Raw genomic sequence first — 284832 nt, 5'->3', positions numbered from 1 at the left:
TATCTGCTGTCTGTGCAGTGCCCTGGGGATAGCATTCTGCCAAGAACTTTCTCTCCAATTGTTTCAGACCTGTATGACCCAGAAACACAGTCCCCAGCCACTGGAGCTGGGTGCTCGGGCATCCCCTGTGGAGGCTACATACATAGGCCAGCTTTGGCAGGGCTGCAGTCAGGCAGCAGGTGGGGGCAGGGCTTTTGTCCTACTGGCTTAGGCGGGGTTTTGGGAAGCAGCACAAGGGCTGTCCGCGGGTGCTAGCAGGGTAGAGGGAAAGTGACAAAATGGCATCCACCAATACTGGCTCTTACAGGGCAGAAGGAGAACACCGAAAATGGCACCTGCCAGCATCTCCTTCCCTGGAGAGAGTCCCAACAGGCTCTCGGCCTTCTGGCAGGCACTAAAGTGCTATTCTTAAAAGAATAGCAAATGAGTCTCTTTCACTTATGGTCTAGGCGCTTTCCAAATTGCTGCTTCTGCACTATCCCAGGACGACTGCATCTGCACACAAGCCCTTTAAGAGTGGAGTCTACGTTCCCTACAGCCCGATGGTATCTCAGACCTATGCCCTGTTGGTTTTCAAAACCAGATACTTTGGGGGCTCGTCTCTCTGGTGTAGGTCCCAAGGCTGGGGTATCTGAGCAGGGCACAAACTCTTCTCTATACAGTGACGAGTTCCAAATTTCTGAGATCCCTCCAGAATGTGGGTCATCATGCGAGGGGTGGAGTTTTTGGCAAGACTGTGTCTCTACCTAACTTAGGCATCTCAATGTGGTCTGTTTATCCATTGCGAAGTAGTTTTTTTTTTTTTAAGATTTTATTTGTTTATTAGAGAGAGAGCAAGTATGAGAGACAGAGAACAAGCAAGGGGGAGGGGTAGAGGGAGAAGCAGACTCCCCATTGAGCAGAGAGCCCAATGTGGAGCTCAATCCCAGGACCCTGAGATCATGACCTAAGCATAAGGCAGATGCTTAACCGACTGATCCACCCAGGCACCCTACTATTCCAGTAGTTTTTAGGTCTTTTTCAGGGGAAATTTTTCCCTAAGTAGCTGTAGGTCTGTGTTTATGGGAGAAGGTGAGTTCAGGATCTTCCCACACTGCCATCTTGAATGGAAGCTCCTTTATCACACAGAGCACTTAGATCAAAGGATGTCTCAGACCTTTAAAGAATCAAAGGTCTCAGGGGCACCTGAGTGGCTCAGTCAGTTAAGCACTGGACTTTTGATCTCTGCTCAGATCTGACCTTGGGGTCATGAGTTGAAGCCCCACATTAGGTTCCACTAATTAAGTAATTTTTTTTTTTAATTTTCTAAAAATTAGGTGCCAAGGTGGTTCAGTCAGTTGAGCATCTGCCTTTGGCTCAGGTCATGATCCCAGAGTCCTGGGATCAAGTCCTGCATCAGGCTCCCTGCTCAGTGGGGAGCCTGCTTCTCCCTCTCCCTCTGCCCACCACTTGTGCTCTCTACCTCAAATAAATAATATCTTCTTGGTAAATTTTTTTAAATTAAGAAAAAGAATCAAAGTGCTCCAAACACCTGGGTGGCTCAGTGGTTGAGTATCTGCCTTTGGCTCAGGTCATGATCCCAGGGTCCGGCTTCCCACAGAGAGCCTGCTTCTCCCTCTGCCTCTCTCTCTATGTCTCTCATGAATAAACAAATAAGATTCTTTTAAAAAAATAAAAACACTCAGTAATTGCTTGTTGATGAATTAATAGAATGACTCTTGAGCATGCTGAAGTATGAATCCACTCTCATATCTATAGAGAACCAGAAATGGGAGTAGAGGCATGGACAGAGAAGTTAGGAAATCAGAGAAAAGCCTCTTGGATCTCTGCTTGGGGAATGTATCCACTATATGCCTCAAAGTAGCAAACTCTCAGCTGAAGCAGGCTGAGGTCCTCCATCCAATTTTTCCAATTCATTGGCCAGAAGGAGTTGCTGAGGTTGCTCGTCTTGCTGTGATGCCAGATTTCTCAAGGTTTGCAAACTCAGCTTTGCACGTTTTCCTCAACCCTAAACACTGGTGCACAGTCTTCTCCATGAGCTGGTCAGATATCATTAACCCCGCAACAGTAGCACAATGCTGTCACCCTAGGTCACCCAGAAGCATCAAGGGTGGCTCCCAGCGTGGTGCCAGCTGCTTGCCCTTCCCCATAATCCTCAGCAAATCCTCCGGCTGAGCTGGGTCAGTGTCCCCACAGCACGGTCAAGCAGGAAGAGGGAGAAAGACCAGGAGGCTGAGCTGTGCAGAGGACCGCACTTTCACAGAGAACCTTTGGGCCACAAAACATTTCTTTTCCAAGAGATGCTGAGAGGGAGCAGGGAGACAATAAAACACCGAGGGGCTTTCAAATGTGAAACCCCACTCAGCCTTTGTTTTCATTTGATGAATGCACAAACCACGAAGCAGATGACAGACCAAAGAACGTTGTTGTGCTAAGAAACTATATTTCATCAAGTCTAGCCTAAGATCTCCAGGGAGAGGTAAGTTTGATGAATGATCAGCGCCGACGAGGACTTCACCAGCAGCCCCAGTGCAGCATCCCCTAAACTAGCACTGGGGATTCATTAATGAACCGGGGCTGCCTCTTCCCCAGTTTCCTGCCTCCCTGCCACTTGTGACATTTCACAGGAGAGAAGAGCCACAGAGGAGAAGAGCTACTGAGGTAGGTAATAAGAACACTTTAAAAACAAATACATTGTAGGAAGTCAAAATGTCAAGTTCATTGTGCTGCCTGAAGGCCTGGGAATGATACAGGCCCACATCTTCTTACCTTCACTGCTGCAGTTATAAGATGAGAGGGAGAAAGTCTAGGGCAGGGTAGGTACAGTATTTGCTGGGTAAATGAATATATGAATTCCCAACAGAGGCTTGGATCTGGGGTGGCCAGCTGGCTTTCTTAAAGACTTGTCACTCAGGGACTCACATTCTTCAGAGATGCCATGAAAATTAGCAAGGGGGTACTAAGCAGCCAAGCTCTCGGCAGCTTCCAGGGCTTCCGGCCCTGCTTCTGCAGCTCCGGTAGCCCTAGCAAAAGCTGTCTGCTCCAAAGGCCAAATTCCAGATTACCCTCAAAGCCCAGCCAGCACAAGCGCCAGACACATGCAAACACACGGAAGCCACCTCAAACAACAGCTCTCGCCCAACAGGAAGATTAAGCGCCCTGTCCTTGCCAGTTCCCCAGGTTGACCCATATGGTAGGGAGAGGGCTGGGAAGAGAGGGGACCGATGCCATCGTCCAAAGATCAGTGGGGTCCATTCCTAAATATTCTAGTTCTCCTCCTCCTGGCCACATAAAGGAACTGCACATCCATGTCCTCCCACCTCTGAGCACACATGCCTTCACGAAGTGGAGTCTTTCCCCCAGCCCTGGAGTTCCCACCGGCCCTATGACTCGCTTCAACCAAGCAGCTGATGGATGTGACACTGTGAGACGCCAGAGCATAGATCCCAAGAGGTCCTGGTGATCCCATTTTCACTGTAGAGGCCAGCTTCCTTGAGAAGGAGAAATCACGTGGGGAAAGAGAGACCCAGGTGAGAGGCAGCGCCAATCTGCAGACAGGTGGGAGAGGCTCTCAGCCAGTCCAGGCCCTGCAGAGCCACCAGGTGGCCGCTGCTTCCGCATGAATAAACTCAGGTAATGGGACCAGCTGAGCCTGGCCTGAATGGCCCACAGAATCGTGAGCAAACAAAATGCCTTTTGTGTTCATCTACTACATTTTGGGGTGGTTTGTTATGCAGCGATAAACAATCGATATGACACTCATCCAGCAAGTCTGTGCAGCTATTCCCAAGAATGAGGTCATTCTCTATGCACTGGTGTGGAAACATGGCGAACGAAGTTGCCAGTCAGTATAATACAATTCTATTTATGGAAAATGTTAAGTTAATAGGTGGACAGCTGGATGCCAATCTCTCATAAAATACCTGGAAAGAATAAAAACCGAAGTATTAACAGTGACCATCTCTGAAGGGCAGGATTATAGGAGATTTTCCTTTTATACAATTAATGTCAAGTTCGAATACTATAATGAATTGGTGTTATTTTTGCAACAAAAGCAAAGAAAGGTACGTTTAAAAAAATAACTCACCCTGAATTCTGCTACAAGCTGATTTTTCCTAAAACATCCCTTTCAGCCTGTCATTCCCCTGCTCAGGGACAAACACTGCTCACACCCATCCCCTGCCCCACCAGGGCTCCTAGAATCTGACCCTCCTCTGGGTAGCATCCAAGATCCAAGGAAGCCCCAGTTCGAAGCCTCCCTCTCTAGCCAGTGAATGCTCCTCCCCCTTCCCTGTATCTCCAGGTCACACCCACCTTGCCCTGCCCCCCTCCCCACCTCCACCAGTGCAAACACACAAAGAACCCCTTCCTTTGACTCTCAAAACCCCACCTCTCCCTCCCCCTTCGCCAGGCCTATCTCTTCTGGGTTCCTCTACAGATCCTCAGAGAAAGTTCCTGCCAACTTTGCCCTGGATTGGATGGCTTACTATGTTATTCTCCCTGCACTCCAGGCACTGACAGTGCCTCAAGGGGAACTTCACAGACACCGGCGGGCTGCCTGGCCGCCACCATCTCCAGATTCTCCGACTAATAGCAAGACAGAAGAGGCCAGACAGGCAGTTCTAACCCACTTCCCTCTCTGTGCCCACAGCCTGGGTGGTGTGAGATGCCCCTGGACTACAGCTTCCTCCCCACGCACCCATCTCCAGCAGCAAGCAAGTGGGAGCCAATTTGCAATGGCTGTTAATTCAGAGTGACTCATGCCTTCAGGGCTGCTCTAGGGGCTCTCCCTCCCCACCCTCCAGGTCCCACAAGCTGCATTCAGATCCAAACTCTGACTTCAAACCTAATTGCCTTCCTGGGGGGCCCAACGGCACTTCCTCCCTCAGGGGTCTGCAATCTGCACGTCCAGTTTTTAAACAAAGCTGTTTAGAACCTCTCAGGATTAAGACAAGTGGAAAATTACAAGCCCAGACCTCTACCTCACTTTCTCTAAAACACAACATGCCATGCTACGTGTTCACACACCCCCATTCAAACCCAGTCAGTCACCCTGCCCCTCTGAGCCCTTCTAGAGGGCTTGGCCCAAGTGGGGGCTGGGGACTTGCTCAGGCAGAATCTGCTCCCTCTGTCCCTGGCACCTCCCCAACTCAGGGCTTGTGGGAGAGCAGCAGGCCCCTAAGCCTCAGTTTGCACACAGTGGCAGGTGGCCAGGTGACAGGGCTCAAGCAGGGCTCTCAGGTACGGTGTTCAAGTCTTATACTGCCCTCTAAGGAGGAGGCATTCACTTCCCAGGTATATAGTGACATACTGAAAGGGCTCAGGTGGGGCTCTCACCTCAACTCCAGAGCAACACAAGAGAACTTCTTTCCATACAAACCCATGCAGGCACAGCCAGCCACACACACTACAGCACACATATGCATACTAAACTTCCCACATACACACGTGCATGGCCACACCTTGTTCCAGCCTCGCTCTAAGTATCCCCCTGAGATCACTTCCTTCCCCTTCACCACTGTTCTCAGAGGCCTGTCCCCAACTGCAGCCCCTCTCCTGGGCTCAGAGCCTGACACACTATCCTCCCTGGGAGCAGAAGGAGCACAGTATGCATGTGCCACCAGCAACATGTTGCCCCCCGCCCCGGCCCCCGTGATGGTGGGAGGTTGTGGCCACAGGTATACATGCAGCCAGGGTGACTGCCCACCAGGGCTCCAAGAGACTTCCCAGGCAAAGCTAGACATTGTTCAGGTTGTACAATAATTCACTTGCTTTAATTTTTCCTTTTAACCTAAGAAAGGGCAGTTTTTCAAATTTGCACAATGGTGCTGTAAGGGTTGGCAGTGGCCTATGCTGCTAAGGCCAAAAGCCAAGAACTCATCAAGATCCTGTGCCAGGGTTGCAAGACCCTCAGCCTTCCTGCAGGGACAGCAGGCGTCCCCAATAAGCAGAGGGGCTCCAGGAGGTCTGCTGAGCTCTCTGACTCTTCAGACCCCCTAGACAGTTGTCCATCCATACCGTTTCCTATCCCCATCACAAAGTCAGATATTTGAGCAAACGCTGACCACTGAACATAAAAATGGTCACAAGGCTCTCAAGAAGTACATGAGTATTCACAGTACAATTAATCTCCAGCCACGTATAAGGAAGGAGTGGGAAGGGAGACAGAGGGGAGGAGGGATATGGTAAACTCAAAAGCACACAGTATTAAACAAGGTACAGTCAAAAAATAATCCACGTTTCACTCCTGAATATGAACTAAAGCACACATGCCGTGATATTCCAAACCAGTAGAGGTGTTCCTTCTGGTTCTGTCCTGTTCACAAGTGCCTCAACCCAGCTCAGGCTGAGTTTGTGGTTCAAGAGGAGGGAAAGGGTTTGGATGTTGGACTACACCTAGGGAGATATTCTCATTTCATTATGCTGTGGCTATACTTGAAAGTTGAAATTATTAACTCATCAGGCTAGAGCGCAGCAATGGAACTTTCTAGCTCCTAAATGCATCAGGCAGGGGCAGGAGGCAGTTAAAATGGAAGTGGCAGCAGAGCCCTCAGTACAGGATGGAAGTCAGGCAGCAAGACCCTGCCACCAACTGGACAGGTGACCATCTCTGTAAACAACCTCCGCCCTCCCTGCGACTTCCATCAGAAATCAGAGCCTCTGGTTTAATCATTAACTTCACTCTTTCCTCTTCCATTCACCTCTAGGCCAGAGACAGAGAGGGCACTTGTAAGAGGAGGAGATACTTGGGAAGCCCCAGGACTGGAAGCCAAAGCCTCCTCGTCCCACTCAGAAACCACTTTCATCAGAGCTAATGGCCATCTTGCAGGTGAGGAAACCAGCCTGAAGAAAGCAAGCCATTTGCAAAAGGTCACAAAGCCCATTAGAAGCAGAGGCAGGAGCCAGATGAGAGCCCCCCATCCCAGGGACTGGCCATCATTCCAGAGGCTCAACAGCATGACAAGAAATGGCAAAACCAAAGCCCTGTGAGGCCAAAACCACAGTAGAGGACAAGCTCCCTGTCCCAAGGGTCCCTCCCTCAGATCTCCCTCCCAGGTGTACAGAAGGACAACAGCCTTCTGGCCAGAAATGACTGGTGATGTCAGGGCCTGCCTGTCTCCCCAGGGCTGCACGGGCCTCCTGGGAAGCTCACTACCACATTTTGCCCTACAGGACCCACCAGGAGCAGGCCCCATAGAGTCTCCACAAGGCAGGCTATACTGGGTAGAGCCAGGAGGTGCTGAGCAGCACAGAATGACACTAGTCCTCAAGTCTATCCCTGCCTGCTGCCTGTTCTCCACCAGGCTGGTTTCCTTCAGCTCAGTCGGCTGCGCCTGGCTGCACTGCATCGTTCATCCACAGGCAGTGCTCCAAATCCCAGAGCGGTGACAATGAAAGCAGACACCCCACCCGGGCCCCAGGGAGGAGGGGGGAAAGACTTAAAATGGGAGCTCCCACATTCCTGCTGTAGCAGGCCAAAGGACAGACCTGGAGGCGATTCTCAGGAGCCGCAAGAAGGGGGTACGGATGGAATTTCTGCCCTACCTCTCACTAAAGATAGGGTCTCTGGCAAGTCTGACCTGCTCTCAGCCTCAGCTGCAGCCCCTGTAACAGGGGGGCACATGAGGGCTACCTCACAGGACTCTTGGGAAAATTCAATGAGATTTAAATTAAGATTTGATAGGACATCCATTAAACTGTTGTGGACAGAAAGAGTCTGAAACTGTGGGTCCTGGGAATGATGACAAATGTGAACACTGGCATCCTAAGTATGACATGCAAAGTATGGCAGGACAAGAAGAGGTCCATGGCCACTCCTGGGGCATCATATAATCTCTGCGGGAACCCAGGGAGAAAGGAATCTATGGCAAGGTAAGCCATCAGCCAGCACCATCTTCCAACCACCACTCCCCTCCTCCCCCCACACCGCTGAATTCTTGAAGGTGAGAGATTTACAAATCACCCCAGCAGAAGGAAGCCATAGGATAAAACACACATAAATTAAAACATAAAAAGGCCCAGGCCTGTAAGCAGCAAGCCCCAGGGAACCTGAATCCACACCATCCACAAGGGCTGCCTACCTACCTAAGTAGCTCCTGCCTAGCTCCAGCTCAGTGGGTGCCTTGATGCCCAAGTGCTGGGCACAGAAGAGGCTATCAGCAAGACTCCAGGAGCCTGCAGGAGCAGAGATTAAGATTCGGGTGGAGATACTGGCAGAGGGGGCCCACCCAGAGGGCCAGGGGCATTGCTGCAGCGGCAGCCAGCAGAGAGGAACAGAGACAGGTAGGATTGGCCAGATTCCCCCAGATTCTTTTCTGGCCAGCTAGTGGGAGGTCCTCCACTCTGGATCCCAAACCTGATGGGAGGAGACAGGAAGTAGGAAGTTACAGGCCTCTCCTGCTTCCCTAGGTCTCCTCCCTGCAATCAGGGAGGCCAAGGAAGAAATTGAGAGTACTACCCCAAGTGTCAGTCAGAAATAGCAGGGAGGAAATAGCTGTCTCCTTAACTCCTAAAGCCCAATTTAAGGAACTTATCAATTCAAAGTCAAGAGCTAACACAGAGAGACATCCAGAAAATACCAGCATCCCATTCTATCCTCCCTCCCTGATCCACAGTTAAAGGACAAGAGAGACTTTAAACAGTTTATAACACACACACTCTCAGAGCCCCCATGACATCATGGACCCAGACTGACCTATTTCCTTTAATTTTCTGCAAACACCTTGGCTGCTGACAGATAAGAGAAGATCCTAGGATATTCCTGCAGGAAAATAAAAAATTAAGTAATCACTCTGCTGGGAAGCCAGTCCAGGGTAAATTTTGTCCAGCAATGGCTACTCTTTGGGGAGGCAGCCTCCCATTAGAACCTATTCAATCAACAGAAGGAGAAGGCCAAAAATAGCAAATTGGTTTCAGCTGCTGTGACAATTCCACTTGGCTAATAGTGGGTACCTAAGCATCATAAGCAGAACTCAAGCCCTAGCTCAGTGGTTAAGAGAGCTGTGATTGATTAGTGATGTCTGTTATGGGGAGTTATAACAGTAACCTGTTAAATCAATTTGCCATCCTTGGGTAGACCCTTGGCATCAAGGATTTAACATCTGTAATTCTGACCACTGACAAGTGATCTGAAGTTTCAAGATCTGTAAAACTATATTACTTTACTGAGACCTGACTTTGACTCATATACTATAGGTGAGGGGCTTATGTAAAGGAACAGGCCACATTGTTCTTTCCACCTCTACCACATCCCAAGTTATCTTGTGGAGCAATAAAAACATGGCAGGAAATGACCATCAAGTGACAGAAAACTAGAGCAGAAGTTGGAAGGGTCACTCAGGCTATGAAGGTATATGCAGGAGACATTTGGCTATGGTAACATGACTCTGGAGAAAGCCAGGCCCAAGTGCAAATAAATGTTGCATGTGGATGCAAATCTAGCTTTGTAGAAGGTGCAAGATTCATTTCTTGAGGACGTCAGAGGTCCACACTGTGCCCACTCTGTGCCACTCAGCAGTGAATCCCGGGCCAGGAATAACACAGAGGGAGTTGGAATCCACATCCTGAAGGAGCTTCCATCTACTTGGAGAAAGCATGGTGAGCACTGGGAACAGTAAACAGCACTGCCTATTGACAGTCACCCAGCTCAGAAGTGGCTTCAATCCCTCTTCCTCCTTTCCTCACCACTCCCAACTGACCAATTCACAAAGGCCCTCAACTCTGCTTCCAAAATGTCCCTGGTTCAGGTCCTCCTCACCATTCCTCACAGCTGCCCAGTGCTCCCCCGACCATGATTTTCCCCCTTCCCAGACCCCACACTCGCCCCCCCTTAGCCCCAGCCCCACTTCTGCAGCCCCTATGCAAAACCCTGCAAAGTTCCCGGGCCTTCCCAATGTTGATTGCTGTCTCCCCAGCAGCAGCTCAGTGCCTGCACATGGTGGGCACTCAGCTTCTCATGGATGGATGGAAGGAAGGAATACATTCAATCCTTGGCTGCATATTTGTAGTGACCACAATAGGCCCACTGTCTACCTGTCCAACCTTTTCTTCCTCCGCTTCCCTTCACACAACCTACTCATCAGCCCACACTCTCAAGTGCCTCTCTGCAGGCTGATCCTTCCTCCCTTCTGCTGAACTGCAAGCCACTCTTCCAAGTTCACCTTGGTGCATGAGGTGCTTGTCCAGAATTGGGGTGATGAATCCCCCTGTATGAACCCACATAACACTGTAGGCCACTCACCTTATACCCTGAATTGCCACTTTTTGAACCCCTTTCTTAACCCTTTACTGCATTCTACACCCCATGAAGACAAGGACCTTTGTGCTTTTTATTTTTGCTTCATCAGAACTTAGCACAGACTCTTGTACTATAACACACGCTCCCAGTGTTTGTAGAATTCACTAAAGAATCACCCCAGGCAGTGTATAAAAGCCAGGAGAGATGAAGACAGAAAATGCCAGGGAAGTTCCAAGGGAAAAGAAGTGCTGTGCGGATGAGTGGCCAGAGAAGGCTCCAAGAAGGAACTCAAACATGAGTATAGTCTTGAAAGGGGGAGGAGGCGGGGGCGGGGAGCACTCCAGGAAAGTGGAACAGTGTGAACTCAGGGATGAAGAAGGATTAAGCAAAGCATGCTTAGATGAGTTTGGCTGGAACTGAGGGTCCCAGGCAGGGGCCGGGGAGTGGGGGAGACGGCCAGGAGATAAGGCTAGATAGGAAGGCTGGAGACAGATAGGAAGGATGCTGAGTGCCAGGCTAAGGTACCTGGATTTGATTCATCCACTCTTAGTGAGGATGACAATCATGCCAGGCCTGGGCTTTAATGATAGAAGAAAAGAAGTCTTGTCCTCTTTTGCTCTGAGCATATTAGTCTAGTCTCCTCAGCTAGGTTATAAATAACAACCACTATTTACTGCACACCTGCTGTGTGTGAGGCCCGAAGCTCCAAGCTTCACATACATTATGAGCTTCACATACATTATCTCATCACTCCTTCTAATAGCCCTGAGAGCTTGGTATTGTTATCTTCATTTTACAAGCAGGAAGCTAAAGCTACAAGAGGTGAAGGCACTTGCCCAAGGCCTCACCCACTCACTCAACAATGCAGCAGGGACTGGAGTTAGACACTCCAGGGATAAAGGCCAGCACTCTAGCCAGTTACCGCAGACCCAGAGACTTCCCATTTAAGCTGGGCTGCTTCTCCACAACCCTCCTTAGTAATTCATCAAGGCCAACATTTATTAAGCACACAGTAGGAGCATAATTAAGCACACTAAGGAGAATGGTGGTTTGGTGGGGGTAAGAAATGGAGCGTTAATTGTTTAATGGGTGTATGGTTTCAGTCTTGCAGGATGAAAAAGTTCTAAAGATCTGGTGCACAATAATGTGAGTATACTTAACACAACTGAACTCTGCATTTAAAAATGGCTAAGATGATAAAATCTGTGAGGTTTTATACCACAATTAAAAACATTTTTTAAATAGAACGCACTTATTACTTGACTAATGGTCTACCACCAGCATCTTCTATTGTTAATTATCTAATGCAGGAAGACACCCTAGAAACATTTTAATCCAGTAATTCTCCAAAACACAGAGCTGAAAAGGGGGGGTAACATGCCCAGGGCTGCAGGAACAGATGGCATTAGAGCTAAGATCAGAGCCCAGCTCTCCATAGACTCAATGGGGAAGAATGGCAGAGACAGCACAGCTTAATACAAAACACATGGCTGGGGCAGGGGTAGTGTCAGAAGCCTCAGGTTCAAGTTTTGCTTCTTCTACCTAATGAGTTCTGCAACCACAGAATAGTCATGGACTCTCTCTGAGCCTCATTTTCCCAGTCTATAAGAAGGCAATTAAAAAGAACTTGTATGTGGGCAGCCTTGGTGGCGCAGCGGTTTGGCGCCGCCTGCAGCCCAGGGCGTGGTCCTGGATACCTAGTCCCACGTTGGGCTCACCGGCATGGAGCCTGCTTTTCCCTATGCCTGTGTCTCTGCCCCCCCCCCCGTTGCTCATAAATAAATAAATAAATAAATAAATAAATAAATAAATAAATAAAATCTTAAAAAAAAAAAAAAGATAGCATCATTATTAAAAAAAAAGATGGGATCCCCGGGTGGCGCAGCGGTTTGGCGCCTGCCTTTGGCCCAGGGCACGATCCTGGAGACCCGGAATAGAGTCCCACGTCGGGCTCCCGGTGCATGGAGCCCACTTCTCCTCCCTCTGCCTGTGTCTCTGCCTCTCTCTCTCTCTGTGACTATCATAAATAAATAAAAATTTAAAAAAAAGAACGTATATGTTATGAGATTATGTGTGAATCAAATAAAATTACATACAGCCAATGTGCAGGGAAAGCACCTGGCCACCTGCAAATTACTTTATAAAACTGGTTATTGGGACGCCTGCTTGGCTCAGCAGTTGAGCATCTGCCTTGGGCAGAGGGTGTGATCCCGGGGTCCTGGGATGGAGTTCCCCAACCAGCTCCCCATAGGGAGCCTGCTTCTCCCTCTGCCTGTGTCTCTGCCTTTCTGTGTATCTCATGAATAAATAAAATCTTTTTTAAAACACTGGTTATTGTTATTAATACTAGATATTTGTTCATAGATTTAAAGATTTAAATCTGATTTAGTCAGGCCAAAATAAATAAATAAATAAATCCCATTCCATTCTGGTCCGCTCTCAGCTGTTCCAGGCCTTGCACACAGCAGGTCTTCAATGAGTGAGTGCAGAGCTGATTTACCCTTCAAGTTCCATCAACCCCAATCTTGTTTCCCCTCACCCCCAACCCACAGCCCAGCTGCATCAACCATGCTGGAACCAGGTGGAAGATAGGAAGCCCCTGTGAATGTCTGCCTCCCTGGCTGCATTCCTTAGCTAAATATAAATGATTCGTCCAGTCCGTTGTTTGAAATTATCCATAATACCTCGCCTTGCCTCCCCATTACTTACGATGACAAGCTGACTGCACATCTTTACAGCAGAACATACATACAAAACATTCTCTGTGGCTATTTTTAGTAGCGAAAGGGAAGCTGGCGGGTATACAGGGATCAGAGCATGAGTCCTCTGTTTTCTCCACTAGTCCAGGAAAGCTTCCTGGAGGAGGAAACCTCGAAGTCACCTAAAAGGGGACAGCTGCAGGTCAGAAGTCACCCTCACATAATGAGTTTGCTTCTCTGAACCAAAGGGAAGTGAGTTCCTGCCCTCTTACACACATTTTTGGGATGGGGAGGAAAGATCGACACATCCCAGGGGATCCCTTATCATTCCAGTGCTGCAGGTTGGGCCAGACAGTACAGGCATTTGGGGAGGAGTTAGGGAAGAGGTCAACATCCTTTTCAAAAAAAAAGAGGACATCAAAGACTCCAATTCCGAGATACATAAGTGCAAACTCTGCTCACATACCAAGCCAATTTCTTGTTTGGCCTTTTTTGTTTGTTTGTTTCCAACCACAAGAAAGTTTTTTAAAGTCCCAAACTTGGATGCACAGATGGACTACATCTTGGAGCTCGGGATGTGCCAAAGCCCTGTCACTGTGAACGCCGATCGGCCAGCGGCGGCCCAAGGCGCGGTCCGGGGTGTCTGGGGGCCGCAGGCAGTACCCCAGCCCTGCTCGAGTCCCCCCGCCGCCCCGGGGGCGCCCCACTGGGCCGCACGGGCAGGGAGCCTTGACAGCTCCGGCGCTCTCCCCTTCTGCTGCAACCTCAGCCCTGCCATCCCTTCACTTGGGGCTCCGCGGGCCGCCCTCCCGCAGCCCGGTTCCCAGGGGGTCTCCCTCGAGCCTCGCCCCTGCAGACCCCTCTCCGCTCCCTTACGCGGCCGCGCGCACACACACCCGCCCCGGCCGCCTCCCGCGCCGCCTGTCCTCACAGCGCGCCTCCCCATCCCTCCCGCAGCTCGCCCACCGCCGCCCTCCCGTCCCCCCTGCCCGGGGCGCCCCCAGCCCCTCCCCACGATGGGGGGACGCGAGCTGGCCCGGCCCGCCCACAGCCGGCGCGAGTCCCGCGGGGTCGCGGGCTCCCAGGGCCCCCGCCGCCCGCTCGCCCCGCGCCGCACTCACCGCGGTCGGGGAACGTGGGGTCCCGGCTCGCGCCCGCTCCCGCACCGCCGCCGCCGCCGCCAGCGGAAACGGGGGGCGGGGCCGGGGGCTCGCGGCGGGGGCCGGGGCCTGCCCGGGAGTGGCGAGGCCGCGGGGCGGGGCCGGCAGGGGGCGGGGCGGGGGCGGGGCCTCCGAGGGGCCGAGGGGCGGGGCCGGCAGGAGGAGGGGCGGGGCGGGGCCACCGAGGGGCCGAGGGGCGGGGCCGGGGCGTGCGGGGAAGGGGGGGAAGGGGGGTGGGTCCGCGCGCAGCGGGGAGTCCGAGCGGGCTCGCGTGGCCTGGGCTGCACCCAGCCAGGGCCGCTCGCCCTCAGCGTGCTGGGGAGGGAGCCGGCAGGGAGCGCACGGCCGCCCTGGGCACCGGCGTCCCGGGCCAGGCGTGGCCGCCCTCTGCGCTTCCTTCCGGGAGCCTTCCTCCCCTCCCGCCGCGGGGTCCCCGACCGCCCGCTGCCCCCGCGGGCCCGGGCCGCCGCCGCCGCCGCCGCCGCCGGCAGCAGTGGGGAGGCGCCGAGCGGCCTGGGTCGGTCGCCGCTGCCCCCCACCGCGGGCCGCCTCCCGCCCCCCCGCCGCGCCCCAGAAATCCGTCCCGGCTGTGCGGAGCGGACCGGTCGCGGTGTGACGCCGGGTGTGCCGGGATCTGCCCGCAGATACCCTGGAGGAGGAGCCGCTCTCCGTCTCCCCAGGAGCGTCGGCCTCCGAGTGCGGATGAAGGGCACGGTGGGGCGGAGGAGCTGGCCTGAAGCTGGAAAAACTCAAGTTAGGCACCTCCGGGCCCAGCGCTTCCCAGAGGCCTTCCCGGGCCTGATTCTGGAAGCTGGAGGGCCTCGACTCTCCCTGAGTTCCTGGAGTGAGGCTGGGCAGCCACCGGACCTCCTCAGCACATGTGTCCCCCAGCGGACTCCGAGCTCCCCACGTGCACGGGCGTGTGCATGGGTGTGTGCACAGTCGTGCGCTGCCTACTGATTTGGATCCGACTTTTAAAACCTGACCATGATCCCCGGGGTCTCCCTGGCCTCTCCCAATGAGACTGGTGGTTTCTGCTCATCACCGGGCCCCCTCCCCGCTGTACACTCACCGTCTTGCTTGTGTCCATCACTCAAGCAAATGATCCACCTCCTTCTGACTCCCCGTTTCCTTCCTCCAAAGCGCTGTTCGGCTCCCTCCTCCCCTAAAATCTTCCTCCACTAACCCCCACCCAATGTCCAGCCACGGTGACAGCCCTTCAGCACAACACTGCCAGCTCTGCCCAGCTTCCAGAAGAGGAAATTCAGACCCAGGGAGGGAAACGGACTCGCTGGCCATATCTGCCCCGGAGAGGTACATCCTACTGTCAAAACAGAGAGGCAGCCTGGTATGGAAGCCCCCAAAGGGCTCTGGACCTGGACAGACCTGGAATTGAATCCTGGCTCAGTCTCTCATGGGTTGTGATCTTTCTAGGCCTGTTTCCTGACCTGTGAAATGTGACTTAATATTAGTGATGCCACATGGGTTGAGGGGATAACTAAGATGATGGAGGTGGAAGCAGAATATCTGATGCATGCGGGGTGCCTAACAAAATTTAGTTTCCTGCTGCCCTTTAAAGGAAGAGAAACAAATAAGAAATAAGAGAATATAGAGCCTTAGGGATGGAGAAACCTTAGAGGTCCCTCAGCAATAACCGAGAAAGTGGTTCTTCACTCCCCATCAACACATCCAGAGGTGGGGGACTCTGCCCCCAGAGGGGTTTATGGCTGCAAGAAACCCATGTGGTCAAAAGCTATAGAGGCTATAGGATTATTCAACACAAAGGAGGCCAAAGTGACTTGCAGTCTGTGACGCTGATCGTGTCTGTTGAGGACAAAACTCAAATAATTGTCCTGACAAGGAGGCAAGACATGCTTAGGGCAGGAGCTCCCAGAAGCATGGGGCCACAGTTTGCCATAGATGACTTCTAAGGAACATCATTGAGTTTCTGTCCTGCAGATTCTGGAAATGCTAAGGAATAATTACCCTATTGATAGGGCGACTGTATCCCGGTTGTCAGCTCACAACCCATCTACTCTACTTGTCCTTGCATAGTTATTAATTGTCCTCCTGTCACTCTTGAAATAGCTTGGTTTGGACAAAAAAAAAAAAAAAAAAAATTATATGTCACTTTAAGAACAAAGGCAGTACTCCACAAAGCTCCTCCCAGCCCTGATTATCAGCAATTCCGCTGGGATTCCCAAAGCCCCAGAGACTTCCAAAGATTGTATGTCCATTCATCCCTCTTGAAATCTCCAAATCAAATCAAAAATGGTTAAGTACAAATTCCCCCCCAAGTCAAGCAAAGGGAGGGTGCCTGCTGAATGGTGACACCTAGTGGGGAGAGTTCATACTGCGGGAGGCTGAGTGTTACGGGTTTCTCCAAATCAGCTTGTGTAGCAGAGAACAAGCGAACATTTACCAAGCGCTTATGTGTCCGGCACAGTTCCAAGTACTTCACATGTTTCATTCATTTGATCCCCACAGCCACTCCATGAGATAGGTACTATCAGCATCTCTCCGTTTTACAGATGAGACAACTGCGGCTCAGAGGGCAGGTAACTTTCCCCAGGAAGACGGAGCCAGGATATAAGCCCCAGTTGCCTGGCTGCAGGGCCAAGGCACTGAACTGCTTCGCTGTCCAGCCTCCATAGGCTACAGGTGCCGGGTTACTGCAGAGGTGTGTCTTCCCTCCCAAGTGACTTTTCCCACCCCTCCTGGTGATGACATGAAGGGAGAGTAGGAGGCAGAGTGCGTGAGGAGGCCAACCTGCACATCTACCAATAAAGAGGGGAGTTTCCGCATCTCCTGGGGATGAAGATCAGGGCACTAAACCAGACTGAGAGAAGATTTATAACCATCAGCCAGATGCACTGTGAGCTGCTAGATGAAAGAAATACTTTCCAGCGTAAAGAATAAAACAGTCCCTCCCTTACTGGACTGCCTTCAACATTTACTCATGCAGTTTGAAGGGTGCTGATCACAGAAGCCTACCATCTGCACCCAGAGGACCAACTAGACCTCCACCCATTCCCACGATGAAGGAGGCAGAAGTGACCCGAAATGGTTCTCCTGCTTCCTTTCCACACTGCCTCCCCTAGAGAATGCAGATCATCCCTAGTGCCCCTCTTTCCTTCAACTTCTTTCTTGTCCAAAGCTCAATGAGATGGATGTAGCAGAACTGAGGGAATGGTAAGAGTCTTGCACAAGTCTTTGTTGTAGGGTTGCCATATCATATTTGGGACATACTTATTCTAAATTTACCTGGGTGTCCTGTATTTTTTAATTGCTACATCTGGCAACTCCACTTTGGTATCAGTTGTAGCTAAAATAGTTAGAAAACTGAACTAAATCAGAGTTCTGTAAACTTTTCCTGTAAAGGGCCAGATACTCAATATTTTAGACTTTGTAAGCTATATGGTCTCTGTCACTACTCAACCCTGCCACTGTAGCACCCATAAACAATTCATAAGTGAATATGCATGACTGTGTTCCAATAAAAATTTATTTATAGGGGCAGCTGGGTGACTCAGTCCATTAAGCATCTGACTCTTGGTTTCAGCACAGGTCATGATCTCAGGGTCCTGAGATCAAGCCCCGTGTTGGGCTCCGTGCTCAGCATACAGTCTGCTTGTCTCTCTCCCTCTGCTCCTCCCCTCATCTCAAATAAATAAAAAAAAAATCTTAAAAAAAAAAAAACAACCAAACCTGATTTATAAAAACAGGCATCAGGCCACAGTTTGCCTAGCCCTGGACCAAGTTAGGGCCTTTAGATTCCTGGCTACCTTCAGATGTATTGTGAGGGTGACAATGGCCTAGACCCAAGTTCTCAAGTGTGGAAAAGAGAGAGAGACCGATCAAAATCATTACATGTAATGAACACCAGTAATTCCCAGGAGGTGTACATGTGTGAGACCCAAGTGGATCAGTGCCTGCAGGAGGCATGCACTTCTAGAGTTGTCTGGAGACACTAAGGTTTTACAAAGTCTTAGTCAGACCCTGTCTGAAGAAGTACAGATTCTACGTCCAGAGTTCCTAGTGGTCGGCATGTACTCCGTAAAGACAAAAATGCATAGGCAACATTGTGAAATCAGACAGAAAGTACAGAGGCTGAGAAAAGCAAATTGCCCCTGCAGACAGCCTTAAGGTGAAGCTCAAGCTGTTGGTAATCATTCACCTGATGCAGAGTACTCAGAGACACATGGGAGGTATCTGTGTCTACACACACGCATATGCCACATGCACACCATCTACCTGAACACATGGGTAGCAACTGGGGAATTTGCATGGCAGATTGAAATCAATAAATGTAACAGTAATAGCAATATGAGTTATATTTATATCAACTTTCTTAATGGTCTTAGAATATTCCTCTACACTTATCAAAGGCAATTCCGTGGTTTAAAATCCCAACTCAAGTTCTGCCCTTCAAACCAAACCACATCTAAAAGAGCTGACCAATTAAAAACATTAAATCCAATCATCAATTTGCCACAGCACAGGAAATGTTAATGTGTCTGGAGCAAGGGAGTTGTGGGGGGCATGCTGCAACATATAGGCAGAGGATCACATGAGCAGTCTAATGGCCTGACCACCCTGAACGAGCTGGATCTCTTCTGATCTCAGAAGCAAAGCAGGGTCAGGCCTGGTTAGTACTTGGTTGGGAGATTCCCATGGGCACCAGACTATAGTGAACCATGTTAACGGTTTTGACATGCACATATGTCTTAATAGATACATAACAATAGAATCGGATTTGCATTTTGAGACTGTCACTCTGTAGTATAGAGAACAAATTAGAGGGTGGCAGGGGCCAAAGGGATACAGGAGGCTTTAGCAGTGGTCTAGACACAAGATGAAGTTAACTTGGTCTAGGTTGGTAGTAGTGATGAAGGAGGGATATGCATAGACTTGGGAGACACTTAGAAGGTGAAATATACCGCTTGGCGATGGAGATGGGGAATTAGATAGGGGAAGGTGTCAAAAACAACTTAGCTTTCTGAACAGCCTAAGATAGGTCAAGATAGGCAACAGGGAAAGAGGAGAAGATTTAAAGGAAAGATCATGAGTTCAAAGAAGATGAGGACTAATAAGTATCCATCAGATTCAGTGAGTTGAAGATCACCGAGGATCTTGGAAAGAGCCGTTTAATTGCAGTAATGACACAGAAGCTGTGCTGGAGAGAGTTGAGAAGGAAGTAGAAGGTGAGAAATGGGGCAAGACAATTATCTCAGAACAAGCTGAGAAGATACATAGGGCAGATGGCTGAAGGAAATTGTGCATCAAGGGAGGATTTGAGGAATTTAATTTTCATGGGAAACACAGAGAGAAAGGCAGACACATAGACAGAGGGAGAAGTAGGTTCCCTCGCATCCCTCACAGGGATCACTACCTGAGCCGAAGGCAGGCGCTCAATCACTGAGCCACCTAGGTACACCCCTACTTATTTACATATTTTATTTATTTATCCATGAGAAACACAAAGAGAGAGACAGAGACATAGGCAGAGGGAGAAAAAGGCTCCCTGCAGAGAGCCTGTGATTTGAGGAATTTAACAGGGAGAAATGAATTTTAGAAAGAGTCTTATTTCTGGTACAGAAGAATCAGCTTCTAACTGACCAACCCTCTCACAGATAATATCAATACACTCTGGACAACATTCAAAACAAAGAAACGCACAAGAGAAAACCAAACCAACCAACTAACTACCTGAAGACTCTGGAGAGTGAATCCATGTACATAGAGTTTGGAGGGGATTCAAAGTGTGGAAGAAGGGCAGCCCCTGTGGCGCAGTGGTTTAGTGCCACCTGCAGCCTGGGGTGTGATCCTGGAGGCCCGGGATCAAGTCCCACGTCGGGCTCCCTGCATGGAGCCTGCTTCTCCCTCTGCCTCTCTCTCTGTCTGTGTGTGTGTCTCTATGAATAAATAAATAAAAATCTTAAAAAAAAAAAGCGTGGAAGAACAACTGACATGAGATGAGTTCTTACTGTTCATGGATTTTCCCTGTGTTGGCCACAGCCACAGTGCAACAGAGGATGGCTATAATTCCAGTAGAAAACCTACTGTCTCTTGGGCAGAGGAACTAGAAGATAGAGCCCAGCAATCAAGGTTGCTGAAGAGTGAGAGGTGAATCCTAGAAAGAGGAAAGAGCCAGAGAAAAGGAACCCAAATTTCTCTGCAGAAACTCTGCCCAAGTCTTTGGCTCACACTCGGAGCACATATGAACAGGGAATTCCAGCTAAAGATGAAAGAACCAAACTGAGACTCAAGCAGTTGCCTACTGCAGGTAGGACAGAATCGGTAGCTTGCATATAATCAAGTTAATTGCCTGCTAAGAAAAGAATATCAATACTTTTCTGAGCAATGAAAATAGAATCCAAAGTCTCCTCATCACAACCTTCAAAATATTCAGGATAGGATCCAAAATTACTCAACATACAAAGAACCAGGAAAATGTGACCCATTCTCAAGGGATAAGCAGGCAACCCATGCCAACCCAAAATAACTCAGATGTTGAAATTATCAGACAAGAATTTTAAAACAGCGGGGCGCCTGGGTGGCTCAGTCGTTATGTATCTGCCTTGGGTTCAAGCCATGATCCCAGGGTCCTGGGATGGCGCATGGCATCAGGCTTCCTGCTCAGCGGGGAACCTGCTGCTTCTCCCTCTCCCTCTGCCACTCCACCACTGCTCATGCTTTCTCTCTTTGTCAAATGAATAAATAAAATCTTAAAAAAAAGAATCTTAAAACAGTTATTATAACTATGTTCCAAGATATAAAGAATACATTTATATAATAAATGAACAGATAGGATACCACAGCAGAAATATAAGAATATAAAAAAGAATCAAATGAAAATTTTATATTTAAAAAAAATTTTTTTAGAGAAAGAGTGCGAGTGGGGGAGGGGCAGCGGAGAGGGAGAGAGAATCTTAAGCAGGCTCCATGCCCGGCACAGAGCCCCATGCAGGAAGGCTCAATCTCATGACCCTGAGATCATGACCTGAGCCAAAATCAAGAGTCAGACGCTTAACCAACTGTGCTGCCAAGTGCCCCTCAAATGAGAATTTTAGAACTACATATCTAGAATTTTAAAAAAATTCACTGGATGGGCTTACTGGCCAAATAAAATCTCAGTGGAAGAAGATGAACTTGAAGATAAATCAATAGAAAGTAACTAATCTGAAAGTGAGAGAAATAATTAATAAATGGGTAATTGAAGTCCCAGAAGAAGAAGAAGAAATGGAGTGAAAATATATATATATATGTTTAAAAGCTTATGGGAAGGATCCAATCAAGAGAAAGAGGTTGAATATATGGGAAAGGTAAGAGATCACAAATAGTACAAGTTTTTATAGGATAAGAGAAGGGATGGAATCCAAAGTCTAAATGTCAAGATTTGGCTAAGGCAGAAAAGATGATAACACTTGCACTGCAACAAGAGGGAAAAGAGAGTAGAATGAGAGCAAACGTAAGTGGATTGTGTCCTAGATGGGGATTTTCATTTGATGAGTTCTGTTTTCCCTTTTAAAGAAAGAGGCTTAGGGGATCCCAGAGTGGCTCAGCGTATTTAGTGGCTGCCTTCAGTCCAGGGCATGATACTGGGATCCTGAGATCGAGTCCCACATCGGGCTCCCTGCATGGAGCCTTCTTCTCCCTCTGCCTGTGTCTCTGCCTCTCTCTCTGTGTGTGTCTCATGAATAAATACATAAAAATCTTTTAAAAAAATAAAGAAAGAGGCTTAGAGACAGAAGTTCATTTGCTGCTCAAGTGAAAATGTAAGGAAGGGCCAGAGGCTTGAAAGAATCACTGTGGGAGAGTGAGTCCATCATAGGCACTTAATAGTGTTCCCTAGGTGTACTAAGGGCTTGAACACAGTAAAGCTTGAATTTATGTAGGACCAATGCCTACATAAATGCCCTGTTGTGTGACTTTCCCAGAGGCTGCTTGAAAGGAAGCACGCTGATTTTGGATAGTTGGGTTCATCGCAGCTGGGATTTTGCCAGATGGGTGTGACTAGATGACGGAGGATTGAGGTTAGGTATAGACATTAACTCTAAGCTTGATAAGGAGAACAGAAAATAAGTAAGAGGGCTGATGTTGTGGGGATAATGAGAGAGATCAGTAGAACAGAGGAGCTGGTAAGAGGAAATGAGGGCAGTAGGAGTAGCCAGCCAGCTGACAGAAAAGGAGGTAGAAGTCAGAGAGGGGAAGCCTGACTTAATGATTTTGGAATGGAACAGTTCCCAGAGATGTCAAAGCCCCAGTCATGACAGTGGAGGTGGATGGCTCAGAAAGAAAAGAGTTGGCCTGCAGAGAGAAGGAAATCAAGAAACTGAGAGCCCAGGTGACCTGTTGAAAATTTCATGCCAACCTCTTAGCCACAGGAAACAGAGGGGAGGGGGATGGAGGTATGGGGTAACTGGGTGATGGGCATTAAGGAGGACACCTGATGTGATGAGCACTGGGTGTTATATGTACCTGATAAATCACTGAACTCTACTTCTGAAATTAATAATACACTATGTTAATTGAATTTATTTTTTTAATTTTTATTTATTTATGATAGTCACAGAGAGAGAGAGAGAGAGAGAGAGAGAGAGAGAGAGAGAGGCAGAGACATAGGCAGAGGGAGAAGCAGGCTCCATGCAGGGAGCCCAGCGTGGGATTCGATCCCGGGTCTCCAGGATCGCGCCCTGGGCCAAAGGCAGGTGCCAAACCGCTGCGCCACCCAAGGATCCCTGTTAATTGAATTTAAATAAAATAAAAATTTTTTAAACAGCCAAAAAATTTTTACCCGAAACAACATTGAGTTCACATAGGAGGAGAGAATATAAGACAGATGCTGAGAAAGTGGCAGTGGCTCTCAGAAGGGGAAGAAGGTGGCCTAGCCATACAGCTGAAACTCAGGAAAAAACAGTCTAAGAAAAGTGGGAAGTAAGAAAATGAAGCCCCCTGCCCCCAGCTTTAGTACTGTGGTGTGGAACAGCACAACCAGCGAGCATGTGGGAGGGCTACAAAAGAAGCAGTGTTTGTACGTGTATTACTTATCTATTACTGTACAACAGATTAGCATGGAGTCAGCAGCTCAAGACAACACCTGGTTATTACCTCATACTTTCTATGAGTCAGGCCCAGCACGGCTTAGCTGGGTCCTCTGCTCAGAATCTTAGAAGGCTGCAGTCAGGGTGTTGGCCAGATTGCCATCTGGAGGCTCAACTGGGAAAGAATCTGCATCCACACTCACTCAGGCTGCTGTCACAACTCACTTCCTTGTGGCTGTGTGGCTGAGGACACTGGCTTCTTGCTGGCTGTCTGCTGGAAACTGTCCTCAAAGCTTAGCCATGTGGGTTTTCTCCACATGGACACCAATTTCATCTAGCCAACAGAGGGTCATAGCAAGATGGAGTCTTGTAGAACATAACCTAATCACAGATATGACATCTCACCACCTTAGCCATACCGCATGCATCAGTAGCACAGGCGCACACGTTCTCAAGGGGAGGATACCACACAGATGCATGAACACCAGGAATCGTGGGGGCACCTTTGGGTCTGTCCTCCACAGTAGGAAAAGGGAGATGGGATGTGTGCCATTCACTATGGGGCAAAATGGTGGATGCAGGTGGGAGCTGGCTCAAGGCAAAGAACTGCTGAGCACTTGAGGATGAGGCTCTGGCAGAGGAGGGATAATGTGACAGGAAAAGGGGTTCAGATTTGAGTAAAGTTGATGGAAACTGGGTTCTCTGCCTTTCTCTATCATATGTACCATGGAAGACAAATCTGCTTACTTCCAAAATGATGTGTCAAATAGGTTAACTTTGCTAAATATATATTGATTCTATTTTCTCCAAAAAGTCTGGCCTCTTTAAAGAGCAGATGGTGGAGGCATATACAGAGACAGCCTGCGAAGAGTCTTAAAGATAACAGGGAGAAACAAAGTGACAACCCTATTTCCAGTATAAAAGGCAGAGGAGGGCCAGGAGGCAAAGATTGCTCTAGGAGACAGGAAGAGAGCTGAAGCTGACACTTTGAAATTGGAATCGAGCCTAGTGAATTCAATAGAGTTGGATGAAATAAAATTGTGTGACTGTTGATAAAATGACCAGAGGATGATGGTTGATAAGACACTCAAGGATCATGAAAGTGACAAGGAACACATTTGCAGCCCCACAGGGGCATCTGGGATCCAAGTCAGTACACATCTATTTACAACATGGAAAGGTTCATTCATATTATAATTAAAATATATATAGCATGACACATCAAGGTTGTTTTAAAGCAGCAGCAGCAGCTGGTACCTGAAAGCTGGTAGTTTAAAGGAGGGGTAATAAAATGAAAGCCTTTATAGAATATTTATCTCTAAAGGACTTAGTAGGGTTGGCGTTAAATTGGACAAATAAGTGTGAACTCATTTTCTGACCATCTCACTACAGGACTGGAGATGGAAACTCCTCATTACCTGCAGTTCTCATGTGGAGAATCTGATCTGCACCAAGAGTGCCCAGACATTGGTCCCTAATAACACTCACCACTTAAAGAAACCAGGGCTTCTTGGAAGGTAGTTCATAGCATACCTCTGCACAAGAAAAAAATCAAAGTTGGCTTAAATCCACTAGATGATGCCGGAAGTGTGTTAGTTTCCACAGATATTTAGGGAAAGGGACACAGCAGAGGAAGGAAGGAAGGAAGGAAGGAAGGAAGGAAGGAAGGAAGGAAGGAAGGAAGGAAGGAAGAAATCGAAAAATTTTGTATTGCTTTACAAAAAAATTCATGTGACAAAGTTAAGCATCCACCATTTCAACGTGTACAATTTTTATCTGCTTTTTAAGGTGTTGGAAAAGTATAAACGCTTGTGACATACTGGACTTGAGACACTGATTTAGTAATTTAGGTGGATTAAGTTTGATGATTAAATGCTTAAATATATCTGATTAGATCAACAAGTTATGACTTACTACGTTTCATGAATAGTGTTTAACTTCTTAGAATTAAATGCTTAGTGTCTAGGATTTTGTTAGATTCGGTAAGTCTGTTATGTAAGATTTTTGAAGTGCTTAATTATAGCTTAAACAGAGCTAATTTAATTGAGTTTCTAAGTGATACTAAATGTTTAGAGAATTCATAGGCTAACCGAACATTAATAAAAAAAAAAGTAAAAGACTAACATGGAAACACTAGCTTTATGAACAAAATAGCAAGATTTGTAAGTTGAACACAAGTTAATAAAAATTAGGCTTTAAATTTACAACTTTAATCAGTTGAAAAAACATGAAAATACACAAATAACTTTAAGTGTTCTTTCTGATGCATAAAATTTCCCCCTCGGACAATAAAAACTCAATTGATAGTGGCTTCACAGTTTACAAAGTATAGAATGGTATTTGTTTGTTGAAATGGTGACAGTTGCAAATATTACAAGTGTTACAAATCAAGTATTAAAAGGAAGCATCCTTTTTTGAATTTAGTTTTATTCTATTTTTCTTTTACTATTTTATTTATAGTAACTGACTTTTACAAGCAGTGGTGACTATGTTACTCAAATACATACCCCTCCCAGGGGAGGAAGCCCCCCCCCCCCCGCACCTACTCTACACTCCATCTTCTAGTCCATCTCCAAGAGGAATTATTACGGGTTGGTCACAGTCTGGGCATGGAGCTTTTCTCTGCTCCTGGTCTAAGTCCAGCCTGTTGCTTCTCAAACTTTAATGTGCATAGGAATCATCTGCAGACTTGGATTCTGAACAACTGGGGTGGGGTGAGAATCTGCATTTTTCCTGAGCTCCTGGTGATGCTCTGCCTCCAGGATCCACACTCTGAAGCCTGCGAAGGGCATGCTCTGCACACGTGAGCACGCCTGGATGTGGCTCTTTCCAATGGTCCCTGTTACCCAGGGCTCTCAGCTGGATGAGCACAGACACACACTCTCTCTCCTCCCCTCTCAGGTAAGGTGTTTCCTCTATGATGGAACAAAGTATTTTGCTTTCCTACAGGAGCAGGGCCCCGGGGTGGGGGGTGAAGGGGCGCATCTAAGGAGGCACTGAAACAACTGCCCTCCCTTGTTCCTGAGTCTGACACTGATCCTTCCATCACAGAGATCAGATCCAAGACTGGGGATGGCCAGTGGGGGCGGGAATGCTGGGGAGTACAGTACAGGAGGTCCCATGTTATTTTGATTTGTGTGATTCCCGCCCTCCACACACACACACACCCCGCTCCGCCCAGCATGTAAGCTCCTAGAGGTCTGGCACTTTGATTCTATTCACCGCTGTAACCCCAGGAGCTAGAACACTGCCAGACATATCCTAGGTGCTCGGTGTTTATGGGATGAATGAAGCCTGTTCTGGCTCTAGGTCATTCAAACTAACCCTTCTAGAATTTGACATTGGGGTCCAAGTCTTACCTGATAAAGAGAGTGGTGCCTTGTTTAGTCTTTTGGATAAACACCTCCCTCCAGGACCAGGAAGTGTGGCCACGGGCAGGACTGGAGTCTCCCTATACCCGGTCATAATGCCATCTCAATGCCACATCCATTCTGGCCCAGATGCGGCTCCCGCAGGGCCCAGGCCGGAGGGTGAGTGCTCCTCACCCAAGGCCAGGGAAGGACAGTGAATCAGAGGTAGACAGAGCAGAGGGCTAATGGAAAAACCCCTGAGGCCCAAAAAGCTGCAAGGAGAATGTGATGAGTTGCCAAACTCCAGACAGCAGAAGCAAATATCAAAGCCAGGGACTATAGCCAGGAATCCAAGGTCCAGCGAGATGAAGAGCAAGTGGGCCCCTTGGAACTGGGGAGGGGCTGGGACCTTTCCCTGGGGCGACATGTGAGGCTTGCTTTAATGTGCCTCCAGGAGCAGGGCTAGGATGGTTCAGTCAAGATTCAAAGGGGCCAGGGGTGAGATGGACAGAATGGTATTTCCCGCGGGCTCTCGGCTTCCTAGGGCTGGAGCTGGGGAGCAGCTTAGAAGTCACACGGCTGATTTCAAACCCTAGCTTCATAACCTCAAGCAAGTTCCTTAAAAGTAATCTCACCTTGCCATTAAGAAGATGCAAATCCCAGATCAGTTTAAAATCTGTGTATCCCCAGCAATCTCCAGATTGGTGGGGATTTAAAGAAAGAAATTGGAAAGAATTCAGCAACGTTGTTACTTTAGAGGAAAAGCAGAAGGAGAGATTCATGCCAAACTTCAGAAGCGCTCACCCCGGCCTCTGAGGAAGGGAGGCTGCAAAGAGCAGCAGATCCCTTTGATCCTGAGACACTTATATGGTCACAGAACACTCAGCAGACTTGGTCTGAACATCTGATTGCTACTTGATTACTTTCAAAATGGGATTGCTACCATGCCAGCTGGCAGACACACTTTCCCCGTGTTGATGTTTGTCTCATTCTTCCTTTCTTTGTTCTCCACCGTCTCCTGTACTCTCCCTATCAGCGCTCTAGAAATTCAAGCATCTTCCGGAAAAGGTGAGAAAGCTTTGATCGCTGCACCAAATAACACTTTTAGCTGGTCCCAGGCCTCACAGTCCCCTCACAGGGACCTCGTGGACCAGCTTCCAACAATCCCCACAGCATTTGGCAAACTCTGGAGCAGAACCTCCTGTACATCCATCACCTGCATCCGTGAGCCCCAGGTGAGAAGCCAGAAGATGCAGGCTAAAGTACAGGAACTGAAGTACAGGAGTTGCAACTCAGTAACCAGGGGACTTGAGTTCGTAGTTTCTCTGAGCCTCAGTTTCTTCATCTATAAAAAGAAGCCTACAGAATCACTATGGAAACACAATCATCGGGCAAGGCGGTATGTCTGAATGTGCTTTGTAAACTGAAAAAGTGCTATAGTTGAGGTGGTATTATTGTTGTAGTGGTGGTTGTTCTAGTTGTTCACACTTCAACCACTATGCCTCTATGTTGCCAAATCCAACGATATATCAAAGCTAAGTTTGGCCACTAGTTACAAAAACAAGCAAGCAAACACAAAGTAAAAGTGACTTAAAGAAGATAGTTTATTTCTCTCTCATCTGAAATCTGTCCATGGTTGTTATGGTACTCCGTGGTATCAAAGATCCAAGACCCTTTTATCTTGTTGCTTTACCATGGGTAACTCCATTCCTAAGGTCACCTCATGGCCCAAAATGGTTGTAGGAGATCCAGCCATTACATGACAATCCAGTCAACTGAAAAGAAGAGGTAAGGAGAGCATGCCTCCTCCATTTTTGGACATTTCTGGAAATTGTAGCTCTCCTTACCATTGGCCATGCTAGTCACAGCCACATTTAGCTGGGAGACTAGGATATAGGGTATTTATTCTGAGTGGCCTTATGCACAGCTAGGACTCAGGAAGAAGAGGAGCTAGGGAATCTCGACCACAAATGGTCATTCTTCCATCTTCTTTTTAATCTGCCAGTAGCAGTTCAGTTCTTTCCTTCACTACTGAGAAGAAAACCATGCCCTTCTGGTTTTCCTCCTCTTCTCTGCTACCCTTGAATGTTGGAATGACTCAGGCAGTCCTTCTTTCTTCGTTCATACTCTCCTCCTAGGTGATTTCATCTTGTCCCAAGGACCTAAATGCCAATCCAGCTCCCAGGAAATTGTAAATCCAGTCCTGGCCTCACTCCCTAATTCCAGAATCATACATGTAGCTGCTACTTGCCATCCCCACGTGGATGTCTAACGGGTGTCTCCGCCTCTACTCCTCTCCAAGTCTCTTCCATCACCCTAAATGGCACCCATGACTTCAGCCAGGAAATTTAGTGTTGATCTTAATTCCCCACTTTTCCCATACTCCGTATGCCCACACCATCAAGAAGTCTTAGTGACTCTCTTCAAAATACATCTCAAGGTCCACTTTTTTCACGTCCAAAGCACCATCATATCTCCTCTAGATCTCCACAGGAACCTCCTAACGAGCCCTCCCTGCTTCCCCACCTGCCTCCTAGTACCTATCCTCACATGACAGAGTGAGATTTTAAATAAGCAAATCAGGACAAAGTTGATGATTCAACACATGCATCTATTTTGTTCCCTCGGAGACTCTTCTAAGATGGCCATAAACGTATCTTATAAGGTGTATATCCTAAAGGACAAAGAGTACAGGGGAGGGGATGATAGTAAAAAAAATTTAGAAGCCAGAAAACAGAAGGGTTAGCACCAACTGACTTAGCAAACCTAAGGAAGCTGAATTCTAACCCAGACAAAGCCAGAAAGGAACATGATTTATACCACCCAATCCCCCAAAGTCAAGACTTGATGACACCAGGTAACAAGAGGACTCAAATTCAGTTCAAGAATAGATGAGCCCCCAAATTCTGTCCCTGACTCCATGCACCCATGGGACTGCCACTCCACACTCAGGCAGGAGCCAGGAGAGGGTGACAGGGGGCGGCTCTGGGCTGGGGCACCAGGTCCAAATCAGAAAACAGGGATTGATGGAAGTGTCCACAGCGAAAGCTAAAATGTCCCTGGCACTCTTTTCCCATTAGGTCCCCAGAATGCCAGGGGCTGGACAGTCCTCCCCAGTGAGAAACCAGAGGGACCCTTCCCACAGAATCTGAACAGATGAGAAACACCCTACGGAGCAATCCACTTCTGAACACGGGAGCTGCGGGAGGGCCAGAGCCCAGGCCTGCTTGGACACCCCCAGAGGCTCTCAGTGCCCCTCTGAAGACAATACAGACAGCCAAGGGTTGCTGGCTTTCAAGGGAAGACTCCACTGTGGCATCGAAGACCAGGAGGTCTCCGATGCCCACTGGCTCCGAAGAAGCCTCTTCTCCAGAGAAGCAAAGTTCTCCCGGAGAGGGCAAGATAGGGAGCCATAGATGGGGCCTGTGCCCCAGCCCTTGGCGCGGGGTGACGCCGGGAAGCCACTGTGCGCAGCCTGCAGCAGGGACCATGGCCACATTCCACCCACATTCAATTTAGACTCTGAAACTTGAATTGCAGATTTTTTTTCTGGTCCAGCATTAAAAATTGTAAAAGCCATTCTTAGTTTTTGAGCTACCCAAACACAGGTGGCAGGCCGGATACGGCCAAGCCCTGTTCTGATACATCATTCTGTTTTATTTTCATCAAAGCATGGACCACTTCCTGCTGTTGTTTACCTTTTCTCGTTGCTTATTTCTTACGGCCAAGATATAATGGCTTATTTCTTATGTACCCCCTGCTAGCATGGGGGTTCTCTGGGAGCAAAGCCCCTTGCCATCTCTCTGGTGGCCTCACGCCCTGGAATGGTGCTTGGCACACTGCATGTGCTCCGATGCATCTGCCGTGAGCCAGGACTGCTGAGCACACGGGGACCCCACGCCTCTATGCGCCTGAGAGGACCCTCCCTGGGGACATGCTGCTCCCAGCCCTGCACTTCCCTCTCCTTTCTCGTTTCACACTCCTGTTCCCCTTCCTTCCTTTCCTCAGTCCCAAGCTGTAAGCCTGCCTGAGGCCCCAGGCTACTACCCAAGGTCCTGAGAGCCAGGAAGCACTAACCCTAAGGCCGCCTGTCCCCTGTGCTGGCAGAGCCAAGGATGAGAGAGCTGTGGTGAGCCGCTGGACCCTGCCAGCAAGCCCAGGCCTCTGGGTTGTGGGGGGTGGAGCTTCGGGATTACCCCATCTGAGGACAGGCCAGCACAGGCGCTCTAACTTTTCAGTGTGATGTCACGGGGCTTGTGCAGACACAGAAGGAGCCATCTCTCACCGGGGTCCAGAGAAAAGGGTTCCTTGGGAGAAGTCTGGTCCTCAACGTGGAGACAGAACTACCAGACTCTGAACACTGGTGCCCACATTCCTTTAAGCTCGCCCAACTCCCTGCTTGAACACATGCACCAGCTACTGTACTCAGGTGACCCGGTTCCCTGGGGAGGAAAGAATGTGCCAACAAGCGGGCAAGTATTGCCACGCCCCGGGTGTGGTGCTGCTCCCTGTGAATTAATGAAGTGGCACTTGGCTTTATCCATCCCGCTGTTGTGATTTCGGTTAGCAAGCCAGTCCTGTGGGTCTGCCCACCCTTGGGGCAAGAGCTAGGATCACATTCCTAACATGCCGAGCTAGGAACCCAATCCCACCGGACCCCGCCTGAACCTCTCATTTTGACCACTCTTCAAATCCAGTGGACTTTGTATCCTCTTGTTTACTAAGCACCTGATGGTGTGCATCTACCATTGCAGTGCTCACAGAAGCGGCGCCAGGACATCCTCACTCAGGCGGTGGCAAGAACTTTATGTGACTCAGATGGCAGAAGCTTGAACTCTACCCCACGTATGTGGGTACCTCTGAGGGCTTTCTGTTTTCTCGGGAGGGACAGGGCCGGCCGAGGGCAGCTCACGTGGGATCTGCATCCCTGCTCCCACTGACATGCTTGGGTTCATGCTGCCTCTGGCTCTAATCTGCTGCTGCTGCTGCTGCTGTTTCCAAGCTCTATTCAGAGGAGACTCTCTCACTTTCATGAAAAGAAACCACTCGCACAAAGGGCTTTGTGTAGGTAGCAGACTTTACTGAAGATTTGAGGAGACAAAGGGGGGTTACATAGCAAAAATACAAAAAACTTAAAGTTGAATATTAGACATCCATGAGCTTAAAAATAAAAAGACCTTTAGCCATTTCCACCAATCGGGCTTCAGCCTTCTATAGAGGTTCTGGACCACCTCTCCCATCCTCTCTCAGGAAGTAAACAAATCCAATTCCCAGACAGCGTCTTATTCAGAGTGGCTTAGCCCACCAAGTCTGTTCTGTGCTCCCTTTCGAGACCCTTCCCTGGGGCCTCTCTCCCCTCGTAGGCCACAAAGCTATTTTCCTGGTTAAGAACACTTCCTTCCCCATTTCTGAAACCTGAGGATGAAGGTCTAAGCATTTGTCTTTGTGCAGACAGTTCCCACTAAACTAAGGCCTGAGGCTTCCTTGTGGGCTCTAGGAGGCATGAGCCTTTTTGGTTTTTTTTTTTTTTTTTCTATAAAAATACGTGTGTGTATGTGTGTGTGTGTCTTTCTGTCTTAGGGGTGGAAAGAACAGAGCGGGGGAGGTTCTAATACACCTAAGTTATTACCATTCACTGAGTGCTCACCGTGAGCTAGGTACACTTCTTCCAACAGCAACCTAAAGTCAAAGCCATTTTATTTCCATTTCCCAAGTAGGGTTATGAAGGTCTGGGAGAGTAAGCTATTTGCACAGGATCGCATAACTTAGCAGCAGCCAATTCGGCCCTAGGTCTGCCTGGCTCTAGGGCTTAAGTTCTCAAGAACAACTTATATATAGATTTAAGTCTTTGGGGGAAAGCTTCTGGTTTTCCTTTCTGGAGCTGATATAGCAGATAAGTAAGAAGGGGTCAGACACAGCAACCACTGGGTATAACTGCCCCTGAGCTAAAAAACCCATTGCGGCTCTCTCATCCCTGCTCTGTGCCAGTTCCACCCAGGTGAGCAGTACTGAACTGATACAGGCCTCACCAGGCCCAGCGCTGTGGGCCAGCAGGAGCTCCCTGTTGCCCCCACCCCTATTTCTATGAGCTGCTGGCCCTCCTACCTCCAGCCCCGTCACACCCTGCCCACAGTCCCCTGGAGCCTATGGCTAGGGAGAGGGAGCAGGTGATGGCCAAGGCACACAGTCTATGAGCGGCCTGAGCCATGGCCACCCCTTGATCCTCACTCCACTGGCTTCAGTCCTGAAAGGGCAGAGTTGGTACCTACACACACATGCACACACACACACACACACACACACACCCTCAAGTCCTGTGTGGGTTTTTCTCCTTAGAAAGATCATCCCACTCTATGGACGTTCACTGGGGGCCCCGGAGGCAGCCTGCTGTCACATCCCCATCTCAGCAACACCGCCCCCCCCCCCCCCCCCGCTCTAGATGGTCAGGAGGGCAAAGGGCTCCACCCAGGCGAGCTCAGGGCCCTTACCTCCCAGGCCTAGACGCCATGGATCACACTGCCTTGTACCCGTGCACTCCTTCAGCAAACGTTTACTAAGCACCTGCTATGTTCCAGATGTGCTTAGTTAACAGAAAGGAACAGACCAAGGAAGCTACAGTCTCCACCCACAGGCATTGAATCTAGGAGGACAGAGAGACTCAGGAGCAGACAACTGCACATACTTCTCTGTGGGACCCAGCAGCCCCAGTGCTGATTTCTAAAGAAAACCAAAGATTAAAGATCAAAAAGACCCTCAGTTCAAACACTTCCAGGACCTCCCTTCACATGGAGTAAAATCCAAAGTCCTTGCCAAGCAACGGGTGTTGGGCAGTGGAGGAAGCTGAGCTGTCCCCCACACCCCCAACCCCAGGTCTGGACAGCTGGCCTAGGCAGGATCTAGCCCCTGCTGCCCCCGTACCTCATGCAGCTCTCACTCTCTGCACTGGCCCTGCACCCATACCTCCCTGCCTCTTCTCGCAATGCCTTCCCCCACCTCCCCTGGGCCCCCAAGGCTTCCCCTGTGACTCTCAACTTGCGTACCCCTCTCTGCTCTGAAAGCACTTGTCACAGTCTGCATGTCCTGTTACTTGCTCACTTTGTTTTCTTCCTCAATGAAACGGAAGCTCCCCAAGGACCTTGTCTGTCTTGGTCAGAGACACATTCCCAGGGCCCACCCCACACAACGTGGAAGTTAAGGAAGCATCTGTCAGCTGGATGAATACACACATTAATACTCTAAGCAAGCCAGTTCACTCCTCTGTGCTCCACCTTCTGATCTTTCAAATGGGGATGGCACAGCACCCACTGGGTAAGGATCAGGAGAGGTGACAGAGGTACCTGTGTTCTGGGTCAGGGTGGCAGGCTCCTGCCACACAGGGCAGGTATGACTGACCCTTCCGCATGAGAGAGGGGACTCCACATTGGCCCTTAAAGAATGAGTAACAGTTCTCCAGTGAGAGACAAAGGAAGGGCATGACTGGCCAGGGGAACGTGCGGAGCCAAAGCTGAAAGGGAGGGATGGGCACCCGATCCAGAGGGCGTAGGGGAGTGCTGGACAAGCCTGTAAGACAGGTGGGGCACGTCAGGGCTCCCACTGGCCCCAGTGGCCCCATCTGCACTATGCCAGGGGCAGAGGCATCTCTTTTGGCAATCCCCATATCCCCATGGCTGACTGGTCTGGAACTTAGGACTAGAAGTACATGACTTTCCATGAGGCTACTGAGGTCAGTCTATAGAGAGAGGGGAAAACACACAGCAAAGAGTGGGTCCCCACACCTGCACTGACTCCTTCCCATCCATAATGCAAAAGATCATCTCCTTAACTCGTGCATTTGTGCCATGGTCAAGAGGCTGCTCACACATCCTTCTTGAGTATTTGCCTGAAGGTTCACAGTCAAGCTGGAAGGGGAGGCAGCATGAGGTCTCCTTATCCAAAAATCCCGAGGGGAGAGGGCAGGAGAGAGGGCAAGGGTTGTGACAGTGGCTGCCCGTGGACATGTGAGCACATGCAGTCTGCTCAGGGCCTCAGGGACCCCACGCCCCACCTCCACAGCACATCTTTTGATGAGAGCCGGGCCCCACATGTAGTGAAGTTATGCAACTTGCCACGAGGTCTAGCAGCAGTCCAGAGGCGTTTAGTTAAAGTTGCTTTTTGACGAGAAGAGGACACTGGATGCTGGCTTTTTTTCCCCATCTGGGATGCTGCCCAGCCTTTGTAAATACCCACCCTCTAAGGGGCAGCCCCTCTCAATCGCAACCTTTTCCCTGGATCCTCCATACCCTGCTCTCTCCTACCTCTGAACTCCAGTTTCTGTGGGGATCAACCAACTCCATTTAGGAACTATCCAATCTGACTTTTTAGACTGTAAGCTCCTATTAAAAATAATGTATATTTATCGAACATGTTTACGTGCTCAGCACTATTTGAGGCACTCTACATATACGAGGTAGGTACTCTTATTATACCCATTTTACAGATGGGGAAACTGAGGCATGGTGAAATTAAGTAACTTGCCCCAAGGCCACAGAGCTAGTCAGTGGCCAAGCGCCAGGATTTCAATCCTAGCTGTCTGACTCAAGCCCTTGATCCTAACCACCATTCCATAACACCTCCTAGATTCTGTCTTACTCACTTTTGTATTCCTGTATAATATCTCCCTGAGTGCTGCACACAAAGTAAACACCTGTAGGTTGAATCCTGGGTCCCTTCTGCTCCAGGTTTCCAGAATTATGGTTCCCATTACAGGGCGATACGAGAGGGCCACGAGATGCAGCAAAGAGCTAGACCCAGGCCTCCCTGATGAAGCGGAGGGTTAAACTAATTGTGATCACATTTATTCAGTGCATCTTGCACCAGGCACTTTACAGACATTAGCTCTCTTTCTCACTGAGGGCTTCTAAGGGAGGTGCTGTTGCCTTCCCCTTTACAGAGAGCAAAAGACACCAGGCCTCAGACTGGTGGAGAAATCTGCTGGAGGTCAGACAGCTAGGAATACCAGGCCTGAAGCCAGGACCACCAACACCCTAGCCCATACAGCTCTCCAAGGAGGTAAACCAGGGAGCCCTTCGCTGGTTCCTGTGAGGCTTGGGTGGGTTCCACAGCCCTCCTTCATCCACAGGGCACACAGAAACTACTATTGTCTGGGGAGGGAGTGGACAGCCTGGGCTAGCCCCGATGCAGTCACCACCCAGCAGGCACCCTGGCTGGGAGGCAGCCTGAGGAAGGACTCGCAGAACTTCAAAACTGTGTGGTCTTAGAGACCACTGGTCCACTGCAAACCTCTGACCCACTTTCTTGGCCTTCACTCCCCCTTCTCACAAAGGATGCTGTGTAACACCAGCCTCACCACCTAAACCTCCTCCCTGTCTCAGGCTCCTGTGATGTGGAACCAATCCTCCCCAGCAGTCAGTGTGGCTCCAGGATCCATTCCCACTGGGGATGGATGAAAACTATCCGGAGAGCTCTGGCCATGTCCTCTTTCAAACTTCCCAACAACTGTCACCTCCATACCTAAAACTCAACCCCTGAGCGCACTGAGCATCCCTGTCAGCTGTTCTGAGGCAGGGGCAACACAGGTGGCCAGGACACTGTGCACAAGTACCCGCAGGTACACACCTGGACACGCACAGAACAGAGAGCCCATAGGCCTATCCTGCAGCCTCCCAGCATGGCCAGCAGCACAGTTCAGGGCTCGAGTGGTGACAGAGGAACCATCCCATCTGAAGCTTCAGCATCTGGCACCATTCCTGGCTGAGTCCACTGGGGATCTCTGGGGCTGCTTCTGGCCTGCTTCCCAGTCTGCCCCCCTCCTTCTCCCAGTCCCTCCCGAGGCTCAGACAGCCAGATCAGGTCCTCTGAAAATACACACCATCTTGGGTTTATTTGGGGTTGGGCGCTGCAGGTTGTTGCTGGATAGGAAGAGTCATGACCTCCCAGCTCTCCTGGCATTTCAGAGGCTGCCCCTGCAGATTCCCTCCCCATGTCCCTGCACACATGACATCTCTTCCCCCCTCCCTGCTCCCTGAGTCTCTTATTCTTTCACCAGCCGGTAGATATGGTGCTGAGCCCCGTGCTCACTGGCTGACACCTCAAAGACATATGCAATGCACAGCAACGTCTCCTGCGTGTCTCTGTTGGTGACCACCTGCAGGTGAAGGAAAAGGCAAGAGTTAAAGCCCCAAACAAGGGCACGTCATTTGCTCGACCCATCGATCCCCTCTGGCCCCACAACTGCAAAGCCCCTGTCCCCACGACACACACACACACACCTGCAGGATGGTGAAGTTCTCCAGCACGCTGTTCATCATGTACTTCTCGGGCAGGTGCTTCAGCTTATGGATGAAATTGATCATGTACTCGCAGAGTGGGGACCGATGAATGCGGTATGAGTAGTGGCCATTCTCATAGCGGGCATACTCTGTCTGCAGGACCCAGGGGGCAGCGGGGGCTTAGAATCTCTTTTGACCACTTCCAGCCCAGGCCCAACTCTATGGGGAAGCTCCATGACTCACTCACTCTCAAGCAGGAAGAAAAGGCAGGAGGCCTAAGGCCCCTGAGAAAAGAGCCTCCCTTCTAGGTCAGTGACAGGCACACCAGGTAGAGGAGGAGGGAGCTTGAAGACATAGGCATAGTGGCACTAGGCAAGATGGCACAGAGCAGTGACTCAGACCTGGCTGCACACTCACATGTGCTAACATGCACGAGTACATGTAAGCAGGCAACATCTGAATCAGGCTGCTAGGCCACCTCAACGTCCATTTCCTGAATGCCGATATTATACTCTAGTTATACAAGAGGTTACAACTACACTGTGTGTGAAGCCCTAATTATCTCAAAATGAACATTTAATTGAAAATAACTGGAAAGGGGCACCTGGGTGGCTCAGCCGGTTAAGTATCTGCCTTTGGCTCAGATCCTGGGATTGAACCTCACACAGGGCTCCCTGCTCAGTGGGGAGCCTGCTTCTCCCTCTTCCATTGCCCCTCCCCCTCCATTTGTGCTGTTTCTCCCTCTCTCAAATAAATAAATAAAATCTAAAAAATAATGATAATAATAACCTGAAGAGTGTTTTACTATTGCTGCGGGAGCAGGTTTCAGACACCAATGTGATTCTAAAGTCGCCAGCAAGCTGCAGGTGCAGCCGGGGCTGGGAAGCCCTGGGATGAGCCCTGTTTCTTCCCTGGTACCTGCCCCACATCTAGTGGTGTTTGAGATGAGGTGGGTAACCAGTAATTGCCAGACTCGTGAGGGGACTCACTGACTCAGACAAATCTGGAGAAAGAGGTGGGGACAAGGATGAAGGCCAGTGAGAATCGACGGAGGGCCTGGTTGAACAAGCGCGCAGGGTGGGCTCCTACCTCCACCTTCTCTACCACCTGCTTGCCGAAAGAGCAGACCTTGGTGGAACAAGTGATTATCATGTTCTCCGGACTCTCGTACTGGCTGGACACCCCATAGAAGGAGCTGCCTTCATCCTCAATATTGGTGTTGAGGTCTGCCTGGAGGAAGACACGGGGAAGACAAACAGTGGACAGGTGAGTCAGCAGGAGCCACAGTCCAGGTTCTAGGCCCAGGAAGACATCATAAGGGCCTAAAAAGAACTTGGAGAGTAGGATCTTGGAAAGTGTCCTCCTTCCTCCACATCTAGGCCTGGCATGAAGTCAGGCTGTGTTGCCTCAATAATGTAAAAAGAGAACACTGGCATCTACATTAGTCTCAGGTCTCTGCTACCCGTTCAGGCACCAATATACCCAGCACGTGGGCCCCCAATGGGGGCCTTCTGGACTTCAAGTTTTAAGAGTCAAAGGCTTTGCTCTTGTCAAAGTACAAACATCAGAATCTATATCAGTCATTTCTATTTTAGTATGAAGTTGTTAGCTCCTTTCCAGAGTCAATTTTGATGGTGAAGTCAGTGTGGGAACAGAAAGCCAAATGGGAGACTGGCAGAGGGGTAGGAGGGGATGCTGGGACTCTGCTATGTCTCATCCTCCGGTTCAGCTGGTGACTGGACCCTGCTAATGCTCTTTTGGAAATGGCCCTGGGGGCTGGCCTCTCACCCATCTCACCCATCTCTAAGGCGGCTCAAGCCACCCTTGACCTTTTTACATGCCTGCCTCAGCCTCCAGACTCATCCCCCTTACCAAAGCCAGTCTTCTTCCCTTTGGTTCATTCTCTAACTTCTCGGAGTTCTCTTCACAAGACAAGTCTGACTGCATCATTCCATGGTTAAAACCCTCTCACCGAGCCCCTTGCCATGAGAGAACACGACTCTCACTCCCCAGCCTGACTAGTGAGCCCCTCGTCTTCTACATAAGCTTTTTGCTATTCCCCAACACACATCTCTTTTTTTTTAAATTTTTATTTATTTATTTATGGTAGGCACACAGTGAGAGAGAGAGGCAGAGACATAGGCAGAGGGTGAAACAGGCTCCATGCACCGGGAGCCCGACGTGGGATTCGATCCCGGGTCCCCAGGATCGCGCCCTGGGCCAAAGGCAGGCGCCAAACCGCTGCGCCACCCAGGGATCCCCCCAACACACATCTCTTCATCCTCTGCTGAAAGCAGAGCCTAAAGTGCCTCCCACTGGACGCTGGGTTGATTTGAAATTTTCCTCTTAGAAAACATGGAGTAAGAGTCCCAATTTCACACACATCCCCTGCAAGAGGCAAACAGCAGGATCTTGGCCTCAGTTTGATCAGTGAGGCTCCCTGACCACAGGCCCAGCCCAATGCCACACAGTTGACAAGTGACAGGCCCCAAGTCTTCAGGCTCCCACTCCAGCGCTTAATTGAATCTGGCAGAGTTACAGGAGAGGGAGGTAGATGCCGAATGAGACAACTCAGTGCCTTGGCAGCTCCAAGGCAGATACTGCATTTCTGAAGACCTAAGCCACTTACAGGTCCCCATCCCCAGAACCTTAGGGCCCACACTGAGTCATCCCATCTGAGCCAGGGGTGCTAACAGAGCAACTTAGAACTCGGAGCAAACACACCGATTTAAAAAGGCTGAGTCTGAGGGTGCAGCCTCTCCTCCCACCAACAGAACTAGCCTGAAATCACTGCCAAACTGGCCCCAGAGTGCAGCCCTACCGATGCAGCAGAAGCTCTAGATGCTGTTCAAATGAGGGTCTCCCCAGAGCCCTGGGAAGGTTCTGGCACCATTCAGAGCCAGGCACCAGGCAGTTCTGTTACTGGCCATTAGGGGATGCTCAGTCATCAGGTTTCTCTCCTTTACAGAAAAAGGTTTTCCAAGAGCAAGAACATTCTCTAGACTGGAGGGGGGTGGTAAATGTCTTACAGCACAATAAAAATATTATGTAGCCACAAAAAAAGCTGAGAAGGACCTATATTTATTATTATGAATGGACTACAATTGTTGAGTGGGGAAAAAAAAGGCAGGTTATGGAACAGAATGAGGATGTGTTAATTTTATGAGAAAAAGAAAATGGGCTGCTTTCATGTCGCAGAGAATGACATACATTTAGCATACCCTGTGATGGTTTTAATGAGGCCTCTAGGAAGACAGGAGAACAAGCAATTACAGCTATGTTCACATCAAGGTTCAGCCTCTGGAATAAACAGCAGTGCTGTACACACCCCGCATCCCACCCCAGGGCTGGCTCAGTCCTCAGGTGGACTGGGAATTAAGGGCAGTTGGGACTTACACAATTATGTATAAGGCGAACTGGGACCAAAATCCAGCTCTCCGTCTCCTATTTTCCCTGCTAAGTCACATGCTCCTCCTAAGGAGAACAAGTTTGCCAAACTTCTTTAAAAAGGAGTTCACTCCAAGTATGCAGCTAGAAGCATGGGGCAGAAGCGTGAGAAAGAGCTGGCATGGTGCCGGGGCGCCTGGGAAGGGCAGGCATCTGAACGCAGGAGGGCGGGTACTGACCAGGCAGCAAGGCCAGAACATAGAATGATGCCTCTTGGACTTCAGCTACTGGTGGGCCCTCTTGATTCTGGTGTACTTGTGCACCACCCACCACAGGCCCTATGCTGCCCCTCCTGGTTTCTCCGAAATCCGCTCAGTCCTTAACTCCATGCTCAGCAATGTTACCTGTGAAGTCAGTCAGGGATTCTACCTTTTTATGATTTACGTGATAATAACTGCATAACTATTACAGAAGTCTGTATTCATATGTCACCTAAAAGAACGCTGTGCACCAGCATTGGCCCAGTCCCTCCCAGGTTCTTCCCAGCACACAAAGGTCACAGCTGCTCGCACCCCCGCAGTGCCCTGGACATGCCAGGATCGGTTCCGGGTGGCCTCGGCCCCTCCCAGATGGTAAACACCCTGCCAGGAAGGACTAAGCTGCCCCAGGGCCTGGGCCACTCCTGGGGAGAGGTGGGCCTGTAATGAAAGCTGTGCGTGGCCTCGGTGGCACAGAGTGAGGAGAGAGGTGAGCCCCACATCACCCCTCCACCCACCCCACCAACCTGTCAGCACCCCCCCCACAGCCTCCCCCTACCCCCACAGGCCCTGGTTATAGCTCTCACTCACCTGGCCCTTCCATCCTGCAGTCACCCACTTACCCTGCCCCAGCCCAGCACGGCCAAGGGGAGTAGAGCCCAAAGAGGCTGAGACATTGTCTCTGCTATTAAGGAACTCAGAACTTGTGCGACAGCAAGTAGGGTAAATGTGATGGTGTTTGAGTGGCACAGAGAGATAGAGACAAAAGAGATAAGGAGGTAGTGGGAGAGAGATAAACATCCCGCAAATGGCCATCTGACATCTGCCCAGGGACCTGCCCTGTGGTTACGCTGCACAGAGCTGGGAGACACAGCCAGTGACACGGACAAGCAATGGCCAGTACTTCATCTTGTCCTCTGTGCTCCGTCTTCCTGACTACCCTGCCAGTCCTCTCCTGCAGCCACACTTCAGATACTTCCTGGGCACCCCCGCAGCCCCCTCACTAATAGGCTTGGCTTCTCTTTCTCAACCTCAGAGGAAGACTGCACCTCCCTGCTCACCCTCCTGCCCTCTGAATGCCCCCACACTCCCCTCCCTCCACCCTATTCATAGCCGTGGTGCGGGTGGGCAGCCCAGGCAGGGCCTAGGACAGGTGTAGGGGATTGGGTGACAGACAGATGAGCCGAGACAGACAGCCGCAGCCCAGGAGCGGGGGCTGGAGGGGCTCAGATCCATTGTCATGTGCTGGTATGTGCCTGGGAGAAATGTCAGGGCCTGAAGGGAGCAGCAGGCTGGGATGGGGGCCTGTCTGGGGCACTCTCCTCCCTCCGAGGCCTCAGCTCACCCTCTGCCCAGAACTTTCAGTTTGCAGACTGGTGTTAACAGCCCTCAGTGATCCAAGAGCTCCCTCTCCCCTGTCCCACAGACAGAGATGGCCCCGGCTGGTCCCACATGTTGTGGAGAAGGAAGGAGCAACTTCAGCTCCTCAGTCCCTTCCCCAGACCCTGCATGTCACATGCAACAGAGCACGGCCTCACAACTCGACCCCTCCTGCACCCTGAGGCCAATTCCTGCTGGAAATGATCTGTCCTGGCAGCCATGAGCCTAGGAACCACAACAGCCATCCCAAAGAAAGAACAGTAACTTTTGGGGCGGGGGGGGGGCGGGTAGGGGGGAGGCAGCTAAGAGGACAAAGTCCTCCTCCCACTCTAAGAGGGCCCTGGTCAACTCCCTAGCATGCACAACCTGGGCTGGGCTGAGAATACTGCCAGCTGGAAAAGAAAGGAAGGCAGGCTTCAGGGGAGGTGGCTCTGTTTCCTTGCCTGCACAGCTCTCCTTTCTAATTGTGTGTGGCCCACCTCACAGGAGTTGTTGGCAGGAGAGGGAGTGGCCACACCAGGGTGCAGGAGAAAGGGGTTCCAGATGGCAGGAACACCAGAGCTGGGTATGAGGACCCCATGGCTGACCAAAACTCTCATGCTTAGCAAACAGGAGCATTTATTTTCCCCCCATCACAGATTTGTACTTCCCTGGTGCCTTAACCCTCCCCACACAGGAGGGACCAGATGACTGCCAAGGAGCCCTGGCCACTGACATGCCCCCATCTCTGATTTCACCCATCCTTGCCCTGACCAAGTGTCTGGTCTTCAGAGATGACCTGGCTCTAGGGGCTCAAGCAAGGGGCAGGGGCACATGACAGTCCTCAGAGACACAGTCCCCTGCAGGCCGTCAAGAACAAAACCGCAGATTGTTCAGACAGAGACAAGGGCCTAGAGAAGCTGAGCTTTGCTCAGGTCACAGGTCTCGAGCGGCAGAGCTGAGATGAGAGCTTCTCCACCCCAGCTGGAGCCCATTGCTGCCCTCCTGGCCTCCCCTGACACACCAGGAGGGTGCCCCTTGCAGTCCACCACACTTCCCTGTATCTGTATACTGGTTGCTGCCCCAGGACCCTGAGACCTGCTCCAGATTCTCTCACAAGGAATGTGAGTTCCTAGAAGACAAGGGCCAGCTGGGTCCACACAGGAGGGCCATGTGCATGGCCCATGAGCAAACGTAGAGGCCACATGGGGAACCCACCTGGTCAAGTTCCCCAGCACCAACTGTCCCCTCCCTTCCCTTCTGCCATCAATCCTTACTTCCAACCTCCCCGAAAACATCAAGAGGAAGGAGGGGATGTGGACCACAAGCAAAATTGGAGAGGAACATTCTAATTACATTTCCCTACCTGGGCACTCTCACTCCTCACTTTCTGGAAGGGAACTCTGGATTCTAGAAAACCCAAGAAGCCCAACTGCCCGACTCTACATTGGATGCACAGTTGAGTCTGCAATCCCCACATTGCCACCACCTGCTATTCCTCAGGGTCTTCTGGGTCCTTTCTTAGGCGACCCAGAGCCTTCTCCAACAGGAGCAGGGGGAGCACGGGACCCTGCATGAAGGGTACCCCTGGCACTCTGTAAGGTCAGCCAGTTCAGTGTCACAGTTCCAAGTGCACACCCTAGAGACACACTGAGTGTAAATCCTTGTGTTGCCACTAGGAACTGGGTGACCCTCAAGTCATTTCACTCTGTGTTCAGTTTCCCCTCTACTGAACGAGGCTGTCCACAGAAACTGCCTTTAGGGTTGTAGCAAGCATGAAACGTGCTGATACATGCAGCGATGAACAGTGCCTGGCGTAACCTTCCACCAACTACCCTGACCTAGGTCACAACACTTATATCACAAGGACAACCAAAGGAAAAAGAGGTGCATCCTGGCTGGGGTGTCTCAAAGCCAGGCCCACACTACCTCCATGCCTCAGTTCCCCCACTTTGTGAAATAGTAGGCCTAGGATGGTCCTCATCTGGAGGGTGACTAGAACACAGAATATTATTAGAAACTAAAAGAAGCCAAGAGCTGGTGAAAAAGGCCCCAGATTTGCCATCTCCCCCCACCGGCCAGAGATGCTGTTTCCACAAATGCTTCCAGCCAACCAGGCCTTCCTTCTGACCCAAAATTACAATCCAGGGTACCTGAGCCAGAGCTGAGAAAGAGTCATCATCTCCCAAAGCTCCTTCTTCCAAGTCAAGGCTAAGCCTGGACTGGCTTGGGGGTCTAAAGGAAGGAGTACTCAAGAGCGGATGCAGGCTTCCCCCAAGAGAGGCAGGAGCCTCCCTGGATGCACAGCGGGAAAGAGCACAGCTGGACGGGCAGGAGTGGTGCTGACAGCCACCCAAGGTAAAGCCTCTTAGTTCCTGTTCCCAGGTCCAGGGCTGACAGGGAGAGTATAGAGAAAAGAGGGGAAGTGAAGGGGGTTACACCCCTCCTAAAGAAAGGGAGAAAGATGTCCTGCCACACATCACCCCCTACAGCCGGCCTCTCTGGCTTAGGTCCTGAAGAGACCTGACCTATACTAGTACAGCCTGCTCCTCACCTCCAGGCTGGGCAGTTGATTTATCCAACCCAGGACAACCCTGGCCACATCTTGCCCTATTCAAAAACCTTCAGTGAGGGACACCTGGGTGGCTCAGTGTTTGAGCGTCTGCCTTTGGCTCAGGGTGTGGTCCTGGAGTCCCAGGATCGAGTCCCACATCAGGCACCCCACAGGGAGCCTGCTTCTCCCTCTACCTGTGTCTCTGCCTCTCTGTGTCTTTCATGAATAAATCAATTAAAAAAAAAACCTATCTCTCTCTGTGTCTGTTATGAATAAATAAAATCTTAAAAAAAAAAAAAAAACAACTCCAGAAGCCTCCATGACCTTGAGGACAGAAGCCCTGCACTGTGTATAGAGACAGCTGGAGAGGAGACAGATCTCCAGTGATTTTAAGAAGCTGCTGGACCAGCCCTGGATAGTCTACCTCCAGACTTACTTTACATGAAAGAAAAATAAACTAATTATTTATGCCACTGTTGTACCAGGTTTTACATAATATGTACTCAGATACACTCAATCAACTCAGAAGAATTAAAAGATAAAGTTAAGGAAATCTCCAAGAAAATGAGGTGGAAAATCAAGAAACTGTAAAAATCATAGAGGGTAAATCCAGGATATGGTTTCTTGGATAAGAACACAGAGTCAGGGGTACCGGGGTGGCTCAGCAGTTAAATAAACATCTACCTTTGGTTCAGGTTATGATCCTGGGGTCCAAGACTGAGTCCCACATCGGGCTCCCCACAGGGAGCCTGCTTCTCCCTCTGCCTATGTCTTTGCCTCTCTCTCTGTCTCTCTTGAATAAATAAAATCTTAAAAAAAAAAAAAACAGAGCGAACAGAGAGAAAGAAATAATATAAGTAAATTTTCCCCAAGTTGAGAAACACTAATTTCACAATTCAAAGTGCCTGGCTTAAAAAAATCAGAAAGTAAAAACACACATATCCCAAAGCTCCTCTATCTGAAACTTAACATAAGAGATAGAAAGGAAATGCAAATTTTTCAGAGATAAAAAACAAAATCTAGGGACACTTGGGTGGCTCAGCAATTGAGCATCTGCCTTCGGCTCAGGGTGTGATCCTGGGGTCTGGGATCAAGTCCCATGTCAGGCTTCCCTCAGGGAGCCTGCTTCTCCCTCTGCCTATGTCTCTGTCTCTATCTCTTTCTCTCTGTGTGGGTCTCTCATGAATAAATAAATGAATCTTAAAAAAAAAAAACAACAACAACAACCAAACAAAGAAAACCCCAAGTGATATAACAAAGGATAGAGAATTAAAATGTAATCAGACTACTCGTGTTTGAAGACAATGGAGCAACGCACTGAAGAATGATTCTTGAAAATCATCTCTGGGAAAATATTTGTGACCTAGATTCTATACCCAGTCTAACTATCAACCAAGCACAAAACAATAGGCATTCAACCAGGCAAAGACTTGAACATTTATCACACATTTTTCCTTAGGGAGGTACTAGAGAATGTTTTCCTGCAAGATAAGCAGGGACACCAGAGAGAAGTAGACATCTAGAAAACCATAGATTCCATACAGGAGGAAGAGTAAATGCAGTGTCCAGGTGACATCCACACAGCAGGTCGAGAACAACCAGTTCAGACTGAAGCAGCACAGAGGCACCTGGGAGAAGAATCTCCAGGAGAGAGGGGGACCTGATGAATGATTTGCCTCTTAGTATTAATTCATTATATAACTATTAATATTCATTTATTTAAAATAAGATAAAGTAAAAGAAAATATTACCTATTTTTCATCCTGGGTTGGATAAAACCCAGACTCTATATGACGAGGAGTCCCTTCAGGATCGGAGTCCCATTACCAGTTTTTTTTTTTAATATTTTATTTATTTATTCATGAGAGACACAGAGAGAGAGAGGCAGAGACACAGGCAGAGGGAGAAGCAGGCTCCATGCAGCGAGTCCATGGGACTTGATCCCGGGTCTCCAGGATCACGACCTGGGCCAAAGGCGGCGCTATACCGCTGGGCCACTGGGGCTGCCCCAGTTTTACTTTCACACACCTGTGCCCATGCCTTTCCCCTCCGGAGCCCATGGTCCTTACACTTGTGCCAGGCTGTAGAGCCTTTCCCAGGCTCTGCTGGATGGATCTTGCCCATCCCTATAGGTCGAGTCCAATCCCATTCTGCTCCCGCAACAAGCCTGCAGCACCTTAAAGCTCAGGAACTCCAAGTCGCAGTCCCAGCACTGCCTCTTCTAGATACAGCCTGGCCCAAAGGTTTGATGTGGGCAGCCAGGATGGAGGGTCCCAGCCAGGGGCCTGAAAGCCACCTGGAATTACATGTAATGTGCCCACTGCTGGTTCAGTGTGTACTTGTCTGCCTCCCCACCCTGCACCCCTTTTGTGTGTACTGGGCCCCTGGAAGGTAAGCTCCCAGAGCATGTACCTGCTCATCTTAGAGGCGGTTTGCAAAAGCAGGGAGCTCTCCTCACACAGCACCTGTCCCAGGGTGAGGCAGGGAAGGCAGCAGAGGCTCAGGCTATAGGCTAAGCTGGGTGAGATGGGTAGGTGTTCTCTCTTGGGGTGAGTTATCCTAATCCTCCAGCCCACTTCTCCAAGCCCTGCCTAACCCAACAGCTGCCCTGCTCCACCCCTGAAATGAATTCGGGACTTGGAATTCAGAGAGTTCATGTTGGCTCTTCACCTACCCCTCCCTCAGAGTCCCCTGAGGTCTCTTCCCAGTACAACAGCCCCCTTTGTGGCTGCACTTTTTGCCTGGACTCGGCTGCCATCACAACCTCTCAGAAAAGTACCTGATTCTGCACGCTCAGTCCTCCAGCACCACTGCCTCCTCCTGTATCAGCCTCCTACCACCGAGTGGCCAGTTTGCATTTGCGCTGCCCTTTGCAGTAGCCCCACCTTCCCAGGTTTCCACTCATGAAAAGGCTCCTGGTGCCCACTCTTCCTCCTTTCTCCTCATTATCATCAATGTCCTAGAGATTGGAAGGAAGGGTTTATCAAAGGGCTTACCCAGAATTTCACCAGAAAAAAGGCATTAGAAGGTCCCCGTTCAAAGAGTTCCTTGAGTCCTCCCTTCTTCTCTGGGAATTTGTCATAGATCTGGCGGATGTCCACAGCTTCGAGGTAGGGGTCACTGTAGCTTGGGCTGGACTGGCCAATGTGCACGAACAGGTGCTTGTTGTACTGTGGAGAGAAGAGCTGGATTGAGGGACAGGTGCAAGGGAACAGGGCAGATGGAGAAGACCAGAGCTCAGATCACAGCCATACGACCTGGAGCAAGGAATGACTTCACCTCTCCAGGCCTGTTTTCCCAACTGGAATAATGGAGACAGTAAAAGGACCCAATGTCAAGCAAAGTTAATAGGTATGGAACATCCAGGGTGGTGTGTGCACCTAATAGATACTCATTAAATGGTAGGTATTGGGGTCACTCTTAGTCCTGGCTGGGTCAGTGAATATCCGTAGGCAAGTCATTTTCTACCTTTGGGCCTCTCTTATCTCATCTGGGATGTCAGACCATTGACCTAGATAAGGTGTTTTCAAACTATGCTCCACCCCGCAGATGGGGGCTGGGCTACCTCTGGCTACAACCAAAGTAAATCTACTTCTTTTGTTGTACGCACCAGGCTTCTGAGTAAGAGTCTGATTAATGGTTCCTCAGCTGAAAAAACAAGTTTGAAAACAGCAAAGTGAAATGGCCTATGAAGTCCCCCGGGCCCAGACTCCTCTAGCATCTCCTCCTCTGAACTTTGCAGGTGACACTGGTCAATCAGGACATGGGACACTGAAGGGGACAGGGTGGGGCGGGGCCCCGCTCTCAGCTGGCATCACAAGGATGTGGGTCAGACCCAGGAGGCTCCTCAGAGCCACAGGGGAAAGGATGGATCAGTGAGGGGGTGGTGGGCACTGGGTGGGAAGAATTCAGGTCAGGGAGGGAGCAGCAGAGGGAGAGGCCAAGAGAACTGGGATGGACAAAGAAACCTGGGGAGGGCTTTAGGGTGGAAGCATCACTGTGCCAGGGGAGGAAGGGAGGAGGAGAGGCTGCATGAGGAAAGAAGAGGGAGGGGTTGAAGAAGAAAAGGAAAGGGGAGGGAGGGCCAGAGGAAGGGAAGACTGGGAAGAGCAAGAGATCTAGGTGAAACCCAAAAGTGGAGGGGGGCAGAAGGCCAGGGCAGGAAGCCAGAAGCAGGTGGGAGAAGAGTTGGAGAAGACACAGGAGCAGGAGCCTCCAGAAACAGGAACAGGTAAGAGACCTGGCCAGACCCAGGCCAGGACCTACCGTATCAGGGTCCTGCTGCTGCTCCAGGAAGGCAGAGAACTCCAACATCCAGAGCTTGGAGCTGGCCACACTGCGGCCCTGCCACGGGGGTGCTGGGGGCGCTGAGGGCGACGGGGTGGGTCCTGCAGGAGACTCAAACCCTGCATACAGCAGGAGAGGCACATGGGGAGCGGTCCACATATGGCCTCCCTGCCAACAGCCTCTGCAAGGATCCCAGGCCCAGCAGTGAGACCCCGAGCTGGCGAGGGCATCTCCTGCCTCCCATAAATAGGCCTCCCAGCAGGGGCGGTGGAAGGGAGCGCTTGGCCTAGTACAAGCCAGTCCCCTCGGGCCCCTGGAAATAACTGCACTCAAGGGAAATGAACACCGGGTGGGGGGGCCAGGATGCCTGCTGGACTGAGGGCTTCCTGAGCAGCACTGCTAGGTTCTTGTCGAGGAGCTTGGAGTCCAGTCAGAGACAACCAGACACAGAGACTGCTACAGTGATATAAGCCCTGTGAGCACAGGAAGTCTCCTGATCTGTTTGCTGTCCCTCCAGCCCCCAGAACAGTGCCTGGCTCAGAATGGACCCCACACACAGGCTCGCCAGGAAAGGAAGTAGTGACCATGGTAAGAATGGACTCGGGGTGGTCAGGGAAGGCTTCCCCCAGGAAGGCGATGCTTGAAGGAAGTAGCAAGTACAAGCAGGAGGCAAGGGGAGAAGACAAGAAAAGGGTGCTAGAAGCAGAGGACAAGGCAGAGGCAAAGGTAGGGGGGCAGTGAGAAGCTCGGCCATCTAGAAGCTAGGTGTTCAGGGGAGCTGCCGAGCAGGTGGGTCTGCAGCCGTGGCAGGAAACAAAGTGAAAGAGATGGGCCTGGAGCGGGCTGGGCTAAGCAGCATGAATTTGAGCCTGGGTGTTTGGGAATGACAGAGGACTGCTGGCAGAGCAGTGAAATGTTCAGACCTGCATTTCTGGAAGGTCCTACCCAATGTGAAGGAAGGAGCAAGCAGGGGAGAGGCTGTCAGAAGCACAGTCCTGGGGATGTCTTCCCAGAGGAAATATGAAGAAGGTGTGAATGAAAGCAGTGTCATGGAAGGAAGAGTAAGGGACAGAGGAGGCACATGAAGGGAGCCAAACCCCAGGCCCTGGTGCCTGACGGGATGACAGCGGTGAGGCACAAGGCCAGAGCCTGCAGGCCAGGAGAGGGAGGCTGGGGAACTCAGGAGCGTGATAGGAAGGAGACGGAGAAGAAACAGGGGGGCAGAGGACCATGCTGGACCTAATAGCCTGTGTTGAACACACCCGCTGAATGACTCACTCACTGTCTAAGCACCGCTCACCCAGGAAGTGCCATGTGCCAGATACAACAGGACACATGGAAGACACTGACCAACCAGTCACAGACACTGCCCCCTCAAGCCCAGCCCCTAGCAATGAAGAGTGTCAAGTGCTAGGTGGGGGTGCAGACTGCTCAGGGCACCTGAACTGGGCAGGTGGAGATGCAGGGAAGCTTGCAGGAGAGGAAGCCCAAGCCATAGCCCTAAGGCCGGGCAGGGTGTGGCAGGGCGGGGTGGTGAGGCAGGGCGGGAGCAGGGAGAGGAAAGAAGCTGAGTGACCAAGGAGGGCCATGCAAGTCCTATGACAGAGTTTAGATCATACCCAGAGGGCACCAGGGAGCCAGGAAAAGATTTTAAGCCCAGGAACCACAGGGTGCAACTGCTGCTTTATAAAGGTCACTGGGATGAGCCACAGGGTAGAGGGGAGGCAAGATAAAACAAGGAGGGGGCAGGTTAGGAGGCTGCTGCAATAATCCAGGCCTGAACAAGATGGAGGCCTGTGAGAGGCGGCCACAGACAGGAGGGTGGATTCCTGGGGACTGGGAGAAAGCAGCAACCAAGGCCTCAGGCAGGGGGGTGTGCTGCTCTGGGAAAAGGACAAGCCAGGCCAGTCAGCAGAGGCAGAGTCAGAAAAGTTAAGGTTAAGGGTGGTTAAGGGTGGTTAAGGGTGAAGACCCTGCAGAGAGGAAGGAGATGGGAGACCCTCATGAGAAAGACGCAAGGACAGGGCAGGTCACTGTGGGCCAGGACGGACACCTGTGCTTGCCATGTGGGCCCACCCACACTCCAGGCCTCTGCCAGGAGTGCTCCCTCTGCTCACAAGCAGCTCAATGCTAGAAAACCACGGTCTTCTTGGACCTCCTGTTTTGAAGGAGAGGATTATAGTGTCACCAAGAGGGAGGCCATCTCAGGAGTGGCACACGAGGGGCGCCAGGTGGAACAGCCGCCCTGGGGCATAAGCCCCACCCTGTGAACCCCTGAAAGCCCTGAGCCCAGACTGGGGAGCATGTCAGGCAACGAGGGGCTCGGTGTTCGGCAGAGGTGTGCATGATAGGGGCAAGCAATGGGGTGGAGCCAGGAGCCTGGGACATACGGTCTGAGCACATGCCAGGGCAACACCTAAGCGGTTCATAAGATGTCCAGCTGTCAGGGGGCCTGGGACCTGGGGGGGCAAGAGCTGCAGGCATGCGAGGTACAAAAGAGCCATGCACTTCTGACCCACCTGGCAGAGGCAGTGAAGGCTGGACAGTGTAGGTTTGTTGAGAGAAAGGTTTCACACTGTAGGAGACAGGAGACAGGAAGTGTAAGCCTTACAGCAGGTGGTAGCCCAGGAGCCTCCAGCAATGTGCAACGCTCCTGTGTGGCTGGGGGTCTGGCCATCAGTGGCCTTGGTGGGCTCTGACCACCTGCTCCTTCCCCTGCCAAGTCCATCAGGTTTCATGGATTACCCACAAAAGCAGTGTGCCTATTGGAAAAATCCACCCCTCCTTCTTTTCCTTCCCTTCCCAGCCAACCAGAGCGGCCAGCCAGAGGCCGGCTTCCTAGCTTCCCTCCCTTTGGGTCTCAAACTCTGGCCCCGCTCTACCCCAGACAGACTAGAGTTTTGGCAGATACCAAACTCCCACGGTATCCACATTGCCGACTGAGTTGTTGCCTGCAAGTAGGAGAGCCAAATCCCAAAGCTCTAGCCCCTCCTGGAAGGCTGACTGAACATTGCAGCCCTGTCCCAGACTGGGAGCCAGGCTCCACAGCCCAAGTTTATGTTCCAGCTCAGTTCCGAGAGCAACGGGTAGCAGGCCATACTCACTCATGGGATGTTCCGGCTTGGCCCGGCAAAGCTCCTTGCCAAAACTGAGGAGGCAAAAAGCACAGAGTCAGCAGAGCCCCATGCACATGGGCAATTGTGTGGGGAGGCCAGGCAGGAGCCTCAGCTGGAAGGCAGGGCTAGGGGGCTGGACCGGTGGGAGTAAGGAGACAGTAGCGCTTCTATCCAGGACTATCCAGGCTTGAGTGGTGTCCCAAAATGTGTCACCAGGAGCTCTAGTCTCTGGACATGCTCTGCTGAAAAGGTGCTCCTCAGGAGAAACCCCAGGTTTGGAATCCTGGCAGCTATATTCCTCCCTTGGAAGCCCACAACACACAGCAGCCTCAACAGTCCCAGAGTCGAGAAAACTATTTAGCTCTAGGTGTCCCAAGCTCCCTTGCAAACAGCATCACTCTGTGTCCTGTGTAATATTCTGATGGGCTAGCAATCTCTGAATCACACTGCCCATCACTGCCCTCTCCCCGCACACCTAGGGCAGTGCTACAGGTGCATTATGAAGATCCATTTAGTCCCTACGACCAAGAGAAGCCTGTGAGGATACAGCCCTGGAAAGGAAGAGCCTCTCTAGACCATTCTGAAAGTGTGAGCTAGCTGGCCAGGGGTAAGAAATGTACAACACGAACAAGAGTCTGAACACGGACTGTCTGAGGCAACAGAGAACGGCGCTGAGTGCGTGAGGGTTGCGGGGGCAGGACCGAGATGGCGGCTGCTCCAGGGCACAAGGCAGCTGCACCTCAGCCCTTCATCTGTCAATCAGGCCAACTCTGGAGGGCTACTCGGTTGGTCTATTCCTGGGGGAAGTTCTGCCCCTTGTGGAAGGTCTGTTGTGTCACAGACAAGGCCCCCGAGAAGCCAGTGCCAAAGCCAGCAGAGCCATGCCCTGGCATGGCCCCTCGGTCCTTGGTCCCTCCTTCCCCCGCCCCGCTCTCCAGGACTGGCCAGTGCCTCTGGCTCCTAGAGAGGCGGAAGAGTGGCAAAGGAGGGGCTGGCATGGCCTCTGGCTCCAGGCAGCCCCACTTACCCCTGAGACTGCTGGGTGGCCTGGGCCCCGGGCGAGGGCCATTTTACTGTGGAAGGCTGTGGCGGAGATGGCCTGGGCGGGTGACATGGGCGCCATGCTCTGCAGGGCCTTGTCCTTAGCTGCCTGGTCCTGGGGAGACATTGGAAGGGAGGGCCTCAGTGGTGGTCCCCATAAGAGGTGTGGGTGAGGCGGGGTCCAGGCTGGTGCTCGCGGAAGCTGTCCCACCACCAGTGGCCAGAGCCCTGGACAAGGCCCTGAGGGACCAGGCTCAGGCCCCTGCAGTGCTATGAACTTGATTAGTGACTGAACACACGTCACTTAGTTCCTCTGATCAGTTTCCTCATCTGTCAAAGGACAAAATACTTGTTCCATCTATTTTAGTAGAGCTTAAAGGGCTCGGGAAACCATCTGCCAAACTATCTCAAGGGGGCTACTTTGAGAAGGCCTTTTAGTCCTTGTTCGCCTCTACGACACTGGCAGATGGGGGAGAACCTGACCCAGGGTGATGATACACCAACTTGCCAGAGCCTTCCTCAAATGGACAGGAGGGGTCACCCTCAGTCACATGGACTGTGTGGAGGCATGGGATGGTCTCCTGGGGGTCCCACCTATCTCGGTCTCATCCCAGGAGTCTTCTCTTGCACTGGGCACCCCCTGCCTTTTACACATCAGGATTCAATACAAGCTATTCACCCTCCGTGGGAGAAAAGCACATGTAAGCACTCACAACACTGGCAAAAACAGTAACCATAATAATAATCTTTATATGTGTGGAAGCCAGTGGTTCCCATCCTGAGTGCCCCAATCCCACGGGTCTTTAAAATGAGGAGACATAATTCAGTATTTCTGTATTCAGATTTCTGTATTTTCAAAAAGCCTAACAGAAACTATGTTGTTGTCCAAAATAAGACCACATTTATAGACTGGAATATTAAGTATTATTCAGTGTGTGTGACTTAACTGAGGCCAAAAGACTGGATATGTCAACTCTGGAGCTCAGATTAGAAATTCTCTTTCTTACAGATGCAATGAAACGCCAGGACACCTGCACCCCGATGTTTAGCCAAACTGTGGAAGGAGCCTCGGTGTCCATCGAAAGATGAATGGATAAAGAAGATGTGGTCTATGTATACAATGGAATATTACTCAGCCATTAGAAACGACAAATACCCACCATTTGCTTCAACGTGGATGGAACTGGAGAGTATTATGCTGAGTGAAGTAAGTCAATCGGAGAAGAACAAACATTATATGGTCTCATTCATTTGAGGAATATAAAAATAGTGAAAGGGAATAGAGGGGAAAGGAGAAAAAATGAGTGGGAAATATCAGAAAGGGAGACAGAACATGAGAGACTCCTAACTCTGAGAAACGAACTAGGGGTGGTGGAAGGGGAGGTGGGCGGGGGGTGGGGATGACTGGGTGACAGGCACTGAGGGGGGCACTTGACGGGATGAGCACTAGGTGATATCCTATATGTTGGCAAATTGAACACCAATAAAAAAAAAATTCTCTTTCTGATGAGTAGTTTTAAATGGGAAAAATAAATTAGCCGATCTGTGGGACTTAAGTTGGTAGACCAGATCTGTCCTGAGTCACAGATAGTTAGAACTGATGGAGGCCCATGCAGCAGACAGGTGCTTCTCCAGGACAGTTTTCCTCGGCCCCCACCATAGCCCTATGAGGGGAACACCACTGTGCAGGCATTAGGCTCTGAAAGGTCCAGGTGGTCACTCAGCATCCCTGTATCTCATGACTATGGAACCAGAACCCCAGAGGCCCTTCCATGTGCAGTCACATGGCACAAGATGGCCCACAGAAGGTCAACAACACAACCTCACTTTGATTCTGAACATCACAGCACTCCTGTGAGGCTGGCAAGACAAGTAGCATCCCCATTTTCAGCTGAAGAAACAGCAGCTCAGAGAATTTATGTGGCGCCCTCAGAGAATTTAGGGTGCTGACAGTGGTGATGGCTGGCCTAAAAGCTTGGTCTAAGTTTGCATATCAACTCAGCTCTGGTCTCTGCAGTCCTGGGCCAGGGACAGGGGGAGAGAAGGATGTACAGTGAATTCTGACAGCACCCAGCACACACCGTGGAAGGCAGAGGAGATCATCCTGAGAGGAGTCATCCTCAAACCACTGTCCTTTTGGGGTCAACCTTACTCTCAGAGGCTCTTTGATAACCAAAAAAGAGGTTATTAGCATAAGGTGGCCTCCTCTGGAGGACACACACTGCTCAGGAGGGAAAAACCCAACATGCCAGCCGGCCCGGGGCTCTCCTTCCAGGAGGACATGTATGTGCAGGAGGCCGTACCCTGAGAAAGCCTGTGGACCTCTGTGGTTAACAACTGCATTATGGGGCCAGAGAGCTCCATCTACTCAATGTCAGCAACTTACGTCCCTTCCCGGATAGCTGATCTAAACAAATGACCGGGGCTCAGGAAACCACGTCCTCACCGGGGTGGAACAGGAATCAGGGGGAAGTGGGAAGGACATCATAGGGAATGACATCAGTTACCATGTAACAAGACCAGGGAGTCACCGAATTTGGGGGCTGAAGAAGACCTCAGATACCACCTTGCCTGTCATTTCATATTTTAAAATGAATAAAGCTTGGGCAGGGCCAGTGACTCATCCATGCTCCCACAGCACAAGGGCAGACCCAGACAGACCAAATCCCAAGTACTGGAGGATTTCTACCTAACAGAAGTCCATCCATCAGGGAGACGAATTATGTTGGATCCCAGACCCCTCTGAGAACATGACAAAATCCTTAGACCACTCCCCCCAGGAAAATGAATGCATCTTATTTCAGGAGCTCATGGCTCCCCTTGCAGTCTGCACAGTGGTCTCTGAAAGCTCTCCCCAACCTCTAAGTTAGAGCCTATAGACAAACGTAGCGATTCCTTGAAGCAAATGTGGGCCGTACAGATGGTCCCCAAGGGAATTAAAAGTTTCCCTCGACAGCTGTAAACAGACCACTGGAAAGTCTTTTCTCCATTCTGGCCCATTCTGGCCCCCTGCCAGGGTCCCAATGAGTCAGAGGCAGACCAGAGAGGAGAAGTGGGGATCATGCTGGACTCCAGGGCCAGAGGGTCTGCAGGAGTACATGTGCCTGGCCTCAGAGGAAGAGAGCAACAGCTGAGGCCCGGCCAGCTGTCCGGGGGACAAAGGAGTGAGGTGCTAGGCTGCAGCTGCAGGGGTGGGGGACAGCTGGGTTGAGTGGGCAGTGGGGTGCAGCTTCCTGGGAGTTCCCACCACTTATTTGGATCCTCTGCGTCAGGATCAGGGACAACTGGAGCCACATGGGACCTTCAAGCTCATCTAGTGCCAAGGTTTTTAACTGGGTTCTGAGCTACTTTGGGGTTTAAGAGCCACAGAGCACGAGAGGTGACTAGGAACAGGGGGTCTCTGGCCTATTATTATTCCTCATCGACCTAGCTGTGACTAGAATAGCTCCTCTGGTAACATACTGGTGCAATATTTTGTTGGGGGAAAAAAGAAAAGAGGCCTCTACTCCTACTTTAAAAAAGTGTGTTAACTGCTGGTCTCATCTGAGACCCCCAAATGTCAGCTCTTCTTGCCAAGCAGCTGGGAAAACTCTGCTATGAACACATCTATGACAGGGAGCTCATTCCCACCTGGTATTCATCTAGTGTCCAGGAAGCCTCAGTCCTGTGGGAAACAGACTGCCCTGAGAGGAGTCCTGACAGCAGCTGGCCCTCCACAGAACAGTCCCTGTCAGAAGATGGCCCTGTAAAGTGGGGCCGATCTGGGACGGGGAGAGAGCTGCCCATCTCAGAGAGCAGAGTGTAGGAAGGAATCCCACCAGCTTCCGCAATAATATTCATCCTACCCCCGGGGTAGTGCCGCCCAAGCCTGACCACCCTGCAAGCACAGGGGACAGTACTAAGGGCCAAGGCCTCGAGGAGGTTGTCAAGGAATGGGGTGTGGAGGTCCTGCTGGGATCTGCGAGTGAGCTGCGGGGGTGGGGGGAGGCACACACTGTACAGCCTGGTGGTCTCACACACACAGCTCTGAGGTCAACTGTCATATCCTGCACAGTCAAGCAGTTATAGGCTGAATCCCACTCTTTTCCACACCAAGAAGCATGCTGGCTCTGTGTACAAACAGCCAGTCCCTGAACCCAAGGGGAAGAATTTTCCTGCTAGAAAAAGAGCCCCACTTTCTAGGAAGCTGGCCTCACCTGTGGCCTAGGTCCCCCTCCCACTGCCGCTGGTTTGTCTTACCTTTAACTTGGCCTGGATCTCGCGGGCTTTTCGACGAGCCAGCACCTGGATGTGGCTGGAGACCTGCAGCAAGGAAGAGAAGGCTGCTGTCCCCACCTCCCAGAAGGCCTGTGCTCCCCTTTTTGGCTCCCTGACCCTCCCCCACTCCAGCACCTTCAGCCCACATCTGTGGACTGAGTGAATGAAAGGCCCAGTCCATGATGGGTCCTCAGTCCTGCCACATCCAGCTAATCCAGAGTCTGGCAATAAAACAAAGTATAGTGCTGCCACTCCACTCTCTGTTCTGGTGTCCTGGAGAGGGGCGGGGAGGGGGCTGCCGACTCCCCTGGAAGGTGCGGGATCTCCTCCCAGTTGACAGCAGCAGGGACAATGAACTGTCCATGATATACCAGAAAGAGCTAACCCCTCTAAACCAGCCCCACTGAGAACCCACCCTTGGTCCTGCAGAGGGCCTGGCCCACCATGGGAGCAGGCTAGGAGCAGGGTACCTGCCCCCGGGATCCACTCTCATCTCCCAGGGCCCACCTGCTTCCTGGTGCGGGTCTTCCCTGTCCGGAGCTTGATGTAGCGGGCAATCAGCTCATTCCGACCTACAAAGACACCAACAGCCTCTCAGCAGGAGGAGGACAAAAGGCAGGTGCAGGGGAGGATCTGAGGGATCCTTTCCCTCATCTTCTGCTCACCTTGAGTGGGGACTTGGGGTGAGGATTCTGCAGGTTCCCACCCCCCTCCTTGGATCCCAGGGATCTCCCAGCAGCAAGAGGCAACTAAGCCCTTGCTGGGGGACTGGTAACCTGAGAGCAAGAAGATGACAGGGCTGTGAGCCCCATACAAACCTGAGGCACCCTCTCAGAGGCTCCCTCTTCCCATGCTGGCCATCTCCTCCCCGCACTCTATAGCAGCCTGACAGCTGCCAATCTGTCCTGCCTCCCCAGGGCCTCCCTCCTGCACACTCAGGAGGCTACAGGAAGTGCTGGGCCTTGACACTCCCCCATGCAGCCTCCAAGGCTTCCAGCACCTCCACAAATGAGCAGGACCTTATGAGATGTCTTGTGTTGTCTGTGAGCAGCAGGGGGTGTGGGAGACATTAGTTCTGAGACCCTGAGCATCCCCAGGGAGGAGGCCTGAGGCCCTGAACTCAGATCAAGAGAACCGGGCAGAACACAACTCCAGCTCCATGGCTCTGATTAGATCAGTCAACGGGTAATATCGAGTGTGTGCCAAGGGCCCAGCCTCTGAGAGGCTGAGGCTATGTCTGAAGGACCCTGGAAACCTGTAAGGAGCTGCCCATGTCCTCTAGTGTAAATGGAATTATGAAAAGAGGTTCTGTTTTCACAGAAACCACCGCCTAGCTGAGGAGAGACATGTGCCCAAGCTGCAACCCTACTGCGGGCCACGGACAGGGAACACACAGTGCCCTCAGAGCACAGGGGTCAGCTCGGGCTGGGTGGTCAGGTGAGCCTTCTGCTGGGCCCTGATGACTAGGAGGATTAGACCATAAAGAAGGGCATTGGGCTGGGGACAGGAAGGGCAAGGGGGTTGGAGAGGGAGCTGTCACCTCCCTGGCCCAGCCCCGGGGCCGGCGGGCACAGCCACCAGTCTGCCATCCTGCCGGCCCTTGCTGAGCCTAGGGGGCTGTGGCCACAAGTCAGGAGGCTGCTGTGCAGGGGGCAGGGTTGAGACAAGTGGGCTGTCCGCCACCTCGCTGTAACCAGAGAGCATGGCTGAGCCAAGCTGGCCCCCCAGGTGACCTTTCCACACTGCCAAGGCTGAATTAAGAGGCCACCCTCGGGAGGGCTCCTCTGCCAGAAAGACGAGCCGGCCAAGGAGCACTGGACCGTCTGTGTCAGGGGAAAGAGGTGGGACAGGGATCAGACCCTGACAATATCACCTGCAGGTTGGTCTGCACCTAAACACAGATCCAGCAGCACGTCTCCTCTCCTCTCCAGGGAGATGTACTCCAGGGCAAGGTACTCCACTTTAAACGAACGTCCAAAAACAGCTCAACAGTCCTGTGCCACATCTAACTAGAAACACTCATGCTGTAGCTAGAAACGCTGTTTTCACTGGCCAGAGAGTCCAAGTGGCCACCAGTAGGGGGACCACAGGCGGGTCACAGAACTGGGAGCTGGGGAACCAGGAGCTAGCCCAGAAGCTCCATAAACGAGCTATGGGACCTCGGCCAGTCTCACACCTCTGTGGACCTTCACCCAGACTTCTCTTCTTAAACCAGGCCTTGTTAAGCTTCTTCCTCCAGATTACACTAACCAAATGTTCCACAGACTTAGGAAACAGACCATAGCCTGGGTTCAGTGAGAGTGCTCTGTGGCTCAGTTTCCTTTCCTGCAAAAGGAAGAGGCCTGTGTGAGTAGTCTAGCTCAGGGCCCAGCCTGGGAGTGAGGGGAAGACAGAGGGCTCCTGAGAGCCAGGAGGTTGATGACAGCACCAGAGGGCACACTTTTGAGGGAGGCTGCTGCTGGGAAGGGCAGGGGACAGGCGTCTGAGTGGCCTCAGAGGCCACCCGTGCCTGGTGCTCTCTAGCCCACATCTGTGTGCAGTTCCATCTTGTGTGTTAGATTCTCCACACCTCAGAGCAAGGGGTCACATCACCATTCAGGCCTGCATCTCTAAAATCCACCCTATCTGTTGAATGAATGAATGAGTGAGCCTGTCAGCCAATCTTGACAGCAGACCCTTGAGGAACATGGGTTTGAACTGTGTGGGTCCACTTACAACACAGATCATTTTCAATAAATACAGTACAGTACCAGACACATATTTTCCCTTCCTTATGATTTTCTTAGTAACATTCTCCTTCCTCTAGCTCGCTTTATTGTAAACATACAGGACACAATACATAGGACATACAAAACATGTTAATGGACAGTTGATATTATCGTAAGGCTCTCGTCAGCAGCAGGCTATTTGTAGTTAAGTTTTGGGGGAGTCAAGTTATATGTGGATTGTCACTGTGTCTGGGGGGTGGGGTGGAGGTTGGTACCTCTAATGCCCATGTTGTTCAAAGGTCAAATGTATCTCCAGAATCTAGCCACCTCTCACCACCTCACCCTCCATGGTCCAAGCTCCTGTCTTGTCTGGCCTCAGCTTTGACAATAACCTTCTACCTGGATCCCCTGCTCTCAGCCTATTCTTAACATGGCAGCCAAACACCTTTTAGTGGCTTCCCATCTCACTCAGACTGCTGGCGTCCAAGTCCCTACAACAGCCTGGAAGCCCACAGGTCCTACTGACTCCATCCCCAGCCTGGCCCGTCTGACTTTTCATCACCTCACACTGGGTCTCCTGAGACATGCCTGGCCCACTCCCACCCAGGGGCCCTTGCGTGCCGTGTTCTCAGCCCACACATGGCCCACCGCTCTCTTACCTTCCTGCTCCAACACCTCTTTTGCTCAGGTGGCACCATGTTAGAGACAGCTTCCTGAATACTCCGCTGAAAGCTGAGGTCAGCCTCCACCCACCCAGCATCTCTACTGCTCTCCCGAGCACCTTCTCACACACCTGGGATCTGCTTACTCACTCAGAGCACTGCCTCCCCCACCCCCATTCCCAGCAGCAGGAAAGCTCCTGAGAACAGGGATTTTTGTCTGTTTATTCACTTGTTCATGCCCAACACCTAGAATGCTGCCTGCAGTTTTCTGTAGTAGGCTCCTAATATGTATCTGTTAGATGCATGAAAAGGGAACAGTGATAAGATGCTGGCCAGACATCCCATGAGGCATTTTAGCCTACTACACATTAAGGTACACATTAAGTAAAAAAAAAAATAACCTTTTATTTCTGATTAGTCTAACATAATTGTTAAAGTGCTTTCTTATCCTGGTTTCATTTGACCCTCCCTACTCAGGAGTTTATCCAGATTTTTGTGTGGCCTAAAGCACCTAAAACTTGGAAGGCTCTCTTTGAGAAAAATAATTTAAAATATAAATAGGTAAGGCCATTTTAGGTTAAGATAGATATGTTCACTGTCTTGACAGAGAAACTGGCTTCACAGGTGTTTACATCTGTCAAAACTTAACCAAATGGTCCACTTCAAATATGTATAGTTCACTGTATGGCAACTATACTCCAATAAAACTAATTGACAAATTTTAAATTACAAATAAAAAGATGAGGGACTTAGAAGGGGGACGTGCAAGTGATGGTCCCCAAGCATTAGCCTCATTAACCTCACAGCACACCACCCTCCTGCCTGTACAGATGTGGGCAATCACACCTATTACCAGAAAGTCTCCCCCAGCGCATTCACCAGCCCATCTAACACTAACTGCGTGGGTCTCAGTACTGGCTCAGCCACCACTGGTGGCACAGCGGGTGCCCAGCAACAAGAAGATGCTCAGTTAACAGAACTGCCCTCCAACACGGGGTAGGCCTCCTGGCCTCTGTACGCAGTGGGCCTTCCTTAACAGCGAGCAGCAGCGAGGGAGGCCCGTGCCCACCAGTGGCTGAGACCTTTACTCCACACATCGGAGATGACTCGTCTCTCCTGTGCAAGGAGCCCCAGGTCATGAAGCAGAGCCCCTCCTGGTCCCACAATGACGTCTGCCCTCTGCTGCAGGGTTCAGGAGCTCTGCTACTACAGAGGCCATGTTGGCGTGGGCAAGAGGCCAGCAGTGGAGGCCACAGGAGCCAGATCCAAGGGGGCTCAGCTGTCTGTATTCTTCTATCATCTTCTCCCTTACTGGCTCATCTCAGACATTATTCCACCCAGCCTCGTTCTGCGTATCAGAGGTGATGCTGGGAGTTGAGAACTCCCCTGGGTAGGAGCGAAGTGCTGGGTTTCTGTGGGTGTGCTGAGCCACAAGGGGCCGACCAGCTTCCTTCCTGCCACCAGGGTGCTTCAGAGGTCACCCTGGCCATTCTGCTGCCTCCGGGCCAGCTGGCGTCTAATCCAGGCTTCACACTTATATGGGGAGCTGCTACAGCTTCCCTCTTGTAACAGGAGTTACAGTTGTGAGCATTTACTGAGCACGTCCGTGCACTGGTACCTGTACAAATACAGACTGTGCACTGGGATAGTTGTGTCTGTGTGCTCCTTTTCAGTGCTCACAGGGGCTCTAATAGCTGCTACTACCACCTTCTACACACAGGGAAATCTAGGTACACAGAGGCTCAGAGAGCTGTTCAGGGTCACAGGCCAAGTGTGTCGGTTGAGACGACACCCATCTCATCTGGTTCCAGAGCCTGTTTCTTCAGGATCACACGATATGACTTCTATTTAATGTGGGAGTGAGGGCCATCTCTCCCAGAAGCCAGGGCCAGACCTGCTGACCCCAGAGGTCTTATGCAGCCTAATGAAGAAGTAAACAGTGGCCCAGAGAGGGGAATGATTTATTCAAAGTCACACAGTTTGTTATTGTCCCAGGTGCTATGAGAACACACCGTTCTATGGCTTCACGACTATGATACAATGGCTGTCCTCCCTTGGCTGGGCTGGGAGCTGCCTCTGTAAGACACTACCAGGCTCCTCCCTCTGGATCAATCCCCCGATTCCCTGGGTCTTGGCATGAAGTAAGCCCTCAGCTAGGGATCCCTGGGTGGCGCAGCGGTTTAGCACCTGCCTTTGGCCCAGGGCGCGATCCTGGAGACCCAGGATCGAATCCCACGTCAGGCTCCCGGTACATGGAGCCTGCTTCTCCCTCTGCCTGTGTCTCTGCCTCTCTCTCTCTGTGTGACTATCATAAATAAAAAAAATAATAATAAAAAAAATTAAAAAAAAAAAAAAAGCCCTCAGCTATGTCCAACTGCCCCTCGCCCTGACCCAGCTCCTGGAGGAAGAGCTGACTATTTGGACCTAAGAGCCTGCCCACCTATTTTCACTCGCTCATGACCAGTGATACCCACAGCTGATAGAAGCCAACAATGTCATGGACGATGTGGATATCAGGAAGCCACAAAGTTGAAGGAAGACGTGGAAAGAAGTAGAGAGCATGTGCTCAGAAGCAGAGCCCTGAAACTGCAGAAGACCAGCAAAGAGCAAGGGCGGTAAGAAACTAGTAGAAACTCCAGATCAGTTTAGTGGGAAGGGAAGAGATCTATACCCTTGCCCCAGCTCTGCCACTTGCTGCTCCAAACCAGGCCTTTCCTCTCCCCTCCAGTGCAGAGACTGCATGCTGGGGCAGCGGGAGGCCAGCCTGGACTTCGGCGGGGCCAGGAGGGCAGCTGGGCATTACAGTGTGGCAGGTGGCCTTGGCCAACCCCAGGAGTGGGCTTGGGTGGGGCTGGAAAGGACGCCCCCCGCCAGACTGTGGCCCATCTGTTAGAGGATATGTGTCCAACAGCCCCAGCTGACATCCACGGCTCCACCCCAACCCCACCATGGGCAAGGGCAGCCAATGGACAAAGGGGAGCCTTGGCCTAAGCACAGGCTGAGGGCGGGGGCCTTCCCAATACAGGGTCTACACGGTCTCTACCACCTCCTCCTAATCCCACACGTGGCGTCACACGTACCCACCAGCCACCCCAGGCTTCTCATTGGCCACAGGCTACCACATGTTATCCCATCTGCACAACCCCGTCCGGGACAGATCATTTCTGCACCTCACTCTCCCTGCATAGCCTCCCCACTCTGCACCAGCCTTCCCTCCAAGCTGTAAATATACTAAACAGTGTAAAGGAAGTAAAGCACCTACCACCTAGCAGAAGGTCAGCGAAGTCAGCTGCTACTGTTACATTGTTAACAAGGCCTTATAATGAATGCTATTAGTTTTCAGAAGTGGAAACAGCTGAGAACCTGAAGGCAGAGCCCCGCTCCACACGAGAGGAGACAGACCTACAGAAATGTGTGGGGTTTGAGCTCATCAGAAGCCTCTCATGGGAGCAAGCCGGGAGCGAGCCCTTCTAACGAGCTCTCCACTTCACCCCGGCAGGTTGAGACCCAGGGGAGGAGGCCAGGCACCCTCCACGACCAGCCCTAACCCCAGTGGCCTGGGAGCCTCTCTGTCCAGGGATCAGCTGAAGCTATAAACACCTGCAGCTGGAGGGGGAGTCTATTTCTGGACAAGAAACTTCTGCCTGCAGCCTGTGAAGGCAGTGAGTAGGCCTGACATCTGAGCTAGTACCACCATTTGTCCCTCAGGGGCTCTGAGGCTTCCAGTGAAATCTGACTCCATCTTCGAGGCCACCGCCCCAAGAAGCAGGCCCTGGTACCCAAGTGCGTGTGCCCACTCCCGCCTGCAATTCCCCATGCACAGGGGTCTGTGCCTTTCTATAAGTCTTTGGCTAACATCACTGGAGCTCCAGTCTTCCTCCCTCACTAAAATTTGAGCTCCTGGAGGGCAGAGGACATGTCCCATTCAGTTCTACATCCCACTGCTGCTCACTGGGCACTTCCATTTTCTCTCATCCCTGCGGTCACACTAAAAGGTAATGTCTTCTTCCAATGAGCAAATGAAAAGGGGCTCAACATCACTAATCATTAGGGAAATGCAAATCAGAACCAAGATAACCACTCCACACCACAAGGATGACCATTAAAAAAAAAAAAAACTCACGGAAAATGTTGGCAAACATGTGAAGACATCAGAATCCTTGTGCATTACTGGTAGAACACGAAAGGGGGCAGCCACTGGAAGACAGTTTGGCGCTTCCTCAAAAAGCACAGTTACCATATGATCCAGTAATTTCATCTCTAGGTATGTACCCAAAAGAATCGAAAGTAGGGACTCAGATACCCATACATGCACGCTCATAGCAGCACCATTCACAACAGCTGAGAGGTGGACTCTCCATCAGTAGGTAAATGGAGACATAAAATGTGGTACATGCATGCAAAGGAGTATCGTTCAGCTATAAAAAATGGAGTTCTGACACAGGTCACTACGTGTGTGAACCTTGGGGACACTGTTGCTAAGTGAAATAAGCCAGTGACAAAAGGACACATATTGTATGACTGACTCTACTTCCATGAGGTACCAAGAACAGGAAAATTGTACATACAGAAACAGAACAGAATTTACTGGGGCTGGTGGACAGGCGAGTAGACAAAGAGTCAGTGTTTAATGGCTGCAGAGTTTCAGTTTGGGAGGATGAGAATGTTCTGGAGATGGATGGTAGTGATGGCACTGTCACAAAATGAAATGAATTTAATCCTGCCGAACTGTAACTTAAAATGCTTACAGTGGGAGATCCCAGGTGGCTCAGTGGTTTGGTGCCTGCCTTTGGCTCAGGGCATGATCCTGGAGTCCCAAGATCAAGTCCCATATCGGGCTTCCTGGATAGAGCCTGCTTCTCCTCTGTCTGTGTCTCTGCCTCTGTGTGTGTGTGTGTGTGTCTCATGAATAAGTAAATAAAATCTTAAAAAAAAAATGCTTACAGTGGTAAATTTTATGTGATGTATATCTTCCCACAACAACAAATAAATGAATGTAACCAAAACCAAACAAAAAGGTGGCATTATTATCACTGCTCCCCAGTTTTATAAATGAGGAGCAGAAGCTGAGAAGGGTGAGGCCACTAGCCCAAGGCCATACCAGCTGCTGATACAGACCAAGTCTGAACTGAGGGTCATATCATCAGACCTCTAGAAGCGTGAAGTCAGTGTTATAGGCCAGAGAAGGGAAGTGGAAGGATCCAGAAACCGCAGGACGACAGAGCAAAGGATAGTGGAGGATCCAAGAAACACGGCAGAGGCAGGGGGCAGAAGCTCAGATGACACTGCTGACTGCTGTCCCATAATCTCAGTGACCTGGGCCTAGTCCCTGCTCTGCCTCTCCTTAGCTGTGTGACTCATCCAAAATAGGGTCCCTTAAACTCCTGGACAGTCATCACAGCACCTGCCCAGATGGCCCACCAAAACTACCACACAGAGTCCCACCTCTGGGTCAGTGCTCACTCTTTCCCCCTTCCCGGAGCATAACCCTTCCTCTACCCTGCTCATGCTCTTCTTTCTTCCAGAAAACTTCCAAGATAACCTAGCACTCTGGGTGACACTACATACAACATAAGGGCCATGAGTTTGCTTTCCGCATTTCTCCTGCCCCTCTGCTGCCCCAGGAAGTCGTGGAGAACAGAGGCCACAGCCCTAGGCCCCAGCCCGGCTCAGGCAGTGGGATCCTGCTGCACACGAGCTGCCTGGCTGCTAATGGGAATGAGAAGCTGCGGCACAGGCACCCAGCAAGACAACAGAGAAGGTGAGGAGAGGAGAGGCAGAGAGAGGGAAGAGAGACCACGAGAGCTGGGAGAGTCCAGAGCGCGGTGGGCAGGAAGGAATGGATGCGAGGGGAACACAGAGCCAGGCAGCGCTCTTGCAGGAAGTGGGAACAGAGAAGGCAAGCCAGAGCTGGGAGGGGAGGGAGAGAGGGAGTGTGCGGGCAGCTGGGGGTGAGAAGTCGCTCCACCCTCACCTCTCCCCACCACCTGCCCACGGGGCCAGAGGCCAGGCCGGCCAAAGGAGGTCAGAGTTACCAGCACGGCAGTGCCAGGGCCAGGGCCACACAGTGACACGGCAAAAATGAGGGCAGCTGCGGCTAGCAGCCCTGGCCCCGGAGCCTGTCCACAGTGTGGGAGGCTCGGCTCAGAAGTAACAGGCGCTAATCTGTCCTGCAGCTCAGCATGTTATCTGCATGTCTGCCTGGCCTTCCTGAGTGTCCCACTCAGGCTGTAAGGGGGCCAGAGCCGGGAACAGGGCTAATCCCCATCCTTGGAGTCTCCAGGTCTGGATTTGTCCTCTAGACACCCTGGAACCAGTCTGCTCTTCTGCCTGCCAGAGGCCTCCCCATGCCTGCTTATTCCCACAGGGCTGGCCCACCTGGAAAACAAACCCACAGACTCTGACCGCAGGAAGCGGGATGCGTACAGGCCAGGGCTCTCAGGGTCCAAGACGGGGCCAGGGCCCTGGAGGATGGCAAGAGTGGGTCCCCCGAGGGAAGATGAGAAGACAGACGGGAGCAGCCAAAGTGAGATGAGTCTGAGTCAGTTTGGCAGCTTGTCCCTGTTCCTCCACCTCCCAGGGTCCCATCCCACACATGGGGCTGAGCTCAGAGCTATATATACCTCCCAGCTGGACGGAAGCCTCTGCTCAGGGCCCCTTCACCAGCTCCCTGCACGGTCCTGCCCTGGCTCAGCCCCCACGCCTGGTAAGAAGAGATGGGGACCAGCCAGTGTCTGGACCCCAGCAGGATCTGTACTTGGGAGGACAGGTGCCATGGGGGTGGTGAGTCACCAGACACTGAGGAGCAGCCTCCAGTGCCCCTGCCCTGAGCCTGACCCACCTGGAGCCTGGGCCAAGCAGAAGGCGGGTACAGGGAGGAGAGGGGCAGATGGGCAGCTGGCTTCACAAAGTGCACAAAGGCCACCCAGGGTGATGGGGGAGCACTGTGCTGGGGGTGGGGTAACTGGTTCTGACTACCCGACAGACTCTGGGAGAAACTCTTGGCTTCTCTGAGCTTCTATCCCTGCATCTGCAACCAGATGTTACAATTCCTCCTTCCTCTCCCTTAAAAAGACTGAGGAGATAAAGGATGTCAGAGACCACTGCCAGCTCTTGTCTTCCTGGGCAGAATTCAGAGGCTCCTGGCCCCTGCCCCTCCCCTCCGTTCCTCCCTGTGTGACCCCACCCCTCCTTGTCTGCCACAGGAGAAGAGCCACAAACAATATGGGCCAAACACCGTTTCCATCCTCCTTCCCTGCCACCCAAGGGCTCCCTTTGGCCAAACAGAATTCCAATCCAAGGCCTGCCAGAGGGCTGCAGGCATGCATTTCCCCAACTGGGTCAGTCACAATGATCTGCTGACTAACAAGGAAGTCTCTTAACCCAGGTCCTCTATAGGTGAAGCGGGGAGAGAAATTATCTACCCATAACAACTGAATAAAACTAACTAAGCACCCCCCAAATGTCTATCGCAGGTGAACAGATAAACAAAAGGTGGGCTATCCATACAGTGAAATGTTATTTAGTCGGAGAAAGGAAGTTCTGCTATAGGCTAAAACACGAAAGAACCTTGGGGATGTGATGCCAAGTGAACTAACCCACTTCTGTGGGGTACCTAGAGCAGTCACATCCACGAGACAGAAGGGGAGGGGGTGTCAGGGGCTGGGAGGAGGAGGGAATGAGAGTTAGTGTTTAGTGGGTATGGAGCCTCAGAGAAGGATGGTGCTGGTAGCTGCACAATGTGAATGTACCTTATGCCACCAAACTATACACTTAAAAATTGTTAAGAGAATAAATTTTAGGACGCCTGGGTGGCTCAGCAGTTGAGCATCTGCCTTCAGCCCAGGGCGTGATCCTGGAGTCCCGGGATCGAGTCCTACATCAGGCTCCCTGCATGGAGCCTGCCTCTCCCTCTGCCTATGTCTCTGCCTCTCTCAGTCTCTCATAAATATATAAAATCTTTAAAAAAAAAAAAAGAAAAAGAGAATAAATATTACATACTATATATTATACCACACACACACACACACACACACACAAAGCCATCTCAGCATTCAAAGTCTGGTCTACCATGGCACTCCAATAAATGTCTGCTCATTCTGCCAAATTGTCATCTCCACCCCCCAACCCCGGTACCCGCAGCACCCTCAGCTTTCTCCTTCTGCTGAACACCTCTTGGCCACCTGTGTTTGCCAGAAAACTTGTTCCTTAAAGCGCAAAGATGTATCTTGCAAAGTGTCATGGCTTCCCACTGAGAGACCTGGACAGCCCTCCCCACTCCCTCACACCTTCATACCTCAGCTTTGCATCAATACCCATCCCGCTCTCCACCAAAGTAGCAGAGAGAGCCCAGGATACCAGTTCTCCATTCCTCTCCAGCTCCACGGGAATAACCTAATAAAGCATTTGATCACGCACCTGGCACCCCAACCAGGAGCTCCACACACTTCAGCTGTCTTCGCCATGAAGCTTCCATAGGGTCCAAAAGTAAGAAACAACCACTAAAGCAGGATGTGGTTAGAGTAGGGGTGGCCTAGGGTGGCCAAAAGAGGGCACAGATGCCACAGAAATAAGAAAGACTCTGTGGGGACCTAGCAAAGCCACAGCAGTGGGGCTGGTGAGGAGAGATGCACACTTACAACTAGTACCTGAGAAAGAGACCCAGGGTTCAGCTAGCATGGACCTTGCTTACCCCACAAGAAAAAGAAAGATTTACTGTGGCTTTGTAGGGAAGGCAACAGGTAAAGGACGAGTGCTAGGAGCTGTGAGGGCCCTGTGGTGCCCCAAAGTGGTACCAAAGTGGACATGGGTTCGATCTACCTGAACTGTCTGGAACAGTGTCCTTTTTGTTTTATTTATTTATTTTTTTTTTAATTTTTATTTATTTATGATAGTCACAGAGAGAGAGAGAGAGGTAGAGACACAGGCAGAGGGAGAAGCAGGCTCCATGCACCGGGAGCCCGATGTGGGATTCGATCCCGGGTCTCCAGGATCGCGCCTGGGCCAAAGGCAGGCGCCAAACCGCTGCGCCACCCAGGGATCCCTTATAGCAGCCCCTGGAGACGAATATGGCCAGCCCTCACGAGCCTCTCACACAGCTGACAAAGTCTCAGTCTTGGGGGCTGGGGCAGACCCACGCTGGATAGGAGACAGAACTTGAATGGAAACCCTAGGGGTGGGCAGGCACCTGGCCTGGAGCCATCTTGCTAGGAGCCAGGGCAGTGCCCTCTGTTGTCAGGACTGCCCGTTACAGAAATCCTCCCAAGACCTGTGTTTTAAGCTGGGGGTTTATGGGGAATGGAAGCCTGACCTGGGCCTTCCAACAGCTATTCAGTTTTTGGTGTTGTTCTACTTTCCCATCCAAAGGCACAACCCCAGGCAGACTGCTTGGTCCCTTCCACATGACTCCTGGCCACAAAGTATGTCTTTATGTTCCGTATCCTCAGCCACTCCCAAAGATCAAGCCTTTCCAGATCACTCAGCGCTGGACGGGACCTTTCCTGAGTGAAAGGTCTACAGCACTCTGCTTGACCGTCTCCTGGGACACTCCGCATCTGCCTTGCAGCACTCTTACACATGTGCTCACCTCCCCCTGCCCCTGCCTACTGTGAGCAGGGGCCAGATCTTCCCCAGCTAGGCCTGACCCACAGAAGGCTCATGACAGAGTGAGCACATGAATGAGGGAATGAATGAGTCCAGTAACCACCTTCCTAACCTCCCTTCACGGCCAAGGATGGGGAGCTGGAAGCTGACAAAGCATTTGCCTGGGGGCAGCTTATAGAATTTCCCCAGTCTGCTCCCCAGTCTGGGAGGAGTAGGAGTGTTCTCGCTCTTCCCAAGTCTCCTACTACCACAGCTTCTCACCCACTCCAAGGCTTCTCCTCACACACCCGCCACCCCTTGGGAACCCAGGACAGAAGGACAGCTTCCACTTGATAAATGCCCCAGAGGTCATTCCCCTCCACCATTACTTGGAGAACACCAAGACTGCTGTGCAGCCCACCCCTTGCCCAGGCCCAATTTCCAGAGTCGGACCATGAGGGCAGGACCCCACACCAACAGGCTCCTTACCGTACATCTTGCCCTCATCTGACAGGATGATCTTGCGCCGGCCACAAGGCGGGTAGATGGCCAGGGCCTCCTGGAAGCTCTGCTCGATGTCCGGGCTCCACACACCCTCTGCGTCATTGTCAATGGGCTTGTCCAACGCCTGGCTGCCCCCAGAGACGTTGCTCCCCTCAGGGGAGTTAGGAGGGCTCCACTCGTTGGAGGTAATGGTGCCGGCCTTGCCCTCCAAGGCTCCGCTTGGAGGAGCGCCCGTTGGACCTGTCTGGACAGAAACCACAGCACTGGAGGAAGGACTCTGTGGCCGTGGGACAGGACACCCCGAGGAGTGCCAAGCCCTAGAATCATTCGCTCTTCCTTGCTTGGCCATCCACAGCACAGGAACGTGGAGGGGAAGGCTAAAGATTGAAGTGAAAGGTCTAGGAGGATGGGGAGGCCTGGAATCTACAGCAGGCCATTTCCCCTCTGCAGATCCCAGCTTCACACCCTGTTGGATGAGCACAATGGCCCAGGCATTCTCTGAGCATAGCTCTAAGAACCCTAAGATAGGGCTGAGAAGTAGGAGACATGGACCAAGGACCAACAGACGTTCTGGCCTCAAGTCAACAAGGAGCCAAAAGGATGCAAACTATTGTGCACTATTGGTAGAAACATAAAATAGTAACCATTACAGAAAGGTATGGAGGTTCCTCAAGAGTTAAACAAAAAAACTACCATTCAATCCAGCAATTCCACTTCTGGATATAGATCCAAAAAAACTGAAAGCAGGGTCCTGAAGAGATATTTGTACACCATGTTCACAGCAGCTTTATTCACAATAACCAAGAGGTGGACGCAGACCGAATGTCTGTGGACAGATGAAGGGATAAACCAAATGTGCTATATACACAAATGGAATGTTATTCAGCCTTAAAAAGCAAGAACAGTCTGTCATATGCTACAGCATGGATGAACCTCATGGACATTATGCTGAGGGAAAAAAGCCAACCACAGGAAGACAAATGCTGTATGATTCCACTTATAAGAGGTATTAAAGTAGTCAAAATCATACACGGAGCATAGAATGCTGGTTCCCAGCAGCCGCGGGGAGGGGGAACTGAGGGGTTGTTGTTTAATGGGTACATAGTTTCACTTCTGCAAGATGAAGTTCTGGAAATCTGTTGCACAAAAACGTGAATATACTTTTAATACTACCAAACTAATATACTCAAAAATGGTTAGGATGATCAATCTTATGTGTTTTTTACTACAACCAAAATTGTATATTTAAAAATAAAAGGATGCAAAATAAAATGCAGGTCACCATTCTCCCATCCCCATCCTCAGCTTGGGCTCTTTTCAAAGGAAGATTTCAGCTGTGGCAGGTTCTCCCACATTGGGGCTATTGCGGGGTTGATTTGCTGGTGTCTCCAGAAGCTGACAATGCAACCCTGCCCTTTGCCACTAGCCCAAGCACAGGGCCGGGAGTGTTGTTAAGTGCCTGAGTTCCCCACCCCTACTTGTACCCAGGACCCTCTGAGATAAGACCTTCCCAGAGCATTCCTTATTGTCTTTTCCTGCCCTATACATGAAGCCCCACATACCCCACAGCTCTTCACAAAGTAGTGGGTATGAGGGTGAGTGTGGTCAATGTCCACAGTGAAGGAAAAGGAGTTGAGGATGGGGGTACAACCTCGGAGGGAGTAGAAGTTCCAAGGAACCTGGCCAAGCTGCTGGCGGACATGCAGTCTGAAGGAGGTGAGAAGTATTACAATTTAAAGCAGGAACCCCAGAGGCAATCCAACTGAAACCCCTAGGCTTGCTGAGGCCCAGAGAAGCCTAAGGACTGGCCCAAGGTCCTACAGTAAGTCAACAGTGCGGCTGGGTCTTCTTCTCTGCCCTTTCAGCATACCAAATGTTGGCTTCCTCTCTGTGGCTGTTAAAATAAGTTTTCCTTAAGGGGAACCTGAGTGGCTCAGTTGGTTAAGCATCTCCCTTTGGCTCAGGTCACGATCCCGGGGTCCTGGGATCAAACCCTGCATCAGGTTCCCTGCTCCACTTCTTCTCCCTCTGCCTGCTGTTTCCCCTGCTTGTACTCACTTGTACTCTGTCAAAAAAAAAAAAAAAAAAAACCTCTCTCATGAATAAATAAAATCTTTAAAAAATATATTTAATAGCCCTGGGAGGCAAGGGGGTAAGTTAATCTTAGTAATGAGGCCATTGGGTTTCAATGGCTACTCAGATGACAGCTTAGACCTGACCTGTACAGGGAGGTTGGAACTCGTACCTCAATCCTCCGAGAAAAGGCAGAATACTGACAAAATATGACAAGGAAGATCATCTGTTTTGGCCTAAGTCCTAGGTTAGGAAAAAAGAAGAAGAAGAAAAACTGTCTTTCCTAAATATTTGTAAGCAAAGGCCTGCCTTAACCTTAAGTGGATTTGAGATTTGAATTTTACATTATTCAGGAATTCCCAGCCAATTCATGACAATAAATAGTGGTTCGCGACTGAAAAATATCTGAAAAGACAGTCTTAACCCATTGCAGAGAAGTCCCAAAGATAAAGCCTTTCTAAAAAGGATCTCAAAATCCAAAGTTGCAAGTAATAAGAGGAAACAATCTACCATGATCAAGATCCAATAGGATTAGAGCCCCAAGAACTAGAGATAACTGAACTATCAGATAAAAACTATTATATGATGGTGTTTGAAATAATTATTGACTTAAACAAGGAATTGGTAACGTAAGAAAGAATTAGACACTATCAAAAAACACAAAGCAGACTGGAAAAAGAGCCAAACAGAACATTTAGAAAGAAACATTTTCATCACCAAAGTTAAAACTCAATGGTTTCACTGTGAGTAATAGCACATTAGACACAGCTAGAGAAAGAATTAACAACCTGGAGGATAGATCTGAAGATATTACTCAGAAATGTATTTTTTTTAAGTGATAAAGAGCAAGGAGAACAAAATAAGGCAGTTCAGAATACTTCTAATTAGCACTCCAGAAAGAATACAGAAAATGAAGTAGAACAACATTTGAAAGATAATGGCAAGAAAAATTTCCAGAAATAATCAAATACATGTATCTTCCAATTAAGGAACTATACTGAATCCTAATGAGGAAAAATTCAAATAAAATCAACCATACTGGAAGGACACTGCAGAATACCAAGAACAAAGAATAGATCTTAAAACATCCAGAGTGAAAAAAGGTAAATTACCTACAAAGGAAGGAATATGACATTAACTGTATATATGGATAGTGGACTTCTCAATAGTGGCACTAAAGGACCCAAGCAAATGTCTCCAAACTGTTGAGAAAAAAAATAACTGTTAACCTAAAATTAAAAACCCAACAACAACAACAAAAAAAAAACCCAACCAAAATATCATTCAAGAGTGAACATTAAATAGAGGCATTTTCAGACAAAGATGGAGAGAATTGGAGCGCCTGGTGGCTCAGTTGATTAAGCATCTGCCTTGGGCTCAGGTCATGATCCTGGGATCCTGGAATTGAACCCGTATTAGACTCCCTGCTCAGCAGGTCAGGGAGCTTGCTTCTCCCTTTCCCTCTGCCTATTTATGCTTTCTCTCTCTCAAATAGATTTTTTTTAATCTTAAAAAAAAAAAAAAAGATGGGAGAGAACTTACTATTAAACACTCTCACTAAAAAAGAAAAAAAAACAGGGAAGTACGTATGAAAAGACATTACATACATGGAAGAGAGGTGAACAAAGTGGTGGTAAAAGTAAAAGTGAATCTAAGCAGTATTTACTTTATGAAGACAATAACAACAATGATTATGACTAAATCTGGTCACATAATGCACACTCATGCACACCCAAGTGAAATCCATGTTTTTGACCCATAATTTCAGAAGGTACTTTGATAAAATTCAAGACCCAGCCACAATAAAAACCCTTAACAAACTCTAGAAACAAAGAAATGTCCTTAATGTGACAAATGGTATCTTCCCGAAACCCGCTGATATTGTGATTTATAATAAAAAATATGTATTTGGTCTTTGCCCTAGTTTCTAGCACAGAGCTGCTAAAGCCTTGGGATTTTCTAAGTGATGAGAGCGATAAAGGTATCTTATTATGTGAATGTGGTGACTTTTGGAATGCACCTAAGAATGAGGGCTGGTGGCCAGGAGAACCAACCATGTAATTAGAGGGCTGGAATCTTCAGTCCCATACCACCAGCTCCTCCCCCCAAAAAAGTCCAGGAGAGCGAGAGGGACTACATGTTAAAGTAATTGCCAATGGCCAGTGGTTTGATCAATTGTGCCTATGGAATGAAGCCTCCATAAAAACCCAAAAGGAGAGGATTCAGAGAGCTGCTGAGACAGTGAACACATGGAGATATGAGGAGAATGGTACATACTTAAAGAGGTCACGGAAGTTATATGCCCTTCCCCCAACCCTGCCCTAAGCATCTCTTCCATCTGGCTGTTCCTGAGATATTAACTTTCATAATTAATCAGTAATCTAGTATGTAAAGTATTTCTCTGAATTCTATAAGCCACTCTAGCACATCAATAGAACCTAAGGAGGGGTCATTGGAACCTCAAATCTTGCCACTGGTGTCTGGGGTCAGGGAGCTGTCTTGGGGGACTAAGCCCTTAACCTGTGGGATATGACTACCTCCAGGTAGACAGTGTCAGAATCGAACTGAATTGTAGGACACCCAGCTCATGCTGGAGACTTGGTTGGTGCGAGAATGTCTTCAGCCCCCACCCCAACTCCACTCTAACACATACACGCTGGGATTGGTGACCAGAACTTTTACATGCACAACACATACTGAATAAACACTAGAAGAATTACCTCTAAAGTCAGAAATAAGATAAAGAATGCTCACTTTCAACATTTATACTCACGCTGTAATAGAAGTCGTAGCCAACACAGTAGGATAGGAAAAGAGATGTGAAGATTAGAAGAAGTAAACTGTCATTGTAAGGAATTATGGTAGAAGACTGAATGAAAGGATTTGACAAATTACAATTACATTCTCACAGATCAGAAATAAGGTATTAGACAATATAATTTTTAAAAGCATTCCGTTAAAAAGAGTATTCCATTTAGAAACTGAAATCATAAAAAAAAAAAAGAAACTGAAATCATAATTCACTATTGATCAATCTAACAAGAGATGAGGCCTTTACAAAGAAAATTGTAACTGTTTTCAAAGACAGAGAATATTAAATAAATAGAGAGGAAACGGTGCTCATGGATGGGAAAATATCATAAAGATGTTGAATCTCTATTTGAAAAAATCATAAGTTCAATGAAATTATGATTAATAATCCCACAAGATCTTCCACAGAATTTAACAAGCTAAATCTCAGAACACAGGGAAAAACAAAGACCATTCTCAAGTTGCCTTAACTCATTCTCTTCACTCTTCTTTCTTCTCTTTGGCCCCCTATTTCACCAGACCCATTCCCTAAGTGTTTTCTTCAAGGCTCTGCCCCGACCTCTCCTTTTAAACACCCATTCCTAACCCCTGGGGGATCCCCACCCATGGCTTATACTCCCATTGTGTATTTTTGATTCGCAAATCTGTATGTCCTTCTTGAGTTTAGCTATATACGGCACTGCTTACCAGGCAGGCCCAATCAGACTTCTCCAAAACTCTTCAAATTCAACACCTCCAAAATCAAATTTTCAGCTTGCCATGGAGTCCTGCTCCTCCTCCCACCCCCCCTCAGGTCTCTCAGGAAATGACAGCACCATCTACCCAGAGGCCAGAAACCTAAGAGGTATTCTGACTTTTCCCTCTTATCTCCCATAAATAATTAACTGCATCCTATCTCCTCAAAGTCTTCCTGAAACCACTTCTCTATCTCAGAGCTCTCCCTAATCCAAGCTAATCTGCTAGTCCTCACCTGGGTGACTGTGCCAACCCCATGTAGACTACATGATCTTTCATGGCAGCCACAGTGTGTTTTATACAATACAAATGTGATTGTGTGATTCCTCTACTTAAAATCTTTCAATGACTTTTCCATGATCTTAGATAAAATGACACACACTACAATAGGACTTAATAAGGTCCTTTTTTTTAAGATTTTATTTATTTATTCATGAGAGACAGACAGAGAGAGAGAGAGAGAGAGAGAGAGAGAGGCAGAGACACAGGCAGAGGGAGAAGCAGGCTCCATGCAGGGAGCCCGACGCGGGACTTGATCCCGGGCCTCCAGGATCACACCCTGGGCTGAAGGCAGTGCTAAACCTGTGCCACCCGGGCTCTCCCTATAAGGCCCTTCATCAGCTGATTCCTGCTCTCTGGCCATGCCTTTCATGCATCTGCACTATCATCTATACTTTCTTCTTTGTACCCTCAGCCCCAACCCCCAAATGATACCCCCAACATGCCAAGCTCATTATCCACACCTAGAAGTGCTGCCTGCAGCCTTCCATCCCATCCCTCTTTCACCTAACTCATCTTTAAAGCCCAGCCAAAATGTCACTTCCTCTGGCAGGATGACCCAAACCTCAAGTCTGGACTAGGAACTCCCTTCTGTCCTCCAACAGATCCCCACACTATCTATATCTGACCCCCGAGGTCCCAGGAAGGACTGCCTCCTTCAAAGTACCTCAGACTCCATGAGGACAGGGATTGTTGTCTTTCTCTACTTAAGTCCTCAGCACACTGCACAATGAGGGGGAACAAAAGAATGAACAAAGGAGTGGATGGATATCTGCAAAGTGGCCTTTGTGAAATAATGAGTTCTCTGTGGGGAGAATGAACTGTGCTGTGTTTAGTGTCAGGAAATCAAAAAAGATATCAGTAAATGTCTGGACTTTGGCACACCAGAGGGAGAGCTGGAGTTGTATGTTAATCCCTTTGGGATTTATTTTGGAGGTTTGCAAAATGAAAGTGTAATGTCTGGGAGTCAAGAGACTGGCTCTGGTTCCAGTGTTACAAGCAACTGGGACCATGGTCAAATTCACCCATTTCTCAGACTGGGATCTAAAGTCCTTTACGTCCTACAGTGTCTGTGGCTCACACTCCCTACCCAGACCCTCTACTTCCTCTAGGAGCTTTCCTAAGTAGCCTTTAGATGAACCACCCAGACTTTCACCTGTAGCTTTGTTCAAAGAAGGAGAACTGATCTGTCATGGATAGATATCCCATATGCCAGTCAACAAGATCAGATGTTAACTAGTACAGGGCCTGACACAGAGTCAGTGCTCAGTAAGAGCTATATTAATTGTCACCATCATTATCTAAATTACAAATATTGCCTCATGTGGAAGGTCTAAAGTCCTAAGTGACCTAATAGACACATATACCTTAAGCCTTAATGCCTAACATTGATCAATGTTAACTAATTAATAATATTAAGGTTTTCCATGTCCTGGCTTTAGCCTAGATTCTCTTTTGAGACCCAGCACTAAACACAGATGAATACCCAAGAGAGGCAGAGGTGCTATGGAGGCCAGAAAGGAGTGAGGCCCAACTTCCCTGAGACTACACAAACCCTTCTGAGAACCAGAGTCCCTGGGCCCTTCCTTCATCGGAGCTGAACTAGACCAGCCAGTTGAAGCAAGCAGCTTCAGTCCCTATAGAAGTTGGGCCCAAGACAACCACCAAACACCAGACCCAGGGGGAAGCAGAGATTCATGTCAGACACTGCCTCATGAGTGAGGTCTCTGAGGACCTGTACTTCATGTTCCCAGGATTGGGTCTGACCCAGGAAAGGGAGGGCAGGGGGTCACCCAAGGCTCCAGGCCACAGGATTTGTTACTGAAATGGAGTTGCTCCTGGGCCTGTGTGGCCCTGCTGCCCCCAGGCCATAGCCCTCACTGGCTGGCCTCTCCCAGGCTCACCACCCATGGCCCCAGGCCTGGCAGCTGCCTCCCCTCACCTGGCAAACCTCCCACACAGCCTAGCCCTGCAGCTAGTAGAATGGAGGCTCAGCTAACACCAGCCCAGAGAAGGATCCCCACTCCTCCTCCTTCCCCTCAGCCTCCACACTGACCCCCATGGGCCTGCCAGGACGAGAGCGGGAGGTGAAGACAGATGGCAGAGTTACGCCTGGGCCATGTGCCATGAACAGAGGAATAAAAATAATCCTTGGCTGGGCTTCCAGAGCCTGGCTGGAAGGCTTCTGGTTCTGTCCCCAGCCCCACCCAAAAGCCCACCAGATGGCCCACCCAAGGCAAACTCCAGGCTCATACAACACTCAGCTCCACTCTCAGGTCCTCAGATGCCAGTTATTCAGGAATGTTCAGAAGAAGTAGAACTTCAATTAAGATCTTTATGATAAACTCCTCAAAAACACGTTCAGGACAGAAAGGGAATCATGATCCCCAGGTTATAAATGAATAAAAAACAAAGCTTGGGGAGGACAAATGACTTGCCCTGAGAAAGTGGCAGGACCAGATCTCATCCCCTCTAGTCCTGTCCCCTACCCAGTCCAGAGCTGTATCCTCAAGACTTCCACCTCTTGCTCCCAAAGCCCACCCCTCCTGGACCCTTCCACGGCCATCCGTGATCACGAGGCTCTACTCTTCTCCCTCTGGCTGGATTCCCAAGATACAACTCAACATAGGACAGTGCCCAGTCTCTGTTCACCTGCTTCCCCCACTGGACTGTGAGCTACCTGAGCACATGATTCTTTCTTATACATTAGCACCCTCCCCAAGTCTCCTGGCTCCATACGGGGAATCGGGGATAGATGTTATCCTACATTACGTAGCATCAGTGATCCCCCCATTCCCTTTCCTCAGGCGAGAACAAATCTCCCACTCATTTCCTGTTATCACATTACCTCTTAACTTGTTGAAGGTCAACTCATGTTATAGGTCACATTACCTCTTAACTTGTTAAAGGTCAACTATGCCCTGTGCTCCTGACCCCAAATCGGAAGGGATAGAGACTAAAGCTCAGAAAGTTTCCAAGATTCTCCTGGTGTCATCCAACATTAGGGAGAGACAATTCAGAGAGGGCCTGAGACACCTGCTTGGTTATGGGGTAGAAATGGTTCTCTCTGCCCACCCCTCCCGGATCAGATTCCAAGAGCTCTGGGATCCAGGCTAAAGGTTTCAACTCTATCAGGCTCCTCATGACCTGTGATGCCTCAGCACCTGATGCTTCTCCCCTGGGGCCCTTGGAAAGAACAACCACCTTCATCCCAATGACTCCTTACCTGAGAAGCTGGGAGGAAGGAGAAAAACGGGATTTCCTTCCTGGAGACCCATTCTAATCTTCCACCATGAGTCTCAGAGGTATAAAGACAGAGGAAGTAGGGAGAGTAACTAAAGTAATCCAGGGTGGGAACAGATCCCCTCCTGCTTCAGTCCTACACATGAGTCCTTATTCAGGCTGGTAAACTTATCTGGAAGTCTCGGTTACCAAGGTCAATGGGATTATGTCTCTGAACCAGGTGCTCTGCCCAATCCAAAACAGCTGTGGTTAGACACCCCCTCCGCTGGATGGAATATGGCTCTCCCATATCAATACACTTCACAGCAAAAACAAAAATGGCCCCTCCCACCATTACCTTGGCCATTGCCCCTGGACTAGACTCTGGAGCCTGGGCTCAACCATATAAGCACCAACAGGAACTGAACCACACTGAAACACAAGTATGAGATACAGACCTCTGGGCAAACTCCTGATCTGGGGGCTGGGGGTATGTATGTCTCTAAGCCTTCACTGCCCTGACCTCATTACTTAACAGGAATGGGAGGGGCAATCAGGACAGCAGACCCCAGACTCATTCCCACTCTTCCCTTCAGCCCCCTTGGTCTCCTCGGCAAGCCCCGGACCCAAGTTTACTGCTTAGGGTGGGCCTCTTCCCTGACACCAGTCCATTAACAAACATCTGCTGAGGGTGGGAGAAGTGGGGCGGGGGGAGAGGAGGGTGGTCATTCAACCAGGAGATGAAGAAGGCTGGGGACCTAACATACAACATGGTGACCATAGCGGGTAATACTGTTTTATTGTAGAATTGAAAGTTGCTGAGAGAACTTAAGTGTTCTCACCAAAAAGATGTGAGGCAACCGATGTGTTAGTTACCTAGATGGGGGGATCCTTTCACAACGGCATAGGTATATCAAATCATCACAATGCATACCTGAGCTTACAATTTTACTTTTAATTTCATTTAATTTATTTCAATAAAGCTGAAATTTAAAAAAAGAAGAAAAATACTTTTGAAAAACCGTCTGAGTACCTATTCTTGGGCCAAACACCAGAGAAGGGGATTTGGGCCCTCAGGAGGTTTGGCCTTTGGATGGGGGACGGGAGGCTAAGTGCTGCAGCGTGTGAGTGGCTTCGGTGAAATCAGGTACAAGGCACACAGCTCAAGGTCACAAGGCACACTACCTGGACCCCTCTGCTGACTGTTCCGTGGACCACAGGGCAGGGAAGTAGTCTGATGTTACAGCATGCGGTACTGAAGTTCAGTGTGAAGACCAGGAGGGAAAGAGAGCAGCCCTGGGAATGACCAGCAAAGGGGAGCTAGAGGCACAGAGACCCCACAGCCTCCAGTGAAGGTCCCAGCTGGGAAAGGTGGGCATGTCAAGGTATGTGCGAAAACCCCAGAGGGGAACGCTGCCCTCTACTCTACAGGTGAAGGGATGGAGGCCCTAAGAGGCCAGAGGACTTGCCAAAGGGCACCAAAGCTAGTTAAAACTGGGACCAAAACCAAGCCTCAACCCTGTGCTTTTTTGCTCCACAATAGCAACCACCATGGCCTTCATCGGGATGCCCCTCAAAGTGCAGGGAGAGTTATTTCCTAGGAAGGAGGGCAGCAGGTGACTCACATGTGCAAAGAAGCAGGTTCCCCGGCCAGAAAGATTCCTCCCTCCTATTTTCATGCCTGAAACTTCACCATTAGGGTTTTAGCCTTAATGAGTCTTCATTCATTCATTCATTCAAAAACTGCATATGGAGCACCTACTCCATGCCAGGCATTGGGCACAAGGTCACAAAATGACAGAGTCCCATCCTCATCATCCTTCAGCCTATGGGTTTGGAGGTGCAGAGTTCCCTGTGAAGAGGCAAGTACAAGTTGGTCCCTAGTATTCACAGAATACTCACAGATTCTGTATTTGCAAATTTGCCTACCCACTAAAATTTGGAAGCCCCAGATCAGTACTGGCAGGGCCTCTGTGGTTATCTGCAGACACGCACATGCTCTGCGCCACCAAAACTGTGAACTGCCATCACACGCACTCCCACCTGAGGCAGAAAGCTGCAGTCTGCCTTCTGGTTCCAGCTCTCACACTATAAACAAGTGTTCTTTTCATGGTCTAGTCAGTGTCATCTTTTTCACATTTTTGTGCTTTTTGTTTTTGTTTTTTAAGATTTTATTTATTTATTTCATGAGAGACACAGAAAGAGAGGCAGAGACACAGGAGGAGGGAGAAGCAGGCTCCCTGCAGGGAGCCTAATGCGGGACTTGATCCCAGGACTTTGGGATCACACCCTGAGCCAAAGGCAGAAGCTCAACCTCTGAGCCACCCAGGTGCCCCTGTACTTTTTGCTCTTGATTTTGCAATTGAAAATGGCTCCCAAGTACAGTGCTGCCTGGTGTTCCTAAGTGCAAGAAGGCTGCAGTGTGCCCTACAGAGAAGATACATGAGTGTGATAAGCTTCATTCAGGTGTGACCTACAATGCTGCTGGCTGTGAGTTCAATGGTAATAAATCAGTGACATATATTAAAGAAACAAAGGGGGATCCCTGGGTGGCGCAGCGGTTTGGCGCCTGCCTTTGGCCCAGGGCGCGATCCTGGAGACCCAGGATCGAATCCCACGTCGGGCTCCCGGTGCATGGAGCATGCTTCTCCCTCTGCCTGTGTCTCTGCGCCTCTCTCTCTCTCTGTGACTATCATAAATAAATAAAAAATTAAAAAATAAAATAAAAAAAAAAAAAAAAAAAAAAAAGAAACAAAGGGGTCTTTGAACAGAAACACATATAAAACAAAGGTTCTGAATTAATCAATTTAGAACATCACGCTAGATACTCTTAGGGACCTAATCCCAATCCCCTAGAAGCAGTGGTGCAGCATCTGTTAGTCCAGCGTGCTTGGTGACTTTACAGAACCTAACTACCACACATCCTAAGAATCAAGTGCACCCAGGGAGGGTAACACATTAAACAATTATAGATGAATATCCTGGGAAGAGGGGGCAGGATTTTAAAAGACCCTGAGCCCAACGCCCTGGGAATGCAACAGCTAACAGAGACAGAAATGTTAAAAGGTGGAAAGAGCTCAAATGTCCATCAACAAACAGGCACACAAAATGTGGCAAACCCACACAATGGAATATTACTCAGCCGAAAAAGGAATGACGTTCTGGCACATGCTGCACCGTGGATGAACTGGAAAAACATATTAAGTGAAATAAGCCAATCACAAAATGACAAATATTTTATTCATCCACTTACTTCACAAAATTTTTTAAGCGTACCAGGAGACAGAAGGGGAAAAGATGTGGTCAGAAATGGGGATTAGGAGACACTGGAAAGTGGCCTGTTTATAGCTGGAAATGAAAAAAGATAGCAGTGTTTGGGTCACAGGAGGCGAGTCCCTAGGGGTGAAAGGAAGGAGAGGAAGCGAAGGATGAGAAAACAAGTGGGTAGACAAATGGACCTCCATGCACTGAGCTGAGCCATGTCCTCAGCAAAACTGGCCCCAGCGTAAGTTTAGGAGGCTGGCCAGAGTTTGTGGGAGGCCTGAAGTAATACATATATATATAAAACAAATTATATTTTTATTATGCAAATAATAAAACCACGCAAAACCTAGGTATCCCAATGCCACCCCCAGAGCAGCCTCCCTAGCAGTGCCTTGTCCTCCATTAACACACACACACAAGGCTCTGGGGAAAGTATGGCACGAGCCCGATCCACTGAAGAAGCTTCAGTCACATGATCTGAAGGAAAATCCACCTCTTAACCAGCTATGAGGCCAATCAGGAACTTGTTCTATCAGGAACCCCCCAAAGCTTCTGTTTCCTGATCTCTCAAAAAGAGAGAAGAAGCCTGGCCTGACAGAGATGAAAGGCAGAGACAAAATAGGTAAAGAATCAGGAACACAGCACAGTAGGCCTGCACCCCCCCCCCCTCACCCATTCCCTCTGGGACACACTGGAGTGGAGAGGGGCAGGAGGAATGAGGGGCACAGGAGGTAAGGGCAGAGAGGGGGCAGCCGGTGGGACAAGCCTCAACAGGGAGGGGCAGTGGGTAACTCAGACATGAAGAGGGAGATAAGTGGATACAGCCTCCAGTCCTCCGCCCATTCCCCAGAACCCCCAACCCCAGGGGACAGCAGGAGCTGGACCTGGGACTCTGCCCCAGACACCCACATCCTTGGAAGGGGCCTGGCCCTCACACATCCAGGAAGTGGGTCACAGCAAATGGGTGGCCCTCGGCCTCCACTCCCTAGGGCTGGCCCCAGAGCCACTAAAGGGGCTGATGAAGTGGTGATAGGGCTTGAGGCCCGAGTACAAGACCTGCACAGAAGCCACTCCAAACAGGCCCTCAAAGGAAGGCAAACCTGGCTCTAGGCTCAGCCTCACCACAGATTCACTTCCCCTATCTGGACCTCAGTGTCCCCACTCACACAAAGAGAAGGTGGGGAGAGTAGAATATCATTCAGAGATAAGAAGAAATGAGCTACCAAGTCACTAAAAGGAATCCTAAGGGCATATATTGCTAAGTGCAAGTCAATCCAAAGCCAATCTGAGAAGGCTACACACACACTATATGATCACAATCACAGGACATTCTGGATAAGGATCAATGGGGGGGATGTGTGGAGCACAGGGCATCTTAGGGCAGTGAAACTATTCTGTATGATAGTGTAATAGTAGACATGACATTCGTATTTGTCAAAACCTACAGAATACATAACACAGAGTGAACCCCAAATGTAAACTATGGCCTTTAGTTAATAATCATGTATCAATATAGGCTCATCAATGTAAGAAATATGCCACACCAGTGCAGGATGTCAATAATGGGAGTAAGTGGGGAAAAGGGAAGAAACTCTGTTTTTTGTTCAACTTTTCTGTAAACCCCAACTGCTAAAAATAAATTAATAATAATAATAATAATAATAATAATAATAAAGGCATTTGGGGGTGGGAGGGTGAGACTATTAACTTTTTTTTTTAAGATGAGGCGAATAAGGCTTGCACGTTTTTCTCCTTGGGGCCTTCCTTCAGGATTCTAAAATAAAGCAAAGGTCACGAAAGTTCTAGAGAGGCAGAAATAATGAACCAAACTAGTTGACTTCACTTTAAGTGGGTCTGTCCTATGAAAATTCAGATCTCAAAGTAGATCCCAGAACTCGGGAGTCTTTGCCTAACAAGCCTCCTCCTGAATCCCATCAAATCGTGATTTTCCCTGGGCACTGACAGAACCAACTTCCTGACATGAGCCCATGAGCCTGATATGCTGCTCAACAGATGCTTGTTTTCCCCAGCCTGGGGTGGGTTTGCCCCAATCAGCTGCTTTACATGACCGTACCCTACCCTGCCAGGACCTGAGGCTATGACCACACTGGGCCCCAAGCAGCACCAGGCACCAGAGATGGGGGCTCGGGGTGCACACCCTGCCCAGGCAGGAGCTCTCAGAGCTGGGGAACAGCCCCTCAAGGGAGCTCTGGGGAGCCCACATAGTTCCTGAAGGCCTCTCTCCACCTGTAAACCCTCATCGTCCCTGGAAAAGGCCAGCCCCCAGAAAAGAATGAAGGGTCCAGCACCTGGACAGTGCCATGGTTGCCAGGACACAGAAGCAGGGGACAGGCTAGACTGGGTTTGGACAAGAGGCAGGAGGCAGTACCTATTCTAACCTTGGTTATCTTGCACAGACCTGTTCTTCTGCCTCAGATCCACCCTGCCTGGACAGGGACAGAGATGCAGACTGCACTGCTCTGGAGACTGTAATGACCCAAAGCCCTCAGACCCTAGGCTGAGGTCACCATCACAGAGGATCCACCCTGACCCAGAAATCTCACCACACCGATTCTCTATCTCACCAGGCACATACCTACCCAGTGGCTTACCCCTGCAGGCCCAATAATCACCCCACCTCCCATTCCAGAATGCATGGTCATTCACTTTGGAAACAAGGAAACATGTAATTGGTTGATAACCAGACTGGGCACAAGCATTTGTTGTTCTAGATAGGGCTGGCCCAGCCTGAACCAAGAGCCATGAGGAGTAGACCAGGTACCTAGCAAACCAAGAAGCCACCTGTGCCTATTTGGAAGCATACTCTATGGCAGGAGCTAAGCCAGGAAAAGAACTTCATAGAAGGTCCTCCTCTTTTCTTTTTCACAGGTCATTCTCTAGGTATTCCCCCCCCCTGCCTCACCTGGGACCCCAAAAAGAAAGGCCAAGGCTCAGGACATCCAATTCCTTCCTTGCTTTCAGAGTCCTGCACACCCACCATCTTCTGGAGATTTTCTCCTTAAGTGAATTTTCTCCAAAAATGTGTAAATCGCACATCTGACAGGGGACTTGTATCCAGATTAGAGAACTCTCAAAACATAACCATCAAAAGAGATAATAGGCCAAAGATTTGGGTAGACATTTCATCAAAAGAGTTGTATAAAAAAATGTTCAACATCACCAGCCATTAAGGAAATGCAAATTAAAACCATAATGAAAAAAAAAACATATTGAGATGCCACTACACAGCAATTAGAACGTCAAAGAAAAAAAAAGCCAACAGTACCAAGTTGCTGTTGAAGATATGGAGCAACAGAAGTCTCCTGCTTTGCTGGTAGAAATGCAAAGTGGTATATGTGGGCAAACAGCTTGGCAGTGCCTTCAACCACTGCACACATACTACTGTGTGAACCAATAATCCCACTCCTGGGTACTAACCCAAGAGAAATGAAAGCCTGTGTTCACATAGGAACCTGTACACAGATGTTGACAGCAGCTTTATTCAAAATCAACACAGGCTGGAAACAAGCTAAAGCCCTTCCACAAAAAAAGCCCTTCCACCAATGAATGGATAAGCACACTGCAGTATAGCCACATAATGGAACGCTACACAGCAATAAAAAGGAACGGGCTACTGATAAACACCACTGGATGAGTCAAGGCATCATGCTGAGTGAAAGCAGAAGACCCAAAAGCTACATACTGTACGAGTCCATCTGATATTCTTGAAAAGGCACAATGACAGGAGTGGACAGATCCATGTTCTCAGGGGATGGGCAGCAGGAGGGAGGGGGACAAACAACCAAGGGGCGGCAGCATGAGGGAATCTTTGAGGGAGATGGAGCTCTAGGGAATACCGAATGCTCTGCATTTGTCAAAACCCATATAACAGGGATCCCTGGGTGGCGCAGCGGTTTGGCGCCTGCCTTTGGCCCAGGGCGCGATCCTGGAGGCCCGGGATCGAATCCCACATCGGGCTTCTGGTGCATGGAGCCTGCTTCTCCCTCTGCCTGTGTCTCTGCCTCTCTCTCTCTCTCTGTGACTATCATAAATAAATAAAAATTAAAAAAAAAAACCCATATAACAGTATACCAGAGAGTAAATTTTGCCGTGTGTGAATTTAAAAATGAATTTTTTTAAAGTCCTCCTTTTCTGCCTAGAGGACCCGGTTCAAATCCACCTCACTCATAAAGCCCAGTTACCTCTCCTCCTCTAATTTCATGACCATGACTCTGAAATCACTTTTCCCATCTTCCCCCTGTATTTCTCCCTCCCTCCCTGTTTCTCCCCCCACCTCTTGCTCTGGCAAGAGCGCGTGCACACACACACAGCTACCCAAACCCTACCCACCCTTCAAAGCCAGCCCAAGTGCCTCCTCCACCGAGAAGCCTTCCCTGACCCCTCACAGCCCCATTAGAATGAATCCCTTTACAGGCACCCCTCAGCACTAGTTTGTGCTTCTAACCAGCCCTTCCTTCAATCTTGTGGGCTTTTAGCATTTGCTCCTCAGTCCTTGCTGGATTGCAAACTCCCTGAAGACAGGGACCAGGCCTTCCATTCCACATTCTGCCCACTGCTCCTGGCACAGTGCCAAGCACACAGTGGGTGCTCTGTGACCACTGTGGAGTGTGGCTGAGGGCAGGTGCAGGTGGAGGTGGAGGGGACTGATGCCAAGCGAGGCAAGCTGGCAGTGCTGGGGCTGGCAGAGTTCTCAGGAGGGTATCAGAAGCCATTAATACAGCTCTGCTTCCTCTCTTGCATAAGCAGCATGACTACTGCTTAAACCTCCAAGCGCTGGAGGTGACCTCACCCCCCATTCCAAAATGAGGTCATGCAATTTATGATGGAGCATTGTGGAGGATGCTTCTGCTTCTTCCACACCACCAAGCCCCAAGCAGGACAGATGCTCAGGACACACCTGTTAAAGGATCAGACCCTTTTTTTTATGATTTTTATTTATTTATTCATGAGAGACACACACACACAGAGAGGCAGAGACACAGGCAGAGGGAGAAGCAGGCTCCATGCAGGGAGCCCGACATGGGACTCGATCCCAGGTCTCCAGAATCACTCCCTGGGCTGAAGGCAGTGCTAAACTGCTGAGCCACCCTGAGCCACCCACCCGGGGGCTGCCCGGAACCTGTCTTATCATACAGGTGCTGACATTTCTTCCATTTCCAGAAGGCGGGCCTCCTTTTCAGCAAGGGTAGATTAGGTCCATCTGATCTGAAGGCAATTTCATAATGTAGAATTGTGAGGTACAGGCACAGCCTACACTTAGGGACACCCCAGGATTGGGTTCTTCCAAGCATATTTAGCCTCCTTCTTACAACTTAGCCTGTCCAGAGTTTAAGGATCATTCATGGGTCATTTATTTGATAAACACTCATATAGTGTTTAATATGTGCCAGGTAAGAAACTAAGCACATTGCAAATATTTACTAATTTAACCTTCACATCAAACATATGAAGTTGGTTCTATTATTTTCCTCAACTTGCAGAGGGGGCAAATAAGACACAGTGCAGGTAGATAACTTGCCCAAGGCCACAGAGCCTGATAAGTGGCAGAAAAGGGAATCAAACCTAGGCAGGCTAGCTATAAAGCTGTACCGTCCAAACTCTAGCCACCACCACCATGTGGCCATTGAGCACTTGAAGAACAGCTAGTACAAATCAAGATGTGCTGTTAACTGTAAAATGTACCCTGGATTCCCGATACTTTGTATGAAAAAAATATAAACTATCTCAGTATTTTTTTTACTACTGATGGCACATTTAAATGATAATATTTTAGACATCACTGTTCGATATATTATTAAAATTCACTTTACTAATTTGTTTTTTACTTTTTAAAAGTGGCTCCTAGAGAACTTAAAACTACCTATGCGACTTACATTATAGTTCTAGTAGGCAGTATGGCTCTGGAGTCTGTGCTTTGCAGCCACTGTCCCACGCGGCGCTCCTCTTCCCCTGCCCCAGCGTCAGGGTGCAGCCTTTGCCTCACACCTGCTCAAAGCCTGTACAAAGGTAATAGGGAGCCAGGCAATAATTCCTACAACTCCCCATTCTGTCTCCTTCAACTGCTCAGATGCTGCCTCTTCCCACCCCACATCTCTCCACCTTGCCCCCAGCTTTGGAGACAGCTTATCTTTACCTCCTCCCAGCAGGAATCTCAGAATTTCAAGGTGGGAAAAATCTCTCCCTCAACGCCTAGGGCAATCCCCACCTGCAGCACAGGCCCGGGGGCCACATGAAGGAGGTAGAAGCCCTATAGGTCATCTGGTGCAGTTTCCCACCCACTGCAGAAACCTCCTCCAAAGCCGCCCTAGCAAGCTCTACCTACATCATTCTACACCATGAAATTCCGTAGGTCTATGTGGTGCTACAGTGACTTCAGATCACATGGACCTGATCTGTACTCCTGCAAAGACAGCCTGCCTTCTGGCAGTGAGAAATGACAGCAGAGGATGGGACAGGTTCCGTCCGACCTCCCATCCTCCTTCTTCTGCTAAGACACTCATAACACGGAGCACTCACAATATCAGCATGCTCAGTACTTAACAGGCCAGGGTGTATCCACCCTTCAAAACTAGACACGGCTCCCAACATGGCCAGAGCACTGCAGAGCCTACTGGACTAAGGTCTTCCTTGATGCAGACCCCAACACATCACAGGCCTGCACAGGCTCAGGATTTAAAGGTGCAGTGGGAAGAGTCATGTGGACCTGGGTTCAAACTCCAACACTAGAATTCACCTCTGTGTGATCTTCCTCCTCTTCTGTAAAGGAGATTTTAAAAAACAAAACAGAATCAAACCAGCAAACCCTATCTCATAGGGCTGCCATGAAAATTAAACGAGGTGATGTAGGCAGAAATGTCTAGAATTGGCACCTGATAGACACTTAATAAATGCTCGTTTCCCTTCCTCTTCATCAACCAAAACCCCAAGTTTTTTTCCCCTAAGAATTGATAGGAAGTTCCTATTCTATACATACTTAAATGCAGGATTTTATAATTAAATCTATTCGAGTTCATTTGAAATTAAGTATATTTATTTACTTAACATTACTCAATGTCAGGTAATTTTTTAATGGCTAAAAATTGAATACAACCTTCAAAAGTGTTTAATAGTGTGCAGTTAAAGGAATTACGGTATATTCATATACGGTAATATTATCCAGATCCTTCTAATTATGGATTTAAATTATGTTTTATGATATGGAATATTACTTACTATATAGTATTCAGTAGGAAAAAAAAGGATAGAACATAATTGCAATTATGTTAAAATATATAAATTTGGGGCACTTGGGTGGCTCAGTGGTTGAGTGTTTGCCTTTGGCTGAGGATCCTGAGGTCCAGGAATCGAGTCCCACACTGGGCTCCCCGACAGGGAGCCTGCTTATCCCTCTGCCTATGTCTCTGCCTCTCTCTATGTGTCTTTCATGAATAAATAAAATCTTTTAAAAAATAAAATATATAAACTTATTTGCATGAACACAAATTTGGAGGGATATATACCAAAATATTAATTGTGTTCATCCCTGAGTTGTGGCATTATGTACCATTTTTTTTTCTTCTTTGATTTTGAATCCTGGTTCTGTCATCCAATATGCTTGTTATCCTAAACACCACAGAAGTGACAGAGGATGAAACCAAAATGAGAGCTCTGTGGCCCATCAGTAGAGACCTCCCACCCCCAATGGTGACATGAGCTGAGTATAAGCAGCCAGGGCAGCCTTTCAACCAGCTACAAATCTATCTTACTGCTGCAGCAGCTAGATCTTATTTATTTCTCTTGAACCCAAGAAAAATCATGAGACTCAAAGTCCTTACTAAACATTCTTCCACCTTGACTAGATGATGTTTCCAAGACCTGGCAGAGTGACTGTGTTGGCAAGTAACTCTCTCAATGCCATTCTGGAGTCCCCTCGTCAATAAGCAGCTTACCAGCCTGCCACTTCCAGGATCTTGTCACATTATGGAAAAATAAATCAGGACAGCAGTTATTATTTTGCCCACTCTCATTTGTCAGGACTCCTCCAAGAACCTAGAGTGATTCTGTACTCATTCCTGCAGCTGCTATCAGGACCCCAAAACCTGATGTGTAAGAACCTGGCCACCTGAATTTACAAAAGGCAACTCGGTGCAATGTCTCCCTTCTCCCAAAGCCCGCTCCTCTGCTCCTGAGCATTCTCCCCAAGTCCGTTCTCTCCTTACAGAGAGAAAGGTAAGATAAGTGTGCTCTGCCTCTAAGAACGTTCCACCACATGCTTCAAGCAGGAATCTCCCTCTGCCTGTTCTGGTTGTCTTCTGGCTCTGACTGTAGCTAAAAAAAATCCCTTTATGTTGTCCAGCTGACCCAGGCCTGTTGCCTCCCCACCCAGAGCTCTGCCTACTGAACAAATTGCCTCCCTCGTCAACTATTACTCAAGGCTCAAAGCCAAGATGGAGATCAGCCAGGAAGAAACAAAACTAGCCTTTTATCCCAGCCAGGACAATTCACGAAGACCTCTCAAGGGCTTGAAGGAAAGGGGAATTCATGGTTCTGGCAGGAGTGAGCTTGGCATATGCTGACGCTGGCAAACACCACAACACTTTTACTGGGAAGACACAAAGCAGACTGCTCTACCAAATAATGGGCTCTAAGCAGCTCAGGTTTCACTGTGAGTCAAGGGCCCCCTTGGAAGGACAGGCCCACCCTATGTGTCATCAGCCCTCCCCAGTGCCCTTTGCACTGCCCCCAACACCCTGCCTTTCCTTTTGGCCGGATATGCAATCTCATCCCACAGGAGGGTCACCCTGCCTTAGCACAGCTCCCATTTCCTGCCCATGGTGACTCCTCTGAAGTCTATTGTTCCTATGAAGTTTGGGTCAAAGGAAGCTGGGTCCCCACCCATAGGGGCCCGCCTACCCTCAGCACTGATGGAGCTGGCCCACACTACAGGGAGCTGGGCCCACCCTCCTGCCTTTCCAGGGGCCTGCTTGTATTAAAGGCAGGAGGCTGTGGGCTTCCATCTCAGGGACTGGAGCTCCAGTGGAAATGTTCCCAAGCAAAGATCCAATCGCTACCAGCTGAAGGCCGCAGGATCCTATCACCCAGGAGGTGATCAGAATCTCCCTAATATCTAAATGGAAAAACCAAAGCAAGGGAAGAACTGTTGTTTCAGAAGAGGTCAAGGCAAAGCTGGAATTAGAACACAGAGTTGGAGACCGCACTGCCCAGTGACAAAGCCCTGCCCCCACCTCCACCTGGGCCCCTGCACTGGTTAAAGCCCCAGAGGAAGGGGGGGGGGCATGGGAGAGCAGCTGTTCAGCTCCAATTTCAGAGCTTTAAAGGGAGCTGTCGTCCAAACCCCTGCCAACAAAGGGTCATGGGGGGCAAAGAAAGACAGGCAAGGTAAAGCCACCCTTGCAAGCCCTGAATTTCCCGCTCCCCTCAGACTGACCTCAACTATAGGAAAGGCCACGGAGCAAAGCTAGTGACCCATGTCCTCCACTTGCACCAAGGAGGAGGAGAGGAGCCACTGATGAGGCAACAAGTATTGCTCTAGGAGGGTCACCAGTGCAAGACTCCAGAGTAGAGAAGCCAAGGGATGTTGCGACATTTGCATCCCAAGAGATTGAGAAAGATAGGGAGACCCTTCTCCACCTGACTGAGTAATGTACAAACCGGTGAGGAAAAAGGAGGTGCATTTAAAGACCCCTTGAGGGCCCCCTCCAAAGTTGGCATTCTCTGACTACAGCTCTGAGCTCTCTGCTTGTACGGAAGGGAATATTACTACCTCCTATCCAAGACTCAAGATGGGAGATGTGACCAAGCCAGACTGTTCCAGCCTCCACACTTGTCCGATGAGGGTTGCTAGGGGGTCCAAGCATCGGGACCCACAGAGGAGGAGATAGAATGCGAAGTGAGAACGGAGTGGACTCAGTTCTGAGTCACTGCAATTATGCGATCTTAACGCAAGTTACTGTCTCACTAGGGGCTCAGTTTCCCCGTCTTTAAAATGAGGGCATTAGGGACGCCTGGGTGGCTCAGTGGTGAGCATCTGCCTTTGGCTCGGGGCATGATCCTGGGGTCGGGATCGAGTCCCATATCGGGCTCCTTCCTGGGAGCCTGCTTCTCCCTCTGCCTGGGTCTCTGCCTCTCTCTCTGTGCCCACCATGAATAAATAAATAAAATATTTAAAAATAAATAAAATTAGGGAGTTAGGGGTGCCTGGGTGGCTCAGTCTGTGAACTGTCTGCCTTTGGCTCAGGCTTAGGTCATGATCTTGGGGTCCTGGGATGGACCCCACATCGGGCTCCCTGCTCAGTGGGGAGTCTCCTTTTCTCTCTCCCTCTGTTCCTCCCCCTGCTCACGCTGTTTTTCAAATAAATAAATAAGATCTTGAATGAATGAATGAATGAATGAATGAACAAAATGAGTTAGATGCTAACATCAGTGTGTCCAATGACATTCAGCAGGTTCATCCTGGCATGACAAAACTGCTATCAGAGGAAAGGACTTGTGGACCCTGTGCTCCCCAGACAGAGCCTTGCTCCCACCTCCAAATGGGCCACTACCTATCGTGTGTCTAAGGATGAAGATCATACAGGTCTCGGCCTATGACAAATACTCATTTCATGTTTGTTAAGTAAACACAAATGACAAATGAACAGGGTTTGTCAAAGGATGTTCAGAGAAGTTCTTAGGAAAAAAGAAGCCCTTTCTGAAATAAACTGAGGAAACGCTGGCTGCTGAGTCTGGAATGGGCCATGCACTGTGCTAGGCACTTGGCAAACACTGAATTTTCACAACAAACATTCTGGATAGATATTAACTACCCCCTCCCATATTACTCATCAGGAAACTAAGCCTGAATGCCTGCCTTAACAGTCCTAAGTGACTGCAAGGATTTGTGAGGCGGTATGTCTGGCCCCAAATCTGCACTTGTCTATTCCATCAATGCTGCCTTTAGACCCAAAGCCCTCAAAGCCCCAGCCACACACCTGGTCCCAACAGGTGAGAAGGTGAGGTGGCTCCCACCAAAACATCTGCACCCTCAGGGTGCACAGAGGAGCAGTTCCCAGTCTGTATCCCTGTGGGTGTCTTTTTTTTTTCTTTTTTTATGATAGTCACAGAGAGAGAGAGAGAGAGGCAGAGACATAGGCAGAGGGAGAAGCAGGCTCCATGCACCGGGAGCCCAACGAGGGATAGATCCCAGGTCTCCAGGATCACACCCTGGGCTTCAAAGGCAGGTGCTAAACCGCTGCACCACCCGGGGATCCCTCCTGTGAGTGTCTTGTTCCTTTCTTCCAAGAAGTCCTCAACATTATGCTCCCATTAGCTTGTGCTTGTTGTGGGAATGAGGAAAGCAGTGCCAGCTGTGCCTGTGCCCCTTACCAACACCAGCACAGGCTGTCACTTCTGCCAACCTCCTGGACAGTCATGGCTCCCTCCTTACGCAGTTCCTGCCTCAAAAATATTTCATATGGTAAAACCCAAAAGAAAGAAAGAGAGAAATGGGGAAACTGAGACATGCAGGAGGGTCTTCCCACAGGTCAACTAGCAAATCAGAGGCAGCCCTGCTCCCCCAACCCCAGCTGGCACTAAAGCATGCACCCAGCTGCTCCTCCTCCTTCCCACAGCAAAGTGTAGAGTGATCTAGCAAATCGTAGAGAATTAGGAGTCTTCCATTTGATTGCTGGGTAGGTAGCGCCAAGGAAAGCTGGACCAGCAGAAGGTAGTCCAGGCTGGTATACATCCATTCTCTTTGTTCTTGGGGCCAACGAGAAAAGCACTGGTTACACACCTCTCAAGATTCAAAACTGCCTGGAAAACATCCCCAGTCCTCACTATCAACAACCCGTCCCACCACCGCGAGACAAAGATCTCCGCTTCCTTTGGCCCTTCTACCAGCGCGCTCTCTTAGAGCGTTTCAGGCGAGAACGGGACCCACTCTCCCTCAGAAAGAAAGACCGCTGCCTGGGAGGGGCAGGGGCGGACACCGGGGCCGCACACCCCAACAGCCACAGTCCAATTACTCCTGCACGCATCCAGCCAGGGACACGGTCCCTTGCCCACCGTCAGGCGGGGGGGGGGGGCGGTCATGCCCAGGACCTAGTACCTCACAGAGATGCACGCGCGGAGCCGCGGCATCGCACAAGAACTCAGAGACACTCAGACTTTCGGAGAGACTGTTCTCGACGGGAAGCGCACTCTCGCTCCACACAAACAGGCACGCCTCCTGGCAGCCACGGTGAGTCACAGTGAACCGACAGCATCCTCACCTACACCCGAAGCCAGGGAGACGGGACCGTCGGGCGGTCACAGGAACTCCGCAGCCCGCCACCGCGTGTGACCGAATCCCCTTAAGGCACCCGAGCAGGGAGCCTGTGTCCCTCGGAACCGTGCGCTGGGGTCCGGGAGCGCTCCCCCGGGGCCGGTCCCCGCCGCGCAGGGCGGCGGCTTCTCCAGCCCCGGGGAGCGCGGCCCCGGGCGGGGGGCTCCTGCGCTCGCGCGCAGCCCGGCGCGTTCCGCGGCCCGTCCACCAGCGCCACGGCCCGCGCTTCCAGGCCGGCAAGGGGCCCGGCAGAGAAAAGGCTGGTCTCCGGGACCCCGCTTCGCGCCCACCCGCCGCCCGGCGTCCGCGCCGCCTCCCGAGCCGGGGCCTCCGGGCGCCCCGTCCGCCGCCGGCCCCCGCAGGTGCCCCAGTCCCCGCGCCGCAGCCTTACCGGTCCCAGGGTGCGGGCGGGCGCGCTCTGCCGGCTCCAGGGGTCCGCTGGGCGCCCGGCGGGACCACGGGGGCCGCGCAGGGAGCAGGGCGGCGGCGGCCGGAGCCCACCCCGCGCCGACCCGCACCCGCCTCGCCGCCGCGGGGGCTGGCGCGCCGGGCAGAGCCGGGCAGGGCCGGGCAGGGCCGGGCAGGGCCGAGCGGAGCGGAGCGGAGCGGAGCCGAGCGGAGCCGAGCGGAGCGGAGCGCGCCGAGGGAGGAGTTTTCCCAGAATGGGACTGACGGGAAAGCACGGGAGCTCCCTATTCCTGGAGGAGTGAGTCAACGGGAGAGAGGAAGGGAGCTCGGGGCCGGCGGCGGAAGGGAGGCGGCGGGGGCGCGGGCCGGCCGGAGAAGTCCGCGGCGGGAAGGCCGAGCGGCGGCGCACGCGGGCGAGGAGCCGGCGGGACGCGTGCGGGGCGGGGGGCGCGCGGCGGGGCGGGGGCGGGGCGGGGCGCGGCGGGGCGGGCGCCACTTACTTGGGGGACGCAGCCGCGGGCGGCGGGAGCCGGGAGCCTGGATCCGGGAGCTCGGGCCCTGCCCGCCCCCTGGCCTGGAGTTTGCAAGGAGGAAGCCTGGAATGTGCGGAATGAGGACTGGTATGAGATGCGCGCAGCTGAGGGAGGGAGGGAGGGAGGGAGGGAGGGAGGGAGGGAGGGAGAGGGGCAGGGAGCGGCGGCCCTGCCCCTGGCCCCTCGGGGAGGAGACTGGGCGGAGGGGGGGAGGGGGCGGCCGGGCGGGGCGGGGCTCGCGGGGGGCGGGGGCGGGGCTCGCGGGGCGGACCCCCCCCCGCCCCCCCCCCCGGCTCCTCCGCGGCCTCCCCGCGCGCTCTCCCTGCGCTCTCGGGCCCGCGCTCTCTTCCTGCTCCCCGAGCCCTCCGCCCCCCGCTCCTGCCTCTCCCGCCTCTCGCGGCCGAGGCTCCGACTGTGTGCCCCAGGAGCCCAACGCCTCCCTCATGACCGGGGGTGGGGGTCCCTGGGGGCCCTGGCACCCTCGGCGTCTCCGCTGCCGGCCGGCGCCCCTCGCACGAGTCCCCGGGAGGCAGGGGAAGGGCGGGCGCCCGGCGCGCAGGAAGGGCTGCTCCCGCTCCCTACCCGCGGCTCCCACCGGGGACACCCGCTCGGGCAGCCAGGAAGCAGGAACCAGGTCCGCCGCCAGGGCCCCCACGCGTGCGCCCCCCCGGCCCTGGCTGCGCGTCGTGGTCGTCTGTCCTGAGATCTGTCCCTTCCAAGAATGTAAAGCACACGGGAGACTCGCCTCCATTGAAGTCCATGTGGCTCAGGGAGACACCTTGAGAGCTCAGGAACTCGAGGAGTATTTATCCCGGCCTGTGCCGTGTCCCCCAGATGCTGTGAAAACAAAAATGAAAATAAGATCCGGCACCTGCCCAGCTAAAGAGCTTCGCTTTAGCTGGCCAGACTCCGTTTGTAGAAGATCATCGACACGGGAGTGGGAGTCCGGGTTTGAGAGGAACATGAACCTGCGGGAGAGTTTAGCCTCTTGTTCCCGGGGCGAGCTGTGCTGGAAACGCTGGAAGTGTGGAGAGTACGTTGGCTTAAAGCAGCGTGTTACCACATACCCCTCTCACCTTGTCGGTAGGCTGAAACCAAAGGACTTTTGGCTTTTTCCAAAAATCAGATCCAACCTCCAGAAAGCGTTATCACTTCACCTTGTATTGCAGTGGTTGGCCACATCTTATCTCCTTTACCAAACAGAAACTCCTTTGAAGACAGAATAAACGTCTGATATATCTTATCTTTCACCCAGCACCAGCTTGGTGCCTGGGATGGATGAGCACATAATAAATATTGAATAAATGGAAACAAAAAAAGCTACCACAGAGATTGAAAGGAAAGTGCTACAAATGCCAAAGTTGTCTCCAAAAGAGGTGCTCAAAGGTGTTTTGAGCAACGACAGCATCACTGGACGAAGTATCCAGTCTCATAAGGTGAAGACCTTGAAGGAAGCAGCTCTTATTTGGTTACATAAATTCTGGTACGCTCATTAAATAATGAGTCACATCGGGGCTTGGTCACACCTCATATACATGAAAAGACTGCAAGACAGTACATAGGTACCAAAGGAAGTACAAACTGTAAACACTGGCTTATCTAATGCAAGAATTATTTGTTGAATGTCTGTTGACCTTGAGCACCATGGTAAGTACAGGGATAGGTACCATCAAGAAGTTCACAGTCTAGGTGGGAAGACACTTATACAGAGCTCAAAGGGAACCCAAGGGATGGAACAATGAATTCCAAATTACAGAGGCCACATTCGCTCCAGCTCCTGAAGGATAAATGACAACTTACCAACTTGGGTTGGAAGACCCACAAAGATACAGTAACATGTACACACAGGATGTTTAGGAAAAGTCTTGTAAACTGGCATGCTGGAAGAATAGATTACAATAAGTGGGTGCCAGGTTGTGAAGATCATTGTATCCCATGCTGAAGAGTTTGGGGCATCAGAAAGGCCATTTTGATGCAGGTGTGACATCAGTACCACTATTACAAAGACCTCTCTGGCAATAGGGTCAGGCTGGATTGGAGAGTCAGGGTGCCCTAAGCTCAGGCCATGCTCCTAAGCTTGGTGATGAGGGGAAGAGTCTCAGAAAAAGTCCACAGGCAAAATCAACAAGAATTGGTAACTAGGCTGGCTGTGAGGGTGAGAGAGGAAACAAAACTCACTAAGCTTGGACAGCTGAACAATTGGTGGTACCATTCACTGAGATAAGAATTCAAACACAAGGAGAAATAGGTTAGCTGGGAACTGAGTCCAGCCAAGGTTCAGAGGGTTTAGAGGAAGGCAGGACAGAATCCAGAGTGGAGAGGATAAAACAACCTTGGAGCACCACATCCAGCCCAGATGGCTGAGAGAGAATTCGGAGGTGAGGCTGGCCTCTTCCTTCCAAATCTTAACTATCCGAGACCCTAAATGATCCAGGTTGGAATAACGTGCCTTCGAGAGTTCAGCCTCCTGGTCTACACTCTTAACAGGCTTCTAGAAAGCTCTGGGTCTCCAGGAATATCACTTCCCATGCTGTCATGGCCCCTCTGGCTAAAGTTCTCAGACATGGAAATTCTGAAGGTTCAAGACTGACAGTGATTTTACACACATGCCCCACCCCATCAGGGGTAATACATTCCTTGCCCTCTTTCACTGACCCTGATGAAGCAAGTATTGCATCTGTCCTAATCAAACTAGAAGAGATGCATATGGCTCCCCACAAATGACACCACATAATTCACAGCTCACCTCAGTTCTTAGTGAACCAGACCACTCTACCTGGTTCTACAGCTGGATCTCACCCAGGCTTCATGTTGAGTGGTGCAGAAGGAGGAGAGCAGGGGTGTGGTCAGAGCCAGGTTTCATGTGGGGAAGGTGTTTGTGTTGTTCTATACTCCAAAATTATAGTAAAAAATTATATTAATTACTTTTATCACATGTGGCTTGGTATTATTTCCACTCCTTTGAAAAATTTTGTTTTTCCAACCCACATGGTCACTGTTAAGCAAATTATGTGTTAAACAAATACAACTACATCTATATGATGGAATTCTTTTCAGTGATTAATAACAAAATTTTCAAAAATAAACCAAACAAACATTGTCTGGCTTATTATGATATAATAAGTGGAAATACAGATTCCAAGAGCAGTATATGTGGGATGATCCTGTTTTTGAAAAATAAATTGAAAAGTATTTTAGAGTGACTATCTCTGACAAGTTGAAGATTTAAAATTTTAAAAATTTTTCTCATTTTCATTTTTTTAAAGGATCTTATTTATTTATGTATGAGAGAGAAAGAAAGCATGTGCAAGAAGGGGGAAGAGTAGAAGGGGAGGGAGAGGGAAAGAGAATCTCAAGCAGACTCCCCACTGAGCAAGGACCCAGACTCAGGGCTTGATCTCAGGACTCTGCGATAATGACCTGAGCCGGAAACCAAGAGTCAGATGCTCAACTAACTGAGCCATCCACCCAGGTCCCTTTTTGTTTTCATTCTTTTTTTTTTTTTTTTTGAAGTAGAGTTGACACACAATGTTACATTAGTTTCAGGTGTTATTCTTTATTTTCCTGCATTTTATTCTTCTTTCTGTATACAAAAGACTCATACTTTTATATTAGGGGAGAAAAGTGTGACTAGAGCTGTATATCTAACCCTTTCCTAATTTCTCCACATCTTTTTTTTTTTTTAAGAAGCCACCCACCAGTGGATTTAATGGCTTAATAAGAAGTTGACAAGGAGAAGATCCCTCCCTAGCTGCTAGGTAAAAGGCCTCTATACTGCTTTTCAGATATCTCCAAAGCATGCTGCCCTTCCACTATTACGTGGCTGACTCCTCCTGTGATTGTGATCCCCTGGGACCCAGGTTCCTTTCCTCTTTAACCTCTCCGTACTAGATTTCTATTTGCTTCCCCTTAAGAAGACTTCTCAGTATCAACTGAGCTGCATCTTGGCTTTGAAGAACAAAGCAGACCTTTATCAAAGGTGTTTGGAGTCCTTCTTTCTCTATAGAATAAAAGCAGCTTGTAATTTGTTAAGTATATTAGTGCTGTTGTCTCTCCATCAAAGAGAAATGTGAAAGAGAATGAATTCTCTGTCTGTCTAGGGAACAGTAGATGCTGTTCTGAAGATGCTGGACTGAAGTGTGTCTCCCCCAAATTCACATGTTGAAGTCCTAATCCCCAGTACCTCAGAGTGTGAGTAGATTTGGAGATAATGTCTTTAAAGATGTGATTAACTTAAAAAGAGGTCTTTAGGGTGGGCCCTAATCTCCAACTGGTGCCCGTATAGAGAGATGAGGAAGGACACAGACCCCACACAGAGGAGGATCACAGTGCAGACACAAGAAAGTAGCCATCTGCAAGCCATCTGAGGCCTCAGGAGAAACCAAACATGCCAACCCCTTGATCTTTGTCTTCCAACCCATAGAACCATGAGGAGTCAATTTCTGGTAAAGCCACGCAGCCTGTGGTATTTTGCTGTGGCAACCCTGGCAAACTCCTATGGCACATTTACAGACCCAAACACACTGTTGCTTTCCAGAGGCCAGAGGTTGGGGCCTTCCCCACCCAGTTCTCATGTGAGAGTTTCTCAGGTCCCCAGGGGATCTTTAGGATCAGATAGCCAAGACTTGCAGGAAAAAAACAAAAAAATCAAAAGGAAGGAAAAGCTTTCTCCAGCCTTATTCAGCTACAGTTTTCATTTATAATGGCTATCCATTCAATATTTTGAAAGTTAACGCAGGTCCTGCATTATGACCTTATCTAAATAACCCAGGTTCAAATAACAGATCAGGCACATGCTGGTTGTGACCTTGGGCACACTTAGGCCATGAGTCCGGTGTCCTCATCACTCAGTTTTCCACTCCACATTTATTGAACACAGATTATGTCCTTGGCACTGTGCTGGGAAAGCACCAAGGATAAACAGAAAGATCACCATCCCTGCCTCTCAAGCTACTAACAGTCTATCGAGGGAGCTAGAGCAATGCCCACATGAAGCGTCCTTCCTCTGCACCGTCCAGTGTGGCAGGCACGACTCACATGTGGTTCCTGAGAACTTGAAATGTAGTTAGTCTGACTAAAGAACGGAGTTCTATTTTGATTAATTTAAATGTAAAGAACTGCACACAACTAGTGGCCATGGCGTGGACAGCACAGCCATGGACCATCCTCAAGGAGATCTCCACAGGCAGTCAGAGAACCCTTGCAGAGCTAAGGGGAGGACTCAGGGCTGTGGGAGCATCATGTGTAAAAGTGTCACGGTGGTGGTAGTTACTGAGTATGAAGAGTGAAAAAGGAAAGGATTAAAATAGGTAACACGGGGCCCTGTAATACTGCATATATTCAAAACACGATAGGATTTCTTCCTCCCCACCCCCCACCCCCCCGCCCCCGCTCCTCCTCTGATAAAAATTTCTTAATGTGCCGATTGTCCATACATAGAGGATTATTTAAAAACACTGGTACCTCCCCCAGTGAAATACTGTGGAGCATACACAAGGATAAAAAAGGCCTGCATTTACTGACAGGGGATTATCTCCAGGGTACAATAAGTGAAAACAGCAAGCTATTGAGCTGACTATATAGTCTGCTATATGTATTTTCCGCACAGAGTTTGGGGAATTATAGATGCATTTCTTTCGGCAGAGTGAAGTACCAGAAAGATACACTAGAAACTAAAAAGAGTTTACTACAGGAGGAGGACAGGGCAAGGGAAAAAGAAGGGAACAGACATGGGAAGAGACTTTCACTATAGTTTTCAAGGTTGCTTTTAGACCATGTGAAATCATTATATTTAAAATTCGTATCTCAGGATGCCTGGGTGGCTCAGTGGTTGAGCATCTGCCTTTGGCTCAGGGCATGATCCTGGAGTCCCAGGATCGAGTCCCGCATTGGGCTCCCTGCATAGAGCCTGCTTCTTCCTCTGCCTGGGTCTCTGCCTCTCTCTCTCTCCCCCTGTGCTTCTCACAAATAAATAAATACATACATACATAAATACATAAATAAATAAATAAATCTTTAAAAATAAAATTCGTATCTCTATCTGATAGAGAACAGCATGAAATTGAAGACAAAACAAGGCAAACTTTCTTAAGGTCATATTTCTATCTCACATGGATGTAGTCTTTCCTGACGTGCATTTGTACCCTAAAAATTGCATACTCGCCCCATTTTTAAAACCTCAATCTAATTCCTAGCCCTCCTCTGCCTGCCACTCACCTCTCAGATCATTCTTCCTCCCTAGCCTTCCCACCCCCAGACTACAGAAAAGAACTACTGGATTACTCTTTGAATCTTTGAACATCATGATAAGGGAAAGAATCTGGGTAGATAGTAGTTAACTAGATGTTAAAACTCTTTGAGGCTTGAGAACTACTATATTAAACCAAAATGTGTAATAAAAGGTGGTAATAGATGGCAAACCCCCCACTCCCATCTTGGCCCCCGCCAGCTTTGCCCTTTCCGGGGCTTACTGTCTTTCTTTGCCCTCCAGTCTGTGGGGCCATAGCCCTAGTACCTCGGGAAAGGAGCCTGGGCCCCAACAGACCAGAAGACCAGATAGAGCCAGAAGAGATCATGGAGGCCCATTTCATCTTTGAAGTATTTCCAAAATTTTCACTAATATCAGGAGTTTTTTGTTTTTGTTTTTATTTTGTTCGCTTGTTGTTTTTCTGTTTTGTTTGCTTAGGCTGTTCCTTCACATAGAAAGAGATGGGTACAAAGAAAGGCACATGGGGTAGGGTCAGGGCTGACACTAGAACACTGAACTAAACTAGATGTTTAGTTTCTCAGGTAATGTTGCTGCTCTTCTTTCCTCTCATTAACAGCCGCTGGAAAACCATCTAGAATTTCATTATGAGTGCATATAAGACATTTTGTATAACTGTATGGCCAAAAAAGTCATCTGGAATGTGTTGCTCCATTTTAAAAGGGTGTTAATAAAGGTGATATTGATATTTGCTGTATCCTATACCGAATGTTTAGTGTGTGCCAGATTGCGGACATTTTACCTGAGATGCCTCTACTGGCTTTTAAACTCCAGAATATAACCGTTCTCAGACCGTCAGAAGAGTCATGCTGAAGCACAGGGGTGCGTTGTAAAATGTAATAACGTGTTGGAGTCACTGAGTCCTTGGTGACTTCCTCCACTGGATTACAGACTCTGTCCTGTTCATTTTAATACACTTGCAATGTGCATCCTTGGTCGGTAGGTGGTGCCAGGAACCCATCCATGGTTTCATCAAGCCACCTAAATTCTGAGCACCAATGGCAAATCATTTATTGCGGTGTCCCTGGCTTTTTTTGTGGAAAGGAGTGTGTGAAGACCTTTAAGGAATATAGATTGATTATGATAACTAGGCGATCAAAGCAGGGAGAGAAGACAAAACAATCCAATATGCAATTGGTCAAGAAATGTGTCTGAGAGGTGGGACAGGATCTGGCCAGTCCTTGGCAAGCCTCTAGGTGGGGTTCTCATGGGGAAGGAAGGGCTCTGGACTATAAGACATAGGGCATGAGTGCACCGGCAGGAGCCATTCCAGCTGGAGGGGGAGCTGGAGGCTGAGGAGAAGGGCAGCTAGCCACATCCCAGGGTTTTCTCAGTGGAGCAAGATGTCTCCAATGGTTGGGGAAAAGCAGCTCTGAGGTCCTGCACTTCCTCAGCACCAGATCCTATTTCTCCCACATCATGCACTCCTGCCATTCTAGAATCTCCCACCAAAGACATTCAGAATCTGCCCTCCCCAGTTCCTTAGCTTAAGCATCAATGGTCTTTTCTTGGGATCCCTGGCACTCCTCCCAGCAGTATCTTCAGCTATGAAAGGCATGAAGTTGTCCAGAAGGTAACCAGAGAGTTCAATTAAGTGCAAGTAGAGGGCGCCTGCGTGGCTCAGAGTTTGAGCCTCCGTCTTGGGCTCAGGTCACGATCCGGGGGTCCTGGAATCTAGTCCCACATCGGGCTCCCTGCAGAGAGGCTGTTTCTCCCTCTGCCTATGTCTCTCTCTCTTTCTGTCTCTCATGAATAAATAAAATCTTTAAAAGAAAATACAAATAGAGGAGCGCCTGGGTGGCTCAGTCGGTTATGCATCGGCCTTCAGCTCAGGAGATGATCCCAGGACCCTGCGGTCCTATGTCGGACTCCCTGCTCAGCGGGAAGACTGCTACTTCCTCTCCCTCTGTGTGCTCTCAACCTCTTTCTCTCCCTCTTTCTCAAAATCTTTCTTAAAAAAAAAAATGAAAAAACCCACAAAATGCAAGTAGAGGAATTCCACATTGTTGTCAGCACGAGTGGGGAAAACCATATGCAAGAATTGAAGATCATATAATTCAAGCCCTATCAATGTATAGAAGAGGAAAGAGGCACATGGCAAATCACTGGCAGAAAAGGGGTCAAAACCCTGGAATTTGGTCTCAGTAGAACTTCTAAAGGAAGGGAATTGATGCTGGTTGTGTGATCTACTAAACTTCTGATCAAAAAGAACCTTCTGTAGTCCTGTTTTAGATTTTTAAAAACCACTTGCCCATATCATTCATGTTGATGACCAGTGAAGCAATATTATCCTGGTCAGTGAAAAGTATGCAAAATGGTGTCATAAATAATCCATTCATCCAACCACATACCTTAGCCAAGAAGAACCGCATGAAGAAGAAAAACCAAGCCATAAGAATTAAACTCTGACTCTAGCTCTCATCCTGATTTTTAGGCTCTTCCTGCTTCCTTCCATGTGACTCATTTTCACTATAACACTGATAAGAGCAGGAAGGCCTAGTAAAGATTTGTGAACATGTAATTTTTTTCAACTTGTCTCTATAAGGTAGGTCTAAAATGTAAACCCTCAGAGGCAAGAGAGGGTCTATTTCAGTTTTAGATATTTAATTGGTTTTGCTGCCAAATCAGTAAGTGATATCAACAAAGAAGATCCAGGAGGCTGACTGGGGCAGATATCTAGAACAATATAAGCCCCACTCTTCTGTGGTCCCCTCTCTGCTCAGTTCTTAGCTCTGTCTTCTATCTAGAAAATTCTTGGTGTCATGAATATGAGGAGTCCAGAGTCTCCAGAAGACAGCCTTCTGAGTCTGCAGACTCCTGCCATCCTGGGATGAACTGATTCACGTGATGAAAAGTATTATTCCAGAACATGACTGCAGAACTCCGTAAGGGATGGGACTTCACAAAGACCAGTGACACTTACATTTTTATATAAATTATCTTTTATTTCTGTAGCATACAAAAGGTATAAATATGATTTATATAAAACCAATCACCTGTATACTCAAGCAGAGAGTACATGAAGCTGGGGTATAGGTGTCTCAGAGCCAGACAGAGCAGGAGGAAGCAGGATTAGATCCAGTCGCCCCATCAGGCTCCCTGTCCCCAGACACTGTCATCTACTGCAGCTGGAGAGCAGTGAACAGCTTTCTGTTTTCGACCAGGGCGGGTCACACAGTACATCAGGACGGTGGTGCCAGAGGTCTGAAGGGCTTTAGGGCACTTCTATGAATGAGGCACTTGATGGGAAGCATGCCTGAGATGGAAACCAATCATGTCAAAACAAAGCAGGTAGGACTTGCCAGCAGGGGATGAGCAGAGTCTTTTCATCTCCCACATCTCTTTCCTTCGCATGGCTATTTGATTTGGAGCAAGGACCAACAGGAAGCAGAGCCAAAAAGGAATTCTACAGGAGGGAAATATAATGGAACAAGCACCTCTGATTCCTTGCCCCATACTGACAAAGAGTTTGGTGCATACAGGCTTCGGAGGTGACCGATGCTGAATGCAGAACTCACAAAGTTCCTGGATTCTCAAGATTCAGAGGCATTCTGAGACTGCGGAACGGTAGCAAGCAGAGTCCTATGACTTGTTAGGAAGTGCTAATTATCTGAAAGACTTGGCAAAACTCTTGTGATCTGTGAGGAAAAGTGACAGGAGCATGATCTGTACCAATAAGCCAGGCTTTAGGGAGCTGATAATATTTATGTTAAGAAGAAAGGCCCAAAGCTCTGCCTAACAAGGTCTGTGGAGCTCAGTCAGCTAGTGGATCTTCACCAAAGCTTCCCTGCCGCCTCTCTGGATAATGACAATGACAAGTGTTGATACAGGATGTCCTCTTACCTCTCACATGGTCTACAGGGTATGTGTGTCCTTCTATGCTAATGGCTCCGTAGTAAGATGGCTGTAGGAGGCACTCCTGGATTGGAAATGAAGGCCACTGTCATATTACTCTCAGGCTTCATTAGACTAAGTCACCTCTAGAGTTTATGCTTTCAGCCTCAACTGAAATTAAGACAATACGGTTCTCACAGCACTGATCACAAATTTGGTCACAGCAGTTTTGACTGCGATTGCTACCAGCCAACCGGCTCCAAGGGAAGAGAGGGAAGAGGGGCACGCTGACATCCATGCCTTCAAGCCCCACAAGGAAAGCAAGATAGCTCTCACAAATGCCACATTCCCTTTGATCAGGACCAGACGATACTAGATTTGTTTCCAAGTGAGCATTAAATTCTTCTCGTAGGCTGGTGAAGTGGCTGACACTGTCTCCCCACCTTGGGTACTTCCAGCAGGACACAGAATTAGGCTACCTGTGTGGACTCAAAATGATCACTGAGTTGGGGTTTTTCCCAGTTCTGAAGGTAAATGATGCTCTAGAAGCCATCATCACCAAAACAAAGTAAACACAACGTTTACTTTTCAAAAAAAATAAAAATAAAAATAAAAAATTTAAAAAGCCACACATGGACATAAAACTTACTTGAAAAAGAGTAAAATAAAATTTAAATATTTTATTTTATTTTATTTTTTTAATTAAAAAAATTTAAGGGGTACCTGGCCAGCTTGGCCAGTAGAACACATGACTTTTGATCTCAGAGTCGTGAGTTTAAGTTCCATGTTGGATGTAAAGCATACTTTTTTTTTTAAGATTGATTGATTGATTGATTGATTGATTGATTTATGTGAGAGAGAGAGAGAGAGGCAGAGACACAGTCAGAGGGAGAAGCAGGCTCCATGCAGGGAGCCTGATGTGGGATTCGATCCCGGGACTCCAGGATCAGGCCCTGGGCCGAAGGCGGCGCTAAACCGCTGAGCCACCCGGGCTGCCCATAAAGCATACTTTAAAAAAAATAATAAAAATACATTTTAAAAAATAAGGTAAAAGCTATGTGGATGGAACTGAGTACCTTTTTGGATCCAGTCCGTGGGACTGTTGCTTCCTAGAGTTGTCCATTTCCCACTCATATGACATCATGACCACAGGCCCATTCTGGAAGATGCCGAGAGGCCCATAGCGTAAAGAAATATATCTGGAGCAGGGGCCAGCAACCCAGTCCCCAGGCCAAATCTGGCCTGCTGCCTGTTTTTTGTAAAGAACGTTTCAGTGGGACACAGCCACACTCACTGGTTTATGAACTGGCCATGGCTGTGCTTGTAATACAACAAAGCTTAGCAGCTGTGAAGGACTCTCTGGCCATTTATGGAAAAAATGTGCAGACCTGAAGACTAAAGGCAATTTAGGGAACTGTCCCACTCTGGAAAGGTCTTCAAAAAAAAAAAAAAAAAAAGACCCAAGTATTTAATCATTAGACCTGATTCTAGCTGCATGTCTCCAAGCATAGGAAGTCTGGCTCTCAAGGTCTGAATCTGTGGGGCAACAGCCTCAGGAGTTACCAATGTGCTCTGGACAAGAACCCCTGTGCTGTCTGCATCACTTGCCATCAGGGAAATACAAATCAAAACCACAATGAGATACCACCTCACACCAGTGAGAATGGGGAAAATTAACAAGGCAGGAAACAACAAATGTTGGAGAGGATGCGGAGAAAAGGGAACCCTCTTACACTGTTGGTGGGAATGTGAACTGGTGCAGCCACTCTGGAAAACTGTGTGGAGGTTCCTCAAAGAGTTAAAAATAGACCTGCCCTACGACCCAGCAATTGCACTGTTGGGGATTTACCCCAAAGATTCAGATGCAATGAAACACTGGGACACCTGCACCCCGATGTTTCTAGCAGCCATGTCCACAATAGCCAAACTGTGGAAGAAGCCTCAGTGTCCATCGAAAGATGAATGGATAAAGAAGATGTGGTTTATATATACAATGGAATATTACTCAGCCATTAGAAACGACAAATACCCACCATTTGCTTCAACGTGGATGGAACTGGAGGGTATTATGCTGAGTGAAGTAAGTCAATCGGAGAAAGACAAACAGTGTATGTTCTCATTCATTTGGGGAATATGAATAATAGTGAAAGGGAATATAAGGGAAGGGAGAAGAAATGTGTGGGAAATATCAGAAAGGGACACAGAACATAAAGACTCCTAACTCTGGGAAATGAACTAGGGGTGGTGGAAGGGGAGGAGGGCGGGGGGTGGGGGTGAATGGGTGACGGGCACTGAGGGGGACACTTGACAGGATGAGCACTGGGTGTTATTCTGTATGTTGGTAAATTGAACAATAAAAATTAATTTATTTAAAAAAAAAAAAAGAACCCCTGTGCTGTGAATAGCCTCTCACCCATGTTAAGCTGTGATCATTGTCTGGGTCTGTAAAACCCAGAGAAGTTGAGTGTGTGTGTACATATGTGTGTGTGTACACATAGGCATATGTGTAAACACGCACATGTGTATAGACACATATACATACATTCAGGGATGACTCCCAAAGGGGCAGCCTATCGCTCTTCATGTCCTGGGGCAAAAGCAAAGGAGGCAATTATTGGCTTCTGAAAGCTCTGAGTGAGAAAGTTCGGCGCCGCTGTTTCCCTCATTCACAGGCTAGCTTGCTGTCAAAGCTAGAAAGGCCAATGGCAAAGGCCTGAAGTGCACACAGCGGGTAGTTGTAGTCCAGGGTGAACACATCGTCTGCCACACGTCCAAACTGCATGACTATGTAGTCAGCTAGAAACAGAAAGAAATTAGGACATTAGAAGATAATGGAGCTGTTCTGGGAAAAAGCCTACTTAGGATACACAGAAGACTCCAAATACATCAGTCAACCACCAGTTTCTTTAAAATGGGAAACCTTGAGAAGGATGGAAAGAGACATTGACAAGACTGCTAACAGTGAGCCAAGTTTCTATTTCTCTTCCTCTCAGAAAGCAGGAGGCTACTCCTGACTAGCATGAAATGGTCAGAGGAGGGAGCAGCACAAGCTCCAAGGGCTAGACATGCCGAGGAACCTTTACTGAGTGAGGGCCATTGTGTCTGCTTGCCAAACAGACTTTAAACAGACTTAAACTTTAAAACTGCCACTTTGGGATCCCTGGGTGGCGCAGCGGTTTGGCGCTTGCCTTTGGCCCAGGGTGCGATCCTGGAGACCTGGGATCGAGTCCCACGTCAGGCTCCCTGCATGGAGCCTGCTCCTCCCTCTGCCTGTGTCTCTGCCTCTCTCTCTCTCTCTCTCTCTCTCTCTCTGTGACTCTCATGAATAAATAAATAAAATCTTTAAAAAAAATAAAAAATAAAACTGCCACTTTGGGCAGCCCTGGTGGCACAGCGGTTTGGCGCCGCCTACAGCCCAGGGCGTGATCCTGGAGACGCTGGATTGAGTCCCACGTCAGGCTCTCTGTATGATGCCTGCTTCTCCCTCTGCCTGTGTCTCTCCCTCTCTCTCTATCTCTCTGTGTCTCTCATGAATGAATAAATAAAATCATAAAAAAAATTTAAAAAATTAAAATAAAATAAAACTGCCACTTTAGGGATGCCTGGGTGGCTCAGTCAGTTGAGCGTCCAACTCTTGGTTTCAGCTTGGGGTCATAATCTCAGGGTCATGAGATCGAGCCATTTATCAGGCTCCACACCCAGCGTGGAGCCTGCTTAGGATTCTCTTCCTCCCTCTCTCTCTTCCCCTTTCTGCCCCAAATAGATAAATAAGGCTTTAAAAGTAAAATACATAAATAAAACTGCACTTTAGCCTTTCCAAAGAAATAATTTCTTTCTTAAATAATTCTGCCGTGAACAGAACTTCTGTCAATGATAGGAAATGCTTGTTTCCCCACCATGTAAGAACATCTTTCCTCCTATTCCCACCCAGCCCTTCCTGCAGGCTTACGGTCATTGTCATGGACTATCTGAAAGTTCTTCACAGATGCCTGAGTGACCCGGCCATGGAAGTTCAGGACATAGGACTGTGTGTCATCATTCCAGACCGGGGCCTTGTTGTGCAGTTCAATCAAGTTCTCCATGGTTTTGTTTTGCCATTTGGAAAGCAAGCTCTCGTGGTCCTGTTTGAAGGAAAAATCGTTGTACTGAGAACCAGAGGAAATCATTCATTCTCAGCATTGTGATGTAGAAGGTAGAGTTGGGGAGTATTGTCTCCATTTCAGAAAGGGTACAACAGAAACAAAGAATGCTAAAAGTTAAGGCAGATTTTAAATTTCTGATAGATTATCTAGCATTTCTCTTTGCAGATTAAGTGGTTTCATGTCAATTTAGCAATTACTGTGCAATTGCACTTATCCTGATGTTCTGGAGTGATCACTCTCCTAGAGAAGGGTATGAGCTATACTCCAATTTGAGGTTCTGCAAGAATCAATACTTTTTGGTATTGATCTTGTCTGTATTGTATTCTTGTCTTTCAGATGCCTTTGCTGATTAAATATTTCTGTACTTACATTTCGTGCCTGAAATGGGATCCGTTCGTGATTCATATTCATCCCTGGAATGATCACAGACATTTTCCTAGGACCTTTAAATCCAAGTACATTTGTTTCCTGGAAGATAGGACAATAAGGCAGGGACTTGGAAACAGAAAGGAAAAAGAAGCCCACATTCTTAACACAAGACTTCCTTGGGCATGCAAAATGTCCAGTGATGATGTCAAAAAGACCAGAAATTATTTTATTACTTTACTGTAGGTAAATGAAGAGAGAAAGAAAAGCAAAAAAAGAAAAGTAATAGGCTGCTTGTAGCGGGCGTGATGGCTTCAAGGTTACTTCGTGGAGTTGGAGCGCTGGCCGCGCAGGCCCTCAGGGCTCGTGGTCCCAATGGAGTTGCTGCGGTGCGCTCAATGGCATCTGGAGGTGGTGTTCCTACTGATGACAAGCAGGCGACAGGGCTGGAGAGGGAGGTCATGATGGCTGAAAGGAAGGGGCTGGACCCATACAATATTCTAGCCCCAAAGGCAGCTGCAGGCACCAAAGAAGACCCTAATTTAGTCCCATCTATCACCAACAAGCGAATAGTGGGCTGCATCTGTGAAGAGGACAATAGTACCGTCATCTGGTTTTGGCTGCACAAAGGCAAGGCCCAGCAATGCCCTAGCTGTGGAACCCATTACAAGCTGGTGCCCCACCAATTGGCCCACTGAGCCTTTGCACTAATTTACTCAAAATGTGCTGTGAAGTTTCTTCTTTCCAATAAAGACTAGCCATTGCATTGGCTCCTTCTCCCATAAAAAAAAAAAAAGAAAAAAGAAAAAGAAAAGTAATACTGTACCTCCTTTTAAACCTAACGTGAACACTTGAATTTAGAACAGATTCTATTCTAGGCTTGAAACTTTATTCTTATTCTTTAGCGTTAAGTGAAATTTGAGACAATTGTGAGCAAACTGGCCAATGCTGTCATCATCAATAAATATTTATTTCTCAATGAGGACATGGCACTATATGATATACAGTGAGAATTATAGCTCAAATTACATAGGGCTTATAGCAGGAGGCAAAAAATTCAAATGCCCGTGTCAGCATAAGAAATATAGTCACCAGTATTGGGACAGATGGTAGCTACACTTCTGGTGAACATAGCATAATGTATAAATCCCTAAGTAGTATACTTGAAACTATGTGTGTCAACTATACAAACAGGAAACAATAATATTGTAAATATTTGAAAGTTGCTAAGAGTAGATCATGGAAGTTCTCATCGCAAGAAAAAAATTATAACCATCTGTGGTGATGGATGTTAACTAGACTTACTGTGATGATCATCTTGCAATATATACATATATAAAATCATTACATTGGGGCACCTGGGTGGCTCAGTCGGTTAAGTGTCTAACTCTTGGTTTCGGCTCAGGTCACATCATGGGTCCTGAGATCCAGCCTCACATTGGGCTCTGCAGTAAGGGCAGAGTCTACTTGGGGAATTCTCTCCCTCTACTGCTCCCACCACTCACATGTGCACACGCACTCTCTCTCAAATAAATAAATAAATCTTGGGGTGCCTAGGTGGCTCAGTTGGTTAAGCATCTGCTTATGGCTCAGGTCATGGTCTCGAGATCCTGGGATTGAGTCCACATTGGGCTCCCTGCTCAGAGAAAGTCTGCCTCTCCCTCTGCCCCTCGTCCCCTCTCATGCTCGCTCGCTCTCACTCTCTCAAATAAATAAATAAGATCTTTAAAAATAAGTAAACAGTTTTTAAAAACTAAAAAAAAAGTCATTACATTATACATCTAAAACTAATATGTCAATTATACCTCAATTAAAAAGAAAAAAAAATAGGCAGCCCGGGTGGCCCAGTAGTTTAGCGCCACGTTCAGCCCAGGGCCTGATCCTGGAGACCTGGGATCAAGTCCCATGTCAGGCTCCCTGCACGGAGCCTGCTTCTCCTTCTGCCCGTGTCTCTGCCGCTCTCTCTCTCTCTCTCTCTCTGTGTCTCTCATTAATAAATAAAATCTTAGAAAAAAGAAACATGGGATGCCTGAGTGGCTCAGTACTTCAGTGTCTGCCTTTGGCTCTGCTTCTGTCTCTATCTCTCATGAATAAATAAAATCTGAAAAAAAAAAAAAAAAGGAAACAAACCTTAAAAAAAACCTTAAACACCTGTCAGGCCAGGAAGACTATATATGAATAAAATAACACAGCAAATAGGTAAGAATATACGTTTGTGTTTGTATACCTATACATACATAGACATACATATGTACATACATATGAAAGTTATACATAATTGAAATATTTAATGGATTCTGAAGGTGGGAGAAAAAAAATACACTATGTTACAAAATACTAAGTCAAATGCTTCTCAGTCACATAGATAAAACCTCATGGGAAATGATGAGATTAATTTTTTTTAGATTAATTCTAAATTAAGCAAAAGTTAAGACTTTGCAATCAAAGCAACAGCTGAGTCAGGTTATTTGATTCTTGCTTTCTTTTACTCAACGCTTTGAGTGCCTACCTGCACTGGTCCCTCTGCTAGTGAGGATGTAGCAAAGAATAAGAGTTTGCAAATTGGTAGAGAAGGTTCATGTTGAACAAGCAGTAATAAGTATAATGTGTTAGTTACAAGAAAAAGCACAGGGTGCCATGGGATGTGTACATAAGGTAGACTCTATCAATGGTCAGGAAAGACTTCTCCAATGGCATCAATTGATTAGATAAAGGACAAGGAAAGGGAAAGGAAGGCTCTTGGATGAAGAAAGATCACATGGTGCAGCAAAGGAATGACAGGGGGCTGTCATGGCTAGAACAGGGGAACAGGAGGGGGCCAGGACCACTAGAGGAGTCTGGGAGGAAAGGCTAACACATTAGGGCTTTATTCTGGATGCAATGGGTAGTCGTTAGAAGATTTGAAACAGGAAAACTACAGGATCTACTGAAGCTCTGTTTTAGGAAAACGAAAGAGCAGGTAAGACAAGAAATGCGGAATCAGAGAAGGAGACAAACCGTAAGAGACTCTGAACTCTAGGAAGTAAACTAAGGATTGCTGGAGGCGAAGGGGTTGGGGGATGGGGTAGCTGGGTGATGGGCATAAAGGAGGACGTGGTGGTGAAATGGGTGTTGTATGCAACTGATGAATAATAGAACTCTACCACTGAAACTAATGATACACTATATGTTAATTGAATTTGAATATAAGAAAAATTTTTAAAGAAAAAAATAAAAAATAACCAAACTTGGCAATTCATAAATAATTAAAACTTGAATATACAGAGAAAAATGCAACCAGCAACAGAAGAGGAGGATTATAGAAATAGAAACAAGCTTGGGAAGGAAGATCATGAGCTCAGTGTTGGGTAAGTTTCAAGTGTCAGCAGGACACCCAGGAGATTAGGGAAAAGACTCAGAAAAAGAGTGCTTTACGAGAATGGCACATACGTAACAGATGGCTGCCAACTCCTGCCGGACATAGGCCTTTTCTACCAGGCCTTGGGCCTTGGTTGGGCTGACACCATGGTCATAAACTGTAAACTTGGTCCCCATGAGGTTGGATCTAGAATCGAGAGGACAAAGTTGCCATTAATGATCTATATTTTTTCTCCTACACAAATATAAATCTAGGACAGGTATGGAACAGAATGGAAGCCCTTTTGCCATTTTCCAAATATTCATCACCACTGTTTCAAAGATCTCTCATTAACATAAGGAAGGGACTTAGATGCTCTGTGAACTTTTTTTTTTTTTAAGATTACAACATCATACATGCTCAGAGTAAAAAAAGATACAGATTGCTCTGAAACTACAGGAATAAAAGTATCAGAAAGAATAGGTCAGTGATACAAGGCTGCTCTCACCTGAGCTTGCCAATATAACTTTCCCCTTCACGAGATAAATCTGTTGGATCAGTGGAAATAAGGTAGTTAGATGTTTTGCTCTTTTTCCGCTTTCTACCTGCAAGAAGAAATATCTGGAAAAAAGAAAAAATGCCAGTCAAAAATGTCAAGAGAACCACCACAGTCTGTCCTATTTACTTGGCAAATGTTTAGCAAGTGCCTATCATGTACCAAGCAGTCAATCTTTTGGTCTTTTGTTTTTTAACAGGCTTAATTCACCTTAATTTTTCTTGTATAAAAACTTCATGATGGCAACAGCATCTGGTGTGGGTCATTACAAGATGGTCAGTGAATGCCTGATAGGGGGCCTTGGTGAAAAGAGTCTCTTCCCAGAGTTGAGATGAGACAGCTGTGGGTCTTGGAGATGGCATCAAAAGTGGCCTTGGCGAAGTTGCCCAGGGTGGCTCTGCAGCCCCTGGCCCACGTGTAGCAGCCCATATGATACCAGTGCCCCTGGGGATGGGGATGTGGTGCACCAGCACAGAGCTGCAGTGTCCAGTCACCTCACAAGTGATGGTGTGGAGCTTTCCAGTCTTGTTCTCCCAGAGACCTTGCTGCACTGGGACTAGAGATCTTGGCCAGAATGATGGTCTTACAGAAGTCAGTGGCTACCTCGTTGGAGCATTAACACCCAGACGCATGTGTCTGTTGTAATTCCCAATGGCAACAAATGCCTTGAACCCAATCTGCCTGCCAGCATGGGTCTGCTTTTGCACAGGTATGATCTTCAAAACCTCATCCTGGAAGAAAGATCCCAGGAATACCTCAAAGATCACAGATTCCCTGATGGGCAGACGGAAAAGATAGATCTCCTCTGGGGACCTGAACTTTATGTCCTTGACAAGACAACCCAAATTGGAGAGAGGCACCCACTCCTCCTGTCACACTTGTGTATCCTTCCCATACCCTACTGGACTTGGACAACAGGGAAGCAGGAGAATGGCAATAACTAAGAAAGGGACTGTGGAATCAAACAGATAGGGGTTTGACTCGGGCTCTGCCACTTAGCATGATTTGGGGCAGGTACGTCACTCCTCAAGCCCCAGCTACTCATCTCTAAAGCAGAGATAACAAATCCTATCTTACAAGGTTGTGATTAGGATTGTAGAAGATTATATAGACACAAAGCACTAAGCACATGCCCAGTGCATCATAAACACTTAATAAATTAGAGGTTATAATAACGATATCAATCATCATCTCATTTCTATGCTCTTAAAATCACCAGCTTAGACTTGGTAGCATAACAAAATACATTGTTCATTACCAAGTATTAAATTGCCTCAAATTTGGTTGAAAGTACATTAGAATTTCTAGAGTGAGAAATAAGACATTTAACTTGCATATCCTTCTATAATTCCAATTCCTTCTATTCCCTAAAACTTGCTCTTTCTTCCAGCGTCATGTTCTACCGTAATTAAAATAAAAACCAGAGAGCCCACAGTAACACCCTCCCTCCACCAAAAAATAGGATAGAGGTGCAAATGATTACATTAAAATATTATATTCCATTTTCTTATATTCTTTTTATTTGGAGTAGAGTAGATTTTACCTGAGACTATGAGCTCTTTGAAGATAGAACACAGGGATCCCTGGGTGGCGCAGCGGTTTGGCGCCTGCCTTTGGCCCAGGGCGCGATCCTGGAGACCCGGGATCGAATCCCACATCAGGCTCCCGGTGCATGGAGCCTGCTTCTCCCTCTGCCTGTGTCTCTGCCTCTCTCTCTCTCTCTGTGTGACTATCGTAAATAAATTGAAGATAGAACACAGCAACTGGGAATTAATGAATACAGTCTGCTTCCAGCCAACTTGTTCCGATGCCAGTGTATTCTCCTATCCTAAGACCTTTCAACAATCTATTCCCACAATATTCTTCCCCTCTATCTCAAGATCTGTCTCTTAAAAGAATCAATTCTCGGGACATCTGGGTGGCTCAGCAGTTGAGTGTCTGCTCAGGGTGTGATCCTGGAGTTCTGGGATCGAGTCCCACATCGGGCTCCTTGCATGGAGCCTGCTTCTCCCTCTGCCTGTGTGTGTCTCTGCCTCTCTCTCTGTGTCTCTCACGAGTAAATAAATAAAATCTCTAAAAAAAAAAGAACCAAAAAAAAAAAAAAAAAAGAACCAATTCTCATACCTTCCGATTTTCATCCTTTTCCAAGTGCATATAGTAAGTGGGGAAGAGACCCCTGTCCATTCCTTTTTTATCCCTGGTTATCCGACACTTTACTGTAATACCCCGAGGGGCAGGACTATATGCAAAGTCCTCTAAATTCTCCACTTCTCCCAGCTGGTTATCAGTTTGTTGGGATGCAGAACCAGAAGCTCCTGTATCCTGAAAGAACAGTCATACATGAGCAATAGGAGGTTGGATCAGAAAACGTACTCTCCTCAAGAAACAATTAATGGACAAAATAATTTAGTGATTTACTCCTAGTCTCTAGTCTCCTGACAAAACAAGGGGAAACTCTGAGAAGTTAAATAAGTATATGAATATTGGAAATAGTGAAGGAGCTAAGTACAAAAGTGGGATATAACTCCACTAATAGCTGGCTTGAGATGAAGGAAATTAGGGAGGTCATGAACCTCAAGACTAAATTTGACCTTAAATCTTTTGAAGGAACCTTCATTCAGTAATCATGTTTAAATACTAGACATACATTTGGGAAATAGTTAAATTAGTTCCAAAGGAAGAAGTTTCAGAACTACATACTGTGGTTGATTTCTGGCTAGAAGCAGAATTGGGTCTCTCTGCCACTGAATATGGTGAATGACATAATTTTTTTCCTTCTTCCTCCCCATCGGTCTCCTCTTCATCAAAGTTCAAACTACCTGAGATACCTGGCAGAAAGGAAGAACTGTCAAAAACTGCCAACATTGGTTTAAAAAATAAATCATCGATCCAAATATAATTTTAATTTTCTTGCTTAACACATTCCATCTATTCTGACTTAAAACATAGCTATAGCTACTTCATCCAAATTTTGACAATTCTTTCTTCATATTCTCACTCAGATCTATCCCTTGTTTTCCCTTTCCATAAAGAATTAATATCCAGAATAGAAAAAGCACTTCGGCAACACACATGCACCAACAACAAAACAAACAACCCAATTGAGAAGTGGGTAAAGGACATGAATAGACATTTCTTCAAAGAAGACATATAAATGGCCAATAAGCACACGAAAAGATGCTCAAAAGCACTCGTCATTAGGGAAATGCAAACGCAAATAAAAAATAGAAAATAAGTACTGGCAAAGATGCAGAGAAATTGGAACTCTTGTGCAATGTAAAATAGGGCAATCACTGTGGAAAACAGTATAGTGGTTCCCAAAATATTTAAAGATAGAATTACACATGTGGTAATTCTATTTCTGGGTATGTAACAAGAGAATTAAAAGCACAGACTCAAACAGATACTTATATACCAATGTTCACAGCAACATTATTCACAATATCCAAAAGGTGGAAACAACCCATGTATCTATCAACTGATGAACAGATAACACATGGTAGCCTGTGTCAGAATTCCATTCCTTTTTATTTCTTTTTCTTTTTTTTTTCCATTCCTTTTTAATATACAGTTCTGGAAATGGATCGTGGCAATAGTTGCATAACAATGTGAATGTACTTAATGTCACTGAACTGTACACTTAAAAAATAAGTTTTATGTTATGTATATTTTACCACAATTTTAAAAATTCAATGATCTATTGTTCTCTACATCAGTTACTTTTTTTTTTCCAGCATTTTGTTCATCTCTAGTCTAACTAATTAGAGTTGGGAATGTTTGAAATGCTATTACCTTGGATTTATGAAGTACTTTTTATAAAAAAAAATTAAAAACTATTTGATTGGGCACCTGGGTGGCTCAGTGCTTGAGCATCTGCCTTTGGCTCAGGTCATGATCCTGGCGGGATCAAGTCCCACATCAGGCTCCCCACGGGGGGAAAAACCCTATTTCATTAAAAAACTATTTTCTCATTTTATCCTCACATTTTTAAAAAAGATTTTATTTACTTATTCATGAGAGACACACAGAGAGAGGCAGAGACAAAGGCAGAGAGAGAAGCAGGCTCCATGCAGGGAGCCCGATGTGGGACTCAGGCTATCTTATTTATCCATTCATCAATCAATGGACACTTGAGCTGCTTCCATATCTTGGCTATCATAGATAATGCTGTTTTAAACATAGGGGTGCATGCATCCCTTTGAACTAGTATTTCTATATTCTTTGGGTAAATAGTAGTGTGATTGCTGTATCATAGGGTAGTTCTTGTTTTAACTTTTTGAGGAACCTCTACACTGTTTGCTCTTTCTTATTGATACGATGTATTATGTGGATTGATTTGCAAATATTGAACTGCCCTTGCAACCCACTTGAGTACGGTGAATTATTTTTTTAATGTATTGTTGGATGATTCAATTTGCAAGTATTTTGTTGGGGATCTTTGCATCTATGTTCATCATCAGAGATATTGGCCTAGAGAACCTATTGGTTCTCTTTTTTTGTGGTATCTTTATCTGGTTTTGGTATCAGGGTAATGCTGTCTCACAGAATGAAACTGGAAGTTTTCCTTCCTCTTCTATTTTTTGGGATAGTTTGAGAAAAATAGGTATTAATTCTTTAAATGTTTGGTAGAGGTCACCTGTGAAGCTATCTGGTCCTGGACTTTTGTTTGTTGGGAGTTTTTGATTACTGATTCTGATAACTGATTTTTGGGGTTATTTTCTGGTAATTGGTCTGCTCAAATTTTCTATTTCTTCCTGTTTCCATTTTAGTAGGTTATATTTCCTGGAAATTTATCCATTTCTTCCAGGTTGTCCAATTTGGTTGGCATATAATTTTTCATAATATCCTCTTACAACTGTATTTCTGTGCTGTTGGTTATTTCTCCTCTCTCATTTGTAATTTTATTTGAACCACTTTTCTTTTTTTCTTGATAAGTCTGGCTAAAGGTTTATCAACTTTACTGATTTTTTTCAAAGAATCAGCTCCTAGTTTCATAGATCTGTTCTACGTTTTTTTTTTTTCTCCTTTAATCTTTATTATTTCCTTCCTTCTGCTGGTTTTAGGGATTTTTGTTGTTGTTTTTCTAGCTCCTTTAGGTATAAGGTTAGGTAGCGTATTTGAGGTTTTTCTTGCTTCTTAAAGTAGGCCTGTATTGCCAGAAACTTCCCACTTAGATTTGTTTTTGCTGCATCCCAAAAGCTTTTGAACCACTGTGTTTTCATTTTCATTTGTTTCCATGTACTTTTTAATTTCTTCGTTCATTTCCTGGTTGACCCCTCCATTGTTTAGTACCATGTTATTTAACTTTCAGGTATTTGTGGTCTTTCCAGAGATTTTCTTTTTCTTGTAGTTGACTTGTAGTTTCATAGTGCTATAGTCAGAAAAGATGCATGGTAGGACTTTGATCCTTTTGAATTTGTTAAGGCTTGTTTTGTGGTGTAATATGTGATGTATTCTGGAAAATGTTCCATGTGCATTTGAAAAGAATGTGCATTCTGCTGTTTTAGGATGGGATGTTCTGAATATATCTGTGAAATCCATCTGGTCCACTTTGTCATTCAAAGCCACTTTCCTTCTTGATTTTGTGTTTGGATGATCTCTCCATTGATGTAAGGAGTGTTAAAGTCCCCTATTATTATTGTATTATTTTCAATTAGTTCTTTTATGTTTGTTATTAACTGGTTTTTTTTAAGATTTTATTTATTTATTCATGAGAGGCACAGAGAGAGAGGCAGAGACATAGGCAGAGGGAGAAGCAGACTCCCTGTGGGGAGCCTGATGTGGGACTTGATACCAGGACTCCAGATCACTACCTGAGTCCAAGGCAGACACTCAACCACTGAGCCACCCAGGTGCCCTTGTTTTAACTGTTTTGTGTATTTGGGTGCTAACATGTTGGGTGCATTAATATTTACAGTCATTATATCTTCTTGTTGGATTGTCTCCTTTACGATTATATAGTGTCCTTCTTTATCTCTTGTTACAGTCTTTGTTTTAAAGTCTAATTTGTCTGATATAAGTGTTGCTACTCTGGCTTTTTTTTGACATCCACTTGCATGATAAATTTTCTCCATTCCCTCACTTTCTTTTTTTTTTAATTTTTTTTTATTTATTTATGATAGGCACACAGTGAGAGAGAGAGAGGCAGAGACACAGGCAGAGGGAGAAACAGGCTCCATGCACCGGGAGCCCGATGTGGGACTCGATCCCGGGTCCCCAGGATCGCGCCCTGGGCCAAAGGCAGGCGCCAAACCGCTGCGCCACCCAGGGATCCCCATTCCCTCACTTTCAATCTGTAGGTGTCTTCTGGTCTAAAATGAGTCTGTTGTAAGCATATGGGTGGGTCTCATGTTGTTTCTTTATCCATTCCGTCACCCTAGGTCTTTGGTTTGGATTGTAAATTTTGTAAAATTGTAAATTTTGTCCATTTACATTCAGACTAATTATTGATAGATATGTATTTATGCTATTATATTACTTGTTTGGTGGTTGTTTCTGAAGATTTTTCTTTGATTCTTTCTTGTCTTTGTTTCATGGTTTGTTGGTTTTCTTTAGTGATATATTCGGATTTCTTTCTCTTTATTCTTTGCATATTTATTAGTCGTTTTTGACTTGTGGTTCCCATTAGGTTTGCATATAACATCTGCATATAGTGATCTGTATTAAGTTTATGGTCATTTAAGTTTGAAACCATTCTTTATTCCTCTCCTCCCTACATTTAGGTATATGGTATCATATTTTATATCCTTTTATTTTGTGAGTTCCTTGATTTATTTTTTACAGAAATATTCATTTTTACTGCTTTTGTGTTTCCTATCTTCACACTGTCATTTTTGGTCTTTCCTTTCTATTCAAGACCCTCCTTTAATGTTTCTTGCAAGTCTGGTTTAATGGTCACAACTCCTTTAGTTTTTGTTTGTCTGGAAACCCTTTATCTCTCCTTCTATTCTGAAAGACAGTCTTGCTAAACAGAGTATTCTTGGCTACAGGTTTTTCCCATTCAGCATTTTGAATATATCATGCCACTCCTTTCAGGCTTAGAAAGTTTCTGCTGAAAAATCTGCTAAACATTCTTATGGGGTTTCCTTTGTATTGTCTTCTTTTGACTTGCTGCTTTGTTTATTTATTTGTTTGTTTATTTATGTGAGTGTATAGGGGGAGGGGCAGAGGGAGAGAGAGTCTCAAGAGGACTCTCTGCACTGAGTGTAGAGCTTGACATGGGGCTTGATCTCATGACTCCAAGATCATGACCTGAGCCAAAATCAAGAGCTGGCCACTCAACTGACTGCACAGCCCAGGTGCCCCTGCCTTGCTGCTTTTAATATTTCTTCTTAACCACTATATTTTGACATTTTAATTACAATATGTCTCGGTGTGGATTTGTTCTGTGCCTCCTCAATACAGATATTTGTTTTTTTTTCTCAGATTTGTTTTTTTTCTCAATACAGATATTTGTTTTTTTTTTTTTCTCAGATTTGTTTTTTTCCTTAGGAACTTTTCAGCAATTATTTCCTCAAATAAATTCTCTTGCCCCTTTTCTCTCTCTCTTTTTGTGACTGCTATAATACAAATGTTATTGTGTTTGATGGAGTCACTGAGTTGCCAAAGTCTATTCTAGTGTTCCAAAATTCTTTTTCTCTCTTTTGTTCAGCTTGATTATTTTCCATTACTCTGTCTCTGAGGTCGTTAATTTGTTCCTCTGCTTCTTCTAGCCTGCTGTTCATTCCATCAAGCATATTTCTCATTTTGTCTATTGAGCCCTTTTTGTCTGCTGTTATTCCTTATCTCTGTATTAATGGTCTCACTGATGTCCTCCACTCTTTTCTCAACCCGTGAATATCCTCATGGTCATTGTTTTAAATCCTCCATCAGGCATGTTACTTATACCTGTTTCACTTAGATCTCTGGCTATGACCTTGTCCTATTCTTTCATTTGGGACAAATTCCTCTGTCTTCTCACTTTGTCTCTCAGTGCCTGTTTCTCTGTGTTAGAAAAGTCAGCTGTGTTTTCTGTTCTTGAAGGTAATGGCTTTATCAAGAAGATATGTTACAGTGCCCTGCAGTCCCGTTTCTCAAGGCCTGGTGCTTCCAGGAATGTGTGCTGCATGTGCTCTGCAGTTGTGTCCTGTCTGCTTTATCCTTCAGGATAGTCATCTGCAGAGGTTCTCTTTGCCTGTTATTGGCAGTGTTTAGTCCCTGGCCTGAATGTGGCATGTTTTAATTAGGTCTACTCTGGTCTGTTTGTGAAATGAGACCTGTTACCACTGCCAATGGAACTGGGGCCTCACACTTCCAGGTCAGGAGACAAAACGTGGGCAGGGGTTTGGCCTGGGGGAGGGATTTGGAGAGGGGACTACCCACTTCAGGGACTGAGGCATGCATAACTAGGAAGGGTGAGCAGATCCAAGGGTGGAGTGGGGCTTGGTGTAAGCAAATTAGGTAGTGAGTGTCAGTGTTGCACTGGTTCTCACAGGTGGCTATGTGCCTACGCTAAGGAGCAGGGGAGGGAAATGGCACCTGCCAGTTTCTTTGTTCCTGGAGGGGTGTCTCCATGAATGCTCTCTCTCTGGGAAATGCTCCAAGATGAGCAACTAACCTTCCCACTGTGTGCCCTGGGCACTCTTCAGATCATTGTTTCTACGCTGTATGTCCACAGGTCGTTTGCCTGCCTTTTCTCTAGGAACTGCGCGGCGCCCTCCAAGCTCTCCTTGAGCAAAGCCCACTGACCTTCAGAACACCAAGCTTTAAGCCCTGATGCTCGCAAGAACTCACGAAATTCAGCCCCTCTCACTTTCCAAGCCAATTGCTATAGGGGCTCTAGTACTATATGTGCACTCCCCTGTGTGAGTCTGTCTCTTGCCCTTCTCCACGACTCCACCTCCCTCCCTACCACAGCAGCTCTGATCCACTTTTCTCCCAAACCACGTCTCCATGCTTCCTGCCTTCTTCAATGCGGCCTCTTCTCTACCTTTAGTTGTGGAGTATGTTCTGCCAGTCTTCAGGTCAACAGGGTATTCAGGATGATTTGCTAGTTATGTAGTTGTACTTGTAGGGCGAGGTGAATCCAGGGTCCTCCTACTCTGTTGCCATCTTCCCCTCCTACACCCACTGTCCACTTTAAACTATAATAAAGCTATTATTAAAAAAATTCTTTGGTTTTTTTCTTTTGCTTTCTATGTTAACAGAAAAAAACGTTAACCTTCTGTGCTTTTGTAGCAAAAAGGCATAAAACTTCACAATCATGTGGATATTTTCACTTAGTACTGTTTGCAAATACCATTTTTATACAAAGAACTCAGCTTATGTGAATATATATCTTAAGATGGAAATCAAAGATTTCTCCCAAACTTGTAGAAAAAACAAATCGAAAAAAAAAAAATCGAAAAAAAAATTAAAAAAAAAAATCGGACCCACTTAAGGGACATAATCTACCAAACTGCTACATTGTAGATCTTAATCATAGGTTCCTGTTACTCTTTAAGTAAAGTCCAAATTTCCAGTATGGCCTATATTTGACTATATAATCAGAGCCTACTTATCCCTCCAGGCTCCCCTCTCTCTCTTTTTTTTTTTTTTATAAATTAATTTTTATTGGTGTTCAATTTACCAACATACAGAATAACACCCAGTGCTCATCCCGTCAAGTGTACCCCTCAGTGCCCGTCACCCATTCACCCCCACCCCCCACCCTCCTCCCCCTCCACCACCCCTAGTTCATTTCCCAGAGTTAGAAGTCTTTATGTTCTGTCTCCCTTTCTGATATTTCTCACACATTTCTTCTCCCTTCCCTTATATTCCCTTTCGCTATTATTCATATTCCCCAAATGAATGAGAACATACACTGTTTGTCCTTCTCCGGTTACTGTGGCCAAGTTCAAAAAGGGTGTTGCCTGAGTTCTTCTCTGGGATTTTGATGGAATCTTGTCTCACATTTAGATCTTTCATCTATTTTGAGTTTATCTTTGTGTATGGTGCAAGAGAGTGGTCCAGTTTCATTCTTCTGCATGTGGATGTCCAATTTTCCCAGCACCATTTATTGAAGAGACTGTCTTTCTTCTAGTGGATCGTCTTTCCTCCTTTATCGTATATTAGTTGAGCATAAAGTTCAGGGTCCACTTCTGGGTTCTCTGTTCTGTTCCATTGATCTATATGTCTGTTTTTGTGCCAGTACCACACTGTCTTGATGAACACAGCTTTGTAGTACAACCTGAAATCTGGCATTGTGATGCCCCCAGATATGGTTTTCTTTTTTTAAAATTCCCCTGGCTGTTTGGGGTCTTTTCTGATTCCACACAAATCTTAAAATAATTTGTTCTAAGTCTCTGAAGAAAGTCCATGGTATTTTGATAGGGATTGCATTATACGTGTAAATTGCCCTGGGTAACACTGACATTTTCACAATATTAATTCTGCCAATCCATGAGCATGGAATATTTTTCCATCTCTTTGTGTCTTCCTCAATTTCTTTCAGAAGTGTTCTGTAGCTTTTAGGGTATATTTTGAGAACCATTTGAATGGTAAATGGTTCTCCAACCTTTTATTTTCAGGTTGTAGGTGTCCTTCTGTCTAAAATGAGTCTCTTGGGGACAGCAAATAGATGGGTCCTGTTTTTTTATCCAGTCTGAAACTCTGCGCCTTTTGATGGGGTCATTAAGCCCATTCACGTTCAGAGTTACTTGAACTTCTTCTTAAAGGGGAGTTTTAAGAGTCCCCCTTAAAATTTCTTGCAGAGCTGGTTTGGAGGTCACATATTCTTTCAGTTCCTGCCTGTCTTGGAAGCTCTTTATCTCTCCTTCCATTTTGAATGAGAGCCTTGCTGGATAAAGTATTCTTGGTTGCATGTTCTTCTCATTTAGGACCCTGAATATATCCTGCCAGCCCTTTCTGGCCTGCCAGGTCTCTGTGGAGAGGTCTGCTGTTACCCTAATATTCCTCCCCATGAAAGTCAGGGACTTCTTGTCTCTTGCTGCTTTAAGGATCTTCTCTTTATCTTTGGAATTTGCAAGCTTCACTATTAAATGTCGAGGTGTTGAACGGTTTTTATTGATTTTAGGGGGGGATCTCTCTATTTCCTGGATCTGAATGCCTGTTTCCCTTCCCAGATTGGGAAAGTTTTCAGCTAGGATTTGTTCAAATACATATTCTGGCCCTCTGGCCCTTTCGGCGCCCTCGGGAACCCCAATTAAACGTAGGTTTTTCTTCCTTAGACTGTCATTTATTTGCCTTAATCTGTCTTCATGGTCCCTTAATTGATTGTCTCTTTTTTCCTCAGTTTCCCTCTTTGCCATTAACTTGTCTTCTATGTCACTCACTCGTTCTTCCACCTCGTTAACCCTCGTCGTTAGGACTTCTAGTTTGGATTGCATCTCATTCAATTGATTTTTAATTTCTGCCTGATTGGATCTAAATTCTGCAGTCATGAAGTCTCGTGAGGCCTTAATGCTTTTTTCTAGAGCCACCAGTAGCTGTATAATGGTGCTTCTGAATTGGCTTTCTGACATTGAAGTGTAATCCAGATTTTGTAACTCTGTGGGAAAGAGGGCTGTTTCTGATTCTTTCTTTTGAAGTGAGGTTTTCCTTCTAGTCATTTTGCTCAGTGCAGAGTGGCCAAAAACAAGTTGTATTGGAACACGGGGGAGTATCACTGGTCCCTCTAGCTGGTCTTCTGGGGGAGGGGCCTGCTGTGCTGATTTTCAGGTGTTAGCACTTGGGGGAGCTGCTCTGCCCCTGCCTGCTGCAGGGCTCAGCGGGGGTTGTTTACCCCCGTCAGGCCCCAGGAGGAACAGTCGCAGTTGCTATGGCAACTCTGGAAGCCTGGATTCAGCCTCCGCAGGAACTACGGGGCTCGGGGCTCTCGGTTCTCCGTCCGCAGGGCCTGGAGGCTCCGGGGCGGGGCCGCTGATCTGCTCAGCTCGGGGCAGGAGCGTCCTCGCTGTCTCGGGCCCTCCCGGCCTCTGCCTGTCCCGGGGGAGGCCGGATCCTGGGCTGTGTCCCGGCGCCCTGTGCTCCGGGGCCTGCGCTGGTGGATTCGGGCTCCCGCCCCGCAGCTCCCTCCCTGGAGCCGCCGCCCGAGCCCCTCCGAGCTGCTCTGGTCGGTCCCTCCGTCAGGCTCCCCTCTCTAATCCATCTTTGTACCTCATCCCCTCACACTGTGTGCTCCAGCCATTCTGAACTGGTGAGCTCCTCCTCCTGTATCAGGCTCTAGCTTGGATATTACTTTCTCTGGAAAGCTTTCCAAACCTTCAGCTCTAGGTTAGGTACCTCTCTTGACACTCTCGTCTATTTAAGTACGTGATTCTTCCATTAGAGTAAACACTTCAGGAGGGCTGGAACCCACTGTAGCCTTAGTGCCTATAACTAACTGCCCAATATATAGTACAGCCTCAGTACCTAGTGAATTTGTTTGAAAGTATATCTGTTCTGCATTCTGTGGTAGAATCTCCCAATTCACACATCCCAGGATCTACAATGCCGGCCTATTACAAAGCAGGCACCCAATAAATACTTATTCATGACTGGATTTCAGTCTTCTCATCTGAAAAGGGAACACTTAATTCCTTCCCACTATAAAATTATTTTTATTTTTAAAAAATATTTTATTTATTTATTCATGAGAGACACAGAGAGAGAGGCAGAGACATAGACAGAGGGAGAAGCAGGCTCCCTGCGGGAAGCCTGATGCGGGAATTGATCCCCACACCCAGGGATCACACCCTGAGCCAAAGGCAGACGCTCAACCACTGAGCCACCCAGGTGTCCCAAAATTATTTTTCTAAGAAGGAAAGAAAACTACAAGAGATCCCTAAAATACATAGGAATATCTGTGGAAATGATAACTCCAACTGGCAGAAAGTAAGCTCTAGTGAAAAAAGTATTAGCTTAAGTATATTTTGATCTAATATGTGTTTCTGTTCAGCCACTACTTATCTTTCCCCTTATCACTAGATCAATATAAACTGTGAAATGGAGGCCAAGTAGGGGTGTTGACTGGCAACTTTGTCAAAAGAAGGGAGTGGGAACTAAAAATGTCAAAAAGAAATAGCCACATATAGTAACTAATGTTGCTGATAATTTATATGTAATTATCTTATTTTTCTCAGGCAACAGAGTAAATACTACCATAGTTGACAATGGTCAATTCTCAGACGTCAAAGATGCCTAATACTGTCTCACCTCTGTAAAGCCATAAGCCACATTCCAAGCAATTTTGAATCATCTAGATTGTTAACTGACAATGAAAGAAAGGAAAAGAAAAGATTATACATGGCTACGATGATTAACTGCCTTACAATCATTACCAATCCTCACCATGTTTTTGGAGAATCTCCTGGAGATCTGGCTTGGACACAGTATCCAAAGCGCCTTCTCCATCAACACTTCCTTCGGTATCCTCTTCCACAGCAGAAGAGTCTACTGAGACAACATGAAGTTTGGTTTCCAAATCTTGAGCATCTGGCTTCAAGAAGGCAGCTGGACCATCAATGCCTAGGGTACAAAAGAAAGGAAAAAAGAGGAAAGTATTATCTGTTATTTGGCTGGGTGGTTCTGGTGTATATGATTAGAATTAAGAACCAAAAAGCATTTCACTTCTTCCTTAATATCCACATGGACATTTGTCAATAGAGGAACTCAGGACTGGTGTTCATTTTATTAACATGTTCTGACTGTTACCAAATAAAATGTACTTGATGTTATACTTTAGAAACCAAAGAATGAGATCATGAAAACAAAGCAGGCCCCTCAAAGTTCAGATCCTGTCCAAGTCAACAGCTCACCACTTCATGTGGTCCAATGAGTCCTATCTATTGGAAGAATGGGTGCTCTCAACTACTCTTGGCATCGTGGCTTATTCTGTCATGATGCAACAATCAAGACTGTATGTTCCTCAAATAGGCCCTTCTGGACTAATTCATTTGGCAGTGAAAACAACAGTTTTAGGATGGACACATACTGCAAGGTACCTTCCACTGATCAAACCATTGCTTTTATTTTAATTCAAAGACCCAGAAGATTTATGAAGGTACCTAGTAATGATGCTAATATTGTCCCTCTGGTCCATCTGAGAATCCTCCTGCCTTCTGCTAGGTTTTTGAAAACTGTACCCTAGGGGGAAGGAATGCTGCCTAAACACACACCATGTAGGATGACCTCATTCTGTGGGGTATGAGGTTCCACCAAAGGAGTTTGCTCCTCGCTACCTCTTGGCTTTGATCGACGTAGCCTGGCTTCTGGATTTGGTTGTACCATGAGCGGCTCAAGGCGCTTTTTTCTCTGCTTCTTCTCCAGCAGGGCTCTCTAGGGAAAAAAAATATGATGTTATAGCCAGGAGAGTTATGACAAGACCTAGCTGCTTCACACATTTACATTTTTTCACTAATCCTCACAAACCTCTTATAAACTAATTTATCATGCTTGAGACATGGAAAAATTGAGGCAAGAGAGGGACAAGGATTCACTCATTTTGTTTAATAAATATTTACCAAAAACCTTAAAAAATCTATTTAAAATGATACAAATGCATTTCTAGTCAAGCTGAGTCCATGATCCAAGTTATTTAAAATACTTACAGTATCATATTATTATTTGAGGATGGTCACAAGTTTATATAAAAACATATGCATAGGAGAAAAGATGAAGAAATACAGTAATGGTGATTACTTCGGGTGGTAGGATATGGATTTTTCCCCCTTTTTCTAGTTTTCTATATTTTTCCTAATTTTTTTACTTTTATAATGAATAGAAAAATAAAACTTATTATCCTCTAAACCTCAAATTATTTTCCATTTTAATCAGCTACAGAGTAGTAAGTTTTGCTTTCTTGCTCATTTTTTACAGAATGAGAAATCAAACAAATCTGGGCCAAGGATAAAAAGGGAAATAAATTACATTCCAAATAGAAGGCAATTACTCTGTGGCTAAAAGTGACACAGAGAATATGGTAACAAGGAAAGACAGGGAAAAAGCATGAGGACTATGAGAAAAAAGTCCAACAACATGAAAAGGAAAGTACTAGTATATATATTATTTTTAAGCTTTGGCAATTAAGAGCTTATAATACCTGGAAATTATTATGGATCTGGAATATTTCAGAATAGGAGAGTGCCAAGCCCCAACCTAAAAAATTAAGCCATGATTTTATTTATTTATTTTTAAATATTTCTTTTTTTTAAGATTTTATTTATTTATCCATGAGAGACACAGAGAGAGAGGCAGAGACACAGGCAGAGGAAGAAGCAGGCTCCATGCAGGGAGCCCAATGTGGGACTCAATCCCGGGTCTCCAGGATCACGCCCTGGGCCAAAGGCAGGCACCAAACCACTGAGCCACCCAGAGATCTCAAGTCATGATTTTAAAGCAAAGATATTATAACTTATTTTATTGTTTCTTAGGCAAAAATCTATTTGCTTTTTTTCATTCAACTGCTTTTAAAAAGTGCTACTAGAAAGAAGAGTTACTCAAGGGGTGAGACTATCCATAAGAAAGGAAGTATGATTTTTCCTCAACTGGGCTGATGAAAGCTTGTGAATAAATTCAGAGGACACAGAAGAAACAGAACTATTCTTTACCCAACCTTGTGAATAAGAAAAAAGACTAGGGAGATAAGGTAATGTGCCCAAATGGACTAACCTGTCAAGAAAGAATAAAGGTCAAAGGAAGCTAGGAAGAATAATTGACATTTCTGAGATTTTGAAACTCATGAATTAATATGAATAGACAGATCTTAATGTAATAGGAACACTAAATATGTAGCAGCCATAATGAACTTCTCCCTGCAGAACTTGCTGATATGGTTCTTCCAGCAACTGAGAAGTCTCACATAGGGGATATGCTGAAGAGATGGGAAATATGAAACATAGAGGCATAAGAAACTGCCAAATCTGCTCTATGTGGCCAGTTATCTAGCCTCATATAGTCTCATACCCAGCAATAACCAAGGAAGCACAACCACAGGCCATAGCTAATCCATTTTGTTAACATTTGTAAAGAAAAAATGTTCTATGGAAAGGGGACAACTGGGGTGCCAGGGTGACACAGTTGGTTAAGCACCCGATTCTTGATTTCAGCTTAAGTCATGAACTCAGAGTTGTGAGATGGAGCCCCATGTCAGGCTCCATGTGGAGCCAGCTTAAGATTCTCTCTCTCCCTCTCCCTCTGCCCTTCCCTCACTCACACTCTCTCCCCCCCCTTCCCTCTCTCTCTCTCTCTCAAAAAAAAAAAGGAAGGAAGGAAGGAAGGAAGGAAGGAAGGAAGGAAGGAAGGAAGGAAAAGAAAGAAAAGAAAAAAGAGAAAAGAAAAAAGAAAAAAGAAAAGAAAAAAGAAAAAAAAGAAAAGAAAAGAAAAGAAAAGAAAAGAAAAGAAAAGAAAAGAAAAGAAAAGAAAAGAAAGAAAAGAAAGAAAAGAGGTATTCTGTTTGTGGTCCAGAAAGGGGGAGCCAAAGAACAAGAATTTGGCAGAGTTTATCCAACCTGTCCAAAAACAGAGAAACACTAAATCTATTATCTATTTACTGGGAGAGCTTCCTTTCTTTGTGGACAAGAAACTATATAAGGCATCTTCATGGCCTTGATGAAATGGCCCTTGGGACTACTAATTTCATTTCCTCAGATTCCCTGCTTACCCATCAGCCTTCTAATAGTCAATTAACTTCTTAGATACCATATTCCTGGGAATAGGGAATCATGACCAACAGAGATGAATGTATACTGGAAAATACACTGTAAAGCTGGAGCTCTCGTTGTAAATTAATAATAAGTATACTGTAATTAATAAATTAATAAAAAATATATTTTTTAAATTAATAAAAAATATACTGTAAAGCTGGAGCTCTCACTGCAAATTAATAAATTGGTGTCCAGTTTTGTAACTGACTGTTGTCAATTTCACTAGTGTGGGTTTGTGCCACAAAGGACCTGGTTACAGGGCAAGCCCAGGTGGCTCAGTGGTTTAGCACTGCCTTCAGCCTGGGGCCTGATCCTGGAGACCCAGGATCGAGTCCCACGTCAGGCTCCCTGCATGGGGCCTGCTTCTCCCCCTGCCTGTGTCTGTGCCTCTCTCTCTGTGTGTGTGTGTGTGTGTGTGTGTGTGTGTCTCATGAATAAATAAAATATTCTTTAAAAAAAAGACCTGGTTACATTTAGGTTCACTGACAAAACCAGGTTTTTAGACCTATAAAGGGCAAACTAGATTCTCAGTCATAGTGATCCTATGAATGTATCTGGTGAAGCCTTTCTCTAGCAACTTCAACACAAGTCAAACTTATTTAGATCAACAACTTGAAGGAAAAAAAGAAACAAACAACTGGAGATTTGAACTGTGAACCCCAGGACTATTGGTACTACATTACAGCACTAAAATATCCCGCTCTTGTCCAAGTTTGTAAATAAGAAAAAAAATCATAAAATACCTACATGTGGGCAAATTGCCGTGTTGACAAAAAGTGTCACCTGATTTAGCATTCTAGTCCTCCTCACATGGTTTGGATGAGGCGTTAACTGAGCTTCAATGCAACAATGACAATTCATATTTATGTTTTACATTCCCTAAGAAGCAGTCGATGAGGCTTCATAAACCACATTTTTTAAAAAGATTTATTTATTCATGAGAGACACAGAGAGAGAGAAGCAGAGACACAGGCAGAGGGAGAAGCAGACTCCTTGCAGGGAGCCCAATGTGGGACTTAATCCTGGATTCTGAGATCACACCCTGAGCCAAAGGCAGACTCTTAACCACTGAGCCACCCGGGCATCCCCATAAACCACATTAAAGGACAGGCAGTCAGGAAGAGAGCCGCACGTGACTGTCTGATGCCCTCAATGCAATTAAAATATGTTGCTTTCAGGATGTTAAGAGTTGCATAGACCTTTAAATTTCCCAATTCCCTTGGAAATCAAACAATAACTCAAAGACTCCATTTTCTCCAGAATGTGGCGGTACATCCTATTATCAATCCCAGGGAGCAAAATACTGAATGGTAATTCCAAAATAAGTGAGGAAATAAAGGAGATTAGATGGCATTCCAACAAAGGGCTTCATTTTATAAAATAATAAAGGTCAGGAAAGCCCCAAATTAATGAGAGTCTGACATCACTGACAGCCAATTTTCCACAAAAACTCTGTAGAGCTGGTGGGCTAGTTATAGTCTGACACTCCTGGAATAGACTGGACAACCAGCAAGATCAGAATGGTTGCCTGCGTCTAACAGTGGCTAAAAATAACTAGTCTTCCTGGCACACAAAGTGAGATCATAAGAAGACAAGACTAAAATCTTTATTTTGTTTTCTTTTTTTTTTCCTTCAAGACTAAAACCTTTAAATCACACTTCTTAAAATATTAGTTCAGTACACCAATGACCACCTCTCTTAGAGGTACAAATAGATGGGCAACCTGACCCAAAAAGACCATTGCCCAGCAGGTGGCATAAATGTTCTCCATCTAATGTGCATCTGTGTCTAAGGAACATCACTGGATTTGTCTAGAAATCTTTACAATCTGGAGCCAGCTAAGATGTCCACATACCATGAAAAAATGAGTACCCTAGTGAAACTAGTAAAAATACAAGCAAAGTATACCCACCGAGAAAAAGTAGTTTTTCAATAAATGGTGCTGGGACAACTGGTTGTCCACATGCAAAAGAATGAAGTCGGAACCTCATCTCACAGCATATATAAAAATAACTCAAAACAGGGCAGCCCGGGTGGCTCAGCAGTTTAGTTAGTGCTGCCTTCAGCCCAGGGCCTGATCCTGGAGACCCAGGGTCGAGTCCCACTTTGGGCTTCCTGCATGGAGCCTGCTTCTCCCTCTGCCTGTGTCTCTGCCTCTCTCTGTGTCTCTATGAATAAATAAATAAAATCTTTTAAAAAAATAACTCAAAATAAATACATGAAGTATAAGACTCTTAGAAGAAAACACAGGAGCAAGTCTTTATAACCTTGGGTAGGCAATGGTTTCTTAGGTATGACACCAAAAATACAAGGGACAAAAGAAAAAATAAAACTATGCTGAAAATGATACCATCAAGAAAGTAAAAAGACAACCCACAGTACTGAAGAAAATATTCGCAAATAATATTTCTGATAAAGAACTTGGATCTACACAGAATAAAAACCTCTTACAATTTAACAACAAAAAGACCCAATTTAAAAATGAGTTTTCTCTATTTCTCCATGCCTCCAAGAGGACATCCAAAGAGCCACTTAGTACATTTTAATGCTCCACATCATTAGTCATTAGGGAAATGCAAATCAAGACTACAGGGAGATACCACTTCATACCCACTAAAATGTCTATAATCAAAGACAGACAATAATAAGTGTTGGCAAGGATGTAGAGAAATAAGGCCCCAGTTTATATGGCTAGTGGGTATATGTACAATGGTTTGATGGCATTGGAAAACAGTCTGGCAGCTCTCTAACATGTGAAACAGAGTTACCATATGACCCAGCACCAGCAACTCCATCCCTATTACCCAAGGTAGAGTAGGTATGCCTTGGAATACCTATATGGAGATATAACAGCCAAGAGCAATGAAAGCATGTCTGCATAGAAACTTACACACAAATGTTCAGAGCAGCATTACTGGTAATAGCCAAAGAGTGAAAACAACCCAAATGTCCATCAATTGATGAATGGATAACTAAACATGGTGTAGCCACAACTCAGAATGTTATTTAACAATAAAAAGCCCTGAAGCATTGACAGTGGTGACAGCATGTATGAACTTCTTCTTAAGTCAGAGAAGCCAGACACAAACCATCACATGTTATGATTCCATTCGATATGAGGTCTAAAAGCCATTTGTGCACTTTAACCTGGTGTACGTTTACAGTATTGTGAATTCGATCTCAATAAAGTTGTTCAAAAACCTGTACAGGACAAAAAATAGCCACGTGTAAGTAATCTGTAAATCTAGGATTTTTTTCCTTTTTTTAAAGGTTTTATTTATTTGAGAAAGAGAGAGAGAGAGAGAGAGAGAGAGAGAGAGGTGGAGACACAGGCAGAGGGAGAAGCAGGCTCCATGCAGGGAGCCCGATGTGGGACTGGATCCTGAGACTTCAGGATCACGCCCTGGGCTGAAGGCGGTGCTAAACTGCTGAGCCACCCAGGCTGCCCCTACCCAAGGATTTTTAAACATTAAATCCTAAGATTATACTGTCAGGGGAATAAAGACAATATGAAAGAAACTAACTTACTTAGTATTACAGAAACCTGGATGATAAAAGAGTAAGTTAAGAGAAGGGAAATGGTCTATGTGGAAATAAGGTAAGACAAAACTTGGAGCAGGAGTCACCTTGTGTGTCTAGTATCATCCAAGGCAGGGAGCAGCTTGGTCAGATACTCACCTAGCTCATTCCGTCCACAGGTGTATCCCTTTAGTAGAGGTGAATTAATTATACAATCACATAGTGATAGTTACCATAAATATCATTTTACAAACTCCACTTGCTCTGATTTCAAGCTCACCAGGCCACTTTTCTCATTGTAAACTTCCCACAGACTTATCTGATAGGATTGTCATGATCAGCTGATTCTGGTATATAGTTCATCAGAAATTAGCAAATTAATCCCCTGGTTTAGATTCCTCACTCAAGATACTGGTTAGTACAAACCAGTCCTCATGAAACTTAGGAATTTTGGCTGCTCTTAGCAAACTACTTCTCATCCTACAAAGTTCATGACCAATGACTCTCAACCACTGGGACATTCCCAAAATAGGACCCCTAAAAGATTAATCTACTGTACACTTGGGGCAGAGGTGGGCAGACTCAGGTTCCCTAGCCCTTCCCATTTCCCCTGACAATCACAGCCACTGTCATATCTGGGAGTGCACAGTCCTCCTCAGGTAGGTTGGTATACCCTGGACTAGGAGCCTTCCACTAAGATCCTACCAGTCTCTGAGGCCCAGATTGAGCCCCAACCCTAGACTTCTTCAGTGTACCCCCATCTCAACTCTAACTTCCATACTCTCAGATCCTCACATTCTATTATGTTATCCAGTCTGACCTCATGCACAGAGTTTAAGAATCTTACCTAAAATCACACAGGTAACTGGGGCACCTGAGTGGCCCAATGGTTGAGTGCTACCTTTGGCTCAGGTTGTGATCCTGGGATCCTGGGATCGAGTTCTTGCATCAGGCTCCCCACAGGGACCCTGCTTTTCCCTCTGCCTATGTCTCTGCCTCTCTGTCTCTCATGAATAAATAAATAAAATCTTTTAAAAAATCATACAGCTAAGTATTGGCAGAGTAAAAATCGGAACCAAAGTCTTTAGATTCTCAGCCCAATATGTTATTCATTCTGTTAGTGCTGCCTTTGTTACAGGTCATTTGAAAGCTCAGCTTGCATTTGTGGAAATTCCCTTACATCCTGCTGAGCAACCTTCTTTTGCCCAAGGCAGCACCTTAGGCCCTTACAGTATTCTCATAGGCTATTTAACACCAATATTTATACATCAGGTCTGAAGGTTTCTTTGAATTTTAAAGAATTCCTATAAAATGTTTATCTTTGTATTCATTGACTATCTCTGCAAAGATATGTTAGAAGTCAGTGACAGTCTCTGGGGGCTCCTGGGGGCTCAGTCAGATAAATATCTGACTCTTGGTTTTGCCTCAGGTCATGATCTCAGGGTCACGGGAACAAGCCCCATGCTGGGCTCTTGCACTCTGCATGGAGCCTGCTTGAGATTCTCTCCCTCTTCCTCTGCCCCATCACACACACACACACACACACACACACACACACACACACACGCATGCACAGGAAAAGAATAAAAAGTCAATGACAGTCTTCAGTAAAGAACTAAGCTAAGTAGAGAGGGAGAGACTTCATGAAATATCTTTTCAGTATTATTGGAATCCTTCCCATATGCTTTTATTGTGCATATAAAAACATAATTTTTTAAAAGTTGTGCCATAAAAAAAGGCTGACAAAATCCCAACCTGTATACCATACACATATCACATGAAGCATTCTTACTGAAAAGAATAAAAATTAGAGGGACACCTGGGTGGCTCAGCGGCTAAATGTCTGCCTTTGGCTCAGGGCGTGATCCCAGGTCTGGGGATTCAGTTCCGCATCCAGCTCCCTGTGAGGAGCCTACTTTTCCCTCAGCCTATGTCTCTGCCTCTCTCTGTGTGTCTCTCATGAATAAATAAAATCTTTAAAAAAAAAGAATAAAAATTAGAAAATATCTGGGCCACCTTATTTTATTGTTTTCCAGTGTTAGAAAGGATTTTTTATTTCACACCCTTCCCCTGACAACTTTACAGATAATGTGCACAGAATGCTAGGTGGTTATCTGCTTAGAGGCAGCCCATCCCATGAAGGAGAATGCTGAGACAGCCACCTGTAATTCCTTAGAAATTTGTTGCTATCTTCCTATGAAGCTATGAAAAACTAGATATGTTTAAAATGGCCTTCAGTCTCTTTATAAAGATTTTATTTATTTTATTTATTTAGAGAGAGAGAATGCAGCAGGGAGAAGGAAGGGCAGAGGTAGAAGGAGAGAGATTCTCAAGCAGTGCTGAGCACTAGCTCCAAACCCACTGGATCTCACAACCCTGAGATCATGATAGAGCTGAAATCAAGAGCTGGATGCTCAACCCACTGAGCCACCTAGGGACCCCTCTCTCAGTCTCTTTAAAGAAAGAGGGTTTGAGGTAGGCTACAGCTGCTATATTAACCTCAGCAGTGGTTTCAAGGAAGTCTATCCATAAAAACTGCTACAGCCAGGCTACCTCCAGGAACAGGTCACCCACACCAGGGTCTTTGGAACCCAAGAACCCTAAGGCAGTAAGTGGATTTCACCAACACAGATGTTGAGCTGGTGGGGCCACCAGGCCCTCCCTGAGTGAAAAGTGGGCTCTGTATCCCCAGCTGTGCAGGCATTCCCATGGGGGCCAGAGGACAGGCAAGCTCTGTCGCATGGGTCACCTGGGCACAGGAGAGCCTGGTGCAACTGGGGTACAGAGGGGCGGGCCCAGAGGTCCTTGTCTGTATTGGCCAGCACTCTCGGGCCCTGGCAGGGGAGTAGGGGAGGGCTGGAGAAGCTGTGCTTGTCATGTGCCCTGCTGGGTGGTTCTGGACTGGCCAGTGGCCACTGTGTTGTTACTTAGACCTTGAAGCCAACTGAGCTAGGCAGCTGGATCCACAGCTGGGTTTCCCTGTCCAAGTGCTGGGACTACTCCTCTCTGTGGACTTCAGGAAGCAGCACGTGAAGAGGGCCAGGGGCCTGAACAGGACTATGGAGGCCATCACCACCATCCAGAAGCCAGAGGTCTCCTATGTGGCACAGACTTGCATATAGGGAATCCCTAAAGACAATCAGGCAATGCTCCCCTTCCAGGAGGAGCAGGTGAGGAGGCTGGACCCCACCAGCTGGTGACTGGAGTGGTAGTGAAACATGATGACAGTCCCCTTGTTAGCTCCATCGTCACGAAATACTTAAAGAGGCAAGCGGCAAGAGCGGCCATACATAAGCAGAGCGCCAGAAGAGTTCTGGGGCCCTGGAGCGGGGGGCGGGGGGCATGGCATTCCAACCTGCCAGGACTGTGCTACAGAGTGTGGCCCTGCACGCAGCACAGAGACCTCTCCCACTTTTTAAGGATTCTACATTTAAAGTAGCTTTTTACACTAGAAGTTCCATTATTAATTCCAACATTAACATTAAATAAAATAAAACTTTAGAGATACATTTAATCACCTACAGAGTCTAGACACTTTGGTCATGATTCTATGTAGGGAGACTACAACTACAGAATGTCCTAAGAAGGCATTCATATGAAAATGCTAATATGAAAGAAATAGATGTTGGTTATAGGTTCTAAGCTAACAATGATGATCATAGAAAATAATGATGTACAACTGTTTATTTATTACTTCCTTCATTTAAATGTCTAGTGAAAGATTAGCCTGGCCCTGTGCTAGGAACTTCTTTTTTTTTGAATTTTTATTTATTTATGATAGTCACACAGAGAGAGAGAGAGAGAGGCAGAGACACAGGCAGAGGGAGAAGCAGGCTCCATGCACCGGGAGCCCGACGTGGGATTCGATCCCGGGTCTCCAGGATCGCGCCCTGGGCCAAAGGCAGGCGCTAAACCGCTGCACTACCCAGGGATCCCCGGAACTTCTGATATAATGGTCATCATAAACAGACTAAGCTCCTGTTCTCATGGAGCTTAGCCTAGTGGAGGAAACAAACATAAATCTAATCACTGAAAAAAAGAATTCATATGTAACTGAAAATTGGGACCAGTACTGTAAAGAAAATTGTATTGTAAGCAGCTGAGGTTTTTAAGCAGCCCTGCAAGCATGTTCAGATCTGCATTTTAGAATAAGAAACACATCTTGTACTTAAATGAAATTACAGTGCAGAGAGGTATGTAAGGTAGCAGGACTAAATTACTACAGTGTTAACATTCTTCCAATTCTTAGGAAAAGTGCCAAGGAATTTTCAGTGATTATAAATCCAAGGCCAGTTTTATGGCTGTGATCCCAAAAACACTTTGGTCTTGCCCAGGGCCTTGGTTTAGCAAATACTACCTCCAGACAATACTTAGTAACATCAGAGCCTTTTCCTTTCCTGTCATCTTTCCATGACCCCGCCAATACTTCAGAGTCAAGACTATCTCCATCATGGTCAGTATAGCTGTCCACTTATTTCAAAACAGGAGAGAGACTCCTGATTTACTCACCTGATTATCTAGTTTCAGCTGTCGAAGTTTCATGGTCTCATCTTCAAAGGCACTGTTTAAAAAAAAAATGGGGGAAAAAGCATGTAAAGAAAAAATTCTATTAAAATTATGTCAATTTCATCTCTTCCATGTATCTACTCCTTTGGACTGTTAGGAACCAGTTGATTCTGCCTTAGGGAAAGCATCAGTTTCTAGATGTTACCCACACTGACCGCAGGAGGACTTGCCATCCTTAATGTCACACTTAGTTCACAGAGGACCTCAGGAGATTGAAATACCCAAAGAGTAAAAAAAGAAAAAGAGGGGATCCCTGGGTGGCTCAGTGGTTTAGCGCTGCTTTCATCCCAGGGCCTGATCCTGGAGACCCAGGATAGAGTCCCACGTCGGGCTCCCGGTGCATGGAGCCTGCTTCTCCCTCTGCCTATGTCTCTGCCTCTCTCTCTTTCCCTCCCTCCCTCCCTCCTCCCCCTCTCTGTGTCTCTCTTGAATAAATAAATAAAATCTTAAAAAAAAAAAAAAGATGTACTGTGTTGCCTGGGTGGCTTAGTCAGTTAAGCATTCAACTCCTGATTTTGGCTCAGGTCATGATCTCAGGGTTGTGGAATAGAGCCCCACGTGGGGCTCTGCACTGGGCATGGAGCCTGCTCAAGATTCTCTCTCCCTCTCCCTCTGCTCCTACCTGTACTCTCTCAAATAAATAAATAAATCTTAAAAAAAAATAAAGATGTAGAGCACAGACTCCCATGCATGCAGGAATTTTTAAAAACCATATGTCAAGTAGTTATTATGGGCCAGGCACATGCATATTCTATTTATTCCTCAAAACAATGCTATGGATTAGTTTTCCCACTTTGAAGATGGGGAAAGAGACTCAGAAGGCCATGCATAAGGTTAAACAGCAGAAACAGACCCTAATCCAGGTCTCTTTCCAGAGTCTAAACTCCACCTAAAAATCAAATGTTTTTCTTCTTTTTTGGAGCTAGTTCTAGGAAAGAGAGATGAGACTATAACGGGGCTCAGGGCCGACTGTCCCCAGATATATGGAAGCGGTACACTGATAATTCTGAAGTAAAGCTTACTTGAGAAACAGCCAATGCAAGCACATTCTGACCCTCTTTTGTCCCCCTAAAAGCAGGAAATAAATTTTCCATATGAAAGGTGCCCTCCCTGTACCAAGAAGTAAAAAAACACGCTTATTACCAGAGACAGAGAATTCAAGACCTATATACTAAGTCGATGTATACAAACTGTTTAATTTTTTCACTAATTAGTACCCAAGACTAACTTTGTCTTGTCAGTTCTTCACAAATTTATTGTTTCTTCTTCTAAAAGGTATATAAACTACCTGCTTTGGTCATTTCTTAGGTCCCATATCTAGGAGACCTCTATATGTACAAAATTAATTTTTTTAAAGAGACACATTAAAAAAGATTTATTTATTTATTCATGAGAGACAGACTGAGAGAGAGGCAGAGACACAGGCAGAGGGAGAAGCAGGCTCCTCGCAGGAAGCCTGATGTGGAACTCGATCCCAGGACTCCGGGATCACAACCTGAGCCAAAGGCAGGCACATAACCACTGAACTACCCAGGAGTCCCCAAAATTAATTTTTCTCCTGTTAATCTGTCTTGTGTCGATTTAATTATTAGACCAGCCAAAAGAACGTGGGAGGGTAAAATGGGCAGGGTAAAAATCTTCCCCACAACAACTGTGTATAGCATCTTACTATAGCCCACTGATTTCCTTAAGATCTAGGCAAGTCATTTAACTTTCAAGTTTATCATTAATAAAACATGATGCCAGTCATGCAAGGAGACTATAAGTATGGGTGAACAGATAAGACTTAACACCACTAGGAGACAGATTTGTTAGAGAGAAGAAAACAACAATGACAAAAATGGAATCTAATTACTGTCTCCAAATCCTTTTGAACTTTTCAAAAACTCTCTCTGAAGCCTTTTCTATTTTTGAAATTTTTCTAATTTAAGATTTTGTTTTGCAACTCAGCATTCTTGGAAAGAGTAGAGTATGAAACAAGGCAGAAATGGTTCTTATTATTATTTATAATAATAGTAATTATTATTTGTATTATAAATTTTTACTGGAGCTTATTGTCAGGAAACTACAAATACAAGGTCTTATTTAAGAAGACAAATTCTATGGCTACAAAAGGAAGCATGGCTTTTCCTGTATTGATGTAAATACTAAAGCATCTTATCCATGGCTTAATGGTTCACCACTACCTTCACATATTTTAGAAGGTGTTATGCATTTTATTTTTTAATTTAAAAAAAATTTTAAAGATTTTGAGAGAGAGAGAAAATGAGCAATGGGGGAGGGACAGAGGAAGAGAAAGAGAGAACCAGACACCCTGCTGAACATGAAGCCCAACATGGGGCTGGATCCCAGGACCCACAGATTGTGCCCCTGAGCAGAAGGCAGGCAGACCTGTAACTGACTGAGCCACCCAGGCATCCAGGTGTTACACATTTTAACAATGCATAGCAACTTGGAATTTGCATACTATCTCCAAGATTCCTCTTGCCTACTAATCTGTAAGCAGATTTAATAACCCCTTAGATATAGATAAGATGACATTCTGGTTCTCTGACAGTTCCCCTCTATTAACTTCCTTATCAACTATATGCTTTTAAAAAAACCTAAGTATTCAAGATAAATCATCTCTTTTTTCCCAATTCAAAAGAGGGACAAATGGGGTCCCTGGGTGGCTCAGTTGGTTAAACATCTGACTCATCTCAGCTCAAGGTCCTGAGCTTGAGCCCTGCATTGGGCTCTGCTCTGGGCGTGGAGCCTACTTAAAGAAGAGAAAAAGGGAAAGAAAAACAGATAAACAAAAATGTTAGATATGATATAATCAGGCCTTGACTTCATGCGCTCCTAACATATTTCCTAGATACATGCCTTTTTTCCTTAGTGTTTTTTTTTTAATTTTTATTTATTTATGACAGTCACACAGATAGAGAGAGAGAGGCAGAGACACAGGCAGAGGGAGAAGCAGGCTCCATGCACCGGGAGCCCGACGTGGGATTCGATCCTGGGTCTCCAGGATCGCGCCCTGGGCCAAAGGCAGGCGCCAAACCGCTGCACCACCCAGGGATCCCCTTTCCTTAGTGTTTTAACCCTCATTCACATATTTTTAAATCTTAGCTTTATGAATACAGTGCTAGAATAGCACTCTTGATTTCAGCTCAGGTCATGATCTCAAGGGTTTGTGAGATCCTGTGAGCCTGCATCAGGCTCTGCATTCAGTTGGGAGTATGCTTGAAGATGCTCTCTCCTTCTCTCCCCTGGGCCCCTCCCCCACTCTGTCTCTCTAAAGTAAATAAATAAATCTTTTTTAAAAACCTACTAAGACAAAAAATTATTATTTTAAATATATATAGGAAAAAACTGTGAATATACAGGAACAGGTAACATGGTATAAAAATGCACTTACAAACTAGTACTAACAGCTACTGCTATGAGTCCTGCTTTTTCTCTACCTCATTTTGCTCTCAACACTAAACCAGAATTGCAAAATCCCGACATGTTAAAGAAATCATCCTATCCCACCCCCCCAGCCCACCCTTACACACACACACACACAATGCTAAAACCTCCTCAATCAAGGTAAATTTTGACATAGATATGAAGTCCTCAAACATTTCTCTTAAGGCCTCTAATAGTGAGGAAACCAGGTGTATATTCAATAACCATCTTGACACCCCTAATTCCTTTCATCAAGCCTGGGCAAGCTGAACAGACAATTCAAATAAACAGGTTTTGTTTCAGCCTGAACAAAAGAGGCACTAAAAAGATGCTATAATTGTAACATTTAGATACCTCTTATACATCAAAAGCTACACTTTCTTTGAGCTCTAGTTCTAAATTATAATTTAGCAGAAATAACATTTTATACACTTACATTAATCTGAACTGAATTTCTAGTCTAACCTCAAATATGATCTTACTAAACTTGCATTTTTTTCTTTTAATATTCTTCCCTTCCTTTCAAATCAAGTTGTTTACTAGCAAGTCTAACCAAGCCTGGTTAGTAAATCAACACAAAACAGAAAGACTTCCTACAGAGTAAAAGAGATGGAATTACTGTATCCCATTTTTCTCATGGAAAATTTCCTATTACTTGATACAAATAGGGAAAATTCTAAACATACATCTTAGTAAAACACAGATCCAGCATTTGAGAATGGGATATAATTATGCCCATAGAACATCATTCTCTTGAACTACTTCCCATTATATATATATGTGCATTATATATATATATTTTTTAAATATGTTTTCAAGCCAACTATTTCCTTTTTTTAAAATTTTTATTTATTTATGATAGTTACACAGAGAGAGAGAGAGAGAGAGGCAGAGACACAGGCAGAGGGAGAAGCAGGCTCCATGCACCGGGAGCCCGATGTGGGACTTGATCCTGGGTCTCCAGGATCGCACCCTGGGCCAAAAGCAGGCACCAAACCGCTGCGCCACCCAGGGATCCCCGTGCATTATATATATTATATATATTATACATATTATATATATTATATATAATGCAATGCTGACCACAATAAGTGTAGTCATCATATCTATCACCACAGTACATTATTACAACATTATTGACTATATTCTCTATGCTATACTTTTATCCTCATGACTTATTTTATAACTGGAAGTTTGTATCTGTTAGTGCTCTTCACCTATTCACTCTATTATTTCTTTAATTGAAAGGATTTTTTAAAAGATTTATTTATTCATGAGAGACACACAGAGAGCGAGGCAGAGACACAGGCAGAGTTCGGAGAAGCAGGCTACCTGCGGGGAGCCTGATGTGGGACTCGATCCCAGGACTCTGGGATCACGCCCTGAATCAAAGGCAGATGCTCAACCCTTGAGCCACCCTTGAGCCCCTGAAAGGATTTTTGAGGTAACATATGTGTTGCAAGAAGATTGCTGGTGCTAAATCCTTTATGTATGTTTTTTTTCTTTCTAGTGTTTTCCTTCATTGACTATAAAAAATAATGCATACTCATTTTGTAAATTTTGAAAAAATTCATAAGGAAAATAAAAGTCTTTTCATAATCCTACCATCTTGAGATATAATCCCTGCTAACAAGGAAACAAACATCTTTACAAATATTTCTATAAATTTGTATATATTTGAAATAATATTTATGATTTTTGTATCACTTTAAGATTATAACATAAGCATCTTTTATGTTATTATATGTTTTTGAAATATAATATTAAATGGCTATGTAATAGTCTATCACATGGGCATTACATAAACTCTTTTCTTTTTTTATTGTGGTAAAAACATGTACTATAAAATGTAACATCTTAACCATTTTTAAGTGGACAGTTCAGTCGTATTAAGTACACTTATATTGTTGTTTGCATACAAATTGTTATAGCAGCATTATTCACAAGAGCCCTAAAGTAGAAACACATCAAGTGCCCATCAACTAATGAACAGGTAAACAAAATCTGGTTTATCTATAATGTGGGATATTATTCAGCCATAAAAAGGAGTAGATATTGAAACATGGGAGAACCTGGCAAACATTACGCTACATGAAAGAAGCCAATCAACAATAGACCACATATTATACGATTCCGTTTTCATAAAATGTCCAGAAGAGGCAAATTTACAAAGGCAGAAAGTAGATTAGTGATTGCTTAGGGCCTTGGGGGGATAAAAGCTGGGAGATGATAGCTAAAGGGCATGGGATAGCTTTCTGAAGTGATGAAAATGTCCTAAAATTAACTGTGGTGATGGATGCACACTTCTGTGAATATACTAATAACCAGTGAAGTGTGTATACTTTAAATGGATGTATTGCATGGTATATGAATTATATTTCAATAAAGCTGTTATTATTTTTAAAATTCATGAGTCTATACTAATTCTCAATAAATATAGCACAACAAAGATCTTCTTTACAGAATAATGTCAACTAATAAATATAGGATGATTAATGGAAGTAGAATATCATGACTTTATAACCACCATATTAATAATTGACTCTTGAAAGAAACATTGATGGATCCTATAACCATTGAGTGAAGCAGGATATTCAACACAATCTCAAGTATCTCCCCACAGATTATATTAATTACAAAGAGGAAAAGGTAACATTGCAATGAGGAAATCTGGCAGACATCACCTTAACCAAATGAAGGGATATAGCAACTCTGATGGGACAGACTGACATCTGGTATTCCCTGACGTGATGTACCGAGAAGAATATATTGCATACAATATAATGTATGCAACATTCCTGCCAATAATGTTTGTCCTATATCTATTCAAGAGGAAACACACCAAATAGAGGGAAATTCTGCGAGATGGCTCTCAGGATTCTTCAAACATCCTTACCAAGAGAGTTGAAAAAAATAGTTCTAGGTTAAAGTGAGGAGATTTAAGAGATTTCTGGCAAGAAAATATAACACATAATCCTTGTATTATGGATCAAAACATACACACAGTCAGGACTATTATGGATGCACTAAGGATATCTGACTATAAGTAGCACATTAGCACATAAGGGTATTAATATATTAATGTGAAGTGTTCCACATGTGAAAATAGTATTATGATCATGTAGGAGTGTGAATAAGGTAGAAATGATGAGGGAACAGGGTGGTATGGATGGGGGAGCCACACTTCTCTGAGTATCCATAAGTCCATAATGATATAGATGAATGAATGAATGAATAATTAAATGATGAAGAAGGTATGGTTCTTCCCTACAAAAAAAAATTCAATTAAAAAAGATAAAAAGAGGTATGCCTGGGTGGCTCAGTGGTTTAGCACTTGCCTTTGGCCCATGGCATGATCCTGGAGTCCTGGGATCGAATCCCCCATCAGGCTCCCTGCATGAGCCTGCTTCTCCCTCTGCCTATGTCTCTGCCCCTCTCTCTCTCTCTCTCTCTCTCTCTCTCTCTCTCTCTCTCTCTCATGAATAAATAAATAAAATCTTTTTTAAAAAAAGATAAAAGGAATGATGGAATAGTCACCAAAGGCAAACACCACAATAATAATTGTCACAGGCAAAAAAAATAATAATTAAAAAAATAATTGTCACAGGCAAGAATCATCAATGGATGCTAAAACTAGTGGGTGAAAGTATGCTGACAAACAGGTATTTACATAGTCTCAAAGTATCTGCCCACAAGATAATTACTGATTGCAAAGGGAAAAATAGTAACTTTAGAGGGGAGAAACCTGGAAGACAGCACCGTAACTAAGCGATTAAGATTAACACCACCAGTAAGAAAACACAGCATCATCGTACTCCTCCTGATATGATGTGCTGAGAAAGGCACAGCATCATGTTGGTGGTATTCCTGCCAAAAAATGCTTCTTAATTTAATCATGAGGAAACACCACAGGAACCCAAACTGAGAAACATGCTACAAAATAAATGGCCAGTATTCTTCAAAAGTGTGAAGATCAGAAGGGATGAAGGGGATGGGAGGTACAGGCTTCCAGTTAGGAGATGAAAGGTACAGCCTAGGAAATGTAGCCAGTGATGCTCTAATAGCCTTGTGTGGTGACAGATGGTAGCTACACTTGCTGTGACCACACCACAGAGTTGTTGAATCACTATGCTGTACACCTGAAACTAATGTAACACTGTGTGTCGCCTATACTTTGATTTTTTTTAATTTTATTTATTTATGATAGGCACACAGTGAGAGAGAGAGAGAGAGAGAGAGAGAGAGAGAGAGAGAGAGAGGCAGAGACACAGGCAGAGGGAGAAGCAGGCTCCATGCACCGAGAGCCCGACGTGGGATTCGATCCCGGGTCTTCAGGATCGCGCCCTGGGCCAAAGGCAGGCACTAAACCGCTGCGCCACCCAAGGATCCCCTATACTTTGATTTTTAAAAAAGCCTCAAGATCAGGAAAGGCAAAAAAAGACTGATACACTATGCAGGTTGGAGAAGACTAATGAGACGTGACAACTAAGTAGACTATGGGATCCTGGATTTGGATCCCAAACTATTACGAGACATTAGTGGGAAAAGTGGCAAAACTCCAAAAAGACCTGTGGATTAGTTAATGGTACTGAATCAGTATTAATGTCCCAGTTTTTGTAACTTACTATGATTATGTAAGATATTAAAATTAGGAGAAACTTTTAGTCAAGGAACTCTCTTACATTTTTATAACCTTTTTGTAAGTCTAATTTAAAAGATTGTTTAAAGTGAGATAACAGGCACCTTGGTGGCTCAGTTGGTTAAGCATCTGCTTTCAGCCCAGGTCATGATCCCAGAGTCCTGGGATCGAGCCCCACATCAGGATCCCTACTCAACAGGGAGTCTGCTTCTCCCTCTGCTTGTCCCTGTCCCTGATCGTGCTCACTCTCTCCAGCTCACACACTCTCTCTCAAATAAAGTCTTAAGAAAAAAGAATTAAAAAATAAAGATACTAAAAAATAATGTTAATAAGCAATACTTCGGTTATCAACTTACTTTTCTGTTTTTTTTTAAGATTTTATTTATTTATTCATGAGAGACACAGGAATAAATTTTTCTAACACATAATCCATGGCTGCTATATAGTCAGGGGAGTGCTTCTTGCAGCCTCCTACAGAGTGCCAGATAATAAGGATGCTGTAATCAGCACTTAACTGCAATTTGGCCAGTGATGCAGGAGGCTAAACAGGCTCCTTCTGTGGCACTGGAAGGAATAAACACCCTCCTTGCCAGGAGCACAGCAGGCTAAGACTTGCAAATCTGAAGGCTGTGAGCAGCTCATGTCTTTTCTAATAGTAACTTGAGTGAGCACTTCCTTAGCTTATGATATTACTTCATAACAACACAAATGATATTTTTCAGTCTCAGAAGTTAGAGAAGATGAGAAGGAAAGGCTGACCCTACTTTATTTAAATAAATGCAATAAATGCCAAAGGGTATTGATAAAGGGTACAACTTAGAAGGTGATTTCATTCATTTTAGTTAGGTGAATTCATAATTATAAGTCTTTAGTCATTAGCTGCCTGTATGAAGTTAAAATAAAAACAATTTTTGAAAATCTGGCTCAACTCAATCACAAACAAATGTACTATGTGTGATAAGGAATTACTAAAAAGGTGATATTTCAGGAAAGATGCAGGAAAAAAGGGTTTAGTAACTGAAGACAAGTAACTACATAAAGCTACATAATTTTTTGATTCTTAAATCGTCAGTTATTCATACTTAAAGATTTGACTCCCATTTCTGGGAGAAAAAAACTGTAGATTTGATTATGCCTTTTACTTAGATATACAAACTAAAAATCAATAAAATCAACAGATTGTGGACTTCATTAAAAAAACTCACAGTGGGCAGCCTGGGTGGCTCAGCAGTTTAGCACCGCCTTCAGTCCAGGGTGTGATCCTGGTGACCCAGGATCAAGTCCCACATCAGGCTCCCTGCATGGAGCCTGCTTCTCCCTCTGCCTGTGTCTCTGCCTCTCTCTCTGTGTCTCTCATGAATAAATAAATATAAAATCTTAAAAAAAATAGACTACATCAAACTAAAAAGTTTCTGCACAGCAAAATAAACAAGAAACAGAATAAAAAGGTAACCAATTGAATGGGAGGAAATATTTGCAAATTATGTATCTGATAAGGGGTTAAAATCTAAAATATATAAATAACTCATACAATTCAATAGCAAAAAATCCCGACAACCGAATTTGAAAATAGGCAAAAGATCTGAATAGACATTTCTTCCAAAGTGAGACAGATGGCTAACAGGTACATTAAAAAGTGCTCAATATCACTGATCATCAGAAAAATGCTAATCAACACCACAGTGAGACACTGCCTCACACCTGTCAGAATGGCTAGGATCAAAAAAAGACAAGAAACAAGTGGTAATGAGGATGTGGAGAAAAGAGAACCCATAAAAAAAAAAAAGAGAACCATTGTTCACTGTTGATAAGATTGTAAATTGGTGCAGCCACTGTGGAAAACAGTATGGAGGTTCCTCAAAAAAATTAAAAATAGAGCTTCCATATGATCCAGCAATTCCATTTTGGGGTATTTATCTGAAGAAAATAAAAACCCTAACTTGAAAAGATATATGCACCCCCATGTTCACTGCAGTATCATTTATAATATCCAAACATGGAAGCAACCTAAGTGTCCATCAATGGGTGAACAGATAAAGATGTAATGTGGAATATTATTTAGCCATGAAAAGAATGGAATCTTCCTATTTGGGACACCATAGATGAATCTTGAAGGCATTATGCTAAGTGAAATAAATCAGAGAAAAGGCAAATACCATATTATCTCATTTATCTGTGGAATCTAAAACAAAAGCAAAAACCAAGCTCATAGATAGAGAGGAACAGACGGGTGGTTGCCAGAGACAGGTGGAGGCTAGGCAAAATGGGTGAAGGGAGTCAAAAGGTTATAAAGTAAATAAGTCATAAAATAAGTAAGTCATGGAGATATAATGTATAGCTAATAATAAAGTATTGGATATTTGAAAGTTGCTAAGAGATCTTTAAAGCTTTCATTGCAAGAAAACAAATTTTGTAATGATATATGATTACTGTGGTGATCATTTCACAAGATATGAGTGTCAATCTAATGTTAAACCAATGCAAGCTATATATATTTAGCCTTTACAAACTATAATGATGGAAAATCTCCAACATATTAAATGTTAAATATATCTCCAATGTGTTCCGTGCACATACTTCAGACCTTTTATAAATATTTGGAAATAAAGATCTAAGAGCAGGCAGGCTTGCCTTAAAAATATTCACAGTAAATAAGCATGTAATTTGGAGAGGTGCCTGGCTGGCTCAGTCAGAAGAACATGTGACTCTTGATCTCAGGGTCATGAGTTCAAGCCCTGTATTGGTTTGTAGAGAGTACTTAAATAAATAAAAAGATGTTTTAAAAAGCATGTAAGTTGAAGAATAAAACATCATGTGAATTAGGTTTCAGTCTTCTCCCTAGAGGGCCCAAGGGCCACAAAGCTCTTTTTTCCTCAGGTGAGATAACAGTTTGAGAAGCAAATTCTCATCCTCCTCTACAACTGTACTCATAAAAATACATATGCTCCTTCTCTCTTCCTAACAGATGAAGATGTGAACTCTGATACTGGAGAATTGATGTGAACTCTGATACTGGAGAATGATTCCCCATTCCCTTAGAATTACATTGAATACTGCTACTGTATCTTCAGCCTCTCCATCTCTAGCAGCTTCTTTCCTCAGCTAAAATCATTCTTTAAAAAGATACTTTCCGGGGGATCGCTGGGTGGTGCAGCGGTTTGGCGCCTGCCTTTGGCCCAGGGCACGATCCTGGAGACCCGGGATCGAATCCCACGTCGGGCTCCCGGTGCATGAAGCCTGCTTCTCCCTCTGCCTGTGTCTATGCCTCTTTCTGTCTCTCTCTCTCTCTCTCTCTCTCTGTGACTATCATAAAAAATTTTAAAAAAAGATACTTTCCGGAGGAGGGGCAAGATGGCAGAAGAGTAGGGTCCCCCAATCACCTGTCCCCACCAAATTACCTAGATAACCCTCAAATCATCCTGAAAACCTACGAATTTGGCCTGAGATGTAAAGAGAGACCAGCTGGAACGCTACAGTGAGAAGAGTTCGCGCTTCTATCAAGGCAGGAAGACGGGGAAAAAGAAATAAAGAAACAAAAGACCTCCGAGGGGGAGGAGCCCCGCGAGGAGCCGGGCTGAGGCCGGGGCGAGTGTCCCCAGGACAGGAGACCCCGACCCAGAGAAGCAGGAGCTGCACCAACCTTGGGGGGGGGGGAGGCGCCCGCAGGGAGTTGGAGCAGGACCCAGGAGGGCGGGGATGCCCTCGGGCTCCCGGGGACACTAACAGACACCTGCGCCCGGGAGAGTGCGCCGAGCTCCCTAAGGGCTGCACCGCGGACCCGGGAGCAGATCAGAGGAGGTCGGGCGGCGGCTCCGCGGAGGGGGCTGCGGGGCTCCGGGAGCAGCTTGGAGGGGCTCGGGCAAAGGAAGAGGCTCCGCGCGGAGGGGGCTGCGCGGCTCCGAGGAGAGGCGGCTGCGCCGGAGCGCGAATCCAATAGCGCAGGCCCGGTGGCACAGGGCGCAGGGACACAGCCTAGGATCCGGCCTCCCCCCGGAACAGGCAGAGGCCGGGAGGGCCCAGGACCGCAAGGACGCTCCTGCCCCGAGCTGAGCAGATCAGCTACCCCGCCCCGGAGCCTCCAGGCCCTGCAGACGGAGAGCTCCGGAGTTACTGCAGGGGCTGACTCCAGGGCTCCAGAGCTGGCCCCGCCACTGCGGTTGTTCCTCCTGGGGCCTCACGGGGTAAACAACCCCCAGTGAGCCCTGCACCAGTCAGGGGCAGAGCAGCTCCCCCAAGTGCTAACACCTGAAAATCAGCACAACAGGCCCCTCCCCCAGAAGACCAACTAGATGGACCAGTTCCAGGGGAAGTCAAGGGACTTAAAGTATACAGAATCAGAAGATACTCCCCCGTGGTTTTGGTTTGTTTTTTTTTTTTGTTTTTTTTTTTTTTTTTTTGCTTTTTGATTTGTTTGCTTCCCCCACCCTTTTTTTCCTTTCTTTCGTTTTCTTTCTCTTTTTCTTCTCTTTTTTCTTTTTCTCTTTTCTTTCCTTCTTTCTCTCCTCTCTTTTTCTCCTTTTCCCAATACAACTTGTTTTTGGCCACTATGCACTGAGCTAAATGACTAGAAGGAAAACCTCACCTCAAAAGAAAGAATCAGAAACAGTCCTCTCTCCCACAGAGTTACAAAATCTGGATTACAATTCAATGTCAGAAAGCCAATTCAGAAGCACTATTATACAGCTACTGGTGGCTCTAGAAAAAAGCATAAAGGACTCAAGAGACTTCATGACTGCAGAATTTAGATCCAATCAGGCAGAAATTAAAAATCAATTGAATGAGATGCAATCCAAACTAGATGTCCTAACGATGAGGGTCAATGAGGTGGAAGAACGAGTGAGTGACATAGAAGACAAGTTGATGGCAAAGAGGGAAACTGAGGAAAAAAGAGACAAAAAATTAAAAGACCATGAAGACAGATTAAAGGAAATAAACGACAGCCTGAGGAAGAAAAACCTATGTTTAATTGGGGTTCCCGAGGGCGCCAAAAGGGCCAGAGGGCCAGAATATGTATTTGAACAAATCCTAGCTGAAAACTTTCCTAATCTGGGAAGGGAAACAGGCATTCAGATCCAGGAAATAGAGAGATCCCCCCCCCAAAAAAAATGAATAAAAACCGCTCAACATCTCGACATTTAATAGTTAACCTTGCAAATTCCAAAGATAAAGAGAAGATCTTTAAAGCAGCAAGAGACAAGAAATCCCTGACTTTTATGGGGAGGAGTATTAGGGTAACAGCAGACCTCTCCACAGAGACCTGGCAGGCCAGAAAAGGCTGGCAGGATATATTCAGGGTCCTAAATGAGAAGAACATGCAACCAAGAATACTTTATCCAGCAAGGCTCTCATTCAGAATGGAAGGAGAGATAAAGAGCTTCCAAGACAGGCAGGAACTGAAAGAATATGTGACCTCCAAACCAGCTCTGCAAGAAATTTTAAGGGGGACTCTTAAAATTCCCCTTTAAGAAGAAGTTCAGTGGAACAATCCACAAAAACAAGGACTAAATAGATATCATGATGACACTAAACTCATATCTGTCAATAGTAACTCTGAACGTGAACGGGCTTAATGACCCCATCAAAAGGCGCAGGGTTTCAGACTGGATAAAAAAGCAGGACCCATCTATTTGCTGTCTACAAGAGACTCATTTTAGACAGAAGGACACCTACAACCTGAAAATAAAAGGTTGGAGACCCATTTACCATTCAAATGGTCCTCAAAAGAAAGCAGGGGTAGCCATCCTCATATCAGATAAACTAAAATTTACCCCGAAGACTGTAGTGAGAGATGAAGAGGGACACTATATCATACTTAAAGGATCTATCCAACAAGAGGACTTAACAATTCTCAATATATATGCCCCGAATGTGGGAGCTGCCAAATATTTAAATCAATTAATAACCAAAGTGAAGAAATACTTAGATAATAATACACTTATACTTGGTGACTTCAATCTAGCTCTTTCTACCCTCGATAGGTCTTCTAAGCACAACATCTCCAAAGAAACGAGAGCTTTAAATGATACACTGGACCAGATAGATTTCACAGATATCTACAGAACTTTACATCCAAACTCAACTGAATACACATTCTTCTCAAGTGCACATGGAACTTTCTCCAGAATAGACCACATACTGGGTCACAAATCGGGTCTGAACCGATACCAAAAGATTGGGATCGTCCCCTGCATATTCTCAGACCATAATGCCTTGAAATTAGAACTAAATCACAAGAAGTTTGGAAGGACCTCAAACACGTGGAGGTTAAGGACCATCCTGATAAAAGATGAAAGGGTCAACCAGGAAATTAAGGAAGAATTAAATAGATTCATGGAAACTAATGAGAATGAAGATACAACCGTTCAAAATCTTTGGGATGCAGCAAAAGCAGTCCTGAGGGGGAAATACATCGCAATACAAGCATCCATTCAAAAACTGGAAAGAACTCAAATACAAAAGCTAACCTTACACATAAAGGAGCTAGGGAAAAAACAGCAAATAGATCCTACACCGGCAGAAGAAGAGAGTTAATTAAGATTCGAGCAAAAGTCAACGAAATTGAGACCAAAAGAACTGTGGAACAGATCAACAGAACCAGGAGTTGGTTCTTTGAAAGAATTAATAAGATAAACCATTAGCCAACCTTATTAAAAAGAAGAGAGAGAAGACTCAAATTAATAAAATCATGAATGAGAAAGGAGAGATCACTACCAACACCAAGGAAATACAAACGATTTTAAAAACATATTATGAACAGCTCTACGCCAATAAATTAGGCAATCTAGAAGAAATGGACGCATTCCTGGAAAGCCACAAACTACCAAAACTGGAACAGGAAGAAATAGAAAACCTGAACAGGCCAATAACCAGGGAGGAAATTGAAGCAGTCATCAAAAACCTCCCAAGACACAAAAGTCCAGGGCCAGATGGCTTCCCAGGGGAATTCTATCAAACGTTTAAAGAAGAAACCATACCTATTCTACTAAAGCTGTTTGGAAAGATAGAAAGAGATGGAGTGGAGTACTTCCAAATTCGTTCTATGAGGCCAGCATCACCTTGATTCCAAAACCAGACAAAGACCCCACCAAAAAGGAGAATTACAGACCAATATCCCTGATGAACATGGATGCAAAAATTCTCAACAAGATACTAGCCAATAGGATCCAACAATACATTAAGAAAATTATTCACCATGACCAAGTAGGATTTATCCCCGGGACACAAGGCTGGTTCAACACTCGTAAAACAATCAATGTGATTCATCATATCAGCAAGAGAAAAACCAAGAACCATATGATCCTCTCATTAGATGCAGAGAAAGCATTTGACAAAATACAGCATCCATTCCTGATCAAAACTCTTCAGAGTGTAGGGATAGAGAGAACATTCCTCGTCATCTTAAAAGCCATCTACGAAAAGCCCACAGCAAATATCATTCTCAATGGGGAAGCACTGGGAGCCTTTCCCCTAAGATCAGGAACAAGACAGGGATGTCCACTCTCACCACTGCTATTCAACATAGTACTGGAAGTCCTAGCCTCAGCAATCAGACAACAAAAAGAAATAAAAGGCATTCAAATTGGCAAAGAAGAAGTCAAACTCTCCCTCTTGGCCGATGACATGATACTCTACATAGAAAACCCAAAAGCCTCCACCTCAAGATTGCTAGAACTCATACAGCAATTTGGTAGCATGGCAGGATACAAAATCAATGCCCAGAAATCAGTGGCATTTCTCTACACTAACAATGAGACTGAAGAAAGAGAAATTAAGGAGTCAATCCCATTTACAATTGCACCCAAAAGCATAAGATACCTAGGAATAAACCTAACCAAAGAGGTAGAGGATCTATACCCTAAAAACTATAGAACACTTCTGAAAGAAATTGAGGAAGACACAAAGAGATGGAAAAATATTCCATGCTCATGGATTGGCAGAATTAATATTGTGAAAATGTCAATGTTACCCAGGGCAATTTACACGTTTAATGCAATCCCTATCAAAATACCATGGACTTTCTTCAGAGACTTAGAACAAATTATTTTAAGATTTGTGTGGAATCAGAAAAGACCCCGAATAGCCAGGGGAATTTTAAAAAAGAAAACCATAGCTGGGGGCATCACAATGCCAGATTTCAGGTTGTACTACAAAGCTGTGGTCATCAAGACAGTGTGGTACTGGCACAAAAACAGACACATAGATCAATGGAACAGAATAGAGAACCCAGAAGTGGACCCTGAACTTTATGGTCAACTAATATTTGATAAAGGAGGAAAGACAATCCACTGGAAGAAAGTCTCTTCAATAAATGGTGCTGGGAAAATTGGACATCCACATGCAGAAGAATGAAACTAGACCACTCTCTTTCACCAGACACAAAGATAAACTCAAAATGGATGAAACATCTAAATGTGAGACAAGATTCCATCAAAATCCTAGAGGAGAACACAGGCAACACCCTTTTTGAACTTGGCCACAGTAACTTCTTGCAAGATACATCCACGAAAGCAAAAGAAACAAAAGCAAAAAATGAACTATTGGGACTTCATCAAGATAAGAAGATTTTGAACCAGCAAAGGATACAGTCAACAAAACTAAAAGACAACCTACAGAATGGGAGAAGAGATTTGCAAATAACATATCAGATAAAGGGCTAGTTTCCAAGATCTATAAAGAACTTATTAAACTCAACACCAAAGAAACAAACAATCCAATCATGAAATGGGCAAAAGACATGAAGAGAAATCTCACAGAGGAAGACATAGACATGGCCAACATGCACATGAGAAAATGCTCTGCATCCCTTGCCATCAGGGAAATACAAATCAAACCCACAATGAGAGACCACCTCACACCAGTGAGAATGGGAAAAATTAACAAGGAAGGAAACAACAAATGTTGGAGAGGATGTGGAGAAAGGGGAACCCTCTTGCACTGTTGGTGGGAATGTGAACTGGTGCGGCCACTCTGAAAAACTGTGTGGAGGTTCCTCAAAGAGTTAAAAATAGACCTGCCCTACGACCCAGCAATTGCACTGTTCGGGATTTACCCCAAAGATTCAGATGCAATGAAACGCCGGGACACCTGCACCCCGATGTTTCTAGCAGCAATGTCCACAATAGCCAAACTGTGGAAGGAGCCTCGGTGTCCATCGAAAGATGAATGGATAAAGAAGATGTGGTTTATGTATACAATGGAATATTACTCAGCCATTAGAAACGACAAATACCCACCATTTGCTTCAACATGGATGGAACTGGAGGGTATTATGCTGAGTGAAGTAAGTCAATCGGAGAATGACAAACAGTGTATGTTCTCATTCATTTGGGGAATATAAACAATAGTGAAAGGGAATATAAGGGAAGGGAGAAGAAATGTGTGGGAAATATCAGAAAGGGAGACAGAACATAAAGACTCCTAACTCTGGGAAACGAACTAGGGTTGGTGGAAGGGGAGGAGGGCGGGGGGTGGGGGTGAATGGGTGATGGGCACTGAGGGGGGCACTTGACGGGATGAGCACTGAGTGTTATTCTGTACGTTGGTAAATTGAACACCAATAAAAAATAAATTTATTAAAAATAATTAAAAAAATAAAATAAAATAAAAAGATACTTTCCTAGACCTTATCTATCTATAAAGCAAAGAACCAATCGCCACTTCCCACCATCATTAAATAACTTCAAAATAATCAACACTCGCTGTCACTACTTCAATTCTAACTCACTTCTCAACTCATTGCAGTCTGGCTCTATTCCCTCATTCTCCTGAAACTCTTCCTCTAATTGCCAAAAATAATAGCTTGTTTTCACTCTCTTCATTCCTGCTTGAATTGCCTGAAGTACTTGACAAAACTAACCACCACCTCCTTACTGAAACTCTCTCCTCCCTTGTTTTCCTGATAACTCCTTGGTTCTACTCTTACCTAGCTGCTCCCTTCATTAAATACAGTCAGCAAATGTTAAGCTCGTCCCACATACCAGGCACTGAGGTAGACACTAAGGATACAGGAATGAACAAGGAATTAGTTTAAGCCTTCACAGCTTTACTTTCAGTCTTCTTCCATTGACCATTATTGTAGTTAATACATGTTGATCTACAGGCCCATCCTATGTCATTGTACCTATTGCCATGACTGATAACCCCAAATCTTTATCTCTAGCAGCCACACTAGACTCAGCCCAAATATCTGGTTGACCCTGAATCAAGCATGAACTAGGCAGGCTCCAAGCAATTCTGGTAAGACTAGGAATCAACCTGAGATTTCACCTGCTGCCTTCCAGCTCAGTTGCAGTTAAAGAAATCAAATAAGTGGGACGCCTGGGTGACTCAGCAGTTGAGTAGACATCTGCCTCTGGCTCAGGGCATGATTCTGGAGTTCTGGGATCAAGTCCCACATTGGGCTCTCTGCAGTGAGCCTGTTTCTCCCTCTGCCTATGTCTCTGCCTCTCTATCTGTGTCTCTTATGAATAAATAAATAAAATATTTTAAAAAAGAGAGAGATCAAATAAGTGATCTACCTTTTAAAAAACCAACCGAAAAAGTCAATTGTCTTCATGGGAAAACAACAGAATCCAGAGTCTTTACAATGTATCATTCATAATGTTCAGAACACAATAAAAAATTATTCCATATCCAAAGAAACAGGAAAAACGTGATATATCATCAGTAGAAAATATCCAATCCGAAAAACAGGGCAGAAAGCTGTTTTTTAAAACACAAAAAGAGAGATTCAGGGACCTATGAGACAATATCAGAAAGCTTAATGTTCATGTAATTGAAATAGTCATTGGACTTTTCTCAAGTTTGATAAAAGACATAAATTCACAGATTCAAAAGCTCACTGAACACCAAGAATAACAAATGCCACATACACACACCCCTAAGTTCAATTCTCACTTTTTCTAAGAAAAAGTCCTCAATTTCTCCATAATACTTTCCTCTGTTCTACTTTAACAGCACTTTGAACATTTCTAAATTATACTTATCCTGAATATCCTCATGGTACATTTATATCATTTCCTATCCATTAGAGCAGTGACATTCAAAAACTGTTGACAGTGAAGGAGTAAGAACTTTATTATTCAATGTGATTTAGCACACATATGCACACATACACATGCATAGCTGATCTTTTAAAGTACTAAAAAAAAGCTTTACAGAAAAAAAACCCAATGTATTATAAACTCTCACAACACAATTTCTAATTCTTGTCAGTACCTCCATATATTTTTCCTTTTTCTCAAAATGAGTTTGTATTAATTTTTTAAATTATCATACAGTAAAATCAACTTTTTAAATGTACTACCAATTCAACACAAGCACAGATTTGCTGTGAACACTCCAAAAACTCATTTTGGCCTTTTTTTCCCAACTATTTTATTTATGTCTGTGTCTCCTTTAATAGACAAAATTCATATACGTATCATATCTTAATGGTTAAAGTGCCACTGGCAAGATGGACTTGTTCCCTTGTTAAATGTAGAACTTATCTTCTTTTATGTTACTATGGAACAGCAATGAGTATCTTTATTCTTCAAAGTGGAATTTTCAAGTCAAAAATTATAAATTATACTATTATAAATCCTTACCTATAATTCTTCCAAATTGTTTTTCTCCAAAATAGAACTTTATATAAATTTATGTTGCTACCAGTAAGTTAATACCATATTTCTCTATGCTCTGGCCAATTTAGGATATTATCTCAGTTAGATTAATGATATAGTAAAGTAATTTAAGGGGCGCCTGTGTGGTGTAGTTGGTTAAGCACCCGAATCTTGGTTTTGGCTCAGGTTCTGATTCACGTGAGATCAAGCCCTGAGTTGGACTCCACGCTGGGCATGGAGTCTGCTTGAGATTCTCTCTCCTCCCTCTGCCCCTCCTGTTTATGCTCACTCTCTCCTCTCTAAAATAAAATTTAAAAATCTTTAAAAAAAAAGGAGCTTAAAATGGTTTAACTTACATGTTTTTAATTACTAAGGGAAAAGAATCTTTTACCATATAATGAATAATTACTCCACCTGATACACATAACTGATCTACAACTGGAAACGTCTGGATTCAAATCCAGAAAGTCATACAAGCAAAGATACAAAAGAAGTTCAACTTGACTACCCTCTATGCCCACATACTCAAAGCTCACAATATCTAAAGTATAATAATCCTCACTCAGATTTTTAAAGTATATTTTTATTATGAGAAAATTAATTTACTTCTATTATAGAAAAATTTTAAGGTAAATAAAAATATACTACATAATAATAATGCATTATTTTTTCCAAGTCATATATCATAAACTTTTTCCTTCATTTTTGCAGAAATAGGAAAAACAATTTCTATAAGCACAATTTTTATTGGCTGTATAATATTTTATCTATACTGATCTAGTCCCCTATTGTTGGATATTTATGTTGTTGCTAATTTATTTTTTTTATTTCATACTAGTTTATTTAGGGGTTCTATTTTCACTCCTCAGTAGATTTTATGGATTTCTCATATGCTTCTTCACTCATTAGTTCATCCAGTTCTGAAGAATTACCAAGCGTTATCTTGATCAGCCAACCATTTTCATAACAAGATTTGTTGGCAAGTCCTGGATTTTCCACAAGAGCTTCATTAATTTCAGTTACTGCTCCTGATAGGGAAGAATAGAGCTCACTGGCACTTTTCATACTTTCCAAAGCACCAAACTTACCTTGTTTGTTCAACTTTGTCCCAACTTTAGACAAACTACAGTAAACAACATTACAACATCTCCCAAAGCTTTCTGTGCAAAATTGCTGATTCCCACTGTTCCAATACCATTTTGTTATCCATTCATGTCTGTGTGCATCCAAATGGTCCCCATAGCACCCACCCTCCGCCCTGTCCCCAGAGCCACAGCAGGCAAAAGCCTAATGACAGAAATACAATAGTAATAAATACATGTCATTCAGGCAAAAGGAAAGAAAAAGGTTCTACTATTTGCTAGGGAGAGTGCTTAGGCCTTTATACATATAAATCTTATTCGCTGTTCATCTGAACCATGTAAGGTTGCTACTATTTTATTTACTTTGTAAGTGAAAAAGGGTGGCTTCAGGAGACTGAGCAACTTACTAAGCCAAGCTTTAAAGTCACATAAATTAAAAAACAAAGCCAAAAAAAAACAAAAAACAAAAAAAAACGAAGCCAAATTTTTATGCAAATATGTCAGACACCAAAAAGTCTCTGTTCTTTCCCTTTGTCACCCTGGTTCTCAAAAACAAGCACACATCACCAAATAAAGTTAAAAAAACACAAAAACAGTTGATGTATAAAAGCCTGTGACATAATTCAAGATCCTTTCAAGATAAAAGAACTCAATAGAATAGAAATAGAAGGAAACTCCCTCCACATAATAAAAGCCATATATGAAACCCTACAGTAAACATATTACACAATGGTGAAAGATTGAAAGCATTTCCTCTAAGATCAGGAATAAGGCAAGGATGCCTCTTTTCAATACTTCTGTTCAACAGAGTACTGAAAGTTCTAGCCAGAGCAACTAGGCAAGAAAAGGAAATAAAAGGTATCCAAACTATAAAGAAAGAAGTACAATTGTTTCTTTGCAGATGATATGATCTTACACATAGAATATTTTTTAAAAGATTTTATTTATTTATTCATGAGATACACACAGAGAAAGAGGCAGAGGGAAAAGCAGGCTCCATCCAGGGATCCCGATGTGAGACCTGATCCTGGGACCCCAGGATCACTCCTTGAGCTGAAGGCAGACACTCAGCCCCTGAGCCACCCAGGCATTCCAACATAGAATATTCTAAAGACTTCATATACACACAAAAACAAACCCTGTTAGATTTAATAAATGAATTCAGCAAACTAGCAGGACACAAAGACACAAAACAACTACATTTCTATATACAATAAACAACCTGAAGAGGAATTTACTAAAATAATTCCATTTACAATAGCATCAAAAAAATAAAATACTTAGCAATTAACTTAACCAAGGAGGTAAAAGACTTGTACAATGCACTGCTGAAAGAAATTAAAGAAGACAGAAATAAATGGAAACATACCCCATGTTCATGGATTAAAAGACTTAATATTGTTCAAATGTCAATATTACCCAAAGCAATCACTACAGATTCAGTGTAAATCCCTGTCAAAATCCCAATGATGGTTTTTTCCAGAAATAGGAAAACCCATCACAAATTCTTAAGGAATCTCACAGGCCCCATATAACCAAAACAATCCTGAAAAAGAACTGGAGGACTCACATTTCCTGATTTCAAAACTTACTACACAAAGCTAATCAGTATGGTATTGCTATAAAGACATATGCTGGAGAAAAAAACACACAAAGAACCCCCAAAACAGACAGATGTATGGACCAAAGGAATAGAACAGAGAGCCCAGTAATAAACCCTCAAATATATGATCAAATAATTTTTGACAAGGTGTCAAGACCATTCAATGTAGAAAGGATAGTCTTTCAACAAATGGTGCTGAGAAAACAATATCCACATGCAAAAAAAAAAAAGAATTTGGACCCTTACCTAACACCACATACAGATATTAACTAAAGAAGATCAAGAACCTAAATGTAAGACCTAAAACAAAACTCAGAGCAGGACAAAAATCTTCATAACACTGGACTTGGCAATGATTTCTTGGAATATGACACCAAAGACACAGGTAACAAAAAAAAAAAACAAGACTTCATGAAAATTTTAATATTTGTACATCAAAAGGGACTATCCACAGAATAAAAAGGCATCTTACAGAACAGGAGATAATATTTGCAAATTATATGTCTGATAAGGCATTTATATCCAAAAAATATAGATAGAACTCCTAAAATACAACGACGACAACAAAACAGCCCAATTCAAATATGGGCAAGACATTTCTCCAAAGATATATAAATGGTGAATAAGCACATAAAAGATCTCCAACAGCACAGATCATTAGGGAAATTCTTTATATATATATATATATATTAAATTATTTATTTATTTATTCATGAGAGACACAGAGAGAGAGGCAGAGACACAGGCAGAGGGAGAAGCAGGCTCCATGCAGGAAGCCCGATGTGGGACTAGATCCTGGGACCCCAGGATCATGCCATTAGGGAAATTCAAATCAAATCTATAAGGAGATACCACCGCCCACACATTAGAACTACTATCAAAAAACTAGAAAACAAATGTTGTCAAGGGTTTGGAAAAATTAGAATTGTGCACTGCTGGTAGAACTGTAAACTGGTACAGCCAATGTAGAAAACTGCATGGGCGTTCCTCAAAAAATTAAAAATTTAACTACCATATGATTCAGTAATTCCAATGCTGGGTATTTACCCCAAAGAACTTAAAAGCAATGTCTTGAAAAGATATTTGTACACTCATGTTCATAGCAGCATTATTTGCAATAGCTAAAATGGAGAAGCAACCCATATGGCCATCAAATTTCAACATATAAGCAAAATGTGGCATATACAAAGAATGGAATATTACTCAGCCTTAATAAAGGAAGGAAATTTTGACACGTGCTACAATATGAATGAACCTTGAAGACATTATAGTAAGTGAAATAAGCCAGTTAGAAAAAGACAAATACTGCATGACTCCATTTATATCAGGTATTTAAAATAGTCTAAATCATAGAATGGTGGTTGCCAGGGGCCAGGGGCTGAGGTGGGGGGTGATAATGAAAAGTTACTGTTTAACAGGTAGACTTTCAGTTTTACAAGGTGAGCAGAGTTCTGGGGATAGACAGTGGTGATGGCTGCACAACAATGTGAATGTACTTAATACCACTGAACCATACACTTGAAAATAGTTAATGATGAAGGAAGGAAGGAAGGGAGGAAGGGAGGAAGGGAGGAAGGGAGGAAGGGAGGAAGGAAGGAAGGAAGGAAGGAAGGAAGGAAGGAAGGAAGGAAGGAAGGAAAGGTTAATGGTAAATTTCACGTATATTTTGGGATGCCTGGGTGGCTCAGTGGTTGAGCATCTGCCTTTGGCTCAGGGCGTAATCCTGGTACCAGGATCCAGTCCCAAATCAGGCTCCTTGCGAGGAACCTGCTTCTCCCTCTGTCTATGTCTCCGTCTGTGTGTGTGTGTCTCTCTCATTAATAAATAAAATGTTTTTAAAAATTCATGTATATTTTAACACAATAAAAAAACTACACATAAAATTTGAGAAAATATAGGTTAATATTTTTATGAGATTAACTATAGAAAAGTCACAAAAGGGTCAACTGGGTGGCATAGTCAGTTAAGCCTCTGACTCTTAGTTTCAGCTCAGGTCATGATCACAGGGTCCTGATCTCAGAGTTGTGAGATCAAGCCCTGGATCAGCTCCTCACTGAGTGAGGAGTCCTGCTTAAAAAAAGATTCTCTCTCCTTCTCCCTCTGCCCTTCCCCCTGTGCACACAAACTCTTGCTCTCGTGCTCTCTTTCAAACCAATAAATAAATTTTTAAAAAGAAAAGAAAAAGTCACAGCAAGACATAGAGCCCAGAAAGTAACAGGGAAACAAGTGATACATTTTATTACATAAAAATTTTAAACCTGCAGGACGCCTAGGGGCCCAGTGGTTGAGCATCTGCCTTTGGCTCAGGTTGTGATCCCAGGGTCCTGGGATCGAGTCCTGAATCAGGCTCCCTATAGGGCACCTGCTTCTCCCTCTGCCTGTGTCTCTGCCTCTTTCTCTGTGTCTCTCATAGATAAATAAATAATGTCCTTTAAAAAGTTTTAAACCTGACTGTTAAAAATTAACTAATAAAAGCCAAAGACTACTGTAAAAAAAGAAAAAGTCAGGTATAACCAGCAACCACTCTTTAAAGTATCACTATTTTCTCATTTTTAAAATAATACTGTTTGTTCATTCAAACAATGCTCCACTAATACCACAATGACCATACCGCCCAGATTATTCAAAATAATCCTGATCCTTTCCACATCTTATATTTAAAGAGAATAAAAATCAATGGTTTTGTAGGATAATATAGTAGTAAAAGCTCAGTCAAAAAACCTGGGTTCAAATTCTGATGCTGGCACTTCCTCATTAAATCTTCAACAAGTCAATTCATCTACCTGAACATCTGTCGACTCAATTATAAAATGTGGACAACAGTATCTACCTCACAGAGTTGTTTGTTAAGTATTAGATAATTATACATGAAAGTATATGGAGACATAAGGAAAAGTGCTTTGGAAATTGCAAAGCACTGTGTGAATGTTAACTGCTACCTGCTAAAGCATCCCCTTTGTTCACTGTTCTTAAGGCAGGCCATGGGTCTGTACAATGAATTCACACTTGAACTCCAATAATAATTGAGCATGATGTAAAAAGGACCATAGTACCTTAGTGATAAAAAGGTAAGATGTCTACTGAGTTTGCTGAGACCAGTTTCCTAAGTAGTCTTAGTGAAATTCCGATGAAAGTAGCAAATATAGTTGGATGCTTGCAATGCCCTGTCAGAAACACATTAACATGGGTCATGGGTAAAATCTACCCAGAATACATTTTGAGTGACATTCACTCCCCCTGGGGCACTAGACAGGCCTTTTCAATCTTGGGATAGCCTTTCCTTTTCCCTTGTTCCTCTGTTACCCATGTAATAACATCTGGGGGGATATTGTAGAGAAAGAAAGTTTACAATTTCCTATATCCTATGATATGTGAGAAGCTTGCTAGGAAACCTATATAAGTGTCACCACTTGGTGATATTGACTCTCATTGACCAACAGCATTGTGCAGCTCTGCCAACTAGGAAATTACTAGAAAAGTAGAGGCCAGAGGAGGTAAAAAAAACAATGTCAACTGAAAGAAAATATTTACAAAACACATATCTTTTTTAAAAAAAGATTTTATTTATTTATTCATGAGAGACACAGAGAGAGAGAGGCAGAGACATAGGCAGAGGGAGAAGCAGGCTCCATGAAGGAAGCCTGATGTGGGACTCAATCCCAGAACCCAGGGATCACGCCCTGAGCCAAAGGCAGACCCTCAACCGCTGAGCCACCCAGGCGTCCCTACATAACACATATCTGATAAAGAAGTCATATCCAAAATATACAGAGACCTCTTAAAACTCAACAATAAGAAAACAAGCCAATTAAAAAATAAATAATCTAAACAGACTCCGACACTAAAGAAGATATGTAGATGGCAAGTAAGCATATGAAAAGACACTCCATATAATATGCCCTTAGAGAATGGCAAATTAAAAAAACAAACAATAATAATTACCACTGCATACCTATTAGAAGGGCTAAAATCCAAAACACTGCCAACTCCAAATGCTGACAAAGACATGAACAATAAGAAATCTCATTTATTGCTAGACGGAATGCAAAAATGGCACAGCAACTATGGAAGATAGCTTGGCAGGGTTTTTTTTTAAGATTTTAAAAATTTATTTGAGAGAGAGAGAGAGAGAGAGAACAGAGGGAACAGCAAAGGCAGAGGGAGAAGCAGACTCCCTGCTGAGCAGGGAGCCTAACTCAGGACTTGATCCCAGGCCCTGAAATGATGACCTGAGCCGAAGGCAGACGCTTAACTGACAGGGCCACCCAAGCACCCCTGTATTCCATATTTTTAAAGACCCTTTCACAATACAACTCCTTCTAAAAATTTTCCGTAGAAAATTTCCTCTAGAACTCCTTTGAAAAGCCTAAATTTCCCATATGCCTTCCAAATGAATGCACCTGAAATTTTAATACATTTATTCCCAATCACTGAGTCATAATATTTTGTCATATTGCGACATCCTTCACTTCCTCGTTTCCCACTGCCAAGGAATTTTAGCATGTGTACCTATGAGATTGATAAACTACGTATAAGCTATTTTCATCATTTTATATGCATATGATAAATATTTATAAATGGGAATATGGGTATGAATTGATAAACTGCTAAAAAGACACAGATGAGTCAGAGACCAGAAAAATCAATGAAAAGGGAACACAGAAGCATCTCCTCCCCACAAGCATCCACTCCCAAGTCCCTACTTTACCCACATCCCTGGAGTTGTTCAGCAGAGATATACTTTAATAAATATCAGATCTTTACTAACACCAAGGAAAAGATTCCTTTCCCCCCAAATACAGTACTTCATCTTTGTTTCTTGAGACTTCGGTTTGTTTTTTCCTGATGAATTCTTTCAATGATCAACATCATTCTGAATTTCACCCCTTTCTATGGGATGTCAAATGACAAAATATCTCAGAGAGAAAAGGCATTTCAAGACTGCAATATATTTACAAGAACCCTCAATTTGAATTTAAAAACCAGTGAAATTTAGTTAAGTGAAGCAGACCATGATGCTCATAACTCCTGGAAAGTTTCTTCTGGTGCTGACATGGACACCTAATGTAATCCCTCTCTTCAGAGCAGAGCGAATAATCATTCTTGTTTCCTACCTCAATTCTGTTTTATTTTTAAATAACACACCTTTCCTTGTGAATTGTTTTGTCCTATAAAGATTAAAAAAAAAAAGCCACTAAGTTGACAGATAAAATAAATGGGAAGGACAAGAACAATTTACTTAAACATACAAAAATTGCTATCTCAACCATAGTCAAACTAGTGATTGCTCAACAGCCATGCCATTCAAAGTCCAGGAGATAAAATCTATTCTCTTCCCCCTAGCATCTTTGCCTATCAATACTCTTATATCAAGAATACTTACTTTAGTCTTTCCATAAATATAGTCTGGGCGAACAATCTTATTTTTCTACATTTTTCTTCCCTAGCAAAAGGGATAATAAAAATAATGATCTCATAATAAAACATCTAAGAATGAAAGTAATGTCAATCAACTTTACTGAGGAATAATTTCAAGGATAGGCTCTGGATCGAGATTTCCTAGCTCTTTAATAGCATGGATCTGGGCGGCCCTGGTGGCTCAGTGGTTTAGCGCTGCCTTCAACCCAGGGTGTGATGATGGAGTCCCGTGTCAGGCTCCCTGCGTGGAGCCTGCTTCTCCCTCTGCCTGTGTCTCTGCCTCTCTCTGTGTGTGTCTCTCATGAGTAAATAAATAAATAAAATATTTTAAAAAATAATAATAGTATGGATCCTTTACTTTCTATCTCAGACAAGTTATTTAACCTCTGCCCACCTCATGCACAGCATAAGGATAATAGTTTTTATCTCATATGACTATATAAGATTTGAACAAATTAATAAATAGAAGATGATTAGAATAGTGTCAGGTCAAAGAAAGCACACATTAAATCTGTATTCTTTTCTGAATCTCTACCTTACCTGTGTGTTATCCAAGAGTTAAAGATATAGTTACTGCTCAAAATAACTTATGCTTAATTAATGACACTAACATTGATAAATGTTACAGAAAATCTTTATGTCAAAATCAAATGGTCTACTACTTATAAAATAATAATGGGCACTCAATAAATTCAAGCAGCTACAAATAAAATGTATGGCCTCTGGTAGTATAATTTATCAAAGAGGAGGCAGTGACATCCACAAGGAACTATCAAAAATAGTGTCAATGAAGTAAAAGAAAAATAAAAAAACCAGACATAAGTAAGTCCCACTCTTTCCCTCTTTCCACTCTAACCTTCCAGCAGCTCCCAGGATTCCATTATTTCTTTACTCTCAAAAAAATAAAGGGTTCAACTGTGTATAATGATCACATATTTTCTCTAACATTTCGTTCTGAAATATTAAAAATATATTGGTATGAAATATAAAATTCCTCATCACTAACGAATACAACTTACACTCAGAGAAATTCATTTTTAGGCAAATTTATACTCCTTATTAACTTATTTACCAACCTTAGCCAACTGTCCAGTATGATTATAAATATTTTTGGGGGAGGGGGCCTGGGTGGCTCAGTTGATTAAATGTCTGCCTTCGGCTCAGGTCATGATCCCTGGAATTGAGCCCTGTATAGGGCTCCCTGCTCAGGGGAGAGTCTGTTTCTCCCTCTCCCTCTGCACCACCCACCCTGCCCCTGCTTGTCTTCTCTCACATGCTCTCAGATAAATAAATAAAATCTTTACCAAAAAAATTAAGTTTTTTTTTTGAGAGAGAGAGGGAAAAAGAATCTTAAGCAGGCTTCATGCCCAGCATGGAGTCCAATGCAGGCTGCAGCAGAACCTGACATGCAGGGTTCAATCTCATGACCCTAAGATCATGAAATCATGACCCTGAAATCAAGAGTCAGTCTCTTAAGCAACTTGAGCCACCCAGTCACCCCATATGATTATAAGCTTTACATGACTTTGTAATATTGTCTGTAATAGCAAGACAGCACACTCTAATGTTCATCAATAGAAACTGATTAAATAAAGTATACCATATCCATACAATGGAATACCGCACAACTGTTTTTAAAAAGAAAGCACTGATATGAATAAAATATAGAAATATAGAGATACTGATGTGGAACAATTTCCAAGATGTTTTACTAATTGAAAAAGGCAAGGTGCAGAAAATTGGGGAGTATTTATCACCATTTATGAAAGAAAAAATATACATATCTTTCAACTGCAATGCAGAGTGCATCTCTGGAAGGATACACAGTAAGCTGGAATCAGTGTTGCCTTCAGGGAGGAAAACTAAAAAGGTAGGGGAATGGGAAGTATTCTTACTTTTCATTATGTACTCTTTCAATCCTTTTTGAATTTCGTACCTGCACCTGCATACCTACGAAGGTCTGGTCACCTGAAAGATCAAGCCATGATAAGATGCTTGGAATTTTCAGCCCTGCTCCTTATTCTCTTGAAAAGAGAGGGCTGAAGATGGGCTTTATGATTGAGAATGTCTATCTGATGAAGCCTCCATTAAATTCCACAAGTACACAGTTTAGAGGGCTTCCAGGTTGACACACATCTACCCCAGGAGGGTGATATACCCCAACTCCATGAAGACATAGGTTTCTGTGGCTGGAGTCATCCCAGGCCTTGCCCTATATATCTCTTCATCCATCGTATCCTTTAATAAGCTGGGAAATGTTAAGTGTTCCTTGAGTTCTGTGAGACACCCTAGCAAATTAAATGAACCCAAGGAGATCTTTGGAACCTACTGTCTACAGCCAGTTGAACAAAAGCACAGTTGATAACCAGACTTCTGAATAACATCTGAAAGATGGGGGTAGCAGGTTAGCAGCAGGCTTGAAGGACCAAGGCCCTTAACCTATGGGATCCAAAACTATCTTAGGTAGATAGTATCATAATTGAGTTGAATTGTGGGACTCCCAGCTGGTGTCAGAGAATTGTTTATTGTAGGGACAAAACCCCCACACATATGAGGACCAGAGATATAACAAGTGAAGTGTTCTGTGTGAGTAGTTAACTAGACACACAGGGAAGAAACACATAGCAGGAAAGAAACACATAGAAGGACTGGGTTTTCCCCTATCCAGGAAGGAATAAGCAGAGTTCTTTCATAACGGTACCATGTAAAGACATTTAAAATACATATATTAAAAGTCATCAACTTCTTGGGATACTTGGGTGGCTCAGCGGTTGAGCGTCTGCCTTTGTCTCAGGTCATGATCGTGGGGTCCTGGGATTGAGTCCAGCATCAGGCTCCCTGCATGGACCCTGCTTTCTCCCTCTGCCTATGTCTCTGCCTCTCTCTGTGTGTCTCTCATGAGTGAATAAATAAACTCTTTAAAAAAATTCAACTTTTTAAAGCCTATTAAATGTAACTAAAAATAAAATGATTTGAAACTATAAATGGTGGAAATCAATATAGGAGCTAGCAATGTGCTGCTGCTATGTATTAACCAGCCCAATGTCTCAGTTATAAGCACACTGATCTGATCTCCACTAATTGCTACATGTGCTCATTCAAAATATGCTTGAAGGCTCTTATACACGTGCTGCCAAAGCAAGTACTTTGAAGGCTCTTAAATGGCAGCATTTTTAAATGAAAAAAAAAAAAAAGACTGTCAATTTTGTTGATTATTTTTATTTTTTAGAATTTTTTTAAAGATTTTGTTTATTTATGTTAGAGAGAGAGAGAGCATGCCTAAGCAGAGTGGAGGGGCAGAGGGAGAAGGAGAAGCAGATTCCTCACTGAGCAGGGAGCCAGATGTGGGATTTGATCTCAGGACCCTGAGATCATGACCTGAGCCAAAGACAGATAGATGCCCAACCAACTGAGCCACTCAGGCATCCCTTTTATTTTTAAGTAATATCTACACTCAATGTGGGGCTCTAACTCACAACCCTAAATCAAGAGTCACAAGCTCTACCAACTGAGCTAGCCAAGAGACCCTAATTTTTTTTTAAGCTCACTCTATGCCTAACATGGGGCTTGAACTCATGATCCAGAAAATTTCTGTTGATTATTTTTCAAATAGAAATCAAAATTGATGCCATTATTCCAGTTAGTAATATGAACCTCCAGAACACCCACAGGAGCAACTTGCTCAGTTTTTGGAAGACAATACTTTTAGGAGGCATGTGTTAAGGGAGTATGGCATACTTCTGGTTCAAGTACAAGCTTGTGGATAATGAAGCTAAGTTTATCCACGCAGTGTCTTTTCTAGAGTGTTTATGCTATAGCTGTGGTGTCAGGAGATGCACTCTACACTTCTCTGGGGATTCTCTTGCTTTCACTACAACAGAGCAATCACCAAAGCAGTGCCTCTGCTAAGCTAAGAGATATGTATAGTCATTTGTTTTATGACTCTTGGAGACAAACTTCTAACACTGAAAAGAAAAATAAAATTACAAAAGAAACTTTATGAACATCAGTACATTCTAACACTACTCAGCATTGCTCATGGCATGTGATGCTTAGAACTTGGACAATGTGAAATAAATGTTTGATAAAAAATGAATTTTAAAGTTAGTTGAAAAAAAAGTCCTTTTACTTATGTCTTCAAGAAATATTCTAATTCATCACCCCTCACTTCTGGGCTTTTCGAAGTAGGTAGAAATTAGATACTATTTTATAGTTGGATGGATATGGAAAATAATGAAGAAGCTGATAAAAGGTAACTGCCTATGAGAAATAAATTGACCAGAAGTTACTGTAAACCTAAAATCATTTTTTAAAGAAAAAACTTTTAGTTTAAAACTGTGGATATACCTTTCACAAAATAGTATCTACCCTACTGGTGTACATACAACCAGAGATGACAGAGACCTCTGCTGTTTTCTCATTTATTTTTTCTGTCAGTTATGAGCTTAAATGGGACAATGTTTCAAACTATACTATAGTATCATGTATATCACAGAGCCGACCTTTAATTCTGTTGGCCAAGATTAGTCAGTCTGAGATCATTATTCTGTATTGGAAAAGCTGGAAGCAGTGATTTTTAAATACATTCTTCAATTTGAACTAACTGTACTGATAATCCTCTTATCAAACCACATTTGAGAGACAAACGATGATCTTAGCACCTCCAAGGTGGTACATTTTCCCATCATACATTCAATTATGTTTTGCTAACTAGAATTCTTATGCCTGTCAATCAAAATTTATTTTATTATATACTTCTGGAATAGTTTCTGTGGCAATTCCCTGTCATAATTGCCAGTAAACATCTTGGATTCCACAAATAATGTCCTTTATTTCATCTATAAAGAATATAAGAATATTAGCTACATAATCTTGGCTACCTTTGTTCCTACTAAGTGCCTACTATGTACTCATTCTGTACATATAAAGGGACTGAGCAAAAAGAATAAATGGCTAATCGCTCCAATTTCAAATGAGCATTCATAATCTGTTGAAGGAAAAGTTTATAACCTTTTTGGAGGGAAATTTTGCAGCCTCCACTAAATTATTATTTAATATTTTATTTATTCACTCCTCTTATTCATGATAGACACACACACACACACACAGAGAGAGAGAGAGAGAGAGAGAGAGAGAGAGAGAGAGGGGCAGAGACACAGGCAGAGGGAGAAGCAGAGCCCGATGCAGGACTCGATCCCGAGACCCCAGGATCATCACACCCCGAGCGGAAGGCAGGTGCCAAACCGCAGAGCCACCCAGGCATCTCTCCTCCACTAAAATTAAACTCTGCATCAGGGATCCCTAGGTGGCTCATTGGTTTAGCGCTTGCCTTTGGCCCAGGGTGTGATCCTGGAGTCTTGGGATCAAGTCCCATGTCAGGCTCCCTGCATAGAGCTTGCCTCTCCCTCTGCCTGTGTCTCTGCCTCTCTCTGTGTGTCTCTCATGAATAAATAAATAAAATCTTTAAAAAAAAAATGGTTCAAATTTTTTTCAACAAATGGTTCTAGGGTAACTAGATACAAATGGATGCATTTGGATCCCTACCTCACAGCATACACAAAATGAATCAAAGGCCTAAATATAAGAGCTAAAACTTTAAAAACCTTAGAAGAACACATCCAACTAAATCTTTATAAACTTGGGCTAGGCAATGATTGCTTAGGTACAACACCAAAAACAAAAGGGATAGAAAGAAAAATTAACAAATTGGACTATATCAAAATAAAATACATTTGCACTTCAAATGAGACCGTCAAGAAAGTGAAAAGGCAATCCACTGAGGTAATATTTATAAATCATTTATCTGATAGGGAATTATATCTAGAATACCTATAAAGAACTCTTACAACTAAGTAATAAAAAGAAAACCCAACTTAAAAATGGGCAAAGTAAACGAAGATATTTCTCTAAAAATATAGGAATAATCAATAAACACATAAAAAAAAGCTCAATTATTCACCATTAAGGGAATGCAAATCAAAGGCACAATGAGATGCTATTTCACATCCACTAGGATGGCTATAACCAAAAGGAAAGACCATAATAAGTCATGGTGAGAATGTAGAGAAACTAGAACCTTAACACATCACTAGGAGGAATGAAAAATGTTGCAGCTATTTTGGAAACCAAATCCACTAGTTCATCAAGTTGTGAAACACAGAGTTACCATATGACCCAACAACTCCACTTAGGTACATATGCAAAATAAATTGAAATATATGAGCACACAAACACTTGGACACTAATGTTCATAGCAGCATTATTCAAAATAGCCAAGAAGTGGAACAACTTGGCATGTTAACCTGCACCACTGACTGACCACATACCCTCCAATCAATGGCCAGCAGTCTGGCTTTCACTACTATGGTATTTCCATAAGTCTGCCAAGAATTCTTCAGTCAAAATGCCAGTTCATTTAGTGTTTTTAGGGCGCAGAATTTCCAAGCCCGTGAGTGGATTCTGAAGAAATCCATGGGAGGAGTTGATTAGTTGTATTTGGTGAAAAGGAGTCATCAGATTTCATTGTCTAAACTGATTCCGGTGTCAGGTGAGGGGGGTGCAGTGGCTATTCTTAAAGGAAACTTCTCTAAGTCAATAAACAAATCGATTCACCTTGTCCCAATCCTAAATGTCAGTTTTGGAAGGCAGTGTTTTCGCATATACTGATACACCAAGAATGCCTCTGGCTGGAACAAAACATGGCTTCTGGGAAAAGGCACAGGAAGATCGAATTAGAACTGCCAGAAAAGACAGTTTGAAACCTATCCTTCCTCATCTGAAGACAAATGTTAGTATTCTAGGCTCGGCTGTCTTTTACTTGAATGACTGCCACAATCTGGAACTAACTTAATTGAAGCTAGAGAATGAAAATCCATTTCCTAAGAGGCCTATTTCGTGGACCTATTTCTTTCCTTCAGAAAGAAGGGAGAATTGTTTGTGGGAGAGAGGCAATGAGAAGGAAAAGTCGGTAACTGACTTAATCATTCATTTGGCCCCAAATAATGCAGCAAGGAAAATTACTTTAGAGTGAACTCTTCTTCATCTTGCATGTTCCACAGAACAAAGGCAAAAACATTCTTTTGAGTGAACCAAACAGAAAGGACATTTTAAGTGCATAATTTGAAGTCAATTCATTTCTTCTTTCTAGTTTTAAAAAGGGATGTTACTCAGAATCTAAGATCATTCTACCTTTCGCCTGATTCTCCTTTCCTCAGGGTTACATTTCTCTCATCAGGAATATTTCTTATTTCCCTTCTATTTCTTGGGTAAAGATGTTTGCCTAATAATACCAAAGAAATATTTCCACTCCCTTTCCATCGGATGAAATTAAATGTCTGATTTCTTCAACTGCTCATACTAAAAATAATTAGAATATAATCAGTACCCATTGTTATCATTTATTTGTAAAAATGGCATCCAGAATACACAGAATAGATATTTCGATAATACATGGTGGGGGGAAAGAAGGGAGAGGAGACTAGATCCCAAAAGCCTGGATTTTACTTCTAAACTTTTACTTTTGATGGTATCATTTACTCATCATGTGATCTTAGGTATATCACATCTTTTCTCATTCTTAGCTTCACCATCTATAAAATGAAGATAACAACACCAGCCCCTGCTTTCTTTTGAGCTATGAAGCTCAATAGATCAAATGAGTGAAACACTATGAAGGCTGCAAAGGACACCCAAATGTAAGCCTTATTAGTGATCATTTTATCTTCACATCTTCCCTTTTAAAACAACACAGCCCAAGAACTTTACTCAGCAAAGAAACTCCTGTTTTGTCTCTAGCTCATATGGCATTGCCCTAACAAAATTACACTGCTTCAATAGGGAAAAAAATCAATCTTCTATTAAATTGGTTGCATTCTAAAACATAAAATCAAAGGCAAACTATAGATGTACTAAAGTTTCTTCCTGAAAAGCTGAATAGCAAGATCTATCCTTCTAGAAACTGTCTGAAAAATAACCCTTGTTTTCTTCTCACAGTGCTACTTTCTATACTTTAATTACCACAGGAAAAAAACTTACAGGAACTATAATTCATATTCTAAAAATACATCTTGTCAGTGATGAAAGTAGACATCAGAGTGTACAGTATTATATTTTATACTAAAACTCAAAACCACCAAATTTTAAGAGTAGGAAAGGAATATTTAAGGATTATTTAACAGGGACGCCTCGGTGGCTCAGTGGTTGAGCATCTGCCTTTGGCTCAGGGCATGATCCCGTAGTTTCGGGATCGAGTCCCACATCAGGCTCCCTGCATGGAGCCTGCTTCTCCCTCTGCCTATGTCTCTGCCTCTCTGTGTGTTTCTCATGAATAAATAAATAAAATCTTTAAAAAAATTATTTAACAGAATATCTTTTTTTTTTAATTTTTTTTTTTAATTTATTTACGATAGTCACAGAGAGACAGAGAGAGAGAGGCAGAGACACAGGCAGATGGAGAAGCAGGCTCCATGCACCGGAAGCCCGACGTGGGATTCGATTCCGGGTCTCCAGGATCGCGCCCTGGGCCAAAGGCAGGCGCTAAACCGCTGCGCCACCCAGGGATCCCTTAACAGAATATCTTTAGAAGGCCCTGAAGATGCTCATCAATGAATGAACTAGGTGACATGGAGAGACATACTTTTCACTCAATACCATTTTTATCTTTTGAAATTTGAGCCATGTGCTGTTAAAAATAAGTATATTTATCATTTTATTAATTCGTTACAATCACCGAGGGAATCGAAAGAAGCCCTCATTTTTCAAAGGAGAAAACTGAAGCCAAAGAAGTAGATGAGCTGCTCAAGATCACACTGCCAGAGAATGAAAAAGCTGGGACCAGAACTCAGGAACCCGGTGGAAGTTTCCAGTGTCTCTCACAATGCCATGTGGTAAAACAGCAAATGCCATCTTATGAACAATAAAAGTATTACTATAACTCTCAGGGGTTCTGGGGACTCACATGACACAGTACTCATCATTCATATTTTCACAGAAGTTCTAAAGCAGAGAGTCAGGGATAACAATCCTCATCATTGAACCCTCATGGCAGGTATTAAAGTGAGTAAATAAAGACAGCACATCGATCAGCATGTGGATAGGGCGTCTTCTCTCAAGCATTAGTGGGTTTAAGCCTTAAGCAGGCCAGGAAAATTTTGCAGCCTGCATTATTACTGATAGTAAGGATGTCTGATGAGGCTGAATAGATTTAGTAGAAAAAAAGAGCTTATTTCTAGTGAATTGATTTGGAGGAAATAAAGTAAAAGCAGACTACAGAAAATTCTAGTTTGAAAGAAGCCATAATAATTCCACTATTCTCAAACAGGAGAAGGAGGGGAATTAGCAAGGCCCCTTCAGGTCCTAAAGTCGTCAAATGCGGAGAAGCAAGGCAACTTCAACTCTGCCTCTAAGTAATTCAAGCACACTTTTCCCCTTGGTAAAAACAAACGTTAGCATTTTCTTTTCATGGACCCAAATGCAGGGGGAATGGCAGAGTCTCCACAGGAAAGAATAAGCAAAGTCAGATGTAAAAACTATTCCAAAAAATGTCTGAGTCTGTCTGCTTAGAACAGAAGGATCCCAGAAAAAAGAAAATGTACTGCATGGGATTACTCTTTCTAGGTCTGTATGTAGCTTTCACATTTGGAGAAATAAGTGTACGTTTGGTGTTTTCAGTTTTTGGTATTTGCCAAACATACTGCAGTCATGGGTTAGTTACTCTGAGTATATTTAAGCACCGGTCTAAGTCTCTATTTGCCAACAATTAGTTGTCTGATGAAACATTCAAAAAGGAGAGAGGGCAGTGCAGTAGGTTAAGTGGATGACTCTTGGTTTCGGCTTAGGTCATTTCTCAGGGAAGGTCATGGGATAGAACTCAGCCCTGGACTCTGTACTCAGCAGGGAATCTGCTTCAGGATTCTCACCCTCTGCCCCTCCCCCTGCTCACTCTTGCACACTTTCTCTCTCCCTCAAATAAATAAATCTTCAAAAAAAAAAAAAAAAGATAAGAGGGGACCTAGGTGGCTCAGTGGTTGAGTCTACCTTTGGCTTAGGTCGTGATTCAGGGGTCCTGGGATAGAGTTCTACACTGGGCTCCCCGCAGGGAGCCCTCTCTCACATGAATAAATAAAATCTTTTGAAAAGAGAGAGAGAACATGAGAGAGGATAACAAGCCTAGACAGTACATAACCTCCAGTTACTATAACTGTTCATATTTCTAAAGAGAAAGCATGGTATATGGATAAACCATAGACCAGGGCTTAGTCAACTGGGTCACAAGGTCACATCATACAAAGAAATGTCTCATTATAATTTCAATTCTCTATCAGGAAAAAAGGCTAGACAAAGTTCAAGTTCTAGCACTAGCCAAGCACAGTCAGCTCTAGGAAATCTATAATATAAAATGCCTAGCTTCGACAAAGGTCCTGAGAGTGCTGTTTTTTAAACTCCATCCCCAGGGACACCTGGGTGGCTCAGCGGTTGAGTGTCTGCCTTCAGCTCAGAGGATGATCCCGGGGTCCAGGACTGAGTCCCACATCGGGCTCCTTGTGGGGAACCTGCTTCTCCCTCTGCCTATGTCTCTGCCTCTCTCTGTCTCTCATGAATAAGTAAATAAATAAACCTTTAAAAACATAAATTCCACCTCCAATTTTCACTAAATATTGCAGACAGGAAAAATATTTCAAGTTTGTTAGTAATTTTTCCACTTCATTGAAAAGAAATCTGTCTTGTGGTAAAACAGTCAAAGGAAACACAGTAAAATTCAAATGAAAAAAAATCACAAGAAACTTAAAAGTCAGATGTTATACTTCACATTGAAAGGTATTAATACCTAAAACTCTATTGATGTATTTCATCGAAAACATTAAGCACACAACCTGAGGACAAAGTAGAAGAGACACTCCACCCCTTCTCAGCAAGAGCTGGGTTAAACAGTGATAGAATCTGCACTTAATATTACCTGGGGCAGGAGAAACATTTGGTGACTCACACTCTCCTTTGTCAATTTTTAAATCAAAGAGCTCTTTTCTTTGGGAAGAAAAGAAAGGGAAAACTTTAAAATTACCCCTTTAAATTACAGGTCCAATAAACTAAACTATTCCCTTTTGGTCAGCTCAGTTTTAAAGTCAAGTCAATGCCTCTCCCCGCTCCCCAGAATCATGAGTCATATATCAAACATCTGGTACCCAGGAAATTTATTGCCATAAATTCAATTAATCTATCAAATGCCCACACTGAACATATACCATCTGAATTCCACAAAGATGCTGAATTTTCACTTTACCTCCTCCTAGCACTTCCATATTCCTACTGGTAAATGTGGGTTATTTTTCTCTCAACTAGAAAAAAAGAAAGTGCAGTGAACAAATCTTTCAGATTGCAGCTATCACATAAATAAAACCTGACCAAAGGGGAAAATGGGTGTCTCTATCCCTAACGCCTCCTTGGAATGTTTTGAAGTGGTTTAGAATCGTTCAGATATCTGCTCGTCTAAATATCAGACTAAGTCCTTACAAGCTACATCTCTCTTTTTAAGATTTTATGTGTTTATTCATGAGAGACACACAGAGAGAGGCAGAGGCACAAGCAGAGGGGGAAGCAGGCCCCCCGTGGGGCGCCTGATGCGGGACTCGACCCCAGGCGCCCAGGATGGCGCCCTGAGCCACCCGGGCACCCCAACGAGCTACGTCTACATTTGCCGCGGCAGTGGAACAACCAGCAGGGAGTACTGTGGGCGAGTACGATTTCAATCCTCAGCGCCAGAGTTTGAAGCCAATGATGTCGGGCCGCTCCCCGGAACGTTTAAGTAACCTAGCTGACGAGAAACGGACAGACTGAGATTTCAGAAGGTTTTATTTGCCAGGCTCTCGCTCTGGCGGAGGCAGGAAAGAGGGCAGCGCAGAGACAGGACACGATCGGGGCGCACGGCACAGAGCGAGTGAGACGAACCATCCTACGTGGGGCGGAGAACAGCTCTGCGCTTCCAGCCCTCGACCCTGCTCCAGAGGTCGGCGTCGCCCGCCAACAGCAGTGGCATCGGAGCGGACGGGGAAGCATCACCCACGGCCCCGGGAAGGGCTTCACCGCCCGGCCGGGGCACGGTGAGGAGCAGCGCCAACGCGCCCCGAGTAAGCCAGGCCCAGAGACTGCACCGCAAGCTCCGAACCGAGACTCCGAGACTTCCCCAAGCAGGGACCTGACCCCAAGGTCCTCGCTCTCCGGGCAGGCTGCAGAGACGCCGCCTCCTCCTATCTGCTTCCACCCCGCGGGCGGCAGGGCGTCCTCCACCGCGGGCTGGGGACCGAACTCGCCTCCCGCCGCCGAACCCGAATCCGTCCCTCCCGAGCCCGCCGCCAGCTCCTCAGAGCTCCCAGAGCGGACCGCCACGGTCTCTCTCCGTCCCTCCGCCCCGCTCGAGACGACACCGGCCACCACCCCTCTCGGACCTGTCCCCGCGGGGTCCGAGCCGGCAGCGCGACGCCTCCATCCCCGCGGCTCAGGAAGCGGCTACCAAGTCCAGAACCCCCGCGGCCGCCGCTCTGGGGGCAAGCCGGGCTGGCGGCCTGGCCCCGCCCCTGGCAACCGCACCCCGCACTGTTGCCTCCGCCTATTGGTCGTCGTGCTCGCCACTCGCCTCTCATTGGCTACTGCTGCCGCCCGGCGATGCTGGAGGGTTTCCAGGGGGCGGAGGCGCCGGGAATTAAAGGCGCCTGCGCGCGAAGGCGGGTGACGCGCTCGGTAGGGCTGGGTCGCTGGAGAGCGTCTCGGGACTCGGAGTCTGTGTTCGCGGAGGGCGGAGGGATGTGTTCGCGCCGGCTGCGTCGGCTCTCAGCGGCCGGGAAGTCGGTCCGTCCGAGGAGCGGCCCATCCCCCCCCAGCGGCCACCCACGGAGCGGCCTCCAAGCGTCCCCGAGACCACCCAGAGCGCTGCAAGAGGTCTGTAAGGTTAGGACGCACGGACCCCTGCCGGCTGCCTCCCAGTGCGGCCCCTCCCGACGCCGGAGCCTTCCGGGAACCAGTCTGTACCCCTCCAGCAGCCATCCCCCGTTAAGTGCATCTTTCATAGTTACCTGGTCTCGCTGTGCCACTGCACGAAACTCCCTCAGCCTCCCCCGCTCCAGCCCACGCTCTTAGAGCGTTGCGAGACCAACTGCAGACTCTAAGGACTTTCCCCGTTTACCTCTGCGGCCTGCGCACCATCTTCAAACATCCATATCCCATGGGATCTAAATATGTACTCTCGTTTCCAGTAAATCTTGCCGCCATTTCCTTTCTCAACACCAATTTACACATATCATTATAACCCCTACAAAACATCCTGGCAAAAGTTATCGCATGTTGTGTTTATAGCATTCCAAGGCCAGCTGTTTCCACATTGGGTGTTTGCCTAAGAGGCACAGAACTTGGCACAAGCTGGGAAAGCAGAGCATCGCCTCCGTGTGTCAGCCTCCACTCACTGTGTGACCCTAAACATGCTTCATTATCTGGGCTCCAGATTCCCATCTGTAAAATAAAAAGAATAATCCCTGCTTGTTTAGCTCTGGCTACGCCAAACACAGAGTAGGTTCTTCAAACTGAATGGATGCAGGTGAGAGAGATGCTGCCTGTATAGGTGAAAGGGCACAGGAGGCAATTTCTGACTGGGCAGTCCTGCATTAGTTACAGTAAGTAGTCTTCTCTGAAAAGTTTCCATATTTAATCACATTTTAAACAGTCACTATAAGAAATCATTTTCCCAGCCTACCCAATTTGATATTTACAGATTTCTCTGAATGGAAATAAACCATAACAGAGCAGACCCAAGTGACCTATGTCTCGTTATCACCCCTGATCCCACTATCTTCACTAAGACGGGGCTTGCTGCCTTTCCTCACCTTGGCCTTTTAGCAGACAGGCAAGGTTGCAGAGGTGGCGGCTCAACTGGAGTCAGAGTCCGCTTTTATTTTTCCCCATCCATCATGTCATAAAGGAAGCTGCGGCTGAACTTGACACAGAGCTGGTACTCAAAAATGTGCAATGAATTAGTTTGAATGTGTGATTAGAGGATTAATGAGCAGTGGTTTAAAAAAAAAACAACAATGAAGAAAGACCTTTCGTGGAGAAGGCAGTATTGCTGCATGATCAATAATCAGAAGCAGGGCTCTCTAAAACCTTTCTGCAAAAATAAAAATAAAAAAATAAAACCTTTCTGCAACCATTTATTTACATACATGCTAAATAGTTACTATAAGATACTTTAAAATTTTAAACAGTTACTATAAGAAAAATATGAAGCTGTTTATGACACTAAAAACTTCTTAGGAAAAGACATTTTAAAAAGCAAATCTGGGAACTGATTTCCCTTATGATTCCAAGGTCCTAGTTAAGATATTTTTTTCTATTGATATTATTGGTATCATTTCCATTTTATCCTCCTGATGTACTCTCCTGTGAGCCAGAAAAGTACTTTAGCAACTTTATGAAAATTTCTTGAGACTGCTGGTGTCTGAGAAATCCAGTGAGTTTTTCACAAGGAACTGGTTTTCGTTCAGCTTCCCTCTCTCCCTGAGGTAAGTGAACAAGTGGCGTCGTCTCCTCCACGTGACCTTGATCCCATACTTCTCCTCAGGAGTGTCTTTAACTAGAACAGGCCCAGGCTCTAGGCTCTTGGGAGTACTAGTGTGGAAGGAGCAGCTTGGAAGGCTCCCTTCCCTCTGACCAGGGGAAACGGGACCCTCCTTCACAAATGAGGACTCTGGGGTATGGATATCAGGTGGAATGAACAGGTACGATAAGTCTTGAAGCATGTGTGCTGATGCTTCCTTAAAGCTTTGAGGACTGAGCATTGGAACTAAGAGCCTTCCAGAAATGCGCTTCTCTGACTGATTGGGGCATTCACTGGTTAAGGGGGTCCTATGTGTGGCTGAACCAGAAGACAAGGGTGGACTCTCAAATGTTAGATGTGGGAACTTGGAGGTGGTACATTTTCGACTTGAAGGTCTTGCCTGGTTTCGGTGATGACATTTCTGGTTCACCGGGAAGCAGCTTTCTGCCGTCATATTAAACTGAGGTGATACCTTAAAGGTCAAAAACAAAAACAAAAAGAAGTGAGGAGAGCCAGTTACCAAGTACGAACCTGAGGGAGGGAACTATATCCAAGGACCAGAATTCTTAATGGGGGCCCCCAATAGCAATGGACACAACAAAATAAAATATCTAATAGGATATTAATAAGAAAGGGGTATGAGCTTTAGGCAAATTATAGTTGATATCTCCGGATTTCCATTCCTCATGTTCAAGAAAAGGGACAATGCCTTCTTCACTTTATCACACCATACAGCTGCAACTAGTTTAACTATCTTTAAACTTTGAGGGGATCCCTGGGTGGCGCAGCAGTTTAGCGCCTGCCTTTGGCCCAGGGCGCGATCCTGGAGAACCGGGATCGAATCCCACGTTGGGCTCCCGGTGCATGGAGCCTGCTTCTCCCTCTGCCTGTGTCTCTGCCTCTCTTTCTCTCTGTGTGACTATCATAAATAAATTTTTAAAAAATTAAAAATAAATAAATAAACTTTGAGGACAGAGACCAGCAGTGTTCTTCACTTTTGATGCCCCGCGCCTAGCAGGGTGCCTGGCACAAGGAAGGCCCCCAGTAGAGCAAATGCTGAGTGCCAGAATAGAGAGTGAGATCACGTATGGAAAGCAACTAGCATAAGACCTGGCATGTGATGAGTTCTCAATACATGTTCATTCCTCTTCTCATCCACGGGATTCTAACACTTCAGTTCCTTCTACAATCCTGAAGCAAGTATTATGGTTCTTCCAAGCAATCCTGAACAAATTATATTTATTAAGCATGCCTAAGTGAAGTTTATGTTTTTGTCTAGCTCTCTGGCTACACTACTTTCCTGACAGTAGCTATAGTCTTTTCCCAGGGCTTTGAAACTATCAAAATACAACCTGCTGTTTCTGTGGGGTTTTCTCCAGGCTCAGTCTACTAAACAGTGAATATAGTATCTAGCTAAATAGTTTACCTGTCACATGAAGCTTGGAGAGTAATCTCATTTTTTACTCATTCTGCCATTTATCTGGCTTCTTCACCAAGCTACTGGGTAATGAAATTTTTATACTGAACTCTTTTAAGAGGAATCTAGTGGGAAAGACTCCAAACACAACCAGCCTATGTTTCAGCTTGGACTCAGAAAAGAAGATACACCAGAGAAGATGGCTGATGACAGAAAGAATACACATTGCCTCCTTGTCCCTGCCCCCATGAATCTTCAGAGGCCATAGTTCCAGGGGCAGAAGGGTCAGAATTCTGAGAAGCCTAACAGAGCAAAAGTCAAAGTTAGAATCCCATGGCCTACCCAGGAAGTGATGGTGCTGTGGTCAATGGGCTTGCTGGACACCTGTCTAGTGTGGGAGATGGGACGTTGGGGAGAGCCATAGTGGTGTTTGGGGCCCTCCAGTGGTTCTTGTTGGAATAGCAGCTGGGCTTTCCGGGAAGGTTGGCAGCGTTTTTTTCTGGGAGGCATCAATAGGTGAATGAAGAGCAGTTAGTAACCACATGATGCTGGTTGTAGTCAGGTTGGGGTTCAGGCTCTGATTCCAACCCATGCCTGCAGAGAAAAAAAACAAAAGCTGGGAGACAATAATTCTGATGATTCCATCCCCAGCTCTTGCTCATACTCTGCCAACCAGTTCTTCAATCAACTACCACTCACTCCTACCTCAACACCTTGAGGAGTACAGCTTTCTATTCCTACAGCACCAAGTAAAAACACTGTAGTTCACATTCGACAACATTCATTCAATGCACCTTTATCGAGCACCTGTTGAGTGCCATTCTGGGTGTTGGGAATTTAAAGATGAACAACCATTGACGCTACAATTATTTATCAAGTGCCAAGCACCTGTAGAGCCACCTAGGTGAGACTGTATCTGTCTTCAAGAGCTGAGAGTCTAGCAGAGGGAGACAATTACGATAATGAGAAGAATGCTTCCATTCACCCCAGGGGCGGCTTTCTAGAGAGGGTGATATCTGACCCAGTAAGGAATGGCTAGGGAAGCCAGAAAGCAGAAAGCGAGGCACTCCAGGCTGAGGAATAGCATATAAAAGCATGGAGACATGAAGGAGCATTGTAAATTCAAGGTGTCATAGACTCCAAGGAGCTGGACGCAGCATATGAAAAGAAAAATGCAAGAACTCAGAGGCTGGACCCAGTGTCAGGGTCAGGTCAGAAAAAGCAGGTGTGCAATATATTATATTTTATAATGTATTATATTTTGAACATAGTAGAATGAGTAATATGATGAGCCCCCATGTACCCATCACCCAGTTCCAACAACCATCAACCCACAGCCAGTCAGGATCCATCCATACCCTATATCCACTTCCCTTTCCCTTGTATTATTATGAAGAAAAGATATTCCCAACCATTATATCATCCCCATTAACATGTGTGTGTGTATGTCTTTCCTTAATATTATCAAATATCCAGACATGTTCAAATTTTCACTTGTTTCATAAATATCATAATGGGTTTTTCTTTTAGACAGATCATCCTGGCAACAGTGTGAAAGGAGGGGAGTACTCTCGTGGTAGGGGACCAGTTTTAGGAGGTTACTCTGTTACTTAAGTGAGGAATGATCAGGCCTGAATCTGGGCTGTGTCAGTGGAAATGGGAAGCTAGATACAGGAGGAGGGAGGATCAACAGGACCACAGAGTAAGAAAAATCTGAAAAAAGTGTCCACTGACTCCAGTAACCAGATTGACTTTTTTTTTTTAAGGCTTTATTTATTTATTAATGAGAGACACACCGAGAGAGGCAGACATAGACAGAGAGGGAAGCAGGCTCCTCAGTGAGCCTGATGTGGGACTCGATTCCAGGACCCTGGGATCACGCCCTGAGCCAAAGGCAGATGCTCAACCACTGAGCCACCCAGGTGCCCCCAGATTGACTTCACTGAGAACTTCATCGGTGGAAGAGTGGGATAGAAGTTTGCAGGCAATGGAGAGGGGCATGGGAGGTACAGTTGAGCATCCAGGCAAGTCCCATAGGCAGGCACACTGGTTCCCTGACACATTCATGATTCATTCAGTTAGCCAACAATAAAAAGTAACATACTCTGTTTGATGTCACTAGGCAGTGGAGATACAGGTAAAGAAAACAGAAAGGACAAAATCTCCACCTTGGGCGCTAACATTTTTAGGGACAATACAGGTAATAAATACAGCCATTTGTTCGTTCATTCAGGCATTCAACAAATATTTCACTGAGTGCCCACAGTGTGAGGTGCTGTTCTCGGTGCTGGAAATCTATACTAGGGAACAAAATGAAATCCCTGCCCTTGTGGTGCTTACACCTAGTTGGAACATGACTGTGGAGAAAAACCAAATAGAATAAGAGGTTGAGCCGACTCAGTGCTCTTCTAGACAGGGTGGCCAGGGAAGGCAACTGAAAAAGTGGTATTTGAGCAAAGGCCTGAAATGAAGAAAGGAGAACAGGCTTTAGAAAGGTGAGAGTGCAGAATATTCCAGGCTTCAAGAATAGTAAGTGCAAAAATCACAAGGTAAGAATATGCCTGATTTGTTCAAGAAACAGGTCAGCATGGCTCAACGAGTGACAGCAGACGAGAACCAGCTCGTGTGAAACAGGGCTTCAGAGGCAAGGTTAAGGACCCTGGATCTAATTATTCCTGGTGTGACAGGAAGCAAAGCTCTGGACAGGGGAACGACATTTATACTTTTCAAAGAGAACTTCAGGCACTCTGTGCAAACAGGTGGGTTGGGGAGGAGGCATGGAGAAGGAAGCAGGGCGCCCAGGTAAGGCTGCTGCAGGAGGCCAGAGGAGAGATGACAGCAGTTGCAGTGGCTCCACTCAAACTGTTGACATTAGCCAGCCTCCAACAGACATTGCACAGCTACAATCCTACTACGTTTCCTTCATCAACTCATTATCCACAAATTATCTTAAGATCTTTCCACTTTCTTAAACCTTAGAACTCCCCTTCTCTCTTTAAAAATAACCTTATTCCCTACTTTGCAGAGAATGTGGTAGACATCAAAGAGAATACTCTCACTTTCCAGGTACCAAACATACAAACCTATGTATATCTGCATCCATTTTCTTGATGCTATAACCACAGGTAAGTTCCATTATGCTCCCTAAAACCTCTCCCTCTGGCTGTGCTTTGGAACTCTTACTCTGTACATCTTTCTTAGGCAATCATACGCTCAAACCTACAGATGGATGACTTAAATATTTATCTACTCAGCTTACAAATCTTCACACTCAAGACCCACATAGCCGCTATCTACTTGACAGCAACTAGATGTCTCAGATGCACCTCAAACTTAACACTCAATTCATGATCTTCTCCCCTGCACCCGCCCCCCCCCCCCAGGTGATTATTATCTTCCAGGGCCCTTGCTCGGGGTATGGCATTATCATTCATCTAGTTATGCATCCAGAAACACTGACCTGGCCCCCCTCTCCCCATCCAACACCACCAAGCCCTAACAATCTTACCTCTTACCTATGTCCTCAGTAATGCCCCTTTCTCCCTTCTCTTGCTCTCATTTTCTCCCCACCACCCTTCAAGTTCCAACAATTCTGGTCTGAAGTATCACAATAGCCTAATGGGTCTACCCTAATCTACTCCAGCGCCCCCTGCAGAGGAAGCCTTTTAAAAATGCCTATCTGGGGGAATCCCTGGGTGGTGCAGCGGTTTAGCGCCTGCCTTTGGCCCAGGGCGCAATCCTGGAGACCCGGGATCGAGTCCCACGTCGGGCTCCCTGCATGGAACCTGCTTCTCCCTCTGCCTGTGTCTCTGCCTCTCTCTCTCTCTCTCTCTCTCTCTCTCTCTCTCTCACTGTATGCCTATCATAAATAAATAAAATAAAATAAATCTAAAAATGCCTATCTGGGGGCACCTGGGTGACTCCATCGGTTGAGTATCTGCCTTGGGCTGAGGTCATGATCATCTAGGTCTTGGGATGGAGCTCCACGCCCGGCTCCCTGATCAGTGGGGAGTCTGCTTCTCCCTCTTCCTCTGCCCTCGCCCGTTCCATGCCCTCTCTCCTGTGCTTTTTCTCTCTCAAATAAAATCTTAAAAAATAAAAATAAAAATGCAAATCTGATCTTGAATCACTTCTGCCTAACATTTTTGATTTCTGGCTAAGGACCAAACACCCTCAGTTATGGCTAAGGTCCTACGTCCTCGGCTCCAGCTTCGTCTCACAGCGCACTCCACTCCGGCCTCTCAGCTCTGACCCCTCAGCCATCCTTCAGCCTTTGTCCACACCAATCTTCCTCCTGCCACACAGCCTTTGCGCACCTTCTTCCCTTTGCTTGGCGGGGTTCACGCTCTTCCTTGCACAAGCGCATCAGGTCTCGGAACAAGGTTCCGTTCAGAAAAGCCTTCCGTGACCTGCCGACGGCAAGATCTTGTAGATACCGTTATCAGTGACCTCTCGTTTATCCCCTCACAGCTGTAACCCTCCTTTTGCTTGCTGGAGCCTTCAAAACCGGCCTCTCCTCTTCCCATTAGGCTGCACGCACAGGAAGGAAAGAACCTCCCCGCCGCTGTGTCCCAGCGGGGCCTGGCACGGAGCAGGCGCTCGGCCAAGGGGGTCGCCGAGTGAACCAAGTACGACTACGGCGCGGCCTTTAGTTTTAAGAGGCAGTTAGCTCGGACAGGCCGAGAGGCGCTCGGGCGGCCGGAGGCCAGCGGGTCGTTAGCCGAGGTGGGGGAGGAGCCGCCCCCCCCCCCCGCCCCGCCGCAGGGAGGCCGGGCCCGGGACGCCGAAAAGGGCCGGGAGGCGGGAGGCGGGAGGCGGAGGCGGGAGGCGGGAGGCGGAGCGCGGCGCCGGGGGCGGGCTCCGGGAAGCGGCCGCCACGCGCGAGGGGGCGCAGGCCGAGGCGCCCGGCAGGGCAGCGCCGCCGCCCGCCGCCCGCCGCCGCCTCCCGCCGCCGCCGCCCGGGCTGCCCCCCGCCTCCCGCCGCCGCCTCCCGCCGCGCCCCGAGGGCGGCCCCGGCGGCCCGCTGCTCCCTCCCCACGAGCCGACCGCAGGCCGCCTTACCCGCCCGGCGGCGTCCCGGCCGCAGCTCCCCGGGGCCGCAGCGTCCCCCGGGCCCGGAACGCGCAGACAAGGGCGGCCGCCGATTGGCGACGCCCCGTCACGTGACCGCAACGCTCCGCCGGCGCCAATTTCAAACAGCGGAACAAACTGAAAGCTCCGGTGCCCGACCCCACCCCCGGCCCCCGGCCCCCGGCCCCCGGCCCCCGGCCCGGGACCCCTCCCCTCCCGGGATCCGCCGGGATTCCCCACCCCTCCCGCACCGCCGGGGACCCGGCCGGCCTGGCGCGAGCCCCCGTGCGGGCCCCCGGCTCGGCCCCCGGCTCGGCCCCCGGCTCGGCCCCCGGCTCGGAGGAGCCCGGAACCCGCCCTCGGAGCCACAGCCCAGCGGCGGCGACTGCTGCAGTCGGGAGGTGAGCGGGGGGCGGAGGAATGGAGGCCGGGCGGCGGCTGGGAGGCCGGGCTCGGGCGCCGAGCTCAGGGGGTCGAGCGGCCGGCGCGGGACCCGAGCGGAGGTTTGGGGCCACGCGGGACCAGGGCTGAGCGGCGGAGCAAGCCTTCTTTGCATCCCGCCTCCCGGCCTTGCCCTCGCTTCTTTCTCAGACCACCTCTCGGCCTTCCCTGGAAGTTCGACCTCTGCACCCTGCCCACAACTTCGGGAGGGCTGCTGGGGTGGCCTGCTTTCCTAGGCAGACCGTGGCTGGCGTGAAGATCGAGCTGCTTCTGCATTACATAGGAGGCAAGCGCGCCCACAGCCTCCCAGCGCCCAGGCGCCCTCACCACGGGGCAGCACTGCCTCCACTCCACCCTTTCCAAGGCCCTTCCCCTGGTGCCTGAGCACCTGCAAGCTTTCCCCGGTCAGGATGGGCAGTGCTGTCAGAGGAGTCACTCTGGAAGTCCCCTAGGTTAGATCAAGTGTTGCCAATGATAGCAAGAGACTGGTGAGAGAGTTGAAAGCAAAATGAAGCCTTGGACCAGGAAGATCTCTTTTGGGGACAGGGAAGGAATGATAGTATTTACGGATTGGTGGGGGAACGGAGGGAGGCCCGAAGAGATATGAGGGAGAAATAAAACCGATATTTGAAAGTAGAGGAAACCTAGTTATAAAAGAAAGGGAGGAGGCGGAGGGGAGAGAGCCTATGAACTCTAAGCAGATGGCAAATGTCATAGGACCAAGACAGTCATCTTTTGGGAGATAGTGGATGACCTAACACAGACAGCCCATTCCTCTGGCCAGGAGTACGCAATTTTACATGATAGAGTATCCTGTGTATTTTTTAAAATCAAACCCAATTTTGTTAAAAGATAAAACTACTTTCCTTAACATGACAAAACCACTTAGCCTATTGATGACAGGACATTCTCTTAGCAGATAGGGTTTTATTCTTGGTTCTGGAAGAGAAATTAAGCAATAGAGTAACATGCTTAGAAAGTTAAAATATGAATCAAGCACATGCAAATACTAAAATGTCACTATAGAAATATTTTGCAGATTGTGAAAGAAAAGTGTACTTTTTCTTTTGCCAGTGCAAGGGTGGTAGCCTGTGATATGAATAGCACCATGGGCCCTGAATAGAGCAGTTTCCATTTTCTTTGAGGTCTTATGGAGGAGGTGTTGGCAAGGGAGCAATAGTACGATCTACCTTTCTCCTCTGATACTATGGGTGCTGATCCTTTTATTTATAAACTAATATGATATAAAAAATATACAGGCTTTATCAATCCTGAAATAGATTATGGGATCAGAGGTTTTTGGGTTTTTTTTTTGTTTGTTTTGTTTTGTTTTTTAAAGATTTTATTTATTCATGAGAGACACACAGAGAGAGAGAGAGAGAGAGAGAGAGAGAGGCAGAGACACAGGCAGAGGGAGAAGCAGGCTCCATGCAGGAAGCCTGATGTGGGACTCGATCCCGGGACTAGGATCATGCCTTGGGCCAAAGAGAGAGAGAGAGAGAGAGAGGCAGAGACACAGGCAGAGGGAGAAGCAGGCTCCATGCAGGAAGCCTGATGTGGGACTCGATCCCAGGACTAGGATCATGCCTTGGGCCAAAGGCAGGTGCTAAACCACTGAGCCACCCAGGGATCCTGGAATCAGAGTTTTTGTCAGGACTTCTCAAATTGCCAAATGTCCTCCTATTTCAGCATTCCCGCCCCTCGAGTCACTGCAAGTGGTCTGTATAATAATAAGCAGTAATAGAAATTTCCACACTTTTGTAACTGTCCCATTCATTTCTCTAGCCAACATTCTTAAGCTTCTGGAAGACCTTTGGCCTTGTTGACCTATAATCAACCCAGTCCCACTTTCCCCTTTTGAAATGTCTAGGTTTAAGCTTTCTTTTGTCATAGAACTCATCTCCTTATTGTCTGATGTCTTTACAGAGGCCCAGGGATCATTAACCTGGACCCATGGGCTCTTGCTTTTGGTCTTGGAAAGAGGAACACCTCTCTCTAGCAATACCTCCTTCTCAGCCTAACAAATCTCTGACATCCTGCTGTTCCTTGCACTTTCCAGGGTCCGTGCTTGTGATTCTCAATGGAGAGTGAAAGCACAGATTCATAATGAAAACCAGCCCCCGTCGGCCACTGATTCTCAAAAGACGGAGGCTGCCCCTTCCTGTTCAAAATGCCCCAGGTGAAACATCAGGAGAGGAACCTAAGAGGCCCCCTGCCCAACAGGAACCTGGTCAAGCACAGGCCTCCAAGGAGGCAGCAGAGTCCAACTCTTGCAAGTTTCCAGCTGGGATCAAGATTATTAACCACCCCACCATGCCCAACACCCAAGTGGTGGCCATCCCTAACAATGCCAATATACAGAGCATCATCACAGCATTGACCGCCAAAGGAAAAGAGAGTGGCAGCACTGGGCCCAACAAATTCATCCTCATCAGCTGTGGGGGAGCCCCCACTCACCCTCCAGGACCCCAGCCTCAAGCCCAAACCAGCAATGATCCCAAGAGGACAGAAGTGGTCACCGAGACCCTGGGATCAAAGCCAGCAGCTAGGGATGTGAATCTGCCTAGACCACCTGGAGCCCTTTCCGGGCAGAGATGGGAGAGCTGTGGTATGTGGTCTGCAAGGCAAAGGGGTGAAGAGCCCAGCCTTTCCTCTCTGGTAGCAAGGACTGCAGTCCATCAAGTTGATACTTCACAGGCACCTAGCCTGAACCAGGGAAAAGTCTTGTCTTTCTTCATCCCCAGTCGTTGACCCAGATCTTTTGGGCGCTGTCAAAAGTGCCCAAATAATAATTTGGCATTTCTCTGATATTCCTTATATGAGAAAAGGATTTGTTTATTTTTCTTAATTATCTTCTCCATTGACCATATAAGGAAATAGGAATTTCCCCCCATTTTAATAAAGGAGAAAACTGAAGCATGAGGAGGAAAAGTGACTTTGTCCAAATACGAATTCTTTTGTTAGTTGGGTTGCCTTGACTGATCTCTCAGGCTGAGTGTGACTTCTGATTCTCTCCTGAAATCCATAATGGGGCAGAGTACCTGAGAGCCACAGTAGATTCAGCACGTGTTCCCTGTCCCTATGGGTAGAGGTCTTGGAGAAATGCTCCCTAACCACCGATTTTGGGGCCTACCGGGCACTGGTTCAGGCAGCTAAGTGGCATCTTGGATTGTTTCCCCTCTAGCTGGCAGTGAGGCAGCAGGCTGCACTCTCGACAACAGCTTGACTAACATCCAGTGGCTTGGAAAGATGAGTTCGGATGGACTGGGCCCCAGCAACATCAAACAAGAGATGGAGGGAAAGGAGAATCGTCACCTGGAGCAAAGTCAGGTAAAGTCAGGTAAAGGTGAACTGTTCGGTCACTCACTAGGGAAGTCAAGGCCACTGCAGGGAATTTCTAAGGAGGGAAATGGATCAGGTGGTGTGTGGAGGACAATCCCTAAGTTCTGGTGTCACCACTTCACTTAGTGTGATTCTGTATAACTTTGGAGCTGCCATTTGTCTTGGAATCTTTTCTGCCCCATCTGTGAAATTTCCTTGAGGGCAGATGCACCTGGCTTACTCTGTATTCCGTTAGCAGTTTAGTACTCTGCCTTTCGCAGGTGCTTAGTCGGTATTCAGGAAATGATGAAGAGATCTTAGTTTGGAAAGCCACTTGAGCTTTAAAGAGGCACCCCAATGGTATGAAAGGAATAGAGCATTTTTAGAGAATAGTTTTATTAGAAGATAAATTAATAGCAAATAAAGTGAGTTAGGTGTGAGTTTTAAATACTTCCCTGGTAATCAAACTTGATTTGACCCAACTATGCAGCCTGGGGTTGTTTTTCACAGTTGCCATATTGTTGCACATGCCCTTAGATCATTCATTCAGTAAACTTTAAAAGGGAAAAGTTACATGGATGTGTGCAAAAGTAAAAAGCTGTTCACTTCAAACTTATGCACTTTTTAAAATTAGAGCTCGGGTTTTTTAATTTTTGTATCTATTATTTTTAAGATTTATTTTATTCCAGACAGAGAGAAAGAGAGAATGTGTGAGCCAGGGGCAGGGAGGGGAGGCAAAGGGCAGAGAGAGAATCTCAAGCTGACTCTGAGCTGAGCACAGAGCCCAACCCAGGGCTCAATCCCACAACCCTAAGATCATAACCTGAGCTGAAACCAGGAGTCAGATGCTCAACTGACCAAGCCACCTAGGTGCTCCAGAGCTCAGTTTTACAAATGTGACCGATCAGCTCTTTGCCTAAGACTTGGCCAGATGTATGCTTTGCAGACATTTGGGAATATCTGTCTTATACAAACAGTGAAAAGAGATGGGTTTGTTCACATCACAGCAATAGTAGAAAGCGGACAAAGACCTTGGTCTCTTGACTCCCGGGTCTGAAAAATGAGTATGGTTTTAGTATAAAATCAATGCTTTAAGAATCATAATATACACCCAAACTTTCCTGAGAGATTTCAACTAGCAAAGACTGGACCTTCACTTATTATTGGACAATATATTCAACAAAATGAACAATGACAGGGCATCTGGGTGGCTCAGTTGGTTCAGCATCTGCCTTCAGCTCAGGTCATGATCCCAGAGTCCTGTGATCAAGTCCCGCATTGGGCTCCCTGCTCACTGGGGAGCCTGCTTCTCCCTCTCCCTCTGCTGCTTCCCCTGCTTGTGCGCTCTCTCTCTCTCTCTCTCTCTCTCCATGTCAAATAAATAAAATCTTTTTTAAAAAATGAATAATGACAGAAGTGGCTCCACCTTGGCTAGGGACTGGACTAGATCATCGCTACCCTTCCTAATCCTAAAATTTTGTTCTGTGGAATAGTTGTCTCAGATGAGCTGGTTTCTAGCATGGTTCTGCAGGTTAAAAGGTTTCTCTAGGGGATGTTCTTTGAGGGGGCTCCAGGGAGGTCTTATGAATTCTTCCATGTCATTTCTTTTTCTTCTTACCTTTGGCTTCTCATAACTCTCAGGTTGAGGAGACCCCGGGAGCGTCAGCATCCTGGCAGGACTCTGTGTCTGAGCGGCCGCCATACTCTTACATGGCTATGATACAGTTCGCCATCAACAGCACCGAGAGGAAGCGCATGACCTTGAAAGACATCTATACTTGGATCGAGGATCACTTCCCCTATTTTAAGCACATTGCCAAGCCAGGCTGGAAGGTATGTAACAGCCCGTAGTGACCAAAGCGAAGGTCACTCTGGCTGGGCAGTTTGTCCTCATAGATGTGCAGCAGTTTCTGTCTGGTGCTCTGAGTAACAGTTAAATGCAAAAAAAGCTGGAACTGAAAACAGTTGTATCTCAATCCTGCCAAATCAGGGCAAGATGGTCAACAGGAGCTCTACAACCACTTCCTTGGTCCCTCCCTGAGGTCCCAAAGGGTAGAGATCCGGGAGAGACTGTCCAGGGTAGCACTGAGCCTACTTTTGTGCTACGTTGGATGGCAGTTGGAGTGACTAAGTAGCTTTATGAAAAGATCTTAGGGACGCCTGGGTGGCTCAGTGGTTGAGCATCTATCTTTGGCTCCAGGCATGATCCTGGGGTTGTGGGATCAAGTTCCACATTGGGCTCCCCAAAGAGAGCCTGCTTCTCCCTCTGCCTGTGTCTCTGCCTCTCTGTGTCTTTCATGAATAAATAAATAAAATCTTTAAAAAAAAAAAAAAAGAAAGAAAGAAAGAAAAGAAAAGGTCTTCGTGGAAAAAAAAAATGCTGTCCATGAGCTTTGTGACTGAAGATTCACCTCCTCTAATGTCATATGTTGTCTCCAGAAGGCAGGGACTTTATTGTACTTGTGGGAACACTGAGATCCCTTGGAGTGCCTATGGCGCATGCTACACCGTCAGAGCCACAGTGCTGGTCTTCTGACAGATGGGCAGCTCCAAGCAAGAGTTTTTGGTTTTGTTTCCTCCACGGTAGAACTCTTCACACTCTTACCTCAATGAAATTTCCTTAGCTGCTTAGTTTCCTTGCTCATCTATCTTGCTGCTGATTGCTTCACAGCCTTGGTCCTCTTTCCTAGCTACTGACGGCCATCTAGGTCTTTTCTTTATCACCAGCTGCTGGACTGATGGCTTTATGGCCCAGCTTGCAGGGAGAGAGGTGCCAGTTGACAAGATCAGTAGGCAAGATCTTGAGGACGCTGCTGGCTATGGATAGGGGGAGGCAAGGCTGATATCCACTGGGGAGAGATCAAAGGGGATGACTCTGAAGCTAAAGTAGCTGTCTTTCTCTCCGGCAGAACTCCATCCGCCACAACCTTTCTCTCCATGACATGTTTGTTCGAGAGACATCTGCCAATGGCAAGGTCTCCTTCTGGACTATCCACCCCAGTGCCAATCGCTACTTGACATTGGACCAGGTGTTTAAGGTGAGTATCCTGGTTTCATCTAAATGGGGCCAGAATTGGGCATCGTAATCTCTGTCTCAAAAGGAAATGAATCTTCCTTGTGATGATCTTACCTGGCCAGGGCAGAGTTAGAAGCCAGCCAGCCCAGAGACGACCTGCGTAAAACTAGCTGAATTAAATACAATTGACACACACACCAAATGACATACTTCTGTTCTAGGCTAGGCCACAGAGAGGACTGCTCGGATCCAAATAGATGACTTCCCTGGGCAGTGTTTCCCTAGCTGCCTTGTGGATAAGAATTGCCTGTGATGCTTATTAAAATACAGGCCCCTCTGTTGTGGCTTCTGACTTAGTGGGTCTGGGATGGGCCTAGGAATATGTATTTTGAGCAAGCATCTCTGGTGATTCTTACAGAGGAAGTCTAGAGAAGATTGTTTTCAAAGATCGCTTCTTTAGCCTGGAGACCAGAGATTGAGCCACCAGAACATCTTTGCAGAAGTGATTGTTTTGGGATTTCAGAGTGCCCATAAGGCTGCTGCTAGCTATAAGTGTTCCCCGGGAGGGAGAGTTGTCCCCAGTGGCCCTCAGCGTCAAACAAGAATAGCTGTTTTTCCCGATCCAGTCAGACTGACCACGCTGGTGGTAACTTCATCTCATTTCTCTCCCACAATGCCTGACCGCCACCAGCCACTGGACCCAGGGTCTCCACAATCGCCTGAGCACTTGGAATCAGTAAGATTCTTTTCCTCCTGGCTCGGGGCTTGGCCTTGTTTTCCTTTCACTGCTCAGCATGGCTCTAGTGGACAAGGGAAGGGAGCCTGTGTGCCGTGTGACTACCAGCCCTAAATGCAGAGCACCCTAAGCATCTGGGAGGAAGGAAATTGATGGCCACCACCTCCTCTTCCTCCCCACGCCCCAGCTCATGCCCACTTCTCCTCCCCCGTGATGGGCACGATGAAGGTGCACGGAGCAGAGCAGGGTGTGACAGGAGGACACACCGCGGGCTTAGTGCAAGACGGCAATGGCAGGTGCATGGTGTAGGCCTGGCAGGCGGCAGTTTTCCCTCACTTTTCTACCTGGCTTTTCTTGGCCGCTCGTAGAACTACATGCTTTAGCATCCCCTGGGGGCGGCGAGGACACATGGATGAGGTGGTAGGACTGTCCTGCCATCGTCTATCTGTGCCATCCACCTTTTCCCGCTAACCAGGCTTTGGAGACAGTGTTCACCTGTATTCACCCCAGACCAGCCTTTTCATTCTGGGCTGTCGGTTAGCTCAGTGCACGGCATCGGAAGCAACTGGTGGGTTCTCCTGCCTTCTCCCCCTGCCTTATTAACCCAGATTTCTTTCTCTCCCTATCTGCCACAAGCAGCAGCAGAAACGACCCAATCCTGAGCTCCGCCGGAACGTGACCATCAAAAGCGAACTCCCACTAGGCGCACGTTAGTATGGGAGAGTGGGCATCAGGCTGGTCCTTGCTCTAGGGGCATATTTTAGAGAACCAGACCACGGGAGTCTATGCCCAGCTCAAAGGAGGCTCTGAGCCCAGAGAAGGAGAGCAGAGCTCCTGGGCTTGAGAAGGGGTGTGTCCCTGGACTCCTGCTCTTCATCTCTCCTGTGTCCTCCTAGGGCGGAAGATGAAGCCACTACTGCCACGGGTCAGCTCGTACCTGGTACCCATCCAGTTCCCAGTGAACCAGTCACTGGTGTTGCAGCCCTCGGTAAAAATGCCACTGCCCCTGGCAGCTTCACTCATGAGCTCAGAGCTTGCCCGCCATAGCAAGCGAGTCCGTATTGCCCCCAAGGTGAGTGGCTTCTGCTCTCCTCTGAGGAGAGACACCAGTCAATTAAAAGCGTTGGGCCTATTGTTGGCAAGCACTCTGCTCAGTGTTCCTTGAGAAGCTTATGAATCTAGTTGGGTAGACCAGGCATTTTCCTTTGTGACAACTAAGGAAAATTCAAGAACATTGTAAGAGTTAAAAAGGACTGTGGATTATTAGTGTACGTGGTGTCAGAAGCCCATGAGTACTTGAGTTTATAAGAATTCAGACAAGGGGGATTATGAGAGGTGGGCTGGGATGGGTAAGGAAGAATTTACAAGGGAAATTGGTTTTAGAAGGACATACATTTGGGCAAGCAAACAGGTGTGTTAACAGCATTCTAATGACCAGTACCATGGGGGCAGGAGATGCCAGTTTATACCCAGTAATGGTAGAGTGGTTGGGTTAGTCTTGCTCAGGGGTTCTCAGTCTCCATACTATTGACATCTAGGGCTGGATAATTATTTGTTGGGGGCGGATAGGTACGGTCCTACCCACTGAGGGATCTTTGGCAGCATCTCTTGTCTCTCCCCACTAGATCCCAGGAGCAACCCCCAGTGTGACAATTAAAATGTGTCCAGGCATTGCCAAATGTCCCCTAAGGGGCAAGAGAGTGGGGATATGGCCCCCAGGTTGAGGACCAGTGGTCTAGCTTGAGGAGAATGTGAGGAGGGTAAGTCAAGATCCTATACACTGATGGGCTACCAAGTCTGGGCTTACCTCAGTGCAGAAGGATTTATGAGCAAGAGCCAACTTAGAACAAAGCAGAGAAAAGGGCCCCTTGTGCCTCCTTCATTGAAATAGAAATAGCATAGGCTCTGGAGTTTAAAGGGACTTGGGTTTACTTTATATTTTTTTAATTTTAAAAATATTTTTTTAAATGTACATAAAATTATATATACTACCATATATAATTTTACCTAAATGTATCCATGTGACTAGCACATACCCTGTTTTTGTTTTAATGCAGTCTTTTTTTTTCTCTCTCTCTTTTCTTCTTGGTGTCTCCCCTCCCACCACCTTCACTCGCATCCCCATGATGACAATTTAGTATGTTTGTTTTTATGATTTATCCCTGCTCTTCGTGTATGGTACATACGCATGTAGCCATAGCCACTTTATACATGCACATACAACACCCAGAATGTTCAAAATGGGATCACATTACACTTTTCTGCCACTGGGAAATTCTTCCAATCACATGGCATCGGCTCTTAATGGCCACATAATATTCCACCATGTAGCTGTGCCATAAATTTTCCAGCCATTCCACTTTTATGGGTACATTTTGTTTCTAGATTTTTTTGCCCTATGAACAATACTGCAATAAATATCTTTGCAAGTACCTTTCTTACAAACGTTTTTATTTTGTGGGATAGGAAACTAGACATGAGGTTGCCCAGTGGAAAGGTGTTTTCCATTTTATTATATCTTTCCAGTTAGTGGTTTCCCAAAAAATATACAATAATTTACATCTCTCCCAGCATTATGTGACAAGACCTATATCTTTGCCAGCAATTGGTAATCATAGTCTTTTAAATATTTGCCCATCTGCTATGTATAAATGATATCACCTTGTTTCATTTGATTTCTCTTTGCTCATCAGTAAGCGTGAGTACCTTCTTGTTACGTTGGGTCACTTGCAATGGTTCACCACGAGATAGTTATTTAGGGGCATGGCCCATCTTTCTATGGGGTTTTGATAATAACACGTGAAAGTTCTTTGTCATTAAAACATTAACGTCTGTCTTTTGTGCTGAGGGTAGTTTTTTACCTCTATTGTTTGTTTCTTTCTTCACGGGTCCCCTAGCCACTGTAAGAAGGTTTTAAGTTTTTATATAGTCAACTGTGTCTCTCTTTTCCTTTACAGCTTCTGGGTTTCTAGTCTTGCTTAAGAGAGTCACCCCCACCCTCAGATTGTACATGTAGTCTCCCAGATCCCCTTTCAGGATTCATATGGTTTTAATTTTTCTGTTTGAATCGTTGTGTACGCTATGAAGAGGCATCCAGCTTTTTGTTTGTTTGTTTGTTTAAGATTTTATTTATTTATTCATGAGAGACAGAGACATGGGCAGATGGAGAGGCAGGCTTCATTCAGGGAGCCTGATGTGGGACTCGATCCCAGGACCCCGGGATCACGACCTGAGCCGAAGGCAGACACTCAATGTTGCACTGAGCCACCCAGGTGTTGGCATCCAGGTTTCTGTCTCTCTGCGGGGTACTAATTATAGCAGTGGCATAGTAAATGCTCTCTCTTTTACCCCCAGAATTGAACTACCACCTTCATCGTATATTCTCGTATTTCATAGTTTGTAAGACTTTTAAAAGATAGAAAATGAGGATCCATACCAGCCTATGGCTTGATTTAGTCACGATCTTGTGTCCCGCCTGGTGGGTGGGGTGAATGTCGAGGCCCAGAGAGCTTCCTCTCACTGCACCCCTGCTTCCCTTTCAGGTGCTACTAGCTGAGGAGGGGGTGGCCCCTCTGCCAGCCACAGGGCCCCTGCAAGAGGACAAACTCCCGCTCGGAGAAGGACTGTCTCCTCTGCTTCCAGTTCAGTCCATCAAGGAGGAAGAACCCCAGCCTGGGGAGGAGACGCTACACTTGGGGAGGCCCATCAAAGTGGAGAGCCCACCCTTGGAGGAGTGGCCCTCGCCGTGCCTGTCCATCAAAGAGGAATCCTCTCATTCCTGGGAGGACTCGTCCCACTCTCCCACGCCAAGGCCCAAGAGGTCCTACAGCGGGCTCAAGTCCCCAGCCCGGTGTGTCTCAGAAATGCTTGTGATTAAACGGAGGGAGGGGAGGGAGATGAGCCGGTCTCGAAGGAAACAGCACCTCCTGCCTCCTTGCCTGGATGAGCCGGAGCCCGAGCTGCTCTTCTCCCAGGGCCCCGGGGCTTCCCAGCGAGCCACCCAGCTTACTTTGCCCACAGAGTCCTCTGAGCCTGCCTCCCGGCTTGGCTACTCCCAAGAGGAGGGAGGACCTTTTAAGACGCCCATTAAGGAGACGCTGCCCATCTCTTCCACTCCAAGCAAATCTGTCCTCCCCGTGACCCCCGAATCCTGGAGGCTCACACCCCCAGCCAAAGTAGGGGGGCTAGAGTTCAGCCCAGTACACCACCCCCAGGCTGCCTTCGGCCCCCTGCCTGATGCCCTGGGGCTGACGGATTTTAGCACCACCCCCCTGAAAAGCATTCCCCTCTTTGACTCGCCCCGAGAGCTCCTCAGTTCTGAGCCCTTTGACCTCACCTCTGACCCCTTCAGCACCTCTTCCCCCTCAGATATGGAAGTCCCCAAGCCAGACTCCCCCGGGCCAGAGGCTGCCAGCCTCTCAGCCAACCGCTCTCTGACAGAAGGCCTGGTTCTGGACACGATGAATGACAGCCTCAGCAAGATCCTGCTGGACATCAGCTTTCCTGGCCTGGAGGAGGACCCTCTGGGCCCTGACAGCATCAACTGGGCTCAGTTCATTCCTGAGCTACGGTAGAGGCCTACCTTACCCTTGCTGCCTGAGCTGTCCATGCTTCCAGGATCTCGGGTGGCTGGGCCATCCGAGGACAGCAGGCAGGGACCGTCTGCCCCTCTAGCTCCACTTTGCCTGCTTGTGCCAAGACGGACATCATGCCGTGGCCACTACTGAGCCCTCTGCAAGCAGCAAGGTCCTGGTGACCGGTCACTGTGCCACCACTGCTCCCCAAAAGAATCTGGTTCCTCACTCTCCCTGCTAAGGGGTGGGAATGGCAAAAGCAAGGGTGAAAAGAGATTAGGAACTCCTCGGACTGTTTACACCTGTGCCCAGGAGTCCCCCACTTTTCCTGATCCTTGCAGGGCAGCCCTTGTAAATAGTGTATATTCTCCAAATTATCCTCTAATTATAAATGTAAGCTTATTTCCTTAGATCATTATCTAGAGACTGCCAGAAAGGTGGGTAGGATGACAAGGGGTTTGTTTGCTCCTGTTCCTTGCTTTCAATTCCTAGAGAAGGGAGGACGCGCAGTGTACGGTTTCTTCCAGGCCCAGGGCACCTGCCTTCAGGGCTCTTTACTGTAGACAAGCAGATCTGCTTCCTAGGGTCCTGCTTATTGTCCCCCCTCCCTTCCCACCTTCCCATGTTTCCAAGTCAGCTTTCCTGCAAGAAGAAATCCTGACAAAAAAAGGTCTTTTGTCAAGGGTCAAGAGTTGAATTGGGGGTGGGGGAATGGATGCATCTGAAGCAAAGAATGCAGGTGCCCAGATGTGCTCCCGAGATGTTTCTCTGATAACGTCCCTAATCATGCCAGAGAGACGAGCCATTTGCCAAGAACTTGGCCCAAGGCTTGAGAAGACTGAAAGGGCCCTGCCCTGCCTAACTTCCTTAGCTCACACCTCAGCTTTGCTAAGAGCCACCTTAGGCCCCAGCTGACCGCATGCATGTGAGCCAGCTCGAGAACACTACCATAACTGTCAATAAAATCCAGGGTGGAAGTGCTCTCTGTGGTGTGTCGGTGTCTGGTCCCTGAGGCATAAGGAGGGGTTGGGGAAGAACATGGGAGATGGAGATGGTGGTGACAGGGAAGAGGTAAGGCCTGAAGCCAACACAAAGCACATGAAGGAGAGTGCTCAGGGCATTGGCCTGGGCTGCCTCCCACATCCTATGCAGGCACACATCAGAAACTGGCAGGTTTCCCAGGCTGGTCCTGCATGGCCAGCCTCTTCAGAACCACTGAACCTAATGGTTAACTTGGCCCTTTGGTGCTCCCTATAAGGGAAAGACCTACAGAGGGGCAGGGCCCTCCCCTTCTGGAGAGTAGGGAAAGATGGGCCCAGTTATAGGCACCTCATGATCATGTCCACCCCAACCCAGGGCCTGGAAGCCAGGCTGCCCTGCTTTTCTCTTCCTGCCCTCCTAGGCAAGTCCCTCCCCAAAAACCCCTCTGGCTACCATCTACACATAAGTCCTATCCCCTGCCTGTCTCACCTGAAAGGCAGCCAGGCCCCAAAGGATTGATGAGTCCTCCCAGGGAGAGGTAAGGGCCTCCTCCTGCGTCATCATCCAGGAAGCATCACCATAGCAACCCCAACAGCAAACAATGCTGCCAGGGAAAGTCTTCCCTACAAAGCGGCCCTTCCTGACAATCAGGCCCACAGGTGGAATGGCCAGTAGCCCACCAAGACAACCAAGAGGGCGGAGTGTTCCGCCCCATGTCCAAAAGCCTTTCTTGCAGGTAGGAGGTAGGGCCCTATCTCCACAGCCTATCTGTTTGCACACTGCTGGGCTAAGGACTGCCCCCCTGGGGTCAGGGGGTCAATAGATGTCTCTCAATCCTGTGGTACTATGAACACAGAGCTCAGAACAGAGAAAAGGAGATGCCTGGTTATTACATCTCCCAGCCCCACCTCCTGGGGTGGTCACGTGGAAATGACAGCAGAGTGGGCCCAAGAGGCAGGTGAGTTTTTGTAGTCAATAAGGTCCTAAGGTCGAAAGAAGAGCATAGTCTCATGAGTAGTACGGACAGATGGCTCAAGTCCCAGCTCTGCCACTCACAGACCTGGCAACCTCGGGTGAGTTCCTGACTCTCACCATGTCTTGCTTTTTGCATCGTTGAGATGAGACCGTAACAATGCTTGCTCCTAGGATTGTGAGGGTTAATTGAGTTGTGGACGTGTTTAGCTCAGTTCCAATACCTACCTGCTACCGTTTATTTCACGGGAGGTGGGACAAAGGAAAGGGAAGAAACCAGCCTTCTAGATGTTTCCCCATACTTGGCTTGTGTTTGGACGAGAAGTGAGGGAAACGCGCCCATGAGAGAGAAACGAGTAAGAGGACGAGTCCAGGAGAGAAGAACCTCTGGGCTGCATTCTCTGGAGAATGATTTTCCTTCTACGCCTCGCTCGGTGAGGGGCCTTTCCCCTCAGTTTCCCTGGGCCCCCTGGGCCCTGTTCAGAGCACCCACCCTGGCAGGAGCCTGAGGCAGCCAGAGTGCAGTGAAAAGTGAGTTGCTGGGAGACAGGTGAGGAGGAGAGCAGGGTGGGAAATCCGAAGCACAAGGTGAGAAACCCAGGGGCACCCTCCAGAGCAGACCGGACTTCTGACGGCAGGCCCAGCCAGGAGACACAGTGTCCAGGCCCGGCCACCAGGGTCCTGACGAGAATCCGGGGTGTGAGCAGGCCAGCAGCCTGGCCTCTCCGCAGCTGTTCCCGGGACAAAGGCAGAGCACTCCCCCAGGCTCCCTCTGGTCTCTCCCCAGATGGCCCAGGCCAGCGAGCCCCTCGTGACCTCCCAGACGTGGGCCCGACGCGAGTTCCTCCTTCCTGGTGCGGCCTGGGAGTGGCCTGGCTTCACCCCGCAGGCCTACCGCCAGCTGGCTCTGAGGCTGCCGCCCTGCACAGAGCTCAAGTCCGAGGTGCGCCGCCGGCTGCTCCGCCCGGAGAAGGACGCGGCGCAGCACACCTGGGGCTTCCACACGTGGCTGGACGTGGGCCGCCTGCCCGCCGCCTTCCCCACCAGGCCCGACAGGCCCTACGATAGCAACGTGTGGCGCTGGCTGACCGACCCCAAGGCCCACGGCAGGCCCCCTGCGGAGCCCCCCATCCCTCCTCCCTCCTGGATGGGTCAGAACAGCTTTCTCACCTTCATCTGCTGCACTCCCATCTTCGTGGACGAGAACAGGAAGAACCAGGTGACTGTCAGGGCGGTGCAGGAATTGAGAGAGCTGGAGAAACTCAAGCTGAGGAGTGAAGCCAGGGCCCCTCCGCTCGATGCCAAGGGCAACATCCTGCCCCCAAAGAACTTCAAGAAGTAAGAGAAGCTCCTTCCTCGGTGGGGGGTGGAGCTCACCCAACCTGCTCCTGTTCAGGTGACCCCTCCCTCTCTCTGATCCCCATTTCTCATGTCTGCCTTGGGACTCTAACCCTCCTGCCTTTGGTCACAGTCATGGGTTCTGAATGTAGCTGGAGGGAAGGTGTAGGTGCAAAGGAAGGACAGCTGGAGGAGGTCACTTAACCATTTAACTAGACTGACCAAGAGGCAACTAGATGCTTAACACTGGCTAGGCCCTGGGGGTACAGAAAAAGGTCCCTTCGCCTGGGGAGTTTAGGAAAAGCAGATATCTCCTAGAGGCTTGAGAAGGCAGCTAAGACTGCCAGATGCTACGTGTCCAAAGTGTGACACAGACAGTGGGTGTCGTAAGACTATCAATTACTGGTGGAAAGAGCTAGAGTTCCGGATTCAATTCCATCACTGATGAAATGGAGCCGGTCAAGACCACGTCTTTCTCAATGGGTGAAGATAAAATGGGTTAATGAATATATGAAAGCACTGAACAAAAAGCAGATGTTATTACAGAACTCCAGAGGGGGAAGGGGCACCTGTGGGCTGGGGCATCCCCCCAGGAAGGCTTTGGGCGAAAACCAGGTAAGGCTGGAACAGTCGGGGGCCCTCAGAAAGGTAGAAAGGAGGAGATGGAGGGGTGACTGGTCTGAGTAGAGACAGGAATGAGGTTAATGGAGAACCCTGGAGTTCTCCCTCCCTGCCCACCGTAGGAACACAGCACAGTCCTCTCTGTACTGAGTGCAGTTACCACAAGGGGATGAGGCAGGAAAGGGGGTGGGGAATAAGGATAGACTATCTCAAATTCCAACCCCAAGGGCATTAACAGAAGCATTGAGGAGCTAGAGGGGAAGTAGTGATTTTTCCTCTTTTCCAAAAATGCCAGGAGTCGATGATTTTGAGAGAAGGTTATTCTCTCTGCAGTCCTTGCAGTATGGATTGTTGATTGCTAGTACGTGCTAACACTAGGCATACAAAGGTGATAAGACTTAGATCACTCCTCAAAAAAATAAAAAATAAAAAAAAAATCAGCGAAATGATAGTACCAGATATTCTAGTCATTTGAGCTATATTGTTTGGAAACTCCCACTACCCCAGATAGAAACTATTACTAGCAACCACATTTTACAAAAAAAGTCCTCTGAATCGGGGAAGTCACTTATCTTGCTCAAGTCATGATGGCCAGTAAGTGGCAAAGCTGGGATTTGAACCCAGATGGCTCAGTTCTGGAACTGTATTCTCAACCACTAGGCTCCACTTTCCCTCTTGCCTGACCGGGGCATCAGACAAGTTCACAGCTCCTTCTGATGTGATATAGGGTTCTATAAAGACAGCATAAAAGAAACACAATTATGCACGAAAAGAGCTTAGTGCAATGCCCAGCGTACAGTGAATGTGTGTGTGAGGGTGGAAGCCATATGGGTTCAGGAGCTGCACAGATCTAGGTAGCAATCTACCCAGCTCAATCACAAACGTGACTTTCTCTGAGCCTCACTTTCGCCAAGTATGGATTAGAGATGTACCTGGTACTTTCAGGGTTGTTGGAAGATGAAAGGGCGTGGTGTCTGGCATAGACAGGGGGCTCAGTAAAGTGTGTCATTACTATGGCGTCCCCATGAGAGAAGGATCCTTGTTTCCCTCTGTTTGTTGCTGGAGGCCTAGTCCCGGGAGCCAGGAATGAAGGAGTCCCAGACAAGGTTTTGCTGTTCACAGAAGGCATGGTACTTGAGCTGAACCTTGAAGGATGTGTAGGAGTTCAACAGGAGGGAATAAGACAGAATGGTGGGAGGGAGAGCCCATCCAGTCCTGCTGTTTCTTTTCAGCAGTTCTGTAAGGGGTTAAAATATAGCTAAATGTTCACTACCTCAGGGGTGCCTGGGTGGCTCAGTCGGTTGAGTGGCCAATTCTCAGTGTCAGATCAGATCATCATCTCAGGGTCCTCGGGCCGAGCCCTGTGTACAGGTCCATGTCGGGCTCCACACTCAGCAGGGCATCTGCTTATGGGTTCTCTCTCTCCCATTCCTTCTACCCCTCCCCCTGCTCATGTTTGCCCTGTCTCTCAAAAATAAAAATAAATAAATAAATAAATAAATAAATATCTTTTTTAAAAAGTCTCTAGATCAGTGAGAGAGCACATTTTGAGCATGAGAGATCCAGAGAAGTCTTCAGACAGATCTAAGCTTCAAAATGCCCATGGCGTTGCTGAGAAATGGGACATTTATATACAAACCCAGCCGTTCTCAACTCTGATAGTACATTGCAGTCACCTGGGCCTCTTTAAAAAATGTTGAGGTTTAAGTCCCACCCCTGAGATTCTAACTCAGTTGGCCTGAGGGTGGGGCAGGGGAGGGCAGAGATTTTTAAAAAGCTCCCTAGGAGTGATTCTAATATGCAGCCAGGCCTGAGAATGTCTGATGTAAACCAAAGACAGCAAACAGGGATATCTGCCGGACGAGCCCCAATTCGTGTTGAAGCACAAACTTGCCACTATTCAACCGTTGCTGTTTTTTTTTTCGTTTTTTAAAGTCAGTCTCTCTCTGTTGAACCTAACACTACAGGCCTGTTGAAGAGGGAGCCATCAGACCAGGTGTCATACAGCAGCGGGTCAGAGCAGGAAGGGTTCTCGGATGTCATCATGCTCACCAGTGATGAGAAGGGGCACTTGAGCCCTGAGCTGCATTCTCTACTTTCTCCAGCACTGCATTAGTAGAGGACGTGGGACAAAAGGAAAGAATCTGGATAATGATATACAGACAATATGTAAAAAGAATGGGAGATTGACCATCTAAATAACATAATTTCATCATCTGAACACCAAACACACAATACAGGGTGCACGCTATCTGGCATAGACCAATATCCAACACGGAAGAGAGGCAGAAGGGATTCCCTTCAACACGATCATTCGCTAGCTTTAATAGAAAAATGCTGGTAAAACATGGCTTTACACCCCAGTCTCAAGATGTGCCTGACAAATATGCTTTCAGGGTAGGTATAAATGCCTTATTTTCTTATGGCACTGGCATTAATGACAACAGTTGGTGGGTCTTTACCACTCTCAAAATATGATAGGATCCCCCTACTTGGAGCACCTGGGTATCTCGGTTGGGTAAGCATCCAACTCTTGTTTTCACTCAAGTCCTGATCTCAGGGTTGTGAGATCAAGCCCCATGTTGGGCTCCTCAATGAGCACAGAGTCTGCTTGGGATTCTCTCCCCCCACCTTTGCCCCTCCCCTCCCTGTGCACGCTCTCTCTCTCTCTCTCTCTCTAAAAATTAAAAAACAACCAGGATCCCAGTGATGCTCCTTTCTTATTTTGAATGATATTAGTTTGGGACCTTGATTGGTTGGCATTTTGTCATTGTCATAATTTGAGATAATTCTGATTTTTTATTTTTTATTTTTTTAAACATTTTATTTATTTATTCATGATAGTCACACAGTGAGAGACAGAGAGGCAGAGACACAGGCAGAGGGAGAAGCAGGCTCCATGCACCGGGAGCCCGACGTGGGATTCGATCCCAGGTCTCCAGGATCGCGCCCTGGGCCAAAGGCAGGCGCCAAACCGCTGCGCCACCCAGGGATCCCTAATTCTGATTTTTTAAAAAGCCTACAGAATTTTTTTAAAAGTAACCTCTAAAAAATATATATATATATAAATAAAAGTAACCTCTATATGCAACACAAACCTCAAACTCACAACCCTGAGATCAAGAGTCAGATGCTCTACCGACTAAGCCAGCCAGGCATACTGAGTCTACAGAATGTTTAAGTATAGTTTGATACTTAATATCAAGTCTTTTCCAAAAATTTGAGAGGAACATGAAGAGTTACAAATTTGGGGGCTTACCCTTGTAGCACCGTGAAAATAAACTGTAATTAAGCTCTGAAAAAAAAGCATATCCTGTTTCCCTCCATACTCCTTCCACCATGCCTGCACCTCTCCTTTGACCTCTCTGTTCTCTGCACACCCCTTCCCCCCAACAGGTACCGGCACATCTCTGCTGGTGGAAGGTTTGAGCCCCAAGGCCTCCAGCTCATGCCCAACCCACTTCCCAATGATTTTGCCAGGGGCTGGCCCTGCCCGAACCCTCTGCCTCATTACCAGGAGAAGGTGCTAAAACTGGCCTTGCTGCCTAGTGCACCCCTGAGCCAGGACCTTGTGAGGAATTACCAAACCCTGATAGAGAACCGGGTTGCCTTGCCCCTCTGTCATCTCTCCAAGGCACCACCTGGCAAAACCTTAACAAGGAAGATGAAGAGAAGACCTGGACAGACCTAAAGAGCCTCCAGCTGGGCAAGGCCAATGCATCTTCAGCAAGAAGCCTTTGGGGATGCTCAAGGACTGGCTTCTGCAGAACAGAGCCTCTCCACTCTCCCTCCAACCTCAAGCCACCTCTGTCTTCCAGGGCTCCTGAAGATGCTACTGACACTCTAAATTTTTATCTGTCTTCCTTGGAGGACTCTCTCATAGCAGGTGGGAAGAATGAGTCGGGGAGAGCAGGCCAAGGGGGGGGCAGTTTCTAGGGACAGAATGAGGAGGGGGAGGAATAAGGTGTGTGTGTGTTGGGATGGGAGACGAGACACTGTAAGAAATGTGGCTAGGAAGTTACTACTACTCCCATAATCCATCTGGAACAGAACTGGGATTGGTCAGGGTACAAGAAGCTTCTTGGACAAAATAACCTCAATTCCACACCTCCCTAGACCATGTGATGTCTGGACAAAGACCAAAAGCAGCTATGCTGGGTTGCAGTTCCCATGTAGGGCTTGGGAGTGGAGGTCAGGCCAAGGCTGGCCCTAGAGGATGGAAGAAGTCAGGTCTGAGGAAGGCAGACCAGGTCTCTGCAGAGGGACAGGAGTAGAGCAAAGTAGAGACTGAAGGCAAAGTAGAGACTGAAGCATTATGTTAGGACCTTGGGCCTGTGCTACAGTTAACCCTGGGTGCCTCAGCTCTGGTCATGGAGAGCCAGAGACAAGGGGCCTAGAGTGGAGGCCAGAGAATCCTGTTGGTCAGAGAGGTGCTGCCCCCAGCTGTGGTGGAGACTGGGGTGGGAGGCCCAGTAGGAGGGGCAGCAGGGAGCTGGCTGGAAGGAGAGAAGTTGCATAGTGGGGGCCCACAACACCTCCTCTTACCCCTGTCATACTCCAGGTTAGTGGGCTTCTCCTGGGCTTCTGGTCATTGCCCTCTTTCCCACTTTTCTCAAGGTACCTGGGAATCAAAACCCCATCAGGGTTCTAGCCCTGCTTTCACCATTAACCAGCTATATGACCTTTGGGAAGGGCATTGGTACCTTCAGTTTCCTCATGGGCACAGTGGGAGCCACTAGGGTACAAATGAGCAGTATAAATAAAATGATATAAGAGAAATATATGCAAAGTGTCTGACACATTGTAGGCCCTCCGTTAATGATGCTATCAACCAGGCATTATTCATAGGATAAAAACAACGGGTGGGAAATTATTCAGCCATAAGGAGGCATGAAGTACTGACACAGGCTACAATGCCGATGAACCTTGAAAATATGATGCTGAGGGGCACCTGGGTGGCTCAGTGGGTTAAGCATCTTACCTTTGGCTCAGGTCATGATCCCAGGGTCCTAGGATTGAGTCCCACATTGGTGTGTGTGGGGGGGTGTTCCTGCTTGCTCAATGAGGGGTCGGTCTGCTTCTCCCTCTTCTTCTGTTCTCCCTCCCCCACATCCTGCTGGTGCTTTCTCTCTCTCTCTCTCTCTCTCTCTCTCTCTCTCTCTCTCTCTCTCTCTCAAATAAATAAAATATTTTAAGAAATGACACCCAGGGGCACTTGGGTGGCTCAGTGGTTGAGCATCTGCCTTTAGCTCAGGTCATGATTCCGGGGTCCTGGGATTGGGCTTTCTGAGGGAGCCTGCTTCTCCCTCTGCCTGTGTCTCTGCCTCTCTCTCTGGGTCTCTCATGAGCAAATAAATAAAATCTTTCTTAAAAATGCCAGAAACAAAAGGCCACATGTGGTATGATTCTATTTCTATGAATTATCTGGAATAGGTGAGTCCATAGAGAGGTGAATTGGTGCTGGGGGAGGAGGAAGTGGGAACTGACTGCTCAGTGGGTACAGGGTTTTCTTTTAGTGTGGTAAAAATAGTTTGGCACTAGATAGAAGTGCTGGTTGCCCAACATGAATGAACAAAATGCCACTGAATTGCTTACTTTAAAAATGGCTATTGTTTTTTTTTATGTGAACTTCATCTTCATTAAAAATAATTGCAACAAATAGGGTGTGATAGAGACTTTCCAAATTTCCTTCTGTTTCTAGATCTATAGTTCTATTTGGCAGTCCTTCTCCTGAACACTTCTCCCCAGGATGTGTGTGTGGGATGGGTGGGGATGACCAGAGTCGAGGGCCGAAGGAGGATTCCCAAGTACTCCAGGGAATGACAGAGCTCTGGGAATGTGCCCATTCTTCCCACACTGGGTTGCGAATGGTGGTGAAGAGCAGGAGGCCCCTGTACCTAGGATCCTAACAGGTCAAAACCAGGTGGGCCATGAAGACACAAGTGGAACCCTATCAGGGTTTAGATGGCAAACCAAGGCCCATGGGGAAGTGACTTGCTCTGAGCTACAACTTTTGAGGGAAGCAGAGTGAACATCCCTTTCCCAACATACCCAGAACACCTTGTGCTCTGCTGAGTGCCACCAGCCTCATGGACATTAATTAATCGCAGCCTCAGAGCCACTTCTCGATCAACACCTCCCCCTCTGCCACCTAAGCCAGGTATTGCTGTCATGAGCTGGGTTGCTGAAGCCAGTTCAGGTTCCCGAGTTATTGGGGCCAGAAAGAATGGTTGGAGCTCAGTGAGTGCCGGGAGCTGTGGGTCTGGGAACCCCTGGGGAAGTGCAGGGCCAACCACACTGTCAACCATGCTCTTTTTTTTTTTTTAAGATTTTATTTATTCATGAGAGACACACAGAGAGAGGCAGAGACATAGGCAGAGGGAGAAGCAGGCTCCCCTCGGGGAGCCCGATACGGGACTCAGTCTCAGGACCCTGGGATCACACCCTGAGCTGAAGGCAGACATTCAACCACCAAGCCATCCAGTTGGCCCTCAACCATGCTCTTTGGTCTTCAGTCTTCATGTAGCTATGTGCCACACTTGTCCTGTCTCATTGCCAAACCTCAAAAAGCCCCATTGCTGCTCCATGAGGTAACAAATCAGACATCCTCCACCTCCAGACTCACTCCCCACCTTCCTTAGGACCCTCTGGCCTTTTTGTTTCTACTCAAGGCTGACTCACTCCAAGCCCTTCTTCGTCTTCTTCATCTTCTTCTCTTCCCCCTCCAAGCCCTCTCCTACGTGTACTGTCCACTGAACCACATACATTTACCTATTTACAATGTAAATAATTGCTTCTTTCTATTTATCATTATGATTAGTGGTTTCTGTGGCTAGTCACATAGTTGCCCATCTCATGGTCACCTCAAGCCAGCACACTCTCTGCAGGTCCCAGGACAGAACATCACAGAGGCCTCCACCATGCTGCCGAATCATGCCATTGTTCCTATGCCAAGGTAAAGGTTCTATTGTTCCAATCCCAGCACCACTCTCCCGAATGTTCACTGAGCACTCACACCAAGTAACACACACGGTTCCCCGCAAACAGTTGGTGACTTCTTTAGCATGATTACCACTAGGAAATGAAGGTCATGGCCAGGGGTGCCAAGGGCAGGCCCAAAGCTTCAGCAAGGAGAGAGGGGAAAACGGAAGCAGGAAAGAAAGCAGATAAACCCAAGAGAGAGGAGGGGAAGGGCTGAAGCCAGAAGAAAGGTAAAACAGGAGTCTCTGAAGCAACGAAGTCTGGAATGTGCAGAGGCACCAGGGAGCTTTGTCATTCCTCTGGGGGAGTTTGCAGGATCCAGATTTGGGCACAGAGCCCAGCAGGTGAGAGGAATTGGCAAGTATGTCCTGAGGGTGCAAGAGAAAGGGGAATGATTAGAACGGGGTCTGGAGTGGGTGCCTAAGGCTTAGTTGGATTCTGCTACTGGGGAAATTCGAGTGGGGCACTCAACGGGCTGTTCTAGTGTCTCACCACCTGAGTAGATGGCATAATAATGGCATGTTTCCTCCTGTACTGAGAGTCCTGATGACCCATTCATTCAACAACTTTGTGTAAGAAGAGAGAGGATAAAAGACCCACCCTTAGAAAGACTAGGATCTGATGGGAAGGTGGACAAGTAATTTAAAATAGTGTGAGAAATAGTATCATAGATAACCAATCCAGTTGTATTCTGGGAGCAGAGGGGGGGGCATCTGAGAGGGTGCATGTGCGTGTGCAAGCACATGCATGTCTATGTGCGTGTACAGTTCCCAAATAACAGCAAACATTTACTCAGCATTCATTAGGCAATGTTTTGAGAACTTTCCAAGAATCACCCCATTTAATCCTCACAATACTGAGATAGGTCCCATTACAATCTCCATTTTAAAGATGAGTAAACTGAGCCATAGAGAGTGCTTAACAGGGGATCCCTGGGTGGCGCAGCGGTTTGGCGCCCGCCTTTGGCCCAGGGCGCGATCCTGGAGACCCGGGATCGAGTCCCACTTCGGGCTCCCGGTGCATGGAGCCTGCTTCTCCCTCTGCCTGTGTCTCTGCCTCTCTCTCTCTATCTGTGTGACTGTCATAAATAAATAAAAATTAAAAAAAAAAAGAGAGTGCTTAACAAGTTTGCTATTCTGCCTCTCGTTTAAACTTCAGAAAAATTCCACAAATTATGTGTCATTTCAGTTTTACAGGAGAGAAAGTGATACTAAGAGCTTGAGCACTTCACTCAGAGTTACCCAATAGTTAAAGACTGGGTCAGAATACTTGACCAAGCTTGTCTGCGTTCAGTGTACCATGTTCGGTCTGTTTTCATCAATAGAGATGAACACTTGAATTTTCTGTTCTTTGGTTTTGCCATCCACAAAATAGGAGAAAATCACCCAAGTGTCAAATATAAAAGGTGGTCATAGCCTGGTAGTTTTTGGGGTGGAGGAAGAGTGATCAATTTCAAAACTGGCACAGACTTCCTGTGACCCTTGCCGGACAAGAGAATTCTGGAAAACAGCTTTATTCCTATCCTCAGCAGATCTGACAGGGCCAGAGGAGAAAGCCTGAAATAGAACTGGCTGCCCTTAACCTTCCATGGGCTCAAGGGAGCTGTTTGTCTAGCTCTGAATAGCCCATTCTATGAAGAATATTCTGGGAATTTCCTTATGTGGCAGAGTAATGTCTGGGTGATTTCACTGTGCCAAATGAGCTCTCCTCTCCACCCCTACCATCAGAGATAAGGATCGGCACTACTCAGCCTTGAAGATAAAAGGTTTTAAAAAAGAGGTATAAAGATATTTAAAGACAGGAAAGTTTATCCTAAGGAAGGTGGGAACCAGTTCATCTCCATCTCCACTGAGGCTTGGACAAGAAGGCAGGGATTTTGAATAATGGCTATAGGGATTTGGATTACAAAGAACTTCCTGAAACAGCAGAGCCTTGCTGGCATAGATTATATCAGGTTCAAGGAAACGAGCCTTGAATGTATTCAAACCAGCACCATCCAGTAGAAATATAATAGACACATATATGTGATATGTGACTTTAAATTTGTTAGTTGCCATATTAAAAAAGTAGGAAGTTGGGGCACCTGGGTGGCTCGTTGGTTGAGCTTCTGACTCTTGGTTTTGGCTCAGGTTGTGATCTTGGGGTTATGAGACTGAGCCCCGCATGGGGCTCTAAGCTCGGCGCAGAGTCCACTCAAGACTCCTCTCCCCTGCGTCTCCCCATCCCCCACCCCACACTCACACTCTCTCCCTCTCTCTCAAATAAATAAAATCTTGAAAAATTTTAATAAATTAAAAAGTAAAAAGAAACCAGAGAAGTTCATTTTTATAACATATTTTATTGAATACAATAGATCCAAAATATTATCAACATAAAATAATGTAAACCATGGAAAAATAATTGAGGTATTTCACATTGTTTCTTGTATTGTGTTCAATACATCTGGTGTATATTTTACATGTACAGCAAAGCTCTCTTTAGACTAGCCACACCTCAAGTGCTCGATAACCACATACATGTAGCTGGTGACTGCTGTCTTGGCCAGCACAAATCTAGACTTACTAATGATTGTCTGACACCAGATGGCAAATATAAGATGTGGCCTGGTTTTCTCTAAAGGCAGAAAGTTCTCTGGAAGACCCAGACCCTTGAGGGTGAAAACCAAGAAAACCTTATGCTTGGAGCCCCTCTCAGCCTCCCTTGTTGCTAGAAATACAAAGACCCATCACCCTCTGACTGTTCTAGAACTCACAGGCAGTGTTCTGTGTATTCTTTCAGTGGAGGGAATCCCAACTCACATCTGTGGGACTCAGGGTTTGGCGGCTTGTTAACCCAGGTGGGAAAAGCCAGGAGAAAGGGTTCCATCTTGGGTAGATGAGATAGCTTGATTCTCTCCATGGCAGGAGACAATGTTCTTTATCCCAGCCAGTGTTCCTGGTGTGAGTGACTGGTCACCGGAGAAGCCAGGCTGGACAGCGGGGAGGGAGAGGGGCAGATCTACCCTGTCCTGGGTGTGTGTAGGGACAAGCACTGTCCCAGCCCAGCCTATCTTACCTGCAAGCATCCCGAGTTCTCTGTCTGTGACCCTCTTCCTCCAGCAATGAGCACAGCCTCTCCCTCACCTTCTCATCTCTGCCCGACATCGTCTACCCACACCCCAACGCCCATGGCTCTGTCTCCTCTCATCCTGCTCTATTTGTCTTCAGCACTTACCACTACTTGACAAGATAAATGTGGCTGTTTATTGTCTGCCTTCTTCATTAGAATGTGAACTCCATGAGAGCGGGGTCTGCATCTGGTCCACCACTGTGTGCCCAGAGCCTACCTCAGTGTCTGACATATAGTAGGTACCCAATAGTTTTTGACTGAACAAAAGGAAAACTTGCTATAATTCAGAGAACTGATGCAGCGAGAGAGCCAAATCCCAAGCTTCCATTTTTTTTCTCACAAAATTCCTGATTTGGGGTCCATTTGCTTCAACATCTATGTGAACCACAAGGTGAAATAAATGAGAGAAATTAGAGACATTTCCCAAGTGGCTTGGAAAGGAAAATCTCCTAGGTTGCTTCTATTCCTAACAATAGAAGACTGGTTTAATCTTCCTCAGTAGTGCTCCTGAAAGTTTTCTCCACCTGTGTCTCATCATTAGCGTTCAATGTAGTTATTCCTTGTTAATGAATTGGTTTGTTGAGTTCTATAAATTTCAGGTTAAAAAATGACTTGGTGGAGGGGGTACCTGGCTGGCGTATCAGAACAGCATGCGACTCGCAGTCTTGAGTTCAGCCCCACACTGGGTGCAGAGGTTACTAAAAATAAATAAACCTAAAAAAAAAAAAAAGACCAGGGGAGGGAAGTGAGGTAAGTTATTGGCAAAGACACAGACCACCCAGCTGAGGATACAAACTGGCCTCAGAACATTACCTGGCACTTCTCCATCTTTTTTTTTTTTTTTTTTTTTTTAGAGTTAGACAAGCCTATTTTTTTTAAGTCAAAGTATAGTTAACATATCATATTAGTTCCAAGTGTACTACATGGTGATTCGATGATTATATACATTATGCAGTGCTCATCATGGTAAGTGTAGTCACCATCAATCACTCTATGAAGCTATTACAATATTAATGATTATATTCCCTAGGCTGTAATTTTCACCCTCATGACTTTTTATTTTAAAGTTAGAAGTTGGGATCCCTGGATGGCTCAGCAGTTTAGTGCCTGCCTTCAGCCCAGGGCGTGATCCTGGAGTCCCGGGATCGAGTCCCATATCGGGCTCCCTGCATGGAGCCTGCTTCTCCCTCTGCCTGTGTCTCTGCCTCTCTCTGTGTCTCTCATGAATAAATAAAATCTTAAAAAAAAATAAAGCTAGAAGTTTGTACCTCTTAATTCCCTCTGTTTTGCCTATATCCCCACCCTCCCCTCTGGCAACCATCAATTTATTCTGTCCTTAAGGGTCTGTTTCTACTTTTTGTTTATTCATTTGTTTTGTTTTTTTAGATTCTGCATATAAATGAAATCACGTGACATTTGCCTTTCTCTCTCTGACTTATTTCACTGAGCATAATACCTAGGTCCATCCTTGTTGCTGAAAATGGCAAGATTTCATTCTTGTTTTTTTTTTTTTAAGTTTTATTTATTTATGATAGTCACACAGAGAGAGAGAGAGGCAGAGACACAGGCAGAGGGAGAAGCAGGCTCCATGCACCGGGAGCCCGACGTGGGATTCGATCCCGGGTCTCCAGGATCACGCCCCGGGCCAAAGGCAGGCGCTACACCGCTGCGCCACCCAGGGATCCCTCATTCTTGTTTTTGGCTGAGTAGTATTCCACTGTGTGTGTGTTTGTGTACGTTACATCTTCTTTATTCATTTATGGATGGACACTTGGGTTGCTTCCATATCTTGGCTATTGTAAATTATGCTGCAATATACATAAGGGTGTATATATCTTTTGGGATTAGAGTTTTCATTTTCTGTGGGTAATTACCCAGAAGCAAGATTTTATACCACATCTTCTTTATCCATATATATATTGATGCACATTTAGGTTACTTCTGTATCTTGACTATTATAAATAATACTGCAATAAACATAGAGGTGCATATATATTTTTGAAGTAGTGTTTTCATTTTCATTTTTTAAAAGATTTATTCGTGGAGGCACAGAGAGACAGAGACACAGGCAGAGGGAGAAAGGAGCCTGATGTGGGGCTCCATCCTGGGCCCTGGGATCATGACCCAAACTAAAGGCAGATCCTCAAAACACTGAGCAACCCAGGCACCCCAGTGTTTCCGTTTTCTTTGGATAAATACCTAAGAGTAGAATTCCTGGATTATATGATGACTCTATTTTTAGTTTTTTGAGGAACCTCCATACTGTTTTTCAGTGGCTGCACCAGTTTGCATTCCTACCAACAATGCAAGAGGGATCCCCTTTCTCTACATCCTTGCCAGCACCTGTTGTTTTTCGTCTTTTTGATAATGACTATTCTGACTGGTGTGAGATGATATCTCATTGTGATTTTGATTTCCCTGATGATGAATGATATTGAGCATCTTTTCATGTGTCTATTGATCATGAATGCCTTGTATGTCTTCTTTGGAAAAAATATCTATTCAGGTTCTCTACCCAAATTGGATTATTTGGGAGGGATTTTTGGTATTGAGTTGTATGAGTTCTTTATATATTCTGAATATTAGTCCCTTACCAGATACATCACTTGAAAATAATCTTCTCCCACTCAATAAGCTGCCTTTTTGTTTTACTGCTGGTTTCCTTCACTGTGCAGAAGCGTTTCATTTTGGTGTAGTCACAATTGTTTATTTTTGCTTTTGTTGCCACTGCCTTTAGAGTCAGATCCACAAAAGTGTTGCTAAGGCTGATGTCCATGAGTTTACTGCCTGTTTTCTTTTAGTATTTTTATGCTTTCAGGTCTTACATTAATGTGTTTAATCCATTTTATTTTTGTGTATGGTGAAAGAAATGGTCCGGTTTCATTCTTTTGAAAGTATGGTCCAGTTTCATTCTTTTGTATGTTCCTGTCCAGTTTTCCCAACACCATTTTTTGAAGAGATATTTTCCCCATTATATATTCTTGTTTCTTTTTTCATAGATTGACTGTATAAGCATGGGTTTCTTTCTGGGCTCTCTCTATTCTGTTCCATTGATTTATGTGTCTGTTTTTGTGCCAGTGCCATGCTGTTTTGGGTTACAATAGCTTGTAATATAACTTGAAATCTGGAAGATGATTCCTCCAGCTGTTTTTCTTTTTCAAGTTTGCTTTGGCTATTCCAGGTCTTCTGTGGTTCCATACAAATTTTAGATGTTCTAGTTCTGTGAAAAATACTAATATTTTGATATGGATTGCATTAGGTGAGTACATTGCATTGGGTCCATCATCTTATCAAAGGAAGTTGGTTAGCTCTGAGAAAGAAGAACTCAGAGTTTTGTATTACCAGAACATTCCCATTCTCCCTGCAATTTGGGGGAAAAACAAATTTACAAAGGAAGAAAATAAAGATCACAAAAAGGCAAAAGAGAGTTTCCTTACCCCTGAGTCCCACTCCAAGATGGTAAGATAGACAGTGAATAGAAAGCATTGGTTTGGGTCACAGAACACAAGGACCAACGACTTTTTTTTTGCACAGCTACATTTCAGAGAATGGCATTTCCTGAGTACCAGTGCTTCCCAGTGCCAAGCAACAAAGGCCTTGTCAGAGCAACTGAAAATGAGGTGATGCTGGCCCCAACCTCACCCCACCCAAACTGCAAATTCTGAAGTCTCTATTCTACACCACAGGTATGTTTATTCTTCCCTGGGGTTCAGTCTGCAGACTGAACCTCACCTAAGAGTTTGGACACATCCCTTCCATGTTGTCAGCCTGGCCCGAGGCAACTTTGCTAAGTGCTCTGGAATCATCTCATTCTTGTTCATTGATAGTATTACTTTCAAAAAAATGAATTAATCAAGGCCTCTTGAAGATGTTGAAGAATTTTCAAACCTAAGGAGTGAATTGCCAAAAATAAAGTTGGAAGAGATACCTTTCAATACTGGGCCCATCCAGCATTGTAGTATGTAGGCCACTCGCTGATCTATCAGTGTATACAGTTGGTCCTAGTGAAGCAAACAGGAACCAATACAACATGTCAGTGGATCCTCCTTGACCTCTATCCCAGGCAAATGTGTGGTAATAATGGATGTCAAGGCATGGGAGGGAGCTGGAATAATTCCACTGAAACTGAGTGTAAATGAAACCAGGAAGTGAGTAGGTCAGAACCTGATCAATAAAATCACACTACAGTTTGGTTTTCATTCTGTGCTTATCATCTTCATCAGTCTTCTTTGGCTTAGTGGACACTGAACAGGACTTTGGAGATAGAATACAAGGGTCCAATTCCAGGCTCTGCCATACAGTAACTGAATGTTAGGTGAGATTTCGAAGTATATTAGCTTACTGGGACTTGCCATAACAATACCACTAACTGGATGGCTTACACAACAGAAATGTATTGCCTTACAGTTCTGGAGGCTGGAAGTCCTCCAAGATCAAGGTACCAGAGAAGTTGGTTCTTTCTGAGGGTGCTGAGAAAGGATCTGGCCCAGGCCCTCCTTCTCCTAGCTTCTAGTGGATACTGACAACCTTTGGTGTTCCTTGGCTTAGTGATGCATCATCCAGCACCCCTGTTTATGTAGTGCTCTCTTCCTGTGTGCATCTCCATGAACAAATTTTCACTTTTAGTAAAGACACAGTCATCTTGGATTAGGGCCACTCCTAATGACCTCATGTTAACTTGATTATCTCTTTAAAGACCCTACCTCCAAATAAGGAAGGTTACATTCTGAGGTGCTGGGAGTTGGGACTTTAACATACAAACTTGCAGGGGGGACACAGTTTAACCCATTGCACAGGGCCACTTCTCTCATCTGTAAACAGGGATCACAATGCAATTCTTCCTCAAAAAATTGTCATGGCTGTGAAAATACCTCAAACAGGCCACAAACAGACATCTTGTCTGTCTGAATATGTGCATGTGCCTTGGTGATGTGGGAATCAGACTGTGTCCCTAGGGAGCAGGCCTTAACTGGGGCCATCCTGTAAGTCTCCTGTGTGAGCAGGTACTTGACTTGATGCATTTTGATGATGGTGAAGATAAAGGGCTGGAAAGAAAAATCTGATGACAGTTGAGCCAGGGCTGTAAAAGGTTTGATTCCAAGTGCTGATGAGAAAGTGGAGGGCAAGGAACTTCCAAACACTGTTGACTGGAGGACACATTGGTATGAATAGTCTGGAGGGTGGGTTGGCATTATGCTAAAGGGGGAGAAGCTGTGTATCTGATGCCCCAGCCATTCCACACCTAGGAATGTACTCTAGATAAATGTTTACACGTGTGCCCAGGAGTTATGTCTAAAAATATTCATAGCACCATTGTTTGTAATTGAAAAATAATCTAAGGGGTGCCTGGCTGGCTCAGTCAGTAGAGCCTGCAACTCTTGATCTCAGGGTCATGAGTTCAAGCCCCAGGTTAGGCATGGAGCCTACTTAAAACAAAAACAAATGAGAAATAACCTAAGTTTCCTAAACATGATGTATTCATAGAGGAATGACATATGGCGGTTAAAGAGAACTGAAAGAGTAATGAATATCTCATGGATAAATCTAATAAAATATTGAGCAATAAATGGGTCAGGCAAAACTAAATGACATGTTGCTTAGGTCACATATATACTCATATGCATGGAGAGTAAAAGAAGTATGGGAATGGTGAAAGTCCAGATTGAGGAAGGGATTTTATCTGGGGAGAAGGAGAAGTGCAGGGGGCACTTCAACTATATTTATAATAGTTTGGTTATTTTTTTGACCGAGGTTGCCAATAAAAGGTATTGGTTATTCCTTGTAACTTTCTGAGTGTTTGAATTTAATGCTTTTTAAAGAGCCAGGACTCCATAAACCTTACATAAAGAAGAAGGAGAAGCTGGGGCCCTGCTTGTGGGGAGATTCAGAGTTGCTCTTGCTCCCCCCTCTCCCTGGAACCCAGAACCCAGAGTAAATTAGCTAGACACTCTTGACAACTGCCACACTGAAAGGTTGAGACCCAGAATGGTCCAGCCTCTCCTGTTGATGGAAGGAGAGGAGTGAAGGACATTCTGAGGCTGCCCCTCTCTGCTCAACCTGGTTATCAGCCTGCACCCCAACCCTGAACTGCAGAGAACCCCAGCAGAGGGAACAGTGGGGCAGCCCAGAGGAGACGGAAGGGCAGACGCACAGGGATGCACGTGCCTGCATCCCACGCACGCACTGAGCACACAGGCTGACTCCCCCACACACCCACACTCACTGCCTTTCAAACAAGCTGGCATGGCACCCTGGCAGTTTACAATACTGTTACACCCCTCTCGTTTGCAGACACACACCCACACCCACACACCCCACACACACACACTCCTTCCACCAACCACTCCAACCAGGACCCTAGACTTGCATGCTCTGCAGAGCCTGCCACCTGCAGGCCCTGCCAACCCCCCCTCTCTCGGGTAGTGCTGGGTTTTTCCAGCCGGAGCCTCACTCTGTCTACTGCAATCCTGGAAATTGGTGTCTGACGCGGCTGCTCCTGCACGTTATTTATTGATTTCCTCTGCCCCTGTGGAGACCCTCCTGTCCGGAGAGCTGCCACCTGCCCAGGGAGCCGAGGCAGGCAGGAAGCGGCAGGGCCACGGGAGGCAGAGGGGATGGAGAGAAGCACCGTTCGGCAGCCCCCACCCTGCTCATCAAGCTCGTCAAGCCCTGCAGGGGCCGTGAGCACCAGGCAGGAGGCCAGAGAGGAGGGAGACTCCAGTAGGAGGGGACGGGAGGCAGCGCCTCGGGACCGAGCCCCCCTGAGCCAGCAGCGCCGGCTCAGACAGGCCACCCAGTTCCTGCACAAGGACTCTGCCGACCTGCTCCCCCTGGACAGCCTCAAGAGGCTCGGCACCTCCAAGGACTTGGTGAGGCAGCCCTCTCCCCACCCTTCCTCTCCATCTCCTTGAATCCCGGGGAGGGGAGGGAGGAGGGAGGGCTGGAGGGGACAGTCCCCAAGCCTTTGGATCCCCTTTCCCTGGCTGAGGATGGGGCATAGGTAGTTTGAGGGGCTCTCCTCTGACCATTCTCACTCTTTGCTGGGAATGTTCCCATGGCTCGGTGGCTCTGAGAGACCCTGTTCTCATTGCTCTGCTTCTCCCAAATAGTCCCAGGTTTATCTTGGGGTGATAAGGAGCTGTGCTCTTTAGGAAAAGAGGCTTACAAGGACACAGGAATCTTCTGGAGCGGTGGCTTACTGCTGGGAGGGCCCGGAGGCCTGACCAGTTTAGGGCTGTGGTTTCTGTCCTAACCCTCAACAACAGATTCCCTCCTACCAGCTCTGACCATTCATTTCCCTTTTCCCTCCAGAATGGTAGCATTAAGGGCCCCTGTCCTTTCCAGAGCCCTGGGGTTTTGTATGGTTCTTGCCTGGGCCACCAGCCTCCTGAGCACCCCCTTGCTCCCTCCTTGTTGGGGGCACTGGCCTTCCAGGCTCCCTTCTTCCACCTCCGTGAAGCAGAGGGAAATCGGGCAGGAGGAGGGAAACAACAAAGAGGAGGTGAGTGGGTCAGGGGACAGCTGCATATACTCATCTTCCTTGGAAAGACTGGTAAAGAGCATGGATAGGCTCTGGGGCCAGGCTGCTTGGGTTCAGGTCCTGGCTCTGCCACCTACTATCTTGGGCAAGTTGCTTTACATCTCTGAGCTTGTTTCTTCCTCTGCTAAATGAGGACAAAATTAGTAGTATCTCCTTCACGGGGTTACTGTGGGAGTGGCATGAACTAATACCTCTAAGCAGCTTAGAAAAGCGTGTGTTAGATAGAAAGCACTAAGGTCCATTTAGCTCAAGAGAGAAAATAAGCACCGCAGAATATGGAGTCCTCTCTGGTGTCTGGCTCCTAGAAGAGAGGAAGGCTTTCAGAGAAGGGCCTGGAAGCACTCAGCACCCTCACCCAATTCCTCATTAGAAGGTCTGAGAGGAGGGCGCTCCCACAACCTGAGAGGCACAAGGTCAAGTCCGGGGGCCCAAAGGCCCGAGTTAGTGGGGAGGCTGATGCAGGCCCTTGCTCCCTTTCCTGACCTAGGCCCGCCAAATTGTTCCTGGGCGAATGTTCCCCCTCCAGGAACCCAGCAGATTCCCAGCAGCTCCCAAAGAGAAAAAGTGACCAGCCTGAGATCTCAGTTCAGGGAACTTCAGGGCTGCTCCCTCCCTGCACACACAGCAGGCACTGCAGAGAGCTAGGGACAAACGGGGCAACAGGGGAGCTGGTCCTTGGGCTATCGGTGGCTAGGACCTCAAAGTCACTATGGTTTGGATACCACCTTACATCTCTCTAGCCCTGGAGTAGAGGCTCTATTAACACCGCCATTCCAGAATGGCAGGTCCAGCCTTCTGATGAGAAGTCCTGAGCTTTTCACCTCACCTGTCTGCCCCAGGACCTCCCAGATAGATCTCAGTTACTTTGTGTGGCTTTGGGAGTGAAGACACGACAGATTGGGAGGACCCCACCGTCTCCCTCCCCAGAAGAACTCTGCAGTAAACTGCACAGCACTGGGGGCCTGAAGCCTGTAATCATCGTGGGAAAGGTGGGAGGAGAGCTGGGAACCGCAAGGCCCCTCTTTCCGGCTAGTCCCAGAGTTCACTGCCCTTTTTTCCCACAGCTGGGTCTCCTGCTCGCAGCCTTGTTGGCAGGAGCAGCTGGCCTCAAGGGCCTCATTAAACCAAGGGTAGAAAAACAACCCCAGGTTCCCAAGCAGAGAGGGCAGGTGGAGAAGATGGACAGATAAAGTCATTCTTCAATAAGTATTTATCAAGTGCCTACTACATGCTGAGCTAAGCCTTGGGATATAAAGACCTGACCCTCATAGGGTCTCCAGGTTAATGGGGGGAGGGGGCAAAATCCACAAATCACATCTGTGAGAAGCATGACAAAGGGAGAGAAGGGGTGCTGGCCCAGCCTGGTGTGTGGAATGAAGAGTACAAAGAAGTCAGAGAGGGCTTCCTGGGGGAGATAAACCCCGCATTAGTTACAGGATACATATGGGACTTCATACTTAGATAAAAATCTCTCTCCCAAATAAAGAGTAGTTCCTGAACAAACTATGTTGAACCAGTCATCTAGTCTGGCCTAGAAAAGAATGAGAAAGAGGAGTCTCAGCAAAGGGGTTGAGCAGAAGCCAAGGTGTGGAGGCGAAGAGCACCCTGGTACTAGAGGTGTAAGCAGGGTCACTAGGGCAGACCTGCCAAGTGGGGGACGAGGCTGAAGGCCCAGCAGTGGCCAGGTCACCTGGGCTATGCATCACCTTAAAAAGTTTAGGCTTGGGACACTTGGGTGGCTCAGCGGTTGAGCATCTGCCTTTAGCTCAGCTTGTGATCCCAGGGTCCTGGGACGGAGTCCCACAACGGGCTCCCCACAGGGAGCCTGCTTCTCCCTCTGCCTGTGTCTCTGCCTCTCTGTCTCTGATGGATAAATTCTTAAAAAGTTTGGGCTTTATCAGGTAAATGACAGGAGGTGAGTGTGCTTTGAGAGGTTTTAAACAGGAGTAAGAAGAGTTAGTTTGGTTTCACTTTAGTGTTTCTCAGACTTGCACACGAATCAGCGCATCTTGTTAGAACGAAGCCTCTAAATAAGATGAGATTCTGCACTTCTAACCAGCTTCCAAGTGACTGGAAGCTGATTACAGCTAACCAGCTGTAGGACTGCACCTTGGGGAGCAAGGGTTTAGATGACCCCTGGTTTCGAGCAGGTGTACCTGAGGCAGGTTCTTGCGAACTTAGGGAGGCGGTCCGTGCCCCAGGCTAGCTGGAGTGAGGCTCGAATACAGGCAGGAATACAAAGCAAGGATGGACTAGATAAATACAGGAGGCAAAGCTGACAGAACTTCGGAAGTGAAGTGACCAGACCCAGTGAAAGTCTCAGGTGGGGGAGGGCTCAAGCATCCTAGTTTTGAAGAGGACTTTTGCTTTTGATGTTACCGATTTCTTCTCATCACATCATCCACCCTGGCATCTGCGGCTCATTGAAGGATGAGGTCAGACAGGGAAAGGGAGAAAAAGTCAAAAATAATGTGTTCTAGGCTGGAGTTAAAAGCTCCCCAAGCATCATATTAGCTCTTGAGAGGTCCCATTGGCTGATAGGTCAGTCCAATCTAGTGGACTGTTTTCCTCGTCCCATTTGTTCATTGCCGAGCAACCCCTTGGGTCCCAGCAAACTGGAGTGCTGGATACTGGGTTCACTCCACTATAATGCTCTGACTGCTGGGGTCCTCGGGTAACCTCCTTTCTTACTGCTGTGAGATGCAGGGCCGGGGTTGGGGTTGGGGAGAACATCATGGTGATAACAATGGTAAAAGGACCGAGTGGCCCGGATACTTGGGTTTAGACCTGCCTGCCTTCTTGGTTTTGTGCGGGAGCCAGCAGCCGCACAGCGTGATCCAAAGACGCCTAGTGGAGGGAAACCAGAGTCGGCTGCAGGGCGAGTCTCCTCTGGCGCAGGCCCAGATTCATGGCCAGGAGGACAGGAGGAAGACCAGCAAGACAGAGATTCCAGCTCTTCTGGTCAACTGCAAGGTGAGAGGCCCCCCAGGGCAATGACTTTCATAGACAATCCTGCCTGGGACTGGCTCACTTCAGCCACCCTCCTTTCTCCCCTGGGTGATGCCAGAAGAAGGGAGAGAGGGAGGGAAGGGAGCAAAGGCACCTCTCCCCCCAGCCTGGACCAAAAAATGAGATCCTGTACATTCTTTACTCTCTGTCTCGACCCATCTTCCCTCCATGCTGAGCCACCTGTCACCGCCATTCCTTCTTCCCTTTATCAAATATAACCTTCAAGTGAGAATGTGTGAGCACTCTTCAGTGCACTATGTCTGTGATCGTTGTGTGCCCGTATGGCATCCTGCAACCCCACCCCCCAGATAAAGCTCGTGTGTTCCAAGGGGACAGTCTCGTCACCTCCGGGGCCACTGAGCCAACTGAGCAGTATCGGACCCTCCCTGACAAATGCCCACTGCTTTGGTGCGATGTTTCTCCTTCCTGCTCTCCAATCATTCTATGGCCACGTTCCGCAACCAAATGGTACCTCCTCCTTGCAGCCTTTTCTGATTTCCCCGAGGAAACAAACAGCCTCTCCTCCCTCTCAATGTCTAGGGCACTTTACTCCCAATCCTTTAGTAGACCTCAACACTTTCCAGCATGCAGTGGTTACGTGCCCCTTCCTTCAGACCCAAGCACAGCATTCACCCCTGTGCCTTCTAGCCACATGCATCTCACACATAGTAGGTACTCAATGAATGTCTGGAATAAGAAAACTGCATGCATTTGGGATATCCAAGCACAACCCAAAATGTCCGTACACATCCAGAAGGAAGTGAACCAGTCTTCATTCCTGTGCTGAACCTGTCCCTTATCCACATATGAAGTGCCTGGCAAGGCGGCCTGGTCTTCCCACCCTTCTATCCCTCACCCAGACCGCTCTAAATAAACTCAACCCTCAACTTCCCAATAATTTCTCTCCATAAACAGATCTCCATTTCTGGTCAAATCATTCCCAAGTGTATGGACTCACCATGGGGCAGCTCTACTTCTTTTTTTGATTCCTCTAAGAGCTGGTTTTGCCTCAATTGGATGAGTGCCATAGAAATCACTTTGAAAGACTCGGTTCTTTCCCTTCACTCGTTTCTGAGAGGGAATCATCAAAGGGCTGGGAAAGGTGAAGGATCCAAGCCCAATCTGTTCTCCCCGGGGGGCTCACTGACTCCCCACGACCCTCTTTCTCAGTGCCGAGACCAGGAGCTTCAGGTGGCTGTGGACACAGGCACCCAGCACAATCAGATCTCTGCTGGATGCCTCAACCGCCTGGGGTAAGAGTGTGGCCCAAAACAATGGATTGGGGGAAGATATTCAGAAAATATTCTGAAATGAGATAGTAGTGGTATTCACAGAACGCTGAATATACTAAAAACCACTGCATTTGTAAAAGAGTGACTTTTGTGGTTTATCATCAAGGAAGCTGTAGTTTGGGAAAAAAAAAAAAAAGACTTGATGGGGACTCTGATAGTGAAGATAAAGATTTAGACCCCACGTAGGGCCCAGGGATTGGAAGAGTACCCAAGTGTGGTAAGGGAGGGGTGTCAGCTGACTCGGGCAGGGACCAGGGGCTGTGGTTGCCATAACCCTTGCTTCCGAATCATAGCTTAGGGAAGAAGGTCCTCAAAGCCCCAGGTGGGGGCCTGGCCCCCGGGCCTCCCCTCCAGGTGGAGCAACTGGAGCTACAGCTGGGCCAGGAGACGGTGGCCTGCTCGGCTCAGGTGGTGGGTGAGTCCTCCCTTCCTTCCCAGCTTTCCTCTTCCTCTCCCACCTTCCTCTCTTGGCTGGGGTGAAGGCTGGCACCACTGGAGGTGTCTCTGGTCTCTGGGCCCAGATCCCCAGACTTGGAGGGTGGGAAGGGAAGATAAGGAGCGAGTGTGGACAGGAGGGCCCTGCGACCCCTAGGTGCCCCTCCAGCCTCTTCTGTCTTCACATGATCCTACAGATGTTGAGAGTCCTGAGCTCTGTCTTGGACTGCAGACTCTGCTTTCCCTCAAGGTAAGGAGGATGCTGGCGCTTGGGCCACGCTTGGGGCCTGGCCTGAAGGGCCGGAGAAAAGAAGTGAGGTGCAGGTGTGCAAGTGGGGTCAGCGTGTCATGAGAAAGCCTTGGAGGTGTGTGATAGCACCTTTGCTTCCTCAGAGGTTCCTTATTTGCCCACAAGTGAAAAATAAGCAGGTCCCATTGCCCCACCCCCACCCCCACCCCCAGGGCTCTGGGTGAACAGAACAGGGGGAAGAGCAAGGAGTAGGGGGAGGCTGTGGGAAGTGGGGATGCCCTGAGAGGCGCACATTTCCCCTTCTCCCCCTGCCCCCTCAACAGTGCTGTATTGACTTGGAGCGTGGAGTGCTGCGGCTGAGAGCCCCCTTACCAGAGCTGCCCTTCCTGCCTCTGTACCAAGAGCCTGGCCAGTGATTGCTGAACCAGACAGTCCCCAGGGGAAGGACTCTGCCTTGGGGAGGAGCCATATGGGGGAATGGGGCATGAGAGCCAGGTAGCTGGGGACTACCGCGTCTGTCCCTTCTGTCGCCACCCTAACCCTGCCATCCCATTTCCTTCGGCCAGCTACATTCCTCTCTGTTCTCAGTGACTGCTTCAGGAGTCCTCCAGGAGTCTTCCAGAGAGAGGGCCTATGGTCTCAGGGGCCTGGCTTCCTTGGTCCCGTTCCCTTCCACATCAGGACTGTGGCAAAGGGATATTAAGTGGCATGTTAGGGACTGGCCTGAGTCGAAGTATCGTCCTTCACCTGTGCCCTCCATCCCGCCACCCACCCCTTGGTGGCCTTCACGCCCAGACCTGTTGCCTCACCTTCTGGGGCTTGTTATCTTTCACAATGAGCCTACCACAAGTCACCCCCCTCGGCCCTGTCCCTGCTGACGGCCACTTTTCTGATTCTGTACACATCTGTTCACAGTTGAGTAGGGGAAGAAAGAGGCAAAAGAATGTTCCAACATAACGGGAAGGTGAGTTGGTAGAAGAATGAAGGCTCACAGGGCTGGGAGCTTCCTTAGTTACTTTTTCTGGGGCTGCAAACGTCTGAATCTGGTTATTATTTGATTACACCATGCAAAACCTTGGATGGAACTCTGACAATTCTCTAGGCATCGCTCCTCCTCCACTTGCTTTTTAACACATTGGGACCCTGAATCTCAGAGGGTGGGGGTGTGGAGGAGTGTTGTCAGGAAATGCCCCAAGGTGGAAGGATGGCAGAGTAGTCAGTACTCAGACTTACCCTAATCAGTATTCTTTCTTATTTCTAGAGCCACTCACCTCATTAGACCCTCTTCCTTCCCCTCATCTCTGGCCTCTTGAGCTTGAGCTTGTCTAATTTTGGAATCAGTGACTTTCTATCACTTGCCAGGCTGTGAGCCAAGGCAAAAAAATAAGGAGACTTTTGGTCTTCATTGTGAAGAGAAAAATCTAACCCTAGAAGAGCCAGCTCCCTGAGGGTCCTTCTGGCTGGTTTCAGGCTCTCGAGCCATGGATGAGGGGTAGAGGAAGACAGTGGTACCACTAACCTCAGTTAGGAAGCTAGAGCCCTTGGAGTGGAAACAAAGTCTTGAGCCTTGGGTAGATTAGAGAAGAAGCAGGATACAACCCTGCTGCCCTGTGATCTCTGGTCTTGCCTTTCCCTGCTGAGCTCCCTGCCTTCTGAAGAAGAGGAGCAAACTCACTACCACATGTGTAATAATGATACCCTCATCCCTCCTGCCTTGCCCCATAGCCTCTGCTTTCTCTTCTGCCTCTTGCTGCTCCTGTAACTGCAGACCCCAGACCCAGGGGCGGGTCTTCAGCTCAGCTGCTTCTCCATTTGAATAAACACCTTTTTTCTCTATGCCAATAGCCTTCTCTGGTCTTCCTCCACACTGAGCAGAGTCTGAACAAATAACTCTGCCCTGATTCCCTTACACAAAGGTAATGTGAATGTGGACCTTTCCCCAGGTTGATCCATTGGGCTGGGTCTACAGAACTGAGAGCAATGGCTTTCAAATTCCTCTGAACACAACCCACAGCAGGAAATACATTTTGCATTGTACTTAGCATACGTAGACACGTGACCATGCACGATTATAACAAAATAATACTTCCCTATCCTGTGAGCAATATACTCTGATAGTTTTCATTCTATTTTATTCTATCCTATTTCATTTATCCAAAAAATGCTGACCTCAACCCACCAAAGGATGGCAACCCGTAATGTAAAAAAAATACTTAGAGTGCACAGAATCGAGAGCAGAAGGGATCAAACTGGCCCAAGACAAAATTCTGATTGTGGTCTGGATCATAAACCTGCATCAGATTTTAAATGTCTATTGTCTCAGAGACAATGTGTTCTGAGGGGAAATGGGAGCGAGGCTTACGAAGATGCATGATACTTAAAGAACATGGCAAAAGGAGAAAGTGCTAGCCCAGTTTCTTTGATAAGTAGAAGAAAATCATCTCAGGGGTGCTGGGAACAGTTAAGACCAGAGTGTAAAATGCCCTGAAAGATTCTCCTCAAAAGCAAAAACAAAAACAAAAAACAAAAAACAAAACAAACAAACAAAAAAAAAAAAAAACAAAACAAAAAAAAGCAAAAACAGCGTGCCATTCCTGTAACAGCCACTAATGCCAATGACTTGGAGCTGTGCCATGGAAGATGGAGCTGTGAATGGCAGAGAACCCTTAACTCATTACTCCACTGGCCCCAAACCCTGCTTTCTTTACAAGTGTTGGAGCCATGCAAAAGATGTGTGCTCCCTCCTCACAAACAAGTCTGTTTTCCGTACAAGGGGTGTGGGGAGTTCTGGGGAGGGGGCAGTCCCAGACGATGTGGGATGAAGCTGGGGTCCTATGATCCTGTTGATGTGATGGGTCAGGTACAGGAGGAAAGAGCAGAGGGCTAATTTGCCTCTTCTTTCCCCAAGAAGACCATGAAGGCTACAATTCACAGCCACCCTAGGGTTGCTGCCAACCTTCCATGCTCCTCTGTGATGTTTGCTTCCTATTCTGCTAGCACCATGGATACCTTGGGGGCTGGGGTAGTTCAGGAGGCTCCTTCTTCAGCTAAGATGGCAAGTCTGGCTAGGTGGGATCATGGATGCTTGCAGGAGCACACTGTGGTGGCTGGTCCGGATGATAGAGGGTTTGGTGAAGCAGGTTGCGGATAGCTGGGCTGTCATCAGGATCTGAGGGCAAGAAAGGGGTGCATTAGAGGCTGGGGGAGGGGGGCTGTCTCCTGGGCACCTGGCATGGGGCTTCTCCAGCTGGAAGCTCTCCTGGGACTCACCCACGCCCAGCTCCTGGAGGAGGCTCTGGAACTCTGGCTCAGCCTCCAGCAGCTTCAACAAATTGGTCGACTCCATCCGCTCAAGTTGCACCTCCCAGTACACATAGATCTTCTGGTTGAACGTGACGTACACGAGGCAGGGGCTGTTGCGGCCCTCTTTGCAGGCATAGAGGCCTGGGGGTGTGGGGGTGAGACAGAGGTCAGAGAATTCCAGTCCCAGTGGGGAAGGGCAGGGTAGAAGATGCCGGCCTCGGGCTCAGCAGTTTCCACCCTTGCAGATGCCAAGCAGAAAACTAAAGCCCATCTTTCTATTCATTCCGTGTTGGGAACCCAATAAAATAGGCAAAATACCTGGCCCATTTCAGATATGGAAATACGCCAGGCAGAACAAAACCCAAACAGTGGTATTTGTTGATTTTCCCATCCTAGTGATAGTCCCGGATGAATGAAGGGTAGTCTTGATAGTCCAAGGGGTGGATTTACCCAGAGCACTGTGCAGTTCTCACCATCTCAGCGACCAAAGATATCTCCGTGCCCCCTGAAAGAGCCAGGGAACTGCTCTCCAAGTCCCTGATTTGGAACTAACATGAATGTTCTGGGAGAATGTTCCTCCCAGAGTTCTGACATGCTCAGGCGGGAAAGAAATGTCCAGGGGCTTCACACATCCCAGATGGGCAGATGATAAAAACTCGGCCCATTCTTGAAGATACTCAGAGACTGGCCCGTCACTCTCTTATCCCTTATTTAAAACCACACAGATGGCACTTTAGTAGACACCATGACCCTCCAACACCAGTGCTGAAGAGCTCATTTGTTTATGAAGACTTATGTTAGGGCACACGGAGAGGGTAGAAATGAGAGGCGGGCATGGGCCAGGATCCCACCTGCACAGAAGGCCCGGATGTTCTCGTCCACCTGGAAGCGGACAACGGTGCGGTTGTGATCAATGATATAGGTCTGTCCATCCCAGGCACAGGCAACCACCTCCTCATGCCCATTGCCCTGAAAAAGGCCAGAAACAAGGATGCAGGGGTGGCCAGGAGCTGTTTTACAAAGAGGCCTAGTCATGGGGCTGGATGAAAGATAACAAAGCAGTGCATCCAGCCCTGAATGACAAACAGCTAGCTTGGAGTGAACACGAGCCCCCGTTACTGACTCAACTTCCTCTGTGTACCAGTCACCGAACAGCTGGTGAGGTCGGCAATGGTGGTCTCTGTCTGATGTGGAGGACACTTCAGCTTACAGAAGCTAGTCACTCTCTCACGGTCACTCAGCAGACTAGGGAGGCAGCACAGAATCAGGACTCAAACCCAGGCCTGCTCAACCAACTTTAAAACCTCGTGCCTCTTCTCCTAAACCATCACACACACACCATGGCGGGCAAAGTCTGACCCTATCTGCAGATCCGGGGGATGCAGCTTTAGTAAATAGAGGCTCAAAGACAGACGAGGTAACAAAAAAAAAAAAAAAAAAAGAACATGCCTCTGGAGTTGAGGCTAATAACTCACTTCTGGACCTTAATAACTTGTTTCTCTTTGGAGCCATTACTGATGTCAAAGCGTGCTGGAAAGTACTGCCGAGAGATCCCATGGCAGCATGGGGGACACTGCTGAACACTTAGAAACAGACTCACTTGAGATGCAGTTAGAGTCTGTCTGAAGAGGCTGACATAAAGGCAGAGAGGGAACCGGGAAGGGAGAGCATCCTCACTTAAATCTCATCTCTCCAAGTCAAGGAGGTAAGAATGTTCCTCTTACCGTGACATCCAGTTTCTCTAGGGCGAAAAGCTGGTGATCCACCTGCACGGACCACAACAGCTTGTCTGCTTCCTCCATAAGCTTCAGAGTCCCTGCAGGGGCATGGGTGGGGGTACAGGCAGGCTGGGTGGGTGGGACAGGACCCCGGGGCGGACCTCACGGGCATCCAGTCCCCCAGCCTAACAGGAACTCACCATCCAGGGTGCAGAGGGCAAAAAGGCCAGAGCCACCCTTCTCAGAGCTGTGGCCTGTGGGGGGGTGGGGGTGGGGCAACAGGACAGAAAGAAGAAAATGTGAAGGAAGGGCAGGGCGAGGTCAGAGCCCATAGGGTGAGGGGCAGTCCCAGGTGGGGAGAAAGGGAAGGGCCTGCATCTCCTCCCTTCCAGGGCTGATGCTTGCCCCCTCGGCTCCCTCTTGCACCCCAGCCGACCTTCACTTCTTCGGATGTTGCCAATGAGGTGGGTGGAGACGTTCTTGTTGTGGATGCGGCCGGAAGTCTGGTGCAGCATGATGTCTCGGGCAGCTGGGGTCTCCCTGTCAGTAGGTGGGGTGGGAGATACCGAGTGGGGATCACCTGAGCCCAGTTCTCCAGGACCTTTGTGCTCCCCCCGTATCCTGATCCCTGTACAAGCTTCCGGGATGAGAGTCAGCCTGGAAACCTATTGCTGACCCTGTCTGGCCCATGCGGCAAAGCAGAAAAGCGGGAAAGAGCTGCCAAGTTAGAATCTTGGCATCTCCTCCAGGTGCTACAGAGTTAAAGCTCAGGATGCCCTGGGTCCTCCAAATAATCTTCCCTAGTGGGGCACAGGCACTGTGTCAGGACCCAGCTGAAGCAGCTCTGCCAACTATAGACCTGTCCCCTGCCACGTGAACCCGGAAGCCCACCTGGATTCCATGCACCCCATGCCACCCACAGGCCTGCACCCTTACCTACTGCCCTCTGAGACCTCCTCAGGGGTGGGGGGCAGCTCCATGTCCTTGTTCCAGGTACACAGCAGGATGGCATAAGCACAGCCTGGCTGAGATACCATCAGTTCCGGAACACCCAGGGGTCCTGGAGTCACCGAAAGACTGTCCACCTACACCAGGGAACAGGGGCTTACAGGGGGCTAGGGGCAGAAGGAAGCGGGACCCTGCAGGGAATTGGGGAGAAAAGTGGCGCAGGGGCCCTGGGAATAGGCTTCGAGGGCAGCAGTGGGAGGAAGAATGTGTGTTCACAGGGCTCTTGCCAGGTGTCATCCTCTCCACACAGTCCACCTGCTCTCCTGTGTATGTCGAATGGGTTCCGCACCCTGACACAGGGCATATTAACAGACCCCACAGGCACACAGCCCCCACACTGCTCACTCCTGACTCTTACCCAGTGCTCCTTCCTCTTGGCCTATTGTTAGTAATTAGTAACTAAGACCCTGATTTGAAACTCTTTTCTTTGCATTTCTCTTAACAAGGAGACTTTCCCTTCCTCCCACCCTAAACCCTGGCTCATAACTGTTCTCCCTTGAGCCCCCTCCCCCAGGAGGGCTTCCTCCCTGCTCCCTGGAGTCCTCAAGCCCCACCCTCAGCCTCTCACCTGACCCTCCAGTGTCCATTTCTTGAGTGACACCAGTTGCCCCGTCGGATGTTCAGTGCCCTCGCCCAGATCTTCCCAGCGGAAAGCTCGGACCACACGGTCTGTGTAACCTACCACCAGCTCGCAACACCCATCTCCATCTGCAGATCCAGAAAGTAAGAGGAGTTTGGAGCCAAATGTGTAGTCGTGAGCCTGAATCCTTCATATGTCCTCCCTGCTCCTCTGCTAACATCACCCCCACCTGCACATTTAACCAGTATGACTTCAGTGCCAAAGTAAACCCTCAGCACGCTTAGTGTATGCACCTGCTCCCTGCCTTCCTAGCGCTTGGAACACTCCACCTACCATCTGCTCCACAGGTCCTATTACTTCTTCCCTCATGCTGCTTCCCTCAGAGACACAACTGGAGTGTCACATACCTACCGCCACCGGCAAGACAGCTTCAAGCCCTGTATCCATGGGGCTCACTCCCGACACCTTCAATGTTTGATCAAATGTCACCTTCCCAGCAAGGGATTCCTTGACATCTCCACTGAGAATTGGTACCTCTACTTCTATAACCTGATATTCCCCAGCCCCTTCCTGTGGTTTATTTTCTTGGCTCTTACTACCTTCCAAAATACTACTTAATTTTCTTTACAACATTTTACACTGTTTATCTTCTGTCCCTTCCCAGTAAAGGTCCAAGAAGGCAGTGACTTTTGTCCATTTTATTCACTGCTTCCATCCCACTGCCTAGAATGATACTTAGTTTATGAGAGCTCAGTAACTCAACAAAAAATGCGTAATAATTGCACACGTGAACACTAAAAACCTCTTGGAGTCCCTTGAGATCTGCTCTACTACTACCCATTGACTCCTATCCCCCTGGCTGCTTGCAGAGACAGCCATGCCCACCGATGTCGCTGATCAGCATGACCTTGGTGTTGGCAGGAATGTGCTGCTTGAAGACTGGATGTTGTTCCTCTCCCATTATGGTCTCATGGTGTCCGGAAGCATCCATGGCCTTGGCAGGCGTCAGGTCACACAGGTGGAACCAGCCTTCAGCACTCACTGCCACCACCAGGTTCTGGGAGAGACAGAGGCATGGGGGGCGGGGGGGCGGGTGAACTGGGAGGAGAGTCTAGGCATGAGCCTGGTCATTAAAGCACAGTAGTGATGGCTGAAGCCTTTAACTCACCACTGATCTCCACCAGGAGATGGGGCTCAATCTAGGTGAAGCTTTGGAATTCTACCAAAGTCCCAATGTCCCCTAGGGTTCTTACCTTGCCTTTATTACATACATCTCCAACCCCAACGCAAGTCAGCTGCAAAGAGGAGGGGAGACACACTGAGACTGATATTCCCTAATCTCCATGAAGCAAGCAAGGAGAGGGTTCACTAGCTACCATCCTTTGCTGAGAATTTGTGCCATGTGAACCTAATCAAGGTCTTATGCTATAGCTTTGGTTTACCCAGACAGCAATAGGAAGACCAGTAGTTAAGACAGTCTAGGCTGAACAAAAGTTCCACATCTAATACCCAGTCTATCATATTTCTAGACTTATTCCAAGTATTACCACCCCGCCCCCATTTTCTACTATACTTTATAAGATCAGATGATCTTGGTGTTTCTAAGTACTAAGTACTTACCAAGAGAGCCAGTCGACAACGAACGTACCAGCTGGGAACATGCTGCCTGGTGGCTTCCCTCCCTGATTCAAATAAACCCTGAAACAGTGGGGCTGAGGAGCTGGTGAACTGGGACACACTAGTGGGCTCCTGGGTAGCTTAGCCTTGACAGTCTCTGCACAGAACCCCTCTATCCCTCGAGCCCCAGGGAGTTGGACACTGACCATGCCCTGGCAGGAACAGGTGAGCCACGGCCGGCTGTCATCATTCTTATACACGAACAGCTTCCCACTGGTGTCTCCCACCACCAGTTCATTTAACTTCAAACAGGGAGAGAAAGACAGTGTTAGTTAGGATAGGCTCTTATGGAACCGCCTCAACTTTTCTGTATGGGGCCCATCCTGGGGAAGTCACAAGACCTGAACTTGTATCTTCATCAACCTTAGTAAAAATCTTTTGCAAGCAACAAATCCACAGTTCCCAGAGTTTCTTTTATTTTCCTGTAGGTGTGTGTGTGTGTGTGTGTGTGTCAGGGGAGGTTAGCAAAATGGTGCAATACAGAAATCTATGACCCTTCCCAGAAAAGTCTGACAACTGAACAGCTTCATGGCCTGCATGCCTGACTTCAACTCTTCCAATCTGTCCACTGCCAATGGTACATGTTTTGAAAACAACCCAAAATATTTAACTTTTGGAAAACTGAACTTCAGACCACATATTTAATCAAGGGCCAAATGAAAAGACAAGGTCAGTCCTGGAGGCCCTCCTTCCTCCAGCAAGACCTTTTGAGTGTGGTGTGTATGAGGGGTTGGAGGTGCTGGAGGAGGCAGCAGGAAGGGGTTGCTGGCTTCAGCCTCCATGTTCTGGGCCTCTGGCACCCTCAAGTGGTGGCCGTGCCCTCAGGAGGGGGCGCCCTGCAGGGCTTCTTCACTATTTGTATACAGGTGCTCCGTTGTCCCAATTGTTCCACAAAGGCTGGCTGGCTGCCTTTCCAGGGACTAACAGTGATAACAAGGTAGCCCCAAACCCTTTTTGCACAAATAGCTTCCTGATTTCCACTTGGGGGGCAGGGCCAGCCTATCCTCAAAATAGAGTGAATATTAGATTCTCAAGAGATTTAATTCTAAAGGCAACAAAGATACAACAGATCAACAGTAAGGAAAAGTTCTAAAATGCACTGGGATTTATTAATAATGATTTACTTGATCTGAATCTTCAATTTATTTTTTAAAACAGTTATGGGAGTTTCTGGTGGGAATATTTGATCACAAAAGCATAAAACAGGTTGTTTTTTTTTTTTTTTTTTTTTTTTTTTACATTAAACCCTCTTCACCTGATGTTTCTATTATGGCTGCCCCAGAGGACTCTGGCAGACACACAGGAGAGAAGCTGCATGGTACAGAGGCTCAGTGCAGCTACCTGGATTTGAATCCAACTCTCTATGCTAAAATTTTCTCATCTATAAAACAAAGATCATAAGGGTATCTCCCATGTAAGGTTGTTGTGAGAATCGAGCTAACAGCAGCAGGCCTTTAAACCAGTGACTGGCACAGAGCGAGCACTAAGTACCAGGTGGTTTTCAGCCTCTAGTTAAAGGCCTCCAAGGCGAGAGAGCCTAGAATCTTTCATACAATCCATTCTTTCTAATACATTCATTCAGTAAATGCCATCCATAGTCCATAGCAAGCCCTTAATAAAGATTTACTTAATAGACTAATAACAAAAAAGATTTTGGAAGGCATCTGGGTGGCTCAGTCAGTTAAGCGTCTGCCTTTAGCTCAGGTCATGGAGTTGGGCTCCCTGCTCAGCGGAAAGTCTTCTTCTTCCTCTGTGCTGCTCGTCCTTGCGCTTTCTCTCAAGTAAATAAAATCTTTTTTAAAAAAGATTTTTTTAGGAAACAAAGAAAAATAAGAATGAAAGAGAATGTTCAGTCAGCCCTGGAGTTTCCAGGTAAAGCTAGACAATGAGTCAGTCAAAGATAAATGCCGCAGATTCCCTGCTGAAGACGACCTCACCATTTAACAAGGGCACAGACACAGGAATAAAATCGTCAAACGGTGTGGTAAGTGCAGTGAGCAGGTAGATGTGACCCAGCCAGGCAATGACAGGAAGAAAGGCAATGACAGTGATGTAATAGCTGGCCTCCTGGAAGGGGACATTTCCAAAGTAGCCCATCTGCTTTCTGAGAACTATAATGTTTCCAGCAGTTCAGCTTCTCTGTGGCTCATCCTGTCTCTGGCCTCTGGCAGTCACTCACTGACACTAAAGAACACTGCTGGAGAGTACCATCACCAGAACTACTAAAAGAGAGAGGAGGTGAGGTCTCTGATCTGCTACAGTCTTCTAGAGACTCCCCCCTGGTGTAGCCAGGCCTTCTGTGGACAGTCCAAGAGAGTGTGGATTCTATTTCTGGCTTCCCCTCCTCCCAACTGACCAGGAAATAAATTCATTTCAAAGAACTTTAGGCTATTGATTTATTAAAATGAAATAAGCCTTTTTCCTGCGCCAAAGCTCCAAGTGCTGGCCTGGAGAAACGTTAACAGAATTTCTATCTGCCCTTGTGCAAGCTGAATGTACCACATACAATCACTAGGCAACTATCTCGACTACTTGCCCTTCTTTCAGTTACATTTATCAATTACAGGCAAAGCCCTTCAGACTGCTTTAGAGTTACATAATCACATTTGCTCTCCAGAACAGTCCTCATTTATTCAACAAACGTTTGATGAGTGCCTAACTATGTGCCAGGTACTATTCTAAGTGTTGGGAAGACAGCAGTGAAAAAAAACAGATAAAAATTTCCTATCCTTATGAAGCTCACAACTCAGGTTAAGGAAAAAAAAAAAAGTAGACAATACATCTATTATTGCAGAACGGAGTGTATTAGTGCAATCCACCAGAAAAGTTCAATTTCCAAAAAAGCTGATGCTGTAAAGCTGTGAAGGCATGTATTTTTCCCTTTTAAAAAGAAGACAAAAACATAACGCAGAAAATAATGCACACCCAAAGTCACTCTGTTAATTTACTATTTGAAAATGCCTCTCTTGATTTTCTCATAACATTGTAATGCGGGGCATTATGAAGAAACGTGAAAGCCCAGAAAACGATACAAATTTATGAGAATAACTCCTTCCTCCCTCGAAGCAGCAGAGCCAAAACAGTCCTCGTAAAATACGTTCTCCAACACAGGACAAAGGAGGCCGGGGCCGGGTATGTGTTAGTCCTCGTTTTTTCCCAGAGAAGTAAGCACAGAACAGTTAGGGAGGTGAGAATAAGGAGGAGAATAGGGAGATGGGGCAGAGGGTAGGAGAGGATGGCAATAAGGTGCTTTGCATTCCAAGTGTGAAATAAAGAATGAAAACATAGCTGTTAAGGGTCTCACACCAGCAACAGCCCCCACCCCCTTTGGGGCTCCACCCCAAAACTCTGCACATGCTTGAACGAATGCAGCTCCTTACATTCTGCTACTCTCCGGGCTATCACCCCAGCCGACTATGCGCTTCCTGAGGGTCTCGTTCATTTCGGAATTCCCAGAATACAGCACAGCTCCTGGCGCACTATGGGCAACTGAATACATCTTTGCGGAAAAACTGAATCCAACACTAAGGTACCCAGCGGTAGCCGTGTGCCAGGCACAGTCCTGCCCGCTTTACCGGTATTGACTCATTTAAACAACGAGGAAACGAACGGCGGTCGACAGGGGCAACTGTAGATACAAACTGCTTTTGGAATTCAACCAAGCGCTTTCAAGGTGCCAGACCCCTGCGTGTTCGCAGAAACCCGGCGCGACCGGGGTGGGGCCGCAGAGGCGGGGCCGCAGAGGCGGCAGTACAGCCGTGTATTCGGCGCAAGGGGCAGGTGCAAGAGCAGCAAAGGAGCGTCGCGAGCTCGTTCTAAGGCTTCGAGAGGGGACATGATTTGGGAGGGGATGCTCCCCCCCCCACCGGAGCAGGCGTAATACATGCAGTGAACCAGGAAATCTGGCCACCGGTGTGCCAGGCTCCTACTGTGAAAAGTTCACTGACTTAGGCAAAGGATCCGTTATCTATGCCCCTAAAAGAACACCAGACAACCGAACCGGGGCCGTCCGGGCCCGACCCCCGGGCACAGAGGGTGCCCGCACAGCCTCCCCGAGGCCACCGCGCAGGCGCACCGCGCAGGCGCACCGCGCACGCCGCACGCACGCCGCGGGCGGCTTCCCCACGTCCCCGGCCCCGCCCCCTGACGCCGAGCCGCAGAGCCGCGGGGCCGCACAGCGTCTCGAGCAATGCGCATGCACTGACCGTGTCGTTGTCGACGTCTCCGAGGCAGATCGCGTGCGGGAAGAGGCTCCCGCTAAAGTCCAGGGCCACGCGCTGCACGTAGCTAACTGACCTCATCGCACTTGCAAGGGCCGGGGGACCGGGCAGCCCCGCTAAATGTCCCCCGAGCCCCTCCCGAGAGCTGCCCGAGCGGAAGGCCAGCCAAAGCGGAAAGTCACGTCACCGCCCGCGCCTCCAATCGCGGCCTCCGTCGCTTAGTCTTAAAAAGAGGAGGTGGGTCTTCCGAGCGCCGTGGGCGGGGGGCGGGCTCACCGAGCTGCCGCTGTGAGTGGCAGTTCCCTGGGCCAGTCCTTTCCTCCAGATCTCCGCGAGCCGCGGGGAGACCAACCTGACGGGGGCGGGCGATCTGTTCCCCGGCCACCGGCCCCGCAGGGCTTGACCTCCTAACCTTGACCTCTTCCTTGGTTGCCCTAGCGACGGGGAGCCCCAGCCTTCAGACTAAACCAGGAAGTCCTAATAATCGTGAAACTGACAACTATATGGTTTCCAACAGGGTTCTATTAAAAAAAAAAAATGACATAGCCACCCGTTAGGAGTCCCGACAACAATGTGAATTGAACCGGAATTTAAAAAAACAACAGAGCAGAAAATAGCAAATGACTCTCGAGTACTAGATTTTGTGAAACCTCGGCTTCACTTGTATATATTTATATGTGTATACTTTAGATACTGACTTCCGTGAAAAAAGAATCTTAAAATGGTGTGCGTACGCTTTTGGTTTGTGTGGTTTGAAAACCACTTGCCGCGAAGCACATTCGTATACCTTGTTTCAGGTAATTAGCCCAACAACCCCGAGAGGCTGTGTATTATTCCAGTTTTTTGGATGAGAAAAAACAGGTTCAGCAAGATTGAGTAACCAGACAGAAAGTTGTGGGGATGGGACTCAAATCAAGGTTGTTAGGGGGATCCCTGGGTGGCGCAGCGGTTTGGCGCCTGCCTTTGGCCCCGGGCGCGATCCTGGAGACCCGGGATCGAATCCCACGTCGGGCTCCCAGTGCATGGAGCGTGCTTCTCCCTCTGCCTGTGTCTCTGCCTCTCTGCCTCTCTGTGACTATCATAAATAAACTAAAAAATTAAAAAAAAAAAAATCAAGGTTGTTAGATCCAGAACCTCAGCTCCTTTCTACCACTTCTGCTGTAGTTCCCAGAAACGTCCTCAGGCTGGAAGGCAGGGGTTTGGTTTGGGTATGCGCCGTTCTCTGCCCTCCGCGTCCACACAAAGTTCCTGCCTCCCTGCCTCAGTGGTCTTACTCTGTACTGCAGATGGGCTGTCACCGTCATGGTTGGCCTCTTGGAAATTTCTTTATTTGGGGTGCCTGCCTCATCAATCAGGGCATCAGAAGTCTTACTTGTAAAATTCTGCAGGTCCAGACTAATGTGTGCACTGGTCTTTCAGGAGGTGGACATTGTGAAAATAAGTATATCTACCACACCTGGGGAGGTTGGACCAGGGGGCTGGTCCCACTTTCTACTTCTGAACATAGAGGGAGAAGGCACTGGAGGCAGGACTTTTTGCCTGGGGATGGGAGAGGGGGGTGGCACATTTTGTCCCAGACGTCCCAATGGATCTGACAGCTAGATAAGATGAGAACAAGGAACAGCAAACAGAACAGTAAACAGGAGGCTGTCCAGACAAATAGCTGGAGACTGCAGATACACTCGAGTTTCTGTTTTGATGGTATACCGTGGGTTTGGTGGGGTCCATTCAAAGGCTCTGTGTCACAGAGGTGTACCTGGTGCTTTAAATGCATGATCTTATTATGGAGGGGTTGCACACAACCTCATCCTGCACTACCATATCTCTGTTTTCGTCTCATTCTAGCTCATACCCCATGCTTCCTCTTAGGTTTTAACGGATGGAAAAAGAAAAGCTGTTTTAAAAATGCTTACTTCTAAATGAAAGTTAAATAGTGTTGAATTGTGTTTCTTTTCACTGTTATTTCTCTGTTGTTTTCTCTTTTTCCAGCCTTTTGAATGAAATTATAAAAGTAAATAATTAAGTAAATTCATAAATAACCCAGGACAAAATAGGTAAGGCTCACTCAGCTTCTGCCACCAAGTGCCCTGGCCTGACCCAGTTCTTTGAAATCATACCCTGACCCAGCACTTCACACTTAGTTTTATCTCCTTCAACAGTTGTGTTTCTGGTTCTTGACCCTTCTTTGCTACGGGCTGCCTGGTAATGTTTCTCCTGTAGGTGCTGTCGTTATGATGACATTATGTCACATGACAACTTGGATACCATGCCTTTTGGCTTTTGTCAAGAGAGTCAAAAAAGTTAGTAAGGAAGGTGAGATAGATCTCCAAGAAATACGACATGAATGGAATCTTTCTTGTCTCCCCACCTTGCGTCAGTTACTTCATCTGGGTTGTGTGTTACATTCTTTAGAAGTGGAACACACTGGGCAGTTGCAGAGCCATGTGGACAGATCCCTAGCTCCACAAGGAACACCCCTGTTTTTGGCCCTTCATAATGGGATGGTTGATGGCACCATCCACTGGCACCATCTAGAGCTAGTCTTTTTTAAGCCAAGCACGCTTTCAGCATGGGTGTTGGCTTACTCCCCAGAACTTGCTCACCAGGCCATCTTCCTGGTTAGATGACATGGATACAGTTGTGTGGGTGGCATATTGTTTACCAGTCAGCCCAATGATAGCTTCATTAGAAACCTGCTATGGGAAGGAGGGACGTTAAATGGGAAGCATTTCCAGGGAGATACTTTGTCCACTTCTAATTCCAGGAGTGGACAGAGGGGTCCAAATTTTGTCTACCTAGGATGGCCAAGTAAGAAACAGGACCTTGAAAACTCTCTACATATGAGACCCAGAAACACCATCCAGGGAGTAGGGTCTAGGGCTTCCTAATGGGCTCAGTTTGAGAATGCCCTTCCCTCTCTAGTCTGCAATGCACCTTAGCATAAAAGGTCCTGAGAAGTCCTCAAGTACCGAGAACTGTTTCCTCAGACTGACTGGAAATTAGGACAACAATGTGGGCAGCCCCGCTATGAGTGAAACGCTGTCTCTCTTTTTGAGTCCCACCTACTTCTTTGCATGTTTGGCTCTGTCAGAAAGGATCATCCACTCTGGGAGGCTTTGATCCTAGAGCCTGTCAGGCTTGTCATCTGGTTTTGTTTTAAAGGATTTTAAGTAATCCCTATAGCCAACATGGGACTGAACTCACAACCCTGAGATCAAGAGTTGTATCAAGTGTACAAGCACTGTACGGACTCACCGGACGCCCCAGGGTCGTTTCCTGTTAAAAAGCCTACTGTTATTAACTGAAGGATAAAGATAGTCCTTCATTTTCTCTAAAGTCCAAACATGAAAAAATGGGCTTAAAAAACCAAGGATGATGAAAATGTGTCAAACTAGACAGAGGTGGTGGTCTTACAGTGATGTGATTGGACTAAATACCACTGCATTGTTCATGTTAAAATGGTTAATTTTATACTATGTGAATTCCACCTCATTAAAAAAAAAATGCAAACAGAACTATTTTCTGTGTGAAGCACTCCTAACAGTTGGAACAGGAGACGGGTGATCCTGGAACCTACTGGTTGGATGGGGAGGGGGAGGGTTTGACCAGTCCTCTCCTTTAGCCAAAGAACTCTGCAAATTTGTGAAGGCACTGGTTTCTTTTCTTTTTTTTTTTTTTTAAGATTTTATTCCACTTTTAAAAAAATATTGCTTTTTATTATTTATTTTTAATATTTTATTTATTTATTCATGAGAGACACACAGAGAGAGAGAGGCAGAGACACAGGCAGAGGGAGAAGCAGGCTCCATGCAGGAAGCCCGATGTGGGACTCTATCCCAGAATTCCAGGATCATGCCCTGGGCCAAAGGCAGAGGCTCAACCGCTGAGCTACCCAGGCGTCCCAGATTCCACTCTTTTAAGGGAAATGAGATGTACAGCTCCCCATTTTGACGGTGGTGTGGCTGGTCTAGTGTGAGGGAGTCAAGTGCTCCATGGCTGGCATAAGGCAGGCAGGGCCAGGACCCACAGAACTGTGGACCTCAGTAAAGGTTCTGACCTTCAGGCTAAATGGGATGGGAAGTCATCGACAGGGTTTTAAGCAGTTGGAGGAGTAGGACATGAATGCAGTGTTGAGTGAAGTACAAGAGGGAATGCAAGCTAGGAGGAACCTTCTGCAGGAAGGAGACCCGGCTCAAGGCGCATGGTGCTGTTGGGGAAAGGCTGCTAGAATGGAAATGGGAACTTGATATGAGGATCGGCACTAGGACAAAATGAACCCAATCTTAAATTTTCTAAATCTGCAGTAACTGCTAGCAGTACTAGTTATGGTTTTCCTTATTTGAGCACATTATCTCCATCCGGGAAGATTTTGAGTGTTGGTGAGGAAATGTTCAACTGGTGAGGCTGTGAACTTGATGGTCCAAAGCAAAGTGGAAGTACATGACACACCTGTTTTTAATCCTTAAGGCTTTTTTTCTTCTTCTTTTTTTTTTTTTTAAACATTTTACATATTTGAGGAAGAAGGAGAGCACAGAGGGAAAAGCAGACTCCTCATTGAGCAGGGAACCCAATGCAGGGCTCTGTTCCAGGAGCTGTACACAAACACTTAACTGAGCCACCCAGAACTTCTGGTCACTTAGGTAAAACATCTTCACAGTAGTCTTAATATTACATTGACCAAGGCTTGTCCAGCTCCAGGATTCTATAGAAATGCATTTGTTTTAAATTCCTAGAATCCCATGGAATCATTCAGAGCTGGAAGGAGTTTTAAGTCTTGTCCACTCCCCTGTTTTTGGAGCTAAGGAAATAGGTTCGTTCACCTTGCCCAAGATCACATGAGCCTCCTAACAAGTTTGGATTTGTTCCAGAGAGCTCAAAATAATCCAGGCAGACCCTTCTACTTAACTTGAGCCTTGTTTTCATCTGTAAAATGGGGTAACACCTTTGTAGGATGGTTGCAAGGATTAAGATTCACACAAGGCTCTGGTTTAGTCCTAGCCTTCTGTCCTAAGTGCATAATGAGGGTCAGCTATCGTTGGGTACAGGGGCAAGATGGATCTTAGCATACCAAAGGCCCAGGTGCACAGGACTGTGTTAAACTCCACAAGAGTACAAGTGGGCACTGGGAGACTAAACTGAATTTTAGTTTGGACTCATGGAAAGAGCCATGCTGTAGGATGTGGGGAGATTTCCATACACATTAATCTTCCACAGTAAAAGCAGAGAAATTGCTTCTGGAACTGTCTAAGCACGTGGGTAGGCACACAACCTCTACCACCGTTTAGAAAGGACAACTTACAGGAGAGAAGAAGGCCACAGATAGGCTTTAGCCTGCTGCCACAACCATCGGGAGAAGACAAGACTTGTGCCCCTTGGCTTCTCCCAGGGCCCCTGGGTGGCTATAGGAGGCAAAGATCAACACACAGAAAAAAGTCTAAGCTCTTTCCTATTAAGGTCTACAGAGAAGCTGGAAAGCAGGCCTGAGTGTGTACCAGAGTTCCCTGGCTTGACTGCGGTTCTTCCCTACCACACATAATTGTGTAAAAGGTAGCTTACTGGAGGATTGCTAATGTATTTCTACCTTGAGAAGAAACCAAGAAAGTCTTGTGCTTTCTGCTAGATCACTTAAGGCAGAAGTAGACAAATCTAACCCGAAACCACACAAGCGGTGCCGGTACTTTATTGTATCTTTCCTCCTGTTAAAGAAGAGCAGAGCTCTGAGAACTCACCCCGCTGTGGGGTGGGGGTGCTGGGAGCCTATGGGAGGTGGAAGGCATTGCCCAGCTGTGGTCTGTATGGCACCCGGGAGGCCCTGGTGCTGGCACCACTCCATGCTCACAGAACGCTTCTTGATCGGCCACACCTGAAGCACGACTAGGGGGTGAAACCTGTATAGTGAACCCTCAGTTTTGTCCCCAAAGCGTAGCCACCATGCCCACCCTCTGAGCCCGAACAGAAAGGGTTGCTGGACACCCAGGTTTTATTTCCACTTTATTGCTCAAGCACAGAACTTGAGGTAAGCCCAGACCTTCAGCAACGTGCAGAGAAGAGGCTGAGGGGGTTGGGGACACAACCTGGCTGAGAAGAGAAACTGATCCAAAGGGAAATACTGGTGGGGGGACAGGAGGTGGTCGTCGGGACACCAGAAGACATCTTAGCCATACCATCTGAGGGGAGGATGGCAGCAGAGAACAGTTCACGGGCACAGCAGTGGTTCTTCCCATGCCCCTAGCACCCACATGGAGGCCACATGTTTAGGAATGGACCAGGAGGAGGAAAGGATGAAAATGGCTGCCTAGGAGGCTCCCTCTCCACCTTGGTTTCCCATCAGACCTCGAGTAGCATCCCTACCACTCACTCCCTTCTACCATTTGGAAAATGGACATAGCAAACAAAGAAGCAAAATAAATTAACATTCTGATGAGTGTGCGTGTGGATGGACATTCATTCACATGTAATGGGGGAAGAGGGAAGGGAAGAGGGGGTGACACCACCTGAAATGATTCCCCCAGCCTACTCCTTTCCCCTTTCCCCCAAAGCCACCATCTAACCAGATAGAAAAATAAAGGTCTAATTCACTCAAAATTCTTCAGTTTTTACAAAACTAACAGGGTGGAGGAGGGGAGGGAGCAGGGGAGGCAGGCAGCCGCAGGAATAGGGCTGGGCAGAGGCTATGCTTCCGTCTCCACCTGAGGTTGGCTCCCTGCCACATCATTCTTCTGCTCATCCTTCATCTCTGTGTCAGCATGATGGTTTCCCGCAGCTACTGCTGCCTTGGCCTGGGAGAAAGGAGGAGAGTAGGGGGATGAGTTCCAGTTCTCATCGGGCCCAGGCCTCAGATGAGAAAGAGGACTTGTGCTCCATGTCCCTACTCCACTTGCCTGCACTGAGCTGATGGCAGTGACTAGCAATAGTGACCTGCCACACTGACACCGTGTCAGGTCTGTACCACAGACTCCTATCCTCTTTGTCCCTCAAGTTAAAAAAAAAAAGATACACACTAGTTTCTAACAGAATTACACTGACACAGCAAACTCCCTCTCTAGGTATGTCCTAAGATACACATAAGTATACATTTTCAAGATCACTTGGTGCAATACTACGTAAAACTGTACTCGTCCAAAATGGTAATGACTCCCACACGGGGCTCCTGATCACTCTACCGCTAGTCCAAACTGAGATCTTTTAAGTGCAAAATAATACCGTGGATTTCTGGAGACTCGGTCTGAAAAATAAATGTGATTTAAAAAAAAATAGTATGTTACAGTATTTATACCTTGAGTCAACTAAATATTAAAATTAATCTCCCCTGTTTCCGTTCACTTTTCTAGCACGCTACTAGAAAACTGCAAATCACTATACAGGTTGCATTATTCTTCTATTCACCAGTACTGGTTTGGAACACTGGAAGGTTAACAGGGACTGGGAAAAACAGTAGCCTGTATGCCTATGAGGGAACACCATAGGCTCAGTGAAGAATGTGAAGGCAGTTTATGCTGATATAATCCTGTAGGCAGGATATGAACAAAGCATAATGTACAAAACCGGTAGAACGTGTTGCCTTTTATTAGGGAAAAGGAAGAAACCGTAACTGGTCTACTTGTCAGATAATTTACTGGAATTCCAGTAAATTATTTCCAGATAATATACTGCAGTCCTCTAAACGTTGGTCTTACCCAGTTGCTCCTCGGTGGTAGGAGACTTCACGTTCTTTCATGTGGTTTAAATATAACTATGTAAAACTCTATTACCTGTTTCAACATAGGCTTTTATTTTTTTTTAATTAAGATTTTTTATTTATTTACTCATAGAGACAGAGACAGAGAGAGAGAGGCAGAGACACAGGCGGAGGGAGAAGCAGGCTCCATGCAAGGAGCCTGACGTGGGATTCGATCCCGGATCTCCAGGATCACACCCCAGGCTGCAGGCGGCACTAAACCGCTGCGCCACAGGGGGGCTGCCCTCAACATAGGCTTTTAAACCTAAGTTTTAAAAAGGCAAAAAGAATGGAGGTTGGGAAGCACACAGAGGACAATCGCTCCCAAGCTCTGAGGCCTGGGGGGGTGGTTTTCAGCCCTGATCATAGAGGCAGGGTGGCCCTCACAACAGGGGTCTTGCTGAGGAGTGTTCATGTTCTTGCTCTAGGGACAAGGGCAACGTCTGGTTTCCAGGAGTGGCACACATGACCACAGGCCAGGAGCCGCAGTGGCTGGGGCAGGCCCAGGGCTGGGGCAGGGCTTTTCTTCTGTCTCTCCCACCCATTCCCTGTCCCAAACCTTACCTTGCTCTCCTCCTCAGCCAGCCTCTCAAACATGTTGGCATACAGCTTCTTCTCCCTCGCAAGCTGCTTGCGGATCCGCTGCTGGCACACAGCCAGCTGGGCCTTGGCAGCTTTGTTGCTGGGATAGAGCTGCAGGACCTTCTGGAAGTCAGCCCGTGCCAAGTCAAAGTCATTCACCGCCAGGTGGGCCTCTCCACGGCGGAAGAGGCCCTTCTCATTGTTGCTGTCCAGTTCTAGGGCCTAAGGACACAGAGAGGAAGCAAGAGCAAGACCTCAGCCCCTTGGCCTGTCTGGTCGGACTGGGTTTCAGAGGAGCCCTCAGTAGAACACAACCTGCTAGCTCCACCCCAGGAAGGGGGGAGGGGTAGTCTTCAGGCATTAAAGGGAAAAGACCAAGGTCTAGGAAAGAACCCCAGTTAGTCCATGACGCAGAGAGAAAACAGGGCTTTCGATGAAAGACCATGCCAACACTTCCATTCTCTCGAGTATAAAGCAACTACTGAAGAGGCACGGGCTAGGGACTAGGGCAAAGGAAACGCCGTAGCAATCTTTCCCCTCCTCTGACTCCAGAGCACTAAAGCCAAGGGGCTTGATTCTCGAAGCCCTTGCCCCAGGCCTTTCATCTCAGGGCTCCCACTGGTCCACCTGCTACCCTACTCCTGCCCCAATCCTGAGGCCAAGTTTCAGACCAGCTGGCAGCTCACACAACCTAGCCCGTGAATGCTGCTCCCATGCCTTTCCATGGGCCTCACCTTGTTACAGCTCTCAACGGCAGCTGAGAAGGCCTGCAGTTTCAGATGACACATGGCCAGGTTGAGGTGGGAGGCCAGCCGGAGGGCCTGTGCCTTCTGTGCGTCCTCGTTAGAGAAACTTGACTCATATTCCAGCCAGGATATGATCTTCTTGTACTGTAGTAAAGCTTGCTTGTACTTGCCTTCCTAGAAAGGGAGGGGAGCTCAGGCACCAGGAGGACACTCTGCAGATAAGAGGACCAGGGAGTCCTGCCTCCCCCTTCCCCTGCCAGACCAGCTAGCTCAGATATACTAGGTGCTGACTGCAGGTGTGCCCAGTCCTCTCCCTGGCAGAAAATGAGTTTTCTAGTCATTGGGGAAGGCTAGGCCCAGAAGAGCCCTCCTGGGGAGCGTCCTCAGGGCCCCAGACGCTGGCTCACCTTGAAGTACACGGTGCCTCTCTCTTTCACTATGGTGCTCTGTTCCAACTTCTCCTCTGAGTTCATCTCCCAAGACTCCTTGGCCTGCCGTACCCCCAAGGGAGACATAGACTCGTCAACTACCCCAAAGCCATGTCCCGGGACCCAACTCCTAGACAGACAAGACCCTGAGCAAACTCACCTTCTCAAAGCTCTTGAGGTGTATTTCGTATTTCAGCTCAGCATTTGGTGGGATCTGGAACTTCTCCTTCCCAACACTGCCAAAAGCATAGCTGGGGGGCGGGGGGCAGGGGGGAGAGAAGGGTCACTGCAGCCACACTCAATTTGCTCCCAGCTGAAAAGGCTTCCTGTCTGTTTCCTGCGAAGCACCTCCCTGTCCCTTGAGACTTGGTTCAAATGTTTCCTGTTTGGCAGAATCTTTCCTGACCTCTTCACACAATTAGCTGGTCTCATAGCATCTCCCATATCATTCTAACTCATACTAACGGTGGAACAGTCACTAACTTACTAATTACTAAATCTCACTGAATGAATCACTAGAAGGCAGGGCTAATCTCTCTGAATATCCAGGAATCTTCAGTACTGCTCCTGGCACATAATAGGTGTGTTTCAACAAGCATCATTAATGATGGAGTATTGCTTAACAGGAGACAAAGATTTTGTGTTGGTAGAGGAGGCAATGTAGAGGAGCCATGAGTGAAAACATTAGGTTTTGATTCAAATGTAGACAATTATGACCACGCTCCTAAATACCAAGGGAATCACATTTGCTGTGCCAAGAGTCACAGGGACCTCTAGTGAGGCTGTGGGGTTGGTGAACACACGCAGAGGAAGAGCTACAAGGGGCTGGTTACACAACTCACTGTGGACATGTCCAATCCTGACCTTGGATCACGCACCTGCTCTACTAAGTGCCCACTCCTCACCTGGGCTTGAGGTACACAATGGAATGTTCTCCTTTTTCCATGCGCTGAATGGCTTTCTCCAGCCCACAAGGCAGGTCCAGGCTCTCTCCCTCGCCAACCTCAAAGCGGAGCTCCCGCTGGTCAAACATCTGGTCCTTGTAGTACCCTTCCAGTGCAACTGGCAGAGAGAAGAGGCAATGTGCCAGGGATGTGAGCAGGCAAGAGACTGAGGAAGGATGCCACCAGCCTCCCTCCACGACCTCCTCACTTCCTGCCCTCAAGGTGCCCTTGTCGTGTTCTGAGCTGGAAGGATGTTGAGAAGATATGGTCTAATCCCTCGTTTCTCAGATGAGATACTAGGATCAGAAAAGGAAGGGACTTGCCCAGAGCCCCAAGTACCAGAATCTGAACCGAAACCCCAGACTGCTATCTCACCATCCACGATAGCACCCTCGTTGGGCCTGGCATAGCCTTCGCCCCGAGTCCGTATTCTCCGGATGATCCCGCCATCTTCTTCTTCTGTCAGGTCCTCTCCCCTGAACTCGAACAATTCCACCTGTGGGATGAGACGCAAGGTGACACAACTCCTTTCAGCACTAACTCATCAGCGGTGAGCTGCAGTTTTTCTCTTTCCAGAAGAGTCCCTGGTAACTGCCAGACCAGGCCCGACCACAAGGGCAGCAAACCAAGAGTGGACAAAGCGGCACTTCTGCTAAGTTCTGGTCTCAACTTTGGTAGAGGTGGGCCGGTCAAGCAGATCTGGTTGACCTCAGCTCCACACAGGGAGGACATGTTCCAGCCCGCTGAGAAAGCCAAGCTGGTAGGCAGTGGAAATGACCCAACATCTTTCAGCATGTCTCCCGAACATTCTCCAAGCATCCACTAATGAGGGCTCAGCCATTGTCAGACTGAATGGTGTGAAGTCCCCCGTCTCAGGGAAGGCTCCCATCGCCATGGCCCACGGGGAGATCTCTCTCCTCCTTTGATCTGTAAAGTACTGATGTTCTATACTGTCATCTATCGCTATATAGATTCTAACCCCCAGAGCCCTTTCAGTGGAATTATAACCTCTCTGGGCATTGTTCCAGAAATAAAACATGCCTCAACCCTTACCCTACTTCAAGTCTGAGGACGAATTTGTGGCCACCTCTTTCCCCCCAAAATCTCCATTAGTGGCTATGCTCTGGCAGCAGCAGGCTATGTGCACAGCAGAGCCAGCTGCCCTCTCCAGGGCTCTTCCTCCCCTAAGGCCAGGCCCTTAGCCTTGGCTACATTGTCTCCAAGCGGCAGGAAGCCCTGGAGGGCAGCCAGGCCCTGGGCTGAGAGAAGGCTGGCTCTCTGCCTTGCTCTCTGTGCCTGGACACTCACCTCAAACACAAGCGTGGCATTGGGGGGGATTTTTGGAGGGCTGCCTGCCGAACCGTAGGCATATTCTGGTTTGCAGGTGATGTGGCACACTTCTCCCACCTTCATGGTTCCTACAGCAATGTCCCAAGCCTTAATGACCTCCCCTGTAGGCACAGAAAGCAAACAGGTCCTCCTTGGCAGGGAGCTGACCCAGGGCTCAGACAGTAGCTCCAGAGACCTTTAGGACACTATGCCCACACGGAAGCTACACACTCTTTAGAAACGAGACCAAGGAGGTAGAAAACCTGGTTGCAACAAGCACTGTCAGGCCCCAGATCTCTTTTAAGATATTACTCAAGTCTGGAACAAAGTCGTTTAAGAAACCAAGGAATCTACCCCTGAAGAGGAACTGAGGTGTCCAAAGGTGATTAGGGAAGGTGAGAGAGAGATAGAAAGAGATATCAACACGGTTCCAGGAGAGGAGAAGAAAAAACGAGTTTAATGAGAGAATTTCATGGACTGAACAAACCATTCCTCTTTACGCTTCTGAAAGTATGGTTTCTGCTTGTGACAGCTTACACTCTCCGCAGAGCTGACGCTACCAACCCACTAACCGTGCCTACCTTTGCCCAGGTCAAAGGAGAATTTGTCCTTGCGGTCCAGACTGGAGTCAAACTTGGTGCCATCTAACAGCCAGCCAGTGTAGTGGACAAAGACTCGGTCCCCAATCATGGGCATCTCCGTGCCTGTGCCCTCTCGCTTGATGACCTGGGAGGAAGGCAGAGAAGGTGAGTACTGGGAAAGCTTGCTGGCTTTCCCAGGGCATGGGGGCTGAATGAGGCACTTAAACTGCCCACACAGACTCTGATGCAAACATAGAGGGACCCTTCTGTCACACTGTAAGCAAAAGGACTAAACCTCCCATGATTGTGACATTAAGTCTGGCTAGAAGCCAGCTGACACCCTGCCTCCATCTTTCTTGAGGTGCAATAGGACTTGGGATCCTGGAGTCCCGGGATCGACTCCCACGTCAGGCTCCCTGCATGAAGCCTGCTTCTCCCTCTGCCTATGTCTCTACCCCTCTCTGTGTCTCTCATGAATGAATTAAAAAAAAAAAAATCTTGGAAAAGAAAACCAAAAACCTCAAGACAGGGATGCCTGGGTGGCTCAGTGGTTGAGCATCTGTCTTAGGCTCAGGTCATGATCCTAGGATCCTAGGATCAAGTCCTGAATCAAGCTCCCTGCAGGGAGCCTGCTTCTCCCTCTGCCTATGTCTCTGCCACCTCTCTATTTTTCATGAATAAATAAACAAAATCTGTTAAAAAAAGAGAGAGAGAGAGAGAGAGAGAAGAAAACTCAAAACAGAAACCCGGAGTTCAAGTTTTTGCTCTATGATCTTGTGTAAGTCAAGCTTTCTAGACTTTATTTGTAAACTAGTGATAATAATCCCTATCAGGATTGGAGAATTAAACTGGTAAAAAACTGAAGATTATTATCAGTAGAAAACAGAGAAGCATTTACGCTAGGTTTCCTCATTCTTCCTAGACGCTGGTGGTCATCATATCAGGGTCTGGTTTGTGGACAGAAATAGAATAATGGACAGGATCGCAGAAGTCCAAAAGAGGCTGTGAAAATACCAGGTCACCGATGAGCACAGGGGCACTGAGACTCAGGACAGGAGCATTCACTTGACTGGGAAGCAAGTGAAGTGTTTTGAGGACTAGAGCCTTTCTCAGGAAGATCTGCTTCTCTTCTTTAGCATTTATATAAGGGGACAAGGAGACTCCATGGATCACCTGGAAGGCATGTGGTTATTACCTTCTAAGGGAAAGCCTGCATAACAGAATGGGCAGAAGCCTTGAAGAGTACAAAAGGGAGGGAGTGGAAGAGCAAAGGGCAAAGGACCCTTCTGGGAATAATAACCTTGTAGAAACCATCAGGACGCTGGAGAGAGAAGAGGAAGCCACATGCTCACCGGAGAACAGCTTAAGATTCCGAGATCTGGGCAAAACCAGGACCGTTTCTGGACCAGTCTATGGGTTCCCTGAGGTCTCTAGCTTTGCCCAGGTCTCTCTCGCTCTCTCTCACGCAACTAAGCAGTAGGAAGCCAGGATGAAAAGAAACACTGCATGAGGAGGAGGCATGAAATCCAGCCTGGGATTTCGCCATCCTGTGCTCCACAGAACCTGCTCTGAAGCACCATCAAGTCGTCCTGACCCAGGTCAAGATGCCCTGCCCCCGAGGCCCGGCCCCCTCCCTCCGCGGCCCCGCGGCTCCCAGCAGAGCACGTCCTCCCGGCCCGCAGCCCGGCCGCAGCCGGCCGGCTCACGAGGGGGAGGGGAACTACAGGTCCCGGCATGCCGCGCTCGCCGGCTTTCCCGGGGCCGGGGAGGGGGGAAGGGCCAGCATGGCTGGGCCGGTGACGGTGACGGTGACGGTGACCTCGCTGGGTCCCAGCCTCTGGGAAGGGGGACGCCGGGGGGACGGAGGGCGCCACCGGCTCTGTTGCCGCCAGGCCCCGGGCCGGGCCAGGTGGCAGCAGAACCTCTCGGCCAGGAAATGAGTCTGGTGACCGCTCCGGGTCCGAGCTCGTGTTTAACTGCCCGAGGCAGCCGAGACCTCGCAGCAGCGCCCGCGGAGGCGTCCAGGGGCCTCCCGGCTGCAGCTGGCGGCGGGCGGCGGGGCGGGGCGGCGGGGCTGGGGCGGCGGGGCTGCGGGCGGCGGGGCGGGGCGGCGGGCGGCGGGCGGAGCGGCGAGCGGCGTCGGGGCCGGCCCGGGCCCCCCGGAGGCCCCTCGCGTGCCACCCGGCGGCCCCGCCCCTCCCTCCGCGCTGCACCGCGCACGCCGGAGTTGGCGCTGCGGTCGGGGCCCGGACGCCGCAGGACGGCCGAGGGGGCCCCCGCGCACCCCCGCCGCCCAACAACGCAGCCCGGGCCGGGAGGGCGATGCAGGGGCCGCCGGCGCACGCCCGGCTCCCGACGCGCCCGGACGCTGCAGGGGCGCCGGGGGCTCCCCGGCTCGGCGGGAGGCCGCCCCGTACCTTCAGCACGCCTTCGTCCTGCTTGGGGCTGATATCCACCCCCTCGAGGGGAAGCGGCGCCGACTGCGCCGCGCTCTCGGCCGCCTTCATCTCCTCGGCGGTCATCGCCGCTCGGTGCGCCGTCTACTCCGGGAGCCGGGCCTGTCTGCTGGGGGGGGCGGGCGGGAGGGCGCTGGCGGCGGCCGCCCGGCTGCGCACCGGCCTAGGGCTCCAACACCGAGGGCTCCGGCGCGCTCGCGGCCCGCGGCGGGTTCGGCGCGGGAGCGGGAGTCGGCGGGTAATGAGCGGCCGCGGGGAGCGATTGGTGCCGCCCCGCCGCGGAGGGAGGGGCTGGGCGGCGCTGGGGCGGGCGCGAGGGGCGGAGGGGGCGGGGGCGGAGAACTTTCTGGAGACGGCGGCCGCCGAGCCAGTTCGGGCCCTGGTGCTCTGGGTGCTCGCGTGACTGTGTGCGGCTTGGGCTTTTTTCTCCCCCCCCCCCCCCCGTTCATTCCTCCCTGCGGCTGCCTGGCCTCCCTCTCCCCACGCTGGGGCCCTCGGACTGCGGGGTTTCCCCCGCTCACCCGCACCCCACCCCCACCCGAGCGCCCTTCCCTGGCCCTCCCCCGCCCGTTTCCCGGTCTAACCAGATTCTTCCAGATCCTTCTCGATCCCCCTGCATCACTCCCCGGCCGAGTGTGCCCGCCGCCCCAGATCCGCCCCGTCCGTTGCAGCCTGCGGCGTGCTGTGCCCCGACCCGCGCAGCCGGACGTGATCTCCCCGCACACGAGACGCGCATTTCTATAAAAGCCGGCGGCGGGCGCACGCGGCGCGGGCCCCGCACCTCTACACTCCGCGTATAGGCACTTAAAGGATCGGGGAGAGAGAAGGGAGGGGGATTCGGTGGGACGAAAGTGAGGGAAACGCGGTGACCCCAGTGCTCAGAATCGGGGAGAACACCCCTGAATTCCCCAGACCCGGGAACACGTGCCGCCTTTAGCTTAAAATGGTCGGAGCAGGATTTGCAAGAAATGACCCGCTGAGCTAAGGACTCTTTAAATGGGACGCATATTAAAGGGACCTTCCCCAGCTATGATAGGAGGACCCTTTAGGTTAATATTTAAAAATAGAAATTGTTTCAAGTCACGAAAACAGTCATTCCTTTTTACCAAAGACCCACGGCAATGAAAATTTTCTGCCTAATACTTGGTTTTCGAGTATCTACCGACTGCCTGTGAGTGCAGAGCAGCTGTGCGGCGAGTCAGAGCTCTGCAGCCCCTAGCTACCTGAATAGATAGATAGCCTTTGACAAAAAAGAATCATCTAGAGAGTGTCGATTTTGCTCAGCACTTAGCCCCAGTTTAACATAGTGCCTGGTGAGTGGAGTCAAATAGTTTTTGGCTGCATAACTTTGTATTCCAATAATAATCTTTTTTTGGGGTCCTCACTATATGCCTGGCACTCTGCTGTTGTATGCAAACTGTCGCGCTTAGGTACATAATTTACCCTGTTATGGATGAAATTGCAGCTCCACAAGGTAATTGGATCATTCGTTATAGCCCTGTCTGATGGAGTCTGACGGGAAGGGAATGAGGAAGAAATAAAACCATTTCCTCCAGCAATTTATAGCAGATGACTTGAGCCACAACTAAGAAGTGTCTCATTAGATGATTGGGGATACCCATTAGCTTTATGGGGGGATAAATCTATTTATTTCCTATGCGTCCCTCAGTAGGGTAGGAAGTAACACTGTGAAAGTTCTCCAAAACTCCAGGAGACAAGGGTGGTGGGTAAGGTGCTAGCTGGCTGGTTTGGCAGTTATCTTGGTGTTGGTTTATGCACTTGGCTACACCAACGTGTGGTAGTTTCTTTTCTTTTTTTGGTAGGATTTTTTTTATTGATTTTTTTTTTTTTTTTAGAACGGGGAGAGAATCTCAAGTGGACTCCAGGCCCCATTCCTGGGCTCAACCTCACTTGGAGATCATCACCTGAGCCAAAACCCAAGAGCCAGACATTTAACCAACTGAACCACCCAGGTGCCCCTGTGCTAGTTTCTTTTGATGCTAAGACCACAGGGTATTATCTGGAGGAATGAGTTGGGATGGAAAAGGAAAGTTCACCTTTAGAGGACTGCTTTTCTACATCTTTTTTATTACTCGCAGCAAATAGCATAAGTCTATATCTTTTAGTTTCTGTTAACACATAGTGCTGAAGATGCACCTGCCACTGAGAGTTGGGTCACCCATGTACTATTTTGATCTGAGGCAGGTTCTGGGGATGGTAACATTTGTCAATGAGAGGAGTTATGACAGGAAAGAGGGAACATGCGGCAAGTATCCAGCACAGTGCCCACCTTTGAGTGGGTGGTTTACAGAATGATGGTCATTACTCTAATGTGATAAGTGTAATGGCAGAGATAGGGGAAGAGTGGTCTATTAGAGAGGGGAATGATAGGGTGGAAGGGAAAGGGGAAGGATAGGAGGGAAAGGTTTCCAGTGAGAAAGTTCTGACTCTGTTCAGTGGATGAGTACAGGAGGGGCTGGGAGGTGGAAGGGAGAGAGGAGGGGGCAGTAGGCATTGGGTTCCTGAATTCTCAGACCAGAGAACCTTACTGTTCCTAGATTTTTTTACTATTTCTTTATATTCTTCTGATTGCAAAACTTACATATACTCAATGTAGAAAGTATGCAGATATTTTGTTCTTTCCCTCCCCTGACTTTTCCCATTTCCAGCTCATTGAAATCAGTATTCCCATTAAAGGTGTTTAACAATGTAATTATTTGCACTGGTATTACTCACTCATTCAAAATCCTTCCAAAATTTTCCCTTTCTGCTAGAAGAGAACATACTTTTTTTTTTTTTTTTTAAATCATCCACCTTATTCTGGAGATGACTCAAGCTGTGGTCAGAAGCTTTGTTATTGCCAAAATCAGCCTTCCTGTGCTCGTCTAGTTCACCTCTCTAATGCTAGGTGCATCCTTCAGACATGAAGACCCCATTGTCTTTATAGTTGCTATTTTCACCTTCTTACACTGCCAGTGCTCTTAAATGTTAAAAAAATATATATTTGTATCATTCAAAAGTATGTGAGATGAGTATGTAGGTGTTTGTACATGTACACATACACATAGTATGTCCCATACGAACATGATGAACCTTGGGAATATACCACCTAGCCTAAGGATTAGAACATTGCCAATGTGATGTGTGTCAAAAAATCAGGGGCGTCTGGATGGCTCAGTTGGTTAAGCAAATTGCCTTCACCTCAGGTCATGATCCCAGGGTCCTGGGATGGAGCCCCACATCAGGCTCCCTGCTCAGCGAGGAGTCTGCTTCTCCCCTTCCCTCTGATTGCCGTTCCCCCTGCTTGTACGCTCTGTCAGATAAATGAATAAAATCTTTTAAAAAATTTAACAGATGAGACACTTTGGTGGCTCAGTGGTTGAGCATCTGCCTTCAGCTCAGGGGATGATCCCAGGTCTAGGGATCAAGTCCCTCATCGGGCTTCCTGTGGGGAGCCTGCTTCTCCCGCTGTCTGTCTCTGCCTCTCTGTGTGTCTGTCATGAATAAGTAAATAAATAAAAATCTTAAAAAAAAAAGGTAATAGAAAACCCTACTAGGTATGTACCCAAAGAATACGAAAACACTAATTTGAAAGGATAGATGCACCCCTATGTTTATTGCAGCATTATTTTCAGGTCAAGTTATGGAAGTACCCGAGTGTCCACTGATAGACGAATGGATAAAGATGTGGTATATTCTTTTTTTTTAAGATTTTATTTATTTATTCATGAGAGACACAGAGAAAGAGGCAGAGACGTAGAGAAGCAGCCTCCCTGCAGAGAGCCTGATGTGGGACTCGATCCTAGGACTCTGGGATCACGCCCTGAGCCAAAGGCAGATGCTCAATCACTGAGCCACTCAGGTGCCCCAAGATGTGGTATATTCATACAATGGAATGTTACTCAGCCATAACAAAATGAAATCTTGTCATTTTTAACAACATGGATGGATCTAGAGAGTGTAATGCTAAGTGAGATAAGTCAGTCAGAGAAAGACAAATACCACATGATTTCACTCATATGTAGAATTTCAGAAACAAAACAAAGAAGAGACTTAACTCTAGAGAACAAATTGATGGTTACTAGAGGCGGGGATGGGTGGAAGATAGATGAACTAGGTAGAGGGGATTAAGAGTACGCTTATGATGAGCACTGAGTAACATACAGAATTGTTGAATCATTATATTGTGCACTTGGAACTAATAAAACACTAATATGATAGCTATACTGGAATTTTTAAGAAAGTAATACCAAAAATATTAAGGACACTTACATAATTTCTTGCTACTTTTTGTGTCTTTTGATTGAGAAAATGCAAACCATACTATCGGCCAAAACAGACACTCAATAGTTCATGAAAAATACATTTATTTACTTACTTTTTTTAATGATTATTGGTTATTATTATTATTATTATTCTAAGTGGGGTTCAACGCCCAGTGTAGAGCCCCACACAGGGCTTGAACTCACAATCCTGAGATTAAGACCTGAGCTGAGATCAAGAGTCAGACACTTAATCAGCTGGGCCACCCAGATGCAACCAGTCCATTTTCATACACTTGAAAAATAGTAGACCCTTGGGTGAGGTTTGCAAATAAGAGAGATCTGCAGAATGTAAAGGTTAAGCTCTTGAGGTCTGGCTTGGGCTCCAATCTGTTTCATCATTGAACACATTGTGCGTCCTTGGGCAAGTTTTCCTGAGCTATAAAATGGGAGTCATGATAGTACCTACCTCATAGGGGTTTTATTTAAGGATTTTTTAAAAAAGATTTATTTATTTATTTATGCATGAGAGAGACACAGAGAGGCAGAGACATAGGCAGAGGGAGAAGTAGGCTCCATGCAGGGAGCCCACTGCAGGACTCGATCCCAGGACTCCAGGATCACGCCCTGAGCCAAAGGCAGACACTTAACCGCTGAGCCAGCCAGGTGTCCCTTCTTTGATAATTAAATGAATTATTATGTGTGAAGTACTTAAAGCAGTGCATGGCACATGGTAAGTGGTGGTAATCACTTTGTGTGCCACGTTTAATTTTTTCAGCCTGCTGATTACTGGAATATGGAATAAAAGCCCTGGAAGATCCTGTCTTTTGTCCTCTGATTCAGAGCCGCTGGCCCAGACAAGGGTTGGCTCTATCATTTCCAGGAGAGTGCTTCTCTCCTGAATGTTAAATTATATTTGTACTTTTTGCTCCTTAATACTCAATTATGAGTCTATCTTTTTTTTTTAAGATTTTACTTATTTATTCATAGAGACACACAGAGAGAGAGGCAGAGACATGGGCAGACGGAGAAGCAGGCTCCATGCAGAGAGCCTGATGTGGGACTCCATCCAGGGTCTCCAGGATCACACCCTGGGCTGCAGGCGGCGCTAAACCACTGCACCACCGGGGTTGCCCTGAGTATATCTTTTTTTTTTTCTGACTATCTTATATAACTAATAGTATCTTTGTGTGCTGATATTTTGTCATTCCAAAAAGACCAGGAGCCCTGTGCAGGTAAGGATTTGGTCTTAATATTTCCTTGGGCTCCAGTATTATCTGATCTCTCTGGGGATAAAAGGACAAAATATTTTGGCTGTCCTGCTAAGTGAAAGAATTTTTTTCTTCTTTATAAAAATAAAATCTAATTTCCTACCACAGATAAATATATTCTTTTTGTTTTTCTCTTGAGGTGATAAAAGGTAGTCAGTCTTCATCCTTCTGTATCAAGGGATGCACTGAAAATTGGCTTTGGCCTTGTTCTTTAGAGGGTCATATAGCCAGGAACTTATTGGCATTATTTCTAGTTTCCCAAACTTGAGAGTGATTAAAGACCAGGTGTTGGTGTAGGTTGTCATCCTGTCAATTAACATAACTAGAACAAGGATTGTCATTTGAGAAAAATAAAATCTTGCCCTCTATTGTCCTTGGTTGAAAGTAAATGTATATTTAATATCGTAAATATGTACTGTCATGACCACAGGGGCAACCCAGCAGCTATCATTACTGAGAAACTAAGAAATTATTTTTCCTTCAGTATAGTGTCAAACTTCTGTAATTGGTCTGTTAACATTTTTAAATGTTTAAGTTGTAGTAATAAGTAAATAATAAATAAATAATCCAAAAAGAGTTTGGATTTATTCTTATATTCCAGAAGTTCATTCTATGTCGACAATAGCTTTAGTTTAGTTAAATATTGACTATAATATTTCTTCTTTCCGCATTTATCCAAAATGTGTATTCAGAGAGTCTCTGTCTTTAACCTTTCAATTGGTGATCTTTAACCTCTCCATAACTAGCCACCTCCAGGGGAACTATGTGGTATTTCAGTTTTAATTTCCTCATGGAGCCCTAGACAAGGGTGGGAATACTCACATAGATTCTGGGATAGGCCAGACAGAGAGAGCCTTGTATACCTTTGGGGAGAAGAGTATCCTTTTATAAAGGAGTTCTTGGTTTTATCCCTTATTGATCAATTACTTGACATCCCAACCAGCCTCTCTTTCCCATTGGGAAGGAAAGATGGGGTTATGGAAAACTATCCCTCAGACCATCCTCAAGACTGGAGCCATTAAGGCTTGCCACCACAACTTCCCATAAATAGCCAGTTGGTGTAAAGCTATTTTCTGAGCATGTATTGGGTTCCAGGGTCAGCACTAGGGATTGTGGGTTGCCTAGAGCCTTTGACAGAATGATCCTACCCTCGAGGTGCTTACACAGAGAATTTAGAGCCGCACTAAGGGCTAAGTGGCATGGCACTGTTTCAGGGGGCAAATTGCTCAGATCTGGTAAGAGGAAGAATATGCTGGGCAGGCCTCAGAAAGAGCTAGAACTTGAGAAAGATGTTGAAAGATGGATAATAATATCTATTTATTTTTAAAAAGATGTAAATGTGTAGCTCGATAAATTCTTACATATATATCTATGCATCTAACTATCACCCACATCAAAGTAGAACATCTCAGCACCCCAACTGCCTCCCTCGTGTTGTGCCCTACAGGAGAAATAATGATCCCCAAGAGTAAACACTATTCTGATTTCTATCACAGTAGATTAGTTCCCTCTGTGTTTGAACATCATTCAAAAGGAATCATACAGTATGCATCTTTTATGGACTGGCTTCCTTTATTCTACATTATGTATGTGTAATTTGCCCATCTTATTGTGTGTAGGAATAGCTCATTACATTTCATTGTTATATAACATTTGATCATATAACTATATGACAACTTTTTTTTTAAAGATTTTATTTTATTGTTTATTCATGAGAGACACAGAGAGAGAGAGAAAGGCAGAGACACAGGCAGAGGGAGAAGCAGGCTCCATGCAGGAAACCCAATGTGGGACTCGATCCCAGGACTCCGGGATCACGCCCTGAGCCAAAGGCAGGCGCCAAACCACTGAGCCACCCAGGGATCCCCATATGACAACTTTCTTATCCATCCCATTGCTGATGATATAGGAGTTGTTTCCAGGTTTGAGCTATTATCTACACAACTTCTATGAATATTCTTATACATTGCTTTTAGACATACAAGTGCTCATTTCAGTTTGGTATCTACCTAAGAAATGGAATTGCTGGGTCATGGGTTTTTCTTATATTTAGCTTTGGTAGATGTTGCCAATTTTCTGAAGTCACGGTATCAAGTTTACACTCCCACCAAGAGTGTCTGAGAGTTCCAGTTCCTGCACATTCTTGCCAAAACGTGGTATCGCCAGTCCTTTTAAATTTAGCTTATCTGGAGGATGTAGTGCTATGCAATTTGTATTTCCTTGATAATTAATGAAGTCAAACACCTTTTCGTATACGTTTTGGCCATCTGGATACTCATTCAAATCTTTGTGAAGTACCTGTTCATAACTTTGGCCCATTCTAAAAGACTACATTGTCTATCCTTTTGTTATTAATTTTGGAGTTTCTTTCTATATTTTAGGTAAGATTTGCTTTGATAATACCACAGTCCTCTTTTGGTCTGTTGCATGCCTTTTCACTCACATAATGGTATGTTTTGGTGGATATTTTAATTTTAATGAAGTTCAGTTTACTAATTACTTTTTATGGTTAGTGATTTTCTTTAATAGACTTTAGTTTTTAGAGTGGTTTTGGGGTCAAAGCAAAATTGAGCAGGAGGCACAGAGATTTCGCACAGATCCTGTACCTGACACCCATTATCATAGGCTCTCTCCATTATCAACACCCCTCGGCAGAGGAGTACGTTTGTTACAATCAATGAACCTATAGCAACACGTCACTATCAATCAAAGTTCATAGTTTACATTAGGGTTCACTCTTGGGCTTGTACATTCTACGGGTTTAGACAAATTTGTAATGACGTGTACCTACCATAATAGTGACCCACAGGGTAGTTTTACTGTCATAAGAATCCTCTGTGTTCTGCCTGTGTTCTCTCCCCTGATAACCCCTGGCAACCACAGATCTTTTTATTGTAGTTTTGCCTTTTCCAGAATGTCATACGGTTGGAAACATATAGTATGTAGACTTTTCAGACTGGCTTCTTTCACTCAGTAATATGCATTTAAGTTTCCTCCATGTCTTTTCATGGCTGATAGCTCATTTCTTTTTAGTACTGAATAATTTTGCATTGTATGGATGTACCACAGTTTGTTTATCTGTTCATTGTGGAAGGATGTCTTGGCTACTTACAAGTTTTGGCAAGGACGCTGTTATTAAATAACAGTATTCAATTTATTGAATAACTGAATAAAACTGTTAGAAATATCCATGTGCGCGTTTTTGTATGGACATCAGTTTTAAACTCACTCCTTTGGGTAAATCACTGTATGATAAGAGTATGTTTAGTTTTGTACGAAACTGCCAAAGTGTATTGCAAAGTGGGTGTTTTGCATTCCTGCCAGCGACAAACAGGAACTCTCTCTCCTATTACCCTACATCCTAACTAGCATTTGGTTTTGCCAATGTTCTCAATTTTGACCATTCTAGTAGGTATACAGTGCTAATCTTGCATTTATTATTTATTTATTTATTTATTTATTTATTTATGATTTTATTTATGATTTTATTTATTTATTCATGAGAGACACAGAGATTGAGAGAGAGGGAGAGACACAGGCAGAGGAAGAAGCAGGCTCCGTGTAGGGAGCCTGATGTGGGACTCGATCCCAGGTCCACTGAGCCACCCGGGCTGCCCCGGTTTTTCTATTCTTTGATTTTTTTTCATATACATTTTATTATCACCTTGTTAATATCTTTTAAAAATGCTGAGGTTTTGATTGCAATTCCACTAACTTATAAGTCAAATTAGGGAGATCTGACATCTTCAAATACTGATTTGTCCAATCCATGAACATGATATATTCCTCCTTTTGTTTTTTGTATTCTTTAATTTTTTTCAGCAGTGTTTAGTGTTTCATATTTTCAGTGTCAAGGTCTTATACTTCTTTTATTAGACTTATTCCTAAGCATTTTTTGGTTTTGGTGCTATTGCAGATGCTGTTTTTAAAAGTTTACTTTTGGGACAGCCCAGGTGGCTCAGTGGTTTAGCGCTGCCTTCAGCCCAGGATGTGATCCTGGAGACCCGGGATGGAGTCCTACATCGGGCTTCCTGCATGGAGCCTGCTTCTGTCTCTGCCTCTCTCCCTCCCCGCTTCTTTCATGAATAAATAAATAAAATCTTTAAAATAAAATAAAAGTTTACTTTCTAGGGATCCCTGGGTGGCGCAGCGGTTTGGCGCCTGCCTTTGGCTCAGGGCGCGATCCTGGAGACCCGGGATCGAATCCCACGTCGGGCTCCCGGTGCATGGAGCCTGCTTCTCCCTCTGCCTGTGTCTCTGCCTCTCTCTCTCTGTGACTATCATAAATAAATAAATTAAAAAAAAAAGTTTACTTTCTAATCGTTTGTTGTCAGTATACGGAATGCAATTGATATTTAGTTTTAATTATTGTAAAAAATACGTAACAAAATTTACCATTTTAACTATATTTTGGTATAAGGTGTGGGGGTGCTAAATACATTCACGTTGTTGTACAAACATGCAATTGATGTCTGTTGGTAACAGCTATTGAGATAGAATTCAGACAGCATATAATTCACCATTTAAAGTGTGCAAATTCAGGGGCTTTTAGTATATTCACAGCGTTGTGCAACCATCAGCATAACCAATTTTTGAACATTTTCATCCCCCCCAATAAAGACTCCCTGTAACCTTCAGCTATCACTTCCCAGCGCTCCCCAGCCCCCAGCCCCTGGCAACTGCTAATCTGCTTCCTGTCCCATCTAGTCCCATCTCAGATTGCAGGTATTTGAGAGGTTTGAAAGAATGGCTGGAGCTTCATCTCTACTTGCAGATAATGCTTTCAAAATTTCTGTAGAGAGATGTCTTATCTTCTCCTGGACTTCTGTCAGTCTTTTACACACACTTGCCTTCTTTTCTTTGCTTCTCTGCTCAGTTCTTAGCTTTCTATTTCTTTCTTTCTTCCTTTGTGTTTCTTACTCATGAAACAGAGGTGCTTTTCTAATGTTTGTCACCCTCCCTCTCTGAATATAGAGGCAAACAAACTCACTCTTCCTTGTTGGTGGGTTCTTCTAACCCCATCACCATGCCCTTCTCCATGGTGTGCCTTTCCTTGGTTCATTTAGCTGTTGCTTGAAAACATTTATGTTTTCTCCATTTCTATTCTCCAATTTTTCTTTCTCTCATGCAACTGATTTTTCCCATGCAATTGATTTTTAAAATCAGTTCTATTTTTTAAAAATATTTTATTTATTTATTAGAGAGAAAGAGAGCATGAGCAGGGGGGGGAGCAAAGACAGAGGGAAAAGCAGACTCCCTGCTGAGTAGGGAGCCCAACGTGGGGCTCTATCCCAGGACCCTGAGATCATGACCTGAGCCGAAGGCAGACACTTAACCAACTGAGCCACCTAGGTGCCCCTAGTTATATTGAGGTACAATTTACCTGCGCTTGAATTCACCAATTTTAAGTGCATAGTTTAATAAGTTTGTTGAAGCTGTGAGGAGGAGTGAGGTGTGGGGGATCCTAACCGGTAGTTGGATTTTGGCAGAAAGCTGAGACACCTAGAATGCTAGAGACAACCTCCTACCAGTGGGAAGCTGAGTTAAAATCAAGAGAAACTAGTGATCAAATTCAGTCTTTCCGGGCACAAGAAAAACAATACACATTTTGTAACAACGGAGGAAAAAATTAGTGATCACCTACTAAAATGAATGAAAACAGCAGGAGTGGGATGCCTGGGTGGCTCAGTGTTTGAGCATCTGCCTTCATCTCAGGTGGTGATTGGGGGCCTGGGATTCAGTCCTGCATCAGGCTGCCCACAAGGAGCCTGCTTCTCCCTCTGCCTGTGTCTCTGCCTCTCTCTGTGTGCCTCTTATGAATAAATAAATAAAATCTTAAAAAAAGAGAAAGCAGCAGGAATAGTAACAACAACAAGGAGCACAAGACAGAATGGGAAACAAACACAGTATAATTTAGAGACTATAGTGTGGGGGACAGACCCACTCTAAGGATATGCCTTCCTTTGAAAGGCCTGACCTGGCTTCCGCACCCTAGCTTTCATGGACATGAGAACTATGGGAGCTGACAAAGGTGTCCCATCAACACCTCAATCCAATTCCTTCTCCATTCTCTTCTTTTGCAGCGTCTGGGTCCACTTTTTTTTTCTTTTTGCAAGGTGGAGCTGGTGTCTGTGGTTAGGACAATGCCTTACATTGCCAGGAGAGGGCAGCAGATCATTCTCCCACCACCTAGATGTAACCTCAGAGTTTCCTAGGATTCCAGCTTGTTTTCGATGTTTACTGAGTGCCAGGCTCAGTGCTGGGCACTGGGGATGCAAAGCTGAGAAAGATATGATCCCTGCTCTGGAGGAGCCCATGGTTTAAATGAGTGAGACAGCTGTGGAAACACATACAATGCCAAACAGAGGGTAAGGTGCTAAGGCAGAAGGCTCCTCTGTGGATGGCAGTGTCTCAAGGAGGGGTGGGGAGAATAGGAGCATTAGAAGGCACCCCATAAGGGGAGATACTTGAACTGGGTCTTGAAAGATGATGGGTCTGCAGCCAATTAAGCCGACTGTGCTCTTTCCCCATGGGGGCCCAGTGTGCAATGGCTGCCAACAGTAGCCTCCTTGGTAGTGTATGCAGCCTATAAATGGGTTGCCCTGAGAGACCTTCCAGACAGCCCTTTCCAGTGGACACTGATTATCACTAATCTAGGCTGCAGACAGGCATGTGGGGTTCCTTTGGAAAGCCCCAGGGCACAGTGGTCAGGGTCGGGTCCATATTGGCCAAGTCTTTGTGTACATCCATACCAAGCTGCAGAACAAGAAGCATGTGATTGAGGTCCTGTGCAGGGCCAAGTTCAAGTTCCTTGGCTGCTAGAAAATCCACATTCCCAAGAAGTGGAGTTTTACTAAGTTTAATGCAGACAAATTTGAAGACATGGTGGTTAAAAAGTGGCTCATCCCAGATGGCTGTGGGGTCAAATACATCCCTAATCACCGTCCCTTGGACAAATGGCAGGCTCCGCACTCGTGAGAACCTTGGCACTGCCCCCTGCCTATTCATGCCCACCAATAAATCCTACTTCCTGTCAAAATGAAAGATGATGGTTTTTTGGTTTTTGTTTTTTTTTACAGTGCACACAGTCAGGAAAGACATCCCAGGCAGGGAAACCAGGATGAGCATAACACTCACTACAGGCAAAAGATGCTAGGGAGGGGGCAGGGCAAGAGCCTTGGGAAGCTGATGGATCATGGAGTACTATTCTTGGCTGCCATGCTGAAGAGCCTGGACTAGAGCCATGAAGGAAATGGGAAGCCATCATAGGGGTTTAATTCGGAGAGCAACACACTCAGATTTGCACTAGAAGTTTGCTCTCCTAGTTATGTGGAGGAGAGAGACTATAGGGATCTAAGAAGGGCAGGCCTGAGAATGGATGCCTCATTAAGATTTTTGGAACAGGCAGGGTGCTAGATGATGGTGATCTGAATAAAGATGGAAGCAGTGGGGGTGGGAAAGAGGGTTGGACATGAGGCTTGTTCTCTGATCTGATGGAGTGCGATGAGAGCAGAGGTCTCCCAGTTCTGGCTTGAAGGGTGGGGGTGATTGCTGGTGGCAGCTAATGAGGTAAACGGAAGAGAGTAGGAAAAATTTGGTGGGAAAGATTACATGTTGTTGACAAGTATGGGGCATCACGTCTAGCTCTGCATTTTGTTTCTGCCATACTCCCCCAGTCTAGACTCTTATGACCTCTCACTGATTCTGTGACAGAGGCTTCATGTTGGGTCTCACCATGTTTAGTCTCTCTTGCTGTTGGAATAGCTTATGACTTCTTTCATTTAATACATATTTATGGACAGCCCATTATGGGCAGGCACTGTGATAAATTTCTTCCCCCACAGAGCTCATGGCCTAGGGGGGCTGGGGATGAAGGATGAGACAGATAACTTAAGCTGATCGTTGCAATACAGTGTGAAAAATGCTCTCAGAAGTGAGGACATTGAGTGAGGTAGGATATATAACCTGGACAATTGCTGTATGGGCCAAAGGACCAAAGGAGGTTTCCTAGAGCAGTGACATTGAGGCTCAACTGGTTGAGTCTTGTCCAATGTGGGAGTGGGTGGCAGTGGGGCTGGGGACAGGGAGAAAGTGTTTAAACAAGGTGTGTGGTCCCTGACTGTGAGTTGTGTGGCACAGAAGACAAGCAGCCTCCACTGGAGAGTACACAGGAGAAATCATGTTGTCAGGTCTGTACCAAGGAAGCGAGAAGAAAAGGACAATCAATGGAGAGTTGAGGATAGGGAAAAGTTTTTGTAGTATGGAGGTTTTTCCAAAGGCCCTGGGGAGAAGTTGGAAGGGGCAGAGGCAGAGGGGTAGCTCAGGGGAGGAAGCACAGAGCAAATATGGCAACTCATTCATTTATTCCTTTTATTTAATGAATAGGGAATGAGGACCTACTCTAGGCCAGAAATACAGTAATGAGCAAGTTTCCCAATCTCATGGAACTTACATTTTTGTGGGAGGAAACCTACAATAAATAAATAATTTCAGATTGTAGGCGGTGCTATGAAGAATGGGAAATGGGATGTAATAGAGAGTGCCTGGGGGAGCTTCTCTAGGTTGGGGGACCAGGAGAACCCTCTCTGAGGAGGGGACACTGACATGTGAGCTGAGTAGGAGGTGAGCATCTCTTCTAGGGAGAGGAGACAGAGCAAAGGTAAAGAGGATGTGGAAGAGTAAGCAGATGTTTGGAATGGCTTGCATCTTGGGTGGCAAGCAAGGATAACAGCTGTGTGGGCCCAATTGGGTTTAGCTGTCACATGGTTAGGCAGAGAATTAGTTCCCCCAGTCCTTCAGGTGGTAGATGGACCCTCAGACCTAGAGGGATTGTACTTCTGAAGGAGCTTTCTTAATCTGTCAGATGAGGCTAGTTTTCTGGAAGGAGCTGGAGCTAGTCTGTATCTGGATGGTCACTTGAGCTCTGGAAGAGGCTCCAAACTCTAGGGTAGGAGTTGACCAACTATGGCATGGGCCAAGTTCTATATTATTAGAACACAACTCAGCTCTTTTATTTACATGTTGTCAATGGTTGTGTTAGTGAGTTGAGTCATTGCAACAGAGACCATGTAGGCTGCAAAGCCTGTGACATTTACTATCTGACCCTTTTAAATGGAAAAAAAAATCACAGTTTGCTAAGCTCTGCTGTAAGCTGTGACAGGAAGTTTTCTCGGAGGTGGTTCAGGGCTGGTCTGTATGTGCTGGTCTGTAAGTGTGGAGAAGGTAAGGCTGTACTCTGGAGCTGAGTCTCCAAAGTCTTCAAGTCCATCTCAGGTGCTGTAAACTATTATTCATTAAGCGTGTTTACATGTATGTAGGAGTGTATGAGCTTGGAGATGTAGTCTGGGCTTGAATTGGTCTTCCATGAGTGGTCTATGGACTCTGCCACTTGCTATAAGAGGTGTTGTCCCAAGTCACAACTCTATGCATGTCATGCTCTGCTTGGTAACATTAAGCAACTTTCTGTTGCTGCCTAATAAAATTCACATTCCTTAACCTAACTCCACATATGGCCTAGTGTACCATTCCAGCCTCTACCCAAACAAATCCTTAATGCTTCAGCCAAACCTGAGTACTTACCACTCCCCAAACATACTTTTTTCACTTTGGTGACTGAATCATTTTGAGACCACTTACCACATTCAGCTTTTTGTTCTAGGTTACTGGGGTTCTTGTCTCACGGGCTCTATCAGTTTTTAAACTATACAAGGGTAAGTACCATATCTCCATTCATTTCTATATGATCAATAGAGCTGGCTTTTAGAAGAGAGTTAGATTGTGTATTTGTAACAGATGCTTAGCACTGTTTCTTGAATGCATTGGGCACTTAGAAATATTCATCTAGCATTCAAGCAGTCAAGGGTTTACTGTATTGTTTTTTGTTTGTTTGTTTTACAGGTTTTATTTATTTATTCATGAGAGATACAGAAGGAGAGAGAAGCAGAGACACAGGCAGAGGGAGAAGCAGGCTCCATGCAAGGAGGCTGATGTGGGACTCGATTCCGGGTCTCCAGGATCACGCCCTGGGTTGAAGGTGGCACTAAACCGCTAAGCCACTGGGGCTGCCCTACTGTATTGTTTTTAAAATAATCTCTCCACCCCACGTAGGGCTTGAACTCACAAACCCTAGATCAAGAATCACACGCACTATTGACTGATCCAGCCAGGTACCGCAAGGGTCTACTGTATTAATATTTGTATCCTTGCACCTAATACTTGACACATGATAAATGAATGAAAAACAATGAATAAATTAATGATTGCAAGTATTTCTCCAAGGGTGAGAGGAAAGCAATTATAATTATTAGTAGTGGTAGGGAAACATTTGGAATTGTTACCCTGCTGTTGCTGGGCAGATATGGAACTCTGAAGGTTGACATTTCCTAATTCTAAATGTGAAATTTCAGTAAATTACTACCAGGTGAACAAAGTCATGTGGGCCATGGCTCTTGGTCTAAGTAATATACTCTTAGGTGTGATTAATTGAAAGGGAGTATAAAAGTTAAAAACAATGTTTGAAGGTTATCTGTTAGTGGTTAAAAGCACCTCTAATTATCTTATGCATTACTACAAAGTCATGAAGTAGATTTTTAGAAAAATTTTCTGTTGTGGAAAATTTTAATCATATGCAGAAATCAGGAAAATAGTATAATGAGCCTTCCTGTATCCATCACCAAATATAGTTTATTAACTCATAGCCAATCTTGTTTCACATACACCCTCACCCATTTTTCCCTCTTCCATCTTATTTTGAAGCAAATCCCCAGACACATAATTTCATCCATAAATATTCAGTATATATCTGTAAAAGATAAGATCTCTTTAAAAAAAGCATAAGCACAACACCATCATCACACCAACCACCCGCACAATTCTTTTTTTTTTTAAGATTTTTTATTTATTTATTCATGAGAGACACAGAGAGAGGCAGAGACACAGGCAGAGGGAGAAGCAGGCTTCTTGAGGGGAGCCCAATGTGGGACTTGATCCTGGGACTCTGGGACCATGCCCTGAGCCGAAGGCAGATACTCAACCACTGAACTACCCAGGCATCCCACAATTATTCTTTAATGTTATAAAATATCTTGCTATCTCCAAATTTACAATTATTTCATATATTTTCTTTACAGTGTGTTTGGATCAGGATCCAAATAAAGTCCCACTTTATGATTGATTTGTCTCTTAGCTTTTTTGAACTTTGATTTCCCCTTTCATCTCTTTTTTTTCTCTCTTGTGATGTATTTTTTATATTTTAAATATTTTATTTATTTATTTGACACAGAGTGCACACATTCAGGGGGAGTGGCAGACAGAAGGAGAGGGAGAAGTAGGGTCTCCACTGAGTAGGGAGCCCATCTTGTCCAGGGGCTTGATCCCAGGACCCTGGGATCATGACGTGAGCCAAAGTCAGATGCTTAACTGACTTAGCCACCCAGGTGCCCCTCTTCTGAAATTTATTTATTGAAGGAACAGGTTTTTTCTCATATTTTGGATTTTGCTAACTATAGCCTCATGAAATTATTTAACATATTCCTCTGTTCTTTGTACTTCCTGTAAATTAGTAGTTTGTTCAGGAGGGTTGATTAGATTCAGGTTAGAGATGAGGAGAGCAACAGAGATTATGCTAGGTTCTTTGCTCAGGAGGTATGTCATTTCTGGTTGTCTTGTGTGTGTGTATGTGTGTGTGTGATATTGGCACCCATTGGTCAGCTATGAATTGTCAAAATGATGGTATTATTATATTGTTGCCTTTTCTTTTATTAGGTGGCGTATTTCTGTAAAGAGATGTTGCCCCTTATAAACTGTTTTTGTTACCCAATGATACAATTTATATAAAAAAGGCTCAATAATTGCTTGATTTATTCTTTTTATCACCTTTCAAAATAATCTGTTTTTTGAAATACACTTCAAAGATGACCACTTTTTTTTCCCTTTAAGAATCATTATGAACTCAGAGGTGTAAATGCATTTGATATATTTCAATACATTGTAGTTTTTATCTTCATTAATGTGCAGAATGTCTCATCTTTGGCCAGAAGTTCTTCAAATTGGCTCTTGAGAGTTGTTCACATCATCTTAATCTTTTTTAAAAAATGATTTTATTTATTTGTTCATGACAGAGAGAGAGAGGTAGAGACACAGGCAGAGGGAGAAGCAGGCTCCATGCAGGAAGCCCAATGTGGGACTCGATTCCAGGACTCCGGGATCATGCCCTGAGCCAAAGGCAGATGCCCAACTGCTGAGCCACACAGGCGCCTTTCATTCTAATCTTTGATAGATTCCTTACTCATCAGGATGGCAATAGGTTCCACACTCATCTTATACATTTTTGGCCCCAGACCTGGAATCAACAATTTCTCCAAATTGAAAAATGGTATTGGAGGCCACAATCTTGGTGCTAGTGGTAGATATTTCTTTTTAAATATTTTTAAAAATTGGGGCACCTGGGTGGCTCAGTTGGTTAAGTGTCTGACTTCAGTTCAGGTCATCATTTCAGGGTCCTGAGATCAAGCCCGGCAATGGGCTCATGCTTGGGGGGGGGGGGAGTCTGCTTGTCCTTTTCCCTCTGCCCTTTCCCTGACTCATGCTTTCTCTTTCTCTCTCTCAAATAAATAAATAAAATCTTGAAAAAATATTTTAAAAAACTGACAGCTTCATTGAAGTATAATTTAAATACCACAAAATTCACCAATTTTAAGTGTACAATTCAATGATTTTTTATGGTATTTACAGAATTTTGCAACTATCACCAAAATCTTTTTTTTCCACCAAAATATAATTTTATAACATTTCTATCACCCCCAAAGAATTTCATGCTTACTAGAGTCCCTCCTCATTCTCACTTCCAGACCTAGGCAACCACTAATCTACTTTTTGTTTCTATGTATCTACCTATCCTGGACATTTGTTTGTTTGTTTGTTGTTGCTTAAAGATCTTATTTATTTATTCATAAGAGACACAGAAAGGCAGAGACATAGACAGAGGGAGAAGCAGGCTCCATGCAGGGAGCCCGATGTGGGACTCGATCCCAGGACCCCAGGATCACAACCTGAGCCAAAGTCAGATGCTCAACCAACTGAGCCACCTAGGAGCCCCTCACTTTCTTGATTGTGTCTTTTGAAGTGCCACAGTTTTAAATTTGTAGTTTTGTTCTTTTCTTCCGCTTTTGCTTTTTGCCCAATACAAGACCACAAAAATTTACTTTATGTTTTCTCCTAAGTTTTTTTTTTAAGATTTATTTATTTATTCATGATAGACACACACACACACACAGAGAGAGAGAGAGAGAGAGAGGCAGAGACACAGGCAGAGGGAGAAGGAGGCTCCATGCTGGGAGCCCAATGTGGGACTCGATCCGGGTCTCCAGGATCACGCCCTGGGCCAAAGGCAGCGGCAAACCACCGAGCCACCCAGGGATCCCCTCTCCTAAGTTTTTGTTCTAACATTTAGATCTGTGATCCATTTGAGCTATTTTTTTGTGTGTGTATAGTGTCTGGTAGGGGCCCGAATGATTTTTTTCTTTTTTTTTTAACCGAGGTTATCCAATTGCCCTAGCACCACTTGTTGAAAAGACAATTTCTTTCTCATCAAATTTTATTGGTAGCTTTGTAGAAAATCAATTGACTATAAATGTAAGGATTTCTTTTTGGACTTTCGATTATATTCCATCAATCTATGTCTACCTTTATGCCAGTACTACACTGTCTTGATTATCTTTGTAGTAAGTTTTGAGATCAGGAAGTGTAAGTTCTCCAACTTTTCTTTTTTGGATTGTTTTGGGATTCTTTGCATTTGCATATAAATTTTACTACTAGCTTGCCAATTTCCACAAAAAAGGCAGCAGGGACTTTTGATAGAAATTGTGCTGAATCTGTAGACCAATTAAGGAAGAATATCCATCTTAATTTTGTTTAGTCTTCTGATCCATGGACGTGGGATGTCTATTTGTTTAAGTCTTCTTTAATTTATTTCAACAATGTTTTAGGGATGCCTGAGTGGCTCAGTGGTTGAGTGTCTGCCTTTGGCTCAGGGAGTGATCCTGGAGTTCTGGGATCGAGTCCCACATCGGGCTTTCTGCATGGAGCCTGCTTATCTCTCTGCCTCTCTGTGTGTCTCTCATGAATAAATAAAATCTTTAAAAAACCCAAAACAATGTTTTATAGTTTTCATTCTACAAGTCTTACACTCCTTTTTTTCCCCAGTTTATTCCTAAGTATTTTATTCTTTTTTATCTTATTGTGAATGGGACAATTTTCTTAATTTAATTTTCAGATCATTCACTGGTAGTGTATAGCAATGACAGCTGATTTTTATATATTGATTTTGTGAACTTGCTGAATTCGTTTATTAATTCTAGCTTTTTTTTTAGTGGATTTCTTAGGATTTTGTGTATATAAGATCGTGTCATTTGTGGATAAGACAGTTTAACTTCTTCCTTTCCAAACTGGATGCCTTTTATATCTTTGTTACCTAATTACCCTGGTTAGAATATTCATTACATAGTTGAATAGAAGTGGTGAGCATGTACATCTTTATTTTGTTCTCACTCTTAGGGGGAAAGCACTTGATCTTTCACTTTTAAATATATAGGCTGTAGGCTTTCACAGATACTTTTTATCATATTGAGAGGAAGTAACTTCCTATTCCTAGTTTGTTGAGGATTTTTTCATGAATGGGTAGATAATATCTTTAATCCAATTTTACAAATAGGGAAACTAGCACTCTATTTACAGATGATCTGACTCTAAAGACCAAGCTCTTTTTCTTTCTTCTTTTTTTTTTAAAGTAAGCTCTATGGGGATCCCAGGGTGGCTCAGTGGTTTAGCGCCTGCCTTCGGCCCAGGGCATTATCCTGGAGTCCCAGTATCTGAGTCCCACATCAGGTTCCCTGCATGGAGCCTGCTTCTCCCTCTGCCTGTGTCTCTTCCTCTCTCTCTGTCTCTCATGAATAAATAAATAAAATCTTAAAAAATAAAAATAAACTAAGTTCTATGCCCAATATAGGGCTCAAACTCACAACCCTGAAATCAAGAGTCCTAAGCTCTACCAACTGAACCAGCCAGGCACCCAAAGACCAAGCTCTTTTTTTTTTTTTAAAGATTTATTTATTTATTTATGATAGACATAGAGATAGAGAGAGAGGCAGAGACACAGGAGGAGGGAGAAGCAGGCTCCATGCCGGGAGCCCGACGTGGGACTCGATCCCGGGACTCCAGGATCGCGCCCTGGGCCAAAGGCAGGCGCTAAACCGCTGAGCCACCCAGGGATCCCCAAGACCAAGCTCTTAATCACTGTGCTATCTCTCGATAGCATACTCTACCACTTATTTTCACACAGTCTTCCCTATATTCTTATTTTCTTCTTATTTTGTTAATGTTGATGTTCTCCGGGATTCTTGGTCCTTTGCACTTGTTATTCTCTCCTGAGGCAAAAGAATGGCTTTGATCATCACTTCTAACCTACAAAATCTGTATCTCCTTAAACTCATGTATATCCTAATGCTTCCACATCTTATTCACTTGGATGCCTTTTTTTTTAAGATTTTATTTATTCATGAGAGACAGAGAGAGAGAGAGGCAGAGACACAGGCAGAGGGAGAAGCAGGCTCCACACAGGGAGCCTGACGTGGGACTTGATCCTGGGACTCCAGGATCACGCCCTGGGCCAAAGGCAGATGCTCAACCGCTGAGCCACCCGAGCGTCCCTTCACTTGGATATCTAAAGAAATCTTAAACCCATCATGTTCCTAAAATTCCCTATCCCCCTGTCCTCTCCCATGGGTTCCTCTTTCTATATTTTCAATATTGAATGCTTCTTCCATTTACCTTATCCAAATCTGAACCTGGGAGTGATCACACATGCCTGCTTCTCCTTGGCCCCTTCTCTCAACTCTCTTCTTCTTCTTCTTCTTTTCTTCTTCTTCTTCTTCTTCTTCTTCTTCTTCTTCTTCTTCTTCTTCTTCTTCTTCTTCTTCTTTCTTCCTTTTTTAAGATTTTTATTTATTCATAGAGATGCAGAGAGAGAGAGAGGCAGAGAGAGAAGCAGCTCCATGCAGAGAGCCTGAGTGGGACTTGATTCCAGGTCTCCAGGATCACGCCCTGGGCTGCAGGTGGCGCTAAACCGCTGCGCCACCGGGGCTGCCCTCAACTCTTCTAATCAATTGCCAAGTTCTGCCCTATTTTAATCTCCAAAGTATCTTTATAATCTGTTCTTTTCTCTTCATCTCCAGTGCTACTGGGTTGCTACCTCAAGTCAAGTGAGGATTATTTTTCACTCCTGCTCAGTCTTGGCTTCCTCAAGTCCACCTTCCACATTATGAACAGAGTGATGTTTCTAAATTACAGACCCTCTGATATGTAAGCCTATCAAAGACTCTCTGTTGCCACAGCATAGCAAACAAGGCCTTTCTTCCGTTTACTTCCAAAATACAAGTGCATTTTGTACACTACCACCAAATATCGAACTCATGAATGCACTTAAAGATATCAATCATGACAGCTACGTGACACTTGCATCATTTGGAGACATTATACATTATTTGACTGGTTCTATATGTATACCCCTTTACATATCATGTTGTCTCACACTTAAGTGTTTTTGTATACACTTTTATCTTTGTTTGAGAGGTTCCTTCTCCCTCCACATCATCCTCTCTACTCCTTTTCATGCTGAAAGACCACATTCACCAGCCCGTTCTCTCTGAAACCTTCTCTAACTTATACAGAATTAATTATGTGCTCTCATTTCTTTTTTTTTTAAGAACATTGTACATGCCTACATTACAGTATTGTCCTATATTATAACTATCATATGTTATTTACTCTTACTCTTTGAGATTCTTTGAGGTTAGCAATCATGTTAGATTTATCTTGAAAACCCTCACAACACCCATCATATAGACAATGCTAAAAAAGTTTTTCTAAAGTCACTTGAATTAGACTTTTTTCTAGAAACCTCCTTGCTTTTAATAGACCAGTTTCTAAATCATCAGTTTACATTTTTAAAAGAACATGCTTAAGAATAACATTTTTTGGATGACAAAAGTGACATATGTTTATTTTAAACTGCATGGAACTTATAGAAAAGTCCTAGGAAGAAAATAAGAGTTCCTTATAATCTACCATCTGGATATGTTACCACTATGATGTATGTTCTTCCAGTTTTTTCCTGTGCATTTGTATATGTGTGTATTTATATAATATAAACACATGTGTATATTCTGGATATATGTATATATAATATATAGTTGGATATATATATATAAAACAATGTTATACACACTTTTGGTAACTTGTCTTTTTTTAACTTAATGTTATATGAATATTTTGTCATGTCACTACATATTATTTTGCAAAATTATTTTTAATGACTGCACATATATATTAACTGTAATGTAAAGTATCTGTGTGGGTTTTTTTTAAAAAAGATTTTATTTATTTATTCATGAAACACACACACACAGAGAGAGAGAGAGAGAGAGAGAGGCAGAGACATAGGCAGAGGGAGAAGAAGGCTCTATGCAGGGAAACTGATGTGGGGCTTGATCCTGGCATTCTGGGATCACGCCCTGAGCCAAAGGCAGATGCCCAACCACTGAGCCACCCAGGTGTCCCTGTATCTGTGCACTTTTGAGTGTCAAGAAAATTTTGAATTTTTTACTTATAAATAATGCCATGGTAAGCATATTTGTATATTAACCCTGTGCACACTTTTGATTCAACATAACAAGTTTAAAAAATATAATTCATTCACTATTTTGTCAACACATTTATTGAATAGCTGCTGTGTGGTAGGCATTTAAAAAATTATTTATTTTAAAGATTCTATTTATTTGAGAAAGGGGGTAGGGAGAGTAGGAGTGGAGAAGGAGGGCCAGAGGGAGAGGAGAAGCAGGTTCCCCACCAAGCAGGGAGCCCAACTACAGGGCTCCATCCCAGGAGCCTAGGATCATAACCTGAGCCAAAGCCAGAAGCTTAACCCACTAAGCCACCCAGGTGCCCCTGCAGGAGGTATTTTAAAGAAATTATAATAAAGCCATTTCTCTCCAGGAATCATATTTGAGGGAGGGGAAACTCTAGTCCACCTTAGGTTCTTTAGAATAGAGCTGTGGGTTAGTTCCAGTGTAAGCATTCCAGGTTTGGTTGCTAAGATGTGATTATTTCTCAACAATTGGGTCGTATTCCCAGGAGATACTTCTTCTATGTCACCTTGACTGCTTCCTTGTAGTGCTGTTGTCTATCTGGTGTGGGTGAGAAGGACAGAAACAGGGACTGGAGCGGGGTCAGGCATAGAGAAGAGGTGAGTCTGAACATGAGAAATAAAGTAGAACAGTGGTCATGTAAGGGTAGCAAAGGGTCGGATTCAAGGGGCATTTAATAAGTAAAATTCTCTGTCCTGGCAGGTTTGTGGGTGGTGTGGGAGAGAAGTCAAAGATGACCAAGAGTCAAGTACTGCCCAGAGTTAGGGATTAATTTTGGGATGGAGAGAAGATAATATGTTCAATGTTGGATGTGTTGAGTTTTAAGTACTACAAGAAATAAAGAATTATAAAATACCAAAATAAGGTTTTGCAACTCAACATCTGGAGAGAGATATTTTTTACTCTAAAAATAATATGAATTTATCCTCTTTCTATATATATTTTAAAATATTTTATTTATTTATTCATGAAAGACACAGAGGGAGGCAGAGACATAGGCAGAGGAGGGAGCAGGCTCCCCTGTGAGAAGCCTGATGCAGGACTTGATCCCAGGACCCTGGGATCACAACTTGAGCCAAAGGCAGATACCTAACCACTGAGCCACCCAGGCATCCTGTCTCAGTTTTTTTTTTTTTTTAAGATTTTATTTATTTATTTATTTATTTATTTATTTATTTATTTATTTATGAGAAATACACAGAGAGGCAGAGACATAGGCAAAGGGATAAGCAGGCTCACTCTGGGTAGCCTGATGCAGGACTCAATCCCAGAACCCTGGGATTACAACCTGAGCCAAAGGCAGACACTCAACCACTGAGCCACCCAGGCGCCCTGTGCCCCTATATTTTTCTAACAAAAGTCTAAAGTTCACCAATTCTCTATATTCCTTCTAAGGAAGATAAGGATCTTAGACTCTCTAATCACCCTACAACCTCACCTTTCTCATCATTTGTGCTGTGTTGTCTAATGGTTTAATTTCATCATGATTTTAACCCCTTCAAGTTAGTTGTGATTATTATATTTCAGTCAATACTACTTAAACTTACCACCTTCTCAGGCTCCTAACAGAAAAATTATACATTCAAATTAGGATAATTCAAAGAGAATTTAACAAATAAATTAGAGCAACTATCTCTAACAAGTATGTGTGAGTAGAGATTAAGAAACCTGCAAGATAGTATAATATGCTGGAGCTAGTAAAGCCAGAGTTTTATCACCCCTAGGCCTGAAAGGATCTTGGAAAGCTGAAAGAAGCATTGTGCATACAGGGCTATCTTGAGAGAAGCAATGACCTCAAGGTATACACCCTGTCAGGAGGAACCAGGAGAATGCTGCTATGACATGACCATCCTTTCTGCAGTGTCCTATCAGGGCTCCCCATTGGCAAAACTTAATTGCAAGCCAGAGGACAAGGCGGTTTACTTGATGTAGCCTCCAAAACATTTAACAGAGTGAAGAACAGTGTAGGGAAGATCTGGAGAGCCAACAGAAGATACTCCGTTTACCAAATGTTTTACTTATTCTTTTGTTTTGTTTTACTTATTCTTAGTACGTATTTAATACATTTCTTGTATCCTTCTCTTTTCCAGATTTATTTTATTCCTTGCTGAAAGAAGGAAGTATATTAGTATTTCTTTCAATGGGGGCTTATGAATAATAAATTTCTTAGCTTCTCTGAAATGTCTTCATTTTGCTCTCACTCTTGAATGATAGAGATGAGTATAAATTTCTAGATTAATATTTTCCTTCAAAACTTGGAAGCTATTATTGCTTTGTCTCCACTACTGTTGCTGATGAGAAGTCTGCTCTTGGTCTGGGAGTCTTCCTTTTGCAGTTAATCTTTCTTTCTCTGAATAATTTAGGATTCTCATGCTTTCTTTGGTCTTTTATTTTATTTCAATGTATCTAGATATGGATTTTTCTTTGTCCTGTGAAAGACTTGGTGCGCTTTTTCAATCTGAGGATTCATATTTGCTTTAATTCTGAAAGATTTACAGCCACGATCACTTCAACTATGACCTCTTGTCCATTTGCTCTATTCTGACGTTCCCATTAAGCATTTATTGGAGTTTTTCATCCATCTCTGTAAATATCTCTTTTTTATTTTCTTCCCTATGTGTCTGTGCTAGATTCTGGGTCACTTTTGCTACTGTGTCCTCCAATTCACTAACTTATTCCTTGGCAGTGTCTAGTCTACTATGAAACTTGTCTACTGAGTTGTTCAATTTCTGTTTTTCTTTTCTGTATCATCTTTTAAAAGTATAACTTCTTGTTTCTTTCATGTAAAATCCTGCTTTTGTCTTACAGTACCTATTTTAACTTAAAAAAATCTATTTTGTTAAAACACACAGAAAAGTGCATGGAACAAGTATGTAGACTCAAGGATTTATCGTAAAGCAAATGTCTGTGGTCCACCAGCCAGCTCTCCCTATTGTGATCCTTCCTATTCATTACTCCCTCCCAAGATAACCATTAATTAAAAATATTTTATTGTTGAATTATAGTTGAAATACAATGTTGTATTAGTTTCAAGTGCACAGCAGAATGATTTGACAATTCCATACATTGTACAATGTTCATTACAATAAGTATAGTTACTATCTGTCTCCATAGAGCATTATTGACTACATTTTTTACTATATTCCTTATGCTGCTGCCTTTCCATTTCTGTGACTTATTTATTTTATACCTATTTTATAACTATTTTTGTCTTTAGTTGTCTTATAGACTGTCCTATAATCTGGATTTGACTGATTGTGTCCTCATTTTAGATTTAAATTAAACTTAGTGAGCAAAAATACTAAGCATGGTGATATATATTTCCCATTGCACTGTCAGGAAGCACATGATATCAATCAGTTCTTTTACTGGTGATTTTAAGTTTGATCACTTGGTGAAGGTGTTATCCATCAGATCTCTCTTGGTAAAAATGCTTTTTTCCTATTGTAATTAATGCATAATGTATATAGTGATGCTTTGAGGCCATGTTAATATCTTGTTCCATTGAACTTTCTTGTCTGTATCAATTATTTCATCTATAGTTGTAATTCTATCATTCTTTCTATATTTATTAGCTGGCATTTAAAAAAATGGAATCCCTCCTCCACCACTATAATTGCCATGCATTTATTAGTTCCAATTTGGGTCCATGTGTTCCTTTCTTTTTCTTTATTCTTTCTTTTTTACTTAATGGGTTTTAAATTTATTATCATCATTCTTTTTGATGTTCAAACTGTTGCTCATTTGGCTAGTGAGAGAACTCTTTAATCTGGATCTTCTGCATTTTTAATGTACACCCATTAGATTTTTGAGCACTTCCCTATTTCTGGCACAAAAAGATAGAGACCCATCTTGTACTTTTCTTACTCCCAATCGGTAATCAGCCATTTCTCCAAGAAGGTTTCTTCCTTTTTTTTTTTTTTTTTTTTTTTTAAGAGTGGGATATAGAGATGCCTGAGTGACCCAGTCAGTTGAGCATCAGACTCTTGGTTTTGGCTCAGGCCATGATCTCAGGGTCATGAAACTGAGCCCTGAGTCAGGCTTCCTGCCCTGCAGGAAGTCTGCCTCTCCCTCTTTCTCACCCCTGCCCCTCTCCTGCTCCCCCCCTTATGCTCTCTCTCTCTCTCTCGAATAAATAAAATCTTAAAAACAAAATGGGGTATTAATGGTATGTAGAAAGTAGGTCTGGGTAGCAGGTGTGCTCATTGCTTTTGGGGTGTCATTGCTTCTGGGCCTCTTCAGTGGACAGAATACTTTAAATCATGAATTCTTTCTTAATTTACTTAAAATTAATTAAAATTTGAGCATCGTGGTCTCCCATTCCATATTTGCATCTACCTTCTTCCATGGGAACAATCTTGTTTCCTGAAAAATAGTATATTTACTACAATATACACAATAGTTTCAGAACTACGTCTCCAATGACACTAACAATAACAAACTTATTAAGTAAAGTTCAAGTTCTTTATAGGTTTTTTTTTTCCTTTAGGATATATCCCATTAAGGGCACACGCTTAGAATATTGTGTTTAAAACTTACTTGAATAACTTTTCTCCATAGCTACACAATCAGTTTCAAAGATTTATTTATTTATTTGAGTGAGAGAAAGAGAGAATGAGTGGGAGGGGGAGAGGGAGAGAGAATCTCCAGCAGACTCCACATTGAGCATGGAGTCCAACATGGGGCTCAATCTCACGACCCTGAGATCATGACCTGAGCCAAAACCAAGGTTCTGAAACTCAACTGACTGTGTCACACAGGTGCCCCCAATATTTCCCTATTTTTTAACATCCTAAGCATATTCATTTGATGATGAGGAGGAGGAAGAGGTTGGCAACAATGATTATCATTACTATTATTTTATTTACATCTTTGAGAGACTGTTTTACAAAATTAATCTCCTCTGAAGTAATTTCCTGTTCCAAATGTTGATTTTGTTATGTTATCTTTCACAGCATTAGATTTCTACATGTCTTTGGGAATTTGGGTTTGTTCATTTTAAGTAACATCTATTTCTTTTCCTTCCCTTCTGTACAATACAGTTCTTTCCCATTTGCTTTTTTGGTTGTTTCATTTGCTACCTCCAACCCTGATCTAATGTCCAGTACCTGGTCTTAAAATGACAATAAAGAGCTCTTCTCCTATAGACATACAGGGATGCTGTGGATTCAGGTAGAGTGCCAACAGTTTCTAATTGAGAATAATAATCAGTATTTACTGAGTTATTACTATATGCCAGGCACTATTTTACATAAATTATTTCGTATAATGTTCCTAACAACTTTATGAGTTAGATACTGCTACAACTACTACTGCTACTATCACTACCACAATGATAACCATTTTATAAATTAGTAAAGTAAGTAAAGCATGTTAAATAATATCTTTAGTAAAGACAAACCAGAACATTTAACTCAGTTAATCAAACAATCATCCATCCTTGCTGGTAGTAGATAGACTGAACTTAGACTAAATCAGTTTTCTGTTTTGTTTTGTTTTGTTTTGTTTTGGTTTGGTTTGGTTTTCTATCTGACTGCTCTGAAAACTATTAACCAAGACTATGAGTATGTCATTAGAGTATAAGTTTGTAGTTTATAGTAATCAATTTTTCATAGTGTTATGGACAAGCACTCCCCTACACCAAATCTCTATCCGACTTTTACCCATAGAAGGCAGTTTATGATCTCAAGGGGAAAGATGTGATCCAAAGGACAGGCTGAAATCTTGAGAACTGATACCTAATAGCACATAGCTCATCTTTCTTGGCTCTCATGTAATTTTTTTTTAAAAGATGTATTTATTTATTTTAGAGACAGAGAGAGTGAGCAAGCAGGGAGAGGGTAGAGGGAGGGAGAGAATCCTGGCTGAGCATGGAGCCTGACTCAGGGCTCAATTGCAGGATCCTGAGATCATGACCAAGCCACTTAGGTGTTCCTCTTATGTTAATTTTTAATATATTTATTTTACATATGAAGAAAAATAGTCTCCAGGAGTTAAGTAAATTGCCTAAGAATATATCGCTAATGGGGGGGGGCAGACTCTGAGTCAGGAGTCAAACAATACAAGTTTGACTTGTATCTTCTCATTCTTAATATTTTTTAATGTTTTTGTCATACCATGATCCCCACCTCTGATGAAATACCTATAGCAAGAGAGAAACAGCTCCCTCTCTTCACCCTCTTTATTTCTTACAGAGATATTTATAGTTATGGTAGGTTCCTCAGATATCACTGACAGAGAATGGGATATCTCAGGAAAGAACATTGAGGACATCATGGAAGCACTCCAAGTTGCTGATCAGGTGAGGACATCTCAGACATCTTACTGGCTCCAGCCAGCATAGGACCATCTCCATCAAGGTAGCTGGTTGGGTATATACTCATTGTGCCAGGAGAGTGGGAAAAATTACCAGTCAGCTGAGCACTACTTGGTTCAGTCCATTCATAGCTCCAGGTCTAATTCCTCCCTACTCTGATCCATATACCTTTTCCATCCCCTTAATCCCTGATCCAGCTTTAATTCTCTTCTTAGATTCACTCTTCCCTTCCTTTCTCTACCAGGGATCATTGCTCTCTTTATTATCTTTACCCTTCAACCTTTCTTTCTTCTTGAGTCTCCTCTCTCCTATAGTTGTCAACAGATAATGTCTTACAAACTCTCAAGTTGCTGAAAGTCAAAATCCTAAATAACAAGATGGCAACTTCACTATGCCAGAAAGTGACAGATACCATCGTTGACTACCTGAGAACAATGGTGAGGAGCATGTGCCTCTGGGCTGGGGGCTTTGGGGGAAAAAAAGCATCCCAGGTCTGAGCCTGGGAGTTCTTTCTGGTGGATAATGGCCCTTGAAAACTAAGTGGTATCTGGGATATGAGTGTTTTGTTTCTAAACAGTTTGCTAGAGTCCATATCTAGCACTCTGAGGATATCTCAAGAATTGTGACCTAGACAGAATTAGAAGATACAGTGGTGAAGTAAAGTGGTGAGGTAGGAGATGTGAGATGGAACGGGGGAAGGATTTGGGTTATTGGGCTCAAAGTCTGACCTGGTTTTCAGAGTGTGTCCTAGGATACCTTAGGCAGTAACCTTTGTTATTGCAACTCAACTAATCATCTCACTCTATTTAGTCAACTATTTGAATCTACCTACCTGTGTGTTAGCCCATCTTTAGACCGAACATTCATGATTCCTACCTATCCATTTATCCACATACTTTATACTTACTTTCCTGACACTGGGTTAATCTGGTTTCTTATTTTCTTGGTTAACTACCTACCTATGAGGTATCTTTTTTCTGGTGTACCTGCCTTCCTTGGGATGCCTGTCTTCTGATCAAAACTCCTGACCTGCCAAGGACTTCCAAAGTTGCTTCCATAATTTATCCATCCACATTCCCGATGATTCACTTGTTGCTGTAGAGGAATCTTGTGCTCTGAACTTCAATCTCCACTTCTACCCTAACACAGAGACTGTACATTTCTTCTCCA

The 284832-nt window shown here is 46.3% G+C and overlaps 10 protein-coding genes and 1 non-coding gene across 23 annotated transcripts in view; 5 read left to right on the top strand and 6 right to left on the bottom strand.

Moving 5' to 3' along the window:
- The window catches only part of TSPAN9 (tetraspanin 9), a 198086-nt gene extending 183918 nt beyond the window's left edge, over positions 1-14168 (bottom strand). For 2 of the 6 annotated variants that reach the window (XM_055315439.1, XM_055315445.1), the window contains exons 1-2: positions 14058-14141; positions 8696-8761 (exon numbers count right to left, since the gene is read on the bottom strand). The gene's annotated coding sequence lies outside the window, so the exon portion shown is untranslated. Of the gene's footprint in view, positions 1-8695; positions 8762-14057 lie in introns of all 6 variants that reach the window. The other 4 variants (XM_055315442.1, XM_055315446.1, XM_055315444.1 and 1 more) reach the window with 3 other exon arrangements.
- A 22171-nt stretch (positions 14169-36339) lies between these two features.
- TEAD4 (TEA domain transcription factor 4) lies at positions 36340-99011 on the bottom strand. 2 transcript variants are annotated; one of them, XM_055315426.1, is made up of 14 exons: positions 97447-99009; positions 96868-97331; positions 96090-96185; positions 70458-70712; positions 57524-57588; positions 56999-57061; positions 52746-52874; positions 51707-51750; positions 51122-51177; positions 48582-48721; positions 47312-47485; positions 37848-37988; positions 36759-36911; positions 36340-36634 (listed from the first exon to the last, which is right to left on the bottom strand). In XM_055315426.1, exons 2-14 carry the CDS (start codon positions 96881-96883, stop codon positions 36521-36523), a joined length of 1446 nt encoding a protein of 481 aa, XP_055171401.1. In that variant the 5' UTR covers positions 96884-97331; positions 97447-99009; the 3' UTR covers positions 36340-36520. The 2 variants fall into 2 exon arrangements, with proteins under 2 accessions (XP_055171401.1, XP_055171402.1); XM_055315427.1 differs by lacking the exon at positions 36759-36911 and having other exon boundaries at positions 96868-99011.
- A 6320-nt stretch (positions 99012-105331) lies between these two features.
- Positions 105332-179695, bottom strand: TULP3 (TUB like protein 3). Of its 2 annotated transcripts, none has more exons than XM_055315428.1 (11): positions 179586-179695; positions 139312-139363; positions 128758-128917; positions 127931-128107; positions 117323-117450; positions 116747-116944; positions 114575-114687; positions 114159-114273; positions 110733-110831; positions 110171-110342; positions 105332-109017 (listed from the first exon to the last, which is right to left on the bottom strand). In XM_055315428.1, exons 1-11 carry the CDS (start codon positions 179624-179626, stop codon positions 108884-108886), a joined length of 1389 nt encoding a protein of 462 aa, XP_055171403.1. In that variant the 5' UTR covers positions 179627-179695; the 3' UTR covers positions 105332-108883. The 2 variants fall into 2 exon arrangements, with proteins under 2 accessions (XP_055171403.1, XP_055171404.1); XM_055315429.1 differs by having other exon boundaries at positions 128821-128917.
- LOC129503401 (cytochrome c oxidase subunit 5B, mitochondrial-like) lies at positions 110852-114143 on the top strand. The gene has a single exon (XM_055315437.1). It carries the CDS (start codon positions 111038-111040, stop codon positions 111425-111427), a length of 390 nt encoding a protein of 129 aa, XP_055171412.1. The 5' UTR covers positions 110852-111037; the 3' UTR covers positions 111428-114143.
- Positions 179696-180394: 699 nt separating the features above from the next.
- Positions 180395-188322, bottom strand: RHNO1 (RAD9-HUS1-RAD1 interacting nuclear orphan 1). 3 transcript variants are annotated; one of them, XR_008663170.1, is made up of 4 exons: positions 187457-187896; positions 183483-183734; positions 181014-182195; positions 180395-180642 (listed from the first exon to the last, which is right to left on the bottom strand). XR_008663170.1 is itself a non-coding variant. In XM_055315433.1 (4 exons), exons 3-4 carry the CDS (start codon positions 183648-183650, stop codon positions 181596-181598), a joined length of 768 nt encoding a protein of 255 aa, XP_055171408.1. In that variant the 5' UTR covers positions 183651-183734; positions 187457-187549; positions 188202-188322; the 3' UTR covers positions 180832-181595. The 3 variants fall into 3 exon arrangements, 2 of the variants coding, with proteins under 2 accessions (XP_055171409.1, XP_055171408.1); XM_055315433.1 differs by lacking the exon at positions 180395-180642 and adding an exon at positions 188202-188322 and having other exon boundaries at positions 180832-182195; positions 187457-187549; XM_055315434.1 differs by lacking the exons at positions 180395-180642; positions 187457-187896 and adding an exon at positions 188202-188322 and having other exon boundaries at positions 180831-182195.
- A 114-nt stretch (positions 188323-188436) lies between these two features.
- FOXM1 (forkhead box M1) lies at positions 188437-201273 on the top strand. Of its 2 annotated transcripts, XM_055315422.1 has the most exons (9): positions 188437-188611; positions 190711-191259; positions 191836-191981; positions 193614-193805; positions 194882-195010; positions 195680-195724; positions 196364-196433; positions 196621-196796; positions 199267-201273. In XM_055315422.1, the coding sequence occupies exons 2-9, from the start codon at positions 190758-190760 to the stop codon at positions 200296-200298; spliced, it is 2292 nt and encodes a 763-aa protein (XP_055171397.1). In that variant the 5' UTR covers positions 188437-188611; positions 190711-190757; the 3' UTR covers positions 200299-201273. The 2 variants fall into 2 exon arrangements, with proteins under 2 accessions (XP_055171397.1, XP_055171398.1); XM_055315423.1 differs by lacking the exon at positions 195680-195724.
- A 1765-nt stretch (positions 201274-203038) lies between these two features.
- TEX52 (testis expressed 52) lies at positions 203039-208117 on the top strand. Its single transcript, XM_055315375.1, has 2 exons — positions 203039-203589; positions 207607-208117. The coding sequence occupies exons 1-2, from the start codon at positions 203039-203041 to the stop codon at positions 207899-207901; spliced, it is 846 nt and encodes a 281-aa protein (XP_055171350.1). The 3' UTR covers positions 207902-208117.
- Positions 208118-213509: 5392 nt separating this feature from the next.
- On the bottom strand, positions 213510-239780 carry ITFG2 (integrin alpha FG-GAP repeat containing 2). Of its 2 annotated transcripts, XR_008663169.1 has the most exons (13): positions 239317-239780; positions 235258-235353; positions 234688-234729; positions 234320-234491; positions 233423-233562; positions 232783-232931; positions 232283-232386; positions 232047-232100; positions 231853-231944; positions 230980-231097; positions 230096-230269; positions 229835-229994; positions 213510-215013 (listed from the first exon to the last, which is right to left on the bottom strand). XR_008663169.1 is itself a non-coding variant. In XM_055315431.1 (12 exons), the coding sequence occupies exons 1-12, from the start codon at positions 239410-239412 to the stop codon at positions 229891-229893; spliced, it is 1341 nt and encodes a 446-aa protein (XP_055171406.1). In that variant the 5' UTR covers positions 239413-239780; the 3' UTR covers positions 228969-229890. The 2 variants fall into 2 exon arrangements, 1 of the variants encoding a protein (XP_055171406.1); XM_055315431.1 differs by lacking the exon at positions 213510-215013 and having other exon boundaries at positions 228969-229994.
- On the top strand, positions 220639-228828 carry NRIP2 (nuclear receptor interacting protein 2). Of its 2 annotated transcripts, XM_055315436.1 has the most exons (6): positions 220639-221168; positions 224660-224812; positions 226019-226101; positions 226434-226555; positions 226773-226825; positions 227149-228828. In XM_055315436.1, the coding sequence occupies exons 1-6, from the start codon at positions 220914-220916 to the stop codon at positions 227239-227241; spliced, it is 759 nt and encodes a 252-aa protein (XP_055171411.1). In that variant the 5' UTR covers positions 220639-220913; the 3' UTR covers positions 227242-228828. The 2 variants fall into 2 exon arrangements, with proteins under 2 accessions (XP_055171411.1, XP_055171410.1); XM_055315435.1 differs by lacking the exon at positions 227149-228828 and having other exon boundaries at positions 226773-227118.
- A 5525-nt stretch (positions 239781-245305) lies between the features above and the next one.
- FKBP4 (FKBP prolyl isomerase 4) lies at positions 245306-254364 on the bottom strand. Its single transcript, XM_055315430.1, has 10 exons — positions 254076-254364; positions 251659-251803; positions 251057-251199; positions 250124-250244; positions 249710-249866; positions 248965-249055; positions 248784-248867; positions 248365-248550; positions 247613-247852; positions 245306-246110 (listed from the first exon to the last, which is right to left on the bottom strand). Exons 1-10 carry the CDS (start codon positions 254178-254180, stop codon positions 246003-246005), a joined length of 1380 nt encoding a protein of 459 aa, XP_055171405.1. The 5' UTR covers positions 254181-254364; the 3' UTR covers positions 245306-246002.
- Positions 254365-266142: 11778 nt separating this feature from the next.
- Positions 266143-266271, top strand: LOC129503514 (small nucleolar RNA SNORA70). Its single transcript, XR_008663186.1, has one exon. It is a non-coding gene; the product is annotated as a small nucleolar RNA SNORA70 (small nucleolar RNA).
- The last annotated feature ends 18561 nt before the right edge of the window (positions 266272-284832 follow it).

This window comes from Nyctereutes procyonoides, unplaced genomic scaffold (genome assembly GCF_905146905.1).
Source record: "Nyctereutes procyonoides isolate TBG_1078 unplaced genomic scaffold, NYPRO_anot_genome, whole genome shotgun sequence".
Taxonomy (NCBI): Eukaryota; Metazoa; Chordata; class Mammalia; order Carnivora; family Canidae; genus Nyctereutes; species Nyctereutes procyonoides.
The sequence above is the reverse complement of the archived record's forward strand: the minus strand, read 5'-3'. Positions and strand labels throughout refer to the sequence as shown.

What these genes read in the sequence shown, in the direction of transcription:
- TEAD4 (XM_055315426.1), bottom strand. An exon ending in AGACCCGCACCAGGAAGCAG is followed by an intron (nt 57,062 to 57,523) that starts GTGGGCCCTGGG and finishes TCCTTGCTGCAG; the next exon opens with GTCTCCAGCCACATCCAGGT. An exon ending in AGATCCAGGCCAAGTTAAAG is followed by an intron (nt 52,875 to 56,998) that starts GTAAGACAAACC and finishes ATGTCTCCCCAG; the next exon opens with GACCAGGCAGCTAAGGACAA.
- LOC129503401 (XM_055315437.1), top strand. Translation starts at nt 111,038, where the DNA reads ATGGCTTCAAGGTTACTTCGTGGAGTTGGAGCGCTGGCCGCGCAGGCC.
- TULP3 (XM_055315428.1), bottom strand. Translation starts at nt 179,626, where the DNA reads ATGGAGGCGTCGCGCTGCCGGCTCGGACCCCGCGGGGACAG. An exon ending in CTAGCCAGAAATCAACCACA is followed by an intron (nt 116,945 to 117,322) that starts GTATGTAGTTCT and finishes CTGTTCTTTCAG; the next exon opens with GATACAGGAGCTTCTGGTTC. An exon ending in TCCCATTTCAGGCACGAAAT is followed by an intron (nt 110,343 to 110,732) that starts GTAAGTACAGAA and finishes TCCTTCAAACAG; the next exon opens with GACCACGAGAGCTTGCTTTC.
- RHNO1 (XM_055315434.1), bottom strand. Translation starts at nt 183,650, where the DNA reads ATGCCTCCCAGAAAAAAACGCTGCCAACCTTCCCGGAAAGCCCAGCTG. An exon ending in ACAGCACCATCACTTCCTGG is followed by an intron (nt 182,196 to 183,482) that starts GTAGGCCATGGG and finishes TTGACCTTTAAG; the next exon opens with GTATCACCTCAGTTTAATAT.
- FOXM1 (XM_055315422.1), top strand. Translation starts at nt 190,758, where the DNA reads ATGAAAACCAGCCCCCGTCGGCCACTGATTCTCAAAAGACGGAGGCTG. An exon ending in CGAACTCCCACTAGGCGCAC is followed by an intron (nt 196,434 to 196,620) that starts GTTAGTATGGGA and finishes GTGTCCTCCTAG; the next exon opens with GGCGGAAGATGAAGCCACTA. An exon ending in GAGTCCGTATTGCCCCCAAG is followed by an intron (nt 196,797 to 199,266) that starts GTGAGTGGCTTC and finishes CTTCCCTTTCAG; the next exon opens with GTGCTACTAGCTGAGGAGGG.
- TEX52 (XM_055315375.1), top strand. Translation starts at nt 203,039, where the DNA reads ATGGCCCAGGCCAGCGAGCCCCTCGTGACCTCCCAGACGTGGGCCCGA. An exon ending in CCCCCAAAGAACTTCAAGAA is followed by an intron (nt 203,590 to 207,606) that starts GTAAGAGAAGCT and finishes TCCCCCCAACAG; the next exon opens with GTACCGGCACATCTCTGCTG.
- NRIP2 (XM_055315435.1), top strand. Translation starts at nt 220,914, where the DNA reads ATGGAGAGAAGCACCGTTCGGCAGCCCCCACCCTGCTCATCAAGCTCG. An exon ending in TCGGCACCTCCAAGGACTTG is followed by an intron (nt 221,169 to 224,659) that starts GTGAGGCAGCCC and finishes TGCGGGAGCCAG; the next exon opens with CAGCCGCACAGCGTGATCCA. An exon ending in CTCTTCTGGTCAACTGCAAG is followed by an intron (nt 224,813 to 226,018) that starts GTGAGAGGCCCC and finishes CCTCTTTCTCAG; the next exon opens with TGCCGAGACCAGGAGCTTCA.
- ITFG2 (XM_055315431.1), bottom strand. Translation starts at nt 239,412, where the DNA reads ATGAGGTCAGTTAGCTACGTGCAGCGCGTGGCCCTGGACTTTAGCGGG. An exon ending in GAGACGTCGACAACGACACG is followed by an intron (nt 235,354 to 239,316) that starts GTCAGTGCATGC and finishes CCCTGTTTGAAG; the next exon opens with TTAAATGAACTGGTGGTGGG. An exon ending in CCTCCAGGAGCTGGGCGTGG is followed by an intron (nt 229,995 to 230,095) that starts GTGAGTCCCAGG and finishes TCTTGCCCTCAG; the next exon opens with ATCCTGATGACAGCCCAGCT.
- FKBP4 (XM_055315430.1), bottom strand. Translation starts at nt 254,180, where the DNA reads ATGACCGCCGAGGAGATGAAGGCGGCCGAGAGCGCGGCGCAGTCGGCG. An exon ending in CTCCTTTGACCTGGGCAAAG is followed by an intron (nt 251,200 to 251,658) that starts GTAGGCACGGTT and finishes CTGTGCCTACAG; the next exon opens with GGGAGGTCATTAAGGCTTGG. An exon ending in ATGCCACGCTTGTGTTTGAG is followed by an intron (nt 250,245 to 251,056) that starts GTGAGTGTCCAG and finishes CTCATCCCACAG; the next exon opens with GTGGAATTGTTCGAGTTCAG.